Below are 232,398 nucleotides of genomic sequence, written 5' to 3' on the forward strand. Positions count from 1 at the left end.
TCGCTCCTTTTCACGGCTCAGTCGTGTTCCAGTGGGCAGAGGGCCATGCCGTGTTTGCCCATTCTTGTGTTGATGGACATTTGGGCTGTTTCAGACGTTTCTGAGTGTGTAGGGAATGCTGTTCTTGCCAACTCTTCCAGTGGCCCTGGATTTGGGCCTTTGACCCTCACAGAAGGCCAAGCAGAGGCTGGGCAGGTCCCACCAAGGCCAGAAGCAGAGGGCGTGTTCCCCAGCAGGGCCTGGTGTTTGGAGCATGACACATGGAAACAGCTTCCAGGCATGACCCTGTGTCTCCCAGCTGGCCCTGCCACTTCTGGAGGTGACCCTGCCACCCTGTGACTCTGTTTCTCCGTCGGCAAAGGCGGCGGTGATGGGGACTCTGTGGTGGCAGCTATTGTCAGGCAGCATGGCAGCTGCACACGGGGGCTCGCCCATGTGAGGGAGGCTTTCCGCAGGTGGTCCCTGTCCCTGTCCCTGTTCGCATGGTCCTGCAGACGGCCGTCTCACCCCCATACCACTGGCGTTGGAGGGCAGATTGGGCGTGAGGAGAGGGTGAATCTGTGTCCAGGGCTCCCCAGTTTTCCGTTCAGACCCGTGGGGAGGCGACTTTCCCGCTGTGGGCTCCAGCATCGGGAGGGGTGGTCTGTGTGGAGTGACGTGTGGCCCTGTCCCCGCTACGAGAAATCCCGGGGAAAGGAGGGGTGAAGGGGGCGGGAGGGGGTTCCTGGAATCTGGCTGAGCTTGGGTGGCACCCAAGGATGCCTGCAGCCCGCCCAGTGGCACGGGAAGCCCCCTCACCCGCTGGCTGGAAGGGGTGGGAGGCAAGTGGCAGGAGGCAGGTGGATGGGTTGCCTGTTCTTCCCTGGGGGCGCCAGGGGAAGACCTGTCCCTGCCAGAGCACCGCGGCTGGCAGCCCCCAGCCCTTTGGTGGCAGCTATGCCCTGGGGTGGGCAGGGTGATGCGTAGGTCATCTGCCCCTGTGGTGGGCCCAGCGCCCTCCTGTCTTCTCAGACCCTCCAGAGGAGGCAAAGGAGGTCTCTCAGGCAGAGCGAGAACATGTCATTCCTTCAGGGACAGCAGAACCACCACAGGTACTGCCCACCTGGGTCAGACATCAGAGGGACAGAGACAGAGAGACAGAGACAGTCAGAGACAGAGAGACAAAGGGAGACAGAGAGAGACAGACGCAGGCAGACAGAGTCAGAGATGGAGGGAGGAAGAGACGGAGAGACAGTGACAGAGACAGAAGGAGACAGAGACAGAGAGACAGAGACAGAGGGAGACAGAGAGACAGAGATGGGGGAGACAGACAAAAACAGAGAGACAAAGACAGAGACAGAGGGAAACAGAGAGAGGGAGAGACAGAAATAGAGATAAACAGAGACAGAGAGGGAAGGAGACAGAGAAAGAGACAGAGAGACAGAGGGAGACAGAGATAGATCGAGTCGGACAGAGACAGAGAAAGAGACACAGAGAGACAGAGGGATACAGAGATACAGCAAGTCGGAGAGAGACAGAGAGACATGGGGAGACAGAGGCAGCGCAGGGGCGGCTGTGCAGGGCGATGGGCCGAGGGCTCCATCCCGGCCTTCCTGGCCCCTGGGCCCCCCGCCTCCCAGCTGTGACTGGCCTGCTCTGGCCTTGGGCTCCGCCTGACTTTTCTGGGTTTGGGGTTGAGGGTGCAGGAGGCCCTGGCAGGGCAGGACTCTGGGTCCCCAGGGGCCGCCTCACCATCCTGCCCCCGGGGTCACAGAACTTGGGCATCTCCCCATCAGTGGGCGACACGGGCCCAGCAGGGACTCGGGAAGGGGCTGGGGCACCCTGGGCTCTGCTCAGCCCGTGTCCCAGGAGCTTGGCAAGGGGCGCACAGCCAGCCCACAGCTAACTGCTGAGGGGAACCCTCCTCTCCCAGGTGCCAGCCCAGGTGGGGGCAGGGAGCCTCAGGCCCTACCCTCGGGTGCTCACAGCGTCTCCTGGACTTAGCAGAGGTCGGTGAGGCCCGAGGAAGCTTCATGCTGGGGTCTCGGTGCAGGAGGTGGAGGGGGGATGGGAAAAGGCTTGAAGGGAGGGCCCGGATCCATCAATGGACACTGAGGCTGCTTGGTGTCTCCTGGAAGATCTGTTCACATCCTGGCCCCTGAAACTTGTGAATGGGACTTTATTTAGAAATAGGGCCTTTGCGGCCGGGCGCGGTGGCTCACGCCTGTAATCCCAGCACTTTGGGAGGCCGAGGCAGGCGGATCACAAGGTCAGAAGATCGAGACCATCCTGGCTAACACGGTGAAACCCCGTCTCTATGAAAAATACAAAAACAAAATTAGCCGGGCGTGGTGGCGGCAGGCGCCTGTAGTCCCAGCTACTCGGGAGGCTGAGGCAGGAGAATGGTGTGAACCCGGAAGGCGGCGCTTGCAGTGAGCCGAGATCGCGCCACCGCACTCCAACCTGGGCGACACAGCGACACTCCGTCTCAAAAAAAAAAAAAAAAAAATAGGGCCTTGGCAGATGTGACCGAGTTATGACGAGGTCGTTCGAGTGGGCCTGGCGCAGCGTGACTGGCATCCATATAAAATACACATGCATTGATTGGGCACTGGTGAAAGGGAACTACCTCAGTCCCCACCTCAGGATGTCGCATAACCGGTGTTTATGGCACCAAAAACTTCATCTCTGTAAACCACTTGGAGGGGTGTCTGGCACCAAGTCCATGTCCATGAGTGTCTGAAAATAGCATAAAAATAAAATAGAAAAAAAGAAAGAGCTGGTGCCTACCCTCGGGGAGCCTACAGGACGTGAGCTTGAAAGAGCTGGTTATCTCCCCGTCTCTCTGTCTCTCTCTGTCTTGGAAATGTCTAAGGGGGCAGGCAGGAGGGCTTCCTGGAGGAGGGGTCCTTTGAGCTGAGTTCAGAAGGGCGAGAAGGAGCCAGGTTTCTCATGGAGCAGCCAATGCAAAGGGCTGGGGGCCACCTGGAGCCTGGTGTGTCCTTCGGGCAGCTGGTGTGGCTGGAGCAGGGGATGCCAAGCCTGCTGAGGGCTTCATGGGCCGCAGGGAGGAGTTTGGTTTTTCTCCTGAGGGCACTGGGGAGCCACAGCAGAGTTTAGAGCAGAAGAAGGACACAATTTGTGCCCTGTGCCCGTGGTGAGCGGCGAGCAGGGAGGGCTGCCTGGAGGCGGGTAAGGACCTCAGAGCGGAATTCTGCCACAGTGAAGCTTTGGAGGAAATCTTTCTTCCTTTTCTCTTCTTTTCCCATCACGGGTTGAGAAATTGGAGGGAGGGGCATTGCTGGGGCTTCCTGTGCCCGCGTGTGCGGGGGGTTCTGGGGCCTGCTGCCTGCCTGAGCCAGCCCCTTTTCCCGCCAGAGGCCTCTCGTCAGTCCCCGGGGGGGCCCAGTGGTGACCTTGGGCCTCGGGGAACATCCAGACCTGGGTCAGTGGCCTCGGCAAGTGCCCGGGGGATCCGCCCTCCGGTCCCCGTGCCAGTTTCCACAGCGGGACAGGGGGGTCCCGGGGGCCGGGAGTCCGCAGCCCCGAAGACCTACGCTGCCGCCAGCCACACCCCTGGGGGTCCGACCCTCCTGGGTCCCACTTTACAGATGGAGGAACTGAGGCGGTGACTCTAATCTTCGCCCGGCCTGAGTCGCGGGGCTGGAACCCGCAGCGTTTGCCGATTCCCAGGGCCCGAGCGCTCCGGCGAGTGTGTGTGTAACGCCCTCTCCCTGGACGCCTCGAGTTTAGGAAACGGCGGAGCCGCCCGGATTGAAATTCTCGGCCCGTGCACGCCCGGCGGAGAAATCCATGACGCATTGTTTAGACAGACGCCTTTAAACCGCGCCGCGGCGGGGGGCGGCGGCCGGGGGCGCCTGCGCGGGGAAGGTCACCCTTTTTTTCTGCACAAAGGTCAGCCGTAGACCGTTGCCAAGACAACGGCCGGCGTAAAGATGGAGGCTTAAGGAGAACAGACAGTTCCCCTCCCGAAGATGCCCCGTGCAAAGGGCCCGGCCGTGGGCTTGGGAGGCTCAGGGGGTGTGAGGAGCTGAGCGCCGGAGCAGAGAGAGCGGAGAGTGGGGCGCTGGGATGGCTCTGGGAGGCCAGGAAGGAATGCGGGGGCCTGGGGGGCAGATCTTGGCTCAGGCCCTGCCAGGCTGTCTTCAAACCAATGAGCCTCAGGGTTCCTGGCTGTGAAATGGGAACAACGTCTGCCCTTCAGGGTAGGCATCTCCAGGCTGGTCTGGTGTGGGAACCGCTGTGTTAAACATGCAGACTCCAGCCAGGCGCCGTGGCTCACACCAACGGGGCACAGTGGCTCACACCAACAGGGCACAGTAGCTCACACCCGCCGGGCACGGTGGTTCACACCAGCCGGGCACGGTGGCTCACACCCGCCGGGCACAGTGGTTCACGCCAGCCAGGCACAGTGGCTCAAACCCGCTGGGCACAGTGGCTCACACCAACGGGGCACAGTGGCTCACACCCGCCGGGCACGGTGGTTCACACCAGCCGGGCACGGTGGCTCACACCAGCCGGGCACAGTGGCTCACACCCGCCGGGCACAGTGGTTCACACCAGCCGGGCACAGTGGCTCAAACCCGCTGGGCACAGTGGCTCACACCAACAGGGCACAGTGGCCCACGCCAGCCGGGCACGGTGGCTCACGCTAACAGGGCAGAGTGGTTCACGCTAGCCGGGCATGGTGGCAGTATGCCAGCCGGGTACAGTGGCTCACGCTTGTCATCTCAGCACTTTGGTGTTTGTTTGTTTGTTTGTTTTTGAGATAGTCTCACTCTGTCGCCCAGGCTGGACTGTAGTGACAAGATCTGGGCTCATTGCAACCTCCGCCTCCCGGGTTCAAGCGATTCTACTGCCTCAGCCTCCCAAGTAGCTGGGACTACAGGCATGTGCCATCACGCCTAGCTAATTTTTTGTACTTTTAGTAGAGACGCGGTTGCACCATTTTGGCCAGGCTGGTCTTGAACTCCTGACCTCGTTATCCACCCGCCTCGGCCTCCCGAAGTGCTGGGATTACAAGTGTGAGCCACCGCGCCCAGCCTCATCTCAGCACTTTAGGAGGCTGAGGCGGGAGGACTGCTTGAGTCCAGGAGTTTAAGACGAGCTGGGCAACATAGTGCAATCCTGTCTTTATTTTAAAAAATACAAAAAAATTAGCTGTGCATGGTGGTGTGCATGTGCAGTCCAGTCCCACGTACTCAAGAGGCTGAGGTGGGAGGATCTTGGGAGCCCAGGAGGTCACAGCTGCAGTGAGCCATGATTATGTCACTGCACTCCAGCCTGGGTGACAGAGCAAGACCCTGTCTCAAAAAGGCAGATTCGGCCGGGTGCGGTGGCTCACGCCTGGAATCCCAGCACTTCGGGAGGCCGAGGTGGGCGGATCACCAGGTCAGGAGATCGAGACCATCCTGGCTAACACGGTGAAACCCCGTCTCTACTAAAAATAAAAAAATCAGCCGGGCGTGGTGGTGGGCGCCTGTAGTCCCAGCTACTTGGGAGGCTGAGACAGGAGAATGGCGTGAACCCGGGAGGTGGAGCTTGCAGCGAGCCGAGATTCTGCCACTGCACTCCAGCCTGGGTGACAGAGCGAGACTCCGTCTCAAAAAAAAAAAAAAAAAATGCTGATTCATAGGCCCTCCAGGGGGCTCGGGCTCCAGAAAGGCTGGGGGTCTTGGTCAGCATCCTAGGTGTCCCCTGATCACCGCCAGAGGTCCCATGAGTGTGAGCTGGGACTCCGAGGAGGCTTGGTTTCTCCTACCCCCTTCCCCGAGCTGGAGCCGGAAGCCCAGTGGCCCCTCTGGGCCGGAAGCAGACTGGAGGCTCAGATTTGCAAACCTGAGAACAGAGGTCCCGGGAGCAATGAGGTGGGCCTGAGACCCTCGCTCAGAGGTGGCTGCTTCTCGATCTGCAGGATCTGAGGGCCTTGGCGGCCAGCAGGGACGTGGCCAGGAGCTGGCCTCGGCTTTGGGGACTCAAGGTCTTTGCTGTCATAGCTTTTTGGTAGCTACATAAAAATGGTGCTGTTCACACAAACCAATCTCCCTGGAGGTGCTTTTAAGGACTGATGAGAGCCACACGCCCTGATTACCATTTCATTTACCGGCGAACCTGCCTTACCTTTGCGACAGAGAGGACATCAGGAAGGTGACTTTTATTGAGGTGAAATTCACACGATGCAAAAGTAACCATTTTAAAGTAAACTTAATGACCTGCGTCAGCCTCACTCCCATTCCCTGCCCCAGCCCTGACGCTACGCAACCACTTTCTTCTTTTATTTATTTATTTATTTATTTTTTGAGACAGAGTCTTTCTCTGTAACCCAGGCTGGAGTGCAGTGGCACGATCTCAGCTCACTGCAACCTCCACCTTCCGGATTCAAGCAATTCTCCTGCCTCAGCCTCCCGAGTAGCTGGGACTACAGGTGCCCGCCACCACACCCGGCTATTTTGTATCTTTAGTAGAGACGGGGTTTCACCGTGTTGGCCAGGCTGGTCTCCAACGCCTGACCTCAAGTTATCCACCCACCTTGGCCTCCTGAAGTGTTGAGATTACAGGCGTGAGCCACCTCACCCAGCCGAGCAGTTTTTAATTTTTGGAAAATGTGTACCTCCACTGTGAGAGGCGTCTGTGTGTGCGTGTTGTGGTTTGAGTGCCCTGAATTAGTTAAAGGCACTCCTTCTTCTCTGCGGTTCCCTGCAGACCTGACCGTCTGTGATTCTGCAGATGTCAGGGCTGTACAGAAGAGGGTGGAGGCCGGGCCAGCCCCAGCTCCTGCTCACACAGGGAATTAGTGTCAGAGCTGGGCTGGGGTCGAGAGGTGGGCTGCTGGGACATCCGCCCTTTCACCCCCATGCTGACTCCAACATCAGATTGCTGTCAGCCTGGCTGTCCGAAAAAGAACGGACCTGGGGCCGGGCGCAGTGGCTCACGCCTGTAATCCCAGCTACTCAAAAGGCTGAGGCAGAAGAATCGCTTGAACCAGGGAGGCGGAGGTTGCAGTGAGCCGACATCGTGCCACTGCATTCCAGCCGGGGTGACAGAGTGAGACCCCATCTCAAAAAAGAAAAAGAAAAAAAAAAAGGGCCGGGCGCAGTGGCTCATGCCTGTAATCCCAGCACTTTGGGAGGCCAAGACCGGCTGATCACGAGGTCAGGAGATCGAGGCCATCCTGGCTAACACAGTAAAACCTCGTCCCTACTAAAAATAAAAAAAATTAGCCAGGCGTGGTCGAGGGCACCTGTAGTCCCAGCTACTCGGGAGGCTGAGGCAGAATGGTGTGAACCCAGGAGGCGGAGCTTGCAGTGAGCCGAGATCGTGCCACTGCACTCTAGCCTGGGCGACAGAGCGAGACTCCGTCTCAAAACAAACAAACAAACAAACAAAAAGACTGGGCACGGTGGCTCAGGCCTGTAATCCCAGCACTTTGGGAGGCCAAGGCTGGCAGATCACCTGAGGTCAGGAGTTTGAGACCAGCCTGGCCAACCCAATTTTTTTTCTCTACTGAAAAAAAAAAAAAAAAAAATATATATATATATATATAGGAGGCTGAGGCAGGAGAATCGCTTGAATCAGGAGGCAGAGGTTGTAGTGAGCCGAGATTGTGCCACTGCACTCCATCGTGGGCAAGAGAGGGAGACTCTGTCTCAAAAAAAACAAACCTAGAAAAATTAGCTGGGCATGGTGGTGGGCACCTGTAATCCCAGCTACTTGGGAGGCTGAGGCAGGATAATCACTTGAACCAGGGAGGCGGAGGTTGCAGTGAGCTGAGATCGCGCCACTGCACTCCAGCCTGGGCGACAGAGTGAGACTCCATCTCAAAAAAAAAAAAAAAAAAAAAAAGACGTACCTGCTCTTCTCGCCAATTAGGACAGGACATCGGGAACCTAGAAAATTTGACCAACACGGAAAAGCACCCCAAACCAAACCACACAGCAACAGCAAAACTCAGACTCTTAGCACCTCCACCCAGAACCAGTACTGTTTATACGATTCCAGTCACGACCCGGCATGTGTCGGGTGTGGACGCATACGCATGCACCTGCTTTTCTCAAAGAGTGATGTTTTAGCTGCTAATTTGTACCTATTTATCACTTAACACTGCATTAATATCACTGCTCTTTTCCCATGTAAACTAGTCTTCTGGGACAGAATTTGTTTTTATTTTTATTACAAAAATTTTTTTTGAGACAGAGGCTCTATCGTCCAGGCTGGAATGCAGTGGCATGATCGCATCTCACTGCAACCTCTGTCTCCCAGGTTCAAACGATTCTCCTACCTCAGCCTCCCGAGTAGCTGGGATTACAGGTGCATACCACCCCCCCACTAATTTTTGTACATTTACTAGAGACAAGGTTTCACCATGTTGGACAGGCTGGTCTCGAACTCCTGACCTCAGGTGATCCACGCACCTTGGCCTCCCAAAGGGCTGGGATTACAGGCATGAACTACCGTGCCCAGCCTTATTTTTACTTTCAGAGATGGGAGTCTCACTGTGTTGCCCAGGTTGGCCTCAAACTCCCGGGCTCAAGTGATCCTCCTGCCTCGGCTTCCCAAAGTGCTGGGATTACAGGCGTGAGTCACTGCGCCCGGCCCTGAAGTTTTTTTTTTTTTTTTTTTTTGAGACGGAGTCTTGCTCTTTTGCCCAGGCTGGAGTGCAGTGGTGCGATCTCGGCTCACTGCAAGCTCCACCTCCTGGGTTTACGCCATTCTCCTGCCTCAGCCTCCCGAGTAGCTGGGACTACAGGCGTCCGCCACCGTGCCCAGCTAATTTTTTGTATTTTTAGTAGAGATGGGGTTTCATCGTGTTAGCCAGGATGAGTCTCGATCTCCTGACCTCGTGATCCACCCGCCTCGGCCTCCCGAAGTGCTGGGATTACAGGCATGAGCCACCGCGCCTGGCCTGGCCCTGAGTTTTTAATCTTTGGCTTCTCGCAAGGTGCTGCTTCCTTTTACCTTCTAGAATGTTCTCCGCCACAAAAAAGATTAAAGTCTCCAACAACAAAACAAAACAAAAAACACTTCCAAACTGCAACTCATTGAGAGATGGCAGAGGCTTGTTTCAGATTCCAGTTGGGAAGGGGAGGTAGGGTGGGTGCTTCTCCGAGAAAGCCCCTGGTGTGGGGGAGGTGGGCTGAGGTTGGAGAGGGGGTACCCACAGCGGCCAGGTGGGAAGAAGCCTGCCTGGGAGCCGAGGTCTCCACGTGGCCGCCATGGACTGGGGGTCACTCTGCGCCTGAGATGTCTTCAGAGACTCCAGCTATAAAAAGCTGTGTGGGGCTGGGCGTGGTGGCTCACAGCCACCTGTAATCCTGGAACTTTGGGAGGCTGAGGTGGGCGGATCATGAGGTCAGGAGTTTGAGACCATCCTGGCCAACATGCTGAAACCCTTTCTCTACTAAAAATACAAAAAATAGCCGGGCACGGTGGCTCACGCCTGTAATCCCAGCCCTTTGGGAGGCCGAGATGGGCAGATCACCTGAGGTCAGGAGTTCGGGACCAGCCTGACCAACATGGAAAAACCCCGTCTCTACTAAAAATACAAAATTGGCCGGGTGCGGTGGCTCACACCTGTAATCCCAGCACTTTGGGAGGCTGAGGTGGGCGGATCACGAGGTCAGGAGTTCGAGACCATCCTCGCCAACATGGTGAAACCCTGTCTCTACAAAAAATACAAAAAATGGCTGGGCGCAGTGGCTCACACCTGTAACCCCAGCACTTTGGGAGGCCGAGGCAGGTGGGTCAAGAGGTCAGGAGATCGAGACCATCCTGGCTAACACGGTGAAACCCTGTCTCTACTAAAAATACAAAAAATTAGCCGGGCGTGGTGGTGGGCAGCTGTAGTCCCAGCTACTCGGGAGCCTGAGGCAGGAGAATGGCGTGAACCTGGGAGGCGGAGCTTACAGTGAGCTGAGATAGCGCCACTGCACTCCAGCCTGGGCGACAGAGCGACTCCATCTCAAAAAAACAAAAAAAAACAAAAAAAAACAGCTGTGTGGATTCCTCCGGGGCACGCTGGGCCTCCGGAGTCTGGAGTGGGGGCTAGGGGCTGCCTGGGGAGGGGCTGGAAGGGAAGCAGCAGACAATGGGCTGGGCTGCACCCCTCCCCCGGTTCCAGTTCCCCCCAAATCAGACGGACACGGCTGCAGAAAGCTGCGGCCTCTCACGCGGCCAGGCGCGGGGCGCACAATGCTTGCTGTCGTCCCGTGTTTTCTGCTGTCCCCGCCTCCGTTGTCTGGGTCCCCTGGGGCAGCTGTGGAAATTGGGGGTTGAGAGCCCTTCCAGGCAGGCTATCTTTGTGGCTGTTTCAAGCATCCTTTGGGAGACAGTAGGGGACACCTTCCCTTCCGCCCTCTGGACGAGGCAGGGGTGACAGCGTCGGTGCGTGTACTGGGCTCTCGGGAAGGAGGAGGGGGCCCGGCTCCTGGTCCCTTGTCCCTTGTCCCTGCTCAGTCCTGGTTGCAGGCATTGTGGGCACCACCCGTGCTGCCCACAGGAAGATCATTGTCCGTAGCAGCATCCTGAGCTGTGACCTGCGTTTATTTCCCCATGGGGACGTGGGGTCTCCCTGATGTCAAGAGAGGCGGTGTCACACAGGCATTTAACATGCCACTGCCATGATTGGGACTGGGATTGGGACCAGCACAGCCCCTTGGGGGATGTGGCGGTGTGGTGGGAGAGGGGCTTGGGAACCCACCAGCAGCCTAGCCCTGGAAGCTGCGTGTTGTAGATTATGGAAAATGCTGCAGCACTCAGAACGAGACATCTGAAAATGGTGTTGAAAGAAAACAAGGACCTGTCACTTCTGTGAATGTCCCCAGCAAGGACTCTCAGGCTATGATGAGTTGGTTTTTTTTTTTTTTTTTTTTTTTGAGATGGAATCTTGCTCTGTCGCCGTGGCTGGAGTGCAGTGGTGCAATCTCGGCTCATCGCAACCTCTGCCTCTCGGGTTCAAGTGATTCTCCCACCTCATCCTCCTGAGTAGCTGGAATTACAGGCACCTGCCACCACGCCCAGCTAATTTTTATATTTTTAGTAGAAACAGGGTTTCACCATCTTGGCCAGGCTGGTCTCGAACTCCTGACCTAAAGTGATCCACCGATCTCAGCCTCCCAAAGTGCTGGGATTACAGGCGTGAGCCACCATGCCTGGCCCAGCAGTGATGAGTTTTAAAGAATATACAGGTTATTTTGTTTTTATTATTTATTTATTTATTATTATTTTTTTTTTAGATGGAGTCTCACTCTGTCACCCAGGCCGGAATGCAGTGGCACGATCTTGGCTCACTGCAACCTCCAACTTCTAGGTTCAAGTGATTCTCCTGCCTCAGCCTCCCGAGTAGCTGGGATTACAGGCACCCGCCACCACACCCAGCTAATTTTTTGTATTTTTAGTAGAGACGGGGTTTCACTGTGTTAGCCAGGATGGTCTCGGTCTCCTGACCTCGTGATCTGCCTGCCTCAGCCTCCCAAAGTGCTGGGATTACAGGTGTGAGCCACCACGCCCAGCCTCAAAAAAAAATTTTTCAAATTAAATTTAAAAAAAAACAAACCCAGTCTGGGCACGGTGGCTCACACCTATAATCCTAGTAGTTTGGGAAGCTGAGGCAGGTGGATCACTTGAGGTCAGGAGTTTGAGACCAGCCTGGGCAACACAGAAAAACCCCATCTCTACAAAAAAGAAAACATGAGCTGGGTGTGATGGTCCACGCCTCTAATCCCAGCTACTTGGTAGGCTGACGTGGGAGGATCACTTGAGCCCAGGAGGTTGAGGCTGCAGTGAGCCATGATTTTGCCACTGCACTCCAGCCTAGGCAACGGAGCAAGACTCTGCCTGAAAAAAAAAAAGGATTTGTCTGTGTCTACGCGCGTGTGTGTTTTGCTCTTGTTGCCCAGGCTGGAGTGCAGTGGCGCAATCTCGGCTCACTGCAACCTCCGGCTCCCAAGTTCAAGTGATTTTCCTGCCTCAGCCTCCTGAGTAGCTGGGATTACAGACATGCGCCACCACGCCCGGTAATTTTTGTATTTTTAGTACAGACAGGGTTTCTCCATGTTGGCCAGGGTGGTCTGGAACTCCCAACCTCAGGTGATCCGCCCACCTCGGCCTCCCAAAGTGTTGGGATTACAGGGGCATGAGCCACGGTGCCCAGCCACATTTATGTATTTATTAAATAAAATAGCTGGGCACCGTGGCTCGTGCCTGTAATCCCGGCACTTTGGGAGGCCCAGATCAGCAGCGCTTTGCACGTTGTGCCTGTTGGCCTCGGTTTCCCCGGTAAAACTTGTGATGGTTGCATGAAGCCCAGATCCATGAATAAAACACGAGGTCTGGAGTTAGTGCTTCCTCTCCTACAGCGAATGCATAATCAGCCCACAACTGCGGCGACGAGGCGTCCGAGGCGGCCGCACCCCAGCAGCGATCGGTGATTCATGGCTCGATCTGCTAATTGCCTCTCGGGCCGGCTTCGGGCTGATGCGTTTGACAAGGCGAGGAGGCTGAGACGTGCATTAGGCACTCAGCCGCCCCCGCCGCCCATGGAGGGCGCGACTGCTGCTCCCTCTTGGGGGTGATCCGTCATTTCATCCACGGGGGAGTTGGGGACCTGGGGGGCAAGAGAGAGGCTGGATGCCTGGGCCCTGTTTGTAAACAGCGTTGATTTCTGAGCTGAGATGTGGCGACCAGGCCCGGAGCAGGGCTGTATTCACAGTCGTCGAGGGGTCTGCCGGCCGTGGCCCTGCTATGGAACCTTGGGTGGGGCTGGGGAACAGGACCTCCTGCCTCACCTCAGACAGCCCCTCCTGGGCCAGGCACCGTGGCTCACACCTGTAATCCCAGCACTTTGGGAGGCCGAGGTGGGTGGATCACGAGGTCAGGAGATCGAGACCATCCTGGCTAACACGGTGAAACCCCGCCTCTCCTAAAAATACAAAAAATTAGCCGGGCGTGGTGGCGGGCGCCTGTAGTCCCAGCTACTCTGGAGGCTGAGGCAGGAGAATGGCGTGAACCCGGGAGGCGGAGCTTGCAGTGAGCCGAGATCACGCCACTGCACTCCAGCCTGGGGGACAGAGCGAGACTCCGTCTCAAAAAAAAACAACAACAAAAAAAGACAGGCCCTCCTGCCAAGGAGAACGCCAGCTGCCGGCCGCAGTCATTTGTCTGTCACTTGGATGCATGCAGAGCGGGGTCTCCGGAGGGTGGCTGGTGCCGGAACCTGCTGCCACTTACAGGGCCCTGGTCCCCGTGGATGCTCCAGCTTCTCCTTAGAGCTCCCGGCTAAGATGGACCCGCAAGTGTGTTTTGTTGTTGTTGCTATTTTTGGAGACGGAGTTTCACTCTGTCGCCCAGGATGGAGTGCGGTGGCGTGATCTTGGCCCACTGCAACCTCCATCTCCCGGGTTCAAGCAATTCTCCTGCCTCAGCGACCTGAGTAGCTGGGATTACAGGCATGCGCCGCCACCGCACCCAGCTAATTTTTGTATTTTTTAATAGAGACGGGGTTTCACCTGTTGGCCAGGCTGGTCTGAAACTCCTGACCTCAGGTGATCTGCCTGCCTTGGCCTCCCAAAGTGCTGGGATTACAGGCATAATTTTTGTATTTTTTAGTAGAGATGGGGTTTCACCATGTTGGCCAGGCTGGTCTCGAACTCCTGACCTCAGGTGATCTGCCTGCCTTGGCCTCCCAAAGTGCTGAGATTACAGGCATAATTTTTGTATTTTTTAGTAGAGATGGGGTTTCACCATGTTGGCCAGGCTGGTCTCGAACTCCTGACCTCAGGTGATGTGCCAGCCTCGGCCTCCCACACTGTTAGGATCGCAGGTGGATCGCAGAGTCTTGCTCTGTTGCTCAGGCTGGAGTGCAGTGGCAAAATCATGGCTTACTGAGCCACCGCGCCCGGCTTGTCCCGTATTCTTATTGCTACGTCCGGCAGCGCTGTCTGGACAGGCCTAGGACCTGCTATCTCCTTGGGTCAGGCTCAGGCCTCTTTGTCCACTTCTGAGCTCCTCCTGGCACGTACTCTGTGGAATGAAGCCTGGAGCAGCTCTAATTTTTTTTTTTTTTTTTTTTTTTGAGACGGAGTCTTGCTCTGTCACCCAGGCTGGAGTTCAGTGGCGCAGTCTCAGCTCACTGCAAGCTCCGCCTCCCAGGTTCACGCCATTCTCCTGCCTCAGCCTCCCGAGTAGCTGGGATTACAGGCACCCGCCACCACACCTGGCTAATTTTTTGTATTTTTTTAGTAGAGACGGGGTTTCACCATGTTAGCCAGGATGGTCTCAATCTCCTGATCTCGTGATCCACCCTCCTCGGCCTCCCAAAGTGCTGGGATTATAGGCGTGTGCCACCGCACCCGGCCCTGGAGCAGCTCTTGAGGTGTGTTGGCCCCTTGGGCCCACTGGCCCTGGGTCACCTTGGGTGTCCACCCACAGTGGTGCAGCAGGAGGCCATTCTCAGCAAGACCCGCTCTCATCCCAGCGTCGCTCAACAGCTGCTGAGAACGCCCTCTGCTCCCGGTGGGAGAAGGGGCTGGTGGCACCTGAGGACCCTGGCCCGAGGGAGCCCTGGAGATGCTGTGGGTTCCCACATCTAGGGATGCTGGTAAAGCTTTGCACAGGCCTGGCAAGGAGGAAGCGGACTCCTCACCCTGCCGGGCACTAGGCAGGTCCCCAAATAGCATCAGAGAAACCTGCTTCCCCAAACGAACACTGAGTGAAGCCGTCATTTGCCCGGAGGTGAAAATGTAAATGGTTTCAAAATAGATTTGGGGCCAGCGTGGGCGACAGACACAGACAGGCACACACATGGGCTACCCGGGCTGGGGTGCGATGACGCCGTTGCCCCTGGTTACAGAAAGGCAACCCCCCAGCTCAGCACAGGCCGGGGGCCACCACCCAAACACGGTCACCAGCAGCGGCAGGAGGGAAGCAAGGAGACCACCTTTTCCCGGGGCCAGGAGACCAGGTCATGCCTCCAAAGGCTCCAGCTTGGGCTACCTGTGCCATTAGCGAGTGCCTCTCAGCTGCCCCCCGGGAGTCAGCAGGCTGACTGCCCCACGGCGGAGGAATGGCGGGGCTGTTTAAAGCACTCTGTGGAACTTTTCTTCTTCTTCCTATTATTATTTATTTATTTTATTTTTCAGATGAAGTCTCGCTCCGTCGCCCAGACCGGAGTGCAGTGGCGGGATCTTGGCTCACTGCAACCTCCACCTCCTGGGTTCGAGCAATTCTCCTGCTTCAGCCTCCCAAGTAGCTGGGATTACAGGCGCGCGCCACCACACCCATCTAATTTTTGTGTTTTTAGTAGAGACGGGTTTCACCATGTTGGCCAGGCTGGTCTCGAACTCCTGACGTCAAGTGATCCGCCCACCTCGGCCTCCCAAAGTGCTGGGAGTACAGGCGTGAGACACCGGACCTGGCCCTTCTTCTTTCTATTATTAATAGACTTTATCTTATTTTTATTATTTATTTATTATTTTCCTTTTCTTTTTGAGACAGGGTCTCACTCTGTCACCCAGGCTGGAGTACAGTAGAACAATCTTGGCTCACTGCAACCTCGACCTCCTGGGGCTCAAGTGATCCTCCAGTCTCAGCCTCCCGAGTAGCTGGGATTACAGGCGCCTGACACCACACCTGGCTAATTTTTGTGTTTTTAGTAGAGATGGGGTTTCGCCATGTTGGCCAGGCTAGTCTCGAACTCCTGAGCTCAGGCGATCCACCCACCTCGGCCTCCCAAAGTGCTGGGATTCCAGGCATGCACTATTATGACTGGTTACTTTGACTTTTTCTTAAAAATGGGGTCTCACCATATTGCCCAGGCTAGACTCAAATTCCTGGGCTTGACCGTGGTTGGTGACTTTCGCCTTTAATGTGAACACTTTGGGAGGCAGAGGTGGGAAGAGTGCTTGAGGCCAGGAGTTCAAGAACAGCCTGGGTAACATTGTGAGACCCCCCATCTCAATTTTTATTAAAAAGAAGGAAAACAAAAAAATTAAAAAACTCCTAGGCTCAAGTGATCCTCCTGCCTCGGCCTCCCTGGTAGAATAGATTTTTTAAACAATTTTTGGGCCAGGCACCGTGGCTCACGCCTGTAATCCCAACACTTTGGGAAGCTGAGGCGGGTGGATCACCTGAGGTCAGGAGCTTGAGACCAGCCTGGCCGACATGGTGAAATCCCGTCTCCACTAAAAATACAAAAATTAGCTGTGCGTGGTGGTGCATGCCTGTAGTCCCAGCTATTCAGGAGGCTGAGGCAGCAGAATCACTTGAACCCAGGAGGCGCAGATTGCAGTGAGCCGAGATCGCGCCATTGCACTCCAGCCTGGGCAACAGAGCGAGACAGGGCCTCACTCTGTCCCCCAGGCTAGAGTGCGGTGGCACGATCTCGGCTCACTACAGCCTCGACTCCGGCCTCCGTCTCCTGAGTAGCTGGGACTACAGGCGCCCACCACCATGGCCAGCTAATTTTTTCCATTTTTTAAGGAGCCAAGTCTCACTATGTTGCCTGGGCTGAGCCCGAACTCCGGGGCTCAAGCAATCCGCCCACTTCAGCCTCCCAAAGTGCTGGGATTACAGGTGTGAGCCACCACCCCAGCCGGTTTCTCCCTTTTAGAAAATTTACCACTAGGAGCCAAAATATTTTTTCCCAAGCTCGTTAGCCCTTTGACTTCTGTTACCATCCTCCTCATCTTTTCCGAACGACCACTTCTCTTGTCATGAGCTGACACAGCTCTCTGGGATGGGGTTATTAAGCCCTTTCCAGCAAAAACTGCAAGTATGTTTCCCAGCTGGGAGGGTGCTAAGGCATGTGTTACTCTGGTCCTGCTCCTGTGATACATTGTCTCCCAACTCCGGAGAAGGAGGTCAGGGTTTCAGTTCCTGGGTCTGTTTCTAGGGATGCCAGGTGGGAGTATGGTTTTAGAAAAGCAACTTGGGGCCGGGTGCGGTGGCCCACACCTGTAATCCCAGCATTTTGGGAGGCTGAGGAGGGTGGATCACCTGAGGTCAGGAGTTCAAGACCAGCCTGGCCAACATAGTAAAACCCCGTCTCTACTAAAAATACAAATATTAGCTGGGCGTGGTGGTGGGCACCTGAAGTCCCAAGTACTCGGGACGCTGAGACAGGAGAATCACTTGAACCCAGGAGGTTCATCCCAGGAGGTTACAGAGCTCAGATCGTGCCACTGCACTCCAGCCTGGGCAACAGAGCGAGACTCTGTCTCAAAAAAGCTGGGTGCGGTGGCTCACACCTGTAATCCGAGCACTTTGGCAGGCTGAGGCCGGCAGATCACGAGATCAGGAGTTCAAGACCAGCCTGGCCAACATGGTGAAACCATGTCTCTACTAAAAATGCAAAAATTAGTGGGGCGTGGTGGTGGGTGCCTGTAATCCCAACTACTCAGGAGGCTGAGGCAGGAGAATCGCTTGAACCCAGGAGGCGGAGGTTGCAGTGAGCCATGATCATGCCATTGCACTCCAGCCTGGGTGACAGAGCAAGACTCCATCTCAAAAAAAAAAAAAAAAAAGCAAAGATGGGGAAAATTGGGGACGTCGCCTATCCCGACCCCTGTGCCTGACACGCAGCCCGTCACAGGGCGTGGGAAGCACGGGGCAGTTGCGGGGACCGCCGTGTTCTCAGCCACCCACCCAGGGCCCCCAGCATCTCTCCAGCGTCTCCTCCATTTGAGTTCAAACATGGGCCCTTTCTACAATCAGCTTTGTTTGTGTGGTGTTTGGAATTGCCATCCTGGAGGCCCTGGGTACTGTTGTGATTCCTAGGCTGGTTTCCTGGGGCTCCGTGTGGTGGGGGCCTCTGGCCAAGCTGCTGTAACAAAGACCACAAACCTGGTAGCTTGCAACGGCACACAGTCACCATCTCACAGTCTGCAGGGCAAGGTCTCGCTCTGTCACCCAGACTTGGGTGCAGTGGTACAGTCGTGGCTCACTGCAGCCTCCACCCCCTGGGCTGAAGTGATCCTCCCACCTCAGCCTCCCAGAGTGCCAGGACCACAGGTGTGAGCCACCACCATGGCTGGCCCAAATCACCCCTTATTTATTTATTTATTTATTTAGGAGACGGAGTCTTGCTCTGCCACCCAAGCTAGAGTGCAGTGGTGCAATCTGGGCTCACTGCTACCTCCGCTCCCCAGGTTCAAGCAATTCTACTGCCTCAGCCTCCCGAGTAGCTGGGATTATAGGTGCCCACCACCACGCCTAACTTTAGTATTTTTAGTAGAAATGTGGTTTCACATGTTGGCCAGGCTGGTCTCAAACTCCTGACCTCAGGTGATCCGCCCACCTTGGCCTCCCAAAGTGCTGGCATTACAGGTATGAGCCACCACGCCCGGCCAAATTTCCCATCTTTATAAAGAAACCAGGCATATTGGATCAGGATCCACTGTACTCCCGAATGACCTCGTGTTAACTGATTACATCTGCAGAGACCCTATTTCCAGGTAAGGTCCTGGGGTTACAACTGCAGTCTGTGGATGATTTGTGGGGGACGTGGTTCCACCCTAGTGCCTGCCACCTGCCATCTCTCTGGGGGTTTGATGCCCTTGGGGTGCCTGGCACCTCACTCTCAGCTGCTGCCAAAGCCCTTCTTGAGCTCGTCAAGGTCACCCTGGATTCTAATCCCAACCCCCAGGCACTTCTTGGCACCAGGAACATTTTCTGCAGGTGGCCTGCGAAGGAGCTGGGAGCTGTGCTCAAATGCTTCCTCCTAACAAGCCTTCCGTCCTGGGGACTGGCACTGTGTTGAGACGGGAGAGACTCCAGGTCCGCAGAGGGCACCGTCCTGCCTGGAGGTTCAGGACTGCCACCATTCATCTCCGTGAGGAGCTGGAGCAGGCGTCCTGCCTTTCTGTGTCCTCTACCCTGGTTTTGAATAGAAGGCATCCTGGCTGGGCAGGGTTCTTCAGGGAGCAGGTGATCCGGCATTCAGCCAGATTCTTGAAAACCCCCTGGGCCGGGCACGGTGGCTCCCGCCTGTCATCCCAATACTTTGGGAGGCTGAGGCGGGGAGATCACCTGAGGTCAGGAGTTCGAGACCAGCCTGGCCACTGTGGTGAAACCCCGTCTCTGGTAAAAATACAAAAATTAGCCGGGCATGGTGGTGCGTGCCTGTAATCTAAGATACTCTGGAGGCTGAGGCAGGAGAATCGCTTGAACTGGGAGGCAGAGGTTGCAGTGAGCCAAGATCGTGCCACTACACTCCAGCCTGGGCGACAGAGCGAAACTCTGTCTCAAAAACAAAAACAAGGAAAACACTCCAGCCCCCACACCAGCACGGGGACTGCAGCGCCCGCGAGACTTGGGTCACGGTGACTCCTGGAGGCTTTGCACGTTAAGCCGCCGCCTGCCCAGGGACACTGTGGTCACCTTCCCCCGCCGGAGCCCTGCGTACCTCTCCTGTCTGTGCTTTGAGAGAGGAGTTTTTTTCCCGTTGCTTCTGGAACCCTGGGTTGTCCTGCAGAATAGGACACCCTCCTTCATTACGATAGAGGATGCAGAGCCGCTCCCTGGCAGGTGTTCCCAGTCCCAGCAGGGGTTTCCAGAGACACAGGGTGCGGAGGGATTCTCCACCAGGAGATGGTTCCAGATGCGTAAGCCCGTCCCCTCTGCAAGGCCCTGTCCCCAAAGAGCTTGGGCCTGTGGGTCCCACAGCTCCTGCGAGTGACCACCACCGTCCAGGGCCCCCCAAGCTGTTCACTCACGGGTCTGGGTGGAGGCAGACATCCTGGGAGGAACCCCAGGGGTGTGGCCGAGGCTGCACAGAGGCCTCTCCACGCCTCCTGGAGGGATGGGAGTTAGTCTCGGCTGGAGTGGAGGGTGGGGAACCCAGAGTCAGGAGCACCCAGAGTCCAGGTGGGAAACGCCTGAGGCAGGGGCCCTGCTTCCACCCCTGCTGCAGGGGACACTCAGGGTCCTCCACCTGGGAGTGGCCACGCTGGTGGCCCTTTGCGGCCCTGCACATTACAGCCCTGCCAGCTTTGGGGAGAGCTGACATCTCAAGGAAGTCCTTTTTAAAAAATTTTATTTAGCCGGGCGCGGGGGTGCACGCCTGTAATCCCGGCACTTTGGGAGGCCGAGGTGGGCGGATCACAAGGTCAGGAGTTCCAGACCATCCTGGTTAACACGGTGAAACCCCGTCTCTACTAAAAATATAAAAAATTAGCTGGGCGTGGTGGCGGGCACCTGTAGTCCCAGCTACTCAGGAGGCTGAGGCAGAATAGCATGAACCCGGAAGGTGGAGCTTGCAGTGAGCCGAGATCGTGCCACTGCACTCCAGCCTGGGCTACAGAGCAAGACTCCATCTCAAAAAAAAAAAAAAAAAAAAAAAAAAATTATTTAATGGCTCACGCCTGTAATCCCAGCTCTTTGGGAGGCTGAGGCAGGTGGATCACGTGGTCAGGAGATCAAGACCATCCTGGCCAACATGGTGAAACCCCATCTCTACTACAAATACAAAATTAGCTGGGCGCGGTGGTGTGTCCCTGTAGTCCCAGCTACTCGGGAGGCTGAGACATGAGAATCGCTTGAACTTGGGAGGCAGAGGTTGCAATGAGCCAAGATCACACCACTGCACTCCAGCCTGGGTGACAGAGCAAGACTCCAACACACACACACAAAAAATTTATTTAAAATGTTTTATTAGGCTTTCCCTATGTTGCCCCGGTTGGTCTTGAACTCCCGGGCTCAAGCAATCCTCTTGCCTCAGCCTCCCAAAGCCTTGGGATTACAGGTGTGAGTCACTATGCCTGGCTTTTGAAACATGTTTTAAGGTATTTTAAAACTTTTAATTCTGAAATAATTGTAGAATCACAGAAAGGTGTAAAGAAACATAGAGGGGCTGGGCGCGGTGGCTCACGCCTGTAATCCCAGCACTTTGGGAGGCTGAGGCGGGTGGATCACGAGGTCAGGAGTTCGAGACCATCCTGGCTAACACGGTGAAACCCCTTCTCTACTAAAAATGCAAAAATTAGCCAGGCATGGTGGTGGGAGCCAGTAATCCCCCCTACTTGGGAGGTTGAGGCAGGAGAATTGCTTCAACCCAGGAAGCAGAGGCTGCAGTGAGCCAAGATCGCGCCATTACACTCCAGCCTGTGCAACAGAGCGAGATCCTCTCTGAAAAAAATAAAATATGCCGGGCGCAGTGGCTCACGACTGTAATCCCAGCACTTTTGAGAGGCCAAGGCACGTGGATTGCCTGAGGTCAGGAGTTCAAGACCATCCCGGCCAACATGGTGAAACCCAGTCTCTACTAAAAATACAAAAAAAATTATCCTGCGTGGTGATGTGGGCACCTGTAATCCTGGCTACTCATGAGGCTGAGGCAGGAGAATCACTTGAACCCAGGAGGCGGAGGCTGCAGTGAGCCAAGATCGCACCATTGCATTCCATCCTGGGCAACAAGAGGGAAACTCCCATCTCAATAATAATAATAATAAAATAAGATAAAAATGCAAAAATCAGCCGGATGTGCTAGTGGGTGCCTGTAATCTCAGCTGCTTGGGAGGCTGAGGCGGGACAATTGCTTGAACCCAGGAGGCAGAGGTTGCAGTGAGCTGAGATTGCACCATTGCACTCCAGCCAGGGTGACAGAGCAAGACTCCATCTAAAAAAAAAAAAAAAAGGAGCTCTCAAGCCAGGAAAAGACATGGAGAAACTGTAAATGCATGTGACCACGTGAAACAAGTCCGTCTGAAAAGCCTCCGTGCTGCAGGATTCCAGCTTTAGGACGTTCTGGAAAAAGGCTAAACTACAGAAACAGTAAAAAGATCAGAGGCTGCCAGGGGCCGGCAGAGGGAGGGATGAACAGGCAGAGCACAGGATTTCTAGGGCAGTGAAGCTATTCGATCTGAGAGTGCAAGAACATGATACCTTTATCAAATCCATAGAACAAGGCCAGGCATGGTGGCTCACGCCTGTAATCCCAGCACTTTGGGAGGCCAAGGTGGGTGGATCACCTGAAGTCAGGAGTTCAAGACCAGCCTGAACAACATGGTGAAATCCCATCTCTACTGAAAATACAAAAAAAAAATTAGCCGGGTATAGTGGTGGTCACCTGTAGTCCCAGCTACCTGGGGGGCTGAGGGAGGAGAATCACTTGAACCCAAGAGGTAGAGGCTGCAGTGACCGACATCGCACCACTGCACTCCAGCCTGGCCGACAGAGCAGGACCCTGCTTCAAGAAAAAAAAAAAAAAAAAAAGCCAGGTGTCGTGGCTCACGCCTGTAATCCCAGCACTTTGGGAAGCCGAGGCGGGCAGTTCACCTGAGGTCGGGAGTTCGAGACCGGCCTGACCATCATGCTGAAACTCGTCTCTACTAAAAATACAAAATTAGCTGGAAGTGCTGTCAGGCACCTGTAATCCCAGCTACTCGGGAGGCGGAGGCAGGAGAATTGCTTGAACTCAGGAGGTGGAGGTTGCATTGAGCCAAGATTGCACCACTGCACTCCAGCCTGGGTGCCAGAGTGAGACCCCATCTCCAAAAGAAAAGAAAAAAATAATTATTTTTTTTCTGGGTGTGGAGGTGTGCACCTGTGGTCCCAGCTACTCGGGAGGCTGAGGTGGGAGGATCGCTTGAGCCCAGAAGGTCAAGGCTGCAGTGAGCTGTGATCATGCCACCACACTCCAGCCTGAGCCACAGACAGAGTGAGACCCTGTCTCAAAATAAATAAATAAAATAAAAATAAATAAAGTTCCCTCAAATCCACTTTGCAATGGACGCATTTAGAGTGTCATGTTTGCACAAATGTGGTCACCTGCCACAGTGGGCGAGATGAAGACCACAGCCAATATAATTACGGTACAGACAATTGTGAAAGCAAAAAGAGGGGGAAGGAAGCCCAGGTTTGATTTCTAGCTGGGGTCCAACCCTGAAGTGGGTGAGGTAAAGCCAGATCCTGTGCACACACTGCTATGGGCGCTGCTGGGCCTTCTTCCTGGAGTTTTTGTCGGCCTGGAGTGGGAGCCAAGGCTCTTGGGGACTTAAAAAGGCAAGATCCAGCTGGGCATGATGGCTCACGCCTATAATCCCATCACTTTGTGAAGCTGAGGCAGGGGGATCACCTGAGGTCAGGAGATCGAGACCAGCCTGGCCAACATGGTGAAATCCCATCTCTACTAAAAATATAAATGTTAGCCATGCATGGTGGCGGGTGCTGATAATCCCAGGTACTCGGGAGGCTGAGGCAGGAGAATCGCTTGAACCTGGGAGTCGGAGGTTGCGGTGAGCGGAGATCACATCACTGCACTCCAGCCTGGGCGACAGAGTGAGACTCCGTCTCAAAAAAAAAAAAAAAAAAAAAAAACCCTGCAAGATCTGCATTTGAGGTCAGAGTGTCTGGGGGTAGAAACTGAAACAGAGTTGGGGGTGACCCTGAGACAGGGTCTGGGTTCTCTGTGGCAGGTGCAGCAGTCACCCAGTCTCAGGGGGGAGATGGGAGGATGGGGAGGTTGTCTGCGAATTGCAGGCTGTGTCTGCGTGCGAGAGTTTCAGACAAAGAAGGAAGTTATTGGCTGAGAACAATGTAAGATTATATGATGTAGGACCTTGAAGAAAACAAATAAAAGACAGTTGTAGATTACCCACGTCTGGGAGAAGAACAAGGAAAGAGAAAGAAGAGAGAAAACAAATCCTCAAATGGCAGCGCTTTTTTTTTTTTTGAAATGGAGATGACACCTTACAGCCTGCCCTGAAATGCCTAACAGCTAAAATGAAAGGCTTTTTTTTTTTTTTTGAGACGGATTCTCACTCTGTTGCCCAGGCTGGAGTGCAATGGTGCGATCTCAGCTCACTGTGACCTCCGCCTCCCAGGTTCAAGCGATTCTCCTGCCTCAGCCTCCCAAGTAGCTGGGATTACAGGCATGTGCCACCATGCCTGGCTAATTTTTTGTGTTTTTAGTAGAGACGGAGTTTCTCCATGTTGGTCAGGCTGGTCTCAAACTCCCAACCTTAGGTGATTCTCCCGCCTTGGCCTCCCAAAGTGCTGGGATTACAGGCGTGAGCCAGTGTGCCCGGCCTATGACTTTGGTTTTTGTTGTTTGTTGTTTGTTTGTTTGAGACAGAGTCTCCTTCTTGTTGCCCAGGCTAGAGTGCAATGGCACCGTCTTGGCTCACTGCAACCTCCGCCTCCTGGGTTCAAACAATTCTCCTGTCTCAGCCTCCCGAGTAGCTGGGACTACAGGCACATGTCACCATGCCTGGCTAATTTTTGTATTTTTGGTAGAGACAGGGTTTCATCACGTTGGCCAGGCTGGTCTCGAATCCCTGATCTCAGGTGATCTGCCTGTCTCAGCCTCACAAAGGGCTGGGATTACAGGCATGAGCAATGATGCCTGGCCCTCACTGCTAAATTAAAAAAATTTTTTGGAGAGACAGGGCCTGGCTATGTTGCCCAGGCTGGTCTCAAACTCCTGGGCTCAAGCGATCCTCCCGCCTCAGCCTCCCAAGTAGTTTGGGATTACAGGTGTGTGCCACCATGCCCAGCTAATTTTTTTTTTTTTTTTTTTTTTGAGAGAGTCTCACGCTGTCACCCAGGTTGCAGCCCAGTATCGTGATCTCGGCTCACTGAAACCTCCACCTCCCTGGTTCAAGTGATTTTCCTGCCTCAGCCTCCCGAGTAGCTGGGACTACAGGCATGCACCACCGCACCCAGCTAATTTTTGTATTTTAGTAGAGACGGGGTTTCACCATGTTAGTCAGACGGGTCTCGAACTCCTGACCTCAGATGATCTGCCTGCCTCAGCCTCCCAAACTGCTGGGATTACAGGCGTGAGCCCCTGGGCCCAGCTGACCAGCTAATTTTTTTTTTTTGAGACAGAGTCTCGCTCTGTCGCCTAGGCTGGAGTGCAGTGGCACAATCTCGGCTCACTGCAAGCTCCGCCTCCTGGGTTCACGCTTTCTCCTTCCTCAGCCTCCCCAGTAGCTGGGACTACAGGTGCGCAGCACCACGCCCTGCTAATTCTTTGTGTTTTTAGTAGAGACGGGGTTTCACCGTGTTAGCCAGGATGGTCTGGATCTCCTGACCTTGTGATCCGCCCACCTCGGCCTCCCAAAGTGCTGAGATTACAGGCTTGAGCCACAGTGCCCGGCCTCGCTAATGTTTTAATGTTTTCTAGAGACGGGTCTCTGGTCATGTGGCCCAAGCTGGTGTCAAACTCCTGGCCTCAAAAGCTCCTCCCACCTCTGCCCCCGAGAGCACTGGGATTACAGGCATGAGCTACTGTGCACAGCTCTAATCTCTTCTTTTATAACGACACCAGTCACAATGGATTAGAGCCCAGACATATGACATTTTACCTTAATCTCCTCTTTTTTTTTTTTTTTTGTTTTTGTTTTTTGAGATGGAGTTTCGCTCTTTTTGCCCAGGCTGGAGTGCAATGGTGTGATCTCGGCTCACTGCAACCTCTGCCTCCCGGGTTCAAGCGATTCTCCTGCCTCAGCTTCCCGAGTGGTTGGGATTATAGGCATGCACCACCACGCCCAGCTAATTTTTTGTATCTTTAGTAGAGACGGGATTTCACCACGTTGGCCGGGCTGGTCTTGAACTCCTGACCTTGTGATCCACCCTCCTCGGTCTCCCAAAGTGCTGGGATTACAGGCGTGAGCCACCGAGCCTGGCCTAAAGAAAGTGGTTTAATCGACTTACAGTTCCACGTGGCTGGGGAGGCCTCACAATCATGGCAGAAGGTGAAAGACCCATCTCACATGGCAGCAGGCAAGAGAAGGGAGCTTGTGCAGGGAAACTTGGAGGCTGAGGCAGGTGGGTCACTTGAGGCCAGGAGTTTGAGACCAGCCTGTCCAACATGGTGAAACCCTGGCTGTACTAAAAATACAAAAAATTAGCCAGGTGTGGTGGCGGATGCCTGTAATCCCAGCTACTTGGGAGGCTGAGGCAGGAGAATCACTTGAACCCAGGTGGCAGAGGTTGCAGCGAGCCGAGATTGCACCACCACACTGTAGTCTGGGGGACAGAGCGAGACTCTGTCTCAAAAATAAAATATAACCATCAGCTCTTGTGAGAGTTATTCACTATCAAGAGAACAGCACGGGAAAGACCTGTTCCCATGATTCACTCGCCTCCCACAAGGTCCCTCCCACAACACGGAATCGTGGGAGCTACAAGATGAGGTTTGGGCCGGGCGCGGTGGCTCATGCCTGTAATCCCAGCACTTTGGGAGGCCAAGGCCGGCAGATCACGAGGTCAGAAGATCAAGACCATCCTGGCTAACGTGGTGAAACCCTGTCTCTACTAAACATACAAAAAAAAAAAAAAAAAATTAGCCGGGCGTGGTGGCGGGCGCCTGTAGTCCCAGCTACTCAGGAGGCTGAGGCAGGAGAATGGTGTGAACCCGGGAGGCGGAGCTTGCAGTGAGCTGAGATCCCGCCACTGCACTCCAGCCTGGGCGAAGGAGCGAGACTCGGTCTCAAAAAAAAAAAAAAAAAAAAGGTGAGGTTTGGATGGGGACACAGAGCCAGACTCTATCAAAGGTCTTAAAATTCTTTTCACTTGGGTTTGTTTGTTTCACAATAACAGAAGTAATACAAGCCCCAGGTAAGCAGTCAAACAAAGCTAAGAAACAGGATGGAAAAGACACTGATCCTGTCCTTATTCCAGGACGGCCCCAGGCTCCTCAACGCCTCCCACCCGTGTTGGTAGAGACAGGGTTTCACCATGTTGGCCAGGCTGGTCTCAAACTCCTGGCCTCAAGTGATCCACCTGCCTCAGCCTCTGAAAGTGCTGGGATTAGAGGTGTGAGCCACCATGCTTGGCCCCAAAATCGCCTTAATATTCATCCCTTATGGGGACACAGACACATACTGCACATCTGCTGGGTGCCAGCCAGGGTCCAGCAAGTCCTGCCTGTCTCTGCCTCAATTTTCTTTTTTCTTTTTTTTTTTTTTTGAGATGGAGGTTTGCTCTTGTTGCCCAGGCTGGAGTGCAATGGCATGATCTCGGCTCACTGCAACCTCCACCTCCCAAGTTCAAGCGATGATTCTCCCGCCTCAGCCTCCTGAGTAGCTGGGATTACAGGCACCCACCACCACGCCCAGCTGATTTTTGTATTTTTAGTAGAGACAGGGTTTCACCATGTTGGCCAGGCTGGTCTCGAACTCCTGACCTCAGGCGATCCACCCGCCTTGGCCTCCCAAAGTGCTGGGATTACAGGTGTGAGCCACCGCGCCCAGCCTCTGCCTCAATTTTCTTTGAGTCAGTGTCTCGCTCTGGCACCCAGGCTGGTGTGCAGTGGCGCAATCATAGCTCACTGCAGCCTCGAACTCCTGTATTCAAATGATCCTTATGCCTCAGCCTCCTGAGTAGCTGGGACCACAGGTGCGTGCACCACCACACCTGGCTAATTTTGTTATTTTTTTGTAGAGATGGGGGTCTCACTATGTTGCCCAGGCTGGTCTTGAACTCCTGAGCTCAAGGGATCTGCCTGCTTCAGCCTCATGAGTAGCTGGACATGCATTTCCATCTTGCTCTGTGTTAGCTGGGGGAGGCCAGCTCCTGAAAGCCCTTGCCCTTCCCAAAATGCTGGGGGACGTCCTGACCCCCCCATTTGTCCTTCCTGTGTCTCTCTGGCTATCTGTCTGTGTCTTCACCTCTCTGGGTCCCCACCTTCCACAGCCCCTCTCCGGTGACCCCCAAACTGCAGCTGTATTCTCCTGCAGAGGAGTTCGGCGGTCTCTTTGTGGGTCGTTTTTATCTCATGCCCTCAGGCCTCCCTCACGTGCCCCTGGCCCTAATTAAGGTATTTTCCTAAACAAGCCCAGTTGCGTCTCTTAAAATGAATTCTGGTGCCAGCTGGTAAAATTAATTTTTTTCTCATCCTCTACAATGCAAGAATGAATGACACACGGTCGCTTGTCCACAGGAGGCCGGCGTCCTGCGGAAGGACAAGCGTGTAGACCAGTAATTACGTTCCAGTGTGGAAAGTGTCCCACATGAGTGCGGCGGAGCGAGGTAGCCCTGAAATAAGGGGCATCCCCACGGTGCAGCTACTAGACATGGCTAAGGTTGATTTCACACTCACCCTCGCTGGACCGTGTTGGATAGTGTCAGCCAAAATATATGTCTCCCTAGAACCTCAGAATGTGACCTTCCTTGGAAGTAGAGTCTCCACAGACATAATTAGTTAAGATGAGATTGTGGCAGGGCTCAGTGGCTCACTTCTGTAATCCCAGCACTTTGGGAGGTTGAGGCGGGCGGATCACCTGAGGTCAGGAGTTTGAGACCAGCCTGGCCAACATGGCGAAACCTCGTCTCTACTAAAAATACAAAAAAATTAGCCGGGCGTGGTGCCGCGTGCCTGTAGTGCCAGCTACTCAGGAGGCTGAGGCAGGAGAATCTCTTGAACCTGGGAGGCGAAGGTTGCAGTGAGCCGAGATCTCACTACTTCACTCCAGCCTGGGCGAGTGAAGTAGTGAAGAGGCTGTCTCAAAAAAAAAAAAAAAAAAAAGATAAGGTTGTATTGGAGAAGGGTGTGCTCTAATCTAATGAGATGTCCTTATAAGAGGAAGAGGCATGGACCACACACTTTGGGAGGTCGAAGGTGGAGGATCGCTTGAGGTCAGAAGCTCGAGACCAGCCTGGGCAACAGAGCAAGACTGTGTCTCTACAGAAAATTTCTTTTTCTTTTCTTTTTTTTTTTTTTTGAGACAGAGTCTCAGTCTGTTGCCCAGGCTGGAGTGCAGTGGCGTGATCTTGGCTCACCGCAACCTCTGCCTCCCAGGTTCACGCCATTCTCCTGCCTCAGCCTCCCCAGTAGCTGGGACTACCAGCGCCTGCCACCATGCCTGGCTAATTTTTTTGTATTTTTAGTAGAAACGGGGGTTTCACCATGTTAGTCAGGCTGGTCTCAAACTCCTGACCTCAGGTGATCCACCGCCTCAGCCTCCCAAAGTGCTGGGATTACAGATGTGAGCCACTGTGCCCAGCCACTTTTCTTTTTTCTTTTTTTTTTTTTTGAGTTGAGGTCTCATTCTGCTGCCCAGGCTGGAGTGTAGTGGCACCATCTCGGCTCGCTGCAATCTCTGCCTCCTGGATTCAAACAATTCTCCTGCCTCAGCCTCCCAAGCAGCTAGGATTACAGGCACCTGCCACCACGCCTGGCTAATTTTTGTATTTTTAGTAGAGACGAGGTTTCACCATGTTGGCCAGGCTGGTCTTGAACTCCTGACCTCGTGATCCGCCCACCTTGGCCTCCCAAAGTGCTGGAATTACAGGCGTGAGCCACCGCACCCGGCTGGCCTTTTTTTTTTTTTTTTTTTTGTAGCAACAGGGTCTCCCTGTATAGCCCATGCCTGAGTGCAGTGGAGCGATATCGGCTCACTGCAGCCTCGACCTTCTGGGCTCAAGTCATCCTGGTCTCCCCAAGACAATCCTGACTTCCGTGGAGCCCCTGGGTCTCCAGAAACACCAGTGACAGCCCTCTCTCTTGTGTTCTGAATTTCCTATGTAAAAACCTGGCTTGTGTGAAGGGGGCTGGTAATTGGACATCTGTAAAGCTCCTTGGCAGTGGGGCCCCGTCAAAGCTGGCAGTCGTAGCTCCGTGTTAACAAGGTCAAGGTCTGGTCAAGGTTTCCAGTGTGGTCCCCTTATGGCCTAATTAGGGACTTGAATGGGTTGGAACACTGATTGAGTTTCAGTTCAGAGGCTATTTTGATGTTACAGTTCAATCACTTTAGAAAATATAGATTCAGTTCTGGTTCAGGCTGGAACACTAGGTGTGTGTCTGTGTGTTTTAATCTTTGATTTAGTTCATGGTTCAGTATCAAACTTAATACATTTTTCACCCATCATCAGATTAACAAAGATGAGAGAAATAATCACGCCCGGCCCTCGTGCAGGGTGTTAGATGGGCCGTGGTAATGCGGGGCTGCCGCCAATGTGAATTGGTACCTTTCTGAAAAGCAACTTGACGTCATCTGTCAAACGCCTTGAGGATGTCCAGACCCTCAGACCCAGCAATTTCCGCCTCCAGGGATTTATCATAAGGATATAATCAGAGGTGCACCAAGATTTACATAGGAGAGTTGCTTTCTGCGGCCTTATTTAAATCATGGAAAAATCAGGAATCGCTGAAATGTCTCACAATAGCGGTCTGGTTAATAAAAATACGATAGCGACCGTTGTCTTACAACGCCTTGAGTAGCAGAGGGAATTGTGTATGATACATTTCCCGCAGAAGGGGAAACGTTTTAATTAAAGCCATAACTGACGTGGAGCCGGAAGAAGCCTGTGAAAGGACGTTCTTGCATCGACCTGCCAGGCCTTTGTGCTGCCTTAGAAGCAGCCGCTTTATTGCAACTGTGAATCTCTATGGTTTAGGAGAGAAATTCATTCTTTAAACAAAATTTGAGTGAGCGCTCGGTGACACGGACTGGGCTTACAATGGTGAAGAAAACAGGACTCAGGGAACTCACAGACGAATGGAGAAGACATTTAATAAAATAAGACCTAACATTTCACCACTGGCACAAGTACTTTAAAAGCATTAATTTATTTAATACCAGAGCCAGAGGCCAGGCACGGTGGCTCACGCCTGTCATCCTAGCGTTTTTGGGAGGTCGAGGTGGGTGGATTATGAGGTCAGGAGTTCGAGACCAGCCTGGCCAACATGGTGAAACCGTCTCTACTAAAAATACAAAAAGTAGGCGGGTGTGGTGGCGTGTGCCTGTAATCCCAGCTACTGGGGAGGCTGAGGCAGGAGAATGGCTTGAACCTGGGAGGTATAGGTTGCAGCGAGCCGAGATTGCACCAGTGCACTCCAGCCTGGGCAACAAGAGCAAGACTCTGTCTCTAAAACAAATTAAAAAAATATACCTCATTTGAGCTCATAGGAGCTTTGAACTCCTGGGCTCAAGGAATCCTCCCATCTTGGCCTCCCAAAGTGTTGGGATTACAGGCGTGAGCTGTTGCCACGCTGTGTTTTGTTTTGTTTTGTTTTTGAGACAGGGTCTTGCTTTGTCATGTGGAGTGCAGTGGTGCAATCACGGTTCACTGCAGCCTCGACCTCCCAGACTCACGCAATCCTCCTGCCTCAGCCTCCTGGGTAGCTGGGACTACAGGTGTGCATCACCATGCCTGGCTAATTCTTTTTTGTTTTTGTACAGGCAGGGTCTCACTATGTTGCCCAGGCCTGTCTCCAACTCCTGGGCTCATGTGATCCTCCCATCTCAGCCTCCCAAAGCACCTCCCAAAGCACAGGCGGGAGCCACCGCACTGGGCCCCACTCCTCCTGAGGCAGAGGCTTGGATCTGGCACAGCACCCCTTCTGCTGTATTCCCTGGGCTGAAGCAGGTCACACGCCAGCCCAGGATTTTTTCTTTTTTCTTTTTGAGACAGAGTCAGTCTTGCTCTGTCACCCACATTGGAGTACACTGACGCGATCTCAGCTCACTGCAACCTCCGCCTCCTGGGTTCAAGAGATTTTCTTGCCTCAGCCTCCCAAATAGCTGGGATTACAGGTGCACACTACCACGCTCAGCCAATTTTTGTATTTTTAGTAGCGATGGGGGTTTCTCTATATTGGCCAGGCTGGTCTCGAACTCCTGACCTCAGGCGATATGTCTGCCTTGACCTCCCAAAGTGCTGGGATTACAGGCCTGAGCCACCGCCAGCTCAGATTTAACGTGAGAGGATATCAGAGACATAGTTCTTGCCAACCACCCACAGACCACCACCCCCATTTTATAGACAAACTGAGACGGCTGAGCAAGGTGGATCCTACCTGTGATCCCAGCACTTTGGGGAGCCGAGGTGGGAGGATCACTTGAGCCCAAAAGGTCGAAACCAGCCTGGCCAGCATAGCAAGACCCTCTCTCTACAAAAAATAAAAATCTTAGCCAGCCATGGTGGTGCGCACTGTGGTCCCAGCTACTCCGGAGGCTAAGGTGGAAGGATCATTTGAGCCTGGGAGGTTGAGGCTGCAGTGAGCTATGACTGGGCCGCTGCACTCCAGCCTGGGCCACAGAGCCAAACTTCGACTCAAAAATGTAAATAAAAATAAAAAACAAGTGAAAGGTGAACATTCTCAACTTGATAAAGGAAAAAAAATCAGTCGCTGAGGTTGCTGGGATCGACCGAAGACACAAACCTTCTATTCCCGCAAATGTGAGAAGGAAAAAGAAGTTAGAGCCGGCTTTGCTGTCGCCCCTTCCCCTTGAAGAGTCGGGGCCAGTGCGTGACGAATGCTGCTGTAAGTCTTTTAATTTTTTCCTTTTTTGAGACGAAGTCCCACTCTGTTGCCCAGGCTGGAGTGCAGTGGCGCGATCTCCCCTTACTGCAAGTTCCGCCTCCCGGGTTCAAGCGATTCTCCTGCCTCAGCCTCCTGAATAGTTGGGATTACAGGCATCGCCACCACGCCCGGCTAATTTTTCTATTTGTAGTAAAGACGGGGTTTCACCATGTTGGCAATGCTGGTCTCGATCTCCTGACCTCATGTGATCTGCCCGCCTCGGCCTCCTGCTGGGATTACAGGAGTGAGCCTGTATCTTTTTTATAGAGATGGGGTCTCGCCATGTTGCCCAGGCTGGTCTCCAATCCTTGGGCTTAAAGGATCTGCCAATTCGGCCTCCTTTGCTTTTAAAGAACTGTGGGGGCTGGCGAGGTGGCTCAGGCCTGTAATCCCAATACTTTGGGAGGCCGAGGCAGGCCGATCACCTGAGGTCAGGAGCTTGAGAGCAGCCTGATCAACATTTAGTATTCTCTACTAAAAATACAAAAATTAGCCGGGTGGGGTGGCGCGCACCTGTAATCCCAGCAGGAGGAGGCTGCAGTGAGCTGAGCTCGCGCCACTGCACTCCAGCCTGGGTGACAGAGCGAGACTCCGTCTGAAAAAAAATCAAAAACCGCTCAGGGAAAGGCCTGACACTGATGGAGCGACCGCTCCGGGGCTCCCGCCACCCGCGGCTGTTTCCGGTGCCCCCCGGGGTCTTGGGACCCTCCCAAGGTGGGTCCTGCTCTAGTTCAGAAGCTTATGACGCCTTTGCGGGGATGCCTGGCTTTGGGATCGGTTGGGATCTGCTGGAATTGGGTCCGTGGCGCGCAGCTCCCGGGCTGGGAGGTGCCGTAGGACCTGGAAGATTCTCGAAAGTTCTGGAAGGTTCTCTCAGGGATCGCCGCGGGCGGGGGAGCCTGTTTTCCCACCGAGACCCGCGAGGGCGGTGTCCGGGGTCTGACTGCAGGACAAAGGGCCGGGAGCGCGGGAGGGCGGCGCCCGGGAGCGGCCACACATGCCCCGCCAACCGGTCTCCTCAGGCAGCACTCCCGGGAAAAAGGGGTAGACGCGCGGCGGAAGGGGCGGGGCCGGCGCGCGGCCGTGGACGCCGGAGAGGGCGAGGCCGGCGCTCCTTGGGAGCGCGCGCGTCCCATTGGGCAGCGGGCGGAAGGGGGCGGAGCTTGGCGCCGCCGCGAGGCAAGCCCCGCCCCCGGCCCCGCGGGGAGCGGCGGCGGCGGCGGCGGCGGCGGTGGCGGAGGCGGTGAGCGCGGGCGGCGCGGACGGCAGCGGTTGGCGGGCGGGTCCTCCGCTGTTGCGGCCGCTGCGGCCTCCTTGCCCGGGCTTGGGGCGCCGCGCTGGGGAAAGCCGGGGGCCCGGTGAGCCCGCGGGATGCGTCCCCTCGGTTCCGCCGGGCGGGGCTGAGGCGAGGAGGCCGGGCCTGGGGGGAGGGGGGGCCCCGGCCTAGAGACTCCTCCGGGAGCGCCCGGTCCCTACCGCCGTGGGTCCCCCACTCTGCCCGGACCCCCTTTTCCGCCCCTGGCGCCGTGGGCCCCTCACTTTGCCTGGACTCCTTTTCCCGTCCCTGCCGCCCGGACCCCATCTCTTGCTTGGACCCGCTCCCCCATCCTTGCTGCCTGGACCCCTATCTCCTTCCCTGGATCCCCCTCACGTCTGCCGTGAACCCCATCTCTTGCCTGGACCCCCATCTGCTTCCCTGGATTCCCCACCCCCAACCGTGAAATCCCCCATCCCTGCCACCTGGACCCTCCGCTCCACCTCCTCCGTGAGCCCTCGTTCTTGCTCCCTGAGCCCCCCCGCTTCTGCTGTGACCCCCTTCTCTGTTGCCTGAATCCCCCGTTCCTGCAAGCCGCAACCCTTCCTCCGCCATGAAATCTTGTCCCTGCTGCCTGGACCCCTACTTCTGCTGCTGCTGTGATCCCCTCTCTTGCTGGAAACGCCACCCCTACCTCTGCTGGGAACCTCCTCTTCCCTGCTGCGGGGACGCCCCCCTCCGTTGTTGCTAAATTCCACCCCCACCCCCAAACCTCCTTTTCATTTCTGTCAACAGCCAAGCCAGTCCTTCCCATTGATGCTGTGAACGGTCTGCAGCTGTCCCCGTTCTTTCAGGGACATGGCAGCCAAAAGAGCAGTCGTTTTTCCGCTCTTATTTTTGTGTGTGTGCTGTGGTCAACTGTTAACTCCCCAAATTGGGGAGGGTTGTGAGCTTTGATTGTGTAAAATGCCTCTCCTGCCGAGGTCGGAGGCAGGTCTTCCGCACGGAGATGATTTATTCAGGAGCCTTTTAAAACTGATCTAGATAGAACCTTTGGGAGGGACTGTGCTGTATTTTATTTATGAAAAAATGCAGGCGCCTCCCTGGATACCGAGCCCCGTCGTTTCTGTTTGTCAGTCTGCTTTTTGGCATTGAGCATCTCAATGCAAGATTGTGGAATTAAACCATCTACTTGAGGCTAAGTCGAGCTAACCTTTGCCCCTGAGGGCTGTGTCTGCGTTAACATCGCCAGCAAACAGTTGTATAAACCACCGTGCAAATTTCGTTCCAGGACACATTGGCGTGAGACCTGGGAGTACGTTGTGCCAAATCATTGCCACTTGCCACATGAGTGTAAATGATGGCGGATGCCAAGTATGTCCTCTGCCGATGGGAAAAGCGATTATGGCCTGCGAAGGTGACAGCCATTATTCTGTAACTTCAGGACTTAGAAATGACTTTCGGGTGACAAGTAAAATCTTGATCAGGAGATACCTAGGATTTGCTTCAGTGAAATAATTGAGCCAGAACACGGTTGGCACTGATTCTCGTTCCCCATTTAATGGGGTTTTGGTCTAGTGCTTCCAAGGTTACACTTCCAGAAATGTCTTTTTTTTTTCACACTAAAAAAAAAAAAAGAATCAGCTGTAAAAAGGCATGTAAGGCTGTAACTCAAGGAAAGATCTGGCAAGCAGCCCTGTGATAGTAAATTATGGTCGTGTTCAGGGAATGCTTTCCAGCAATTCAGTAGACAGTGCTCAGCTGCAATGCAAAAGCCCAGGTCCTTGTCTTTGTCTGCCACTGGCCTCTCATGCCTCAGTTTCCCCATCTGTGAAACAATGGGGATTGGACCAAATATCTGAAATCCCATGGTTATAGGCCTTCAGGATTACCTGCTGCATTTGTGCTAAAGTTTGCCACTGTTTCTCACTGTCAGCTGTTGTAATAACAAGGATTTTCTTTTGTTTTAAATGTAGGTTTTGGCCCGAACCGCGACTTCAACAAAAAATAAGAGAAGAAAGGAATATTTTCTAGCTGTGCAAATCCTCTCTCTAGAGGAAAAGTTAAGTGTTGTGTTGTTTTAATACTGTTTTTTCCCGTGTAGATTTCTGATACTTCAATCCCCTACTCCCCCAAAACAGTTGAAGCCCAGCCCACTCTTAATGGGCTTATTCACCATTTGTGTAATTCATTAATGCTCATAATAACCTCATGAGAAAGCAACTAGTTTGATTTTATGTCAGTTTGGAAGCTGAAGATCCAAACGAGGCATTCTGTGAGATCTATGGAGAGATTGGTACAAACACTGAATACATGTAAATTATACTCAGGGTAGACCCTATTTGTGGTTAAAATAGGGATATTTCCTTTTTTTTTTTTTTTTTTGACTGTTTCTTAATCAGTGCCATGCCAGGAAAATAGGGATGTTTCCTTCCCAGAGATCTGTGTGTCTTTTTTCAGAAACGTCTGTGACAGGCCCATCAATTTTGAAATATTTGGTTTTTGAGCCTGTCACTCTAAACCAGCGTTTAACGTTCAAAAGGCAAATAACTGATGACCAGGCGGCACATTGTTCTGCTCCGTGAGTGTCTGGCACTGGGAAAGGTGTAGATTGTCTAGAATGACAGCAATTCCGACGCCCCAGTCAGTCCTGCGTGATTGTGGCGAGGGCGCGTCTGGCACCGGGAAGGTGTAGATCATCTAGAATGACGGCGATTCCGACGCCCCGGTCAGTCCTGCGTGATTGGCGAGGGTGCATCTGTCGTGAGAATTCCCAGTTCTGAAGAGAGCAAGGAGACTGATCCCGCGTAGTCCAAGGCATTGGCTCCCCTGTTGCTCTTCCTTGTGGAGCTCCCCCTGCCCCACTCCCTCCTGCCTGCATCTTCAGAGCTGCCTCTGAAGCTCGCTTGGTCCCTAGCTCACACTTTCCCTGCGGCTGGGAAGGTAATTGAATACTCGAGTTTAAAAGGAAAGCACATCCTTTTAAACCAAAACACACCTGCTGGGCTGTAAACAGCTTTTAGTGACATTACCATCTACTCTGAAAATCTAACAAAGGAGTGATTTGTGCAGTTGAAAGTAGGATTTGCTTCATAAAAGTCACAATTTGAATTCATTTTTGCTTTTAAATCCAGCCAACCTTTTCTGTCTTAAAAGGAAAAAAAAAAAAAAACCATTCACCAGGGTTCTTGCTGCCTGTAACCTCAGGCAGATGAATTCCTAGTTGGCTGTGACTTTTGGTTTAAGTGGAAGGTTGAGGAGGAAAATGAAAATAATTCTTTTGTTATCTAAAGGAAAACATGTTTGAAAATGTCTTGGCGGCGTTGGCTGGTGGTGTGTAACGTCGATTTTGTCTCTGCAGAATTAAGGTGAAAAGCACTGAAGTTGAGATCCTAGAGAAGTCTCAAATTGAAGCCATTGCTTCCTCGTTAGGTAAGAGCGTATTTTTAAGTGGCCACTAGGTTTTCATAAAATAAGAGGTCATTTGGGAGAATGTGAAGGCTCAGCTTTCTGGGTAAAAATTCACCCTGTTCACCATGTTTTTCTTCATACAAGGGAACGCGAATCCCCTGAGCTGAAGGAGAAGGAAAAATGGATCCGCTTTCTTAAACCTTTCCAGAATTTGCCCCTAGAACCACTCCTATTCTTGACGCCCAGAATGGTCAGTGGTGAGCATCAAGGTCATCTCGTACCCCCGTGGCCTCCAGTACACAAGACGAGGAAGGACTTTGCTGCCATAAGGGGGGAGGTCCTCCTTTTTCCTTTCCTCTTCCTATAGTAAGATTTGCTGTGGTACTGTCGCTGCCTGGCCAGTCTGGTCTCAGCCCAAGGTTTGAGAAGCAGTTGGTTGTGTGTTTAAAATTCCAGAGCAGAGCCCAAGGGAGAGAACGGGTGGCCTGGCACTGGGGTTGGTGGCACCCATTGTTTGAGGCACTGTCATGGGGGGCACGAGGCAGGTCGGAAGTGGAGCTCTCGGCTTCCCATCCATCCGGGTGCGCTTTCTCCCAGGCCTTCAGTTTAGCACCCACCTCCTTTGCACACTGTGGGTGAGAAAAGCTTTGCCTGAGTCCAGCCGGGGACTGGTCATGCACATACATGACAAGTGAGGAGCACTGGTGACTGCCTGCCCCCTAGCCACAGTTGTGCAAACCCAAACCTGCCAGCCTTCCTTCTCAAAGTGGAACTGTTTATCCCATTTGCAAATAATTGTTTCTCTTGTGAAAAGATGGACCGGAATTCCTTCCAATGATGTTTATAAAATCAGGTCTATTTTCCTGTGTCTTCCGAAAAACAGCTCTTGTTTAAAGCAGGATCCATCTCTGCATAACTTAGGCCGGGCTGACCATCATCTTGGATGGCGTCGTCCTTGTTGGCGCAGATTGTGTTGGGGGGCTGGTTGTTTGTGGGCGCCTTTAATATTCAAAGGGGAGAATACTGTTCTGATTGAGGCATTATGCCCGCTGAGTTGTGATATTACATCCATCATCTTGTTCAAATAAATAGCGCCGTATCTATATGTCGGAATGAATAAATAAAAGTGCTGCAGCAGGGAGGTTGGGCTGGAAACCAGAGGCCCACGATGCTCTTTGCTGGCTTTGAAATGCCCTTGCAAAGAAGTATTGAAAATTTACCAGCCCACAATGAGTCTTTTAAATCTCCTTTTCCTTGCTACCACCAACCCCTGCACCAACCAAGAATACGTTGCCAGCAGAGTTCTTTATTTAGTTGGCATTGGTTTTTATTGACCCTGATTGAATTTGAAATTGTAAGGCTGAGAGAGGATTTGCAAAACATTTGAATACATTTTGCTCACGGTATTGTTTTGTAACTTGGAGGAATTTATCTTTTTAGCCAATCAGGTTAAGGTCAATAAATTTGGTTTTTAAAAAAATGAAGCCTCGAATCCCGGAATGAATAGCTGTCGTTCTGTAGCCTCGTCTCCTTTTTGGGAAAATGTAGGTGAGAAATGTTAGTCCTCCCCTTCAGTGATTTAGGTATGAAACTAGCCGTCAGAATGAGACAAGCGAGCTTCTAAAGCGATGCCGTGACCGCAGTGCCTGTGCAGTGAACGTAACCGGCATTGTGTATGTTCGGTCCTTGCAGCCTCACAGAATGAGGTTCCTGCGGCACCCCTGGAAGAACTGGCCTACAGACGGTCGCTTCGCGTGGCTCTGGACGTTCTGAGCGAGGGCTCGATTTGGAGTCAAGAAAGCTCTGCAGGGACAGGTAGAGCTGACCGGTCTCTGCGAGGGAAGCCCATGGAGCATGTCTCCTCGCCCTGTGATTCGAACTCCTCATCTCTTCCCCGCGGAGACGTGTTGGGCAGTTCCAGACCTCACAGGAGGAGGCCATGTGTGCAACAAAGCCTGTCAAGTTCGTTCACTTGTGAAAAGGACCCCGAGTGCAAAGTGGACCACAAGAAGGGGCTCAGGAAAAGTGAAAACCCAAGAGGCCCGTTGGTCCTCCCAGCTGGAGGTGGTGCCCAAGATGAGAGTGGGTCCAGAATCCACCACAAAAATTGGACTCTTGCAAGTAAGAGGGGAGGAAACTCAGCGCAGAAGGCTAGCTTGTGCCTGAATGGATCTTCCCTTTCAGAGGACGACACGGAGAGAGACATGGGGAGCAAAGGAGGCAGCTGGGCAGCCCCGTCCTTGCCCTCCGGGGTCAGGGAGGACGATCCCTGTGCCAACGCTGAGGGACACGACCCCGGTCTGCCGTTGGGCAGCCTCACTGCGCCCCCAGCCCCTGAGCCCTCGGCCTGCTCAGAGCCTGGAGAATGCCCTGCGAAAAAGAGGCCGCGCCTGGATGGCAGCCAAAGGCCGCCTGCCGTGCAGCTGGAGCCCATGGCAGCAGGGGCCGCACCATCCCCCGGGCCGGGGCCAGGGCCCAGAGAGTCTGTGACCCCGCGCAGCACCGCCAGGCTGGGCCCGCCTCCCTCCCACGCCTCTGCGGATGCAACCAGATGTCTTCCTTGCCCGGATTCCCAGAAGCTGGAGAAAGGTAAAAGTTTCTCGTGGAGGAGGAGAGCGCAGAGGGTGGAGTCCTGCTCCTCCGCAGCCAGACTGGGAGCCAGGCACGTGGGTGTTTTTGACCAGATTTTAATGAGATCGTTGCCAAAATAGACTTAGAGCAGAGACTTCCTCATTCCTTTTTGTCTGTCTCCCCACTGGGCTATAATTGCTTCAACTTCTAAATATTTGTCTTCTTATTTTTGTTTAGAAGGGAAGGGAGTTGAGTGAGTGGGGAGCCCGTAGAGGGGCGGCGGGCCACGATTGTCTGCGGCGCGGCTGGGAGCATTGTGGCTGTGCTGAGGCCGCAGCTGCGGCTGCACCCCGAGGATTAACTCTTTTAACGGAAGCAGTAACGCATTCCTATTAAATTGGGCAGCAATCTCAAAAGTGATTCACTCACTCAAAAGACTGACTTTTTAAAGAATTCCTGTGCAGATATATTTTTGTGTGGTTGCAGGCAAGCACTGTGACTTTTTTCCTTTTAACACTGTAGCATCCTTTATTTTTTAAATGCTAGTTCAGAAATCTTAATTACCACATGATCAAATGTCTGGAAATCTACTTGCTACAAACTTACCGCGCAGATATTTCAGTCTGTACTCTGAACTTCTTTCCTGAGGTCATCATCTCCTTAGCACGTTGGAAGCGGCAGGGAACTGAGGTTGCCACGCTCTGAAGACAAAGTGACCGCACCCCTACCCTGTTCCATAGTCAGCTCCCGTCCCGGCCCCCTCCCTGCGTATCCGCACCTCTGTCCTGTTCCATAGTCAGCTCCCGTCCTGGCCCCCTCCCTGCGTATCCGCACCCCTACCCTGTTCTATAGTCAGCTCCTGTCCTGGCCCCCTCCCTGCATATCCACTGATTGCTTCAGATGTGAAGGGACAGCCAGGCCGGGACAAAAGGGATTCCCACCCAGGGTGCGCGCAGCTTCTGTGGCCGAGGTGGCTGCTGCTTACGGCCCGCCTTCCCTTCACCGCAGGCCTCTCTCCCTCCCTCCTTCCCTCCTTCCCTCCTTCCCTCTTGCGTTTTTCTTTAAAATGTAGTTTATTAGAAGCGCACTCTGTTTGAATTTGGCAGTGTGGAGTTGTGTATAGCATGGAACCTTTTCTTTATGCATCGATGGTCATGTGTCATGAAATGTTTTCTTGGGATGAGTCATCAAGACAATGCAATGACCATGAAAGTCTAATATCACATTATTGGCAGAGTGCCAGTCTTCCGAAGAGTCCATGGGGTCTAATTCCATGCGTTCTATCCTGGAGGAAGACGAGGAAGACGAGGAGCCACCAAGAGTCCTTTTATACCACGGTAAGAAATGATCAGGGGGCGCCGGCAGTCCTAACGGTGCGCTCAGAGGCAGCGGCGGCGGGGCTCCGAGACCGGGCCCCACATTCTCCATGAAAGGTCTCCTGCGAGTTCATTTCTCTCCCACTGAACCGAGACCTGGAAGGGACCTTCAGAAGTGTCACGTTTTCAGTCCTCTATCTTAAGAATAACCTACACAAAGGGACGAGAGACTCCTGGGAAGAGACGGCCCAGCCCTCCCTGTTAGAGCATTACTCCTGTCACTTACCTCAAGCCCTTGTCCTCCTGTCCCCTCGCGGGGAGTGAGGGATGGCCCAGTGAGCCGAGGGGCTGCGTCGCCATTGCTCGGGTGTGGCCACGTACTGTCTCGCGGCTTCCGTTGGTGATGGCGTTTGGGGGGCTGTCCAGGGAGGCAGGGCCTTCAGCCCAAGAGTGAACTGCTCCCGCGCCCCTCCTGTAAGTAGCTGCTTGCACTAGAGGAAAACCTGCCTTTAGGTGCCCCTGAGCATCTACGTGGAAGGGACTAGAAATGAGAGACCCAAAGATCTGAGCCAGCCGCGAACAGAAAGTCGGCTTCGCAAACCAAGTCACAAGAACCAGCCCCACTTGAGACTCGCCCGTGAACCATTCCTCTTAACCAAGTCTTGTTTTTCTTTTCTTTAACCTTCTAGTTTCAGAATAATTATAGATTCACAGGATGTTGCAAAAATAGTAAAGGGAGGTGAGGGGGCTTCTCACCCGGGCTTCCCCACTGGCAGCATCCGTAAGGCGCAGGATGTCCCCGGCCAGGAAGCTGGTGCGTGTGCAGCCTCGGGAGCGCCATTCCACGCACACTTGCGTGCCGGTGGCCTTGTTATGTCGTTCTTTTTTTGTCTACACTGTTTGAGTGCTTTTCCATCATTGAAAGGGCTTCATTACAGTCTCACATTTTCCCTTTTTTTTGCCTAATGCTAATGGTCAGACTTTTTAACAGTTTTCCACATGCTCTTCTGATCCTTTTCCTCTGGGGTGAGCAGTCACCACTCACCAAACCCTGCCCCACCCATTGGGCACCTGTCTGGATGGTCCCAGGACCGCAGGTGCTGTGGGGCACCCATTGGGGACTTCCAGGAAATCATTTCTGCAGGATCCGTTCGCACACACGAAGAGCACAGTGCCCTCGGGAAGGGCCCTTTCCGACCACGCTGCCCCACTGGGGTTGGGTCACCGGGACATACAGAGGCTGGTGCTGCCTGGCTTCTCCTGCCTGCGGTGGGAGCTGGGTTTTGCTCCCGTTTGGTTTTGTTTTCTACCTGTCAGGCTGGGCGTCTTTCTGAGGGTTCCCTGACCGGCCTCTGAATTGATTGTTTGTCCACGTGGGCCTGGAAGTTTCTCTTAAAGACTAAATGCCCCTCACTGGGGAAACGACGCTGTGCCATGTTCACAGCAGACACTCACCCCAGTGGGCCTCCCTTTTTCTCTGGTCACGTTGGTTACTTCATAGGCCTTTAGGTTTTGATCTGTGTTTATGGACCACGGCACTTCCTTCCTTCCACAGTGCGGTCAGACACAGGCTTTGTGTGTCTAACGACAGACTGTTTCCAGTAGTTTTTCTAATACTTTAGTTTTAAAATTTTAAATAATTCACTTGTTTTTTGGCATTGAAAATATTTCATTCATAAATAGTTTCTAGTTATGATTTAAATAATTTTCCCATTTTTGACTGTAGTTTCCCAGAATCCTCTTTAGAATCTCAGTCCTTGTGTTTGGGTCTTCTCCGCGTGCCATTACCTCACCTCTGTTTTGTGCCACACACTCTTTAAAAGTGTCTTCCCGCGGGGTTTAGAGTTAGGAAAGTCGCGCACACATAGGACAGAGCCCCAGCCGCCCCTCGTGGCACCCCTCCCATCCCAAGGGTGCGTTTGTCGCAGCTGGGAACCCAGTGCAGCACCCCACTCAGCTGCTGGTTTCACTGTCTCATCATTGGTGGTTAGACTCAAGTAGTGTGGGGTATGTGAATCTGCCTTTCAGATTCTCCTGATCTTTTAAGCGAATGACACAAAGTCAGGTTTTAACAATATCGTGCTAACTGTGTTTTCTCAGGCTGTTACACCTGGTGCTTGATATGGATTTGACTTGTCTATTCTTTTTTTTTTGTTTTTCTTTTTTCTTTAATTCTAGAACCACGTTCGTTTGAAGTAGGAATGCTAGTCTGGCATAAACATAAAAAATACCCCTTCTGGCCAGCAGTGGTAAGAACAGCTTCCTCCGTCTTCTCAGATGTAGTTACTTAAATTTCATGAATTTTTATTCCATCCATCTTTAGTTCTTGATAATTTGATCAGGATAAATGTTTTCATTGTTTTGTTTTTCCTGGGAAAAGTTGGTGGGTTTTTAGAAAAGACTTCAGGAGATGCCTGTACCTAAATTAAGGCACAATGGTGTTAAGTTGATAGGCCACATTTTCACCAAGCAGGCTTAGAAAGACCTACTCGAAAAAAATATTTGCGGCCGGGTGCAGTGGTTCATGCCTGTAATCCCAGCACTTTGGGAGGCCGAAGTGGGTGGATCACCTGAGGTCGGGAGTTCGAGACCAGCCTGGCCAACATGGTGAAACCCTGACTCTACTAAAAATACAAAAAATTAGCCGGGCGTGGTGGCGTGCGCCTGTAATCCCAGCTACTCGGGAGGCTGAGGCAGGAGAATGGCGTGAACCCGAGAGGTAGAGGTTGCAGTGAGCCAAGACTGTGCCATTGTACTCCAGCCTGGGTGACAGAGTGAGACTCCGTCTCCGGGGGAAAGAAAAAGGAAAAAAAAGAATTGTGATTTGCTCATTTTAAATATTGTGCATTTCACCCCATGAGAGCTCATTAATTTGGATTTTGTGGTGGGGTTGGTTGCATGTGTACAAACAGGAATTCGAAATCCTGTCCAAGTTCCCGGTGTGGGTGATGAGTTCAAGCCGGGGCAGATTCTCTGCTTCTGTCTCTGCAGGCCTGGAAGTTGCAGGTCATTGGTTTGGGTGCTGTCCTGGCCTTCGCCTCTCCTTCATATCTTACCCCTTTTTCCCTTTATCCTCCTAAGACACAAACGCCAAAAGGCGTTGGCCCTGCAGTAATCCAGAGACGCCTTTGTTGCTCTAATGACTGACCTCACTCGAGTCACCCAGGCTCCTTGCATGTGACTGATTGTGGTTCCGGGAAACCGGGGATTGAATCTGTGTGGTGTTCGCTGGGGAGGTTCAACACGTTTATGGCCTAGCTGGGCTCCTTGTGTCGCCTACTGGCCGGCGGAGATGGAGGCCGGGCTTCTGGACCCTCCGCCCTCCCTTGGCACTGGTTTCCTCTCCCGCACCTTGGTAGTCTTTCCCTTGTTTTCATCAGTTTCTGGGGTCCCTGCTGGGTTAACAGGTCACTGATGTGACAGGTTCCTGGGGCATAAGAGCAGGCAGCCTCCCTGAGAGCGCAGGGCGGAAGGGCCATCGGAGGCGCTGGTCGCCACTGCTCCTCACTGCCTTCTCACGGTGGCCCCGGGAGGCCAGGACTGGGGAGGCTGTGGGGAGGTGGCAGCGCCCTGTAGTCCCTGCCCCTCCCCGTGTGGCCTGGGCTTGTTCCCGAGCCTTTCTGCACTTCCTCCACTCACCCAGAGCATTAGGAGGACAAACCTGCCCTGCTGAGCCGCTGGAGAATCTCAGGACGCTTATTTAAAGAGGCAGCTGGCAGCGGTAGCTGTGGTTCTTTTTATTCAAAAACCCAAACAAAACTGGCTGATTCCGCTCAGATGGGAAAACGTTCAAGTGATGCGTGTGGCAGAGCATGGGGCCGTTTCTCAGCGCCTCCTTGCGGGAGACTTCGCTGGGGTCACCCCCAGAGCTGGGGTCAGCGCCTGTTAGATGTATCATGTGATGTCACAAAAAAATATTTAAAATCCACGATCTCTTTTGTTTTGACGTTTTATTTTCTTGGATTTGTGAACAGGTCAAAAGCGTCAGGCAGAGAGATAAGAAAGCAAGTGTGCTATACATCGAAGGACACATGAACCCGAAAATGAAAGGGTAACCCGCTGTTCTTGGTTTCTGTGAATGGGCCTGAGGGGCCAGGCCGGCCGCTCTCAGAGTCAGAGCGGGCGTGGGGATGGAGGGACAGAGGGGAGGCCCCGGCAGGAGTCCAGGCCCGGGCAGGGCTAGTGAGGTCTCACTGGAGGTGTGCCCTTCTTGTGGCCTCTCACTCCCTGGGATGGGTGAGTCAGACAGAGGCTGGGTGTGAAGGGTCTGGTCAAACACCCCAGTTTTCACAACTTGATTTGCTGGCTTTGAAAGGCAGCCCAACCAGACACTCACTGGGGCCCTGTTTCCCACAAACCAGCAAAATGTCCACGCAGGTGTGCAGACAGCATCCCTGCGTCCACCTGAGTTTGCCCCTGGGTTACCTGGTCGTTCCTTAGTCATGGGATGAAAGCACACGTGGATGGATCAGCCGGCTGAAAGCAGCCTTTAGAACCATCGCATTGCATATCCCCAAGTCGAACGCGCAGAACCGGTGTCATCTGGTACTTCTGTGCTGCCCCCGAGGGGTGGGAGGTGTGGAGTGGAGACCCAGGCCCCGAGGTCGGCCTGTCCTGGCGGGGCCCAGTCAGTGTTGCTGAAGTCACTGGACCCACCATGGTGCATTGGGAGCTTCTTGGCAGCTGGGGAAACGGTCACCTTCCATAAATAAGCTGGGGCTGGTGGGGCCTCCAGCGGCCTCCACTGATCTTAATCAGAGACAGGGAAAGGTTTTTAGCTTATTAGAGGAAGTTCATTCATGTTAACTTTTCCCTCTCTCTGCTTCAAGTTTCACAGTGTCTCTTAAAAGTTTAAAGCACTTTGATTGTAAAGAGAAACAGACGCTTCTGGTAGGTGGATGATGTTTTGTGCTTGCTTTAAATGGTTTACTTTGTGATTAGTAAATATGTCCTCTGTGTGTAGCTCTTGAAATCCATGGCTGCGGTGTACGCGTGTGAATGATTGTGGGAAGTAGCAGAGCCAGGCTGCGCTCTGGCCGTTAGAGTTAGATCGTGGGCTCAGTCACTGCGCTGAATTCTCACAACTGTCCTGGGAAGTTGCGGCCCCATTTCCCCGCTTTACGGGTAAGGAAGCTGGGGCTCCGGCGAGGACAGTTTACCCAGGGCCACCAGGCAAGGCTACAGCAGAGAGCCTCTGCGCAAGGCCACCGCCTTCCCTGGCCGACTGTCTCAGTCCACCCCATGTCACGGTGGCCTCGGTAGCCAGCCCCTTGCGGCCGGGGGCGTCCCTAGCTCAGCGTCGGGAGCCCTGTGGGCGCTCAAGTGCTGCAGTGAGCCTGGCCGATACCACGTGGCAGACGTCTTGCTGCAGAGTGGCTTCCTGCTCCCTGGATCTGCAGCCAGCTTTCATCATGTGCTGTCGATGAACTGCAAGGGATTTGTCTAACTCAGAAATGTCTATTTCCCCTCTGGAAATACTCATTTTGTTGTGGCGACTTCCAGCACCAACACGTCAACTCAGTGCAGTTATTTTTACTCCTCTGGAAAAAAAGAAAAAGTGGTTGTGTCTTTTCCACTCTCAGGGATCTGAGTTACTTTCTTTTGTTTTTTTTGAGACGGAGTCTCACTCTGTTGCCCAGGCTGGAGTGCAGCGGTGCGATCTCAGCTCACTGCAACCTCCACCTCCTGGGTTCATGCGATTCTGCTGCCTCAGCCTTCCGAGTAGCTGGGACTACAGGCAGGCACCAGCACACCCGGCTAATTTTTGTATTTTTAGTAGAGACGGGGTTTCATCATATTGGCCAGGTTGGTCTCGAACTCCTGACCTCATGATCCGCCTGCCTCAGCCTCTCAAAGTGCTGGGATTACAGGTGTGAGCCACTGCGCCCGGCTGGAACTGAGTTACTTTCTAAAAATGGATGAAGGTGTGGGGTGAGGAGAAGAGCAGGAAGTTCCGTGCCTTAAACGCAGAAGGGCTGCCGTTTATATCAAAAACCCTGGGTTCTGAGAGCACAGGGTGCCCGCTTCTTCTTCCTAAGAGTGCGCTCACATCTGCTTGTGAGTCAGGTATGTGGTGGTCCCGAAGCCCACTTGATTCAGTGGTAGTCACCGTGGCTTCTGAGGGATGATATTGGGGAAGCCGTGCTTTAGGAAAGTGCGGGGGCTGCTGGGCAGGCAGAGAGCGGCGTCCACCCGGCCCTGGGATGTGCTTATGGGGTGCCCCCGTACCCCTAGTGGCCCTCGGCTCCAGAGTCTTCCCTGGGTCATTGTGTGATGGTCGTGGCTTTATGGCATCTTTGGGACGGCTGTGTCCTTTTCTGGGGACCCACCCTGCTGCCAGCCCAGGTGCTGTTAGAGCAGCCCAGGTGCTGGCCTAGCCTGGCTGCAGACGATAGCTCCCAACAAAAACGGCTGTTAGAGCAGCTTATTTCCAGGACTTGATGTCCTGTCATGTGGCACAGTGGCCACAGGGGAGGTGTTTGCACCGTCGATGCGTTCAGACCAGCCCAAGCCTTCGGGTCCCCGGTGCCCACCTGCGTTCAGACCAGCCCAAGCCATCGGGTCCCCGGTGCCCACCTGCGTTCAGACCAGCCCAAGCCATCGGGTCCCCGGTGCCCACCTGCGTTCAGATCAGCCCAAGCCATCGGGTCCCCGGTGCCCACCTGCGTTCAGATCAGCCCAAGCCATCGGGTCCCCGGTGCCCACCATTTGAGCAGCTCAGGGCCCAGACCTGTGCCTGGTGCGTTTCCCATTTACCAGAGGGTCCCTGTGCGAGGCGTCTGCCAGAGCCCCCTTTGTCAGGGAGGGTCAGAGGTGCGGGCTGGAGCGTGAGCAGCCTGGACACCTGGCTGGTCCCTGGGCTCTGCGTGGCTTCTGAACCCAGGGTGCTTGGCACTGCCTCCCACTGACGCCTGCTGCCCGGATCTCATTGTAGAATCAAGCCAGGGAGGACTTCAACCAGGACATCGGCTGGTGTGTCTCCCTCATCACCGACTACAGGGTCCGGTTAGGTACGTGGGGTGCTGGGGAGGGGTGGAGCTGGGCAGCAGGCGTCCAGCCTCTGAAGACCCCTTGGACGGGCTGGGCCGGAGCTGCCTGGAGGCGGGGCATATTTCCGTGGGCCTGGGGCATTCCCTGTGGGTGGGCTGGGGTTCTGGCCTGGCCTGATTATTTCCTAAACAGAGACGCCGGGCCAGCCCCTGGAACACACTTCCTGGGACTCCTCTTAGGTCTACACAGTGCTCTCTCCCCTCCACCCCCTGCAGGCTGCGGGTCTTTTGCTGGCTCTTTCCTGGAATATTACGCGGCTGATATAAGTAAGTCTACAGGCACATCTTGGAAAATGTGGTTTGCCTTTTAGCCCTTTAGAAAAACAATCTTCTATGTCTGAAGCTGTGGAAGGGGACGTTGGGGTCAAGGCACTGTCCGCAGCCACACAGCATTGTTCAACCTCTATGAGGTTTTGATGTGACCCTGAGGCTCCCTGGGACCTGGGGCTGCTGGTGTCCACTGGCACAGCATCCCGAGCCTGCCCTGGGGCCCTCATCCCATGGGCCACATCCAGCGTGTCCCTGCTGTGGCTGGTGGCTGCACACATCAGATGTTGTGAAGAATGTAGGCCAGGTGCGGAGGCTCACACCTGTAATCCCAGCACTTTGGGAGGCTGAAGCAAGAGGATTGCTTGAGGCCAGGAGTTCAAGACTAGCTTGATCAACAGAGCAAGACCCCATCTCTACAGAAAAATAGAAAAAAATGAGCTGGGCGTGTGGCTTGCGTGCCTGCAGCCCCAGCTACTCGGGAGGCAGAGGTGGGAGAATGGCTTGAGCCCGAGAGTTCAAGGCTGTGGTGACCTATGTGATTGCACCGCTGCACTCCAGCCTGGGTGACAGAGCAAGACCTGGTCTCAAAAAGAGAACGTGTCACGAACACCGGGATGTTTGGCCACCACTTCACTGTCGATCCAGCATTTTCCTTTATCGACAGTAGTGGAGTTTTCCATGCCTCCTGGTTGGTGGAGGAGTGGACGTGGCTGAATTGATTCTGCTTGGGCAGTGCTGCACGGGCAGGCGCTTTTCTCTGCTATAAGGGTTAAACCTGGCTGCAGGGCCCAGTGAGGGGGGAAAGGCCGGGGGTCCCAGCAGAGGAAGTGTCTTTAGGAGCGTGAATGCTCCACTCCCGTGCTAACACGGAGCTCGATCGCTAGGGTCTGCCCCCATCCCTGCCATGTCGCAGCCTCCCATCGGCCCTGACCCACAGCCACCCGAGGAAGGCAGCCCACGCGCTGGTCCCACGACAGGTGCTTCTTTTGCAGGCTATCCTGTCCGAAAATCCATCCAGCAGGACGTCTTGGGGACCAAGCTTCCTCAACTGAGCAAGGGGAGCCCCGAGGAGCCCGTGGTGGGGTGCCCCCTGGGGCAGAGGCAGCCCTGCCGGAAAATGCTCCCCGACCGCTCGCGGGCCGCCCGGGACCGGGCCAACCAGAAGCTGGTGGAGTACATTGTGAAGGCCAAGGGCGCGGAGAGCCACCTGCGGGCCATCCTAAAGAGCAGGAAGCCATCTCGCTGGCTGCAGACCTTCCTGAGCTCCAGCCAGTACGTGACCTGTGTGGAGACCTACCTGGAGGATGAGGGGCAGCTGGACCTGGTGGTGAAGTACCTGCAGGGCGTCTACCAGGAGGTGGGGGCCAAGGTGCTCCAGCGCACCAACGGCGACCGGATCCGGTTCATTCTGGACGTGCTTCTGCCCGAGGTGAGCCGCGGACCGGCGTGTCACGTGGGCAGGGAGGGGCCTGCGCTGGGATTTTGCAACTCCGCACGAGGAGGCTGCCACGGTCCTCGCCCCTGCTCCCTGGCCGTTCGGCGGCCAACGGAGCGTGGAGGCCTCCTGTGTTTACATCCTGTCAGTGCTGGGAAATGCGAGTGCGTGCGCTTGACCCTGTGCGGAGACGGAGCCGCTTACTTGACCCCTGTGCAGAGATGGAGCTGCTTAGAAGCTGTCAGCACCAGGGGGTGCGAACTCCCTCCCTACTGCGGGCGCACAGATGCTTCCCAGCCTCGGTGGGTCAGTCCTGGGAAACCCACTGCGAGTTGGAAATTCCCAAGTCAGAATCGCATTTAGTACCCAGATAAACCCACTGTAAGTTGAAAAACTGTAAGTGGATAATGCGCCTCATACTCTGATAAACCCGTGGTAAGTTAAACACACAAATTAGACTGTCTGTGATTTCGAACTTCAGCTGCGGATTTGGGGCTTGGTGAGGAGCAAATACAGATGATTTTGAAGTTTGTATCTGAAATTTCAGAGAGGACATTGCTGGGCATATGTGTACATCTGTGGGAAAAAAACATACTCAAAACTATTTAACTTTATAACTATGGGAATTTTCAAATAGACCCAAAAAGAAAATAGCATAATGAACTCTAATGTGCCCATAACCTGCCTGGAATTATTTTTTGGAGCATAAAAACCCTCAAGCTTTTTTTTTTTTTTTTTTTTGAGTTGGAGTCTCGCTCTGTCACCCAGGTTGGAGTGCAGTGGCGCAATCTCGGCTCACTGCAAGCTCTGCCTCCCAGGTTCACGCCATTCTCTTGTAGCCTTCCAAGTAGCTGGGACTACAGGCGCCCGCCACGACGCCCGGCTAATTTTTTGTATTTTTAGTAGAGACGGGGTTTCACCATGTTGGCCAGGATGATCTTGATCTCCTGACCTCGTGATCCACCCCCCTCAGCCTCCCAAAGTGCTGGGATTACAGGCGTGAGCCACCACTCCCGGCCACAGTTTTTTTTTAAGCCCATAAATACTTCAGTGTGTGTCTCTAAAAGGAGGGTGATTCTGCCCCCTGGGGGACACTGGCAGTGTCTGGGGACATCTGTGCTTGTCACAGCTAAGGGTGCTTCTGGCATGGAGTGGGTTGGGGCAGGGACGCTGCTCAGCACCCTGCAGCGCCTAGGACAGCCCCACCTCAGAGAACAGTCTGGCCCCGACGTCCACAGGGCCGAGTGGGAGAGACTCTGCTCTGAACCGAATGGACTCTGTTAAAAATGTGTTTACCATAATCACAAAAGTAAAAAATAGGGATGATTTCTTAATGTCAGGTATGTATTGTGTATTCAGGATACTCTTTTTTTTTTATAACAATAAACTTAAGGCCGGGTGTGGTGGCTCGCATCGGTAATTCCAGCACTTTGGGAGGCCGAGGCAGGTGGATCATGAGGCCAGGAGCTTGAGACCAGCCTGGCCAACATGGTGAAACCCCGTTTCTACTAAAAATACAAAAATTAGCTGGGCGTGGTGGCGCGTACCTATAATCCCAGCTACTCGGGAGGCTGAGGCAGGAGAATCACCTGAACCCGGGAGGCAGAGGTTGCAGTGAGCTGAGATTATGCCATTGCGCTCCAGCCTGGGCGACAGGGCGAGACTCTGTACCAGAAAAAACCGCCACCAAAAAAAAAACTTAAAATTTTTGAGAAATGCTCTTGTGGGTTTGGGTCTTGCCTTTTCTTCTCTGCTTTTAGTGATCTGAGCTATTGTGTCTAGTCCGAAAGATAGTACTGATTTAATTAAGAAACATCATTACAAGCAGGGATTCATGGACTAGGTTTGCACCTTCTGAACCATGAGCTAGACCATGTCTGGAGGCTGGAACCTGGTGACCCAGGCTCCCTGCGGCCTTCTTAACCGCAGGCCACTTGGGGCCAGTTGGGCAGTGCCTGCTGCTATTGAGCCCCGTGCCCTCTCACAGGCCATCATCTGTGCGATCTCTGCGGTGGACGAGGTGGACTACAAGACGGCTGAGGAGAAGTACATCAAGGGGCCTTCGCTGAGCTACCGGTAGGCCGCTCCCGGCGCTATCTCCAGCCACTTGCGTCTCTGCCTTGCAGTTTCTATTTCCACACCCACAGGCAGTTTGACTCCAGGCTGCCGCAGCCCCTCTCCCTCATGAGGTGGCCCAGGTGCTGGGTGGTGAGCTGATCACATACGCTGAACTCACCCTGTGGGTCACTCCTGCCCCCCAGGAAGGCTGTGCCCGGGTCTCCCAGCTGGTCGCTGTGGGCAGCACGGGGCCACGGGCACGTGCCTGGGCCGTGTCTGTTCTTAATCTCTTTTTGCAGGGGCTGATGTTTGCTTTTTGCACTTTCCTCCCCTCTTTCCACAGCCCCATGGCTGTGTGAGAAATACAGCAAGATTAAGCAGCAGCACGGCCCGGTGCTTTCCAGCAGCCAGAAGAATGCTGTGATCAAGATGTTTCTCTCACATCCGTGTGCTTAGCTGCCCTTGGATGTTTGGCCCCCAGAGCGCCTAATCCTGTCTCTGGGCATGCGGCCAGGCCTTGCTGGGAGCCAGGCGGGGCCCACGGGGCAGTGACAGGCTGAAGACTCAACTAGAGTCAAGGACAGGGTCTCCGGCCAGGGTGGCTTGCGCAGCCACCGACGTCTCCCGGGCCCACAGTCACAGGAGACTCCTGGTGAAGACACTGAACTCCCTCACCAGCCCCATGTCCTCCCTGGGCAGGGCAGGAGGGGCCCCTGGAGAGGCCAGGGAGGAGGTGTGGGGCCTCGGTGGCATTGGCAGGCCACCCCCGCAGAGCTGCACAAAGGTGGAATTTGGCCTTGTTTAGGGAGTGTTGGCCCAGCTGGCTTACCAAAACAGGAAAGGCCTTTGGATACAGAAACTGGGTGTTTTCCTGCTGGATCTTCATGGTTCCCCCGTCATGCTTGCCGTAAGAATAAGTGAGGTCCGGGGAGGGGGTAAGGTCGGAGCCAGGACACCTGGACCCAGCCTGCTGGTTTGTCCTCTCCCTCCGTCTCAGAAGCCTCTTCACCGCTCCACGCCCATCTGTGGAAATCTTTCATCCTGATTTTTTTTTTTGAGTCTGGGTTGCCGACATCAAAACCCGTTAGGAGTTCATCACAGCTTCCAGTTGCCATGAAAGCCTCCCGTGACCTGTGAGAATGGTGCTGGTGCTGATGGAGAAGTTACTTGGGCTGAGCACACAGGCCGTGATTTCATCACGCCGGGGACATGCTCAAAATAACAAGCCAGTGAGCAGCATCGCACTTGATCTTTGGCCTCAGTGGAGCCTTGGGTCACACACTGGGCGTCCTGGGACCCAGTCTCCCCGCCGCACGGCGTTTCCCAGGCCCTCTTGTTCTTTTAGAGTTGCACCATGAGCCTCTCTGCACTCTTCCCAAGGCTGTCCTCCTCAGGTCTGCCTTTCTCTGGTGCTGCGGCCGGTGTGCTCTCCCCTATTTCCAGGTCTGCTGGGGCGCACATCAGAGCCAGCAGCCGTTGTTGATCTCTTTTGATCCAGGGCAGCCCTATTGCTGAGAGGGGTTGCTAGCTAAGCAATTGTTATAATTTTCCTTTACAGGGAGGTCACTTAGTAAGGACAATTTGGCATCTCATACTCTTTCGTAAAAAATTATTTTTAGTCAGTCACAGTGGCTCATGCCTGTAATCCCAGCACTTTGAGAGGCTAAGGTGGGAGGATCCTCTGAGCCCAGGAGTTTGAGGCTGTAGTGAGCCATCATTATGCCACTGCACCCTAGTCTGGGTGACAGAGCAACACCCTGTCTCTAAAAATAAATATTATTTTAAAACATTGTTAAGGCCTGGTGCGGTTGCTCACGCCCATAATCCCAGCACTTTGGGAGGCCGAGGCAGGTGGATCACGAGGTCAGGAGTTCGAGACCATCCTGGCCACCATGGTGAAACCCCATCTCTACTTTAAAAAAAAAAAAAAACCAAGCATGGTGGCACGCGCCTATAGTCAGTCCCAGCTACTCAGCAGGCTGAGGCAGGGGAATCGCTTGAACCCGGGAGGTGGAGGTTGCAGTGAGCTGAGATTGTGCTACTGCATTCCAGCCTGGTGACAGAGCGAGACTCCGTTTCAAAAAAAAAAAAAAATATTACACATCCTGTAAAAGTTACCATCCTAACCTTCTTAAGTGTATGGTTCGATGGCGGTGAGCACTTTCACAGTGCTATGCAGCCGGTACTGCTGCTCATCTCCGAACTTCATCTTTCCAAACTACAGCTCTGTCCCCATCAAACAACTGCCCTCTCATATATATATAATATATATTATATATATAAAATATATATAGCCATATATATTTATATATAATGTATATTATATAAAATTTATATATTATATAAAATATATAAATTTTATATATAATATATAAAATCATATAATTTATATATTTTATATATAAAATATATATTATATATAAAATATATTATATATAAAATGTATAATTTTATATATTATAATATATACAATTATATAACAATTTTATATATTATATAATATATAATTGTATATATTATATATAAAATGTACAATTTTATAATATATAAAACAATTTAATATATAATATATATAAAGTATGTATACTTTATATTATATATAAAATATATAATTTTATATATCATATGTATATGTAGACATACACACACACACATATGTATTTATTTATTTTTTTTTTTTTGAGACAGAGTCTTGCTCTGTCACCCAGGCTGGAGTGCAGTGGCACAGTCTCGGCCCACTGCAACCCCCCCACCGTGCCTTGGTTCAAGCGATTCTTCTGACTCAGCCTCCCGAGTGGCTAGGATTGCAGGTGCCCACTACCACGCCTGGCTAATTTTTGTTATTTTTAGTAGAGACAGCATTTCACCATCTTGGCCAGGCTGGTCTTGAACTCCTGATCTCGTGATCCACCCACCTCGGCCTCCCAAAGTGCTGGGATTACAGGCGTGAGCCAAAGTGCCTGGACTCTCTGTCATACTCTTTTTTTTTTTTTTTTTTTTAGAGACAGAATTTAGCTCTGTCGCCCAGGCTGGAGTACAATGGCATGATCTTGGCTCACTGCAAGCACCACCTCCCGGTTTCAAGCGATTCTCCTACCTCAGCCTCCTAAGTAGCTGGGATTACAGACATGCGCCACCACGCCCGGCTGTTTGTTTTTTTTTTTGTTTGTTTTTTTTTTTTTTTGGTATTTTTTGTAGAGACAGGGTTTCACCGTGTTAGCCAGGATGGTCCTGATCTCCTGACCTTGTGATCCGCCTGCCTCGGCCTCCCAAAGTGCTGGGATTACAGGCGTGAGCGACCACACCCAGTCCTCTCTCTCATATTCTTTAACACACAATGATTAATTACTAAAATGAAGACTCTTGTTTTCTGAAGGGAAAAAGAAATATTTGACAACCAGCTCCTTGAAGAGCGGAACCGGCGCCGTCGGTGAGGGAGCAGCCGGCTGTGCTGTCAGCGGGGCCTGGCGGTGGAAGCGCCTCCAGTGTGCATGAGCGTGTCTGAAGATGGGGGGCTCAGGGGGCACGTTTGCGTTTGGACCTGTCTGTGCGTTCTCCTGCGTGGCAGTCCTGATTTCCATGCTTCTGGAGAATCCATTTCGTTAACACTGAAAGCCAGTTCTCTTTTCCTGGCAGTTTTTTTCATTTTATTTTTGGCATTTTTTACAAGATACCGTTCGGGAAAGGCTTTTGAAAGGACGGAAGCGTATTCACTGTGCGCCAGTACTCCTGGCTGTGCTGTGGTTTCTCCCGACGTGCACATCGATCTCGTATGTGTGGCATCTGATATTAAACGGGAGGTTTTAAGAAGCGTCTGCCGTGATCATGGAGCTTCGGAAGCGGGAATGGTTCTTCCGGGTTTGCTGTTTTGTCTGTTTCCCCCTTGTGTGGTTTCCGCCTGCGACAGTTCCAGAATTTGCTCTCCCACTCAGTGTGCTCTGCAGCTGTGAGGAAACAGCCTTCGTTAGAGGCGGGAGCAGAGACGAGCCGCTGCTCTGTGTCGTGTTTGCTGTGGCCGCAGGGAGAGGAGCAGGACACGCACCTTTCCAGGGGCCTCTGTGTCCCGCACTGTGTGTGAGTGGACCGCAGCGCGCAGCCACATGCCCTGGCTGCCATGGGCCAGACCGCCTCCACCTCCCCCGCCCGCCTGGCCTGTCCTGAGTGCATTTCCCTGCACTGTGTCGTCACTGCACAGCCAGTCACCGCGGTCTCAGTCATCGGCGCGGATGGCTATGCTGGGGTCCCAGGGTGGCCGCAGCAGTCAGGGTCACTGTGGGAGCCCTGGGGTGGAGTGACAAACCGCATTGTCCTGTGCCCGCCATGGCAGAAGCGCAGCCTTTGTATGGAGGCCCAACCGCGCTCCCGTCTGGAGAAGCGGCTTCCGGGGTGTGGCTGCCGGGTCGGCTCTGGTCCACAGCACGGTGCCGGGGCTGCAGGTTGTTGAGGGCTGTGACTCCGTGGGGCTCAGCCAGGCTCCAGCAGGGTCAGACGTGCTGTTAAGAGCAAAGCCACAGACGATGACTTGTCCATTCTCAGTGGATGCTCCAGGCTGTGCCTACACAGCAGTGCTGGTGACATGTCCAGGGTTCCAGGGCCCGGTGGCCTGGGAGCTGCTTTCTCCCCACTGGCTGGGCTGCATCTGGCCCTGGCTGGAGGCCTTGCTTTGAGGGGCTGTGACCCTCTTCCCCCAGGCCCTCCCCAGCCGACGACAGCCACCGGAGAGGAGATCGGAACACGATTGTCTCAGATGCAGGGCGCTGTGCGGGACGAAGCCGCAAGGACTCTCGTATCGGGCCCTTGGGACTCGGGAGGTGCCAGAGGCGGCGGCTGCTCTGGACCTCGGTGTTCACTGACCTTTGTTTCACTTGCCTCTGCTCGACTCCGAGAGCAGGAAACCCGGCCGTGGCCTGGCAGCTCCGCCTCCCATGCCCGCACGCTGGGGTCTGTCTTGTCTGGAGCAGTGGGGCACACCCCGGAGGAGGCGGGGGTCAGGGCTGTCGGCCTTGGCCCCCTGCTGGTCGCTGTTTCGGGGACTCGGGGCGGCCAGTACCACCGCCTGAGGCGGGGCTCAGCAGCGTTGCATGTACGGGCCTCGTACTGCCTCATGGAAAATCCTCCGGAGCCGCCCTCCATTGTGGGTTCCTGAGAGTAGGACACATTGCCATGGTTTTGTGGGAATCACGCGCCCCTGATGGAACTTTTCTGCTGTTGTGAAGTACTTTTATCCATTTGCTTCTCTGCTGACCTTGCCAAGTTGTTCGAGGTGGAATTAAACACCTCCCAGACCTCTGGCTTGTCTTTTCTGAACCCCCAAACACATCCCACTGCATGGGTTGTCCAAGCTTGGAAATGGGAGAGTGACCCTGCCATCCCCAGGGACATGGCCTGGCCTTGGGGTGGATTCCCACCTCACTGGCGGGCCTAGGGTGCTGTTTAAACAGCAGCCAGAGGCTGGGCGCGGTGGCTCACGCCTGCAATCCCAGCACTTTGGGAGGCCAAGGCAGGTGGATAACCTGAGGTTAGAAGTTCGAGACCAGCCTGGCCAACATGGTAAAACCTCATCTCTGCTAAAAAAAATTAGCGAGCATGGTGGTGGGCGCCTGTAGTCCTAGCACCTGGGGAGGCTGAGGCAGGAGAATTGCTTGAACCCGGGAGGCAGAGGTTGCAGTGAGCCGAGATCACGCCACTGCACTCCAGCCTGGCCACACAGTGAGACTCCGTCTCAAAAAAATAAACAGCAGCCAGGGGCCTCACTGGGGTTCATGCCTGTGGCCCCAGCTACTGGGGAGGCTTAGATGGGAGGAACACTTGTTTGGAGGTCAAGGCTGCGGCTCCAGTGAGCCGAGATCACGCCACTGCACTCCAGCCGGAATGACGATGAGCACCTGTGTTGCAGCATAGCCCTGCCCAGCAGGTGGAACCAGAATGTGCCAGAGGCCCCCTTGTGCGTCCCACCCCGCCTGCACCCTCTGCCCTTACTGTCCTGTGGGCTCTGAGGGTGTCAAGGCCGCTGGGACAGGCCCTGCCTGGGTGCTTCCCTCAGTAATGGGGGGTCGTGGGTGCTCTGGGTTGTCAGCCGGGCAGTTGAGTGGGAGTCAGGGGTGCTGACCTCACAGGCACGGCCAGTGAGGAGCATTCCGGGGCCCTGAGGATGCCAGCATGGGTGGTCCTGGGCTCGCCCTCTCCACAGCATGGCTGGCGTTCCTCGACTGCCGCCGGAGCCCCGGGAAGACAGGCTTGACCCCGTGCACACACGCAGGGAGACGCCAGGAGCCCTGCCCTCAGAAGCCTGCACGCTTTGCCTCTCTTCTGGCAGCTAGCTAACCCTGCATCCCCACCTGAGCCTGTCCCTGGCACTGAGGACACTGGACCTGTGTCACTGGGGTGGGGTGTCCTGGGTCCTGCTGGGTGCTGAGTGTCTCCATGCCAGGAGCTCCCGCCTCTACCATCGAGATGACCACAGATGTCCCCAGACGTGGCCTGGTGCTCCGTGGAAAACTGCTGTCCACAAACCATGGCGTCCTTCCCCTGACCCCCGCCCCTTCCCTCTCTGGCTTGGCCCAGCGGGTGTCTCAGAACCTGGGTGCGTGCTTCTGCCAGCCCCCCAACCACCTGGCCCACACTCCCCAACCCCCTTCACTGAGCCGCAGAGACCCCCATGTCCCTGCCAATGCTTTTTCCGAAGCCGGTCTCACTTGTTCCCGCCCTGGCAGTGTGAGGGGAATTGGGGTCCCCCCTCAGTGGCACAGCTGTGCCTGTCTGATGACTTCCACCAAGCCCCCTTCACTGAGCTGCAGAGACCCCCATGTCCCTGCCAGTGCTTTTTCCGAAGCCAGTCTCACTTGTTCCCAGCAGTGTGAGGGGAATTGAGGTTCCCCCTCAGTGGCACAGCTGTGCCTGTCGGATCACTTCCAACAAGGTGGCCTTGGTGGCCGCACGGGGCACTTCGTCCATCTTAAAGGGGCAACACAGGCATGCAGCGAGAATTCCAAACCACAGAAACCTCACTCTCATGGGCCCCACTGCCTGAGGCATTTTCTGTTTTGCTTTTGTTGGTGGGTTGGTTGGTTGGTTGGTTGGTTTGAGACAGGGTCTGGCTCTGTTGCCCAGGCTGGAGTACAGTGGTGCAAACGTGGCTCACTGCAGCCTTGACCTCCCTGGCTCAAGCGATCCTCCCACTTCAGCCTCCCAAGAAGCTGGGACCACAGGTGTGCACCACCATGCCCGGCTAATTTTTGTGCTTCTTGTAGAAATGGTGCTTGCTGTGTTTCCGAGGCTAAGTGATCCTCATCGGCCTCCAAAGTGCTGAGATTATAGGCGAGAGCCACTGCAGCTGGCCTGCCTGAGTTCTTGTGCCTCTCTGCCTCCCTCCCTGTGCCAGCCTCACGCCCCCTCCTCACCTTCCCCAATTCCTACTCTCACCCCGCCCTGGGTCCTTCCCCTCTCACTGGCCTGAGCTGTTTCTGGAACTGCTGCCTGCCCTCTGCTCATGTCCTGCCTCTGCCCCGTGAAACCAGCTCCTCCATGTTCCCTGTCTCAGGGGTGTCCTCCAGGGCCCGGAGTTCCTGAACCAGATTCTTCTCCCCACCTACCTCACCTTTCTGTCCAGTCCGCCTATCAGTCAGCCCCCTTTGCAGCAGAATGCCACCCCAAAACCCAGCGCCTGGAACATTCTCCACACAGTTTCTGTGGGGCCGGGATCTAAGGGCAGCCCGGCCAGGGGCTTCTAGGGTGGCTCGTGGGGCTGCAGTCCACATGCTGGTTGGGGCCACATCATCAGAAGGCTCCAACGGGGCTGGGGGTCTGAGGAGCCTCGCTGGGGGCAGCAGCCCAGGAGCCACAGCAGCCGCCCATGAATATCACCGCCATTCTGTTGGTCACACAGAGCAGCCCCGGTTGAACGTGAAGACCCTATAGGGGCTGGGCTTGGTGGCTCACACCTGTAATCCCAGAACTCTGGGAGGCCAAGGTGGGCAGATCACCTGAGGTCAGAAGTTTGAGCCCAGCCTGGCCAACATGGTGAAACCCCATCTCTACTAAAAATACAAAAATTAGCCGGGTGTGGTGGTGGATGCGTGTAATCTCAGCTACTCAGGAGGCTGAAGCAGGACAATTGCTTAAACCCAGGAGGCAGAGGTTGCAGTGAGCTGAGATTGTGCCATTGCACTCCAGCCTGGGGGACAGAGCGAGACTCCGTCTCAAAAAAAGAAAAAAGACCCCATAGGAAGGCAAGAGCCTGAACAGCAAACGCAAGCCCAGGAGCCCTGTCATCCCAGCGGCCAGAGGACCATCCCCCTTGGCTCCCACTGAACTCAGCTGCAGTCCCCACCCCATCCCCCACCACCACTAGGGCTAAGAGCCAGCAGAAATCCTTGGGCTGGCTTCATTGTTCCTCCCGGGAAGAGTCCAGGGCAGCTGACACATGATCCCAGCATGGCACGCCGGGGACAGGGGAGGCACTCTGCTGTCCCTGACTGTATTTAAAAAAAAAAAATCCACAAGCAAAATCCCTAATGAGCAATGTTCCACAGTAAGTCCTGCCTCAGAACTGTGCAGGCATCAGAAACAGGAATGCCTGAGAAACGGCCACGGTCCCAGGAGCTGAGGAAACACCACGCCTGATGCCACGTAGGGTCCTGGATGGAGCCCTAGGCCAGGAAAGGGCATTAGAGGAAACCCAGGAAACTTGGATAGAGTGTAGATTTTGGTCAGTAATAATGTATCATGTGACAAATGTATCACACTCATGAACTGGGCATGGGGTACTCACAACTCTAAATTATTCTAAAAATATTGATATAAATTTAAGACCAAAACCATGGCCAGGCGTGGTGCCTCACTCCTGAATCCCAGCACTCTGGGAGGCCGAGGTGGGCAGATCACCTGAGGTCAGGAGTTCGAGACCAGCCTGGCCAACAAACCCTGTCTCTATTCAAAATACAAAAACTAGCCGGGCATCGTAGTGTGTGCATGTAATCCCAGCTACTCAGGAGGCTGAGGCAGGAGAATCACTTGATCCAGGGAGGTGGAGGCTGCAGTGAGCTGAGATCTTGCCACTGTACTCCAGCCTGGGTGACAGAGCAAGACTCCATCTCAAAAAATAAATAAATAAAAATAAAACCAAAACCCTACAGCACGGGCAGCTATGAGAACTAGAGAAGGAAGAGGGTTTTGTGCACCTGCCAGCCTCTTAGGTTCTTGTCAGCTTTTCCCCCAAGTCTTTATTATTATTATGTATTGTAGAGATGGGGTCTTGCTATGTTGCCCAGACTGGTCTCAAGCTCCTGGCTTCAAGTGATCCTCCTGCCTCGGCTTCCTAAAGTGCTGGGATTGCAGGTGTGAGCCACCATGCTGGGCCCCTCCAATCCTTTTGAGCTGCCCAAGAACAGAGACCAGGCCTGGCTTTGCTCAGCAGTGGGTCCCCAGCCCATGGCACGAATTCAGTAAACACTTGTTGTGGTCCTCAAGGGGCCCCCAGTCTTGCTAGTCACCTGTGTTCACCTAATTTGAGCCTCTGTTTTCTTTACTTTTTCTTTTTCTTTTTTCTTTTTTTTTTTTTTTTGAGATGGAGTCTCACTCTGTCGCCCAGGCTGGAGTGCGGTGGCACGATCTCAGCTCATTGCAACCTCCGCTTCCCGGATTCAAGTGATTCTCTTGCCTCAGCCTCCCGAGTAGCTGGGATTTAGATACAGGGTTTCACCATATTGGCCAGGTTGGTTTTGAACTCCTGACCTCAGGTGATTTGCCTGCCTCAGCCTCCCAAAGTGCTGGGATTACAGGCGTGAACCACCGCACCGGCCTTTGCCTCTGTTTTTGTAATCATAAAACAGGCAGACAAAACCTCCAGTGGAATTGTGAAAATTAAATGATATGCATGCAGAAAGCGTTCTGCAAACTCTGTTTTGCTAGTTTGGGTGTTTAGTGTTAGTTTTTATATCATTAGTACTGGTTGTAAACTTATCAATTTAAGCAAGATGGAAAATCGAGGGTGTGTCAGGGAAGGGGGAAGTTTGAGCTGAAATTATGACCTCTTAGGGGTGGGAAGAGGAGGCTTTGGGGTTGTGAGGTCTGAGCCCCCTTACTTTGGGATGAGTCCACATCGCGGCGACTCCTCTGCAGAATGCGGTGATGTTGCGGTAAGGGGTCCGGGATAGCTGCGAGGCAGCTGGACCAATCCTGAACGAAAGACATCAGTGATCGCAAGAGGCGCTAAAACTTCTGCCGAAACCCGGGATCGAACCAGGGACCTTTAGATCTTCAGTCTAACGCTCTCCCAACTGAGCTATTTCGGCTGGGCGGCAGAGTCGCTCTCGCCGGGACTCCGTCCCGCGCTGCGCCTTCCCTGCGCAGGCGCAGTCGTTTCGCGTCAGCAGGCCCCACATCCTTTGTAAGGTCTCCCAGGGCGCCGGAGCGCAGTGTCGTCTCTGTGGCGCAATCGGTTAGCGCGTTCGGCTGTTAACCGAAAGGTTGGTGGTTCGAGCCCACCCAGGGACGCGTGGTGACTTTTGCCCTCCTGGAATAACAAGAAAATGAGTGTCGCCTCTGTTTTTGTCGGTCCGCCGCAGACCCGCGGCCCCCACGTGCGCACTCCGATGACCTTTCCGCCTCGGGTGATCTGGGGGTGCACGGCGCAACACGACCACGGAGGCCGAAAGCGCAGCGGAACCTCCCGGCTCCAGGTTCCGGTTTCCGCATGCGCTCCGAGCCGCTTTGGGCGGCGGCCCCGGGAACCCGGAGCGCTAAGGAGAACGGACCTCAGAGGTTGTCTGAAGGCCGAGGCCAAGATGGCGGTGCTGTCAGGTGAGCGCGGCACCGGCGGCGGGTGTGGGGCCGCGCGGGTCTGGGGCCGTGGGAGCCTCGGGTGTCGTGGTGGCGTCGGGGGTCGGTGCCGGCGTCGTGGCCGCGGTCCTCTCCGGGCTTCTCCGAGCCGGCCGCTCCTCGGGCTCCCCGCCCGGCTTGCGATGAACGGTCGCCGTTATTGCGTCCAGAGTACAGTCGGGGAAACCGAGGCCCGGTAGGTCATGACGCAAGCCTCCAGCCTCAGGAAGGCGCTCGGGGTGGAGGCTGGAGGGGCCCCATTCACGTCCCCGAGACCAGGGCACGGCCCGCGAGGCTGCTCTTGAGATGCCCTGGAGAGAGCGGGGCCTGCCTGACAGGCTGGGAAACTGAGGCCCATTGAGGGTCTTCGAGGTCACAGGGCCGGGCCTGGGAAGGAACAGGACCCAGGACATCCACGCCACCCTGCTGGACCCTCCACCTCCCTCCCCACCCCTGGGAGGTAAGGGCCTCTCGCAGAGCCTGTCCTGCTCCAGGGACTTTTTTGGGATCAGCTGAAGCCTGCGGACCTCTGCTCAGATAAAGTTATTAAATGCATGGAATAAAATCCATAGAATTGCAAGGAAATCAGTTACACGGAGAGGCAGTTATTAAAAGATTGTCTTGAAACCTGATTGGCGACTTAGTAATCTAAGTGCTTCCCTTATGAACGCGATCTAGCGGCAGGTCTAATTGCGACTGTGATTTGGAAGGAGTGAGGAGTGGAAATGAGGCTTTGATGATACGGAAACGTCTGCAGCCCCTGCACCATAGCTAGGAAACATCTGTGATTCCGCTTGGTGAAAAGTTACAGGTCCTGCTAATACTGCCGTATTTTGTTGTCTATGCTAAGAATTTTTTATTTATTTATTAAGACAGGGTCTGCCTCTGTCGCTCAGACTGGAGTGCAGTGGTGCCATCTTGGCTCATCACTGCAACCTGTGCCTCCCAGGCTCAAGCGATTCTGGCACTTCAGTGTCCTGTGTAGCTGGGACCACAGGTGTGCGCCACCATGCCTGGCTAGTTTTTGTATTTTTAGTAGAGATGGGGGTCTTGCCCTGTTGCCCAGGCTGGTCTCGAACTTCTGAGTTCAAGCAATCCTCCCACCTGAGCCTCCCAAAGTGCTGGGAGCCACGGCACCCAGCCTACGCTAAGAATTGAATGAAGGGCTAATTTTCCATAAGATGCTGGTGACAACAAAGACATATATATTTTTTTATTCCAAGCAAATTCACAGTTCTGAATCCTCACCAGGCCCCTTGTTAAGAATGCCTGGCCCACGCGCGGTGGCTCACGCCTGTAATCCCAGCACTTTGGAAGGCCAAGGTGGGCGGATCACCTGAGGTCCGGAGTTCGAGACCAGCCTGGCCAACATGGAGAAACCCCGTCTCTACTAAAAATACAAAATCAGCTGGGTGTGGTGGCGCATGCCTGTAATCGCAGCTACTGGGGGGCTGGGGCAAGAGAATCGCTTGAACCCGGGAGGCGGAGGTTGCAGTGAGCTAAGATTGCACCATTGCACTCCATCCTGGGCAACAAGAGTGAAACTCCGTCTCAAAAACAAAAACAAAAACAAACCAGCTGGGCGTGGTGGCTCAGGCCTGTAATCCCAGCACTTTGGGAGGCCGAGGTGGGCGGATCCCCTGAGTTCGGGAGTTCAAGACCAGCCTGATCAACATGGAGAAACCCTGTCTCTACTAAAAAATGCAAAATTAGCTGAGCGTGGTAGCAGGCGCCTGTAATCCCAGCTACTCGGGAGGCTGAGGCAGGAGAATAGCTTGAACCTGGGAGGTGGAGGTTGCAGTGAGCCAAGATTGTGCCGTTGCACTCCAGCCTGGGTGACAAGAGCGAAACTCCGTCTCAAAACAACAACAACAACAACAAAAACCCTGACCCAGAGGCACAGAATCCCATCACCTCAGAGGTTCTCAGAAGAGTATCTCCTCTGCTAGGAGCTCATCCAAAGTCCTGCATTTTCAGCTTGGGAAACTGACACCTGGAGTGGGGCAGCTCCCACCAGAGCCTGGGGCTGGGCAGTTAGCCTGTCTGCTGTGCCCAGCCTCAGGCATGCCAAGAAGTAGGTCACAGGCTTGTGTCCTTCAGAGAGTTGTGGCCTGGACGGGGCCATGGGAAACAGCAACCCCGGATGAGGCTAAGGCTGGGGTGAGGGAGGGGCTCAGAGGCAGGAGAAGGCCCCATGGATCGCTGCATTCAGGGGCATCAAACCCTGGCCCTGGCCCCTGGAGGCTGCCCACAGCCTCTCCATCGGGCCTCACCTCACCCACAGCGACAAAGTACCATCACCTGGGCAGCTTCAACAGAAGCTGATTGTTCTCACAGTTCTGGGGGCTGGAAGGCCAAGATTGGGGGTCAGCAGGGTTGGTTCCTGCTGAGGCCTCTGTCCTTGGCTTGCCCGTGGCCATCTTCTCCCTGCGTCTTTCCTCTGTACATGTTTGTGTCCTGATCGCCTTTTCTTACAAGGACATAAGTCATATCGGATGAGGGCCCACCCTCGTGACCTCACTGTCCTTTATAATGACCCTTTATTTTATTTTTTGAGATGGAGTCTCCCTCTGTCACCCAAGCTGGAGTGCAGTGGCGCAGCCTCTGCTCACTGCAACCTCTACCTCCCGGGTTCAAGTGATTCTCCTGCCTCAGCCTCTCGAGTAGCTGGGATTACAGGTACCTGCTACTACACCCAGCTAATTTTTGTATTTTTAGTAGAGACGGGGTTTCACCATGTTGCCCAGGCTGGTCTCGAACTCCTGACCTCAGGTGATCCACCTGCCTCGGCCTCCTGAAGTGCTGGAATTACAGGCATGAGCCACCACGCCCAGGCATTAATGATCCCTTTAAAGACCCCATCTCCAAAAGCAGTCACATTCTGAGGTCCTGGGGTTAGGGCTTCAGATGCAGGTCGGGTGGAGGGTCACAGTTCAGCCGTCACCAGCACCAAGCCTGCCTTTCTGGATTCTTCCTTGTGAGCCAGGATTCCTGGCACCTCCAGGTTTCCTCCCGCTGAGTGCCCCGGGCGTGGCAAGGCCCTGCTCTGGCCTTAGTCTTCGCCTCGGGAAGGCTCTCCCAGGAGACTTCGTGCAGGCGCGTTCCCTCCTCTGCGCTTCCTTTGAGGCTGGCTCCTCTAGGGGTGCTTTTCTGTGTAGATTGACGTGGGCAGCGCCCTCCCCGCTTAGCGGACTGCAGATTCCTGCAGGATGGGGCCTGTGCTCAGCTGCGTGGGAAACGCCCGAGCAGCAGCCAGGGCCTGGAGCACCCAGCACACGCTTGTCAGGCACAGCTGAGGCCAGGACGAGCACTGGGTGCCCAGGGAGGCCCCAGCATTGCTGGAGTGGCAGGCACCCCACAAGCACGCATAGATGGAGATAGAACCGGGTGCCGGCAACCGGAGGACCTGGGGTCCTGGTGTAGGCGGGACGCCCCGGGTATCTGAACTGAAACCTGCCTCATGAGAAGGGGCCAGCAGTGTGCAAGTGTGAGGCGGGGTGTCCCCCGCAGGGCAGCAGCCAGTGTGCAAGTGTGAGGCGGGGTGTCCCCCACAGGGCAGCAGCCAGTGCGGGGGCCCTGGCGCAGGAAAGCGGCAGGTGCCAGTGAAGATCGCCAGGGCGGGGAGACGGGGCAGCGTTTGGGTTCCTTCCGGGGCCATGCAGTCTCAAGCAGGGGACTAAGACTCTCTCGTGTTCTGAAAACCCCCTCGTTACCTAACGTTTGTTAAGTGGCACTCGAGTTGGGATCAGAGCTAGGCTGTGCGGGCAGGAGCCTGATGGGGAAGCGCCTGGAGGCCGGCCCTGCGTGCTGCCCGCAGCTCACTGTTCCCACCCCGTGGTCCTCTCTGCAGCTCCTGGCCTGCGCGGCTTCCGGATCCTTGGTCTGCGGTGAGTGCCTGAGTCTCCAGCCCTCAGCTGGGAGGGGCCTTCAGCAGCGACAGACGAACGGGGCGGGGGGGGTGGGGGGTGGGGGGAGCGCCTTGTTGAAGGTCACGTGTCATGTTAGGGACAGGATGCAGGTGACGGTCTGCACGCTGCCCGTGATGTGCCGGGACCCTCCCTGGGACAGTCCACGCAGTGGCAAAGGCTGGACAGTCAGGAGGAAAACCCTGTGGGCCCGGCTCAGTGCCGTCAGAGCTCACCGCCACCTGGGGTGGGAAGGCATTCTCTGAGCCCTGTGCAGATGGCAGCTGGGGCAGGCCTCCTGCAGACCCAGGTGACTGACAGGGCGGTGAGGGCGCATGCCCAGGGATCTTACCTTGGTCATGTGTGGAGGGCCTGCTGCCAGTTTCCTTCTGTGGATGATCCTGGGACCGTCCTTGCTTGGACACTGTTGACCTGCTGGGTACGTCACAAAAGAAGTTCCATTCAAGTCTGGGCCATCATTGGGGGTCGGGGCGATGGCCGCATGGCTCCAGCGGCTCTGGCCAGTGGCCCAAGTGTTGACAGGCAGAGGTGAGAACAGTCTCGCAGCAGGGAGGGGAGAGGCAGGACAACAGTGAGTGCGGCTGGGGGAGCTGGAGGGGCCTGGGACAGCCACTGACCCGCGTTCCATCTCCCGGCAGCTCCAGCGTGGGCCCGGCTGTGCAGGCACGAGGTGTCCATCAGAGCGTGGCCACCGATGGCCCAAGCAGGTGAAGCTGGCCTTCTGGGGGAGGTCGTACCCCCTCGCCCCACCCCCATCCCTTCCTTATTTTCTGCATCAGTGCCGCAGCCACTGAGGTGCATGGATGGGGCAGGGAGGGGGTCACACATCCCAGTCCCTGACCTCATGTGGGTCCAGGCCTCTGGCAGCGGCCGTGGGGGCTCGCATCCGCCTCTGGGAAGCACCTGCGTGGCTGACGCCTCCTGTGCCCGTGTGTCTCTGTGCCAGCACCCAGCCTGCCCTGCCAAAGGCCAGAGCCGTGGCTCCCAAACCCAGCAGCCGGGGCGAGTATGTGGTGGCCAAGCTGGATGACCTCGTCAACTGGGCCCGCCGGGTGAGTACTATGAGCTGTAGGCCCTCCTCGAGCGCCAGGGCCTCTCTGCACACTCACAGGCACACACATACACACACCAACGTGCAGACACGTACACACACAACACATGCATGCACACTCACATGCGCACATGTGCATGCAAGCTCACATGTATGGACAGATGTGTACACGGACCACACGCACACTCACGCACACAATGCACATATGCACACTCGCACACATGCACACTTGCACACACATGCACACACAAGCACATGTGCACACACGCTTGCACACATACACACATGCACACTTGCACTCATGCACACTCATGCGCACATATACACATGCACACGCACACTCGCACACACGTGCACATATATGCACAGTCATGCACACACATGCACACTCACACACATGCACACACGTCCTTGTGTGGACACATGCATGTGTGCCTGTTGGCATGCATGCACACAGGCACACTCACTGATGCACACACACCCCTGCGGCCGTGGAGCAGGGCGGACCCTCCCGGAGGCCCCTGTGCTGGCCTGGTGGCCTGTGGTTCCATCTGAGGATTCGGACCCTGCTGGAGATGACCCCTCCGTTTCCGTCATTCTCTTTCTGGCGTCCGTGTGTTCCTCTTGTTTCTCTTTTAAGGTGAAAGCAGTGTTTTAAGTTAAAAGGAGCGCGTGTGAAGGCAGTAGATCCTTCTCGGTACCCGTTTAAAGCCTCCCCTGCCTGTGGCGCCAGCCCCCACGCAGCCCCTGCCATCCCCCTGCAGCGTGAGCACGTGCAGCTCCCTCCAGCTCCTGCGGCACTTGCTGCGACAGCCCGGGTTCAACAATCCCCCATTGATGGACGTTCACTGTTTCCTTTTGTTTTTTGTTTCCTAAACAATGCCACGGCGAACGTCCTGCCAGGGCCGCAGTGGTCGAGACAAGGATAGTTTTTAATGCAGGATAGTTCTTTTCTTTTTCTTTTCTTTTCTTTTTTTTTTTTTTGAGACGGAGGCTCGCTCTGTCGCCCAGGCTGGAGTGCAGTGGTGCGATCTCGGCTCACTGCATGCTCCGCTTGCCGGGTTCTCCTGCCTCAGCCTCCTAAGTAGCTGGGACTACAGGTGCCCGCCACCACGCCCGGCTAATTTTTTGTATTTTTATTTTTAGTAGAGATGGGGTTTCACCGTGTTGGCCAGGATGGTCTCGATCTCCTGACCTCGTGATCCGCCCACCTCGGCCTCCCAAAGTGCTGGGATTACAGGCGTGAGCCACCACGCCCGGCTAATGCAGGATAGTTTCTAATGGAGGGAACCTGAGACATGGCCAGCGGCCGTCCCAACACAGGCTTCTGGCGGGCAGGTGGACCTGGCCATTTCTGCCCGGGCAGCCCTGCCTCACTCTGTAGCCTGACCCTGTCACCCGCCAACACATGCAGCAGGGCCCCTGCCAGGTCTCAGAGCCGCGTGCAGGGAGAGCGGGAACGGTGGGGGAAATGAGAAGCCACAGGGATGGAGGAGAGGGGAGGGAGTGGCCAAGGAGATCTGAGAGGGCTTCCTGGAGGCGTCGCACTTGGTATGTGGACCCAGATCTAGTTAACGCAGAGAGTTCCCGGTTAGACCTGCGCTACTACTCGCCTGTAGCCCACGCGCTCAGAGAGTGGCTGGAGCCCCCTGTTGAAATGGTGGGACTTAGGATACACTGGGTTCGAGGAACTATGTGATGAGGACAGATCTCACCCGTTTCTCTCTATTTTATGTATTTGAATGTGGCTGGTGGGGCGCGCTTTACAACTCTTGGGGCCCGGAGGCCACCTGCAGGAGCCGCTGTGCCTCTCACCTCTGCCGGCTGCCGCCCCGGGACATGAGTCGGGGGTTCTGGGTGCTCCACGTGGAGTCTCACGCTGGGCCACGCGGGGCTCCGGGGGTGGCGTCTGACCCGAGCCCGGCCTCCGCAGAGTTCTCTGTGGCCCATGACCTTCGGCCTGGCCTGCTGCGCCGTGGAGATGATGCACATGGCAGCACCCCGCTACGACATGGACCGCTTTGGCGTGGTCTTCCGCGCCAGCCCGCGCCAGTCCGACGTCATGATCGTGGCCGGCACACTCACCAACAAGATGGCCCCAGCGCTTCGCAAGGTAGGCCTCGTCCCAGCCGCCCAGCCGCCCCCAGAGTGAGCTGCGCACGGACCCCGCCTCTCTTCCAGGTCTACGACCAGATGCCGGAGCCGCGCTACGTGGTCTCCATGGGGAGGTGAGTGCAGGGCGGGGGGTCTCCAGGGACAGACGTAGCGTGAGTGCTGGCCTGGCCGTGCCCTGATGGCGCTTATCAAAAGTGTCATCTACATTCAGTGAAATCCCACGTGGTCCCGGCGCTGCCCTTCAGCCGTCTCGGTGCCTCCACCCTAGGCAGATGCGCTGGTGGGCCTCTCCCCAGAACGATTCCTCCCATCCACCCCCACGCAGCAGACCCCACATTCCGCCCAGTTCTCTGCTTTACTCACACATAAGTGATGACAGGTGCTGTAGATAGTTTTATAATCTCAGCCTTCTCACTTGCCATTAGTTTTTTTTCTTTTTTTTTTTTTTTTTGAGACAGAGTCTTGCTCTGTCAACCCAGGCTGGAGTGCGGTGGAACCATCTCGGCTCACTGCAACCTCCGCCTCCCAGGTTCAAGCAATTTTCCTGCCTCAGCCTCCCAAGTAGCTGGGATTACAGGCATGCACCACCACACCCAGCTAATTTTTGTATTTTTAGTAGAGACGGGGTTTTACCATGTTGGCCAGGCTGGTCTTGAACTCCCTCAGGTGATCCGCCTGCCTCGGCCTCCCAAAGTGCTGGGATTATAGGCATAAGCCACCACGCCTGGCCTTGCCCTCATTTTTTAGTCATTTCCCCGTAACATTGAAAGGTATTTAGTCTCTTAACATTTTAAAATATTTATTTATTTACTTAAAGATGGAGTCTAGCTCTGTCGCCCAGGCTGGAGTGCAGTGGCACGATCTCAGCCCACTACAACCTCCGCCTCCCAGGTTCAAGCGATTCTCCTGCCTCAGCCTCCCGAGTAGCTGGGATTACAGGCACCTGCCACCACACCTGGCCAATTTTTGTATTTTTAGTAAAGAAGAGGTTTCACCATGTTGGCTAGGATGGTCTCGATCTCCTGATCTCGTGATCCACCCACCTCAGCCTCCCAAAGTTCTGGGATTACAGGCATGAGCCACCATGCCTGGCCAATATTTATTATTTTTATTTTTTAGAGACAGAGTCTCACTGAGTTGCCCAGGCTGGAGTGCAGTGGTGCAGTCATAGCTCACTGCAGCCTTGACCTCCTGGGCTCAAGCGGTCCCCCAACCTTAGCCTCTCAGAGTGCTGGGATTACAGATGTACTCCACTGTGCCTACTTTTTAAAATTTCTGTAGAGATCAGGTCTTGATAAGTTTACCCTTTTAAAGCGAGCAGTTCAGTGGTTTTTAGGCCACCACCTCTAATTCCAGAACATTCTCATCACCCCCAAATGAAATGCTGTCCCCATCAGCAGTCACTCTGCATCCCCTTCCGAGCCCCGGTGCCCACACCTCCCCTCCCTGTCTCTGTGGATGGGCCCGTCCTGGACATTTCACAGAAACAGGATCACACGCCGCATGGCCTTCTGTGTCCGGCGTCTCTCACTGAGCGCGACGTCCTCAAGGTGCATCCGTGCTGTGGCCTGTGTCCGAGCCTCGTGCCTTTTCTTGGCTGAATAATATCCCACTGTGTGGACATATTACTAATCTAATTCTAAACAGTTAATTAGAATATTCCAGAGTTTTCATAACCGTCTCCCACTGCTGGGCATTCAGGGTATGTCCATTTTTACGGCTGTGGGAAGCAGTGCTGGGAGTGGAGTCTGTGTGGTCTCCTGGGGTTTCCAGCTCCCTGCCCCGGGTGGACCCCAGCGCCTCACTGACAGAGCCGGAATCAGGCGAGGGTGAGGCTCAGCCGCCCCATAGACAGGGGCTGGGTGTTGGCACTGTGGCTGTCTGAAGTGGCTTTTTGTTGACACATGTGATCTGACACATCCCAGCCCCGGGAATCGGTGGTCAGGAGCCCCCTCGGGAGGGGAGCACTTTTCCCCGAGTTATCAGCCACGTGTGAGCTTGCGCCCCACTGGTCCCACAGAGGCTCTGGGAGCCTGTGCGTGTTTGCTCATTGCTTCTCCGTGACAAGTTCCAGCCTCGTAGGTGCCTGGCCTGCAGTTGAAGGCGGGTGGGGATGGGGCGAGGCCTCGTGGAGGGAGGGTGGGCAGGCGGGTCTTCGGCACACTCCCCTCACGGTGCCTCCCCAACAGCTGCGCCAACGGAGGAGGCTACTACCACTATTCCTACTCGGTGGTGAGGGGCTGCGACCGCATCGTGCCCGTGGACATCTACATCCCAGGTAGGGCCGGGACCGCACCGCCCACGAGGGAGCTGGAGACAGGGCCAGCGCCACACGGAGCCCGGCGGCCCCTGTGAGGGAGTCCCACACCCCCAGCAGACGGCGGGCTCCCCCATCCTATGGATGGGCCGACTCGGAGCGCTGCCTCTTAGTGGAGCCTGTCCCCTGTGAGAAGTCGGCGATGTATTCAGGCATCAGAGGGATCAGAGGGAGCAGGGGAAGCTGAGTGGAATTCCTGACACACGCCTGGTTTACAGCAGTTTCATATGGTCCTACCTGGCACAAACCAAAGACCTGCAGTTAGAAATACCAAGCGAGAAGGTTCCTGGGGGCCAAGGACACTGTCCCGCGCCCTCAGCCTTACAGAAGGGCACGCAGGACTCCCTGGGACCCGGGGTGGCCGGATTTGGCAAATGAAAACGTGGGAGGCTTAGTTTGACTGTGAGGTTAGGGTGAATTTGACCATCAGGAAAACTGTTAGTAGTAATTGTTTAGTACGAGTATATCCCAACAATATTTGGGCTATACTGACACTAAAAAGAGCATTGGCTGCATACCTGAAATTCACATCGCACCGGGAACATTCTTTATATCTGGTGATCCCGTGGGACTCTTGCACCTCACGTGGTCCCACGAGGGCCATCCCCCCGGGCGTTCACCTTGACAGTGGTCCACGGTAGGCAGGCTTGGAGGTGGCGCTCATGTGGGACAGGGGACAGAGTCCTGTTCTTGGCCACCCTGTGCTGCGTGCGGCATTAGCTCATGCGCAGAGAGCCCAGCCCTGAGTCCCGAGTCTGGGGGTTTGGGCAAGCGAGAGGCACATCCTGGTGCCTCTCAAAAGTGGAGGAACAGGCTCTGACTTTGGATTCCGCTTCCCTGGAAAGGGCGTTGATTTGTTCAGCGTTCTGCACGGTTCAGGTCACCCCGGGGGCAGTGGAGAGGGCAGCCTGGGCCTCCCTGTGACTTGACAGCACAGAGAGGTCCATCCTGGGGTCAGGAGCTCTGCCCATGCCCCTGGCGTCTTCCCCTGCAGTGCAGACCAATGGGGCAAGTTGCGAGTGTGGACTGTACTCCTCCCTCCTTGCAGACTGAGCTCCTCCCTCCCTGGGGACCGCGCTCCTCCCTCCCTGCGGACTGTGCTCCCTGTCTGGGGACTGCGCTCCTCCCTCCTTGGGGACCGTGCTCCTCCCTCCCTCCCTGCGGACCGCGCTCCTCCCTCCCTGGGGACCGCGCTCCTCCCTCCCTGCGGACCGCGCTCGGCCCTCCCTGGGGACCGCGCCCCTCCCTCCCAGCGGACCGCGCTCCTCCCTCCCTGGGGACCTCGCTCCTCCCTCCCTCCCTGCGGACTGTGCTGCTCCCTCCCTGCGGACTGTGCTTCTCCCTCCCTTGGAGCAGCCTGGACTTGCCAGAGCTCTGCCAGGTGGGGCCTGGCCGCCCTTTCCCAGGCCCTGCAGTGGCCTTGTCCTTTCTCACCTGTTTCCACTCCTGCTGTCCCCGTTGGGCCCTGGGCTTCGTCCTCTTGCTCAAGCCCTTTGTTCTGAACCTGCGTGGCAGCCGGGACTGGGGGATCCCCAGCAAAGAGCTCTGGCTTGGGGCTCAGAAAGAGGGTCATCGGGTCCTCGTGGGATGCCCGGGCTCTGGGCCACCTCCCCTCCCTCCGCCCAGCCTCCCTGCCTCCATCTCCGTCCAGGGCAGCCCCGGGCCCTGCTCCCCACTGCTAAGTGTGTCTGCTGAGCGCTGGCCCCCATTGAGTCCTGAGGGCTGGGGCCGGGGGCCGGGTTAGTGAGGTCAGCGTCTTGTCCGAGAGGTCCCTGTGACAGCCCGGGATGAGCCACGGGTGGAGGGCAGTGGGGCCTTGCCCAGGGGAGGACCCCACTCTTCCTGCAGGGACCTCCCCTGCGCCGGCTCCCAGTCCCTGGCACTGCGCCCACCCAGGGCTGTCAGCCTCCACCTTCAGAGGCCGGCCCGGGAAACCCTTCCAAAGCCGAGCCGGCTGCGCTGTGCACGCGGTCACGCGGGCTCCGGCTGCGGGAAGCGAGACTGAGGCAAGGTCCCTGCAGGCTGCCCACCTACGGCCGAGGCCCTGCTCTACGGCATCCTGCAGCTGCAGAGGAAGATCAAGCGGGAGCGGAGGCTGCAGATCTGGTACCGCAGGTAGCGCCGCCGCCGCCGCCGCCGGAGCCTGTCGCCGTCCTGTCCCCAGCCTGCTTGTGTCCCGTGAGGTTGTCAATAAACCTGCCCTCGGGCTGCCGCCTCCCAGTGTGGTGTGTGGGTGAAAGGAGCCGGGGACGTGGGGGGATCACAGACCCCCTGCGGCGTGCCGCCCTTGGGCTGGGGGCGGTTGGAGCAGAGCCGGGGGCAGAGACGGGCACTGTGCCTGCCAGCAGGGTCCTTTCCCGCTGCTCTGCGAAGACCCTGGGGTGGACATCGTGGCCCAAAGTCCCGAGCGTGGAAGGCCGCACACCCATCCTTCCTGGGAGGGCCCTGACTCAGTCTCCCTCTATGCCCTAAGGCAGGCTGAGCAAAGCCCGTCTGAGCCTGCCCCGGGGTTCAGAGTGTGGCCTGTGGCCTGCGTGTGGACTTGGGCAGGTCGCCACTGCCCTCTGGCCCATTTCCAGGCGGTGGCATGGGCTGGTTAGCTGAGGGCTGGGGCCAGGGAGATGGGGAGGTGGCACCTGGTCCAAACCAAAGGGCTGCAGGGCAGGACTGTGAGCCTCACAGGCTGTCTGACCCCACTTTGGGGACCCTCTCCACCCAGGGCTTTCGGGGAACCCTGACTCCACCCCACCAGCCCCTTCATCCGTCGAAGTCCAGGCCTCATCAGGGACGTGCATTCATTCAGCAAACGTCCCATCTTCCTGTGTTCAGCGCCAGATGCCGCCGGTGCTGGGACCTCGCTCTGCAGGCCCACCCTGCATGCCTGCTGCACACCAGGGACAGTTCTGGGGATCGGCAGTTATGACGGGCCAGGCTGGGATGGGGCCCGGGAGACTGGGGCGGGGGTGGGGAAGAGGCACCCAGCCCAGCCGGGTCAAGCAGCCTGGAAGCAGGACATGCTGGGGTGGGGACAGGGCGTCAGCCAGCGGAACAGCAGCCCTGGGCCAGAGTGCAGAGCACAGGAGCCGGCCTTCTCTCAGGGCAAGGAGGTCAGTGGAGGGGGCGAGCAGGACGGCCCCAGGAAGATGGGCGGGCTGCACACATGTGGATGCAGGGGGCAAAGTGGGAGGCATGGGGTGACCAGCTGGGCACAAGGGCACAGACAGGCAGGACCCGGGATGTTCCTGGGGCTGGGCAGGTGGGGCTGCCCCTGCAATGGGCCCAGCAGGGGCGATGCCTCCTGAGAGGAAACCACATCTGGAAATGGGAGGCTTGGGGAACGGGGCTGTCAGCAGCCACGCCCCTCCTGGGGCGGGAGGAGGGGAGCTCAGGGTGTGCTGGGGCGGGCAGAGAAGTGGGTTCCTGCCTGGGGTGGGCAAAGATCCTTGTCCCACCCACACCCCGGCCGTGGTGCTGCCACCCCCTGAGACCCTGACCTAGTTACCCCCTTCCCTGACCCCACTGCAAAGGGTCAGGTGGCTTTCATCTGAGGAAGGGACATCGGGCATCAGCTGGAGATGTCTGCTATGGGCAAGACAGTGGGGGGGGCGGGGCGGATCCTGGGGCCGCTCAGAAACCTGGAGGGGAGTCACCCACTTTTCCTGTGTCCATGGGATGGGCGGGAGGTGAGGGAGCAGCCGCTGGAAGTAACAGTCGCACGCTCACTGCCGACTGGCCAAGCCCAGCGCCGGCGTTTACTTCACCTCAGGGACCCTGCAGTGGGCAGCAGTGACCCTCACAGAGAAGCTGGGAAAGCTGCTGGTGACACACAGCTGGGATCAGCCCTGGGCTGGTGGGACCCCTCACAGAGAAGCCGGGAAAGCTTCTGGTGACACACAGCTGGGATCAGCCCAGGGCTGGTGCGACACCCTGGACTCCCGGCCAGGAAGGCACGGAGGAGGGCATGGGTGTGGCCGGGCCGGGGTGGGGGCTCAGCCTTTGGTCACCAGGGGCGTGATCATCTGTGGGAAGGCGTAGTAGCGGCAGTCGGCCGGTGGGACCAGCGCCATCACCTCCGTACGGATGTTCTCCCTCCGGAAGCCGGCCTCCAGCAGCGCGGGCACCTGCGTCTCCTGGTCGGGGATGGCACCAGGTCACCTCTGAGGGCCATGGGGGTCACGTGCACCCTGGCGCCCACCCCTCATTGAAGAGTGTTTACAGATGGCAAGGCCCGGGTGGGCGGCTGCAGCTCCCGTGGGCACGTGGCAGGGCAGCCCTGGAAGCCCAGGTGTGAACGGGAATCTCCAGCTCCCCAGTGCGGGCAGCAGCTTCCCGGCTGTCCTGGAACCCCAGCCCCACACTCGAGCCACCCCCGGGCACCTACTCCACAGTTCTCCAGACCTTGCCAGTGTGGCGGGTGGAGCCAAAGAATCACACCAGAAAAAGAACACAGGCCACTAGTTCCCATTTTGGAAGAAAAGCTGCCCCAGGGGCCACAGGCACCCAGCCGGCTCTCACAACAGCAGCCCAGGGCAACCACATAGAGCCCTTCTCAGATAGGCCGCCTCCACCAGGCAGAGGGAACAGCGAGACAAGCACTGCTGAACCAGCAAAGACAGCCAGGTGGAGGCAGCTGGAGGGAGGGGAACACGCAGGGCTTAGGCTGAACCACAGGGCACTGGGGAGCCATGGGAGGTTGTTGAGCTGGTGAGGGACTTTGATTTCCATTTTTTTTGTTTTTGTTTTGTTGAGATGGAGTCTCGGTCTGTTGCCCAGGCTGGAGTACAACGGTGCAATCTCGGCTCACAGCAACCTCCGCCTCCCATGTTCAAGTGATTCTCATGCCTCAGCCTCCCGAGTAGCTGGAATTACAGGCGCCCGCCACCACGCCTGGCTAACTTTTGTATTTTTAGTAGAGATGGGATTCTGCCATGTTGGCCAGGCTAGGCTCAAACTCCTGGGCTCAAGTGATCCACCCGCCTTGGCCTTCCGAAGTGCCGGGATCACAGGTGTGAGCCACCACGCCCAGCCTGATTTCCATTTTTTTTTTAAATTTTCTTTCTTTCTTTCTTTCTTTCTTTTTTCTTGAGACAGGGTCTGGCTCTGTTACCCAGGCTGGAGTGCAGTGGTTCGATCTGGGCTCACTGCAACCTCTGCCCCTGGGGCCCAAGCAATCCTCCTACCTCAGCCTCCCAAGTAGCTGGGAGTACAGGCACACGCCACCACGCCCAGCTAGTTTTTTGTATTTTTTTTTTTTAGGAAAGATGAGGTCTTGCTCTGTAGCCCAGGCTGGTCTTGAACTCCTAGGCTCAAGCAATCTGCCCACCTCGGCCTTCCACAGTGCTGGGATTATAGACCTGAGCCACTGCTCCTGGCAGCCACTGCGCCAGGCAAAGGACTTTGATTTCTAAATGAACCAGCACAGTCCAGCCCACCCAGGGGGTCAGGAAGGGACCCTCCCCAGGTAGCAAGGTGGCTCCAGCAGCCCCTTCCCACCCCCATCCAAGGTCACTTCCTGGAGACCCATGGGGAACTTCAGGTGGGCGCACCTCAAACATGATGGTGATGTCTGAGTACTTGGACTTCATCAGCTCCCCCCAGGAGGTGAGGTTGCAGTAGGTGAGGACGCCCCCCGGCTTCAGCAGGCGAAAGGCGTGGTTCTGTGGAAGGGGAGTGGCCAGTGGTCAGGACGGAGGTGGGGGTGTGGGCAGAGGGGCTTCCCCGAGGGCCTCCCGCATCCCAGCAAGTCAGAGAGAACCACCTTGATGAAGTTGAACTGGTGTGTGTGCCAGGTCTCCTCCGAGAGTGGGTACGTGTCGTACAGGATCCCTGCACGGAGAACAGAAGCCCACGCGGTCAGGGCCGGGCTCAGCGCCTCACCCAGCCTCACCCGGCTCATCCCCCAGCGGGTGGAGGTGCAGTGAGACGGGGCCGTGGGTAGAGGTGGGGCTCCCACACAGGCTTGAGAACCCCGAGATCGCCTCCAGGGCCCCTCCGTGAGCATGCCCATCCCCGGTGCTCCGCCATCCCACAGCCAGGCCCACACCCACTTGGGCTCTGTCCCCCCAGTGCACATCAGAGGGACCCCCACAAGCAAAGGAGGGGCTGCATTGGAGCTGGGGAGGCCCACCCTGTGATACGTCCCCTCACCCCTCACCATCAAAGTGACCGTCAGGCAGGGTGGGTGCCACATCCTCCCACAGGCCTTTCAAGGGGATGACCTTGCAGAGGGGAAAAGAAAAAGAGAGGACAGGGTAGAGAGGTCCCCAGGATCTCCCCACCTGCAGAAAGGGAGCGGCCAGGGGGACTCCCGAGAGAGAAGACCACCTCCTCCACCTCTGACAGCCCCAGGCCCCCAACCCCCAGGAAGCAGTGCCCTCACCCCAAGGAGTGGGGGTCCTGGAGGGCCTGCGGGCAGAGGGGCACCTTGTGTGTCTGCCGTGGGGCCCAGTCCCGGAGCCGCTGGAAGACGCCGTCATTGCACTCGATGATCCAATGCTCATCAATGGGCGCCTCCTGCACCTTTGACGCTGCGATGGCCATGCCAAAGCCCACCTCCAGGACCCGGCCCCCTGGGCAGACACAGGGCGCCTGGCATCACTAGGTGGGGCGGGCTTAGGAGGCTGCCTGGAGGAGGGGCACAGGGCAGGGCAGGGCTGGGGAGACTGCCTGGAGGAGGGGGCGCAGGGCTGGGCTGGGGGTCTGCCTGGAGGGGGGCGTGCAGAGCAGGGCTGGAGAGGCTGCCTGGAGGAGGGGGTGTGGGGCAATGCTGGGGAGGCTGCCTGGAGGAGGGGGTGCGGGGCAGGGCTGGAGAGGCTGCCAGGAGGAGGGGATGCAGGGCTGGGGAGGCTGTCTGGAAGAGGGGGTGCAGAGCAGGGCTGGGGAGGCTTCCTGGAGGAGGGGGCACAGGGTAGGGCAGGGCTGAGCTGGGGGTCTGCTTGGAGGAGGGGGTGCAGGGCTGAACTAGGCTATGTGAGTCACATTTGCCACAGGACGGGAGGGCACCCTGGGCCAGCATGGACAGAGGCGGGCGGAACACAGTAGTCCTGAGCGGGAACAGCGTGGGCCCTGGCCAGCGGCCAGAGAGAGGATGACCAGCCAGGGAGGCCGAAGACGGCCGCTTTTGGGGCCAGGCCTGTGGGGAGGCGAGAGCCTTGGACTTTGAGCCCAGCCCACGCTGTTTGTCCCGGGTCCCTTATCTCTCGGGTTAGTTACTTTTCTCTCCCCCTCCCTCTATCCGAAAGTTGGATTTGCAAGAGTGGCCAGGCAAGACCTGGACTTGAGACTATCTGGGAGGGGAAGGACTGGTCCCCAGTGGGCCACACATGGGCCCCCCGCTCAATCCTGATTGGCACTGGACACTGGACGTGCCCATTTTCAGGGTGGGAACACTGAGGCCCGACCCCTGGACGGGGCCTGTGTGGGGCCAGGGAGTCCTTTCTTAGCAGCCCTTAGCGTCTGACGCCAGGCAGGCCAGGGCCACCCCGGGGACAGCTGTCTCCCTGAGCTCAGCTTTCCGAGTGCTATTCTTAGCCGGGCGAGTCGGGGCTGCTCTCCCAGGCAGGCAGAAGGGCAGCCTCTCCCTGGCACGACCCCTTCCTCCCGACCTCAGACAGGGAGCTGGGGACCCGGTTCCACCCAGTTTCACCCAGGTCTCACGTTTGAGGTCCCCATCTGGAGAGCGGGGGGCCTCACTCCCCCTGGAGAGGAAGTTTCTGGTACTTAGGCGGTGCCTAACGTGTGCGGGCCCCACGCCTGCCGCACTCCCCGTGAACGCCTCCGTGTGCCCCCACCTGCAGCCCCACTTCCCAGGCGAGGAGACAGAGGCGCCCCGGCGGGAGGGTGGGCTGCAGAGTCCCCGGGTCGGGGCAGCCCCGGCCTCAGTTTCCCCTGCGCCCCCGGGGGCGGTGCAGGCCGGGCGGGGGCTACCTTTGGAGGAGGCGGCGGCGGCCAGCGCGTGCATATAGGGGGTCTCCCAGCGCTCCATCACCGGCTTGCCCAGGATGCGCAGGTGCGTGTCCGCTGCGTCGTAGGCCGCGGGCGCCGCCCCCCACGCGGGGCTGCAGTTCTCGCCGGGCGCGAAGATGGGGGTCGCGCTGGGGGCGCTCATGCTGCAGGCTGGACGGCGACCCGACCTCGATCGCGCGCCGCCCGGGCCCGCTCCCTGCAGGGGCTTGTGGGCCGGGGGCGGGTCCAACAGGCCCGGGGGGCGGACCCGCGAGAGGACGCGCGCGCGCGGCTCCGGGAGCGGCCTCTAGCGGCGGCCACGCGAGAGGTGGCGGGAGTGGGGTCGGGGCCCCGGCCGCCCCCTCCCCAAGGAGCCTCGGTGCCCCCTCTGCGGAGCGGGCACCGCAGCCCCGCGCCCGGGGACGCGAACCTGCAGGCTGGGGACTGGAATCCCCGCCTTGCCGCTTACGCGCCATAGATTCCTCATCTGTCAGCACCGCAGAAAGGCCCCCTCCTCGCTGGGGTGTGAGAATCTGAGGATCTTCCAGGCGCTGTTGGAAGTGCTTTAAGTGTTTAAAATCATTTAATCTTCAGAAGATGCTACAGTGAGTTCTGTCTTTTTTTAATAGAGACGGGGTCTTGCTATGTTGCCCAGGTTGGTCTCAAACTCCTGGGCGCAAGCGATCCTCCCGCTTCAGCCTCCCAAAGTGTTGGGATTACAGGCGTGAGCCACCGCGCCCGCCAGGTTCTATGATGACTGTCGTTTTTCCTTCCTTCCTTCCTTCCTTTCTTTTTTGAAAGCAAGTTTATTAAGGAATAAAAATGAATGGCTACTCCATAGAGCAGCCGACTGTCATTTTACAGATGTGGAAACTGAGGCTTTGAGAAGCAAAGCCGGTGGTCTGGTGGCCACGAGGGTGGGGACCCAGCATTAGAGCTCTGATGCCCCCCTTTCATGAGCCCATGTCACACCCCCATAGGCTGGGGGTCATCTGAGACCCCGGGTCCCTAATGGGGGATTCCGCCCAAAGACGCCTCCAGTTCTGGAGACCAGGACTCAATCCCAGCAGTGCCCTTTCCTCCGGCGGCCCTGCAGCTGGGGTGTGCGGGGGTGGAATTAGGCCTCCCCCAGCCCAGGGTAGCCCCTTAGGGTCAAGCACACCCCCCGCCTGTTTCCTGGGGGCCCCCAAGCCCGCTGCGGTGGCGTCCTGGCTCTGATAGCCGGTTTCCTTCCCCCTCTGAACGTGGGGCCACAGTCATGAGCCCTGAGCACTGCCTGCCTGCCTGCCTGCCTGCCTGCCGTGCGTTCTGCACGGGTTAACAGATGCAGTTATTATGCCCATTTAACACGAGGGAAACTGAGGCCCAGAGAGGTTGAGGTTCACAGGTTGCAGCAGGGCCACGGTGTGAACGCAGGCAGCCTCGGAAACAGCTCCCGCGCGCGGCCTTCCCTGCGCCACCTTGTCTGGGTAGCTGCCTGCCCCATCACTGCCTGCTCAACGCCTCCACATGCCCCTGCCACCTCTTGCACAGCTCCTTAGCCCCGGGCCTTGGCACACGCTCTTCCCCTTGCCCAGACAGCCTCTCTCCTGGTCAGGCCGCTTTCTCGTTCTGTCTCAAGCTGAGCCCACGTGTCCTCTAGGAGACACCCCCATTCTGCCCCAGGACAGGCATGTCCTGGTCAGAAGCTGTTTTGTTTGTTTTTGTTTTTCTGAGACAGAGTCTCACTCTGTTGCTCAGGTTGGAGTGCAGTGGCATGATTTTGGCTCAGTGCAACCTCTGCCTCCCGGGTTCAAGCGATTCTCCTACCTCAGCCTCCTGGGTAGCTGTGATGACAGGCGCCCGCCACCAAGCCCGGCTAATTTTTTTTTTTTTTTTTTTTTTTTGTATTTTTAGTAGAAACGGGGTTTCACCATGTTAGCCAGGATGGTCTTGATCTCCTGACCTCGTGATTCACCCGCCTCGGCCTCCTAAAGTGCTGGGATTGCAAGGTGTGAGCCACCGCACCCACCCGGCCAGAAGCTGTTTTCTCTCTCTTTGGTAGTTCACTAACGGAAGGTATTTCTTCATGGTCCTAGCGTCCCTCTCACAGGGCTGTCAGTGATCCTGGCACACAGAACATGCTTGATAGGCTGGGTGCAGCAGCTCCCACCTGTGATCCCAGTGCCTGGGGGAGGTGCAGGGGCTCAGGCCTGTGATCCCACCACTTTGGGATGCCGAGGTAGAAGGATTGCTTCAGTGCAAGAGTTAAGACCAGCTTAGACCACACACAGAGACCTTGTCTCTACAAAAAAAAAAAAGTTTTAAAAATTAGCCAGGGCCGGGCGCGGTGGCTCACGCGTGTAATCCCAGCACTTTGGGAGGCTGAGGTGGGCGGATCCCCTGAGACCAGCCTGGCAACACGGTGAAACCCCATGTCTACAAAAATACAAAAATAGCTGGGCGTGGTGGTGGGTGCCTGTAATCCCAGCTACTCAGGAGGCTGAGGCAGGAGAATCGCTTGAACCCGGGAGGCGGAGGTTGCAGAGAACATCACTCTCAGTGAAATAAGCCAGTCGCAACAGGACAAATCCTATGTGAGTCCACTCCTAGGAGGTCCCTGGAGTCCTCCGATCCACAGAGACAGAACGTAGGATGGCGGGGGGGGGGGGTGCCAGGGGCTGGGGAGGGGACAGGGAGTGAGTATTTCACGGGGCAGAGTTTCAGTTTGGGAAGATGAGAAGGTTCTGGAGAGGACGGCGGTGATGGTTGCACAACAATGGGAATGCGCTTAATGCCAATGAGCTGTGCACCTACAAATAATTAAAATGGGGCCGGGCGTGGCGGCTCACGCCTGTCATCCCAGCACTTTGGGAGGCCAAGGCGGGCAGATCACCTGAGGTCAGGAGTTCGAGACCAGCCTCAACATGGAGAAACCCCGTCTCTACTAAAAATACAAAATTAGCCGGGCGTGGTGGTGCGTGCCTGTAGTCCCGGCTATTCGGGAGGCTGAGGCAGAATTACTTGAACCTGGGAGGCGGAGGTTGTGGTGAGCCGAGATCGAGCCATTGCACTCCAGCCTGGGCAACAAGAGAGAAACTCCATCTCAAAATAAATAAATAAAATAAAAACAAAAATAATTAAAATGGAAAATTTTATGTCACATATATTTTACCACAAGAAAAAAAGGGGACCAAAACTACATACCGTGTGTTGGATCTGTTTATAGTCACACTGGGAGTAAATTCAGATCAGTATCTGCACAGCCTTTTTCTCGCTGCCTTTGCCCTGGAGTGGAAGGAAGGAAATGAATGGGGAAGAGGGAGAAGCGGAGAAGTAGCCTCTTCTAGTTCTTTCTTCCTTCCTTTTTTTTCTTTTTCTTTTCTTTTCTTTTTTTTGAGGTGGGGTCTCGCACTGTAGCCCAGGCTGGAGTGCAGTGGCGCGATCTCGGCTCACTGCAACCTGCACCTCTCATGATCAAGCGATTCTCCTGCCCCAGCCTCCTGAGTAGCTGGGATTACAGGCATCCGCCACCACACCTGGCTTTTTTTTTTTTTTTTGAGATGGAGTCTTGCACTGTCGCCCAGGCTGGAGTGCAATGGTGTGATCTCGGCTCGCTACAACCTCTGCCTCCCGGGTTCAAGCGACTCTCCTGCCTCAGCCCCCTGAGTAGCTGGGATTACAGGCACCCGCCACCACGCCTGCCTAATTTTTGTATTTTTAGTACAGACAGGGTCTCGCCATGTTGGCCAGGCTGGTCTCGAACTCCTGACCTCAGGTGACCCGCCCACCTCGGCCTCCCAAAGTGCTGGGATTACAGGCGTGAGCCACCGTGCCTGGCCTGTATTTTAAAAAATATATTATTTGTAATCAGCTTGTGCCCGACTTCCTTCTTTGGGCCACATTCTGTGCATTTCATCCACCCACTGCTTCATTGTTCATTTATCCAGTCACCAATAGATGGATGTGTGGTTATTTCAAATGTTCCAGTCTTGTTTTGTTTTGTTTTTGATAGAAACAGGGTCTTGCCATGTTGGCCAGGCTGGTCTCGAACTCCTGACCTCAGGTGACCCGCCCACCTCGGCCTCCCAAATTGCTGGGATCACATGTGTGAGCCACTGAGCCCAGATTTTTTTTTTTTTTTTGGCAGGGTTTGGCTCCGTGGCCCAGGCTGGAGTGCAGTAGTGCGATGTCGGCTCACTGAAACCTCCAACTCCTGAGCTCCAGCCATCCTCCTGCCTCAGCCTCCAAGTAGCTAGGACTGCAGGTGCGTGCCACCAAACCTGGCTGATTTTTGTATTATTATTATTATTATTATTTTTTGTAGAGATGGGGTTTTGTCATGTTGGCCAGGCTGGTCTTGAACTCCTGGGCTCAAGCGATCCTCTCATCTCAGCCTTCCAAGGTGCTGGGATTACAGGCATGAGCCACTGCATCCGGCCAGTTTTATTTTAAATGGGGTTTTAGTCCCAGCTACTTGGGAGGCTGAGGAGGGAGGATAGCTGGAGTCCAGGAGTTCAAGGCTGCAGTGAGCTATGACTGCATCATTGCACTCCAGCTTGGGCAACAGAGTGAGAGCCTGTCTCAAAATAAAAGAAAAAAAAGTGTTTTGTACTATTTGTCTGTGATCTTGTTCCTTGTATTTTTTTTTTTTGAGACAGAGTCTTGCCGTGTCGCCCAGGCTGGAGTGTAGTGGCACGATCTCGGCTCACTGCAAGCTCTGCCTCCTGGGTTCAAGCAATTCTACTGCCTCAGCCTCCTGAGTAGCTGGGACTACAGGCGCCTGCCACCATGCCGAGCTAATTTTTTGTACTTTTAGTAGAGACGGGGTTTCACCATGTTAGCCAGGATGGTCTCGATCTCCTGACCTCGTGATCCGCCCACCTTGGCCTCCCAAACTGCTGGGATTCCAGGAGTGAGCCACCATGCTCGGCCCTTTTTTTTCTAAGAGGGAGTCTTGCTCTGTTGCCCAGGTTGGTGTGCAGTGGCGCGATCTCGGCTCACTGCAACCTCTACTTCCTGCCTTCAAGCATTTCTCCGGCCTTAGCTTCCCGAGTAGCTGGGATTACAGGCGCCCACCACCACGCCCGGCTAATTTTCTTTTGTATTTTTAGTAGAGACGGGGTTTCACTATATATGTTGGCTAGGCTGGTCTCGATCTCCTGACCTAAATTGATCCTCGGCCTCCCAAAGTGTTGGGATTATAGGCGTGCGCCACCTCACCCGGCCTTGTTCCTTGTATTTATTTAATTCTGTGATGATGAATAAACCAAACGATCAGGCTGTCAATGTGCTGTGAGATTAAGGAGAAAAGCAGTAGGCAGCACGTACCCGGTTTTACAAAACCCTGCGGGTCACCTGTTTACTACCGTCAGCCTAGACCGGTTTTTCCACCTCCTTCTGCTGACATTGGAGGACGGGTATCATTCTTTTTGGGGGGTCGTCGTGTGCACTGCAGGGTGCTGAGCGGCATGTCTGGTCTGGACCCACTCGATGCCAGCAGCACCCCGCACTCAAGTTGTGACAACCAAAACCGTGTTTTCAGACATTGCCAAGTTATCCCCTAGGGGGCAAAGTCACCCAGAAGAAGAACCACTGATGTATGCAATTAACAGATGCAACTAAAACAGTATTTGGCTATTAATAGTAATAGCACTTGGGGGGGGGGTCAATAATATCTTTTCATAGTCATTGAATTTAGTTAATTGTTTTGATTTGATTCCAGTTCAGCCCCGAACTGGGTGACCTTGGCCAAGTGACTCAGCCTCTCGGACCCTCGGGATCCTCTTCTGTGAAATGCGGACAGGGGAAGGAGCCTCGCGCGGGACGCTCACGTGCCGTTCCCGCTCCGTCCGCCCGCCTGGGGTGCGGGCGGGTACACTCCCACTCCCCGCAGCGCCCCACGCGGCTCCACCGCTTCCGAGTGAAGAGTTAAAGAGGAAGCGGCAGCCGCGCCTGCGCCCACAGTGCCTAGCCCGGAGCGCCGGTCTCGCAAGCGCGCACGCGCACGCAAGCCCGCACGCGCGCGCACGCACGCACGTGGCTCGGCCCGCGCGCATCCTCCCCTTGCAGGGGCGGGGCCAGCGCAGGGACTCCATTTCCCAGCGTGCCCCGCGGCAACGCCAGGAGCCTCCGAGGAGAAAGGAAAACGCGCGACGGCCCCGACTGCGGCGGCGCGAAATCCGCCTCAGGGACGCACGCACAGACGGAGTACCCCTGGACCCGCCCCCGGAGACCCCGTGCGGGAGCGCGCCCGGGCGTGCGCAGGGGCGGCGGCGCGGCGGCGCGGGGACGCGCGGTGACCGTTGGCGCCGAGGGGAGGAGGCAGCCGCCGCCGCCGCCGCCGCCGCCGCCGCCGCCGCCGCCGCCGTTGCGCAGATCCGGGCCGCGGCTGTGGGGAGGGCGACGGAGCGGGTGACCTTCCGGAGGCGGGAGCGAGCGAGGAGGCCCGGGAGCGCCGAGCGTCGCCGCCGCCGCCGCCATGAACAACTCGGGCGCCGACGAGATCGGGTGAGGACGAGCGGCGCGGGCCTGCGTCTCCGCCCCGAGCCCGGCCCGCCGCTCCCCGCCGCCCGGCCTCAGACGCCGCCCCCCGGGGCCGCCCCGTCAAGGTCACGCCGGCCGGGGGCGGACTCGGGACCCGGACTCGCCGCGGCTTCGCGCCGGGGGCCCTGGACGGGTGCCCGGGGTCTGGGGGGGTCCTGGCGCCCCCGCCGCCGCTTCCCGGCTTCCCGTCCTGGGGGATCCTGAAGGAGAGCCTGAGGGGTCCGGGGGGCCCCGCCGCCGCCTCCAGACTTCCTGGTCGGGGGAACCCCGAACGGCAACCTGGGGGGGTGTCCTGGGGCGCCCGTGCCGCCGCTTCCCGACTGCGCGTCCTGAGGGACCCCGAATGGGAGCCAGAGGGGTTCAGGGGCCCCCGCCGCCGCTTCCTGGTTGTGGCGGCCCCGAACGGGAACTTGGGGGGGTCTGGAGCGTCCCCGTTGCCGCCTGTAGGGCTTCCTGGCCTGGGGGACCCCGAATGAGAACCTGAGGGAGTCTGCGGGGAGTCCAGGGCGCCGTCGCCGCCGCCTCCCGGCTTCCTGGCCAGGGGGACCCCAAACTGTGGCGTGGGGGGTGGTCCGGGGCGCCCCCAGCGCGCGCCCAAACTTGGCGGGCGGCGCACGTGGCGAGCCGAGGCGAGGGTTCCGGTTCTGCCACCGCCCAACCTATCCCACTCGGGGCTCCGGGCTCCCCGCTCCCATCCCACCCCCCCAAAGTGGTAAGGTCGGGAGGGGTTCGCAAACCCAGGGCCCAGGGGGCTCGGGTCAGCCGGGGCCTGCTGTGTTTACGTTGCCTCGGCGCCTCCCCGCCGGGGGTGGGCTTGAGCTGCGGAAGGGAGAGTCAGCGCTTCCGAGGCGGCGACGGGCCCGCGGATCTTTGCTGCGCCGAGGCGTCCCCTCCTATAGGAGCCTGACCTGCTCCGGACCCCGCGGGGCCGGGAAACCTCATTTCGCTGTGCCCCAGGGCTCGGCGCCATTCTTTGGTAGGAGCGGCTCCTGCCGCAGCGACGTCGTTTTAGAGTTGCATTCTTCCGGCAAAACAGTCTGGGTTGGGTTTCCTAGTGGTCTGGTGTAAATTTCTCGGTGCCCTTAGCTTTGAGCAGCGCCCTGTGTTCTCAGCGCTGGGCTTGGCTAGTGCGGGAGCGGTTGCTGCTAGAGGGTTGCCTTGGCAGGCGCCTCTCGCACCAGCTACAGGTCACACTTGTGGATGGGAAATGCCTTTTGTGGGCTCTCCCCCTCCCCAGACAAAACAAAAGAGCACCTTCCGTTGGAGAACCAGGATGAAAGCACTTAGCCCCTGCCTAGCCCGTGCTGTGAGTCCTCTCCAGGCACTTTGACTTGGCAGGGTCCGTGTGCCTGTGTGAGGGACATTGCAGGGATGGGCCTGAGCAGGGAGTCCACCGGCCATGGGGGATGGAGCCATCGACTTTGGGGTGAGGCAGGGAAAGGGCTCCCAGATGGGGTACCTGGATTAGGTCCATTCAAGCCGCGGGTGAACGTGGGCCCGCTCCACCCAAGCCGTGGCTGTGAGGAGGCTGGAGAGAGGTGAGGGCTCCTGTCCCCTCCCTGCATGGACACCCTTGGGAAGTGGGGCAGCTGGGGTCCCAGCCTGGGTCTGGAGGGGTCCCACCCACAGCACAAATAGGCTCGCAGGCCACCCGGACGCCACGGGCTGCGTGGAGGAGAACTGGAGTGCATGGACCCTGCTCTCCTCCCCGGCTGCCAGGAGTGTCCACTGCTTTCTAAGTCAGACTCCTTGGGCAAGAAGTGTTGCCACAGCCGCCCGTCGCATGGGAGACCGGCTTCCATTCTATGCGGAGTCCACGGTCTGCTCTGATCTTGCTGTGTGGAGTTGTTGTGTGCGTGAAATGCTTGTGACCCTGCGAAGCGCCCTCCTGGCAAGTCCCCTGCAGGTGCGGTGGGTGCCATGCAGGAGGGTGCTGAGCTTGGATGGAAGCAGGCCCTCTCTGCGGCAGATGGCGGCTCTCAGGACGCCATGGGTCTGCGGTGTCCCTTACCCACTGGGGGGGCTCGGCAGCCTGAGGAGCTCCCTCTTCCTGATGCAGAGCCCTCACTGCTCACTGCCATGGAGGAGGCAGGAGATCCCGCCGGACCCCGCTTGGAGGGCTGGGCCTGGAGCATGCATGGGTGCGGGGTCAACGCCTCAGGAGACTTGGAGCTTGGGAGCCCCCTGTTCTGGGACACTTGTGGCCGTCCAGCTGCTGCCCTGGGAATCCACACCTGGAAGGTGGGTTAGGGAGCCATCCTTGGGGGAAGCTCTGCTTTTGAGTCTGAGAAGTCGTCCCAAGTTTTGAGGGTCCCTGTGCTGGCTTAGAAGTCCATGTAAAGCTTGATGGGGGATGAAAGTCAGCTGAGGCCTGCCGGTGATAACGGATGCCTTACACACACCGACTTCCAGTCAGCTTGAGGGGGGCTTCATGCAGGAGGAAGCGCATACGTGTGGTGGGGTGTGGGGAGTCCCTCTCTGGATCCTGGTGGGTTTGGCACGCGGACCCTACATGGTGGATGTGATGGACAGTGTCCTCCTTTGGGAGCGGGGCCTGTCCTGGTCCTCTTGTGAAGGGTGGGGGACAGGCACTGACCTGTCAGGAGGGTTAGAGGGTTGGCACCAGCAGGTGGCCTGGAGCGCTCAGAGCACGCGCGATCAGGAAGGCCCGAGTCTCCAGTGTGCCCTCCCTGGCCTTGTGAAGTCATCTTAAAGTCTGGCTTGAGCGCCTCTGACTTGGATTCTGGGAAGCTGACACAGCGCGGCCGGGGTCGCCACATCCTGTTGAGTAGCCGCTGGGTGCTAGGCGCCTGGGTGGTAGACCAGGTGTCAGGGATAGGGCCCATGCCTGGCCTACTGGGGAGAGGACAGAGGCTCAGAGGGGTCACCTCGAGCGCCCAGGCCATTGTGTTCTGCTGGCTTCCAAGGCAGCACACGGTCATGGAACTGGAGAGAGAGGTTTATGGAAGATTTTATCTGGTACACTGGGGAATGGTAAGACAGGGACACCTGGAAATATTGTAGGAAAGTCACAGAGGGAGGAAGGACTCAGCGGAGAGAGGAGAAAGCCGCCTCTGGGCAGCTTCGAGGATACCCAGGACTGTGGCCGGGGGCCATGCAGCTCAGAGCCAGGCCCATGGCAGGTCTCTGGGTTTATTGGGTGGCTGTGGAAGGAGACATCCTGAGTGGGGCTCCTGGCTGGGCCCCTAGAGGCCGTGACTACTTGTACCTGTGCAGAGTGAGCACAAGGCACCTGGCAAGATTGTTGGTCAGGCCAGAGAGGGCCGTGATCTGGGGGAGGCTGTTGCAGTGCGGGGAGTGATAGGGAACCTCATGGGGCCGTGCCGGCCTTTCTGGGGCTCTCTTGGTGCATTTGGAGTTATTCCGAGGCAGGTCTCCTGGGCTCTGTCAGCACTCTGGCCTGGATCACTCTGGGGCACCGTGGGCACTGCAGGGTGCTGGGCAGCACCTTTGGCCTCCATTCACTCCGGGTCAGGAGTACCCCCAGTCGTGACAACCACAAATGTTCCCAGACATCACCCAGTGTCCTGCTGGGGGGAGAGCCACTGTCTGGGAGCATCTGTGCTTTTGGCCTGGTTGCCCCTGCGCTGGGGGCCGCTGCTCCTTGTGGTTTATGGCTTGTCCTGTGTCGGCTCCTTTGATTCCTGTGAATGGGCCTTGAGGGTGGATGTGCTCCTGACTGGCTCGCCTTGGCTCCAATGGTCTGGAGCAGGCCGGTGTCTAGAAAGGCAGCAGCATGGACCCTGGCGCTTGCCCTTCACACAGCAGCTCCCCAGTGGCCCAGAGCTAGCAGCAGCGCGCAGCGTGCCCAGCTGTGCTTGTAGCCTTGGCTCTAACCCTTGGCTTTGCCAGAGAGACTGAGGCACAGAGGAGTTGAGGGATGGGCCCGGGGTCACCCCAGGGGGTGGAAGATCCGGAGCTGGGAGTCCACACTCCTCCACTGCCCGCCCCGCACAGAGGGCGCTCCTGGTCAGGCGGCTATGTTCATGGTGCGACCCGTCAATCTGAGGTTGTGCTGTCTTCTGTGAACTGAGGCCTTTTCCCATCCAGGCCTGGTCCCCGTGACACCATGTCATGATGTCAGAATCCCTGAGAGCTGTGACAGGGCTTTTGGCAGAGGCCAGTCATTCGACAGATGCTTATAGGCTGAGCTTCCAGCTTGGCTCCAGGCGTTGCCAAGGAGAACACTGGTCCGCCTGGGAGGGCGGGGCTGGCAGGGAGAGGATGAGGGTGACCACAGTTAGCACCCAGGATGTGGGCATTCAGGGGCTCCTTCAGCACACAGCAGCGCGTTCCAGTTCACGGACCGCTCCTGTGTTCTGTGGACCCCACACCCTGCAGGCGTGGGCTGGAGGGGGGGCATCTGACCCTGCTGGGGAGAGGGAGTCCAGGCTATGGAGGGGCGGGCTGGGCTCACTGGCCTGAGGCAGTGGGTGAAGTGGTCCTGGTTTCCCACCTGGTCTTAGGGGCAGGAAAGTCCCTAGAGGCTCTTCCTGATGCTCTGGAAGAAGAGAAGGGTTCCCCACACATCAGCCGCCACTGGGCCTGGACTTCTGCCTCTTGAGATTGTGCACGGAGCTGAGTGTGACTGGCGGAGCCCAGAGCCAGGTGGGGTCTGTGGGGAGGCAGGCTCCTCCTGGCTTGGTCCCCCGGCCCAGCAGGAAGGGAAAGGTCGCCTGCCAACTGCCCCCATTGAGGCTGCTGGCCCCGAATGGCCGGGCTGGCCGCCGGTTTTTGAAGCCCACTCTGGTGCTGCCAGGAGGTCAGGGCTCTTTGTGGTCAGCCTAGGCCAGAGGAAGCCTCTGCAGATGGACTTTACGCATAAATACCGCACAGGCACCCGAATGGCACGCAGCAAGCGAGGTTGCCATCCAAAACGGCTTTTGCTTTAACAGGCAGAAGAGGGTGGCTGCGCCGGCCACCGTGGATTGAGCACCTGCCAGGTGTCGAGCTGCAGGCCCTGGGTGCCAGGCTTGCAGATCCTGGGAGATGTTCATCATGACCTTTGATGGGCAGACTGCACGCTGGACTCCAGGTTGCAAGGGAAGAAGTGGAGCTCGTCCCACGCCTCCCCCACTAATGAGAACACCCCTTTTGGGTTTGTGGGGTGTGAGGTCTGTAGGAGCCACGACTTCCAGTGTCGGAGATGCCGTCAGCTGGGTGATGACTCTCCCACCCAGCGGGCCCCTCAGAGGCAGGGTGCAGGAGCCACATTGCTCACCGACCCCTTCATCTGCGTAGGCCAGTGTTGCCTTGCCCCGTTAACGTCCTCAGTCCACACGCCGCCAGCCAAGGTGCAGGCTGAGCAAGCCTGGAGCTGAGGACAAGCGGACCGCCAGCCCCGTAGCAAGCCCACGAGAGCCAGCAGCTCCTCCTTTTGGCCTCTGCCCGCGCCCGGCTTCCTGGACTCCGACGTTTACTTGTGTGAGAGTTGGTTCTGCTGCCTGGGCAGTTGATGGACAGTGTCTGGGAGGTGCCTGCCCAGGGCTCCGCATGTTTCTGATGTGCCGGCTTCTCACTCACGACCTGGTGAGGTTGGCAGCCAGGAGCTTTCTTATTTTATTGATTAAAACATCCTGAGATTCAGAAGTAGGGACTTTGTGCCAGGGCCCTGGAGGCAGTCCCTGCCACTGAAGAGATGACCCTGCTTTCCGGGACTTCCCGGAGGCTTCTGTCTGTAGACCAGGGAGAAGGTGTTCGCCGGTGGCTCCTGAGTGGTAGTAAAAGACACATGGACACAGGAAGCTTTAGCGTTAGAAGCTGCTCTCAAATATCTCAACAGAAACACACAGTGTGGCCGCGCGCGGTGCCTCACGCCTGTCATCCTAGCACTTTGGGAGGCCGAGGCGGGCGGGTCACCTGCGGTGGGGAGCTCCAGACACAGCTATGTGAAACGAAAGCTATCTGTTGCTGTCTCAGATTCCATAAGGACTGAGACTTGTTTCAAAAGAAACTGAAATTCTGTCTTGTTCTCAGTAATGAAAGTCTTTTATACCATAATTGTATATATAACTTCTGACTTACAGGAAAATTACAAAAATTCCCATATCCTCTTGGCCCTGCCAGACTCACCATTGGCTGACATTTTACCCTTTGGCACGTGGTGCCTCTTGCCCCACCCCCAGTGAACTGTGTGTGTGTGTGTGTGTGTGTGTGTGTGTGTGTGTGTGTGTTTAGATGGACCCTCACTCTGTCGCCCAGGCTGGAGTGCAGTGGCTTGATCTTGGCTCAGTGCAACCTCCGCCTCCCGGGTTCAAGCAGTACACCTCGAGCTCAGCCTCCCGAGTGGCTAGGATTACAGGTGCGCACCACCGAGCCCAGCTAATTTTTGTATTTTTAGTAGAGATGGGGTTTTGCCATGTTGGCCAGGCTGGTCTCGAACTCCTGACCTCAGGTGATCCGCCCACCTCAGCCTTGCAAAGTGCTGGGATTACAGGCGTGAGCCAGTGCACCCATCCCCACTGTGTGTGTTTCTACTGAAATATTTGAGAGTAGCTGGAGACCGATGCAGTCCCCTTTATGTGTACACTGAGATATCTATTGTTTCCCAAGAACAATGACATTCTCTCACATGAACACAGCACAGTGATCAAAATTGAGAAAGTGGCCGGGCGCAGCTACTCACGCCTGTCATCCCAGCACTTTGAGAGGCCGAGGCTGGTGGATCACGAGGTCAAGAGATTGAGACCATCCTGGCCAATATGGTGAAACCCCGTCTCTACTAAAAATACAAAAATTAGCTGGCGGGCGCCTGTAGTCCCAGCTACTCGGGAGGCTGAGGCAGGAGAATCGCTTGAACCCGGGAGGCGGAGGTTGCAGTGAGCTGAGATCGCGCCACTACACTCCAGCCTGGGCAACACAGCGAGACAATTTTTCAAAAAAAAATTGAGAAAGTATTTATTATTTTTTAAAATTGTATTTGAGTATTTTTTATTTTTTTAATTTTATTTAAGAGTATTTTTTATTTTTTTTTTAATTTTATTTAAGAGATGAGATCTCTGTCACCCCTGCTGGAGTGCAGTGACACAATCACGGCTCACTGCAGCCTCGACCTTGACTCAAACGATCCTTCTGCCTCAGCCTCCCAAGTAGCTGGGACTACAGGTGCCTGCCACCACCTGGAGTCTCGTTACGTTGCCCAGGCTGGTCTTGAACTCCTGGCCTCCCGTAATGCTGTGATTATAGGCGTGATCTGCGCCCAGCTGAGAAAGACAGTACTGATACCAGGTTATCTAACCCCCCCGGCCCTGTTTCAGGTTTCTCAGCTGAGCGTTTCTAGCCCTTCCCCCTTAATACACAATTTTTGAAATTTAAATGAAGACCGAAACTGGACTGGTCTGACGAGTTCCTTCTGCCAGTGAGGTGGGGGTGGAGGGGGTACTGGGCTGCTTGGAGGACACCTGCCTGTTACCTGGCTGTTGGGTGGGTGCAGTGCTGACTACAGGCTGCTGTTTCTTCAAGTGACTTGGATTTGGTTTGGTTTTCAGGGTTTTATGTGTGTGTGTGTGTGTGTGTGTGTGTGTGTGTGTGTTTTGTTTTTTTTTTTTTTTTTGAGAACTGCTTGAACTTTAATTCCAAAGGATTGTGTAAATGAGCATTTTTCCGGTCGGTTCCAGCCAGGCTTGGGGGCCCTTCCTTCATGGGGTGGGGGCTGCTGCTGGCTCCTGCTGGGTGCCGGGCCCTGCTGGCAGGGATGTGGGCGGGGCTGGCCCTGACTCAGCGCGGGCACAGCCTATGGAGAGTGAGGCACAGCCTATGGAGAGTGAGGCACGCGGAGGCCTCGCTCCTCCCACGGTCTCTAGGCCTGACCTCAACGCTCCCTGGCCTGATTGCGAAGGGTGCGTGGGAGACGTAGGATTTTAAGTTAATGAGGCCTCAACCTAAGCCTGTTGCTGTTGCGTGATCAGCATGGTTTTCCCTGAAATTTGCCTTTTCAGATCTCGTCTCTAAGGGTCAGGAAGCACAGGGCGGCTGGCACACCCCGCCTCTAATTCTTCCCGCCTCAGCCCTCCCCACCGAAGAACGGGGCTGGGGGGTTGCTTGTTGACGTTTTGAAGACGGCAGTGGGTGCCTTTCCTGTGGTGGGAACATGCTTTGTTTTTCACACACTAAATTTAAATCAGTCGTTCTTAGGGAAAAAAGAAGGAACAGGGACAAGCTCCTGGCGGTTGGCTGTGGCAGACACTTCACCAGGGGCTGACTCGCGGGGGCTGAGTGTACAGGCCCCAGGTGGTGGTTGATGAGAGGTGATGAGTGTGCCAGCCACCTTGCAGGGGTCTTTCCTGGCGAGCTGGCAGGAGCAGGGAGGAGCACGTTGCTCCTGCTGCTGGTGGGGCAGTAACGTGTTCAACCTGACAGCGACGTTTTTGCTGAAAGCCGAAGCCAAGGGTGGTGTGGTTGGCCGTCAGGGATACAGGGCCCCGCGTGGGAATGGTGCTTTCAGTGAGGCTGGCAGGATTCTTGCGGCTCAGGTGGGAGCTTTGGCCTGCACGGTGTTTTGCTCTCTGGAGACCAAGGGTGATGATGGTGCTGGCACTGAGTCACAGCTGAGATTCAGCTCAGGGACTTCATTTCTGAATGCGTGTCCTCTTTCCCAGGGAAAGCAGGCAGGATGGGAGAGTCGCCGATAGAACCACCTCTTCCCTGCCTCCTGGGCTTGGGGGAAGCTTGAATGACATCTAAGGCCCCGTGCCTGGGTAAGCCTTGTGGTGTCTCAGACATGCCCAGTGGGTGCCATGGCTGACTCAAGGTGGCACAGTCCCCATTGGGAGTTGGCACAGTCCCCATTGGGAGTTGGCACAGCCAAGGCCCTGGGGCCACCTGGAGCGGCAGTGAGGTGGAAAGGTGAGTGGGCCCTTGGGCGTCGCTGCAGGGTCGATGGCGGACGCCTTGGGAGAGCTCCAGCTCTTCTGCCCGGAGGAGACAGCCCCAGGACGGGGGTGGCGCGGGTCTTTGGTGGGGGCAGGCAGGAAGTGCCAGTGCTGAGACTGAATTTCAGGCCCTTCTCATCTGCCAATAAGAGACAGCCCCAGAATGGGGGTGGCGCGGGTTTGTCGGGGGTAAGTAAGTGGGGCCAGTGCTGAGACTGGAGCTTCAGGGCCTTCACCTTCATCTGTGGGCCTCTCGTTAGTTCGTGAGTGCAGGCTCATTGGGAGGCTTCTGTCTGTGTCCCCCCACCCCCGCCCCAGGCTGTAATTCAGAGGCCGTGTGGCATAGGCTTCTAGTTTACTGTGCATCATTTCAGATGTAGACTTCTACATTCTTTTTCCTGATTATAAAATACTCGCAAAAGCTGTAGGAAAGCGAGCCTGTGTCCCACTTGGCAGCAGTGCAGGTGAGCGTGGTGCCGTCACCACTGGCCTGTCCCAGGAACTCATCGCCCGCCACGCATGAGGTCAGCGTGCGGCTCTGTGGCACGGTCCTCTCCCCATGGCAAGGATTGGGATCATCTTTCATGTCTGCAGACAGCATGGGCGAGGCTGACTCGCCATTGCTGTGAGCTTTGTATGCCGTCACGTGCACAAGGACGTTTGCGTCAGCTGCTTCTGTGGTTTGAATTAAGACCTCAGCTTGGCTTGGATGGGGGCATTTCTAAGGCGAGCGCTGTCTTGATCCTGAATGTTTTCTCATTGAATCGCAGGAAGCTCTTCGTGGGCGGTCTTGACTGGAGCACGACCCAAGGTAGGTGGGGAAGGGGTGTCAGGTGGGTACTGCAGATGGGCTCTAGGACCTCGGCCTTCAAGTTGTGTCTGCCCGCCTCTTGCTACTGTCTTGGATATTTTAAAGTCCTTTTGACGTTGTTCTGATTTCTGGGCAGGGGACAGAGTAAGTGTGTATTTGCTCTGAGACTGTTAATTTGGTATTTCCATCCCAAGTTACAGGGAAGACCTCAGGCTGCAGGTTCCTAGCTCCGGGCTGAGGTGGCTTGTGGAGGCAGACAGCTGTTGTCTGGAAGTGCAGAGGGCTGGGGGCTGGCCAGGCTGTTACTGAGTTCAGAATAGGAGGAAAGAGTGTGTAGCAAAGTCGGCGCTCCTTGGCCACTGCCAGCATTCAGAGTTGTCTTGTTTGCCTTGCCTTAAACGTTGCCTTCCTGGACGCCTACAAAGTCAGGTTGTAACCGCTGGCCACTGCTGTGCTCACTGGCAGCCCCTGATTTACGTGAGGACCTCAAGTGTGTGTTGGGCAGAATTCCCCAGCGCTTCCCGTACACCCCCCACCCCCAGTGCAGCATCGCTCGGTGCGTGGCTGGTGGACTGGAGGAGTGTGCGTGCCGGCAGCACTGCCAGGCACGTGCCTAATGCTCTGGCCCTGTGTGTTTGTGTTTTCTTCCCGATTTCTGAGCAGAGACTCTGCGCAGCTACTTTTCCCAATATGGAGAAGTCGTAGATTGTGTTATCATGAAAGATAAAACCACCAACCAGTCTCGAGGCTTTGGGTTTGTCAAATTTAAAGACCCAAACTGTGTGGGGACGGTGCTGGCCAGCAGACCGCACACGCTAGATGGCCGAAACGTAAGTGCCCTTCCGGGAGCTCACACCCGCTCTCTGTCTCCCCTGTCCTTCCTCTGCTTCATTTTTTCCTGGACTCTGACCGATGTTTGCGTTAGAGTATGTTTGAACGTGGGGTCGATTGGGAAGGATTAAGCCTTGGTGCTGAGGCTGGATATTGCAGGAGGATACAGGGTGAATGGAGCCGGCGGGGCGGGGCGGGCCGGGCTGCTGTGCCGTGGCTGCTGTTGTGCTGACACCCTCTTTCCTAGAGAAACAGCCTCTTATTCACAACCAGCTGATTTGAAATTTCCTGCAGATCGACCCCAAGCCATGCACACCCCGGGGGATGCAGCCGGAGAGAACACGGCCGAAGGAAGGATGGGTAAGGGGCTGGGCCGGGCGGCCTCCTTGTGTGTTCTCCACTCCACGTGGAAAGGAAATGCGTGCCTTCAATCTGCTGTTGTCGCTCGTTAAGATTGAGGGCGACGCAGGTCTTCTGGGTTGGCACTCGAGCAGCTGAGGATCACCCAGATTTATCAGTGCCGTGAGTGTTTTACAGCCAAGAAAATTCTTACTAATCTATCTTAGGGAAAAAAAAAATGACAGCTCATGCCACTGATTATCAGGAGCCAGTCAGCTTCCCTCTGTGCCCTGTGTGCCCTCTGTGCCGGGCCTGCCCCCTCCCACTGCCTGGCCCTCCTCAGAGGTGGGCCATCCTTCCACTGCCGGGGCTGGGCCGGGCTGTGTCAGCTCGTGCTGGCCACTTTACTGCTCCACTTGAGATCCCCTGACGTGGCAACTTGGGTTCTCTGACCTGCGCCCTGGTGCTTGCCTGGCCGACAGGGCACTGTCCTGGCATGGGGTCTCCTTGGCATTTGGGTCTCACCACCACCCACACCTCACCTTCCTCCAGCCCTGCAGTTCTCACACCGGCACCAGGAGCCTGGTGGGGCGGTGCAGATGGGAAAGCTCTTAGCCCCATAGAACGTGCTGGACAGTGCAGACCTGGAGGCCTGCTGAGGCACCGGGTGCCAGCCTCTCCACAGTGTGGGCAGCAGGGTGGGGTCTATATGTATTTACATCCATCTCTGTCCACATACACCATTCCTAAGGACCGGAGGGTGCGTCTCCTAAAATGACGGCCACCCCTCGCATGCACCCACCGTCAGCACGCTGGAAAGCGGCTGCAGGGAATCCCGTGTCATCTGTGTCCAGGCCGTGTTCCCAGCTCCAGAATTGTTTCACAAGTGTCTCTCATAGCTGGTTTTTTTCAGACTGGAATCCAAGGTTCATATTCCATCTGGTTATTAATGTCTCTCTAGCTTTTCTTAAGATATAATGGGCACGTAGTAAACTGCACCACTTGATGATTCTGACCCATACAAACACTCATGAAACCATCCCGACCGTCACGGCAGCGAGCACTCACCCCACGCACACACTCATGAAACCATCCCAACCGTCACGGCAGCGAGCACTCACCCCACGCACACACTCGTGAAACCATCCCGACCGTCACGGCAGCGAGCACTCACCCCACGCACACACTCATGAAACCATCCCGATCGTCAACGGCAGCGAGCACTCACCCCACGCGCACACTCATGAAACCATCCCTACAGTCACGGCGGCGAGCACTCACCCCACGCGCACACTCATGAAACCATCCCTACAGTCACGGCGGCGAGCACTCACCCCACGCGCACACTCATGAAACCATCCCTACAGTCACGGCAGCGAGCACTCACCCCACGCGCACACTCATGAAACCATCCCGAACGTCACGGCGGCGAGCACTCACCCCACGCGCACACTCATGAAACCACCCCGAACGTCACGGCGGCGAGCACTCACCCCACGCGCACACTCATGAAACCACCCCGAACGTCACGGCGGCGAGCACTCACCCCACGCGCACACTCATGAAACCACCCCGAACGTCACGGCGGCGAGCACTCACCCCACGCGCACACTCATGAAACCACCCCGAACGTCACGGCGGCGAGCACTCACCCCACGCGCACACTCATGAAACCATCCCGACCGTCACGGCGGCGAGCACTCACCCTCAAAGGTTTATAGTCTTTTATTCAAAGCAGTTGGAACAACTTAAAATGTGATAGCCTTGGATAGGGAAAAAAAAAAAAAAGGATGGTTGGTGGGTGGGGGCAGGAGGAGAGCAGCCCCAGCCCTAAGGGCAGCCCGGGAGCTGGACCAGAGACTCCTGGCTCTGGCCACCCAGTGAGCGCCGAGGCCCCGGGAAGTGGTGCCCAGGAGCAGGCGCCCTTGCCAGTGGGAGGCCGGCAGAAGGGGCTGTGTGGTTTGGGCCAGTGTTTCACACAGCTCTTGAGCTGCTGGAGGTTTCCGTAGCCATCATTGTCACCTGCTGGAGATGTACAGCCTGAAATCCAGCTTCCTCTCTGCTCATTTCGTCGTCGCTGCTGCCTTTCCCCTGCCGTCCTAAAGTCCCTGCCTTCACACTGGAGCACTTTTCCACGTGGCAGTGGTTGTAATTCGGAATAGCTGAGGCAAGGCACGCACTGTGTCGTGGGTCCGTTTAGCTGAAATGTAGCTCTGCAGAAATGCTCAATCCCTGTCTCCTTGGGTCTCTCTAGAAAAGTGAGAAAGTGTCTCAGCAGAGCCCAGTGTCTTTGGACTTAGCGGGCTTGTGGAGTGTTCTGCTCTGGCTTTCAGCTGACTCTTTAAACCAGCGCGGATTGGCCTTTATGTCCTCCGCAGCTCGCGGGAGGGTTTGGAGGGTTCCCGTGTGAACTAACTATCCTTCCCTTCTTCAACAGCAGAAAGGACCCAGGAGCGATAACAGTAAATCAAATAAGATATTTGTCGGTGGAATTCCTCACAATTGTGGTGAGACAGAGCTCAGGGAATACTTCAAGAAGTTCGGAGTGGTGAGTTTCTCCCCACCCCGGCAGCACTGTGGGGACAGAGCCGCTTCTGCTCAGGCCTGGGCCTTCTTGGGGCTGGAGTGGCCGAGCCACAGGTGCACGGGCCTTTCAGGCTGGGAGCTCGCTGTCTCGTATTTCCCCAACGCCTGCGCCCTCCGGAAAGGTGGAAAGCCCGGCCTTTGCCTTCATGGCCATTTCGTGTCCCAGTAGGGTGGTTGGGCGGTGAACCAGCCTGACAGCCTTCAGGGCGGCCGCCCGATTCCATTGTGAACACCGTGGGGTCCAGTGTCAGAGAAGGGCAGTTACACAGAAACGGGGTTCAGTGTGGCCTGGGCGAGCCAGCCCCACAGAGCTGACTTTCCACTGGGCAGGTGGGAGAATGCCCGAGCTCCGTTGAGCCCAGTGCCAGAGGGAGCTGGGACAGCCGGAGGGGGCCGGCGGGGAGCCCTCCTAGTCACCCAAGGCAGGGGCGTGTGGTCACCCCAAGGTCCTGCTGGGACTCCTGCCGTGCCCCGCAGGTCACACTCCGAGCCCCGCCAGCAGGACAGCCCTGCGTGCCTGAGTACTGCGCACGTTCATCAGGTGGTACCTGAGGGTGCCACGGGCCTGGGCCAGGAATGAGAGGCCTGAGCGGGGCCTGGAAGAGCAGGGTCTGCAGAGGAGCTGTGTGTGGCTGCCCCGCCACTTCGAGTGAGGGCCGAGCGTGCCCTTTGCTTCCCGCGTTTGGGTGGGAAGGGCTTCTGTGGGGTCTCCTGGCTCCCACGTCCCCTGCTAGGATGCGTGGTCGGCGTTGTTGGCCCTTCATGTCCGTCAGCACACACGTGAGCGGGGCCACGGGCAGCCCGGAGGCGGGTATCCAGACGCCTGCCCTGGAGCTGCTTCTCCCTGCCTGCGTCTGGCCCTGGGAGTGTTGGGGCTCCAGCCTTTCTCAGACAGCAGCCCCACGGAGCAGCTGTTGCCCGTGCACCTCCCCCGCTCAGGGAGGGCGCACCCTGTGCGAGAGTTTGGGTTCGTGGGAACAGGCTGTGCCCTCGGAAGACCACCTGTGGTGCTGGCCCTGGTGTCCGTGCTGACGCCACCCTCTCCTTCCAGGTCACGGAGGTAGTCATGATCTATGACGCCGAGAAGCAGAGGCCCCGAGGTAAGGGCAGATCTAGTTTGACCTCGGCCTTCTCCCTGCTCCTCCCTCAGATGGCAAACTATCTCACCCGCCAGGCACACACAGGTGGCGGCTGTAGCAAACAGCCTCAGGAAGGGACGATTTGGAGACAAATGACTAAAACGTGGGCTCCTCATGTGCACCCCATTCAGCCTGTCTGTGCTTCCCGAGGTCAGACGTCACACATTGTTTTTTGGCTTGTTCTTTTGAAGTTTTTACGACTTGTCATGAGTCTCGGCCTGGCTTCTGTTTTTCACTGTCCGGAAGAGTGTGGTCCTTCTGCATTTGACCTTCCTTCACCCTCATCCAGTCCTCCCAGTGTGGCCGGTCTCATTTCGTGTCGTCAGCTGGGTCAGCTGGCTCGGTGTGGAGTTTGGATTTTCCGTGATCCATCCCATGCTTTTTTTTTCTTTCTTTCTTTTTTCCTTTTCTTTTCTTTTTCTTTTTTTTCAGTTTTCTCCCCTCTCTGAAGTCAGCAGGGCAGGTGGGAGGAGGGGTGAGGAGTCACCTCAGGGCCTCCCCTCATTTTCCCTCAGCTTCTTGCACACCCATCCATGCTGGTTTGTGGAGCTGGGACGATGGGCGCCCAGTTTCTGTGCCCCTTTTCCGTGGCTGCTGCTGTCTGTCCCGCCCGCCCGCATGGTTTTGGTTCATCAGCTGCTTTTGGCCGGCCACGTGAGCAGACCTGCAGCCTGGGTCTGCCCGCCACGTCCGTGCCGCCCCCGCACCACCGGCCCAGGTCAGTCGGGGCAGCCCCGAGCGCCAGGTGGCGCCGCAGCATGCCCACCATGCTGGAGCATAGTTTGCCATTTGAACCTCCCTCCCCACGGTTAGGAGTGCTCCTCCTCCATGTCGGTTACGCTGTTAAGTCTTAGTCGTAACTTAATTTAGACATACATGCTTAGTGACGTACTTAAGTGTTTCATAGTAAAGTACAGTGATGTTAAGTAAGCTGTTTTTCCTTTTCTCTCTGTGAATTGTGTGTGATTAACGATATCTCTTTAGATTTCTCTTCTCCAGGTGCTAAATTATATCACACAGGTACAGGCCAGTCCCGCAGTCAGAGGAGGGAGCGGCTTTGCTCCAGTGGGGTGTAAACGAAGTTTCAGGTGTTTCTGTCCCGCTTCCTCAGTGGTGATGTCGCCTCTTGACAGCCGCATTCCTAGACAGCGCTCAGGGCGCCTCCCCCAGGACCCAGCGCCTCTTGCACTGTGCCCGGACCAGGCGAGCCCTGTGGTTTCAGACACTCCTGCAGTTTGCGAAAATGTCTACTTCTAAATACGTTGTTTCATCACCGATGCTGTGTTCCAATACTGCCTCTGATCTTGGGAAACTTGAGCGCGCGGGAATCTGAGGGTTGCTTCTAGATCCTCCCGGTCCCCCTCCGGCTGCCCAGAGCTGGCGCCCCTTCTCCTCGCGTCCTGTCCTGTCCCGTGTGGACGGGACGTGGCGAGTGTCGCTGAGTCCACACTGGTGTACAGAGCACTTCGGGGCCAGCACGTGGCCACATGTCCTTAGCTGTTGGGCTTTGAAAGTGTCCCTTGGGTGTCAGGCGAGTGGAGGGCCGGAGAGACGCTGCGGCGCTGCTTAGCGGGTCCTCCCAGAGAGTGTGTCCCCTTCCCTTGGCCTTTCTGCATCTTCTGAGACGGGTCTGTGTCCCCCTCCCCGCCACCTCCTCCCTCTTCCTCTCCACTGACTGAAGGTCATGGCCATGTCCCTGTCAGGGACCCCGCCTGTGTCTCGGGCACACAGTGTCTGTGCGGGTCCCTGCTTGGCCCTCCCACGTCTACCCTCGGCCCGCCCGCTCCAGCCGCTGCCTCGTTCGCCTCTCAGTCCCCTCAGGTCTTCTCCATCCTGCGCTCCTCTCGCTGTGTGCCTTGCCTTCCTGGTCCCTCCTCCTCTTCCTCCTCCTCTTCCCCCTCCCCCTCCTCCTCCCCCTCCCCCTCCCCCCTCCCCCTCCGTCTGGTTGCAGACACTGCGTGCACAGTCACGCTCAGGTGCACACGTGTGCTCAGGACGGTGGGAGGCTCCTGAACCACAGTGACCTTTGTCCCCTCACAGTCTGAGCTGCCCTTTCTGCCCCGTTTCCATCTTTCCCCGCCCCCAGTTTTGCTTGTCCTGTTTCTGCCTGGTCCCAGCTACAGCAGCCCTGGCCCCTGTCTCTTCAGCTTGAGAGGCCCCACAGTAGGCTGCTCCTTCCGGGGGCCGTTGCCTGTTCCCACCCCCCACGGCCCTTCTCTGCCGCGCTCGTTCACGCCTCACGCCCGTGCTGCGCTGTCCCCTGCTGTGTGGTGCCTTGTCACGCACCCTGTGCCTCTGGCGCGGGCAGCCCATCTTCAGCCCGGTCTCAGCTCTTCCCATGTCCATCTTTGTTCTGTGAGGTCTTGGGCAGCTGTCTGCCGGGCACTTCCATCTGGGGAGGGGCTGGTGCCGCCTGGGCCCCGCCTCGGGAGGACGGTGTGCTTTGCGGTGTCACGCTCCACCTAGCCGGGGAGGCCTGGAGAGCCCGGCGCACTCCTGCGCCTAGAGGAGGAGACCCGCCCCGTTAGCCGGGGGCCGCGCCCACCCCAGACCCACTAAACTTCGTTTATACTGCCACTCTTGTGTTTGGGAAATGCTAAATTTTTTTTGCCTTTAAAATTTTCTGTTTTGATCCCATGGTGCATCTCGCTCTTGCTGCTGGCAGCAGAGTCTGACCTGCTGGAACCCGTTGTGGCCTGTATCTTTGTGCATTGTTTCTCTACCTGTATAGAACATGCATAGATGTCTACGATATGACCTCTTCTAGGACTCCTTGGGCTTACCCAACGGTGTTGCGTAAGCCTAGCGAGGCACCAGCTATGATAGATACTGTATCTGTTAACGCTTTAGAACGATATATGGCTGCTGTCAGCACTAGCTGCAAAGCAAATTGCAAGCCAAGGGGGAGAATCCTGGGTTTCAGAGAAGCATACACACATCCACGGTGCACACCCCTGACTAAGATGGCGCATTCCACGCGGGCCCCCGGCCTGCAGGGTTCACTGGCAATCTCCCCACAGGCGAGAGCCAGAATATTCAAGCACGGGCCTCTGACCCTCCCCTGGGGGGCGCTTTGTCTGCCAGTAGCGATGGAGGCCCTCACCGTTCCCCTGTCTCCGCTGCTGTTTTATAAGATGTGCTCCTTGTTCCAAATCTTTGTGACACGGAGCCCCAGCCCGGGGTGTCTGGGGCGGAGGCTTGACTCAGGCCTCAGTCAGCAGAGCCGTCACCGGGAGTGCGGACGTCACCGTCTGTCCACTCCGTGTGCAGTCGAGTGGTGGCTCCTGGGGAGGGAGGCAGCTGCCCCAGGGGCCCGCAGCGCCCCACACACAGCTTAGCTGAAACCCAAGGTCGATCCCTCGGCCCGTCCCTAATACTGTTCATCATCCTGTTTTGTGTCACAACACCCTGCTACCTTGATTCACTCTTCGTCGTTGGCTAGGTTTTGGATTTATTACTTTCGAGGACGAACAATCAGTGGACCAGGCTGTCAACATGCATTTTCACGACATCATGGGCAAAAAAGTGTGTAGTTGTAGTTTTATTTTACCTTAAGACCAAACCAAGTCTTAGGCAACTTAGGGGTTTCACTGGAAAGGAACATTCCTTCACGGAAAGGGTCGGGCGAGTTCGTCCTGTGAACCTTTGCTGCGTGAGGTGGGCCTGGGTCTGTAGACGTGAGGAGGGTCCCATCCTTCCCCAGCACCCTTCCTGCGGGGTGGGGATCTCTCAGCTTTGCTCCTGGAGCCCCTCCCTCTGGGTGACCTGGGACTGGGCGGGTAGGGGGCTGGGGCTGGGAGGCTGTGGCGGTGTTGGGGCTGGCTCCAGTGAAACCGCAGCGTTGCCTCAGGCTTGGTTTCCACGACCACTCCTTCAGATGTCTGCAAATCCCCATTGTCTGACACTGACCTGTAATGTGATCAGCAAGGGACCTTTGAGAGCCGAGGTTCCGCTTAAAATGGAAAGCACAGTGGAAACATCATGAAGGACTGGTTGTTTGAATTGGGTCACTTACTGTGGAACTCCGGCACCAGCCACATGCTCTCGGTAGTACTCAGCCACCATGCAGTCAAGTGACCTCTGGTTGTGTCATCTTCATACTGTGTTACCCCCGGAGGTGAGAGGGACAGGAGGCCACCCCCCCAACCCCCAGGCCAGCCCTTGGAAGGCATGTGTCAGAAAGGGGTCCCTAAATCCTTGTTTTACCTGGACCCTTGGAGGTTCTTGAGAAGTGGACTCTGAAATAAATAACTGGTAGAAATTCTACAGTGTGGAATTTCTTGCAGTTAGCAAAAGCTTAGGGGTCCAGGTTTTTGCAGGATTCCTGTCTTGGTCCTTTCAAACCAAGGAGCTCTGCTGGCTCTGCCAGGCCGCCTCACATGCCCAGTGGGATTCTGACCCGGCCTCCTTGGTGCGGCAGCTTCTCCCGTTAACGGAAGAAGACGCTTAGCCCCTCTGACAGGGCCATGGTTGTTTTTTCAATTAAAATGTCCTGGAGGGAGCATCGTGCTCATTATCTCCTGCCCCTGCCCTCTACCCCAGCCAGAGGTCTTGATAGCAGAACTTTTTTAAAAACAGTAGCATGTGTAGTTATTTTTGTATACACGTGGCTTAGATTGGGTTGCAGACTTCATTAATTCCATTTGAACCCAACTAAAACAGGAGACACAATCCTTGTTCTGACATCGAGTGCAGCTTGTGGTTTAAAATGAGCCTGCCGGCTGCATGGGTGCGCGACAGTACAAGCAGGGCTTCAAGGAGTCTGCGCCCAGTGTTTTAAGGGACTACGACACTGACAATTTGGGGAAAGCGTGGTCTTGATATACGGGGCAGAAAGAGCTCTGTACAGTGCACACACCTGCTGCCGTCCCTGGGCAGCCCCTGGGTCCCCCCAGCCATGACTGTTCTGCGCGAGCTCCTGAGCTGGGCGACCTCAGTGTGGGTCTCGCCTTCCAAGCCAGACAGTCGTTGGAGTCCAGCTTGCCCGGCGCCGGCCTTCACTGGTTGGCTGGAGCGGCACTTGGCGTCGCCGCCGGCCCCTCATGGGGGTTTTCCGTTTGTGGAGTGTTTGGTACCGCGTGGTAGTTAACCCTCCATGCCAGGCGACTGCATTGCTGCATTCAGGTAGGAAAGGGTGAAAGAATTTTTTTTTGTTTTTGTTTTTTTAAAGTACAAGGACCGCTCTGCTTTGTAAGCAGGAACCGCAGTCCCCTGAGGAGGGTGTGTGAAGACTCGCTCATTTGAGTTCTTTGAAATGGGTCCCTTGGTCCTGCTGTCACATTGCCTTGAGCTAACGGATCCTGTTCCCATCATAGGCCGGTCCTTGGGGCATTGGGCAGGTGGGGGCTTTGTGCCTCTGTGGCTGCTGCTGTCTGTTCTCTAACAGGCAGAACTGAGGGATTCTGAACTCAGGATGTGCAGCTCTCCAGACTGAGACCCCAAGGCTGACTCCAGGTGGATCCATTGTCTCTTTATTCTCATTACGATTTATCAGAAAAGTGAGACAAATTCAGGATTCTCAAATGCTGAGGCAGCCCCGGAATTGGGGGGATCTTTCTGTTGTTAGTCCACCCATATTTTCAAGCAGGCATTAAAGGAAGGTCAGCCACTGCGCCTAGAATAAGTAGGTCAGGCCTGCTCCATCCATTGTCCCCGGCCCCGCACCCTCCTCCTGAGAAGACTGTGGCTCCTGACACGTCTAGAGAGGAAGGGCCCCGGGCTGCTGAGCGAACACAGTATGAAGATTGCTTACTGATCCAAATGTCCATTTTATTGCATGTTTGTTACTTTTTTTGTTAGATGTAATGTAAGATTCTCTTATCACATCCATTCCCTCTGACATTAGTTTTGAGTTAATTGAGATTCTTTAAGCGTTAGCCTGGGGAAGGTAAGTCTTTATCTTCCATTAGACATTTTAAATTTAAAAATCTAAGTAAAACACCAGCCGTGTTTCTCAGGTATGAGTTAAAAGCACAGGTGGGCGGGCTCCAAGCAGTCCAGAGGGCGATGAGGATGCCGATTGCTGGGAAGATCCTGGTCCCTTTTTGTCCCCATGTTTTCAAGAGGAAGGAGGACGCTGCCATTTTACTTGAGTGAAAGACCCTTCGTCACGCACGAAACCCCCGAGGGCTCTGGGCTCGGTCCTGCTGCCCCGCAGTGGGCGGGCTCTGTGTGTCTTACGGTTGCATCTGTTGTACCTGAGAAACATTTTTTAAACAAAAAAATTCAACACAAAAGAATTTTTTAAGAAAAAAATGCTACTGGCCTAAATAAGGTTTATAGTTAAGTATTTAGTCTTAAGTTGTAAGATGCTAAGTGTAGTCATAAGTTACCCGAGGGTGTGTCTAAAGGGAAGGGGGTGCTGGGACCCGCAGCCTCGCCCTAAACCAGAGCTCGGTTTGTTTAGGTGGAAGTTAAACGAGCTGAGCCTCGGGACAGCAAGAGCCAAGCGCCGGGACAGCCAGGTGCCAGCCAGTGGGGGAGCCGGGTTGTGCCCAACGCTGCCAATGGCTGGGCAGGCCAGCCCCCGCCCACGTGGCAGCAAGGATATGGCCCGCAAGGTAAGGCTGATGCAGAGGTGCCCACGGGAATGTCCCCCTTCTCGGACTTGGCCCGCGCGCCCTGGGCTGTGCCGTCGCTGCGGCCTCCCCACCTCTGCTGTGCATGCACAGAGCCGCGGTTCACAGTGTCCTTGAGCCCCCGCGAGGTGCCGGCTGACAGCCAGCTCCCGGGCAGCACCCGCAGCCTCCTCAGTAGCGGGGTGGCCACGGCTTAGGTGCCCGTCCGGGGCCTGGGACTCATTGTCACCGGGAAGAGCTGCAGTGAGCGTCTGCACCTCGCGACCGTGTGCCACGGCAGGTCTGAGCACGAAACCCTGAGAGGGCTGGCATTGCCAAGCTGAGCTCAGAATCGGGGTGCTGCCCCTGGGGGGCTTGAGGAGCCGGCAGGCTTTGGATCCTTGCCACCTGCCGTTCCCTCTGCAGTGCCGTGGGCCCTCTGTAGTTAGGCCCACGTTGTGGGCCGTCCTTGGAGCTTCCAGCAGCCACGGAACCCCTGGGCTTGGCTGCAGCCCGACCCGAGTTGTGGGTCAGGGTTCCAGATGTACGTCGTCCGGGTCCCGAGACTGTGGCTTCCCTGCACCTCGTCTAAAACCTTTTTCTCTGGAGCCTCCCTTGTTGGAAACTCGGAGGTGCTGTGGGGACTGTCCCTGCCCTCTCGAGGCTTAGAAGTCTCAGGTTTCTCTGGGGTCCTCAGGTGGAGCCGGGAGGTCACCCGTGCCCCAGTCAGCAGACACAGTGCCCGCCACCTGGCAGGGCACAGAGGAGAGTGGCTTTAAGGCCTGTTCTACAAGGGGTGGGGAGTGCTTCTCTGCTCAGGGTTCAGAGGGCTCTGCCCTCAGGACGAACAGGCTCTAAGCACAGGAGGCTCCGGGGTTGGTCCCAGCCCTTGACGTCCATGCTCTGCGGCTCCTTCTCTGCGTCGGACAGCTGGTGGACACGGCGCCAACCTCCTCTTCTGTTCTCTTATCTAGGAATGTGGGTGCCGGCAGGACAGGCGATTGGTAAGTCCTTGTTTATAGAGCAAAGGCGGGGACAGAAGCCACATGGCAGGCTGACTCGCCAGGTGTCCTGGGGCAGCCGGCAAAGCCTGGTTCCCGTGTCCTGAGTGCTGGAGAGGAAGAGAGGGTGAGGGGCCTGCTAGGGCCCCTGGCAGGCCTGGGTCTAACTGTGGCCAGTCTGTGTTGTCCAGCGCTCTCTGTCCATCACCCCCGTACTGTGTGTTTCAGGTGGCTATGGACCGCCCCCTGCAGGAAGAGGAGCCCCCCCGCCACCCCCACCGTTCACCTCCTACATCGTGTCCACCCCTCCTGGAGGCTTTCCCCCTCCCCAGGGCTTCCCTCAGGGCTACGGTGCCCCGCCACAGTTCAGTAAGTCTAGGGGGCCTTGTGGGAGGGCCTCCCGCCTGCTCCGGAGATGCCAGGTGGTGGGCGGGGTGATGGGGAGTCTTGTGTTACACGTCTGGCCTCAGCCACAGGTGGGGTGCCGGCTGGTCAGCAGGTCACCTGCCACCAGGCCCTTCACCTGCAGATGGGCTCCATCGCCTGTGGCCTCGCTGGTTAGGCTAAAGGGCAGCCCGGGCTCCTGCGGGTTGGAGAGCTCATAGCAGGAATGTCTGGGCCCAACCAGTTCTCACAGGCTCCTCAGGAGACAGAGCCTGGACTTCGTGTCTTAGCCTCATACTTCAGGATTAGGGGGGCATTTGTTTAAGGGTGTACAAGCTCTAATTGTTTTTTTTTTTTTTTTGAGATGGAGTTTCACTCTGTAGCCCAGGCTGGAGTGCAGTGGCGCAATCGCGGCTCACTGCAAGCTCCGCCTCCTGGGTTCACACCATTCTCCTGCCTCAGTCTCCCGAGTAGCTGGGACTACAGGCGCTCGCCACCACGCCCGGCTAATTTTTTTGTATTTTTAGTAGAGACGGGGTTTCACCATGTTAGCCAGGGTGGTCTCGATCTCCTGACCTTGTGATCCGCCTGCCTCGGCCTCCCAAAGTGCTGGGATTACAGGCGTGAGTGACTGCGCCCAGCCTCACAGGCTCTAATTCTTGACTAATTTTCCTGTACACGTCACTTGTAATTGAAAAGCTGAGTGTAAGATCAGCCGACACACCCAGAGTTTTATTTTATTTTATTTATTTATTTATGGTTTTTTTTTGAGATGGAGTCTCACTCTGTCGCCCAGGCTAGAGTGCAGTGGCGCCATCTCGGCTTACTGCAAGCTCCACCTCCTGGGTTCACGCCATTCTCCTACCTCAGTCTCCTGAGTAGCTGGGACTACAGGCGCCCACCACCACGCCTGGCTAATTTTTTTGTATTTTTAGTAGAGACAGGGTTTCACCGTGTTAGGCAGGATGGTCTCGATCTCCTGACCTCGTGATTCGCCCGCCTCGGCCTCCCAAAGCGCTGGGATTAGAAGCGTGAGCCACCGCGCCCGGACTATTTTATTTATTTTTTTGAGATGGAGTTTCACTTTTGTTGCCCAGGATTGAGTGCAGTGCCCCGATCTTGGCTCACTACAACCTCTGCCTCCTGGGTTCAAGCGACTCTCCTGCCTCAGTGTCCTGAGTAGCTGGGATTACAGGCGTCTGCCACCACGCCCGGCTAATTTTGTATTTTTAGTAGAGAACAGGTTTCACTATGTTGGTCAGGCTGGTCTTGAACTCCTGACCTCAGCGCATCCAGAATTTTAGACGGGGCCCCCAGGGTGAGGTCTTGGCACCCTCCAGTAGAGAAGAAGGGACATGGGCCATACGTGGGGTGTCCTTTCTGGGAGCCTTGCGTCCCTTACCTGCCTAGCCAGGGATTGCACCTCACAGCACGCAGCCAGCAGGAACGGCACCGTGATCTGATTTCACCTGCGGGCCCTGGGCCCTGGGGGTGTTTGACAATTGGGGCATATCACAGTGTGAGCTAGTCCCGTCTCGGGGGTTTGGAGGCTCCACGTGGCCGTGGTACAGGAGCAGGCAGTTCCATCCTCTGGCCTGGATCAGGCTCTGCACACGGAGGCCTGTGGGCCAGATGACTGACAGGAGGGGAGTTGGGTGGAACCTCGGCCTGCCTGATATCCAGCAACAGAGGGCAAGGGCGGCAGCACCTCCAGCATGACAGTCCCTTCCAAGCACGTCAGGATGCTCCCTTGCCTGTGCTGGCAGCTTCCTAAACATGGGGACTGGGCATGGTGGCAGGTTTTTGTCCTTCTGAAAGAGCAATTTTGCTGTGAGGTTACTTGCTCCTTGAGTTCTTGTCTGAGGCCCACCTGGCGGCTGCTCCGTGAGGAACGAGGTGGCCCTGCTGCAGCTCAGCATCCCGCCACGCTCCCAGGAGTGTGTGTTTCCTGGGGGGAGCGGCCCGGGACCGTGGCTCTGTGGTCCATTCTGTGGATGTCCACAAGGCCTGGGCGTTCTGTGGGTTTGGGTGGCAGTCCCGTCTGGGCAGCTCCTGCTGGGCTGGGTGTGGGTCTCCTGCTGGTCTGCCCCCAGCTGCACAACGTGTCTTGTGCCTTGCCCTCTTGTACCTCTGCAGGTTTTGGCTACGGGCCTCCACCTCCACCGCCAGATCAGTTTGCCCCTCCGGGGGTTCCTCCTCCACCAGCCACTCCCGGGGCAGCACCTCTGGCTTTCCCACCGCCTCCGTCTCAGGCTGCCCCGGACATGAGCAAGCCCCCGACAGCTCAGCCAGACTTCCCCTATGGTCAGTATGGTAAGTGGTCTCCTGCCATGCCGCGTCCCCGCTGGCCCCAGGACCCTGGGCACGGCCTGCCTTCTTCTGCTTCCTCCCCTGCTGGACGCTCCCCAGCCTTTACCTGGTGGGAAAGGGGAGAGGGAGGAGAGGGGGGTGTGGGGGTTGTTGGAGAGATCTCGTGGCAACTCGGGTCCAGCAGAAGGGAGCGTGGGAGTCTTGTCGCAGCAGAGCACTCGTCATACAGCAGGTGCTGCAGGGCCTGCATGTGTGGGAACCTGAGTGGCGACTGGGTCGAGGGAAGTGAGTCGCAGGCAGCTGTGATCACTGTCTAGAGGTTCAGGCCCTCGGTGTGGGTCCCGGGTGCACTGGCCCCTTGGTGGGTTCCAGTTTCTGGCGTCATCAGCCTCCTGCTGGGTCCAGACCCCGCTTGGGGCAGAAGCTGGGTCTGTAGTAGGCGTGGCCTGGACGTGGGCTTCACCCTGGACTGGATGGCTGTCGTGGCTTGGGTCTGCCTGGACGTGATCTGCAGGCAGCGCATGTGCTTCCGGGGCAGGAGCTTGTGGGGGGGCGGGGTCAGCATGGGTCAAGGTCTGCATGTCAGTAGTTCTCGCCCTGCACTGAGCCAGGAGTCACAGCAGCCTTGCTCAGGACCAACGCGGTGGCCTCAGTGGGCAGGGCTCCAACTACGGTCAGCTCCTCCAGCACCAGGGGTCATTCACAAGCAGGGTTTGAGAACATGGGGCACCTGTCTGCAGGTGGCCACGGGCTTCCGGGGTGCCTGTGAACACGCTTCCTCTAGGCCTGGTGGAGGCCGGGGTGTGGGAGCTGTGTTCGGCCGAGGTGCCCGCCCACCCACCTCGCATGGCTGTGGTTCCCCTGCCCCCACGCCCAGGCCTTGGGCCGAGGTTGCCGCATGTGTGGGTTCTTGACCCACTCACCACCAAACCCTGGCGTGTCTGAGACTGGCAGGGGGGTGTGAGGCGCCCGGTTGGGGCGTGGCGTGTGTCAGCCGCTGCTCTTGGTGGCGGCTGCTTGGGTTGGTCACCCTGGTCTCGTCTCTTGCCAGGCCTGGGTTCCTATTCTCCAGCCCCGCCGGGCTGCGGCCCACACTTTGTTTACAGTCTTATGGTCAGGCTGAGCAGTGATGTGGCCTAGGTAGGTGCCGCCTCCTTCTCCAGGGTCCTCCCACCCGCCTGCACCGGGAGGTGGACGTGGCTTCCTCTGCCGTCCCGGGCGGGGGTGGACGCTGGCGGTGCCCTCTGGGAAGGGGCCCTTGCCGGTGCCAAGACATTGGCCACAAGCCTTCAGCGGGCCCAGGATCCCCCAGAGAGAGCCCACGCCCACCTGTGCCCACGTGCACCCGAATGGGAACCCAGAGGTCGTGGGAGGGGCTTCCTGCAAGGTGTGCAGCGGGGTGGGGAGCGGCGTGAGCAGCTCTGTCCTTGTAAAGACACCGCTGTCCATGCTCCTGAGGTCGGCTGTGTGGGCCGGACGGGCTGCAGGGTGTGCTGGCCCCTCAGCCAGTGGTGTCACTGGGGCAGTCAGGTTGGGCCCAGAAACCCTTCCCTGACACGTGCCACCGATGGACGTGCCCTGACAGGAAGGACAACGTGGGGTCTGGTCTGCGACGGAGGGGCAGGCCCTGTATCGCTGCAAGGGCCCGTCAGGGGTTTTCTGAAACTCCGAGAGCCAGCTTTCTAGAAGCCTGGTCCACCGTGCCTTGGGCCATGTGTGTCTCCAAGCCCCGAGGCTTCTCTACCTCCCCTCACCCCCCCAACCACGTCTTCGGGATTGAACAGGGAAGCGGTGAGGTTACGTGGGCCATGGAGGGCTCTGGAAGCCGCTTTTCTCTGTGTGTGCCCCTGCTCACATGTTTTTGAGGGAGAGAACATGCCCGGGGTCCTCTCCCCGGCCCAGGTGCTGGCCTCAGAAGGGCCCCACCCGCACCCCGTGGGACCCGTGGACTCAAGGCAGGCTCGGCGGAGCTGTGTCCAGGTGGCCTCGCTCGACGGCAGTGCCAACCGCCCAGGGACCGCCCCGAGCTCACAGGACTTTCTCCCCCAGCAGGTTACGGGCAGGACTTGAGTGGCTTCGGACAGGGCTTCTCAGACCCCAGCCAGCAGCCTCCTTCCTACGGGGGTCCCTCCGTGCCAGGGTCGGGGGGCCCCCCCGCCGGCGGCAGCGGCTTTGGACGAGGGCAGAACCACAACGTGCAAGGGTTCCACCCCTACCGACGCTAGCCCGCGGCGCCGCGACGTCTGCACGGCCCAGACCCAGGATTCCAAACTTGTGAACTCGTGACAATCACAAACTTGGCGGCAAAGTGGCGACTCAACCTTGGGGGGGGGGGCGGGGGGAGGGCGCGAGGCTTTTGGAGCGGCTGTGGGTGTCGTCTGGACTGAGGTTTTTAAATATTTCTTTCTCTAACCCATCAGCACAATAAAAAAAAGTCACTGGTTCAACAACAGGGTTTAAAAAAAATGTCTTCAGCTTTAATTCAAAACTTCAGGTTTCTTTTTCTTCCTTTTTTTTGGAAATTATTTTCCTGAGCCTTTTGTTTTACGGTATATTGTAAACTTTTATGTTAAAGAAAAAATATACATTTACAAATTGTGAGATTTTTAAGAGAAATTTTCTACGATGTATACTGGCTTATTTTTTAATTTAAAACGGGGTTTCCGTCGGCACTGGTGGAGGGGGTGCGCTGTTAGTCCCCTCGCTCCTGGCTTTGGGGGTTGGGACTTGGTGGTCCAGAAACTCTGGGAGCTTCTAGAAGAAATCTACTGAGTGTATTTCTGTTTTTTGTTTAATTCCTTGCTTTTGTCGACTGACCTGCTTGGTAGTGTCTGAGGTGAACTGTGGGGGTTGCGCACAGCCAGCCGCGTGGATCCCACGCAGCGCTGAACCGAACCGAGTAGGAAGCCTTTCTCCCCAGGCACGTGGCTTCAGGGCGTTTCCCATTGACCAGTTTGACCCTGGTTTGAATAAAGAGAAGTGCGTTTGGATTAGAAACCACTTTGTGTCCGTTTTTTCCCTCCTTGGTCTTGGCCTGTGCCTACCCTTCCAGTGCCTAGGAAAGGTCTGAAACGCGACGGAGGCGCCCTCGCCCTCCCCTTGGCTCTTGGTGGTCTCAGCAACCCCGAGGGCTTCAGGGCAGAGGCTGAGTGGCGAGCTGGGCCCATCCCTCAGTGGGTCTTGGGATGCTGTGACTTTGAGGATGTGGCCACCACCAGTTTTCTCGGGGAATGTGGGCTCCAGGCTTTTCCCATCTCAAGACCTTTAATCATATCTTTTGCCATGGAAGGTGACATATCCCCAGGTTCTGGGGATTAGGACAGGGGCATCTTTGGAAAGGGATACTCTGTCACTGTGGCAGGGAAGGCGAGACTTAAAAAGGGCCGGGCGCGGTGGCTCACGACTGTAATCCCAGCACTTTGGGAGGCCGAGGCGGGCGGATCACCTGAGGTCGGGAGTTCGAGACCAGCCTGACCAACATGGAGAAACCCCGTCTCTACTAAAAATACAAAAATTAACCGGGTGTGGTGGTGCATGCCTGTAATCCCAGCTACTTGGGAGGCTGAGGCAGAAGAATCGCTTGAACCTGGGAGGCGGAGCTTGCAGTGAGCCGAGATTGCGCCATTGCACTCCAGCCTGGGCAACAAGAGCGAAACTCCGTCTCAAAAAACAAAACAAGAAAAAAAAAGGACCATGAAGTCCCAAACTGGAAGCCTACAGCGTGCCAGGCGTGAGACTGTTCAGGCGACAGCCAGAACCACCCCCCCCCGCCCCAGTTCATATTTTGGGGACAGGGAAGGTTTGACTTAGTTTGGAGAGAACCAAGAGAAGGGGTACCCCCAACATCCCTGTGCAGTGCAGTTTCCTCACTGAGACAGTACCCCTCAACGCCTCAGCCCAGGAAGCCAGCTCCATTCCCTGCCGTCAGAGCCTTCTCCCATGTCCTCAGGAGCTGCTGCCCCAGCTCCCAGGAGGGCCAGGCGGGGGCGGCTGTCTATCCACACCACAGGTCATCATGGTGTTGAGTGTCAGCCCCTCCCGTTACATTAGCTCCCCCAGCCAAAGAGCAGCACTCACAAAATCAGCTTTCCAGCCAGGACACTCTGCTGCAGGAAAATGGGTAACATGGACGGGCCCGACACATAGGTCCTGTGCTCCTCGGGACGGAGACTCAGCCCTCCCTGAGTACAGTGTAATTGGCTTCCCTTGGGACTGTGGGGACGGCTGGGGAGAGCTCAGCTCCCTGGACAGTGCCACAGCTAAGCTCGGGTTCCCAGAGGTTTTGTGCTTTTTTTTTTTCTTTTTCTTTTTTTTTTTTTTTTTTTTTTTTGAGAAGGAGTCTCTGTCGCCCAGGCTGGAGTGCAGTGGTGCGATCTCAGCTCACTGCAACCTCCGCCTCCCGGGTTCAAGCGGTTCTCCTGCCTCAGCCTCCCAAGGAGCTGGGATTACAGGCACCCACCACCACGCCTGGCTAATTTTTTGTATTTTTAGTAGAGTTAGGGTTGGTCAGCTTGGTCTTGAACTCTTGACCTCAGGTGATCCGCCCGCCTCGGCCTCCCAAAGTGCTGGAATTACAAGCATAAGCCACCACGCCCAGCCAGGTGCCACATCCATAGTTAATAGTCACCTTCAACTTTATACTTAATTCCAGTAAGATACAGAAACATCACTCCTAGGCCAGGCGCGGTGGCTCACGCCTGTAATCCCAGCACTTTGGGAGGCCAAAGCGGGTGGATCACCTGAGGTCAGGAGTTCGAGACCAACATGGCCTGGCCAACATGGAGAAACCGTGTCTTTACTAAAAATACAAAATTAGCCGGGCACGGTAACAGGTGCCTGTAATCCCAGCTACTTGGGAGGCTGAGGCAGGAGAATCGCTTGAACCCAGGAGGCAGAGGTTGCAGTGAGCCGAGATCACACCACTGCACTCCAGCCAGGGCAACAAGAGTGAAACTCTGTCTCAAAAAAAAAAAAAAGTCACTCCTACATAGTTCTAGTTACTCCTTCTCTTTGAGCTATCATTATTCACATTACATTTACATATCTTAACAAACCCAGTGATATTCCTAACTTTATTTTTGAGGCAGGGTCTTGCTCTGTCGCCCAGGCTGGAGTGCCGTTGGCGCGATCACGGCTCACTGCAGCCTTGACCTCCTGGGCTGAAGGCTCAGCCTCCCGAGTAGCTGGGAATTTTTTGTACTTTTTATTCTTTTATGTCCGTGTGTACACAAATTTTTGTATTTTTTTGTAGAGAGGCAGTCTCACTGTGTTGTCCTTACTAACTTTATATACAAAATTTTATCTGTTAAAGCCGGAATGGTTCTTTTCAGCGAGGCCCTGTCCCTGCTCCAGTATCTGTAATGAATTCTCGTGTTCCTCCCACAGTGGGACCTGAACCGCCAAACCGCACCTACGAGCAAACGGTAGGCGCTCCATAAATACTTGTTGATGTGGGTGCCATCGTGTAGATGACGGAGCACGAACCCGAGGCTCAGACAGGGGCGGCGACTTGTCCAAAGTCCCACTCCGTGGAGGAAGCGGCTCTGCAGACCTCAGGCGGCGGCTGCTCTAATCCCTGCAGCCTGTGTTTTGCCCTCCAGACGGCAGAGGGCGCGTGTTCGCCGCCGGGAAAGCGGAAGCGCGTGTGCGCGCACGGCCGAGGGGGCGGGACATGCCGGCAGTCTCGCGATAACTGCGCAGGCGCGGACCAAAGCGATCTCTTCTGAGGATCCGGCAAGATGGTGAGTGTTGCGATTTGGCGCGTCTCTGCCGGGCCTATCCGGCTCCATCCAACCTCTGACCGTCTCGCGGGGGCCGCAGTTCGTCCCCGCGGCTACGGCGGCTTGCTCCCGACCCTGCAGGCGGCTGGATGTTGGGGCGAGGGGCGGACTTGGTGGGTGTCGGGACGACGCGGGGCTGGGAAGGCCTGTCCGGGCCTTCATGTCCGGGTCCTCGTAACCCGGAGCCGCGAGTGATCCCCGGGGACGGGTCGAAGCGGTGTGTCCCTGTCGGGCTTCTGTCCCCGGCGGCGCCGCGCGTCTTCCGCGGTGTCCTCGGGCCCGGTGGCCCCGGGAGATGGGTGTCGGGATCCCGCTGACGCCCGATCCGCGCCCGCACAGGCAGAAGTAGAGCAGAAGAAGAAGCGGACCTTCCGCAAGTTCACCTACCGCGGCGTGGACCTCGACCAGCTGCTGGACATGTCCTAGTAAGGGCGGCCGCGGGGGTCGCGGGCAGGGGCTGGGCCAGCGGTGGGGCTTGTCCGGGTGAGGGCGGCGGGGCGGGGGTCCAAGCGCCTCTGCGGCGGTGGGCGGGCACGGTCTCCGCGCGGGTTTGGAACTGAGTGTGGTCTTGCGCCCAGAAAACTGTCCAGAGACGTTGAGGTTTTTGCTTATTTGCAACCTGCCCCCCGTTGTTCACTTTTCCGCGGCTTAGTTGGAAGGTGTAGCCCCTGTCTGTAGCCCACGTGACTTAGAATAAGGGGCTGCGTTAGACTCCTTAGATTTTAAGGGCGGTGGAGGTCGCTGGGTCCTTTCCAGGCAGGGTGGTGGTGGGCATCTGGCTTGCGCTTTTATTTTTTAATTTTTGATTATTTTGAGGCGGAGTCTCATCCTGTCGCCCAGGCTGGAGTGCAATGGCTCCGTCCCAGCTCACTGCAGCCTCCCACTCCCGGGTTCAAGCGATTCTCTTGCCTCAGCCTCTCGAGTAGCTGGGATTAGAGGGCCCCCCCACCACGTCCGGCTAATTTTTGTATTTTTAGTAGAGACGAGTTTCAGTGTTGCCCAGGCTGGTCTCAAACTCCTGACCTCAGGTGATCCACCTGCCTCGGCCTCCCAAAGTGCTGGGATTACAGGCGTGAACACCGCGCCCGACCTTGATTTTTGATTATTTGTGGAAACAGCGTTTCTCTGTGTCGTCCAGGTTGGTCTTGAACTCCTGGGCTCAAGCGACCCTCCCGCCTCAACCTCCCGAAGTGCTGGGATCACAGGCGGGAGCCACTGCGCCCTACCTGCCTTCCCCTGCGTTTTTAGAGGCCTTTGGCCCGAGCTGTACGCTGCAGCACCTTGTCTGAGGCTGTGGTCTCCGGGCCGCTTGTTCTCTCTGAATCTCTGCAGTCACACGGTGGCTCTTGCATGTGAGGGGTGAGTCGCGCATATCTGGCGGGGGTGCCAGAGGGACTTGGCGTGTTCATTGTAGTCACTACAATGGACAGTGACAGGTCCACTGCGGCTCTGTCCCTGGAGAGAACCAAGCCTTAGTTCTCTGTCCGCCGGAGTGCGTAGGGTCTCCCCAGGCCGGGCCGCTCACAAAACTGCCTGGTGCATCCTCCCCAGCGAGCAGCTGATGCAGCTGTACAGTGCGCGCCAGCGGCGGCGGCTGAACCGGGGCCTGCGGCGGAAGCAGCACTCCCTGCTGAAGCGCCTGCGCAAGGCCAAGAAGGAGGCGCCGCCCATGGAGAAGCCGGAAGTGGTGAAGACGCACCTGCGGGACATGATCATCCTACCCGAGATGGTGGGCAGCATGGTGGGCGTCTACAACGGCAAGACCTTCAACCAGGTGGAGATCAAGGTGTGTGCGGCCGTCCCTGCCGGCTGGGGTGGGCTGGGGTCGCCTGATGCAGGCGGGATCAGCTGACACCCAGCTTTGCTCTTGGTCTCCCGCAGCCCGAGATGATCGGCCACTACCTGGGCGAGTTCTCCATCACCTACAAGCCCGTAAAGCATGGCCGGCCCGGCATCGGGGCCACCCACTCCTCCCGCTTCATCCCTCTCAAGTAATGGCTCAGCTAATAAAGGCGCACATGACTCCAGTCCTTTGCGCAGCTTGTTCTTCCTGGCGTCCCGAGCTCTGGGAGGGGCCTGGGCCTGCTTCAGGTTCGTGGTGTGAGGAGGTTCAGGTTGGACGTTCGGGGGTGTGTGGTAGTGTTGTGTGGATGGTCTCTTGGTGTCGAAGACTGACAGCTGTGCGGGCCCTGCCCCAACTCGGCTGCCCCTGCTCCTGTCTGCAGGGACAGCTGTGGAGCTGGGTGCCCAAGCCCAGGTGTGTAGCTCCGTCCCTTTTGGCCCCCTCAGCGTTCTTGACCTCGGGGCAGCTGCCTGGCCTCACTCTGTCTTCTGGGTACCTCACGTAGAGGGGGCCACTCCTGGGCTAAGTGCAGCCCCTCAAGCCCTCACCTGGCCTGGGCTCTCCTTTCTGGCTTCCCTCATCTCCTGTGGAGGGTTCCCGCAGGAAGTGAAGCAGCAGCAGGAACCTTTGGGCCACCTGAGCCCCTCCCTTCTATCCTCACCCCTGCTTGGCTTCTTAGAAGCTCCTGACTCTCCTCCTGACACCACGCTGCTGGCATCTCCTCTCCCAGCAGGCTCCATGGCTGCAGCCAGCCCCATCCGCCCAGCCTGGGGCTTTGTGTCCGGGACAGAGCCGTGTCCCGTGGTTAGGCTGCACCATCCGTGGCCTGGCCAGCTCTGTCTCCTTTGCACAGAATGCTTGAAAGAACAGGACAAAGTGGCTGTGCCTGTGGGTGGGGGGCACCGTCCAGCCCTCCATGGGCTCTCTGATGGCCGTACGTGGGTTGGAGAACATGGTGAGAACTAACCCCGTTCAATGCTGGAGTCACCTCAGCCCAGAAGGTGGTAACTTTGCTCACTAAGCACCCAGCAGAGTGGCCCAGGGATGTGGGGTGGGCCTCCCCTTGGGCAGTGGACAGGAGGGTGAGAGCTCAGCCAGGCAGATGGGGGCAGGGGAGATGTGAGGAGCCCCACCTTCACCCTCAAATGGCCCACAACAGCCTCCTGTGGGCCCTCTTCTATAATGTTTCTCCACTTTTTTTTTTAAATTTGTTGCCCAGCCGGAGTGCAGTGGTGTGATCATGGCTCACTGCAGCCTAAATCTCATGGGCTCAGGTGATCTTCCCACTGCTTCCCAAAGTGCTGGGATCACAGGCATGAGACACTGCAGCTGGCTATATCTTCAAATTTAAACATGATTTGCAGCCAGGCGCGGTGGTTCACGTCTGTGATCCTAGCACTTTGGGAGGCCGAGATGGGTGGATCACCTGAGGTCAGGAGTTCGAGACCAGCCTGACCAACGTGGTAAAACCTTGTCTCTACTGAAAATACAAAAAAATTAGCCTAACTGGGCATGGTGGCATGCGGCTATAATCTCAGCTACTTGAGAGGCTGAAGCAGGAGAGTCACTTGAACCCAGGAGGCGGAAATCGCACTCTAGCCCGGGCAACAAGAGCTAGACTCTGCCTCAAAAAAAAAAAAAAAAAAAAACCATGATTTGCTCGTGTTCTTACCTCTCGATTTGGAATTAAGTTACATTACAGAGAAAGTGTGGGTCCGTGTTTTTCTCTCTGTTTGGGAAAAGGTGGGTTGGACAGAGGAAGGATGGCCCAGGGTTATAAGCTTGGCTCCAGTACAGCCGGGAGACCCCCAGGCAGCATGAGTCGGTGGGACTGGACCTGCCTGGCTGGTGTCCAGAGGGGCCCGTAGCCAGTGGGACGGTGCTGCACGTGGTCGTGCCTCAAGCCCTCCACTGCACCGGGCGCCCTGGCCAACCCTGCCAGGAAGTAAGGAGACCGGGGAGGCCACTGAGGGCCTGGACCTGGCTGGGTAGTCAGAAGTGGGGGCAAGTCTTGGCTGGCAGCCCCTGAGATGTGTAGAATGTTTGAAAATTCGCCTGTGGGTTGACCTGAACCCACCGGGCTTGAAACCAACGGTCCAAAGTTTGGAGTGTGGTCTTAAGGAAGGAGACCACTACTACTCCTGCTGCCTTCCTCCCACCACCTTGCCTAGTTCACAAGACAGGAGGAGAGAAAATGCAAAAAGTTGGAAAAAAAATGCAAAAGTAAGATAAACAGACAACCTTGGCACCACCACCCGGCCCTAGGAGTTAAAAAAAAAGTAATAATAACATCAACCACTGACCTAAACTACTTGTGTTATCTGTAAATTCCAGACACTACGAAAAAGCATTGTAAAACTTTCTGTTGTGTTAGCTGATGCATGCAGCCCCCACTCACGTTTTCCACACTTGCTTGATGTATCACGACCCTTTCACGTGGACCCCTTAAAGTTGTAAGCCTTTAAAAAGGCCAAGAATCTCTTTTTCGGGGAGCTTAAGACGCGAGTCTGCTGATGCTGCCGGCCGAATAAAAACCTCTTCTTTAATCCAGTGTCAGGAGTTTTGTCTGTGGCTCATCCTGCTACAGTCTGGCTGCTAGGTGGCCGCCGGAGGTCTCTGGGCAGCACTGGCCAGGTTCACTTCAGCGTGAACAGCAGAAGCTTGTACGGGACCCAGCTTCGAAGGCCCACCCCAGGTCCAGCTCAAGGAGAGGGAGGGAAGGCATGTGTAGGCAGGGTTCATTGTAGTCTCGGTTGTCAGCATTCAGAATTCTTTTTATTTTTTGAGACAGAGTCTCGCTCTGTCGCCCAGGTTGGAGTTGAGTGGCACGATCTCGGCTCACTGCAGCCTCCACCTCCCAGGTTAAAGCAATTCTCCTGCCTCAGCCTCCCGAGTAGCTGGGATTACAGAAGCACGCCACCACGCCTGGTTAATTTTTGTATTTTTAGTCGAGACAGGATTTCACCATGTTGGCCAGGCTGGTCTCCAATTCCCAACCTCAGGTGATCCGCCTTCCTCGGCCTCTGAAAGTGCTGTGCTCCAGCCTGGGCGACGGAGACTCCGCCTCAAAAAAAAAAAAAAAAAAAAAAGAAATTGCTGAGGTGTTAGGTGCTTTTCGCCTCAGATAAGCAAAGTGGGAAATTAGTGGATGTCCCACTGAAACAGCTTTATCTGCAACATGGTTTTCAACCCTGAGCCTTAGAAATCAAAAGTGCCGGAAACCATGGTGCACACTTGAAGTCTTTACCGAGGCCCCGTCTAAAAAAAACAAATGGAGCCGGGCGCGGTGGCTCACGCCTGTAATCCCAGCACTTTGGGAGGCCGAGGCGGGCGGATCACGAGGCCAGGAGATCAAGACCATCCTGGCTAACATGGTGAAACCCCATCTCTACTAAAAACACACACAAAAAATCAGCTGGGCGTGGTGGCGGGCGCCTGTAGTCCCAGCTACTGGAGAGGCTGAGGCGGGAGAATGGCGTGAACCCGGGAGGCGGAGCTTGCAGTGAGCCGAGATCGCGCCACTGCACTCCAGCCTGGGGGACAGAGCGAGACTCCGTCTCAAAAAAAGAAAAAAATAAATAAATGGAAATGACAGAGCTTTTGAGCTACCAGGTCTATCTGCAGAGCAAATGACACAGAGATGTGTGGGGCCGCGCCCATCATGAGGCAGCTAGCTGGGAACAAGCCCCAGGGGGCCCTCCCTGAGGAAAGCATAATAGGAATGGGTGCTGGGCCTCACTTCGCTTTTGCAGAGCTTTACTGGCACCCAGCTGTGCCCATTCATACCTGTATTACTTCTGCCAGGCAGACGCTGAAAATTTACTGTCTGGACCTTTACGGGAAGTTTCCTGTCCATAAAAGCCCTCCCTGCACACGCCCCTGCTGGCTAGCACGTGGCTGCTAATGGGTACTTCCCTTGGTTTTCTGCAGTTGGAATCCAGCATGTGTGATCAGGGAAAATATGTATTAGTATTTAAAGCAAAAAGATACCCCCAGTTCAGAGAGACACATGTCTTGGTGGCCAGGTGGTGCCCTAGGTCCACAAGAATTTGGGGGGTGTCCAGGAGGTGGGGTGGGAGCCTCTAACTAGCACTAGGGTGCCACTGTCGAGGGCCACTCCCAACTCAAGGCCCAGGCTCTGTCTTTAGGCCTCTCTGGCCATATCCGCACTTCTTTTTTTTTTTTTTTTTTTTTTTTCTGAGACGGAGTCTAGCTCTGCCGCCCAGGCTGGAGTGCACTGGCAGAATCTCAGCTCATTGCAACCTCCGCCTCCTGGGTTCAAGCGATTCTGCTCAGCCTCCCGACTAGCTGAGACTACAGGCATGCGCCAAGACGCCGGTTAATTTTTTGTATTTTTAGTATAGACGGGGTTTTGCCATGTTGGCCAGGCTGGTCTCGAACTCCTGACCTCAAGTGATCCACCCGCTTCGGCCTCCCAAAATGCTGGGATTACAGGCGGGAGCCACCGTGCCCGGCCCCACGCTTCTGTTTCTACCCTCTGGTCCCACACCCCGCTCCAGAATCTGCATGGACTCTCCCAGACCTGCCCGGCCCCATCTGTGCCGTCTCAGACAGACAGCTCCGTCCTCATCAGGTTCAGGTCTGGCCCCGGCGCTTGCGGGTCAGCTGCCTTCAGGCCCTGTCCTGGTTCCCGGCGCTTCTCACATCCCCGCGGCCTCCCCCCTGGACGGCAGTTTACACTGAACTCGGCGCCCTCCCCTGACTTCTGAAGGAGGAGTCCTGGGTGGCCCCGAAGCCTCCCCGGCAGCCGCACGGCTCCGTCCCCGCTCCAGGGTTCAGCTGAGGCACCTGCTGGAGGCGGCCTGTCCCCGCCGCCCTGCTAAAGCGGCGCCCCTTTCTCCGGCCGCTCGTTCTTTGGTTTCCAGGGACTTTGCACAATTCATAACACCCCTCTTAGCCCCCATCCTGCCCGGGCCGCATCTTCCGCCCGATCATCCGGCCCTCGACCCGCGCAGCCGCCTCCGCCCTCCTCTCCCGGCACCGCCCACGGCCTGTTCTCCCCGCAGCCGCCAGCGGGCGCCCGCGAGCCTGGAGCCGGGCGCGGCCCTGCTCTGTCCACAGCCCGCGGTGGCTCCCACCTCCCGCTGGGCCTGCGCGACCTGCCCCCCGGGGCCTCCCAGCCCTCACTGCCCTCGCGGGCTGCACTCTCCCCCAACACTCCCCAGGGCTGTTCGGCCTCCCCAGCAGCTCCCCATGCCCTGCCCGCCGCGCTGGCGTCTCTCCCAGCCCGCTGCAGTCCCCTCGTTCACGTCAGCTTCCCAAGGGCCTGGATTTTGTTTTGTTCAGTGCAGGGGGACCCAGCACACAGTAGGTGCTTTATAAATGCTTGTTGCATGAATGTCCGCGTTCGGTGTCGCCCCCTTACGGCGGCCCCCCGCGCGCCCAGCTCGGCGCCCAGCAAGCCTTGTGCGCGCAGGTGATGTTTGCTGAATGACTAATGAACCTCAGCGCGCCAAGCCGGGCTGATTCGGGGGTGGTTCCGAGCTTCCGCAGGGTGACCGTCCGCGGGCAGCGGACCACAGCCGCATGGCGACGCCGCCTCTGGCCCCCCGCGACCCCCATTCCCCGTGGGACCTCTCGTGCCCCCACCCCCACCCGGCCTCCTCCCCGCCGCCTCGGGCCCCCCCAGCCTCCTCCGCATTCGAACTCCCCAGCGTGGTCGGACCCGGACCCTGGCGCCGCTCGGCCCACGCGAGTCCCCTCCCCTCTCTCCCATCCTTGGATCTCCCACCGCCCCTCCGCAGCCTCGGTCCCGCGAGACTCCCCAGCCCCCGCGAGCACCCCCAGACCCCACGGTACGCCCTCGCCCCTTTCGGGAGGAGCCCCGCCCCGGGCCCGCGGACTGACCCCTCCCGCCCCTCTCCGCGCAGGCGCAGGGCGGCCCCGTTCGCGTCCCGCACCCCCACCCTGGCCGCCGAGGGGCGGGGCGCGGCGGGTCCGGGGCGGCCGCGGCTCCATGGGGCTCCTGGGGCTCCTGAGCCTGCTGCACTCGGCCTTCTTCGGGGACCAGGTAGGGCGCGTGGGTCGAGCCGTTGGGGAGGGCTCCGGGCCGCGCAGGAACGGGGCGGGGTCCACACCGCGGGAACAGCGGGCGCGGCGGCGGGGGGCGCATGGGGCGAGCGCGCGGAGGCTGCAGAGTCGGGGGTCTAGTGCCGTCGCCGTAGAGACCGTTGCCGGGAAACCGCCTCGGAAGGCTGGCGGGGATGGAAGCCCCTCTCGTGCGCCGCTGCGACCCCCAGCCCCGGGTCTGCGCAAGCGCAGGGCTCGCCCAGCCCAGCCCTCGGCCTCTGCAGGAGACCCTCGGACCCCTCCTCACTGCGCCGACGCGGAGGCTGCGCCAGCTGGGGCGGCGGGGGCGGCTGCGGGGGCATCCTGCGGAGGCTCGGCCCTGCGCAGGGTGGGGGCCTGGGCCACGCCCTGCGCTTCTTTGGGCCTCAGTTTCCCCTTCTGGGCGCGAGCGTATGGCCTGCTTTGACGTTCGCCGCCGCTGCTGTTCGTATCCGTCCGCTCCCGACCCCAGCGCTTCTCCAGCCTCCGGAATCGTCTGAATTTCGCGGCTGTGACATCCCTCATTGGAGGGGAAACTGAGGCTGGGGGGTGCAGCGGGGAGCCCAAGGTCACGCTTCGAGGCCGGAGCCTCGTTGCGGAGCTAAGGCGCCCGCAAGAGAACGCGGGGCGGGGGCCGGGGAGCTGTCCGCGGTGCTGACGGAGGCGCACGTCTGCCGACTCGCCGCCGGGGAAACTGAGGCCCATAGCGGCGGTCAGGCTTCAGGGCGCGGCCTGGACCGGCCTACCCCACCCTCCCCCACCTCCGGTGGCCTCCTCACCGGTCAGGGCTCTGCCCGGCCACCCAGCCGGCGGCGGGCCGTCTCTATCCTCCCGCGATGACCTGGTGCCTTCTCTGTCCCCACCCAGCTCCCGATGGGGGCCGCCCCTGTTTCTGCCTCTAGCCCCTGGCACAGAGGAGGCATCAAGGGGGCGGGGACAGCTCGAGGTCAGACTCAGAAGGCTCAAAGACACTCCAAGAGTGAGCCGTGTGCCAGGCTGCGGACTTGCGGGGAGGTGTCACAGGACAGGGGTGGGGGAGTGAGCATTTCATGGAACTTCCCCTTTAGCCCAGCAGCAGTAGGGGGCGTGGAGGACCCCAGGGAGGAGCCTAGGTCGGGGTCTTGGGCTAGGCCCTGCGTTCTGCAGTGGGAGAAGGGGGAGACCTCTCTCAGTCTCCTGAAGTCCTAGGGGGCTGTGGGGGGTTCTTGAGGCTCTGAAATGTCTGGTGATGTCTGAGTGTGGCTGTGGTTCAAGGATTTACAGGGTCGAGGATTTTAGTGTGTGGGGGGGGATTGTTCAGGGACATAATGTTTTGTAGATTTGGGGCCAAGGGCATCTTGTCTTGGGGTCTCAGCCCCCATGTACCCTCAGCCCTCCAGGCCCTGGCCACCCCCAGAGGGATAAGAAGGGAGGTTCAGTGTCACTCCGGAGGCCTGGCTGGCACAGGTGAACTCAGGCAACACGTTCCCTGGCCCAGGCCTCAGTTTCCCCATGTATACAAGGACAGGACTGACCTTGGATCCCCCAAACCCCTGCCTGATGGGGGCCTGGGGAGCTGAGACATCTGAAACTACACAGGGAGGTGGGACTTAGTTCCTCTTTGGGGGAGGCAGGGATCATCCAACCCACCCTTCAGTAAACAAGACTGGAAACCGAGGCCAGAGAGAGACATGCCCAGGGGGACACAGGGACAACAAGGCTGAGCTGAAGCCAGGGCCCTGGGCTCTGCATCCCCAACCCCATTTCAGCCTCGCCCAGCTCTGCCCCGGCTTGACCTGTCAAACCCCACCACGCGCCCTACCCCATGGCTCCACCAGACACCCCCTGTGTCCCAAGCATGCATTGATCTTCCCTCAGCCTGGAACGCCTCTCCTCCTGATCACTGCTGTTCACTTCTCAGGGCAGCCTTCCAGCCTCCAGAAAAAAATCCCCTTCGAGGCGGGCGGATCATGAGGTCAGGAGTTTGAGACCAGCCCGACCAACACGGTGAAACCCCCTCTCTATTAAAAATACAAAAATTAGCTGGCAAGGTGGTACATGCCTGTAATCCCAGTTACTGAGGAGTCTGAGGCAGGAGAATCACTTGAACCCAGGAGGCGGAGGTTGCGGTGAGCCGAGATGGCGCCACTGCACTGCAGCCTGGGGGACAGAGCAAGACCCCATCTAAAAAAAAAAAAAAAAAAAGGCCGGGCGTGGTGGTTCACGCCTGTAATCCCAGCACTTTGGGAGGCCGAGGCGGGTGGATCACGAGGTCAGGAGATCGAGACCATCCTGGCTAACGTGAAATCCCGTCTCTACTAAAAAATACAAAAAATTAGCCTGGGCGTGGTGGCGGGCGCCTGTAGTCCCAGCTACTCGGGAGGCTGAGGCAGGAGAATGGCGTGAACCTGGGAGGCGGAGCTTGCAGTGAGCCGAGAACGTGCCACTGCACTCCAGCCTGGGCTACAGAGCAAGACTCCGTCTCAAAAAAAAAAAAAAGAAAAAAAAGAAAAAGAAAAAAGAAAAGATCCCCTGTGTCTGCCCACTGCATTGCCTCCCCAGACCCAACCAGTGGGGACAGCTGCGTCCAGCTCTGGGGGCTCCCAGACAGCCAGGCCGAAGGGCTCTCAGCCCCTGGCAGTGCTGGCCCGGGACAAGGCCCTCGGGTCTTCAGCTCAAGGCCCAACAGGAAACAGCACGGGTCCTCCCTTGCCTTTGTCTACGGGGCCTTGAATACTCGGACCTTCCCACCCTCTCCTATCATTCCCTGCACCAGCCCTTGCAGAATCTTCCGCCTCCTCTCCATTTTACAGAGGAGGAAACCGAGGGTTGAGCGGCGAATGATTTGCCCTGCCTGCCCAGCACGGAAAAAAATCACTCTTCTGGCCCCAGTCGCCTCCCTTTCTGTGCTGTGAGTCTGTGTCCAGAGCAGGAAGGGCTGCTCCGAGCTGCAGGGACGGGCTCTGTGTGTTAAACCTTCAAATGGCTTCCAGGGACTCATGGAGCATCCAGGACACCTGGAGATGGCGACTCCTGGGACCCCTGGCCCTTCCCTCCTCTGGCCTTCGGTCCGTGAGGGTGAATTAAGTGTGCCACCCACCAGGGGCAGAGACACATGGAGACAGAGATTGAGAGACAGAGAACAGAGGGGGAGACAGAAAGAGAGAGGGACATGAAGAGCAACGGAGTTACAGGAGGATCTGACGCTCCGTTGGGGAGACAGGGAGAAATGTGGGGAGATGCAGCGTCCCAGGTGCTCCCCAGTGGCCCTGCCCCTCCTCCCCTCTCCCCTCCCCACCAGGCAGGACCCTCAGGGAGCTCCAGCCTGGACCCGAACCCTGTCCCACCCTGACGCACCTGCACCAGGCCAGGCTGGACCTGTGGGGTGGGTGCAGGCCTGGCCCCAGCCCGGCCACTGCCCTGGAAACCCCTCCCCCGCCAAGATGCTGATGTAACATCCAGGATTTGATGTTTTACTCTCCAATTCTGCAAATCCAGACGCAGGAGGTTTTAAGAGGCCGTTGCACCCTGCAATAAAGTGCGGGACACAGGAATCTTGGTCCTCGGGGCACCCCCTTCCCTCGGGGGGGTTTCGCCCCCCGCACTCACGGCCCCTGAGCCCGCGCGGAGGCCCGACGCCCCGCGGCCGACGCCGGTCCCCGCCCCGGGCCGCCATTGGCTGTTGCCATGGCACCAGCCCGTCTTCCCGCGCCCTCATTGGCTGTCTCACCCGCATCCCTCATCCCGCATCCTCCCCCGCTCGCGGTGGTCTCGCCCAGCGCTAGGAGCGGCAGCGCCGCCTGCCCAGGCCCGGACCGGGCTTTGTCCGCCCCGGAGCCCCTGCCCGCGCCGCGGAGACCCCGGAGCCCGCGCGCTCCGAGGCCACCCCGGGCCGGGATTTCCGGTGGGGCCCGCGGAGCCGCGCAGAGGGAGGAGGCCCCAGACCCAGGCGCCCCGCCAGCCCAGCTGCACGTAAGCGGGTGTGTGTCCTCGGGGAGGAGGGCAGGGGCGCGACCTCCGCCTCGCGTCGAGGTTTCCATCCCTGGCTCTCAGCATTGCCCGTCAGCACAGACTCTGGACCCTCCATTTCCCCAGAGTGGGAGCTGGAGGGGAAACTGAGTCCCGGTGAGCTGGGCGTCAGCGTTTCTGCAGCCGGTCCTGCGCACACACCCACTCACGGGCTTCACCATCCGGACCTCCCTGAGGTGATCGGAGGAAGGGATGGGCAGGCCAGTGGTGTGTCTTCGGGGGTGTTGCTGCACCTCTCTGGGTGTCAGTTTCCCTCTCTGGAAAGAGGGGGTTTGGATTAAAGGAAGGAGAAAGGCCCCTTTGGGCCTGGCTTCCCATACCTGTGCCTCCCTCCCCTGAAATGCAGCCCGCTCAATAAGACCAGCCCCCAGTCATGGTGCCTTCAGGGAGTGATCGCTCAGGAAGGCCCCCAGGAGGCTACACGATGCAACCTGGGGGTGAAAGTAGGCAGAAGAGCTTCGTGGAAGAAGCTGCACTGTGTGGGATGGCAGGACTTAGAAAAGGTGCTCTAGGCAGGGCAACTGCACGTGCAAAGGCCTGAGAGAAGAGAGCCTCCAGCCTCTAAGTGAGTCGCGGTGTACATGGAGGAGTCGGAGCGTATCCTGAGGGCACTGGGGAGCCATGGAAGGTGTTTGAGCATGGGAGAAATGGGATCTCACTTGTGACGTTTAAAGCTCCCTCTGGCTGTGCATGGGGGACTGTGGGAGGCCAGGAAGAGGCTGATCAGAATGTCCTCACAGAGGGGTGTCAGGAGCTGGGGGAGGCATGATCCCGCTGGGCAGAGCTTGGAGGGACTAGCTTAGTCTGATGAGGATGCAGAAATGACCACCGAATGTGGGGAGAGGGAAGGTGTCTGAGGCTTGGCTTCGGTCAGCTGAGAAGAACCACGTGGGGGAGGCCTGGGTTTGGGGAGCAGGAGGCAGACATGTGTTGCTTTGCACGTCATCTGGTCCTTCCACCTGGCTGGGCATGGGATGGTGACCTCAGCTGGAACATGGGGCTCGAGCCAGACCCCAGGGTCTCCCTGCGTGTAGCCCCCAACCCCAAGCCTGATCCCCACTGGAGACCTGAACAGCCTTGGACATCATCGGATCAGGGTGGGAGGTGCCAGCCTCTGCCACCTGACTTCCAGTCCCTGTGCCCCTCCCACCCTGCCCTTGGGCACTCCTGCCCTGCAGGTTCCTCAGAGGGGCAACCCAAAGCCAGAGAGGGGCGGGTCTTGTCGGGCCTCCAGCCTGGACTTCCCAGCCCCTCTGGGGCAGCATCTGGGTGCCAGACCTCGGTTCCTAGGGCCTCGTTTCTCCCTCTGGGAACAGCCAAATGGTGGTCCCTGAGACTCAGGACAGACCAAGAAGGAGCCGGATGACATGGCAAGCCACACACTGCGTCCCCTGAGCAGGACGGGACAGCCCGACTCCATCCTCCCACCTGCGACTGAGCCCCCACCCCTACTCCTGTCCCAGCCGTGCCCCTGGTGACATTTGGGTGGGAGGGGAGGGGATGAGGGGGCACCTGGGGGTCAGAGAACAAATGACGGGTGAATACATGTGTGTGGCCAGGTGGAGGAGGGAGGGGAGGAGCAGGTGGGCTGGACAGGGCCGGTGTGAGGAAGGGGCTCAGGCTGGCAGGGGGAGGTGGCAGAGGGATGGGCTGCCATTGGTGCGTCTGAGACAAAGGCGGAGGGAGGAGGCGAGCGCTGATGGGAAAGGAACAAAGAGGGAAGGGGGGCGTGAAGGGGGGCTCCGGCGGGAGGGCCGAGCCGAGGGAGGAGGCGCCGGCCAGCTGGACAGAGGGAGGAGGCCAGGCCAGAGCCAGAAGACGGCCAGAGGCACAAAGAAGCCAGCGCGCTGGCAGAGTCAAGGGATGGGGCAGGGGCTGCCGGGGCCAGCAGGGACCAGCTGAAGGCTGCGCAGGGGGTGCGGGCCACACAGGTAGCCACCCTGAGCTCAGCCACCGATGGAGGGTCGTGGGGCTGCTGCGGTGATGGCGGTGGGCTTGGGTCCATCTGTCCTGCCGTTTCTGCACAGCTTAGGTGTCACCCACTGGCCTTCGTGGTGTTTTCATTGTCCATCGGCAGGGACAGCTGGTGGTCTGTCCGCCCCGCGTGTCTGGCTGTCAGCCTCTGGGCAGGCTTGCTTTTATGGGGGAGGGTCCTGTCTGTCTGTCTGTCGCCCTCTCTGGCTGTGAGCCTGGGGGTGCTGGGCTGGCCAGTCGGCTTGCTGGGTTAGGCTGTCCCAGCTGTCTGTGTGTTTGTCCGGCTGTCAGGATGTGTCCTGGGGGCTGGGAAGGAGAGGCCGACCCATCGTCTGTCGGTCGACTGGTCAGTTGGACGTTCAGCTGTCTGTACGTCTGTCTGCTGGCCCCTCTGTCTCCCCTTGGGGCCACCTCTCACTCCACCTGCCCCTCTGCGCCCCGGATTGCCTGGCCACCACCACGTGGGCCTGTACTTGTCCACACCAGTGACTCCTGCCTGAGACCCCCCCCAACCCAGGATCAGGCAGGACGGCTGGGGCTTAGGTCAGGGGCCGTCTGTCCGGAAGGCATCACCGCGCCCTCCCCAGACCATCAGCTGAACCCTCTGACCCTGTGATCCCAGACGCTGCAGGAGCTGAAGATGGCGAGCTCCGTGGCGCCCTACGAGCAGCTGGTGAGGCAGGTGGAGGCCTTGAAGGCTGAGAACAGCCACCTGAGGCAGGAGCTAAGGGACAACTCCAGCCACCTGTCCAAGCTGGAGACAGAGACGTCGGGCATGAAGGTGGGGGCCTACATGGAGGAGGTGGGCTAGGGTCCCGGGGTGGTGCCCCCCGGCAGCCCAGTGCAGTGGCTGATGGCTTCCCGCCCTCTTTCCCGCCCCTGCAGGAGGTCCTGAAGCACCTACAGGGAAAACTGGAGCAGGAGGCCCGAGTGCTGGTGTCCTCGGGGCAGACGGAGGTGCTGGAGCAGCTGAAGGGTGAGCGGTGGGGCCACCCGCAGAGGGAGTGGGGGAGGCTGGGGGGAAAGGCAGGCAGGGCCGCTGACCTCCGCCCTGTCCCCGCCCATCCAGCCCTACAGATGGACATCACCAGCCTGTACAACCTCAAGTTCCAGCCGCCCACCCTGGGCCCGGAGCCTGCCGCCCGGACCCCCGAGGGCAGCCCAGTACACGGCTCCGGGCCCTCCAAGGACAGCTTTGGGGAGCTGAGCCGGGCCACCATCCGGCTGCTGGAGGAACTGGACCGGGAACGGTGAGTGGGCGTGGGAACCCAGCCTCGGGCAGCTGGAGCATGACTCGGTCCCCAGCGGGCTCTGCCCTCTAATTCGCCCACCCGCATATGTCTCTGCCCACACCTCACACGCCCCACCCACTTGCATATGGCACTGCCCACCGAACAACCCCGCCCACCTCGGAGCTTCGTCCCCACGTGGCCTCCCTCCCCCTCCCCAGCCCGGCTGACCTCTGCTGGAGTTCAGAGAGGATGGGGGACGTTCCTGGCTGAGGGAAAGGCTCCTTGGAGACGTCCCCAGGGGTCCGAGACACGCAGGCGTCGCCAGGGACCGGGCTGTGTCCGGTGCCAGGGCTCAGCCAGGCCTGGAGCCAGGCGGGCTCAAAGCCGTCTTTGTAGAGAGCTGTGGCCCAAGAAGCGTGGGCTCAGGGCCAGCAGAGGGAGGCAGGGTCTGGGCACCCTGTGCAGCTGGGAGGGGTCATGTGGGGTCAGATGGGGCCATTGAAGAGCAGCGTGGGGTTGTCTGTGCTCTGCTGTGGGACCTCACTCAGCTCCCCTAAACCCTCCCAGCCTAAGACTCCTGCCCTGTAAAATCGGAATGGCCGTGTCTCCCATGAGGTTAAGGGAAACCTCTGTTGCACCTGGAGCACTTTGAGCCTGAAGCTACCTTGTAAGCTGGAGGGAGGTTAGCAAGTATGGGAGAAGTGTTAGAGGCAGGACAGCCTCCCTCAGTCTTTCTTCAAGGAGGAGAATTTCCAAAGGAATTGCTTTCTCTTTTTTTTTTTTTTGTTTAGTACATATAGTTTGAAACAGGGTCTCACTCTGTCACCCAGGCTGGAGTGCAGTGGTATGATCATCGCTCACTGCAGCCTCGAACTCCTGGGTTCAGGTGATTCTCCCACCTCAGCCTCCCATGTCAGGGAGTAGCTGAGACCACAGGTGCGCACCATCATGCCTGGCTAATCTTTTGTACTTTTTTTTTTTTTTTTTTGAGACGGAGTCTCGCTCTGTCGCCCAAGCTGGAGTGCAGTGGCGCGATCTCGGCTCACTGCAAGCTCCGCCTCCCGGGTTCACACCATTCTCCCACCTCAGCCTCCCGAGTAGCTGGGACTACAGGCACCCGCCACCACGCCCGGCTAATTTTGTTTTCGTATTGTTAGCAGAGACGGGGTTTCACCGTGTTAGCCAGGATGGTCTCGATCTCCTGACCTCGTGATCCGCCTGCCTCAGCCTCTCAAAGTGCTGGGATTACAGGCGTGAGCCACCGCGCCCGGCCGGCTATTTTTATATTTTTTATTTTTATTTTTTCCTTTTTAGAGAGGGGGTCTCGCTATGTTGCCCAGACTGTTTTCTCTCCTTTAATTTTTTTGCATCCCCCAGTTAATTTCAATACCCACCCCCCCCCCCTTACCCTAGCTCGGGGAGTGCCACGGGAGAGACCTTGCCATGTTGCCTGTTAACCTTGGCATACAGTAAGCGCTAACAAGTGATTACAAATATCAAAATAAACACACACGGCGCCGCCCTCTGAGCCCGCCCCCGCTGACTTGCTCCCCAGGTGTTTCCTGCTGAATGAGATTGAGAAGGAGGAGAAGGAGAAGCTCTGGTACTACTCTCAGCTGCAGGGCCTGTCCAAGCGCCTGGACGAGCTGCCGCACGTGGAGACGGTGAGCCGGCCGGGGAGCCAGGGGGCAGCGCGCCCGCCCCACTCAGGGTGCGGGAAGCGGCGTGGGGGAGGAACGGGGCCTGGCCCGGGCGCCCCTCACCGTGGCCCGCCCGCCTGCCTTTGCCAGCAGTTCTCGATGCAGATGGACCTGATCCGGCAGCAGCTTGAGTTCGAGGCCCAGCACATCCGCTCGCTGATGGAGGAGCGCTTCGGCACCTCGGACGAGATGGTGCAGCGGGCACAGGTGCGGCGGTGGGCGGGGTGGCGCGGCGGTAGGCGGGGCCCTGCGCCAGTGGGCAAATCAGAGTGCAGATATTATGGGCGGGGTCTGGGGTAATGGGAGGAGTCTTATGCCTCCTGGGTTGGGGGGCGCGGGTTCTGGTTCAGGAGGCGGGGCCAGAAGCTGGAGGTGTTGGTGGGTGGAGTCAGGAGGCTCAGAGCCTGAGCACAAGGGCGGTGGGGTGCGACAGTGGAAGGTGGCATGGCCTGTGGGCAGGGCCAGATCAGCAGGTGGGTGGGGCCTAGAAGGACGAGGTCTAGGTTCTGGGTGGAGCCCAAATGGGAAGTGGGAGGAGTCAGAGCCTGGGATGGACTAAAGGCGGGGTTTAGACAGTGGGTGGGGTCATATCTTAGGAGGCGGGGCTTAGGGAGCTGGCAGGGCTGGATCAGGGAGAAGGCAGAGGTAGGGTCAGGGCCTGGGGCGGGGTTATCAGGAAGAGGCGGGGTCAGAGCCCAGGGTGGGGTCATCCCAGGGAGAGGCGGGGTCAGAGCCGGGGGCGGGGTCAGCTCCAGCACTTGCCCTCGTGTGGTCCTGAGCAGATCCGCGCCTCGCGCCTGGAGCAGATTGACAAGGAGCTGCTGGAGGCGCAGGACCGAGTGCAGCAGACGGAGCCCCAGGTACCGGGTGGGGCAGAGCCAGGGACCAGGGGTGGTGTCGGCCCAGGCAGAACGGGGCTCCTCGAGTTCTGCCCGCCCCCGCCCACATCATCACGGGTGAGCAGACTGGGTGCTCTGGGACTGTACCCCCGACCCTGGTGCTCTCCCTGCAGGCCTTGCTGGCGGTGAAGTCGGTGCCGGTGGACGAGGACCCCGAGACAGAGGTCCCCACACACCCTGAGGATGGCACCCCTCAGCCGGGCAACAGCAAGGTGAGGGGGAGGGTGAAACGGGGGCTGGCGCAGCTGTCTGGGCTGGAAGGGGGATCAGGTCTGCATCCTCGCCAGTGGTGGTGCCCTCCCATGCCTCCATCCAGCACCCCCTCGGGTGTAGGAAGGCCCCTCTGGCGTGCAGCTCATGCAGAAGCTGCGGGCCTGGCGAGGTGGATGGGGAAATACGTCCCGTAGCGGGGGCTAAGTGGGGCACCATAGACGTCCCCGTGGAGTCCCTTGGCTCTGCGCGGCCACCCTAGGAATGCCAGGTGAGGGGGGCCAGCCTCCCCGAAGCACGTGTGCAGCCTCCTAGCGTCCCCTCATCTGTCCCCCAGGTGGGCGTGGGGCTGCCCTTGGGGACGGGGCAGGGGTCACAGGGCTCCGACCGGGTTTCCAGGTGTGCGGGGGGCAGGTGAGGGACCCCACCCTGACCCTGCCCTCCCCCCAGGTGGAGGTGGTCTTCTGGCTGTTGTCCATGTTGGCGACGCGCGACCAGGAGGATACAGCGCGCACGCTGCTGGCCATGTCCAGCTCGCCCGAGAGCTGCGTGGCCATGCGCCGCTCGGGCTGTCTGCCTCTGCTGCTGCAAATCCTCCACGGCACCGAGGCCGCGGCCGGGGGTCGCGCCGGGGCCCCAGGGGCACCGGGCGCCAAGGACGCACGCATGCGCGCCAACGCGGCGCTGCACAACATCGTCTTCTCGCAGCCGGACCAGGGCCTGGCGCGCAAGGAGATGCGCGTCCTGCACGTGCTGGAGCAGATCCGGGCCTACTGCGAGACCTGCTGGGACTGGCTGCAGGCCCGAGACGGCGGGCCCGAGGGAGGTGGCGCCGGCAGCGGTGAGTGCCTGGCCTGGTGGGCCCCCTCCGCGCAATTAACGTGCAGCTAGGGCTTCCCGGGGGATGGGCGACTAGGACCTCCAGCCTTTGCTGCCTGCCTTCTGGCGTTGGAGGCTGCAGTACCAGGCTCCGGCCGAGGCCTGTGGGGGCATTTGACGTTGGGAAAAGACCCGCCCATGATCGTACCTGGCGCAGAGTAAACGCTCGGGAAGTCGCTGAATGCATGGATGGATCGTGGGTAACTCTGGAAAGTTGGGTGCAGACTTTGAGATTCTTTTTTTGCAGTTGATCGCAAAGTTAATATGGGGGCCGGGCGCTGTGACTCACACCTGTGATCCCAGCACTTTGGAAGGCAGAAGCAGGAGAATTGCTTGAGCCCAGGAATTTGGGGCTGCAGTGAGCTGAGATCATGCTACTGCACTCCAGTCTGGACAACAGAGCGAGACCCTGTCTCGTCAGTTTTATTTTTAAAAAGGGCAGAAGCACAGCTGAAAGGTGTGGTGCTCCAGGAACTACCTCGCCTCCCTTCCCAAGGCTGAGTGAGAGAGGCCACCCCATCATCCCATCTTAGAGAGGCTGGGAAAGGAAGTCCCAACTTTGCAGCCATTTGCAAAGCTCCCGGGATCCTTCAGGCCTGGGGCGGGCGGGTTGCGGGACCTTCGGGAGTCACCTGGGACATTTCCTGGGAATGGGGGCTCTGATCTGGTCCCTGTGCCCACAGCCCCGATCCCCATCGAGCCGCAGATCTGCCAGGCCACCTGTGCTGTTATGAAGCTGTCCTTTGATGAGGAGTACCGCCGTGCCATGAACGAGCTAGGTGAGTGTCCCAGGTCCTCTGGGAAGCCATCCTCCAGCCCCCGAACAGGTGGTGGCTCCTCGGCCGCTAAAGGGACACAGGCTGGGTCATCTGAGCTTGGGCTGGGGATTGGAGCCCGGAGAGGGACAGACTCCCTGGAGTCACATAGCACCTCTCATGAGTGGACCGTCACCCTGGGCCCTCTGTCCCCATGAGCTGCGTGTGGCCTCCCGATCTGGTCTGAGGCTTCGGGGGTGACTTTCAGCCCTAAGTTCCCTGGGGCTCAGAACAGGGAACGGACCAGAAGGGCAAAGATAGATAGAAGACAGGCCCAGAATTGGAACTGTAGGGGGTGTTTTACGTTTGAGGACATTGCAACATCTTCTCTTTGTCAATATAAAAAGTAATTGAGGCCGGGCGAGGCTGCTCATACCTGTAATCCCAGCAGTTTGGGAGGCCAAGGCAGGAGGATGACTTTAGCTCAGAAGTTCGAGACCAGGCTGGGCAAAAATAGTGAGACCCCATCACTACAAAAAAAAAATTAGTCCCAGCTACTGGGGAGGCTGAGGTGGGAGGATCTCTTGAGCCCAGGAGGTTAAAGGTGCAAGGAGCTATGATCATGCCACCACACTCCAGACTGGGCAACAGAGCCAGACCCTGTCTCAAAAAGAAAAGTCTTGCTGTAACTTTTTTTTGAGACAGAGTCTCACTCTGTTGCCCAGGCTGGAGTGCAGTGGTACAATCTCAGCTCACTGCAAACTCCACCTCCGAGTAGCTGGGATTACAGGTGCCCGCCCCCACACCTGACTAATTTTTGTATTTTTAGTAGAGACGGGGTTTCACCGTGTTGCTCAGGCTGGTCTCAAACTCCTGGCCTCGGGTGATCCGCCCACCTCGGCCTCCCAAAGTGCCGGGATTACAGGCGCGAGCCACCACGCCCGGCCACTTTACATCTTCAAACTCTGTCCCGGTGAAACATTTCCTGCTCATCCTGTCCCCAGCCCCTGGCACCCACCCCCATCCTACTTTCTGTCTCTGTGAATCTGATGGAGCTAGGGACATCCTAGGAGTGGAATCACACAGGATTTGTCATTTTATGCCTGGCGTCTCCCACTGAGCGTGACATCCTCAAGGTGCACCTACGCCATAGTCTGTTTGTTTCAGAGCCTCATTCCTTTTGAGACAGACAGGGTCTTGCTCTGTTGCCCATGCTGGAGTGCAGTGGCGCCATCTCGGCTCACTGCAACCTCTGCCTCCCGGGTTTAAGCGATTCTCCTGCCTCAGCCTCCCAAAGTGCTGGAGTTGCAGGCAGAAGGAGCCACCACACCCGGCCAAAGCCTGGCTCCCTTCTGAGGCTGCGTGACATCCCATCGTGTGCACAGGGCACGCTGGGCTGACCCACTTGTCCTCCTATGGATGCTCTAGCTGCCCCCCACTCCTGGCTCTGTGAATCGTGCTGTGGTGAACCTGGATGTACGCGTTTCAGGCTGGAAGTTTTCTGAGATATGTCCCTAACTCACTTCCCCAAAGGGTGTCTCCACTGACCCACTCCTGCTCTGAGAACAGTCACATTTGCCTCTGTTGTCTTTGAAGAGGGAGAAAAGTGTTTTGGTGACAAGTCCTCCTCTCCCTCTGACTCACAGGCGCCATCTCCCCGTTGATTTCCCCCTTTTGTAATGGGGAAGCGGGGCGAGTGAAGAGGGTGGGTGTGGCCGTCACCCATCCCTACAGCCCTGTCTGTGCTGGGGATGCTGCTCTCCATCTGATGGTCTTGGGGTGTATTATTAGAGGACTCAGGGGGCCTTCCCCGAGGCACCTATCAAACAGGGCAGGGAAGAACATTCCAGGCTGAGGGAACAACAGGTGCAGAGGCCCAGTGGCTGGAGGAAGCGTGAGCCAGGACCGAGGGCTGACAGGAGGCGGGGGTGGCAGTCACAGGGCACTGGGGGTACCCCTGTGGGTCTGGCAGCAGGGTGAGGCCATACCGGCTCCTGGAGGAGGTCTCAGACTTGGGCCTGGAAGGGGAACTTGAGGGCAGGTCTGGGGCATAGGGAGGGCCTCTGGGCAAGGGAGTGAGGTGGGGCGCTGGGCAGCAGGCAGGGTCATCCCTGCCACCCACCAACCTTGTTGGGTCCTCACAGGTGGGCTGCAGGCCGTGGCAGAGCTGCTGCAGGTTGACTATGAGATGCACAAGATGACCCGGGACCCGCTGAACCTGGCGCTGCGCCGCTACGCGGGCATGACCCTCACCAACCTCACCTTTGGGGACGTTGCCAACAAGGTGCCCGGGGGCAGTGGGTGGGCTGGCACTTTCCTCATCCAGTCTTCCAGGGACTGAGCCTCCTTCCAACTCATCCCAGCCTCGAAACAGCCCTGAGAGCTGGGGCCACTTGTCCCCAACTTACAGACGGGTAGACTGAGGCCCAGAGAGTGCGGTGTGGGGGGACGGGAGCGCGTGCTGAACCTCCCCACCTGGCGGTGTCCTCACGCCCACCCTGTTGCTGCCTCTGCAGAAAATGGCCCTCATTGTAGAGGGGGCCTCAGGGCCCCGAGGCTGGGTGTCTGCCCCTGTCTGGGCCTCAGTTTCCCGACCTGAGCATGGGGTAACCGTCCCCGGTAGTGGTCAGGATCAGCAGGGGTCTGAGTTTGCAGCTGCAGCACACAGACGGGGCTGGGAGGTGAGGGGCACAGTCTCCCTTGTGTCCCAACCCCGTGACCCCGGCTGCATAACCCCCAACAGGCCACCCTGTGTGCGCGCCGCGGCTGCATGGAGGCCATCGTGGCCCAGCTGGCCTCCGACAGTGAGGAGCTCCACCAGGTACAGGGCGGGGTGCTGGGAAAGCCTTCCAGGGTGTCCCTGATAGGCAGAGGCCCCTCCCCAGCGGTGTGGTGGGCTGGCAGGGGTGTCCCGTCCGACTCTCTGCAGACTCACATTTGCTGGGGGGTTTGGGGGGCCTGGACCCTAGTCCCACCACACTTGCCCCTCACCCCACCCAGGTGGTGTCCAGCATCCTTCGGAACTTGTCCTGGAGGGCCGACATCAACAGCAAGAAGGTGCTGAGGGAGGCGGGCAGCGTGACTGCCCTGGTGCAGTGTGTCCTGCGGGCCACCAAGGTGGGCACCCGGTGGGCGGCAGGGATGCTTCTTCAGTCACTGGAAGGAGACTGCTGGCGGCAGCGGGCGAGCTCTCCGACTTGGGAGGAAATCAAGTTGAACAGCTCACTGCTTAGCGGGTGGTCCAGCCTCAGACCGGCTGGGGCTCACTCCTCATGTCACTGCTCTTTGAAAGCAAATGTGGGCTGGGCGCCGTGGCTCACTTGAGGTCAGGAGTTCGAGACCAGCCTGGCCAACATGGTCAGACCCCATCTCTACTAAAAAAAACAGCCAGGCGTGGCAGCGGGCGCCTGTTAGTCCAGCTACTCGGGAGGCTGAGGCAGGAGAATCACTTGAACCTAGGAGGCGGAGGTTGCGCCACTGCATTCCAGCCTGGGCCACAGAGCAAGACTGCGTCTCAAAAAAACAACCTCACTGGGCCGGGCGCGGTGGCTCTTGCCTGTAATCCCAGCACTTTGGGAGGCCGAGGCGGGCGGATCACAAGGTCAGGAGATCGAGACCATCCTGGCTAACACGGTGAAACCCCGTCTCTACTAAAAATACAAAAAATTAGCCGGGCGTGGTGGCGGGTGTCTGTAGTCCCAGCTACTCCGGAGGCTGAGGCAGGAGAATCGCTTGAACTGGGGAGTCGGAGCCTGCAGTGAGTCGAGATCTCGCCACTGCACTCCAGCCTGGGGGAGAGAGTGAGATTCCGTCTCAAAAAAAAAAAACAAAAAACAAAAAAACCCAACTTCACTGAATGTGAGCGTGGGAGCCTTTCCTCCGGGCCACTCAGGCCCTGACCCGCCCCTCTCCCGCCCCTCGTCCAGGAGTCCACCCTGAAGAGCGTGCTGAGCGCCCTGTGGAATCTGTCTGCACACAGCACAGAGAACAAGGCGGCCATCTGCCAGGTGGATGGCGCCCTGGGCTTCCTGGTGAGCACCCTGACCTACAAGTGTCAGAGCAACTCGCTGGCCATCATCGAGAGCGGCGGCGGCATCCTCCGCAATGTGTCCAGCCTCGTCGCCACCCGTGAGGACTACAGGTCGGCCCCCACCCCCCCACCCGCACACAGGCAGCTGCGCTCGGGGCGGGCACAGGGCTGGGCTGGGCACTGTCCTCCCGTGAATGCATGCTCCCAAGGCTTCCCCAGGGGCTGCTGTTTGCAGCATAAATACGTCCCAAATACTGCGTGAGATATACTAAAATGCAGACCTATTTATTACATTAAAATTACTTCAGGCCAGGTGCAGTGGCTCATGCCTGTAATCCCAGCACTTTGGGAGGCCGAGGCAGGCAGATCACCTGAGGTTGGGAGTTCAAGACCAGCCTGACCAACATGGAGAAAGCCTGTCCCTACTAAAAATATAAAATTAGCCAGGTGTGGTGGCGGGCACCTGTAATCCCAGCTACTCGGGAGGCTGAGGCAGAAGAATCGTTTGAACCCAGGAGGCAGAGGTTGCGGTGAGCTGAGATTGTGCCACTGCACTCCAGTCTGGGCAACAAGAGCGAAACTTCATCTCAAAAAAAAAAAAAAAAAAAAAAAAAATTCAGGCAGCCAGGCGCAGTGGCTCACACCTGTAATCCCAGCACTTTGGGAGGCCGAGGCGGGCGGATCACGAGGTCAGGAGATCGAGACCATCCTGCCTAACACGGTGAAACCCCCATCTCTACTAAAAATACAAAAAATTAGCTGGGCATGGTGGTGGGTGCCTGTAGTCCCAGCTACTCAGGAGGCTGAGACAGGAGAATGGCATGAACCCGGGAGGCGGAGCTTGCAGTGAGCTGAGATTGTGCCACTGCACTCCAGATTGGGCGACAGAGCAAGATTCCGTCTTAAAAAAAAAAAAAAATTACTTCAGGCTGGGCTCGGTCCCTCACACCTGGAATCCCAGCACTTTGGGAGGCCGAGGTGGGCGGATCACCTGAGGTTGGGAGTTCAAGATCAGCCTGACCAACATGGAGAAACCCTGTCTCTACTAAAAAATATAAAATTAGCCAGGTGTGGGCCGGGCGTGGTGGCTCACACCTGTAATCCCACTTTGGGAGGCCGAGATGGGCAGGTCACAAAGTCAGGAGATCCAGACCATCCTGGCTAACATGGTGAACCCCGTCTCTACTGCAAATACAAAAAAAATAGCCAGGCATGGTGGCGGGCACCTGTGGTCCCAGCTACTCGGGAGACTGAAGCAGGAAAATGGCGTGAACCCGGGAGGCGGAGGCTGCAGTGAGGTGAGATCACACCACTGCATTCCAGCCTGGGCGACAGAGGGGACTCTGTCTCAAAAAAAAAAAAAAAAATTAACCAGGTGTGGTGGCTCATGCCTGTAATTCCAGCTACTCGGGAGGCTGAGGCAGGAGAATTGCTTGAGTCTGGGAGGCGGAGGTTGCAGTGTGCCAGGATAAGGCCATTGCACACCAGCCTGGGCAACAAGAGCAAAACTGTCTCAAAAAAAAAAAAAAAAGAAAAATTAGCTTGGCTTGGCGTCCACATGTAGTTCCAGCTACTTAGGAGGCTGAGGTGGAAGAATCACTTGACAATAGGAGGTTGAGGCTGCAGTGACCTGTGATCACGCTACTGCACTCCAGCCTGGGTGATGGGAGTGAGACCCTGTCTCAATTTTATTTTAAATCATATTAATATAACTGTCTTCATTAAAATATTTAAACAATAGAGAATACTTATTTATAAAAATAAATAATATTTTTAATTGAAGTACATCTCAAATACACATCGGATATACTAAAAATTAACTTATTGGCTGGGCGCGGTGGCTCACGCCTGTAATCCCAGCACTTTGGGAGGCCGAGGTGGGCGGATCACCTGAGGTCAGGAGTTTGAGACCAGCCCAGCCAACATGGTGAAACTCCGTCTCTAATAAAAATACAAAAATTAGCCAGTGGGGTGGTGGACGCCTGTAATCCCAGCACTTTGGCAGGCCGAGGTAGGTGGATCACCTGAGGTCAGGAGTTTGAGACCAGCCTAGCCAACATGGTGAAACTCCGTCTCTACTAAAAATATAAAAATTAGCCAGGCGGGGTGGTGGGTGCCTGTAATCCCACCTACTTGGGAGGCTAAGGCAGGAGACTCGCTTGAACCCAGGAGGTGGAGGTTGCAGTGAGCGGAGATCATGCCACTGCACTCCAGCCTGGGTAACAAGAGTGAAACTCCATCTCAGAAAAAAAAAAATTATTAAAATAAAAATGTTGTTAAATAAGAAATATTAAAATAAAAATATTTACATGTTATTTATGAAAACACAAAATATTATTTTTACCTGGTCATCGTGGCTCACGCCTGTAATCCCAGCCCTTTGGGAGGCTGAGGCGGTTAGATTGCTTGAGCCCAGGAGTTGGAGGCTGCAGTGAGCCATGATTGCACCACTGCACTCCAGGCTGTACGACAGAGCGAAACTTTCTCTCAGAAAAGATAGATATAGACAGAATCTATCTAAGTATACCCCAGATACCACATAGGATATGTGCATGCTGTTTTTTCCTTTTTTTTTTTTTTTTTTTGAGATGGATTCTTGGTCTCTTGCCAGGCTGGAGTGCAGTGGCGCGATCTCGGCTCACTGCAGCCTCTACCTCCCGGGTTCAAGCAGTGCTCGTGCCTCGGCCTCCCGGGTGGCTGGGATTACAGGTGCTCGCCACCACACCCAGCTAATTTTTGTATTTTTAAGAGAGAGAGGGTTTCACCATGTTGGCCAGGATGGTCTCGATCTCCTGACCTCAGGGGATCCACCCCACTTGGCCTACCAAAGTACTGGGATTACAGGTGTGATCCACTGCACCCGGCCTACCTTTTTTTTTTTTTTAACTCCATCTCAAAAAAATAAAAATAAAATAATTTAGTCTCTGTCATGCAATCTTTGGGATATACTTATACCAAAAATTAGTCTTTCCAAGATCCAAACCTAACCAGATGCGTTTACTTTTACCTGCCACATCTGGCCCCCCCATCCTTCGGTGGGCAGGGGAGGGTGGGGGGTGGCCCAGGCTAACCCGCCCTGTGCCTACAGGCAGGTGCTCCGGGATCACAACTGTCTGCAGACGCTGCTGCAGCATCTGACTTCGCACAGCCTGACCATCGTGAGCAACGCGTGCGGCACGCTCTGGAACCTGTCGGCCCGCAGCGCCCGTGACCAGGAGCTGCTGTGGGACCTGGGCGCCGTGGGCATGCTGCGTAATCTGGTGCACTCCAAGCACAAGATGATCGCCATGGGCAGCGCCGCCGCCCTGCGCAACCTGCTGGCCCATCGGCCCGCCAAGCACCAGGCGGCCGCCACCGCCGTGTCCCCAGGCAGCTGCGTGCCCAGCCTGTACGTGCGCAAGCAGCGGGCGCTGGAGGCCGAGCTGGACGCACGGCACCTCGCGCAGGCGCTGGAGCACCTGGAGAAGCAGGGCCCGCCGGCAGCCGAGGCCGCCACTAAGAAGCCGCTGCCGCCCCTGCGACACCTGGACGGCCTGGCCCAAGACTATGCTTCCGATTCGGGCTGCTTTGACGACGACGATGCACCGTCATCCCTGGCTGCGGCCGCGGCCACCGGGGAGCCAGCCAGCCCTGCCGCGCTGTCCCTCTTCCTGGGCAGCCCCTTCCTGCAGGGGCAGGCGCTGGCTCGCACCCCGCCCACCCGCCGAGGCGGCAAGGAGGCAGAGAAGGACACCAGTGGGGAGGCAGCCGTGGCGGCCAAGGCCAAGGCCAAGCTGGCGCTTGCAGTGGCGCGCATCGACCAGCTGGTGGAGGACATCTCCGCCCTGCACACCTCGTCCGACGATAGCTTCAGCCTCAGCTCTGGAGACCCGGGACAGGAGGCGCCACGGGAGGGCCGCGCCCAGTCCTGCTCGCCATGCCGCGGCCCGGAGGGCGGGCGGCGAGAGGCAGGAAGCCGGGCGCACCCGCTGCTGCGGCTCAAGGCGGCCCACGCCAGCCTCTCCAACGACAGCCTCAACAGCGGCAGTGCCAGCGACGGGTACTGCCCACGCGAACATATGCTGCCCTGCCCGCTGGCCGCACTGGCTTCGCGCCGCGAGGACCCCAGGTGTGGGCAGCCTCGGCCCAGCCGGCTTGACCTTGACCTGCCCGGCTGCCAGGCCGAGCCCCCGGCCCGCGAGGCCACCTCCGCCGACGCCCGCGTGCGCACCATCAAGCTGTCGCCTACCTATCAGCACGTGCCACTGCTTGAGGGTGCCTCAAGGGCGGGTGCAGAGCCCCTCGCGGGGCCTGGAATCTCTCCAGGGGCCCGGAAGCAGGCCTGGCTGCCGGCAGACCACCTGAGCAAGGTTCCCGAGAAGCTGGCGGCTGCCCCGCTGTCTGTGGCCAGCAAGGCACTGCAGAAACTGGCGGCGCAAGAGGGGCCACTCTCGCTGTCCCGATGCAGCTCCCTTTCCTCGCTGTCCTCGGCCGGCCGCCCAGGCCCCAGCGAGGGTGGTGACCTGGATGACAGTGACTCCTCCCTGGAGGGGCTGGAGGAGGCCGGCCCCAGCGAGGCTGAGCTGGACAGCACGTGGCGGGCGCCCGGGGCCACCTCGCTGCCCGTAGCCATTCCGGCTCCCCGGCGTAACCGAGGCCGGGGCCTGGGGGTGGAAGACGCCACGCCGTCCAGCTCGTCGGAGAACTACGTGCAGGAGACACCGCTTGTGCTGAGCCGCTGCAGCTCTGTGAGCTCGCTGGGCAGCTTCGAGAGCCCGTCCATCGCCAGCTCCATCCCCAGTGAACCTTGCAGCGGGCAGGGCAGCGGCACCATCAGCCCTAGCGAGCTGCCCGACAGCCCCGGACAGACCATGCCTCCCAGCCGGAGCAAGACGCCACCGCTGGCGCCCGCGCCACAGGGTCCCCCCGAGGCCACCCAGTTCAGCCTGCAGTGGGAGAGCTACGTGAAGCGCTTCCTGGACATCGCCGACTGCCGGGAGCGCTGCCGGCTGCCATCTGAGCTGGACGCAGGCAGCGTGCGCTTTACCGTGGAGAAGCCAGACGAGAACTTCTCGTGCGCCTCCAGCCTCAGCGCGCTGGCCTTGCACGAGCACTACGTGCAGCAGGACGTGGAGCTGCGGCTGCTGCCCTCGGCCTGCCCCGAGCGCGGCGGGGGCGCCGGGGGCGCCGGCCTCCACTTTGCAGGGCACCGGCGGCGGGAGGAGGGGCCGGCGCCCACGGGTTCTCGCCCTCGCGGCGCCGCGGACCAGGAGCTGGAACTGCTGCGGGAGTGCCTGGGAGCCGCCGTGCCTGCCCGGCTGCGCAAGGTGGCCTCCGCGCTGGTGCCAGGTCGCCGCGCACTCCCCGTGCCCGTCTACATGTTGGTGCCCGCCCCGGCCCCGGCCCAGGAGGACGACTCCTGCACTGACTCCGCGGAGGGCACGCCGGTCAACTTCTCTAGCGCCGCCTCGCTCAGCGACGAGACGCTGCAGGGACCCCCCAGGGACCAGCCCGGGGGACCAGCGGGCAGGCAAAGACCCACCGGCCGCCCCACCTCTGCCAGACAGGCCATGGGGCACCGGCACAAGGCGGGAGGCGCCGGCCGCAGCGCGGAGCAGTCTCGGGGCGCGGGCAAGAACAGAGCAGGGCTGGAGCTGCCCCTGGGCCGGCCCCCGAGCGCCCCCGCAGACAAGGACGGCTCAAAGCCCGGCCGGACCCGCGGGGACGGGGCGCTCCAGTCGCTGTGCCTCACGACGCCCACTGAGGAGGCCGTGTACTGCTTCTACGGCAACGACTCGGACGAGGAGCCCCCGGCGGCCGCGCCCACGCCAACCCACCGGCGCACATCGGCCATCCCTCGCGCTTTTACGCGGGAGCGTCCGCAGGGCCGGAAGGAGGCCCCTGCCCCGTCCAAGGCTGCACCAGCTGCCCCGCCGCCCGCCCGGACCCAGCCCAGCCTCATTGCTGACGAGACCCCGCCCTGCTACTCCCTGAGCTCCTCCGCCAGCTCCCTCAGCGAGCCCGAGCCCTCGGAGCCGCCGGCCGTCCATCCACGAGGCCGGGAGCCCGCGGTCACCAAGGACCCGGGCCCAGGAGGCGGACGCGACAGCTCGCCCAGCCCGCGGGCCGCGGAGGAGCTTCTGCAGCGGTGCATCAGCTCGGCCCTGCCCAGGCGCCGGCCCCCCGTGTCTGGCCTGCGGCGCCGCAAGCCCCGAGCCACCCGGCTGGATGAGCGGCCCGCAGAGGGGTCCCGGGAACGCGGCGAGGAGGCAGCGGGCTCGGACCGGGCCTCCGACCTGGATAGCGTGGAGTGGCGCGCCATCCAGGAGGGCGCCAATTCAATTGTCACGTGGCTGCACCAGGCAGCAGCTGCCACGCGGGAGGCCTCGTCCGAGTCCGACTCCATCCTGTCCTTCGTATCCGGGCTGTCAGTGGGATCCACCCTACAGCCCCCCAAGCACAGGAAGGGACGACAGGCGGAGGGAGAAATGGGCAGTGCCCGGCGGCCAGAGAAAAGGGGCGCAGCCTCAGTCAAGACCAGCGGGAGCCCCCGTTCCCCTGCAGGCCCCGAGAAGCCACGTGGCACACAGAAGACCACGCCCGGGGTGCCAGCTGTGCTCCGGGGACGAACAGTGATCTACGTCCCCAGCCCGGCACCCCGTGCCCAGCCCAAAGGGACCCCCGGCCCCCGCGCCACACCGCGGAAGGTGGCGCCCCCTTGCCTGGCACAGCCCGCGGCTCCAGCCAAAGTCCCGAGCCCCGGGCAGCAGCGGTCGCGGAGCCTACACCGGCCTGCCAAGACCTCGGAGCTGGCGACGCTGAGCCAGCCCCCCAGAAGCGCCACACCGCCCGCCCGCCTCGCCAAGACCCCCTCCTCCAGCTCCTCCCAGACCTCGCCCGCCTCCCAGCCCCTGCCCAGAAAGCGCCCCCCGGTCACCCAGGCTGCTGGGGCCCTGCCCGGCCCCGGAGCCTCCCCGGTGCCCAAAACGCCGGCGCGCACCCTTCTGGCGAAGCAGCACAAGACGCAGAGATCGCCCGTGCGGATCCCGTTCATGCAGAGGCCGGCCCGGCGTGGGCCGCCACCGCTGGCTCGGGCAGTCCCGGAGCCGGGCCCCAGGGGCCGGGCGGGGACCGAGGCGGGCCCGGGGGCGCGCGGGGGCCGCCTGGGCCTGGTGCGTGTGGCCTCAGCCCTCTCCAGCGGCAGCGAGTCCTCCGACCGCTCGGGCTTCCGGCGACAGCTAACCTTCATCAAGGAGTCGCCGGGCTTGCGGCGCCGCCGCTCCGAGCTGTCCTCGGCCGAGTCCGCGGCCTCTGCCCCCCAGGGCGCCTCGCCCCGCCGCGGCCGGCCCGCGCTGCCCGCCGTCTTCCTCTGCTCCTCGCGCTGCGAAGAGCTCCGAGCGGCACCCCGGCAGGGCCCGGCCCCGGCCCGGCAGCGGCCCCCCGCGGCCCGACCCAGCCCTGGCGAGCGCCCTGCCCGGCGCACCACCTCCGAGAGCCCGTCCCGCCTGCCTGTGCGCGCGCCCGCCGCCCGGCCGGAGACTGTCAAGCGCTACGCGTCGCTGCCGCACATCAGCGTGGCCCGCAGGCCCGACGGCGCCGTCCCCGCGGCCCCTGCCTCAGCCGACGCCGCGCGCCGCAGCAGCGACGGGGAGCCCCGGCCGCTCCCCAGGGTGGCCGCGCCGGGCACGACCTGGCGGCGCATCCGAGATGAGGACGTGCCCCACATCCTGCGCAGCACGCTTCCCGCCACGGCCCTGCCACTGCGGGGCTCCACGCCCGAGGACGCCCCGGCCGGGCCCCCGCCGCGCAAGACCAGCGACGCCGTGGTCCAGACCGAGGAGGTCGCCGCCCCCAAGACCAACTCCAGCACGTCCCCGAGCCTGGAGACCAGGGAGCCCCCCGGGGCCCCCGCCGGCGGCCAGCTCTCCCTCCTCGGCAGCGACGTGGACGGTCCCAGCCTCGCCAAGGCTCCCATCTCCGCACCCTTCGTGCACGAGGGCCTGGGGGTCGCCGTGGGGGGCTTCCCCGCCAGCCGGCACGGCTCCCCCAGCCGCTCGGCCCGAGTACCCCCCTTCAACTATGTGCCCAGCCCCATGGTGGTCGCAGCCACCACCGACTCGGCCGCGGAGAAAGCCCCGGCCACTGCCTCCGCCACCCTCCTGGAATAGTGGCCTAGGCCGGCCTTCTGGAACGTTCTCTCCCGGCCCTGCGGCGCGGTCTGGCTGCCCCATGGGCCTGCGCTGTAGACGTCCCCCATAGGTCGCCCCAGGGCCTCTGCCCACCCGAGCCCCACCACTCTCAGAACCCCCGCCCAGCGCACGGCGACCTCGCGCCTCACCGGAAGACCTTGCCTCTGTGCCGCGGAGGTCCAGGAGGAAACGGGGCGGCCGCTAGGCCTCAAGTCCCGACCGTGGAGCGCTGGCAAGGGCGTCCTGGCCCAGCCCTGAGCGCGCGGCCCTTCCCCTGTCGGAAGCCGTTGCTTGACCCCGGGCGAGGGAGGCGGTAGCCTCCGGGTCCGGGTCTGGGTCTGGGTCCGCTGCTTCGCAGGGACAGCGCTGGGGAGGTGACGGCGCCCGCCGCAGGTGGGGCGAGGCTGGGGGAGGGCGGCGCCGCGGCGGGCCTGCCAGCTGGGGGCCTTTGCGGCGCGCAGGGGCGAAGCCTGTAATCACTGCAGCCGCCGGTAATTCGCTAATGAGGGCTTTGCAGGGATTGTTTTCATTCTCAGCCCCAGCTGTGGGAGTGCGGGTGGGGGTGTGGCCGAGCCCCGGCAGGAAGCCCCGCCCAGACGGTGTTCAGGGAACCCGGAGCCCAAGCGCTCCGGCGGAGCCCAAAAGGGTGGGGGTGGGAGGGGCAGAGGCCAACGGATCCCCCTGCCTGTCGCACCCCTTGGCGGGAGACGGGAAGGCAGCGGGCTGCGTACGATGGGACCCTGGTGCAGACGCCGGGCCGGCTGACATTTGGACCCCATCCCAGAGGAGATGCTGGCTACCAGCTGGGGCGACCCCAAGGGTCGCTGGAGTCAGTATCGGCCCGGCGCAGCCGCGGCGGGCGAGGCCAATGGAAAGGAGACTGAGGGGAGTCCCGGCAGTGAGCCCGAGGCCCTGGGACCTGGAGCCCGCGCTGGCCTCTCCCCAGCGGAGCCTGCACGTTACGGAGACCATCACATGTGGGCGTGGTCAGTGCCCAGGACCGCACCGCTGCTCATCTTGTCCCTTTTCAATTCCCTTCTGGTTCATGATGCATAAAGCGCTAGGCCCTAGAACTCCAGAAACAGCACAGCTGGGGCGGGGACCCAGCCTTGCCCTCCACCCGAGGCTCTGGGACAAGGCGGGAGGTTCGGGGGCCTTCCGGCAGGTGAACGCAGGGCTGGAGAGTATTTGGTGCCAGATGAGGTGAAAGCTTATAGAAGGGCCTGAGGGGCTCGGCTGCCTCATCCCCTGGCGGGGGAGGCTGGGAGCTGGGCCTCCTGCGTGGGGTGGGACTCGCAGGGGCCGGGTCTCCGTGACTGGGGCAACGCCTCGTCCTGCAGAGGGAGCCGACGACCTCTTTTCTGCAGAAAAGCTCCAGCAGGCGCTGCCTTCACCCACGGATCTGCCCAGGCTGAAGGCACACGCTCAATGCCCCACGTGCCTTCTCCAGGAGGAACGAAGCAGGGTTTGAGGGTTGGGTGGATGGAGCTCAGAAGGAAACCCCAGCCCCACCACGGATGACACCATCCCTCCCGTCCCATCCCCAGCATGGGCAAGGCCAGCCTTTCTGGCAGAAGGAGCTGTCCTCAACTCAGGGCCGCTGTGAGCAAAGCTGACCCCAGCCCCCACCCCCAGTTAACACTGCTGCTTCTCTGAATGCATGTCACGCTGCACCCCATGCTCCGGGCCCACACCCTGCAGGACAAGGAGCTCCAGACAGGACGTCCATAAGTCACCGAGGTGTGCCACCCAGCAGGTGCTGGAGGTGCCCAATGCTCCCTCCTAGGACCTCGCAGCCAGGCAAGGCTGTCAGGTTGTTTTGGGGGAAGAGGGGGTCATGGATGGCTGAGCAGAGAGCGGGGAAAATGCAGGCTGAGTGGGGCGACCTCCTGCCTGCCAGGAGCCCCCTTTCAGGACACAGCGGGGGTCTCACACTTGCTGTCCCCATCCATGGCCCGAGGGGGAACCTGGTGGTCTCTTCTGAGCTTTTGGACTTGGGGATGCCAAACACGTGCTCACCCTCACACTCGCCCCGGCCCGCTGCGCCCCTAATTGCCAAAGGGTAGGGAAATGGCGAAGCCAGCCACCAGGTCGCTGGTGACAGGGCCAGGGTTATGCAGGAAGGTGGTGCGGCATTGCCTTCCACATATGTAAGTCTCTGGGCGGCGCCCTCCCAGCTCCCTGCCTCTGTTTCCCCATGTGGGCCGTGGGGAACTCCCAGAGCTACCTCTTGGGGGAGCGTGGTGGCAGCGATGATGGGGAGACGCCTGGAAGCTCACAGAACTTGGGTCTGGCTGGCTCCTGCCCGTGACGCCTTGCCCAGCAGCAAGGTGCGCAACATGGCTGCCAGCCCCGCCTCCCACCCCCACCCCGAGTCCTGAGCTCACTTTCGCCTTCTCCATCCCCTGCCGTGGGGGCCACAGCCACACCTCACCGCCCAGTCCAGCTGTCTCCAGAAGGGGACAGGCAGTCCGCGGTCTCTGGACAATCAACTCAAGGTACGCCCACTGCAAGGCCTCCCTCCCACCGCGGCCCCTGCCTGGCCACCTGGCCTCTCTGCACCAGGGTGACAAGGGGTCCTCGTCTGCCCCCCAATGCTCCAGGGCCAGTCCTAAGGAGCTGAGGGTCTGAGGACGCAGGGAGGGTGGAGGTGTCCTGAGGCTGATGGACAGTGACCGCCACTGGCCCCCAACATGACCACACGTGGGTGCTGAACTCGGGGCGCCGTGCCCACCGGCATGGTCCTCCCGAGCTCCGACAGCATTACCTCACCCGGCCCCATCTGTTGCCCCGGTCCAGCCCTGATGGCGCGCGCCTGGTCTGTCTGATTCCCCTAGCCGCCACCCCACGTTTCTGTACCGGGTCTCTGCAGTGTTAAACGGACGTGTAAATAGTGGTAAATAGTGAAAGCCTGTCCTTCCCTAAATGTAAAGCCATCTGTCCGGCGTAAGGACGACACCGTCAGCTGTCCGACTCGCACACATTTAATAAACTGAGCTCTTGCATTGCCTGCCGCCATCACCTCTTCCTCAAAATGGGCTGTGGGCGGGTAGGTTCATCGCTGTCTATGTGCTGCCACAGAATTGCTGAGACCCCCCAGGTTAGATCCCTGGAAGCAGAGCCAGAAAGCAGAAACTGGGGGCACAGGGTTTGTGGGCACCCCACCCAGATGGGCCGGGGAGGCACTGGCTGAGGCCAGGAGTCTCCCCCTGGTCCCAAGGGAGGGCAGGCTCCAGGGGGTGCACAGCACCCCAGACAGGGGGTCCAACCTGGGCATTGGTACCTGGGCCAGTTATTATGGCAGGCCCCAGTGTGGGGCAGGAGGCACCCATGAGCCACTAGGAGCTGTGGCTGGTGCAACAGCTGGGATGGGGCAGCCACAGCAGCCACTACCGGGGAGAGTCAATGGTGGACAGGGGCTGCGGGAGCTGGGACGGCCCCACGTCAAAGCCACTTCAGGGAGCACAGCCCTGGCCCAGCTGGGGGGACAAGGAAAGCTATGACTGCAAGCAGCACAGAAGTGCAGGGTGGGAAGGGATGGCAGGAGCCGGCCCCCTCCCCACCTTCCACCCTGGGACACTGCCGGGACCTCCCTCGGCCAGGTGAGCAGCTTCAGAAGCATGACCAGTGAGAAGTCCCTAGGGCCCAGGCCGGGCTAGCCAAGTCCCAGTTTCTGGATGAGGCGCCTCCCAGGCTGTGTGTGGCAGGCCCCCTTTCTTCAGGGAATAAGAAACATCTTCCACATTCAAGAAACAAAGCTGGCTGTGGGTCTGGAGAGAGGGTGAGGCAGCCCCAGGTCTCTGGGTCAGGCGGACGGTCCCTGCATGCAGTGCCCGGCAGGACTGAGCAGGGTTCCCGGGGTCGCCGGTACCCATCCCTCCCCAGCTTCCGGGGCCCCGGGACGGAGCCGCTCACAGAGGCACCATTCAGACGGCCAGACACACACGAAAGCTTTATGTGCAGGGCCCAGCCTCTGGGCCGCCTTGCCCAGGTTTCCACTCAAGTTGCTATTTAGGATGAAAAGCCTTTGGCAAGACCCTCCGCCGCACTAACGCCCCCTCCCCCAGGGCCAGAACCCGCAGGGAAGCAGGCCCAGGACCTGCTGCAGCTGGCAGGGTGGCTATGAGACTCAGGACACCCTGGGCTCCTGGCCAGTGACTCACAGCGGTCCTCCAGCAAGGGCAGTGGCTGGGAGACACCCGTGCCGTGGAGCTAGGCCCAGCCTGGCTGGGTCTCAGGGCTGCTTCTCTTGGGTGACCCCAGCGGCCCAGGGTCGTTGTGAAGATCAACGTGGCTTGTGGGAGGAGCCCGGGGCCCAGAAGGAAGTGGGGTCAGGGGCTCAGGCTGGCCCTCGGGCTGCTCTGACATTGGGTGGGCACTCGCTGGATGGAATCACAGTTAACACCTCGATCCCAACACCTGGACTCAGAAGTGGACAGGCGAGTGCCTGCCCCGGGAGAGGAAGGAGGTGGCACCTGCTCCCAGGGGCCCCACTGCAGAGCACGGCCACTGTGAGCTGACGACAGAATCACAGTACAGCAATAATGTCCCTATCCTCTTCCAGAACCCCAGTGGGGCCCTCAGGTCACGCAGGACGGAGCCAGCTGGGTGGGTCCCACCAACTCGGCATGAATGAGACGACGGATGAACCGCAGCCCCAGCATCAGGAGGGGCGCCTGTGTCAACACCCACGTGGGCTGGGACCCCGTGAATGCCAGTCTGGGGCCGACGGACCCCCAGGGAAAGCCTGGGTGCAGGCCACCTTGTGCGCTGCCCAAGCCTGCAGGCCCCGAGAGGTCAGCCTGAGGAGGCAGCCTCGGCTGCCGGTAATGCTGCCTGCTTCATCTGGGCCACCTCCCGCTCCAGGTCCTCGCCGGCTCGCTGCAGGAGCTCACACCTCTGCCTCAGCACGTTGCCCGCCTGCTGCAGCCGCTGGTTGGCAGCCACGTAGGCCCGGCTTTGCTGGTAGAGCTGCTCTCCCGGGGCCTCCGCATCCTCCATCATCCTGAAGGGAACTGGGGGGTCTGAGACAGGACACAGCAGCATCACTGCCTGCTGACCACCCCATCCTCCTGGGCACCCCTCACTACTGCCCCCAAAGGGCAGGGTTCCCTGCAGTCCCCGAGTGAGCTTGCCAGCCGGGGTCTTCTTAACATGACGGATGCAGCCAGGTGTGGTGGCTCACGCCTGTAATCCAGCACTTTGGGAGGCCGAGGCGGGAGGAACACTTGAGCCCAAGAGTTAGAGACCAGCCTGGACAACATAGTGACACCCCCATCTCTACCAAAAAATACAAATACAAAAATTAGCTGGGCGTGGTAGCACGCATCTGTGGTCCCTACTTCTCTGGAGGCAGAGGCAGGAGGATCGCTTGAGACTGGGAGGCCGAGGCTGCAATAAGCTATGATCGTGCCACGGTACTCCAGCCTGGGTGACAGAATGAGACCCTGTCTCAAAAATAAATAAAAACAAAAATCAAGTAATGGAGGCTTCCTCGTCCATCAGCTGGGAGAGGCACAGTGGCTGGGTGGCAGGAGGGGCTTCCAGCTCTAGGCTACCCGCCTTAGCAAAGCGTGTGACCAGGGGGATCGGGTCACAGAAAGAGCTCAAGCCTCGCCAGCAGTGGCCCTCCTGGGGGCGGGGCTTCCATTCCTGCAAAAGCCGTGGCACCCACCGGGATGGACTCCACTGAGCTGGCCTGGCTCTCATTCCTGCTGTCTCTGGAAGCCAGAGACGCAACAAGCCCGCCACCGAAAACCTCTCCAGGGGCCGTGCAACCTCCTGGAGCACACACTTAGGGAGGCAGGGGTGGCGAAGGTGAGAGGTGGGCATTGACGTCCTGGTGACTCCCACATTCAGCAGAAACTACGTATGGCTCCCTGCTCCCCCACGTATGCAAGCCCAGTGCAGCAGGGCTGAAGCAGCACCGACTTCAGGGTCACTCAGAGAAGCGTCAGGGGCCCCTCGGCTCTGGCCTGCCCCTCGGCAGTGTGGTCTCCCACGGACGAAGGCTCCACGTGCCGCACGGGTCTGGGCTGATCAAATCACCTCTGTCATCACCTGCTTTAGCAACAGGGTGGGAAAGGCCGGGCAGTGCCTGGATGAAGGCACAGGAGGCCCCCTACCTTCTGTGAGCGCCCCCCGTCCCCCGCACAGCGTGCCTCAGTTTCGCCACACTCAACGGCCATGGACCTGAGCCCATGAAGCTCAAACCACGGCCCCAGCACCCTCAGGTGACCGAACTGCATGCTGGGAATAAAACCAACTCATGCACCTTGACCAGTACCGGCCCACAGAACCTTCCAGATGATGCGCACACCTCCCACCGATGCTGGTCCACACCAGCCACCAGCCATGTGTGGCTCCTGGGCACTTGAAATATGTCTAAAGGGAAAACACAACTCAATTTTTCTCTTTTTTTCTTTTTCAGAGACAGGGTCTCACTCTGTCACTCAGGCTGGAGACTCCAACTCCTGGGCGCAAGCAACCCTCCTGCCTCAGCCTCCTGAGTAGCTAAGACCACAGGTGCATGCCACCACACCCAGCTAGTTTGTGTATTTTTGGTAGATATAGGTTTTGCTATGCTGCCAAGGCTGGTCTTGAACTCCTGGCCTCAAGTCATCCTCCTGCCTCAGCCTCCCAAAGTCCTGGGATTACAGGCATGAGCCACTGCACCTGGCCCCAGAATTTTCTAATATTACTTTTTAAAAATGTTCCCTTAGAAATTCACAGTTTCTATCATTCCACATGGCTCATTTTCTTTTTTCTTTTTTTTTTTTGTTTGAGATAGAGTCTTGCTCTGTCACCCAGGCTGGAGTACAGTGGCACGATCTCAGCTCACTGCAACCTCCGCCTCCTGGGTTCAAGCAATTCTCCTGCCTCAGCCTCCCAAGTAGCAGGGATTACAGGCATGCGCCACCATGCCCAGCTAATGTTTTTGTATTCTCAGTAGAGACGGGGTTTCACCATGTTGGCCAGGGTGGCCTTGAACTCCTGACCTCAAATGATCCGCCCACCTCAGCCACCCAAAGTGCTGGGATTACAGGTGTGAGCCACCGCACCTGGCCGATTCATCTTCATTTGTTTCCCGCCAGCCCCAGAACAGCCTGGGGCAGACATTCTTGTTTCTTTTGTTCACTTGTCCATTAGCAGTGCTCTAAGCGCAGAGCCCAGCACACAGGAAGTGCTCAAGAAAAGGATTGTTGAATGAATGAATGAGCCTCATCCAGAACACAAAATTCACCCAACTGCACTGCTGAATCCTTTGGTCTCTGACTAGCTTCCACCTCGTAAATCAGGAGTGGACAAGCTTTCCTGCCAAAGGCTGGAGTCTCTGCTCCCACTACTCAACTCTGCCCTTCTGGTGTGAGAGCAGCCACTAACCGTATGTGAATCATTTGGCTGTGTGCCGTAAACCTTTACTTACCAACACTGAAATCTGAATTTCATACCTCTTTCAGGTGTCAGAAATGTTCTTTTTCACCCACCCCCATTTAAAAATGTGAAGTCCATTCATAGCTCCCAGACCTTAAAAAAACAGCCAGGGGCAGGGTTTGGGGGGCCCTAGCTTACCACCTCTGTTTTACTTTATTTATTTCTATTTATTAATTATTATTATAATTATTGAAACAGAGTCTCACTGTGGTCCAGGCTGGAGTGCAGTTGCGTGATCTCAGCTCACTGCAACCTCCGACTCCCAGGTTCAAGTGATTCTCCTGCCTCAGTCTCCTGAGTGGCTGGGATTACAGGCCCATGCCACCACACCCGGCTAATTTTTGTATTTTTAGTAGAGACAAGGTTCCACCATGTTGGCCAGGCTGGTGTCCAACCTCTGACCTCAAGTGATCCACCCACCTCGGCCTCCCAAAGTGCTGGGATTATAGGCGTGAGCCACCGCACCGGCCACTTATTTATTTTTGAGACACAGTCTGGCTGTGTTGCCTAGGCTGTATCCTCCCACTTTAGCCTCCAAGAAGCTGGGGCTACAAGTGTCCACCACCACACCCAGTAATTTTTTTTTTTTTTTGAGACAGTCTCGCACTGTCACCTGGGCTGGAGTGCAGTGGTGCGATCTCGGCTCACTGCAAACTCTGCATCCCGGGTTCAAGCGATTCTCCTGCCTCAGCCTCCCGAGTAGCTGAGATTACAGGCGCCTGCCACTATGCCCAGCTAACTCTGTTTTGTTTTTGTTTTTGTTTTTGTTTTGTTTTTTCATTTTTAGCAGAGACGGGGTTTCACCATGTTGGCCAGGCTGGTCTCGAACTCCTGGGCTCAAGCGATCCTCCCGCCTCATCCTCCGAAAGTGCTGGGCTTACAGGCCTGAACCACAGCGCCCGGCCTCCACCCCTGTCAGAAGAACCCTCTGAAAATCGGTCCCACTCTACGGAGGAGTAGAGGGAGACTCGGAGAGGATACGGACCGTGCCCATGTTGCGGGGGTTCCCAGGGCGTGGGGTCAGGAGTTAGGGGTGTGCTTCTCTCCCGTCCCCTTGCTGCCGGGGTCTCAGGTCCGCTTTTCCCCGGGACCGGGCTCCCCCTACCTTCCGGGGCCAGGATGGTGAACACTGGATCCTCTGCCGGCGCACCCCGCACATCCTCCAGGATCTGCTCCACCGTGGGGGGCGCTGGGCGGGTGGGCAGCAGCACGCGCTTCTTTGCCTTGGAGCCCATCTCTGAAGGCGGGGAAGGGGGCGCTGACCGGGGCGTCCACCTCTCCGCCCTTGCCCGGGCTGCTCCTCCCGCCCAGCGAACTCGTACGCACCCGTCGCGGTCCCGCTCCCGGGGAAGCCCGCCCTGTCCCGCCCCTCTGAGCTCGCCCCAGGCCCTGACCCTCCCTCCGCCCAAAAACACGGTGGCCAAGGCTTCAGGGTCTGGCTCAACCTCTGCCTCAGTTTCCCCGCGGTCACCCCAGTCGCCGGCCTCTTCCCACCTGGGCGCGGGACCCGAAAGCCCAGCGTCGACGACGCAGCCACTTCCGATTCCGGTCGGAGCACCGCCCCGTCCCCGAACACGTGACACACACTTCCGGCCTCCTCTCCCGCCGGCCCGCCGCTCATCGCGGGGCTCCGCCCCGTCTTAAAGGGATAGTGCCCTTGAGACTCGGATCTCAGCCTCTCAGGCGAACCCGAACCTGGACGCGCTACGATGAGAGCGAGTTCGAGTCCAGGCTCCACTGGCTGGGTAGAAAAGCATCCGAGGCTCGTCTTTCTGAAAAGGGGAACACGGCACTAGGGGACACGCCACCCATGTGGCTGACGGGAGCACAAAATTGCTGTCCACCTAAGGGAGCCTGGTGGTGCATGAGCACTCGGCGGCCGGAACACAGCGGGGGCGGGGCGGTCGCGGCGCCTCCACTTCCGGCCAAGGCGGGTCCTCCCACCTCGGGGACGGTGCTGGAGGTCACCTTTTCCTCTCCGCTGATGCCTGGGAAGGCAGAAAGAGCAGAGGGCCCTTTTCCTCTCTCAGGGGCTTTATTGAGATGCAGTTTACATACCATAAAGTTCTCCTGTTTATTTCGTTTTGTTTTGTTTTTTTAGAGACAGAGTCTCACTGTGTCGCCCAGGCCGGAGTGCAGTGGCGTGATCTCAGCTCACTGCAACCTCCGCCTCCCGAGTTCAAGCAATTCTCCTGCCTCAGCCTCCCGAGTAGCTGGGACTACAGGCGCCCGCCACCACGTCCGTCAAAATTTTTTTTTGTATTTTAGTAGAGATGGGGCTTCACTGTGTTGCCCAGGCTGGTGTCAAACTCCTGAGCTCAGGCAATCCGCCCGCCTCAGCCTCCCAAAGTGCTGGGATTACGGGCGTGAGCCACCGCGCCCGGCCAAATTCGCCTGTTTAAACTGTAAATTCAGCCTGGGCGCGGTGGCTCATGCCTGTAATCCCAGCACTTTGGGAGGCCGAGGCGGGCAGATCACTTGAGGCCAGTTTGAGACCAGCCTGGCCAACATGGTGAGACCCCGTCTCTACTAAAAATACAAAAATTAGGCTGGGTGTGTTGGCTCACGCCTGTAATCCCAGCGCTTTGGGAGGCCGAGGTGGGTGGATCACGAGGTCAGGAGATCAAGACCATCCTGGCTAACATGGTGAAACCCTGTCTCTACTAAAAATACAAAAAGAAAAACAAAATTAACCAGGCATGGTGGCGGTTGCCTGTAGTCCCAGCTACTCAGGAGGCTGGGGCAGGAGAATGGCATGAACCCGAGAGGCAGAGCTTGCAGTGAGCCGAGATCGTGCCACTGCACTCCAGCCTGGGCGACAGAGCAAGACTCTGTCTCAAAAAAAAAAATATTGTTGAGAGAGAAGGAAGGAAGGAAGGGACAGAGAGAGGGAAAAGGAAAGAAAGAGAAAGAAAGGAAAGAAGGAAGGAGAAGAAAAAGGAAGGAAGGAGAGAGAGAAAGAAAAAAAAGAAAAAGGAAATAAAGAGAAGAAAGTAAAGAAGAAAAGGGAGAAAAGAAAGGAAAGGAAGGAAAGAGAAGGAAGAACGGAAGAAAGGAAGGCGAGAGAGAAAGAAAAAGAAAAGAAAGAGGAAGAAAGAAAAAGGAAAGAGAAAGAAGGAAAGAAAGAAAGAAAAGGAAAGGAAGGAAGGGGCCAGGTGCGGTGGCTCAAGCCTGTAATCCCAGCACTTTGGGAGGCCGAGGTGGGCGAATCACGAGGTCAGGAGATCGAGACCATCCTGGCCAACATGGTGAAACCCATCTCTACTAAAAAAGGAAGGAAAGAGAAGGAAGAAAGGAAGGAAAGAAGGAAGGAAGTAAAGAAAAGGAAGGAAGGGAGGGAGGGAGGAAAGGGCCAGGCACAGTGGCTCACGCCTGTAATCCCAGCACTTTGGGAGGCCAAGGAGGGAAGATTGCTTGAGGCCAGGGTTCAAGGCTGCAGTGAGCTACAATCGCACCACTGTACTCTAGCCTAGTCAACGTAGGGAGACCCTGTCTCAAAACAAACAAGAAAAAAAACAAAGGAATCACCGCAGGAGAGGATTCTGGGCCATGGTGAGCCATGTTCTGGGGCTGGACATTACTGCTGACCCCCGGCCATTCCCTGCTGTTCCCACTGCCTGGGGTCCCTGGGCCTGGGCGGACTCTTTCTCCGTGGCCGGCTGCATTCTCCATGGACTGATGTCCGGGGACCCCAAGCAGAAACCACCTGAGCCCTGGGGCCTCGGGCCCACCCTGCTCCAGAGGAGGCCACAGACTGAGCACCTTCTAAGCAACCTTTATTTGCAAACTCTGAGGTTGGACGCGGTGCCCGAGGCGGACAGTGTCACGTTTCTCTCCCTCCACTTTCCCCTGGCTTTTGGGGTGCTCCAGCCTCTCCCCCCAGCCCACTCCCGCCCAAACCCAAAATGCAGAGGAGACTTCTCTCTCTCTCTCTCCCGCCAGGCTTCGGGGTTCCACGGGGCCCATCCCTGGCAGGCCAGGCGTCGGGTGCTGGTGCTCGCTCCTCTGGGGCCAGCCTGGGGAGGCAGCATGGCAGCAGTGCCTGTCAGGGACCCAGGCGGGGGCAAGGTCGCTTTCTGAGCTGACAACTTCAGGTTCCAGCTGGCAGCCAGACCTGGGGTTTGGTGGGGGTGGCCCTGGCACGGGAGAGCCAGGCGTATAGTGGGAGGTCCATGGACATGCCGCAGAGGACGGGGCCTCCGAGGGTCACGGCCAGGAGGCTCAGCACCATGGCCGAGGCTGGGCAGCGGTGGTGGGGACAGGCGGCAGCTCTAAGCCGGGGGCGGCTGTCGGGGGTGGTGGGTCCCATGCAGGAGCCCTGCTGCTGGTCCAGCGTGGAGGATGGGGGACAGGAGGTGCAGTCCCTCGGGGAGCCGCCGCGGCAGGTGTAGCAGGAGGCATGGCAGCTGGAGCAGACCCTCAGCGCGGGCGCCGCCGTGTGCCCAGGCCCAGCGGTCACCAGCCTTGTGTGGTTGAAGAACCGCGGGGGGCAGTAGGCCAGGCAGAGCTGTCCCAGGATGTAGGCGGGGCCGTCACACGCTGCTCGGGGACACGCACGCAAAGGCCCGTCAGCTTGCCACCCGCAGCCTGTTACTCGCCACCCGCCCGCCTGGGGCCACATGCACGCTGCCCACGGTGGCCGCCACCGCCTCCCAGCAGTGGGCCCTGCCCCGCCGGCACTCACCCTGGCACAGCCCCTCTGTGTCCCGCTGCACACACGCGCTGCTGGTCACCTGGGGGCCTGTAGGCCGCGCTGTCATGTCCTCGGCCGTCCCATAGAGCAGCAGCGTGTAGCGGTACAACGTCCCTGGACAGGGGTCGCGGGTGGGCACAGGAGGAAAAGGAGGCTCTCGGCAGCCTGGTCCTGGTAGTCCCCGGGCTCCCTCCCCTTCAGCTCCCACGCGGGGCCCTGGACTGGTTCACATCTCTCAGGGAATTGCACACCTACTGTGCGCCTGTCACTGGACACCGACATCTCCCGGGTGACTGCACACCTACTGTGCGCCTGTCACTGGGCACCTACATCTCCCGTGTTACCGCACACCTACTGTGTGCCTGTCATTGCACACCATCTCCCGGGTGACTGCACGCCTACTGTGTGCATGTTCTCTTGGAGAAGGCCACTGGGAACCCCTTTTGCAGTGCGGTCACCAAGGCTAGCTCCAGAGCCCCTGGGGGGAGGTTGGAGAGCCAAGCCCCGCCCACCACAGCCCCGCCCCGCCCTCACCCGTGTTGAAATAGTAGCCCTTGTTCTCTAGGCCCAGGGTCCACACGCCCTGTGGGTTCTCATCCCAGAAGTGGGTGGACATGAAGACCCAGTTGTTGTAGCCTTCAGTGCTGACGTCCAAGGGTCTGGGACAGAAGGGTGGGTGGGGGTGGGGGTGTCAAGAGGGATGGCTTTGTGAAGCCGGCAGAGCCCCATGAAGTGTCTGACCGCACGCGCTGGTGGCCGCGTGTCCTCTGGGTGTGGGTGAGGGTGTGACTCGGGGTCCCACCAACTAGGCTGCCGTGTGACTCCTATGGGCCTGGCCCCTCCCCGTGAGGACACTCCGGGTAGATGGCAGCGTTTACCGACAGGGCATGAGGCCGCCCCCTCTCCTCTGCGGGCCGCTCACCGTATGGCCACGAGTGTGGAGCGCGTGCCCATGGGGCTGGTGAGCGAGATCTCCAGGTCTCCGCGCCGGCTGTAGGACAGCGTCAGCTGCGCCTGCACGTGCTCCAGCGAGCGGATGGAGTTGTGGAGGCCGGCGCAGGCCGATACGTTTTCCCTGATGTAGATCAGCGGCAGGATGGGGCTGAGGGGGTCGAGGGGTGAGGACCCTCCTGCGGCCTGCTGGGGGGTGGGTGGGCGGCCAGCAGGCGAGGTCGGGGCTCAGAGGTCACGGGGTCCAGCCCTCGTTTTACAGATGGGTAAACTGAGGCCTCAGGCCTGTCCCCCACACCCCCAGCGGGGATAGCGGAGGGGCGCGCAGGGGTCTCACGTGGGGCGGCTCTGGACCCGGACGGCGCACTTCCTCTGCGGCTGGGTGGGCAGCCAGGTGCGGGCGGTGTCCACCAGCAGCCCGGCGTCCAGCAGCCCGTATCCGTAGTGATGGCTCACTGCGCGGAAGGGCAGCAGTCACTCGCCCCGTGGGCCCCGGGTCCCCGCCCCCGCCCGGCCCCGCCGCACCTTGGCGCCCCACGCCGTTGGTCCTCCAGTCCTCGGCCTGCAGGTGCGCCGGCTTGGACGCGCGGACCACCAGGTGCTGCATGTCTCTCCACGTCAGGAACGGGCTGCGGGGGGCGGGGGCGGGGGCGGGTGAGCCGCCGGGCCGCGCCTGGGGGCGAGGGCGGTGGACCGGGCCCCGCAGTCACCTACTTGGCCTCCAGCGCTAGGGCGATCATGCCGGCCGCCAGTGGGGCTGAGGCCGAGGTGCCCGTGTGCTGGTCTGTGCACCCGTGATGCAGGTCCGTGGTGACCTGAGGGCAGAGGGGGGTGGGACTCGGGGGGCCGTGCACAGTGAGAATACAGCCCTTCTTCAAAAAGTACCAAGGACTGGGCGGGCGCAGTGGCTCAGGCCTGTCATCCCAGCACTTTGGGAGGCTGAGGCGGGCGTGTTGTCTGAGGTCAGGAGTTCAAGACCAGCCTGGTCAACATAGTGAAACCCCAACTCTACAAAAATACAAAAATTAGCCAGGCATGGTGGCGGGCACCTGTAGTTCCAGCTACTCGGGAGGCTGACACAGGAGAATCACTTGAACCCGACAGGCAGAGGTTGCAGTGAGCGGAGATCACACCCACGCCACTGCACTCCAGCCTGGGCAACAGAGCCAGACTCTGGATTAAAAAAAAAAAAGTACTAACGACTGAATTCAAAAAGTACCAAGGGCTGGGTGCGGTGGCTCACACCTGTAATCCCAGCACTTTGGGAGGCCGAGGTGGGTGGATCACCGGAGGTCAGGAGTTCGAGACCAGCCTGGTCAACACCTTGTCTCTACTAAAAATACAAAAAAATTACCCGGGTATGGTGGCGGGGCACCTGTAATCCCAGCTACTTGGGAGGCTGAGGCAAGACAATCACTTGAACCTAGGAGGCAGAGGTTGCAGTGAGCCAAGATCACACCGTTGCACTCCAGCCTGGGCAACATGGCAAGACTCCATCTCAAAAAAATAAAAAAATAGTACCAAGAACTGAAGTCAAAAAGTACCAAGGACTGGCCACACAGTGGCTCACGCCTGTAGTCCCAACACTTTGGGAGGCTGAGGCGGGCAGATTGTTTGAGCTCAGGAGTTTGAGACCAGCTTGTGGCAACATGGTGAAACCCCGTCTCTACAGGAAAAATACAAGAATTAGCTGGGTGTGGTAGTGTGCACCTGTAATCCCAGCTACTCAGGAGGCTGAGGCAGGAGGATCGCTTGAGCCTGGGAGGTAGAGGTTGCAGTGAGCTAAGATTGCACCACTGCACTCCAACCTGGGTGACAGAGTGAGACTCTGTCTCAAAAAAATTTAAAAAAAAAGGTACCAAGGACTCCAAGGACTGAGTTCAAGAAGTAACAAGGACTATGCTCAAAAAGAACTAAGAGCCTGGCCAACATGGTGAAACCCCGTCTCTACTGAAAATACAAAAAAATTAGCCGGGCATGGTGGCGTGGCCTGCTATTCCCGGCACTTTGGGAGGCCGAGGCTGGTGGATCGCTTGACCTGAGGAGTTGGAGACCAGCCTGGCCAACATGGTGAAATGCCATCTCTACAAAATATACAAAAGAAATTAGCAGGACATGGTGGCATGCTTGTGGTCTCAGCTGCTCAAGAGGCTGAGGCACAAGAATCGCTTGAGCCCGGCAGGCGTAGGTTGCAGTGAGCTGAGATCATGCCACTTCACTCTGTTGCACCCAGCCTGGGTGACAGAGCGAGACTCCATCTCAAAAGAAAAAAGAAAGTGCTGGGCACTGTGGCTCACACCTGTAATCCCAGCACTTTGGGAGGCCGAGGTGGGCGGATCACGAGGTCAGGAGATCGAGATCATCCTGGCTAACATGGTGAAACCCTGTCTCTACTGAAAATACAAAAAATTAGCCGGGCATGGTGGCGGGCACCTGTAGTCCCAGCTACTCAGGAGGCTGAGGAAGGAGAATGGTGTGAACCCGGGAGGCGGAGCTTGCAGTGAGCTGAGATCGCGCCACTGCACTCCAGCCTGGACGACAGAGCCAGACTCCATCTTCAAAAACAAACAAATGAAAAGAAACCCTGGGCTGAAGTGATTCTCCCACTTTGGCCTCCCAAAGTGAGCTGTTGCGCCCGGCTGGATTTGTTTTTGTTTTGTTTTGTTTTGTTTTGTTTTGAGACAGGGTCTCGCTCTGTGGCCTAAACTGGAGTGCAGTGGTGCAATCTTGGCTCACTGCAACCTCCATCTCTGGGGTTCAAGCGATTCTCCTGCCTCAGCCTCCTGAGTAGCTGGGATTACAGGCGCCCGCCACCATGCCTGGCTAATTTTTTTTTGTATTTTTAGTAGAGATGGGGTTTTGCCATGTTGGCTAGGCTGGTCCTGAACTCTTGACCTCAGGTGATCCACCCACCTTGGTCTCCCAAAGTGCTGGGATTACAGGCGCGAGCCACTGTGCTTGGCCTGGATTTGGGTTATTGATTGATTGATTGATTGATTTTTGAGACGGAGTCTCACTCTGTCGCCCAGGCTGGAGTGCAGTGGCCCGATCTCGGCTCACTGCAAACCCTGCCTCCCGGGTTCATGCCATTCTCCTGCCTCAGCCTCCCGAGTAGCTGGGACTACAGGCGCCCACCACCACGCCCGGCTAATTTTTTGTATTTTTAGTAGAGACGGGGTTTCACTCTGTTAGCCAGGATGGTCTCGATCTCCCGACCTCGTGATCCACCCGCCTCGGCCTCCCAAAGTGCTGGGATTACAGGCGTCAGCCACCGTGCCTGGCCTTTTTTTTTTGTAGTTTTAGTAGAGACAGGGTTTCACCATGTTAGCCAGGATGGTCTTGATCTCCTGACCTTGTGATCTGCCTGCCTTAGCCTCCCAAAGTGCTGGGATTACAGGTGTGAGCCACCGTGCTCGGCCTGGATTTGCATTTTCAAAGCAGCTTTGGGAGGGTGCTAAGTCACAGTGGTGGGGACAGGAGGAGGCCAGGCTGGGATGGCAGGGCCTGGGGAGGGGACCCTGTTGGGGCGGCTGCACTCACGATCTGGGGGTCGGTGGCCACGCCGCTGCTGTAGGTGGTGGTGAGGGTGGAGGCGCAGGCTTCGCTGTACCAGGGCACGCGGCCCTGCTGGGTGGTGCTGCCCACGGAAAGCGTGTGGATGCTGTTGGTGTAGCCGTCGCAGTTGCAGTTGTCGTAGTGCAGGCCGCCGTTGCCCGAGGCCCAGATGAAGAGCGTGCCCAGCCCGCCGCGGCCCTGGGAAACCAGGAGGGGCGGGGAGGGGGCGTCGGCCTGGCCTGCCACCCCTGCCCTCCTCGGGCTGCCACTCACCTTGGTCACACCACGCCGGAAGGCCTCGCGGGTGAGGATGCCGGGGCCGTCCACCGTGCGGCCGTCGTCCTCGGGACCCCAGCTGGCGCTGTAAATGTGGATGTGCTGCGGCTGCAGGCTCAGCGACTGGGCCTCGATGACATCGGTGATGGTACCGTCCAGCATCCGTACGCCTGCAGAGCCAGGGCGGGAGGGCCGCTGCCACCGGCCCTGCCCTTCCCCACACCCCAGCCCGCCCCGCGCCACTCCACACCACTCCCCAGCCCTACCTGGGCCCTCTCTCTGCTCCCTGGAGTGGGACCATTCGTATTGGCTCAGCACCCCCCAAGCCCTGGAGTCTGGGGCCCTAGCACCACCCAGCAGTGAGAGGGTGGGCTCCCGAGTCCTTGGGCCCAGCTCCCCGCCAGAGTCACCCCCTTCCCTCTCTGTCCCGGAATGGTGCCGCTGGGGGACCCCGGGTACCTCCGATTCGGGCGTTGAAAGCGACCCCCACACCACAGAAGCCATTGTTGGCCATCGCGGCCACCTCCCCAGCACAGCGGGTCCCGTGCCTGGTGCCAGGGCCAAGAGGGGCTCCTGTCACGGCCTCCATCCCCCTGCCGGGTACTGGGGCTTCCCCCGTGTGCTGTGGGAGCCCTGCTCACCGGTTCTCTTTGCTGGGGGTGTAGCGGGGCTGGGGGTCCGGGTCGTAGTCATTGAAGTCATAGCTGGCCAGGGGGTCCTGGGGGCAGGTGGGGATATGAGGGGGCCGGGAGGCGTCCCTAGGGTGGTGCCAGCCTCGGCACCTGGGGCAGCCCTCGCCCACAGCCACCCGCGGTCTCACGTAGTTGGCCCAGAGGTCCGGGTGGTCCTTCTCGATGCCATCGTCCAGCACAGAGACCACGATGCCCTGGCCTGACAGCCCCTGACTCCAGGCCTGCAGGATGCTCAGGTCTGGTTGGGCCTCGCTGTTCTGCAGGGGGAGGCGGGGTTGTGACCCTGTGAGGGCCTGGAGTTGAGGGCGCCAGCGGCCCCGTCCCCGTCTACCCACCCTGGCTGCCTGCTCACCATGTACCACTGCTTGGAGAACCAGGGGTCCGTGGGCACCACGACAGAGCGTTTCACCCGCCGCTGCAGCGTCTGCTGCTGGAACCACTGCACCTGCAGAGCAGAGGGTGCATCAGGCCTGTCCCCTGCTCGCCCCTGGGGCCCCTCGTGGTTCAGGGAGTGAGGCAGCCCCGTGCCCTGGGACCCTGTGTTTGTGGGGGTTGCTCTCCAGGGTCCCCATGTGCCTGGGGCTCTGTCTGCAGTCGGAAGGGGTCGAGGCTTTTGGACCACCTGTCCTTGGGCCCACAGACGCGTCGTTGCTGCCGCGGGTGACTGCAGGTCCCCGGGTCCCCACCCCACTCTCTCCCCCATCCCTGTTCTAGATCCTTCTATCTCTCTCCTGCATCACTTCCTTATTTTTTTTCTTTTTTTGAGACAGAGTCTTGTTCTGTCGCCCAGGCTGGGGTGCAGTGGCGCAATCTTGGCTCACTGCAACCTCTGCCTCCTGGGTTCAAGCGATTCTCCTACCTCAGCCTCCCAAGTAGCTGGGACTACAGGCGCACACCACCATGCCCGGCTAATTTTTGTACATTTAGTAGAGATGGGGTTTCGCCATGTTGATCAGGCTGGTCTCGAACTCCTGAGCTTAAGTGATCTGCCTGCCTTGGCCTCCCGAAGTGCCGGGATTACAGGCATGAACCACCACGCCAGGCCTGGCTTCTCTCTTGCAAACCACATCAGGAACTGGCCACTGCTCTCCCTCCCGGTGCTGTAAGCAGGCAGCTGTCCAGTCCTGTTCAAGGCACTTCCTGGCCTCCGAGGGCTTCCCAGGCTCCATCCCAACCCCTCAGCTTGACATCCCAGGCATTTTCTAGACAGGGCCCAGCCCGATGGGACCCAGGCCCCTTTCTGAGCGCCTGGACACTGCGTCCTGAGGGCCACTGGGTGACTGTAAGCCTCCTACTTTTTTTTTTTTTTTTTTTGAGACGGAGTCTCGCTCTGTCGCCCAGGCTGGAGTGCAATGGCGCGATCTCGGCTCACTGCAAGCTCCGCCTCCCGGGTTCACACCATTCTCCTGCCTAAGCCTCCTGAATAGCTGGGACTACAGGCGCCTGCCACCATGCCCGGCTAATTTTTTTGTATTTTCAGTAGAGACAGGGTTTCACCGTGTTCGCTAGGATCTCGTCTCGATTTCCTGACCTTGTGATCCGACCGCCTCCGCCTCCCAAAGTGCTGGGATTACAGGCGTGAGCCACCGCGCCGGGCCAAGCCTCCTACTCTTTGGAACCCATTACGGTGTCGTAAAATCCCCTTCCCTCCATCCCATGACCTAGACGGTGGGGAAGTCACGCCGTCTGTCCCTCCTTACCAGAGCCCCTGGGGCCCAGAGGAGGGAGGGGGAGGACAAGAGGTGCCCACTGTGTACCAGGCCCTGGCAGGCGCCATGATTTCCGTATCTGGGTCTTCCTGCCTCCTCTTGCTGTATAGACTTGGGGCCCGGGCGGGTCTGAGCCACAGAAAGCACACAGCTGTTCATAACAACCACGAGAACCACAGAAGATGGCTGGTGGCCCCAGGAGGCAGCTGAGACCCCGGGCAGGGGGTTGGCCTCCAGGCCAGGCTCACCTTGGGGTTTTTCTTCAGGTGCAGGCGGTGGCCCCAGTGCGGGGTCAGGGACTGCTGGACCACGCCCCGGTGCCGCAGGTGAAAGTACTGCCCGTCAGGGAAGATCTGGGGATGTGGGGAAGCGGCCGCACCGATGGGACCCGGCTCCCCTGCTGAAGCCCCCGAGGGCCGGTAACAGCCCCCTTCTTTGTCCTTCCCCAGCAGGTGCTCTCTGGGAGTCCCAGAAGCTGAGCTTGGCTGAGGCAGGGGTGGGCTGGGACTCTTGATATTTAGAAGACCTTGTGGGCTCCCTCCCCCTTGTCGGGGTCTAGGGTTGTTCAGTCCCCTCCAAGCCCCCACTTCCCGTCTATCCCGGTCCCACCCACCGGCCCCAGGTTGACGAAGCCGAATTTGCGTGCCAGGCGCTCGACCTCCCGGTTACCCTGGGACACCTGGACGGCCCAGCTGCTGACATAGATGGGGGCTCGGACCGGGGCCCACCCCACAGCCCGGGGGCGGACAAGGGCCAGGGCCAAGACCAGGCGCAGCCACAGCGCAATCGGGGCGGGCCGCATGGAGGCGGGGCGGGAGCGGGGCCTGCGCAAATCCCCTCCCTCCCGCCAAACCGCCGAGTGGGCCCAGGCGTCCGACCCGCCCCCGGCGCCATAGCAACGCAGAAGGCTTCGACTCCCAGGGGGCCTTGCGGCTACTCAGCCAGGAGGGGCGCGAAGATCTAACAGAAGCGGGAGAGGGACGCACGCCTGCCCGTCTTCCGCAGACCCACACCCTCGGGAGCCTCAGTTTTCCCATTTGTACAACGACAAGACTAACCCAGAGAAGCGGGTTCACTGTTGCGATAACGCGTCCTACCCTTTGTTTGACCTCTCCCACTTTCCAACACACCCCTCCTTCGAGAATCAGCCCGGCCTCCTGTCCGGCCTAATCAGAATCATTCTTTTGCGTAATCCCGCCTCCTCCGATAAGCCTCGCCCCGTTCCCGCCCCTACCATTCCGCCCTGCCTCCTTTGTGATCAGCCCCGCCCTCCACTGGTCTCGCCAATGAATCGCGTCCCGTTTCTCCAATCGGCTCGGATGTTTCTTTAGCCCCTCCCCCCGGTTCCGCCCCCCCACGCCTCTCCTCGCCCTGGCTCCACCCTTCAGCCAATAATCCCATCCTCTGACACCGCCCTTCCAATCAGCTACGTCTCGCTCCGGCCCGGCCAATCGGTGCCCTGGGCCGCCGCGCCCCGCCCTCTCCCGGCGGGGTCTGGGCAGCGGCGGCCGTGGCGGAGGGCTATGCGGCGGGGGAGACGGGGCAGGCCCCTCCTCCTTTGTCCGCCCTGCCCTCCCATTGGTCCTAGCGGGGGGCCGGGGGCGGACACCGGCGCGGGGCCGGAGCATCGCGGCTCAGGCTGCGGGAAAGCGGTGCGCGTGCAGCGGGGTGGGTGCCCTGGTCCGCGGGCGAGCTCGAGCAGCCAACCCCGGGCGCGTCGGGGCCATGGACGGCCTGAGGCAGCGCGTGGAGCACTTCCTGGAGCAAAGGAACCTGGTCACCGAAGTGCTGGGGGCGCTGGAGGCCAAGACCGGGGTGGAGAAGCGGTATCTGGCTGCAGGTGAGCCGTCGGCGCTAGCCCGTTTCGCCGACGGGCACACCGAGGCCATGGGCCTGGGGGTCGCAGACCGGACTCCTTCCCCGGCTACGGGGTCCGGTCCGGCCGGTGGAGCGCGCGAGGTGACTGGGACCTCGAGGTCCGCCCGCAGCCCTTCCCTTGCCCGCGCCCTGCGACCCTGCTCCCGGGCCACCCCTCTCTAGCTTCCGCCCCTGGCCGCCCCCCGACGCCTCCTTCCGGGCGCTGGGTGCCTGCCATGCCGAAGTCCGGTTCTTCCAGTTGCCCAGTGGCCCCAGAGGGGTCGGGATGCCAGTGTCCTGCGCGTTTCGCCGTCCCCCTTCCCCCGTGGACCCCGGCCTGGCTGCAACAGTAGAGATCTTCCCGTTTTTCTGAGGGGAGGCTCCTGGCGGGAAGGGGAACGGACCGTCCTGGGGGCCTGCCCAGGACCCTTCTCCTTTCCTCCTCCTCTCCTGCCCTAGCTCACCTTCCCCCAGCTCAATGGCTTAGTGCCACCGAGCGTAAATGTTTGTTAAGACGGAGTTGGGTTGTCTGACGGCTGTGATGTGGGGAGGCTGGACTGGGGCCCACAGAGCCGGAGATCCAGGCACCCCGATTGTGACTCCATTACAGTTCTTCCGTGACTTTCACCCTTGGTGACGCTGCGCGCCCCTTCCCCTTTCCAAATCTCTAGCAAGAGCATGTAGTAAACGCTCCTTAAATGCCTCCCTCCCCACCTTTAAAACTTTTTTTTGAGACCGAGTCTTGCTCTGCTGCCCAGGCTGGAGTGCAGTGGTGTGATCTTGGCTCACTGCAACCTCCACCTCCTGGGTTCAAGCGATTCTCCTGCCTCAGTCTACCAAGTAGCTGGGATTACAGGTACCCACCACCATGCCCGGCTAACTTTTGTATTTTTAGCCGTTCAACATGGTGAAACGGGGTTTCACCATGTTGGCCAGGCTGGTCTTGAACTCCTGGCCTCAGGTGATCTGCCCACCTCGGCCTCCCAAACTGCTGGGATTACAGGCATGAGCCACCTTGCCTGGCCTAAAACTTTTTAAAATTAACTTTTTTAAGAGACAGGGTCTCACTATGTTACCCAGACTAGTCTTAAACTTCTGGGCTCAAGCGATCCTCCTGCCTCAGCCTCCCAAAGCTCTGGGATTACAGGTGGAAGCCACTGCACCCAGCCTTTCTTCCGTTTGTGTGGTGCTCCCAGCCCCACTGGCTCTGCCTTCTCTTCCAGGAAGCTCCGCAGAATGACTCACAAGGACTTGCTCTGGGCCTGGGGTATTCTGGGTAGAGGACAGTGCCACTTTTTTGAGCACCTTCTGCAGGTGGATCCCAGGAGTCCAGTTCCCCCCCAATTTTCCCACCATCTGGGGGTTCCCATGCCAGGCAGCGCCAGAACAGTCTGAAGTCTGTGCCCACACCCTGGAGGTCCCCAGGTGCCTGGTCCCATGTGCAGCGCAGCAGGTGGCATGGGCATGGCCCGGCTGTGCCTGCCCCCGGGAGCAGGTCCCTGACCTCTGCCCTCCCTTTCCACATCCCTGGGGCTAGTGGGCAGGAATTTAGGTCGTAGAGCGCCCAGGAGGCAGGCAGCAGGGAGGGGCTGCCTGGGGCACCGTGTCACCAGAGACGAAACTGAGGCACAGGGAGGCAGGGGCTGCCTCTGTGCCTGTTCTGTCTGAAGCATACAGTCCTCCACCCTGCCCACCCCCAGTCCCATCTGCTGCTAATCTTGGGGGCTGGGCCTCCCTCCACAGTTCTGATGTCCAAGGTCATCCTCCCGTCGCTGAAGCTGCAGGAAAAGGGATTTAGGGGAGGGACGCCCTGGGAGAGTCATTCCTCCCCACGAGCCAGGCCCGGGGAGAGATGGCAGTCCCTCATCCCCATCTCCCACCTCCTTTAAATTGACAAATCCCACACCCCTGGGTAACATACGAAGAAACTCAGAGGGGACAGTGACTGGGAGGCCACTCCTGGGACCAGCTGGGGGACTCCTCCTACCCCTGACCTTGGGTGCTTTTGGATAAAGACTAAAGCAGGTGGGAGGGGCTGGGGGGACTTGGGCCTCTGCCCTTTGGTCCAGAAGTGGCCTCTATCTCACTCTGCAGATAGCAGCCCCAGGGGAGGAGGAAGAAGGCTGTCCAAGCTCTCTGGAGCACATAGGTTCCCTGTGTGACCTTGGGCAACACCCACCCACCCCCAGTTTTGGCTGTTGAATAATTCAGGAAAAGCACAAAACCTGGCACACAATAGGCGCTTAATAAATGCAGCTGTCGTAGTCATTCTTTTCAGAGCCAGGTTCAGGATTGGGGCTGAGCTGGACACACACACACACACACACACACGTTTTTCTCTGAACACCCTCCTTGCTGGGACTGTGTTATAGTTGCCTGAAGGCACTTAATAAATGTGCAGAAAGGCTGATGGCGGTGGCTCACGCCTGTAATCCCAGCAGTTTGGGAGGCCAAGGCGGGCGGATCACCTGAGGTCAGGAGTTTGAGACCAGCCTGGCCAACATGGTGAAACCCCGTCTCTACTAAAAATACAAAAATCAGCTGGGCATGGTGGTACGCTCAGCTACTCAGGAGGTTGAGGCAGGAGAATCACTTGAGCCTGGGAGGCGAGCTTGTAGTGACCTGAGATTGCGCCACTGCACTCCAGCCTGGGTGACAGAGCAAGACTCCATCTCGAAAATAAATAGAAATAAACGTGCAGAAAGGCGTTCTCTCTGTTAACTTGTAACCATAGGAGGCAGGGGCCATTACTACTCCCACTTACCAAGGGGGAAACTGAGGCTCCATGCAGCCACAGCCTCACTCAGTGCCGGCTGGTGAGTGCACACCCGACCAAAGGGCTCTCCTCCACCCAGGGGATCGAGATGCTGGGGTTTGCTGCCTCCAAGACAGGAGGTTCTCAAAGGGGGTAGCCCTGCCCCCCACCCCGCCCCAGGGGACACTGGGTGATGTCTGGAGATACCTGTAGTCGTCATGACTTGGGGGCTGATGGCATGGAGTGGGCAGAGGCCAGGGACACTGCTCAGCACCCTGCAGTGTCCAGGACAGCCACTTCCCCCTCTCCACCGAAAACAACCAAGAATGACCCGGCCCTGAACATCAGCAGTGCCAAGGCAGAGAAACCCTGCGCTAAGATAACAGATGAAACAGTTGCCTTTCTCAGCTCTAGAATCAAGTCTTCATGACAGCCTGGCCTCCCTTGCAGGTTTCTGCCATCCCTTATATTGAAACACTGGCCTGTTTTCCCAGTGCCTCCCAAAGGGCCTGGAATGAGATGGCTATCGTTGCAGATTACACTTTTTTTTTTTTGAGACGGAGCCTCACCCAGGCTGGAGTGCAACGGCGCGATCTTGGCTCACTGCAAGCTCCGCCTCCTGGGTTTACGCCATTCTCCTGCCTCAGCCTCCCCAGCAGCTGGGACTACAGGCACACACCGCCATGCCTGGCTAATCTTTTGTATTTTTAGTAGAGATGGGGTTTCACCGTGTTAGCCAGGATGGTCTCCATCTCCTGACCTCGTGATCCACCTGCCTCGGCCTCCCAAAGTGCTGGGGTTACAGGTGTGAGCCACCGCGCCCGGCTGCAAACACTTCACTGGGCAGCTATTCCGCACCCACCCCCACTGCCCAGCGTCGAGCTCCTGCCTGCCCTTGGGGAGCTCTCAACCCCGGTGGGGGACATGGACACGTTGACCAGTTACAGGCACAAGGCTCAGGGCCTAGAGGCACGATGGGGGATGTACAGGCACATCAGGGGCAGTGGACATATCCTGGAGGCGGCTCCTGGGAGGAGGTGACGGTTGCAGTCTTCGTCGACTGAAAGGCGGCCTGGGTACCGTCGTGGGGGCTCAGCGGGTCCCCAGCCCTGGCACACCACCGCCTCTCTCCGGCAGGAGCCGTCACTCTGCTAAGCCTGTATCTGCTGTTCGGCTACGGAGCGTCTCTGCTGTGCAATCTCATCGGATTTGTGTACCCCGCATATGCCTCGTGAGTGCACGGCTGGCTGCCCACGCGGGGGGTTCTGGGGGCTCCCTGGCAGCCCCTGACCCTGCTGCACCCTCCCTGCAGAATCAAAGCTATCGAGAGCCCAAGCAAGGACGACGACACTGTGTGGCTCACCTACTGGGTGGTGTACGCCCTGTTTGGGCTGGCCGAGTTCTTCAGCGATCTACTCCTGTCCTGGTTCCCTTTCTACTACGTGGGCAAGGTGGGCCCTGCCAGGGCGGGCACAGCCGTGGAGCGCATGGGGCTTGGGGATTCCTGGGAGGCGCTGGGGCCAGAAAGTCCGGAGGATACCAGGAGATGGGGGATGTGAGGGGAAGACTCAGTCCCTTCCCTGGGGAAACGAGCCCTGTCCGGGGGCTGATGGTGGAGGGCCCACCCTGAAGGGTGTCTGATGGTGGAGACCCAAGCCTGCTCCAATAGGATGTCCGATGGTGGAGGGCTCACCCTACAGGATGTCTGATGGTGGAGGGCCCACCCTGAAGGGTGTCTGATGGTGGAGACCCAAGCCTGCTCAAATAGGATGTCTGATGGTGGAGGGCTCACTTAAAGGGTGTCTGATGGTGGAGACCCAGGCTTATTCCAATAATATGTCTGATGGCACAGGGCCCACCCCTAAAGTGTGTCTGACGGTGGAGACCCAGGCCTGTCCCAGTAGGACGTCTGATGGTGGAGGGCTCACTCTAGAGGGTATCTGATGGCGAAAACCCAGGCCCATCCCAATAGGACGTCTGATGGTGGCGGGCCCACCCTAAAGGGTGTCTGATGGTGGAGACCCAGTGCCTGTCCAGGATGGGCATCTGGTGGAGTGGTGCAGCCCCTCTCCCCACCAGGGGCACAGAGCTGGGTGGGCCCGCGTGTAACTCCTGCCCCGCCCTGCAGTGCGCCTTCCTGTTGTTCTGCATGGCTCCCAGGCCCTGGAACGGGGCTCTCATGCTGTATCAGCGCGTCGTGCGTCCGCTGTTCCTAAGGCACCACGGGGCCGTAGACAGAATCATGAACGACCTCAGCGGGCGAGCCCTGGACGCGGCGGCCGGAATAACCAGGAACGGTGGGTGCTCGCAGGCGCCTGGCTGCCTCAGGCCATCTCCCGGGTCTGGACCTGTCTCTCTCCACCTTGCCTCCCTTTCTGACTTTGGCCGCCCCCTCTCACTGTCCGCCTCTCTCTCTCACGCTTCCGGGAACCAGTCTTGCAGGTCCTGGCCCGTAGCCGGGCAGGCATCACCCCGGTGGCTGTGGCCGGGCCCTCCACTCCCCTGGAAGCTGACCGTACGTAACCGCTGTGGGGAGATAGGAGCTGTGTGTGTGTGTGTGTGCGCGCGCGCGCGCGTGTGTTTGAGCGTATGTTTGCTGTGTGCACATGTATTATTGTGTGTGCATGTTTTGTCATGTGCAAGAGGGTGCGTGTGCATGGGCTCAAGTGTATGTTTGGTGTGTGAGTGAGCAAGGGAGTGAGCATGTTTTCTCACGTGTGCATATGTGTGTGTGTGCCCACGTGTGCATGTGAGTATATGTGTGTGCGTGTGACCATGTGTGCACGTGTGAGTGCGTGCGTGTGCATGACTGCACATGCGTGTGCTCTGTGTGCACCCATCTGTGCATGGGTGACCATGAAAGCCTCTGTGTGGTTGACACCATCTCTGCTGAGGGTGGCTGCCCGGCCCCTCGACTTGTCATGCTCATAGCCAGTAGCCTCAGTCCCGCCTGCGAGCAGCTCCGGGGAGCCCAGGCCTGCCTCACGGCCCTCCCCCACCCGCCCCTCTCTCTGCAGTCAAGCCAAGCCAGACCCCGCAGCCGAAGGACAAGTGAAGCAGCCCCCTGAGCCTCACAAGGACCTCCTGGCTGGTGAGGAGGGGGCCGCGCCAGGCTCCCAGGCCTCCACAGAGTCTTCAGCGCATCCCCCAACAGCAGCCCCTGCCAGTCCCTCGGGTCCAGGCAAGGCCCTGGGGGTCTCCTTAAATGCCACCTCGGGCAAGTCCCAGTCCCAGTCCTCGGCCACCCCCAGCTCTGGATCCCAGGGCCAGCTGCCCTCTGGCTCTGGCTGTGGCTCCCGCCTGTCCGGCAGGGCCCAGGGCCAGCGTCGGGCACAGGGCAGCTCCCACTGGTCTCGGCAACACACCCAGCCGCCTGGTACTTCCTCCAGCCCCTCCCAGTCAGCCCTCCCGTCCTCGGGGCCCCTGCAGCCACCCAACGTCACCTCCAGCCCGGTCTCACCCATGGTCCAGTCTCCCAGCAGCAGCAACATCCCCACGCAGCCCCCCAGCAAGTCCTCTGGCAAGCCGGAGGACGCAGCCCCCAAGACCAGCGGACAGCGCCAGAAGGAATCGTCGAAACAGCCTGCCAGCAGCGCCTCAGTGCCCGAGCTGGTCCCCTGCCATTCCGGGACCTCTCTGGAGTACACTTCGGAGTCCACCACCGAGATCACCTGCAGCTGGCCACACCACAGGCCCCCGTGCCTGCAGCACTACTGGTGCCTGAAACACCTGGCCTGCTAGGAGGCTCCAATAAAGCTAACCCGGACCAGACCTGTGTGCCACGTGTGCGGGGGGCCCAGGGGAGGGGCTGCGAGGGCACCGTCCCATTTCATCAGGCATGAATCCCGGCTGTGCCGACCAGCCCCATAATATAGATGAGGAGACTGAGGCCCAGAGGCTAATTCACCCACTCAAGGTCCACCCACATGGCCAGGATGGGTGCAAGCCCCGGAAAAGCTTGTCCTTAATCACAGTGCTTTCTCTCCTCCCTCCCGAACTAGTTGTCTGGCCTATTTGCATTAGCCTGCTTCTCTTAAAACTCCCCCATTTGGGTGCGGTGGCTCACACCTGTAATCCCAGCACTTTGGGAGGCTGAGGCAGGTGGATCACCTGAGGTCAGGGGTTTAAAACCAGCCTGGGCAAAATGGTGAAGCCCCATCTCTACTAAAAATACAAAAATTAGCCAGGCATGGTGGTACATGCCTGTAATCCCAGCTACCTGGGAGGATGAGGCATGAGAATTGCTTGAACCCAGGAGGCAGAAGTTGCAGTCAGCTGAGATTGCGCCACTGCACTCCAGCCTGGGCAACAAATGAAACTCCATCTCCAAAAAAAAAAAAAAAAAAAAAAGTGAGTAGGATAAACCACAAACCCTGATATATTTTCCCAAGGGGCCATAACTCAGTTATTCTCAACCCAGAACAGTTTTGTCCCCCGGCCTTTGGGTCTTGTCTGGAGACACTTTTTTTTTTTTTTATTGATCATTCTTGGGTGTTTCTCACAGAGGGGGATTTGGCAGGGTCATAGGACAATAGTGGAGGGAGGGTCAGCAGATAAACAAGTGAACAAAGGTCTCTGGCTTTCCTAGGCAGAGGACCCTGCGGCCTTCCGCAGTGTTTGTGTCCCTGGGTACTTGAGATTAGGGAGTGGTGATGACTCTTAACGAGCATGCTGCCTTCAAGCATCTGTTTAACAAAGCACATCTTGCACCACCCTTAATCCATTTAACCCTGAGTGGACACAGCACATGTTTCAGAGAGCACAGGGTTGGGGGTAGGGTCACTGATCAACAGGATCACAAGGCAGAAGAATTTTTCTTAGTACAGAACAAAATGAAAAGTCTCCCGTGTCTACCTCTTTCTACACAGACATGGCAACCATCCGATTTCTCAATCCTTTCCGCGCCTTTCCCCCCTTTCTATTCCACAAAACCGCCACTGTCATCATGGCCCGTTCTCAATGAGCTGTTGGGTACACCTCCCAGACGGGGTGGTGGCTGGGCAGAGGGGCTCCTCACTTCCCAGTAGGGGCGGCCGGGCAGAGGCGCCCCTCACCTCCCGGACGGGGCGGCTGGCCGGGCGGGGGGCTGACCCCCCCACCTCCCTCCCGGACGGGTCGACTGGCCGGGCAGAGGGGCTCCTCACTTCCCAGTAGGGGCGGCCGGGCAGAGGCGCCCCTCACCTCCCGGACGGGGCGGCTGGCCGGGCGGGGGGCTGACCCCCCAACCTCCCTCCCGGACGGGGGCGGCTGGCCGGGCGGGGGGCTGACCCCCCCACCTCCCTCCCGGACGGGGCGGCTGGCCAGGGTGGGGACTGACCCCCACCTCCCTCCCAGATGGGGTGGCTGCCGGGCAGAGACGCTCCTCACTTCCCAGACGGGGTGGCTGCCGGGCGGAGGGTCTCCTCACTTCTCAGACGGGGCGGCTGGGCAGAGACGCTCCTCACCTCCCAGACGGGGTCGCGGCCGGGCAGAGGCGCTCCTCACATCCCAGACGGGGCGGCGGGGCAGAGGCGCTCCCCACATCTTAGACGATGGGCGGCCAGGCAGAGACGCTCCTCACTTCCTAGATGGGATGGCGGCCGGGCAGAGACGCTCCTCACTTTCCAGACTGGGTAGCCAGGCAGAGGGGCTCCTCATGTCCCAGACGATGGGCGGCCAGGCAGAGATGCTCCTCACTTCCCAGACGGGGTGGCGGCCGGGCAGAGGCTGCAATCTTGGCACTTTGGGAGGCCAAGGCAGGCGGCTGGGAGGTGGAGGTTGTAGTGAGCCGAGATCACGCCACTGAACTCCAGCCTGGGCACCATTGAGCACTGAGTGAACCAGACTCCGTCTGCAATCCCGGCACCTCAGGAGGCCGAGGCTGGCAGATCACTCGCAGTTCGGAGCTGGAGGCCAGCCCAGCCAACACAGCGAAACCCCGTCTCCAAAGACCTTGTCTCCAAAAGAAAAACAGTGGTCAGTCAGGCATGGTGGCTCACACCTGTAATCCCCAGCACCTTGGGAGGCCAAAGCAGGTGAATGACCTGAGGTCAGGAGTTCGAGACCAGCCTGGCCAACATGGTGAAACACTGTCTCTACTTAAAAATACAGTAATTAGCCAGGCGTGGTGGGACATGCCTGTAGTCCCAGCTACTTGGGAGGCTGAGGCAAGAGAATCACTTGAGCCTGGGAGGCAGAGGTTGCCGTGAGTGGAGATGGTGCCATTGCACTCCAGCCTGGGCGACAGAGTGAAACTCCATCTCAAGAAAATAAAAATAAAAAGGCTGGGTGCGGTGGCTCACGCCTGTAATCCTAGCACTTTGGGAGGCCGAGGTGGGTGAATCACGAGGTCAGGAGATTGAGACCATCTCGGCCAACATGGTGAAACCCCGTCTCTACTAAAATACAAAAAATTAGCTGGGCATGGTGGCGTGTGTCTGTAATCCCAGCTACTTCGGAGGCTGATGCAGGGGAATCGCTTGAACCCGGGAGGCGGAGGTTGCAGTGAGCCAAGATAGCACCATTGTACTCCAGCCTGGCAACAGAGCAAGACTCTTTCTGAAAAAAAAAAAAAAAAAAAGAGTGTTCCAGGCAGAGGGCACAGCCTGTGCAAAGGCCTTGAGGCAGGACCACGCTGGTGAGTGGGAGGCACAGAGAGGAGGCTCCTGTGGCTGGAGCAGAGAAGGGGAGGAGGGAGGAGGGGAGGAGGGAGGAGGGAGGAGGGGAGGGGGGAGGAGGGGAGTTTTCGGGGCTGCACCACACAGGCACTGGGGGCGGGGGGTGCACTTTGTCTTTTTTTTTTGAGACAGAGTTTCACTCTTGTTGCCCAGGCTGGAGTGCAATGGTGGGATCTCAGCTCACCGCAACCTCTGCCTCCTGGGTTCAAGCAATTCTCCTGCCTCCACCTCCCGAGTAGCTAGGATTACAGGCATGCGCCACCACACCCAGCTAATTTTGTATTTTTAGTAGAGACAGGGTTTCTCCATGTCCGTCAGGCTGTTCTCAAACTCCCAAACTCAGGTGATCCACCTGCCTTGGCCTCCCAAAGTGCTGGGATGACAGGTGTGAGCCACTGTGCTCGGCCCGGGACTTTGTCTTTTACTCGGGGTGAAGGATTTATCAGAGCAAAGGGCAAGGGTAATCATTAATCACCCCCCACCCTGTGTCGGTGATCACACGGGGATGGCAGACGGGGCTCTCAGAATCTGCCGATCACTGGCCCAGCTGGTTTGAAGAATGTGGTCTGGTCATGGCCCTGAGGGAGGAGAGAGGGTGCCAGGCTCGCTCTGCACCTGGCATGGTCCCTCACTTTCACTGGCGGGGAGCAGCAAAACTGGCTCTGGCCTGCCCAGGTCAGCACACCCAGGGAGCACAGGTGGGGAGGAGGACACACTTGTCTTACCAGGTGGAAATGTGACCTTTAGCCCCTCAGGCATTTTATTTTATTTTTATTTTGTATTTTTTAAATTTTATGTTTGAGACGGAGCCTCGCTCTGTCACCCAGGCTGGAGTGCAATAGTGCAATCTTGGCTCACTGCAACCTCTGCCTCCCGGGTTCAAGTGATTCTTCCACCTCAGCCTCCCCAGTAGCTGGGATTACAGGCGCGCACCACCACGCCCAGCTAATTTTTGTATTTTTAGTAGAGACAGGGTTTTGCCATGTTGGCCAGGCTGGTCTTGAACTCCTGACCTCAGGTGATCCTCCTGCCTCGGCCTTCCGAAGTGTTAGGATTACAGGCGTGAGCCACTGTGCCCAGCTCTTTTTATTTATTTACTTTTATTTTTATTTTCTGAGATGGAGTCTCTCTCTGTCCCCCAGGCTGGAGTGCAGTGGCACGATCTCAGCTCACTGCAACCTCCGCCTCCCGGGTTCACGCCACTCTCCTGCCTCAGCCTCCCAAGTAGCAGGGATTACAGGCATGCGCCACCATGACCTGCTTTTTGTATTTTCAGTAAAGACCGGGTTTCACCATGTTGGCCAGGATGGTCTCAATCTCCTGACCTCGTGATCCACCCGCCTCGGCCTCCCAAAGTGCTGGGATTACAGGCGTGAGCCACCGCACCCGGCCTTTATTTTTTCAAATAGATAGGGGGTTTCACTCTGTTACCCAGGCTGGAGTGCAACAATGCAATCACAGTTCACTGCAGCCTCGACCTCCTGGGCTCAAGCAATTCTCCTGCCTTAGCTTTGCAAAGTGTTGGGATTATAGGCATGAGCCACCACAGCTGGCCTAAAGGGGTCTTTAAACAAATGGAGGCCGGGCTCGGTGGCTCATGCCTGTAATCCCAGCACTTTGGGAGGCCGAGGCAAGCGGATCCCCTGAGGTCAGGAGTTAGAGACCAGCCTGGCCAAATGGTGAAACCCTGTCTCTACTAAAAATATACAATTAGCCAGGCGTGGTGGCTGTTGCCTGTAATCCTGGCTATTCAGGAGGCTGAGGCAGGAGAATTGCTTGAACCCGGGAGGTGGAGGTTGCAGTGAGCTGAGATTGCGCCATTGCACTGCAGCCTGGGTGACAAGAGCAAAACTCCATCTCAAACAATAAATAAAAATAAAAATAAATAAAAGAAGGAAAGAGTGGCAGCCAGGTGCAGTGTCTGACACCTGTAATCCAGCGCTTTAGGAGGCTGAGACAGGAGATTCGCTTAAGGCCAGGTATTCAAGCCCAGCCTTGGCAACATAGAGAGACACCATCTCTACAAAAAAGAAAAGAAAAGAAAAATTAGCCACACATTGTGGTATGCACCTGTAGTCCTAGCTACACCAGAGGCTGAGGCAGGAGGATCACTGGAGCCCAGGAGGTTGAGGCTGCAGTGGGCTGTGAATGCGCCGTTGCAATCCAGCCTGGGAGACACAGTCAGACCCCGGCTCTAAAAAAATAAAAATAACAAAGATAACAAAACGTTCGCTTGTCGGCTTTAAAGCTAAAGCGCAAATCTGGAGACTGTTTATTGCCGATGGTTACGTGGTTCTCACTGGAAACAATGTTGTCATTTTCAAATCACGCTGGGGTCCTCTCGCCCACGCAGGAATGGCGTGCTCCTGGCGGTGGGGGCTGTGGGACACCTGGTGCGCGTTTCTCCCAGCGCCTCCGTGTTTCTCCCTGGCCGCAGGCACAGCCTGGGGTCCCTGTTGAGGAAACTCTCCGAGTGTCAGCTCCCCTGGCCGGTTGCGCAGCCCCTAGGGTAACTGTCTGAGATCCAGGCGCCGGGGCAGCCCAGGGGGTCCGTGGCCGGGAGAGACCTTGAAACCTCCATTCCCTGGGACACCCCAAACCACAGCCGGGGAGAAGGGACAGCCTTACAGACTGACAGGGGAGGGAGGGCAGTGGGGTGCCGGCAGGCACCGACAGTAGCCTCATGAGCCAGTGCTGTCACGAGGAGGCCTGCGAGAGGGCCCCGCGTCCAATGGGAAGCGAGTGCCCACGCGGAAGTGGGCTCAGGGCACCTGGGGCCACAAGCCACGAGGCGCGCCCGGAGTCCCTTCATGTCCCGTCCTGCCGCCAGGGGGCACTGCGGCCCCCACTCATCCCTGCAGCACCCGCGGCCCTTGGCTGGGGAGCCCCTGGGACCCCCGCCGGCAGCGCGTGCTGCAGACATCAATCACAGAAGGCACCACGTCACTGAAGCGCCAGGCCTGGGCCGTCCCAGGCTCCGCTGGGTCCCTGGTATGCCGTCGGTGCTCAATAAGCACTTGCTGCAGAAATGTGTGAAGGAAAAAGGGGGCTAGGGAAGGGCTCCAGGAAAGTGTAACTCCCATGTCAGAGCTGGGAGGGGCTTCGAGGGCATCACTCACTGAGCGGGAAACTGAGGCTGGAGAGGGGCTGCACCTGGCCTGGGGTCATCTGCAAGATCAGGGGCCGTGTCCACCAATGTCCTGCACCCCTTGCCGACTCCCTCTGCCTCGGCCGCCTCCTTGCCCTTCACCCTCTCTGGTTGCTCCCTGCCTGGTGGGGGTAGCTTGTCCGTGCCCAGTGGACAGCGGGGACCCATGGACCCCAGGCACCCCAGGCCCCAGGGAGAAATGCAACCACTGGTCCCACACAGAGTGGGTTGTCCCGGGTGGCAGCATGAGCCATGCATCAGGCGTCAGAGGCAGAGGGTTGGCACCCCACGGAGGAGGGTTTGCTGAGCGACCTCGTGACACCCCCTAGTACACACACAGCCCGTGTCGGCCCTCCTGGTTGCAGAAGAACATAGCGGGCTGGCAGCTGGCAGACAGCAGCGGCTCTCACCTGCCTCCTCACCTGGGGAGGGGTTCCCAGGGTGGGCCTGAGAAAGTATGTGGCAGTTGGGGGAGGCTCAGGACCTACCAAAGCCCCATTCATTCCCCACCTGCTCCTATCCTCCTCTATTCCCTGCCCTCACCTCACACAGTGTCAGACGTGCAGGGAGGAGGTGAGGCTGGACCAGGAGGAGGGGTGGGGTGCGTGTGAACATGCGTGCCTACCCATGAGCAAGGTCGAGACGGGGTTCTACCAGCGTGTCCCTGAGTCTCTGTGACCGAGTGCATGTGACTGGGGTGCTTAAAAAAAAAAAAAGTGCTCTGCAGCCATAAAAAAGGATGAGTTCATGTCCTTTGCAGGGACATGGATGAAGCTAGAAGCCATCATTCTCAGCAAACTCACACAGGAACAGAAAACCAAACACCACTTGTTCTCACTCACAAGTGGGAGTTGAACAATGAGAACACATGGACACAGGGAGGGGAACATCACACACCGGGTCCTTTGTGGGGTGGGGGCCGAGGGGAGGGAGAGCATTAGCACAAATACCTAATGCATGTGGGGCTTAAAACCTAGATGATGGGTTGATGGGTGCCACAAACCACCATGGCACGTGTATACTAATGTAATAAACCTGCACATTCTGTACACACCCAGAACTTAAAGTAAAATTTTTTTTTAAAAAGTGCTTGTAAAAATTAAAGAGGAATAAAAGGGGGGTGAACAGCCAGTACGATAGTGCATGCCTGAAATTCCAGTGCTTTGGGAGGCCGAGGCAGGAGGATCGTTTGAGGCCAGTAGTTGGAGAGCAGTGTGGGCAACGTAGCAAGACCCCATCTCTACAAAAAATTTAAAAGTTAGCCGGGCATGGTGATTCACACCTGGAGTTCCAGCTGCTGTGGAGGCTGAGGTGGGAGGATCGCTTGAGCCCAGGAATTTGAGGCTGCAGTGAGCCATGATTGCACCACCGCACTTCAGCCTAGGTGACAGAGCAAGGGTCTACCTCAGAAAAAAAAAAAAAGGAGGAGCAAGCACGTGTTGATGGGTGGAAATCCAGCCAGAAATGCTGAGGCTGAAAAGATTGTCTCCGAGTTTCCTGGTAGCCAGGGGAAAAGGGGAAATTGGTACGTTGGTACGTTACAGTGCCTGGTTAGGCATGTCTTCTAAGGGGCATGCCTGTTTGTGACAGTGTCTCTGCCCTTCACACATGAGGGTGTGTGTGAGTAGCAGAGAGCAGAGACAGCACAGTGTCTGGGAAGTAAACAGATGATCTTCTGGGTACCCAGGGCAGCAGGGTGTCATGCTCGTTCATGACAGTGTCTCCAAGCAAGTGTGACGCGCGCAAAGAGAAAGAAAGCAGCGTTAAACTTTCTGAGTATAAATAGCTATGAGCTTCCTGGCAGCCAAGGAGAGAGGCGAAATAAAAGTCAGAGTCTCCTTAGTGCCTCCTCACCAGTGCCTGCCGGCTTGTGACAGTGGCTTTGACTGCATGCAGAGGTGTCTTAAGCGTGTGTGGGAGGGAGTCACATAGCTGCACAGGTGGGACGTATTTCAGAGCTGCCTGGAAGCCAGGGTGAGAGGGGAAATACGTTGACGTTGAGGCTGGTCAGATGTATCTTTCTTGCTGTGTGTGGCCGGGGCTCCTGCAGGGGCTCAGCCAGGACAGCGCCGGGCAGTCAGGCGTATGCGGCTGTCCTCCGCAGGGCTCCAGGGCCGGGCGTAGCCGGCGTGGGGCAGCAGCAGCTGGTCCTGTGTGCCGTCGGGGCTGACAAGACGCTGGACAGCCATCAGGTAGTCCCGGTGGGGTGCCAGCATCGGGCAGGGGCAGTGGCCTGGCGCCCACACGTACTCGCGTGCCCGCAGTGGCGAGCGGTTCTTGTAGACGAGCTGGATGCGCACCTCATAGCGGGTCTCCTGGGCCTGGTGGTGGTGGCCCAGCACTCGGGCCTGGAACACTGTTGAGGGGACGTGCTAAGCTGGCTGGCTGCTCAACTCTGCGCAAATCTCTACGCCCCCTCCCTTGCCAGAAGAGGGACTGAGGGTCAGGTGGGACCTCGGGATCTATAGGGACTAGAGTCAGGATCACGTCAGGGATCAATGAGGGATTAGGGTCAAGAGGCAAATTAGGATCAGAAGAAGGGGTCAAGGGTAAAGTCAGATTAGGGTCAGAGGTCAGGAGGAGGCCAGGTTAGTAGGGGCTAAGTCAGGGTAGAGGTCGGGGGTCTCACCAAAGTCACTGCCGCAATAGTGGAGTAGTCGGTGGGCGCGGCCGCGGGTGTCAGGGCAGGGTGGGCAGGGGTCTGTGGGATGGGCGGTGCTGTGAGGGGCACAGGCCTCAGTCCCCACTCATCCCCCACCCTGGCTGTCCCCACCTCACCTGGGGCCAGCGTTGGGGTCTGTGCAGGGGTGACAGCAGGGGCTGCGGGGGGCTGAGGCTCCACCCCCCGGGGCTGAGGCTGCCTCAGGGGCCAGCCCAGGGCCTGCACACGAGCCTGGAAGGGGCTGTAGCGCTCCCGAGGGAGCCAGAACTCAAACTCGATGCCAGGGTTGGGCTCCTGCAGGAGGACCTGGAGCAGGGGAGGGGACACAGGGAGCTTCACAGGAGGCTGGGGTTGCCTCCTGCCTCTGACCCTACGACCCCAGCCTCCCCACTTTGATCCTGTCTGCCCCCAGCCTCCCTCCTCTGATGCTCTGTCCCTAGCTGATCCCCTCTGACCCTGTCCCCACCCTCCCCCCTCTGATGCTCTGTCCCAGCCTCTCCCCTCTGACCCCAGACTCCCCCTTCTGGCCCCAGTCACCTCCACTCCTACCCTCTGTCCCCAGCCTCTCCCCTCTGTCCCCAGCCGACCCCCTCTGACCCTGTTGGAGGCCCAGTGGCACCTGTAGGAGCAGGTCATGGGAGGTGGGCCCGGCTGCTTGCAATGTCTCCTGGGGCCCTGTGTCTCGGGTGTAGACCACATGCGTGCCGGCCGCCTCGTAGGTCCCTGGTGGGCTGACCACCCAGTGCCCATTAAGCACGTAGCGCCCATCGCCCCCCATCAGTGCTGCAAGGGAACAGTCAGCCCTCAGGAACCTGTCGTCTCGTCTCCCAGACCCTGGGGTCCCCTCCTCAGGCCTCAGTCTCCCCATCTGTAAACAGGGACAACCGCCCCCGGGTGCCCAGCCGGGTGCCTCTCGCCTCACATCCTAGGATACCCAGGTGGTTGCGGCTCCTGTGTTCCACGCGGATGTGTCTGGCGCCCTCGGGGATCAGGGTCACGTTCCAGTACCCAGCGAAGGCACCTGGGTGGGAGGGTAGGAGGGTGTTGGGGTGCCAGTGGGGGTGTATTTGAGCGATGACTTGAGGATTTAATGAGCTACTGCGGGTAAGACAGCTAGCCAGGGTCCTGGGAACCGGAAAACCCTCCGTAAACGTTTGGAGTTACAATTACTATTGCTTCAGTGTGGCAGGGAAAGGGTTAAAACCCCATCTGTCCTGGGGAAGGGCGGGACAATCTGTCAGTAGCCAATCAGGATGAGGAGAAAGGGGGGCTGGGCCGCACACTGGCCAATCAGCACGGAAATTTGCTTCCGGGCCACGGCTCGTTAAAGGGCCCACTCTGACGTGTGTGCAGGGAGGGCGGGGCAGGTAGTCACCGGCGTCACGAAACACGCGCTGCACGAAAAGGCACGAGTCGTTGGCGCCTCCGCAGCGGCCACAGCGGTCCTCGAGGGCACCCGAGCCCAACAACCCATCACAGCCGGCGCTCTAAAGGGTGAAGGACAGGCGCGGCGTCACTGACGCTGGGAGGGGCAGGACCTGGGGAAAGGGCAGTGCCTGGGAGCAAGAGGACGAGGCCTGGAGGGAAGATGGGGGTGGAGCCTAGGGAGGAGCAGGACCTGGCGGGAGGAGGATGGGCTTGGCGCCCGGGAGTGGGTGCCTAAGGGGGGCTGGGGGCAGGGCCTGGAAGGGGAGGGGGAAGGCGGTGGAGCCTAGGGAGGGGGTGGAGGCTAATGGGAGGAGGGCGGAGGTGGAGCCTAGGATGGGTGGGGCCTGAGTGGGAGGTGGGCGGGGCTCGGGCGGGGCCTGACGAGTCCTTACAAGGCAGCGGCCAGCCACGCAGACCCCCTGGGCACCCGGGCTGCAGGCGGTGCCGTCCAGGACGCGGCCGAAGCTGTGGTAGAAGGCGTGCCCCTCAGCCAGGCAGTTGAGGTCGCACTGGTTGGGCGCTGAGGGCAGGAGGAGTCGGTGGGCCGGGGACCCCTGTTCGAGCTCCAGTCCCCCTCTACCAAGCTTCATCAGGCAACCATCACTTTGGGCAGATGAAGCCCAGAGATTTGGCCAAAGCCACACATCGAGGCTGAGGCAGAGCCAGGACTGGACCGTAGGTGCTCTGCGTCCAGCAACCTGGGACTCGCAGGCAAGTATCCTGGGGCTGCATTCATTCATTCATTCATTCATTCATTGTCTTTATATTAGGAGTCCTTACATATTATTCATTTTTAACACCATTACTCATTCTTCATTCCACTGAACACCTACTGTTTTCCAGACACTGTTCCAAGCTCTAGGATACAGAAGCAAGAATTCAATCAGTGTGCAGATGGATGGCCTTAAAAAAGGCCAGGTGTGGTGTCTCATGCCTGTAATCCCAGCACATTGGGAGGCTGAGGTGGGCAGATCTCCTGAGGCCAGGAGTTCAAGACCAGCCTGGGCAACATGGCGAGACCCCCCCGTCTCTACCAAAAATACAACAATAAAAATTTAGCCAGGCTTGGTGGTGGGAGCCTGTAATCCCAGCTACTCCGGAGGCTGAGGCAGGAGAATCGCTTGAACCAGGGAGGTGGAGGCTGTAGTGAGCCAAGATCATGCCACTGCACTCCAGCCTGGGTGACAGAGCGAGACTCCATCTCAAAAAAAAAAAAAAAAAAAAAAAAAGAAGATCTGAGCATCTGGCCCAGGCACCAGCAAGTACCCAATGAAGTGTTTGTCCAGTACTGACTGGACTGAGTCCCGCACAACTGAGCTGTGTCGCTGGTCCTCCCTGGGCCTCAGTTTCCCCTTCTGCCTGGAAGTGGGGCAAAATGAGCTGTCTGATCAAACACAAAGGCCGACAGCCCTGATCTCCACTCCTCCTTCTCCAGCTCCTTCTGGCTCCCATTTCCCTGAGCCTGGCTGGTGGACCCTGCCTGGAACGGATCCTGGGCTGGCCCTAGTGGGCCTCTGCGGGGGTGGGATCACAGCAGGTTTCCTCCAATTCTCAGATTGATGGAAGGAAGGAAGGGAGGGAGGGAGGGAGGGAGGGAGGAAGGAAGGGAAGGGAGAAAGGGAAGGAAGGGAAGGAAGAAAGGGAAGGAAGGAAGGAAATGAGGTTGATGGATGGCACTTTGTCCATTCTAGGCTTTTCTTATATCTGTGTCTGCCTTCCCCATGGCGTGTGAAGCTGCCTGTCTCCCTGAAATCTGGAGGCGCACTGACCCGGGCACGTAGTTATATAACTCGCTATTTTCAGCTCAATGCAGCAACATTTCCTGCTACTGGGATAAGTTTGAGAAGTGTTGGCCTCTGGATACAGCTCTAAGTCAATCCTTAGTTGGGTGTTCAGCCCTGTGCAGAATGAACCCTGCTTCCCTCTGCCCCTGTTTCACGCCTAACATATGCTGTTTCTGTTTCACTAACTCCTACATATCCTTCAAAGCCCTAGCACTAATACCCTCTTCTCTTTGCAACCCTCCAAGACCCTCTCCCTGAGACTAATGAGTTGTTCGCTCTGGACCAATTCTGACCACAGGAGACCAGACTACTCACCCCCATGGAAGGGCACCCACTGGTAGGTCTTCTGGGTGCCCAGGACAGGGCGGCCATTGTACAGGGCACACTGTAGGTCTCGGAAGGGCACAGCCCCTGGGGGGCAGTCCTAGGGACAGAGATAGGTGAGCCAGAGGCTGGGACAACCCCAAGGGGCAGGTGGTGGGCTTCAGGCAGTCTGGGGTGGGAGAGTGGTCTGGGAGGTGGGCAGGGCTTACTGGCAACTGGCAGAGGCGGTACTCATGGGAGTCTCCCCAGCACGGTTCTTCCCCAGGAAGCCTGAAGGGAGACAGAGTGTGGCGAGAACCCCCAGGGACCCCCTCCCAGGGCTGGCCTTCCACCCTCCGCCCCCGCCAACCCCACCCGCATTCCAGCGGGATCAGGGGGATTAAAGGGCACAGCATGTGTGGGCAGGCCGAGGGTGCGGCCAGGGGCCGGGCTGGGCCGGCGGGGGAGGAGGGGCAGGGACCCCCTCCGGGCCCCGCTCACCGGAGGCAGCGCCGGCTGCGCACAGAGACGCCACGCCCGCAGGAGCTGGAGCAGCGGGTCCAGGACACCCACGGGGTCCACTCGCCCGGACCCTACTTGGGGAGACAGAGGCACGGTCAGCCTTGTAGGGGGACGCTGGTGACCCCACACTGCTGACTGGGTCCCCATTCCCACTCGCCACCCCCTGGGCTCATGCCCCCCCTTACCTGAGCACTGACCCCCAAACCACAGTTCAGCAGGGCCCACAGGAAGAGCAGGAGGTTCTGGAAGAGGTGGGGCCTGGGGAACAGAGGGGCCGAGTCCATAGAGCCACCGCCAGAGACACAGGGTTGTGTCCCGGCTCTGCCCTGACTGGCTGTGTGATCTTGGAAAGTAACTAAACCTCTCTGAGCCCTACCTCTCGTCTCTGAAAAACGGGGTAATAGAGCCTCCCTTACAGGAAAGTTGAGGGGTCCTGTGGATCAGGTAAAGAAGACAGGAGACGTGGAGCCCGGTATGGAGAGGAAGAACTCAGAATGTCATCTGCAATTATTATTGTTGTTAGTTAGTTTGTTTTTGAGACGGAGTCTCGCTCTGTCGCCCAGGCTGGAGTGCAGGGGTGCGATCTCGGCTCACTGCAACCCTCCCCGGTTCAAGTAATTCTCCTGCCTCAGCATCCCGAGAAGCTAGGATTACAGGTGCCTGCCACCACGCCGGACTAATTTTTGCCGTTTTAGTGGAGACAGGGTTTCACCATCTTGGCCAGGTTGGTCTCAACCTTCTGACCTGAAGTGATCCACCTGCTTTGGCCTCCCAAAGTGCTAGGATTATAGGCATGAGCCACTGCACCCAGCCTACAATATTATTGATATGTGTATTGTGCTATAATGCAGACAGTAGGTGCTTAATCGATGCTTGATGATTGGAGGGATCATTCAAAAATAGTACACAGGTGCCTCCTAGGGCTGGGGCCCCCTCCCCGCCCTCCCCACCATCACTGCTTCTACCTTTCCGTGTGGCCTGAGGCCAGCCACTCCACTCTCCCAGGCCTCAGTTTCCCCATCTGTGCAGTGGGGGCCAAGTGGACTCAGTCCATGATTCTGTGACACCCTGCGGAAGGTGCGGCCGGCAGGGGCTGGATCAGGAGTTGGGTCCCTAGAAGAGGCCCTCAGCTGCACCCCGGCCCCAGGGCTCCCTCAGCTCCCAGACAGCAGGGAGTCCCCCGGATTGGGGATGGGACAGGGAGGGGGTGACCTGGCCCAGGTCCGTTCGGTGCCTCATGGCCTCATCGGCGGAGGGGGTGGGACTGAGCTCCGGGGCAGCCCGTGGAGGGAAGGGGCCACTGCTGAGGCTGGAGCAGGGAAGGGGAGGAGGCTGACTGCCTCTCTGGGCCTTAGTTTCTCCATCCTGTCAGGGCAGGGATGAAGTCACTTGCCATCCACACCCTCCTCATGACCCCAGCCTGCAGGGGGAAAGAGGGGGGAAGGGAAGCAGCCGCCAAGTGAGCCAGGGCGTCCTGCTGCCAGCAGAGCCTGAAGGCAGGTGGGTGAGCCCCGGCCCGGGCACCAGCTGGGGAAGAGGCTGGGTCCCACCTGGACCCTGTTTCCCTGGCTCCAGCATTTGGACTTCTGAGGCACCAAGGGTCTAGGGTCCTGGGTATCTCTAGGTACTGAGACAGCTGTGTGGTCTGCTGCATCCGTGCCCCTCTCTGAGCCTAGAGCCTGGGCTGGCCCAGGAAGCAGGAAGAAGTCTGCACCAGAAACTTAAAACAAGGGGAGGGGGGCCAGGTGCGGTGGCTCACGCCTGTAATCCCAGCACTTTGGGAGGCCAAGACAGGCGGATCACCTGAGGTCAGAAGTTTGGGACCAGCCTGACCAACATGGTAAAACCCCATCTGTACTAAAACACAAAAATTAGCCCGGTGTGGTGGTGCACACCTGTAATCCCAGCTACTTGGGAGGCTAAGGCAGGAGAATCGCTTGAACCCAGGAGGCGGAGGTTGCAGTGAGCCGAGATGGGGCCAATGCACTCCAGCCTGGGCGACATAGTGAGACTCAGTCTCAAAAACAACCAACCAACCAAAAAAAACAGGGGGAGGGGGCTTGACCTTCTGACCACCCCCACCGGACTCTAAGCCTGGTTTGAGGAGTGGGGGTCTAGGTGGTGAAAAGTGGGGGGCTACAAGGACCACCCTACCCCCTCCTCAATGGGCCCTGCCCAGAATCAAGGCTCTCCCCTCCCCGTGTGGGCTGCAGCCCGGACTGGCGGAGGGATCTCAAGGCAAGCCGCACCTCTGGGCCTCAGTTTCCCCCGGAGAAAGTGGGAGGATAGGCAGATGGACTTACCGGCTGCGCGGAGCCCAGGCAGCGCGTCCCGGCTCCCTGAGCGGCCCCAGGGCGAGCGGAAGCGGCGGGGCCCAAGGTGCTGGGCGGGGTGGGGAGCCTGGGACGGTCCCTCCCACCGCGGCCTCCGCAGGCGCGCCCAGGCCCGGGTCAGGAGGGGCGGCGGCCCCGGGCGCCCTCGCGCGGCGGGCGCGGATCTGCGGCAGGGGACTGCCCGGCGGACGCGAGCGCAGGGGTCCCGGAGCCGCAGGCTGGTGTCGGGCGCCCGGGTCCGGGTGACCTTGGCAGGCTCGGGCGGGGGCGCGGCGCGGGGACTGACCGCCCTCCTCTGCCCCGGGGCTGCTATTCCGGGCGCCGCGCTCAGGGCCCGGGAATGTGCGCGAACCGAGGTCACCCCGCCCTGGGTCTGGGAGTCCCGGGCGCTGCCCCTACCCCGCCGACGCCCGGATTGCGTCCCACCGGCGTCCCCATCCCCGGTCACAGCCCCCTCCCCTGGTCCTGCCCCTCACCCCTCTCGCGGGGGGTCGACCTGCTCGTGGATGGGGACCCTGGCGCGCCTGGGCTCCCATCCGGGGGTTCCCCGACCCAGGTCCCGGTCACCCCCAGCGCAGGGCCCCAGCGCACTGGGGAGAGGCTCGGCCCCGTGGGCCGCGCGCGGGGGGCGGAGAGACCCTCCCAGCTGGCGCATTCCCGGGCGCTGCTGTCACCAGGGGACGCGCCCCACCCCGCCTCCCGCCCTCCCTGCCGGGCCCCGGGGCTGCCAGCGGGGCTTCAGAGCCAGACCCGGGTCCAGGCGGTCCCTCTCCCTCACAGCCGCGGCCACACCCTCTCCGGCCTCAGTTTCCCCATCCCAGCAGTGGGCCCGGCAGGGATCTCCACCGCGAACCTTCCATCTGGAATCCGGCTCTGCGCGGACCGGCAACGCGAGGGGGCACCCCGGGACTCCCCCCACCCCACCCTTTCCCGCCGGGCGTCTGTGAGCCGCCCCGTGCCCACCCACGCAGGGATGAGACCAGGCCCTGGGTTCTGGGCTCCACCAGTTTCTGGTGTCGCCCCACGGCGCCCCCTGGCGGGCGGGCTGAGGGACTGGGGCACTAAAGGAGGGGGTGGAGGGACTGTCCTGCTCCCTGGGCTCCACCCAGGCTCGGTCTGAGCACCCCCTCCTCCAGGAAGCCCACCCTGCTGTCCCACAGCGCTGACCACAGGGAGAGAGGTTTGCTGGGGACATACAGGGTGTTGCTGGTCCAACTCAGTCTGCCCTCCAGCCTGTAGCATGTCAGCAGAGCCACCCATATGCCATTTATTGAGCACCTACTGTGTGCACAGCTGTGAACAACCCAGCCAGTCCCAGGCCAGCGGGTAAGGCAGCCCCCTGGAATGTATGACCCCCCACCTTCTGACCTGGACTATTGGAGAAAATAGCCCAGGCCCACCACTGATGGCCCCAGGTTGGGGGGTGGTGGTTGCGGGGATGTCAAGAAGGCCCTCACTGAAGGGGTCAAGAGAGAAGGGCAGGCCGGGCGCGGCGCCTCATGCCTGGAATCCCAGCACTGTGGGAGGCCGAGGCAGGCGGATCACCTGAGGTCAGGAGTTTGAAGCCAGCTTGGACAACATGGTGAAACCCAGTATCTACTAAAAATATAAAACTTAGCCAGGCATGGCGGTGAGTGCCTGTAATCCCAGCTACTCGGAAGACTGAGGCACGAGAATCGCTTAAACCCGGGAGGCAGAGGTGGCAGTGAGCCGAGATCACGCCACTGCACTCCAGCCTGGGAGACAGGCGAGACTCCGTCTCAAAAAAAAAAAAAAAAAAAAAAAAGGAAAGAAAGAAAGAAAGAAGTCAGCTCAGGACATGTGTCAATGTGTCATTAGGACAATTGTATCCTCCTCAGATGTGCCCCATTCCCAGATGTCCAGTCCACAGAGCTCCACTGGGAGTGCAGACAGCAGGCCCTGTGCCCCGCAGGGAAGGTATACAGAAAGCACAGCGCCCACAGGGAGCACACACAGCAGGCATTATGCTCTGCAGGAAGGGTATACAGCAGGTGCTGCATCTTGTAGAAATGCATAGAGTAGACTCTGCCCTGCAAAGGAGTGTATACAGTAGATATGGCACCTTCAGAGGAGTGCATACAGCAGTCACTGCATCCTGTAGAGAGTATATACAGCAGGTGCTGCATCCTGCAAGGAAGGTATACAGCAGGTGCTGCATCCTGCAAGGAAGGTATACATAAGGCGCTGTCTCCTGCAGGGAGCGCATACAGTAGGCACTGAGTTCTATGGAAAGTGTACCCCGCAGCCCCTGTTCCCTCCTGGGAGTGCATACCGCAGCCACTGCACCCTGCGTGGGGGCTCTAGAGCTGGCAAGATTGGCAGAGGTGGTGGTGAAGATGTGGAGGGCTGCCCCCCACCCCCAGTTCTTGTCCCCTACCGTCTCCCACCTCTGTCCTCTGGATGTCCCTAGGAGGAGGCTGGGAGCTCAGCCTAAGACACCCGGTGTAGGTGGAGGGGGTGGCTGCTGAGGCTCAGAGGCTCCTGGGGTCCCAGTTGGGCGGGGTCCCAGCTTACTACATTCCCCTGCCCTTGCCTGGACCCTGACCCAGGAATCAGCCGAGTCCCCCTACTCTGAATTTCAGCCTGGACCCCCTCCTTGAGGCAGCGTCAGGGCTAGAGGGGAGACTGAGACGCGGGTCCCGGCGGATGTGGATCAATTAGGTTCCATTTCCTTCATGGTTGTATGGCCTTGAGGCTTAAGGAATGCCGCGATCTGCTGTGTGACTGGGCTACAGTGAACAGTATGGTACCCCACACTTCAAACTGTGTTCACAGGGTAGATTTCATGGTAAGGGTTCTTACCATAAAAGAACAAAAACAGTGGGACACAAGGGACCTCGGGAAGTGACAGGTAGGCCTGTCATCTTGAGTGTGGTGACTGCATATGTGCAAACTCATCAAATTGCAGACACTGGGCTGGGCACGGTGGCTCACGCCTGTAATCCCAGCACTTTGGGGATCCAAGGCCAGTGGATCACCTGAGGTCAGGAGTTCGAGAGCAGCCTGACCAGCAAGGTGAAACCCCGTCTCTACTAAAAATGCAAAACCTAGGACACGGTGGTCCCAGGATACCTCAACCTCCTGCGTGGACTGGGTGGGGCCTCCCCATCCCTGCCCCACAGACCCCTGGACCCCCCGGTCCCTGGGGCTGTCCGTCTGTTCCTGGGCACCAGCAGGGGCCACGCAGAGTTGGGACCCTCCCCGGCTGGAGTCACCCCATGGGACTCAGGGCCCTGGACCCTCCTTGGCCGCTGCTCGCCCGGTCCTCATTCTGTGCCGGTTTCTTGTGCACGCTCGGAATCTGTTCCCTGCAGGCACCCAGTGCCCCGGGCACCGTCCAGAATTCCTGGAAGAGACCTCTTGCTTTCTTACCCCACTGCCCAGGCTCCAGGCCTGTGACATGGCCTCCCCAGGGTGCCCCTTCCCCTCCACCTTCACGTGCTGAAAACCACCTGTTCTGTCACTTTCAGGCGACGTGGATCAGGTGGACTGGCCCACCTCCTCCATTGTGTATGACGTAACCCATGCTTGGCCAAACAGATAATTCCATCTCCTAGAGACGGGGATTGGCTGGGGGATGACCATGTGACCCAAGTGGGCCAATGAGAGCCTGCCCTGGGACTTGAACTGGGCCATTAGAGGAAAAGGTGGTTTCCCGTGGCTGGGGTGGGCTCCAGGGATGGCGTGAGTTGAGGTAGGCTGGACTTTCTTGACTGCTCGAAGAGATGCACTGTCTCAAGCAGATGCTGACAGACGGCAGCAAATGGAAGGGGCCAGATTTCTTTTTTTTCTTTTTATCTTTCTGTCCTTTTCTTTCTTTTTTTACTTTTTTTTGAGACAGGGTCTTGCTCTGTCGCTCAGGCTGGGGTGCAGTGGTGCAATCACAGCTCACTGCAGCCTTGACCTCCTGGGCTCAAGCGATCCTCCCACCTCAGCCTCCCATGTAGCTGGGACTACAGATGCATGCCATCACATCTGGCTAATTTTTTTGATCTTTAGTAGTGACAGGATCTTGCTATGTTGTCCCGACCCAGGCTGGTCTCAAACTCCTGGGCTCAAGAGATGCTCCTACCTCAGCCTTCCAAGTAGCTGGGACTACAGACATGCATCACCATGCCTGGCTAATTTTTATATTTTTTGTAGAGTTGGGGGTCTCCCCCTGTTGCCCAGGCTGGTCTCGAACTCCTGAACTCAAGTGATTCTCTTGCCTCAGCCTCCCACACTGCTGAGATTGCAGGCATGTGCCACCCACCGTGCCCAGCCCAAAAGTCTAGATTTCTGAGAAGGTTGTTTGAGTTCCTGGATTGAGCCTCATCTGAAGGCATTCATCCATTTTTTTTCACTTTAGCAATTTTTAGTTTCTTACTTTTTTTTTTTTTTTTTGCCAGGGTCTCGCTCTGTCATCCAGGCTGTACTGCAGTGGTGCGATCTTGGCTAACTGCAACCTCTGCTTCCCAGGCTCAGGCAATCCTCTGGGATCAGCCTCCCAAGTAGCTCGGACTACAGGTGAGTGCCATTATACCCAGCTAATTTTTGTATTTTTAGTAGAGGTGGAGTTTTGCCACGTTGCCCAGGCTGGTCTCAAACTCCTGAGTTCAAGTGATCCTCCCACCTTGGCCTCCCAAAATGCTGGGATTACAGGTATGAGCCACTGTTCCCAACCTTATTTTAGAATTTTTAAAAAATTTTTATTATTATAGAGACAAGGTTTCAGGAACGAAACTCCGTCTCAAAAAAAAAAAAGGTGATAACAATTACTATTTCATGATTATTGACTAAATTCCAAATGTTATTTTATTTGGATTTGGATTTCACCAGGCTTGTTTTTTTGTTTTTTTTTTTTTTTTCAGATGGAGTCTTGCTCTGTCTCCCAGGCTAGAGTGCAGTGGCGTGATCTCGGCTCACTGCAAGCTCTGCCTCCTGGGTTCACGCCATTCTCCTGACTCAGCCTCCCAAGTAGCTGGGATTACAGGTGTGTGCCACCACGCCTGGCTAAATTTTTGTATTTTCAGTAGAGACAGGGTTTCACTGTGTTAGCCAGGATGGTCTCGATCTCCTGACATCATGATCCACCCACCTCGGCCTCCCAAAGTGCTGGGATTACAGGCGCGAGCCACTGCACCCAGCCTTTTTTTTTTTTTTTTAAACAAATGTCCTTTTTCTGTTCCTGGATTCCATAAGACATTGAACTATTTGTCTCATAATTAGTAAAAAGACCCATGCAGATTAAAAATGGATTATTTCTGTGGTAATCGGGTGGGTTCTGATGCCCATGCAGCACCTTGAACACGGCTGGAGTTGATGAGTATCCCTGATGGGAAGTCGATGCTGCGTCCATGGAGAGAAGGGGCACGGGGTTGAGTGTCCACCCAGCACCTAATGGAGATACAGACCCTCTCCCTGCCACTGGCGCTCCCTGTCAGGTGGGACAGACACCAGCAAGCTAGCAAGGAAACCATCATTCTGGGTTGTGGTGGAACTGGGGAGAAGCAGGCATGGATCACGTCTAGGGCATCTTGGGGCAGGGGCGGCCTCCTGGGCACAGGTGGCCCTTTCCTGCCTGGGCCTAAAAGCTAAGAAGAGGATGCCAGGCAAAGTCTGGGAGGGTGGCAGAGGGAACAGCACATGCAAAGGCCCTGTGGCAGGGTGAGCTTGGTGTGCGTCTGAGGACAAATGGGAAGGCCAGAAGGTTGATGTCTTGGCCTTGTGTCCTCATCTTGGGTGGTCAACTCTGGGGAATGTTGTATTCAGTTCCTCAGAGGGTGCCTGATGAGTGTGGGACTCAGGGTGCCCCGGGGGTACCCAGCTCCCACCCTGCTCCCTGAACCAACTCTCTGCACTAAAGCCTTGCTTCAGGCTCTGCCTTTGGGGGAACCCACACAGATGGGCCAGGAGGGTTGAGTAACCTGCCCCAGCTGCCAGTGCTAAAGCCACCCACCTGGACAATGTCAGTGGAGGAAGTGAAGAGAGTGGGTGAGAGGCCCCAACACTGAACCCCAGGCTCCCAGGAGAAGGAGGAGGTGGCTTAAAGGAGAACTGGAAAAATGCATCCAGAAAGATGGGAAGGGGCCAGGCGCGGTGGCTCACACCTGTAATCCCAGCACTTTGGGAGGCTGAGGTGGGTGGATTACCTGAGGTTGAGAGGTCGAGACCAGCCTGACCAACATGGAGAAATCCGGTCTCTACTAAAAACACAAAATTAGCTGGATGTGGTGGTGCATGACTGTAATCCCAGCTACTCAGAAGGCTGAGGCAGGAAAATCATTTGAACCCGGGAAGCACAGGTTGTGCTGAGCCGAGATTGCGCCATTGCACTCCAGCCTGGGCAACAAGAGCAAAACTCCATCTGAAAAAAAAAAAAAAAAAAGATGGGAAAACATCAGGAGCAGGGGTGTCCCAGAGGACAAGAGAGGACGGTGCTTTTATTATTATTATTTTTTTTTTTAATTTTTTTTTTGAGAGAGAGTCTCGCTCTGTCTCCCAGGCTGGAGTGCAGTGGCACAATCTCGGCTCACTGCAAGCTCCGCCTCCCGGGTTCACGCCATTCTCCTGCCTCAGCCTCCCGAGTAGCTGGGACTACAGCCGCCCGCCACCACACCCGGCTAATTTTTTGTGTTTTTAGTAGAGACGGGGTTTCACAGTGTTAGCCAGGATGGTCTCGATCTCCTTACCTCGTGCTCCACCCGCCGTGGCCTCCCAAAGTGCTGGGATTACAAACCTGAGCCACCACGCCCGGCCACTTTTATTATTAATTATTATTATTATTGTTTTTGAGACAGGGTCCTGCTCTGTCACCCAGGCTGGAGTGCAGTGGTGCCATCACAGCTCACTGCAGCCTCAACCTCCTGGGCTCAAGCAATCCTCCCACCTCAGCCTCCCAAGTAGCTGAGACCACAGGCGTGCACCACTCCACCCGGCTAACTGTTTATTTTTTGTAGAGAAGGGGATCTCGCTGTGTTGCCCAGGCTAGTCTCAAACTCCTGGACTCAAGGGATCCTCCTGCCTCAGCCTTTCGAGTAGAGTAGCTGGGATTACAGGCATGAGCCCTGCATCTGGACAACAGTGCTTTTAGGAGGAAACAGAGTTGAGAGAGGGAAGAACAGGGCTTGGTTTCGGGGCACCAAGTCTGGACGCCCCCTCCTGCGCTCACACTGGGCCATGTCGTGCAGCATAAACCACAATCAGTGGGGGTCTCTGGAGCCCTGTGGTGGTGGTACGTCTCCTGCCTGCTCTGCTCCCAGGGCCATGGGTCCCTGGGCACCTGCGTGGTCAGGCGTCCAGGCACGTGAGACCCACGGGTGCTTGGTAAAGGCCAGGAGACCAGGCAGGGACCAGGGAGCTGGGCTGAGTCACATTGGTTGGTGGCCTCCACCCTGGCGCCTGCCGGAAGGAGGGTGCTGGGGAGGCCTGGGCCGCCGCTGACCTCGGAGGCAGCCCCATGAGCCTCCTGGGCCTCCAGGGAGTCGGGTGCCTGCTGTCTCAGCTGCCACGCCTCCACCTGCAGTAGGTATTTTGAGCAAAGCTTCCCGGCACTTCTCCGCAAAATCCGCTGAGTCTGTGGTTTTCTCAGGTCAGCAAAAGAACAGAGACTGGAGAGGAAATCGAGCCTGTGGTCTGGGATGTGAGAGGTGCTGGGGGTACAGGGGCTGCAGTGCTAGACCACCCAGGCCTCAAGAACCCAGGGCAGGGGGTAGGATGGGAGGGCCAGGTGGCCCCATTGAACCCTGCCCTGCCCCTTTGCAAAACGGCATCCTGTGCTCATCACACAAGCCGTGCCTCAGTTTCCCCATCTGTAAACTGGGGCATTAGTAGGACTATGTGTTTTAGGGGGTAGGGAATCTAATATATTTTTCCCTTTTTTTTTTTTTTGACAGAGTCTCGCTCTGTCGCCCAGGCTGGAGTGCAGTGGCGCGATCTCGGCTCACTGCAAGCTCCGCCTCCCAGGTTCACACCATTCTCCTGCCTCAGCCTCCCGAGTAGCTGGGACTACAGGCACCCGCCACCACACCCGGCTAATTTTTTGTATTTTTAGTAGAGACGGGGTTTCACCATGTTAGCCAGGATGCTCTCGATCTCTTGACCTCATGATCTGCCCGCCTCGGCCTCCCAAAGTGCTGAGATTACAGGTGTGAGCCACCACGCCCGATTAATTTTTGTATTTTTAGTAGAGACAGGGCTTCGCCATGTTGGCCAGGCTGGTCTCGAACTTCTGACCTCAAGTGATCCTCTTGCCTTGACCTCCCAAAGTGCTAGGACTACAGGTGTGAGCCACAGGGCTCGGCCAATTCTTTTTTTTTTTTTTTTTTTTTAACCTTTGAGGTGAAATTCACATAACATAAAATTTACCCTTTTTAAAATGCACAATTCAGCAGCATTTACTGCCCTCACAGTGTTGAACAAGCACCCCCTCTATCTAATTCTAAAACAGTTCATCCTCAAAAGGAGACTTGTACCCAACAGCAGTCCCTCCCCATCCCCTAATCTGTGTAAGAGGCCTTCAGGGAGAGCTGAGGGGTGTCTTTGGGGGCATTCATCCTTAGCCCCCCAAAACTCCCCTGGGGCAAGGCTGTGGTGAGCAGCCAGCCTGGGGCAGGGCGGGGGATGGGGACAGCTGGTTAGGAGGGCTCACATAGGCTGGGGGACAGAGTCCCTGCTCAGAGGGGCACAGGCTGGGACTAGGAGGCCTTTCCCAGCTCCATAGTGGAGTCTCAGCCAGGAAAAGCCGCGGGCGGCCAGGGGAGAGGGAGGGCGAGCCGGTCTCTGTGCAAGGAGCATCAGCTGACAGGCGGGCTGCGAGGCTCTGGGCCAGGAACTCTGATTTCTTTCCCCCTAGGAAGCTCAGACACCCGCCTCAGCACGAGGGCCTTGCCTGGCACTGCTCCCTGGGACTGCTGGGGCTGGCAGCCTGAAAGAGGGACAGACCTATTGTGGGGGGACCAGGAGCTCTGGATTCACTCCCACCTAGACTCCAGGCTCAGCCACATGCAGTCCGCGGTGATCCTGGGCTGGCACCGGACGTTCGGAGCCTCAGTTTCCTCATCTGTAACACAGGGCTAAGAACAGCACCTGCCTCAGGGACAAGTTACTGCCCAGAACGGGCCTGGCTCACTTCCTTCCACCTCCAAAGCTTTCCTTGACCCCTGACTTGGTGAAGTCTTGGACGTTCTTGCAGTCCGTTAAGCAGTGGTCCTTTTACGAGGACAGGGCTGGGTCTGCCTTGGGCTCGCACAGCCTGACACAGGCCCATATGCAGTAAGTGCTTAACAAATGCCTGAACTGATGCCAGGATGGACTGGTGCTATCAGGAAGGAACCGGAAGCCAGGCCTGGTGGCTCACGCCTGTCATCCCAGCATTTTGGGAGGCCGAGGCAGGCGGGTCATTTGAGGTCAGGAGTTTGAGACCAGCCTGACCAACATGGTGAAACCCGTCTCTACTAAAAATACAAATAAATAAATACATCAGCTGGGTGTGGTGGTGCATACCTGTAGTCCCAGCTACTTGGGAGGCTGAGGCAGGAGAATTGCTTGAACTCGGGAGATGGAGGTTGCAGTGAGCCAAGATCACACCACGGCACTCCAGCCCGGGTGACAGAGCAAGACTCTCTTTCAAAAAAACAAACAAACAAAAAAAAAAGCAAGGAACTGGCTTTCTGCCCCTGGAGGATTCCAGGGTGACAGTCGTGTGACAGCTCAGACACTCGGGCCCCGAGCAGCCCACCTTGCAGCCACCTCACCTGATTCTCATCAGCAGGGGACTTGGGCTCCCCAGCTGCAACCCGGTGGCCCCAGGCTGGCCAGGAATCTTCCGCCCTGGCCCTGGGACCAGAAACCCCGCAAAGGTGCCCGAGCTCAGCCCCGTCCAATGCACGGGGGCCCCATTCGTGACACCAGGTGGACACGTGACGGCTCAGAAGGTGTTTCCTGTCCCTAGTGGTGTGGCCGGGCCAGATTCCGAAATCTGGTCCCTGGAAAATTCCAGCCCCACGGAGCCTGGTAACCCCTCCCCATTCCTGGTGTTATGTAACATTTGGGGATTAATACCGCAGGCGTCCAGGGGCGGCTGCCGGGATTCAAACCCAGCGCTGCCCTTTCCTGGGCTGACTGAGCGACTTTGCGTCCCTGGGTCTCAATGTCTTGCCTGTACAATGGGGACAAGGCCCGTTTTTGTGTCCCAGGCTGGGTGGAAGGGTGAGGGAAGACCTCACCAGGAAAGGGGTGCACCTGAGTCTGGGGCAGGGCTTGGAGCAACCACCCCCACGATTCCGGGGGAGTCTCAAGCCCCCCACTGTCTTCCCACCCAGCTGTTCTCTGAGTTCTCTGAGGTTTCTGATGCTCTCTGAGGTCGCCATTTCAAGGACGTCCCCACCTGGCTGTCCGTGCAAACCCCAGCCAGGGTCCACCTGCTGCTCCACACAGCCCATCCCTTCTCCGGGCTGAAGCTCCCTCATATGGGACATCCACTACACTGTAGGACCCCAGCCCATGCGTCCCCAAGCCCCGGTCCTGCCTCCTGGGTCCCTGTCCCAGGCCTCACCGCCCTCCCCACCAGCCCCAGCATCACAAACGCTGGGCTTCTCTGCCGCTCCGAATTCTGCTGTGGCTCCCCAGTGCCCAGGGCCATCAAGCCCCAGGTTTTCATGTGGGCCCCAGGGACCCGCCAGCAGGGAGGACCCGAAATGGCACACATTCAGAACGTCGAGGCTCATACCTCAAGCGCACTGTGGGGGAGAAGCCCCCGGAAGCCCCCAACCCCCCACGCGCGAGAGAGCCTCAGTTTCCCGCTCGGTAAAGCGGGCGTATCAGCGGTTCCCAGCCAGCCCGGGTGTGCAGGGTCGGAGGAGCTCGCGGGCTGAGCGCGGCCCCTGGCGCCCGGTTGGCGTGCGGGACTCGGGCGCGCTCTGGTCCGTGGAACTTCCCCAGCCGCGGCGTCCCCGCCGCTCACGCGCCCCCCACTCCACGGCCGGGCACCTCCCGCCCCTCCCCGGGCTGGACCTGCGCCCGGGCTCCGCCCCCTCCCCGCCCCCGCGGCCAATAAAACGCTCCCCGGCGGCTCCTGCGCCCTCAGAGCGGCCCCGGAGCGGCCGCAGCGCGGTGGTCTCGGCCCGGCTGCGCCAGAGTCCGCGCGATGGAGCCCCGGCCGCGGCGGCGGCGCAGGAGTCGCCCCCTGGTCGCCGCCTTCCTGCGAGACCCGGGCTCGGGCCGCGTGTACAGGCGCGGGAAGCTGATCGGCAAGGTGGGAGGCCCGCGCCCCGAGTCCGCGACGGGGCCGGACCGGGCTGGGCTGGGGTCCCGGGGCGCGCGGGCGATCCTGCGCGGTCTACGCGGCGCGTCCCTGCGAGCGCGGGGTCTGGAGCGGGCGCGCGTCCGGAGCCGCGGGGCCTCCCGTGCGGGGTTTCGCATGGCGGGAACCGTGTTGAGCGCGCTGTGCGTCGTGTCCGTGGGTTGCGTGTCCGGGGTGTGGGCGTGCGGCTCGGCCTCGGGATGCGACGCTGTGTTGCCCCTGGGTGTGTGTGCGAGCCTGGCGAGGGTCTGAGTGTGCCGCGTCTGTGCCCGCTGCTTCCAAGTGTCTGGGTGCTGTGCGGTGTTCGTGTGTGTGTGTGTGTGTGTGTGTGTGTGTGTCTGGGTGTTGTGTTGCTTGTTCACCTGTTGTTTGTGCGTCATGCCTTTGTGTGTCCAGTCATTGTGTTGTGTGTCTGGGTGTTGTGTGTTCATGTGGTGTGCTTGTGTGTTTGTGTGTTCATATGTGGTGTGTCTAGGAGTTGTGTGTTCATGTGTTTGTATCTGTGTCTTTGTCCATGTGTTGTACTGTGTGTCCAGGTGTTGTGTGTTCATGTGTTTGTGTGTTCCTGTGCTGTGTCTGGGTATTGTGTTGTGTGTCCACACGTGGTGACTGTGTGTCCAGACATTGTATATTCATGTGTTTGTGTGTTGCTGCGTTGTGTATCTGGGTGTTGTGTTGTGTGTCCATGCATGGTGACTCTGTGTCTGGGCGTTGCGTGTTTGTGTGTCGTATTCAGGCGTGGTGTTGTGCATCCGGTGCTGTCTTCTGGTCCGTGGCCTCTATGCACCAGGCGTGGATGTGTCTGTGTCTGTGTCTCTGTGCCTTCTTGTGTGCATCATGTCTTGTGTGTCCAGGCGGGAGGGTGGGAGCTGTGTGTTGTTTTTTCCCCGGTGTGTGTGTGGAGAGACCTGGACGCGCCTGCGTCCCTGGCTGCCCTGTGCCTCTGTACGCGCTGCCAGCTTGCACACCCGTGCACACCTGCCCACTGATCTGCTGACCCCTCCCCACAGGGCGCCTTCAGCCGCTGCTACAAGCTGACAGACATGTCCACCAGCGCCGTGTTCGCCCTCAAGGTGGTGCCGTGTGGCGGGGCTGGGGCCGGGTGGCTTCGCCCGCAGGGAAAGGTGCGTGTCCCCATCGGTCCCCAGGGCCCACAGTCCGCAGCCCGCAGCGTGTCCCGAAGAAGGCCCTGCCCTTTGGTCCCAGCCCTGGGTGGCCATGAGATCGTACAGGAGGCAGGCGAGCATCCTGCAGCCTGTGCCCCGCTGCAGGCGGGTACATGTCGGGGCCGTGCCTGCAGGTGGAGCGTGAGATTGCCCTGCATAGCCGCCTGCGACCCCGCAACATCGTGGCTTTCCACGGACACTTTGCTGACCGCGACCACGTGTACATGGTGCTGGAGTACTGCAGCCGCCAGGTGCCCAGGGGCGGGGAGAGGGCAGGATTCATGTCAGCTGTGCCCGTCTCTGTCCACCCCGTGTCCATCTGCACCTCGCCGCTGCCCCCCGTACCATCCTGTGTGCCCTCTGCTGTCCATTCGCCAGCGCTTCTTACGCCTACGTAGGGCCAATTGTGTCCATCCTTTACTCACCTGGGCACACCCAGGCTCTCTTGATCCACCTGGGCCCAGCTTACGCTGTGCTCATCAGGCCCGTCTCAGACTCACCTGTGACCGCCTGGGCCCATCAGAATGTGTTTGCTTCTTCTTGGCCCCCTTGGACTCACCCATGCCCACCTGTACCCACCAGCATGCCCCTGTGCCTACCTGTGGTCACCTGCGCCCCTCCTGCACCCTGCTGTGCCCACCGTGGCCGTGAACTCACTGTGCCCATTAAGTAGACCTGAGCCCACCTGGGTCCACCTGTGCCAGAATATGCCCCCTCTGCGTTCACTCCTAATCACCTGGCCCTTCTCAAGCTGACAAGCATGTCCACCAGCGCCGTGTTCACCCTCAAGGTGGTGCCAGGTGCGGGGCCGGGGCCGGGCAGCTGTGCCCGTGGGGAAAGGTTCGTGCCCCCCCTCAGTGGCCACCTGGGCCCATCTGAACCCGCATGCTCCTATTGGGGTGGGTCATCTTTGCTCACCTGTGTGCACCTGCGCTCACCTGTGCTCATCCCATAATCAGCCATACCACCTTGGCCAGGCTGAGCTTACATTTGCCTTCTAATCCGGGGCCGCTGGTCACCCACAGTCTTTGGCCCACGTGCTGAGGGCGCGGCAGATCCTGACGGAGCCAGAAGTGCGCGACTACCTGCGGGGCCTGGTCAGCGGCCTGCGCTACCTGCACCAGCGGTGCATCCTGCACCGCGACCTGAAGCTCAGTGAGTGCCAGGAAGGGGAACTGTGGGCGGGGGCGTCGGGAGGTGGGCACGGATCCACCCCCATGCGCAATGCCCCTCCCACTGCCAGGTAACTTCTTCCTTAACAAGAACATGGAGGTGAAGATTGGAGACCTGGGACTGGCGGCCAAGGTGGGGCCAGGGGGCCGCTGCCACAGGTGAGAGCCGGGGGGAGGGCTCTGAGCAGTCCGTCCGGGTGGGCACGGCTGGCCCTGAAGTCTGGCACGGGGATCCCAGCCTTCCTGAGCCCCCCATGACGCCCTTCCTAGAGTACTCTGTGGGACCCCTAACTTCCTGGACCCTGAGGTTGTCTCCAGAAACGGTCACTCCTGCCAGTAGGACATCTGGGCTCTGGGCTGCATCATGTGAGTGGGGTCCTGGAGAAGGTGGGCAGGGCCTCCGGGGGGGGCAGGTGTGGCGGGGGGGGAGCCTGCACGGAACAGGTGGGGACCGTTGTGCAGGGTGGGGCGCGTGGAACAGGCACCTGTCGCCAAGTGTGCAGTATGAACAGGACGTGTGTGGGGAGGCGTGTGTGAGGGAGGACGGGGGAGGGTGTGCACAGAGAGGTGGACAGGTGTGGGCAGGTGGCAGTGGCACAGGCAGGTCAGGGCGTATGTGTACAGGGATACAGCGTGTGTGGGCGCAGGGCAGGTGTGAGCAGGCATGGGATAGCATTGGAAGGTGGAGGCCAGGCGCAGTGACTCACGCCTGTAATCCTAGAGCTTTGGGAGGCCGAGGCAGGAGGATCGCTTGAGCCCAGGAGTTCAAGACCAGCCTGGCCAAGTTGGTGAAACCCTGTCTCTACAAAAATTACAAAAATTAGCCAGGAGTGGTGGTGTGCACCTGTAGTCCCAGCTATTCAGGAGGCTGAGTTGGGAGGATTGCTTGAGCTCAGGAGGTGGAGACTGCAGTGAGCTGTGATTGCACAACGGCACTCCAGCCTGGGTGACAGAATGAGACCCTGTCTTTAAAAAAAAAAAATAGAAGCATTGAAAAGGTGTATGCAGGTGAGTTCAGGGTGAGCCAGGTGCAGGCAGGGGATGGACAGACGCTGGTGTCCACCAAGCAGGGTCCATGGGACTGCACAGGGTGCCAGGTGCAGGCAGGGGATGGACAGACGCTGGTGTCCACCAAGCAGCGTGCATGGGACTGCACAGGGTGCTAGGTGCAGGCGGATGTTGGGAGATGAGGAAGCCGATATGGGTTGCACAGCTAAGCTGTGTAGGCAGGTCTGGCCAAGTGTGCAGGGGTAGCTCTGAGCGATGCCTGGACACCCAGGTTCTTGCCCCCCACCTGGCCCAGGTACACGGTGCTGACTGGCACCCCACCCTTCATGGCCTCACCCCTGTCGGAGATGTACCAAAACATCCGTGAGGGCCACTACCCCGAACCCGCTCACCTGTCTGCCAATGCGCGCCGCCTCATCGTGCACCTCCTAGCACCCAACCCGGCCGAGCGGCCCAGCCTGGACCACCTGCTGCAGGACGACTTCTTCACACAGGTGGGCGGCGGTCCTCGGCGTGGGGTCCCTGGCGTGGGGTCCCTGGCAGGTGATGAGCCAGAGCCTGCCCTGCTCAGCCGAGGGAGGCCCCGCCCTGTCCCAGGTAACCCAGGTGCTCAGGGGCTGGGTGACCTAAGCCGGGGATAACCCCAAATCCCCATCCAAAGGGTTTCACTCCAGACCGGCTGCCGGCCCACTCCTGCCACAGTCCCCCCATCTTCGCCATACCCCCGCCTCTGGGCAGGATCTTCCGGAAGGTGGGCCAGCGGCTGCTCACCCAGTGCCGGCCACCCTGTAAGTACCACCCCCGCCCACACCTGCCCAACACCTGCCCACGCCTCCCACCTGCCCACACCTCCCACCTGCCCACGCCTCCCACCTGCCCACACCTCCCACCTGCCCACGCCTCCCACCTGCCCACGCCTCCCACCTGCCCACGCCTCCCACCTGCCCACGCCTCCCACCTGCCCACGCCCCCCACCTGCCCACGCCCCCCACCTGCCCACACCTCCCACCTGCCCACACCTCCCACCTGCCCACACCTCCCACCTGCTCACACCTCCCACCTGCCCACACCTGCCTACGCCTGCTACCTGCCCCCACCTGCCCACACCTCCCGCCTGCCCACACCTCCCACCTGCCCACAACTGCCACCTGCTCCGCTCTGTCTCCACATCAGGGGTGGGTGTGGGTGGCAGGTGCCCCCCTACCCCCAGCTTGGGGCCCAGGCTGTGCCCCCTCCAAGGCCTTGTGCCTCCCTCAGGCCCCTTCACGCCTAAAGAGGCCTCGGGTCCAGGAGAAGGTGGGCCAGACCCTGACTCCATGGAGTGGGACGGCGAGGTGAGACATCGGGGTGGGGGACACGGGGAGACACAGGTGGAGGGCATGCTGGCCCCTGCTAAAACCCCCTCCCCCATGCCGGCTTCTCTGAACCCCTTCTGGGGTCTCCAAGCCCGGCCCCCTCCCCCTAGTCCCGTCCTGACGCATCAGAGCTGGGATCCATTTGTGTCCAAATGTGCCCACCTGGGCTTTCCCAAGGGCCGGGCTCGAGGCCATGGGAAGGGTCCCATCCATGGCTTCAGTCCATCACATTTATTGAGCACCTACTGTATGCCTCCGAGACACTCCGAGGCTGCCTCCCAAGGGGAAAGCAGTGCCTCTGTGTGCAGAGCACGGAGGGCACAGGCAGGGGCCAGAGCCTGCCACCCACCTCACGCCTGTCCCTGGGGCTGGGGCCGGGGCCACCCCCACCCCTGCTGCTCCCACCTCAGAGCTCCCTGTCTGCGAAAGAGGTTCCCTGCCTGGAAGGCCCCATCCACCTGGTCGCACAAGGGACCCTGCAGAGTGACCTGGCCGGTGAGCAGATCCCCGTCCCAGCCCGGGGCTGCAGGTGGGGAGGGAGGAATTACAAGTGACAGGGGGACCAAGGCCGTGGCTTACCAGGGTCACAGCCGCCGTCCCGGCCTCACCTTTCCCGCCTGTCAAATGGGAATGCCGCCTCTGGGTTGAGGATGAGATGTTCCTGGATGGAGCCGTGGGGAGGGGGACTGGTTGGAAGAGCCTGGTGGTGGGAACCCAGACCTGTCTGCGGCACAAAGACCTGTCTTCCCAGGGCCCGAGGGGAGCCGGCGGCCAGAGGTGGAGGCGGCCCTCAGACACCTGCAGCTGTGCCTGGATGTAGGCCCCCCGGGTAGGAGCCGGCCCAGCCCCCAGGATCACCTTTACTCTTACTAGCCAAGTAAAATTGCCTTCATTCCCATCCTGGGCCCTCCTGGGTATTTCTGGGGGTGAGGAGTAGGGGTGAGGGAGGCCCCAGGACACGGTGACATCAGGAGAGTGGGTTAGCCCTCCTGTGTGCAGAGCCTGGCACGGAGGGCTCTGCGGCAGCCTTACGTTTCACGGTCTCTTAAATTCATGACCCGGGCTCGTTAGAGACCCAGTGAGTGAGGAAACGTGACCTGGGACGTTGGACACAGAGCCCTGTGCCCACAGGCCACACTCCAAAGGGGGACCCCTCTTATCCCCAGTGTCCCAGAACCCAAACCCTCTTCCTCTCCCCTCCTCTCCCTGAGCCTCCACTGACCCACACATACTGCCACCCTTAGAGAGGGAGCCCCAAACCCCACGCCAGGTCTCCAGCCCAGAAGCCTTTTCTTTTCCTTTTCTTTCTTTTTTTTTAAGAGACGGAATCTCACTCTGTTGCCTAGGCTGGAGTGCAATGGTGCCATCTTGGCTCATCACAACCTCCACCTCCTGGGTTCAAAGCGATTCTCCTGCCTTAGCCTCCCGAGTAGCTGAGATTACAGGCGTGTGCCACCACACCTGCTAATTTCTGTATTCTTTTAGTAGAGACAGGGTTTCACCATGTTGGCCAGGCTGGTCTCGAACTCCTGACCTCCGGTGATCTGGCCGCCTCAGCCTCCCAAAGTGCTGGGATTACAGACGTCGTCAGCCACCACGCCTGGGCGCATTTTTTTTTTTTTTTTTTTTTTTTTTTTTTTTTGAGACGGAGTCTCACTCTGTCGCCCAGGCTGGAGTGCTGTGGCGTGATCTCGGCTCACTGCAAGCTCTGCCTCCCGGGTTCACGCCATTCTCCTGCCTCAGCCTCCCCAGCAGCTGGGACTACAGGCACCCGCCACCATGCCCGGCTAATTTTTGTATTTATAGTAGAGACGGGGTTTCACTGTGTTAGCCAGGATGGTCTCGATCTCCTGACCTCGTGATCCGCCTGTCTCGGCCTCCCAAAGTGCTAGGATTACAGGTATAAGCCACCGCGCCCAGCCTCAGGACCCCATCTCTACAAAAAAATGAGCCGGGCATGGTGGTGCATGCATGTTGTCCCAGATACTCAGGAGGCTGAGGAAGGAGGATCACTTGAGCTCGGAGGTGGAGGCTGCAGTGAGCTGAGATCGTGCCACTGCACTTCAGCCTGGGCAACAGAGCGAGACCCTGTCTGAAAAGCCAACAGACAAACAAGCAAAAACCCAGAAACGGGGCAGGGCGTGGTGGCTCATGCCTGTCATCCCAGCACTTTGGGAGGCTGAAGCAGGTGGATCACAAGGTCAGGAGATCGAAACCATCCTGGCCAACATGGTGAAACCCCATCTCTACTAATAACACAAAAATTAGCTGGGTGTGGTGGCACGTGCCTGTGATCCCAGCTACTCAGGAGGCTGAGGGAGGAGAATCGCTTGAACCCAGGAGGCGGAGGTTGCAGTGAGCCGAGATTGCGCCACTGCACTCCAGCCTGGGGACAGAGCAAGACTCTGTCTCAAAAAAACAAAACAAAACAAAACAAACAAAAACACACACACCCAGAAATGTGTAGTATTTTCAGAGCATTGCAAGTATTTGAGAATTGCTCATTCCCAGGGGTGCGCCAGTATCCCACAGTCTCCCTCTGCAAGCCAGAAATTAGTTACGGTTCCGTGGCTTCTGTTGATGTCTGGTCTCCTAGAATCCACCACCGAAGCCCCCAAGCCTCTGTCCGGTCCCCGCCGTGGGAAGGGTCTCACCCATGGTTTCAGTCCATCACATTTATTGAGTGCCTACTATATGCCTGACCCCTGACCCCTGGCTCAGCATACCTTTGTTTGTGCCCAGCCACACAGGACCCCCTGGGAGAGCAGCAGCCCATCCTCTGGGCCCCCAAATGGGTGGATTATTCCAGCAAATACGGCTTTGGCTACCAGCTCTTGGACGGGGGGCGCACGGGACGGCACCCACATGGCCCTGCGACCCCCCGGAGGGTAAGTTGTGGCCTCCTGTGCCCTGGGGGACCAGGCACTCCCCCTGCCTTTTTTCATTCATCTCTCAAGTATTTATTAAGCACCTACTGTGCACACCTACAGGTGCTCCCTGCCTGGTCGGGGAGAACAACACTAAACGAATCAGCAAGTGCGTTTCTGTAGTAAATGAACCCAGTGAAGAGGCAGATTAGGAGGGGAGGTGAATCTCAGTAGTGTGGGTAGGGGGAAGGGGAAGGGGTCTCTGAGAAAGTGACGTGAATGACAAGCGGCAGCCCTGTGCTTTGGGAGGCCAAGGCAGGATTCCTTGAGCCCAGGAGATCGAGATCAGCCTGGACAACATAGCAAGACCCCATCCCTACAAAAATTTTAATAATTAGCTTGGTGTGGTGGCACACACCTATAATCCTGGCACGTTGGAGGCTGAGGTGCGGACTCGCTTGAACCCAGCAGTTTGAGATCAGCCTTGGCCTCATAGCAAGACCCCATCTCCACAAAAAAATTAAAAATTAGCTGGGCGTGGTGGTGCACACCGGTAATCCTGGCACTGTGGGAGGCTGAGGTGGGAGAATCACTTGAGCCCAGCAGTTTGAGATCAGCCTGGGCCACACAGCAAGACCTTTCTCTACAAAATTTTCTTCTTTTTTTTTTTTTTTTTTTGAGATGGAGTCTCACTCTGTCACCCAGGCTGGAGTGCAGTGGCGCAATCTCGGCTCACTGCAAGCTCCACCTCCCGGGTTCACACCATTCTCCTGCCTCAGCCTCCTAAGTAGCTGGGATTACAGGTGCCCGCCACCACTCCTGGCTAATTTTGTATTTTTATTAGAGACGGGGTTTCTCCATGTTGGCCAGGCGGGTCTCGAACTCCTGACCTCAGGTGATCCACCCGCCTCAGCCTCCCAAAGTGCTGGGATTATAGGCATGAGCCACCGCGCTCAGCCACTCCTGGCTAATTTTTTGTATTTTTAGTAGAGACGGGGTTTCACTGTGTTAGCCAGGATGGTCTCGATCTCCTGACCTCGTGATCTGCCCGCCTCGGCCTCCCAAAGTGCTGGGATTACAGGCGTGAGCCACCGCGCCTGGCCAAGTTTTTTTTTTTTTAAATTAGCCAACTGCAAGGGTATGCATCAGTAGGTCCCAGCTACTTGGATGGCTGAGGTGGGAGGATCACTTGGTCCCAGGAGGTCAAGGCTCCAGTGAGCCATGATTGCACCACTGCGCTCCAGCCTGGGTGACAGAACGAGACTCTGTCTCTTTTTTTTGAGACGGAGTTGTGCTCTTGTTGCCCAGGCTGGAGTGCAATCTCGGCTCAGCGCAACCTCCCCATCCCGGGATCGGGGTAGCTGGGATTACAGGCACCCGCCACCACGCCTGGCTAATTTTGAATTTTAGTAGAGACGGGGTTTCTCCATGTTGGCCAGGCTGGTCTCGAACTCCCGACCTCAGGTGATCCTCCCACCTGGACCTCCCAAAGTGCTGGGATTATAGGTGTGAGCCACCGCGCCCGGCCTTAACACAATCTTTCTAGCGGGAGTGACATGGGGGCCAGTGGGGAGGTGGCTGGACTCATCAGGTGGGCAGTGGCGGAGGCCTGGGCTGTGCTGGTGACCGGGGAGGGATGAGAGGGGCTGCAGTGTGGATAGAGTTGGAAGGCAGGAAGGGTGGACCAGCTGTCAGCTGAGGTGAAGAGAGGACAGAGAGCCGCACTGGGCATATGGATAAGGTGTAACTAGGGCAGAGCTGCTCTTTAAAGCCACCATTCCAGGGGGTGTAGGTCAATGGAAGGGTGTCCACTGGCCTGGGCTGTCCAGGACAGAGGCCCTGTGTCCTGGCCCCAGCCAAGTGTGCTACATGCCCAACTGCGGGAGGCTGGAAGCCTTCGCCCTGAGGGATGTGCCCGGCCTGCTGGGCGCCAAGCTGGCCGTGCTGCAGCTCTTTGCCGGCTGCCTGCGGCGGCGGCTGCGGGAGGTGAGAGCTGGGGTGCTGGGTGTGGGGGCGAGGGGTGGGGACGCCCCCTGCGTCACGTGACCTCAGCCGAGTCTGTCCACAGGAGGGGACCCTCCCCACACCTGTGCCACCTGCTGGACCCGGCCTCTGCCTCCTGCGCTTCCTGGCCTCTGAGCACGCCCTGCTGCTGCTGTTCAGCAATGGGATGGTGCAGGTGAGCCCGGGGCTCAAACTCGGGGCACTGGGGCTCGGCAGGGTGGGGTCTGGCCTGCCTGGGCTGTTACGGAGCAAGCTTTGGGGGAGCCTTAGGAAGCATTTGCCTCCCAGGAAAAAAAAAAAAAAAAAAGGTATTGGCTCCTGCGTACAAAACCACAGCATGGAAAATGCATGACGTTTTTGGGCCAGGCACTGTGGTCCACACCTCTAATCCCAGTGCTTTGGGAGGCCGAGGCGGGCAGATCGCAAGGTGAAGAGTTTGAGACCAACCTGACCAACACGGTGAAACCCCATCTCTACTAAAAATACAAAAATTAGCTGGGCGTGGTGGAGCCTTCCTGTAATCCCAGCTACTCAGGAGGCTGAGGCAGGAGAATCGCTTGAACCTGGCAGGCGGAGGTTGCAGTGAGCCGAGATCACGCCACAGCACTCCAGCCTGGGCGACAGAGCAAGACTTCGTCTCAAAAAAAAAAAAAAAAAGGCCGGGCACGGTGGCTCACGCCTGTAATCCCAGCACTTTGGGAGGCCGAGGTGGGCAGATCACGAGGTCAGGAGATAGAGACCATCCTGCCTAACACGGTGAAACCCCGTCTCTACTAAAAATACAAAAAAAAAAAAAAAAAATTAGCCGGGCGTGGTGGCGGGCGCCTGTAGTCCCAGCTACTGGGGAGGCTGAGGCAGGAGAATGGCGTGAACCCGGGAGGCGGAGCTTGCAGTGAGCCGAGATCGCGCCACTGCACTCCAGCCTGGGTGACAGAGCAGGACTCTGTTTAAAAAAAAAAAAAAGTCAGGGTCTTGCTGGAAGACTGTGGGCAGGGGAGCCCCCATCTGAGCCTCAGTTTCCCCAGGTGTACAGTGGAGCACTTGGCCTCCCGACCCCGAGTTCCTGTGGCTGGGGCAGGCACTAGGGGCCAGACTGGGGGCTCTGGGTCCAGTGTCCACTTGTCCTTCTGGAGCGCCACGGCTGGAGGCAGGTGCAGGGGTACCCGTCTCCCCTTGACTGGTATCTTACCCTTTGCAGGTGAGCTTCAGTGGAGTCCCGGCCCAACTGGTGCTGAGTGGCGAGGGTGAGGGTTTGCAGCTCACCCTCTGGGAGCAGGGGTCCCCTGGCACCTCCTACTCCCTGGACGTCCCGCGGAGCCACGGCTGCGCCCCCACCACCGGACAGCACCTTCACCACGCCCTCCGCATGCTGCAGAGTATCTAGTGCCCCTGAGGGTCAGAGTGGACCCCTGCATGGTAGTGCCAGGGACCCAGGCTCCATTTCCATTCCTGTGGCTCCCCCAGAGGGGCTGTCCTGGGGGAGGGCTGGGGGGCACACGGGAGGTGGGTTCTTGCCTTGTGGCATGACTGTTCAACCCAGACTTTGCTGGGATCTCTTCCTTTTTCATTAAAGACAATTTGAAATGCTGTAGGCCATGGTCTGCCTCTCTTTGGGGGAAAGCGTTTGAGGAGCTTTGGCAAAGAAACGTTGACCCCACGTGACGTTGCATCCTCCCTGTTTCTCTTAGTGGCAGAGGTGGGTTACATTTTCACTAATGCAGACATTAGCACCAGAGGCCAGTGTAGTGGCTCATGCCTGGAATCCCAGCACTTTGGGAGGCCAAGGCAGGAGGATCGCTTGGGCCCAGGAGTTTGAGACCAGCCTGGGCAACATGGCAAGACCCCATCTCTACAAAAAATTAGCTGGGCATGGTGGCACGTGCCTGTAGTCCCAGCTACTTGGGAGGCTGAGATGGGAGGATGGCGTGAGCATGGGAGGTTGAGGCTGCAGTGAGCTGTGATTGCACCACTGCACTCCAGCCTGGGCGACAGAACAAAGACCCTGTCTCAACAACAACAAAAGTAGTACCAGAAGTGGGGTTCTGCCATAACTCCAAATCTAAAACATGGGACAGTTGCTTAATGGGTGGACAGGAAAGAAGCCGACACTGAGGCTGGAAAGATGGCTGGCTATGCTCCGGGACACAGTTGGCACAACCGTCACCTGTGCTGCCCTGGGGTGGACGGTGCACTCATGGACCTGACCTCTCTGGGCTGATGGAGCATTGGTTGTTAGATCAAAATGTCATAAAAGGCCAGGCGTGGTGGCTCACACCTGTAATCCCAGCACTTCGGGAGGCCAAGGCAGGCAGATCACTTGAGCTCAGGAGTTCGAGACCAGCCTGGCCAATATGGTGAAACTCCGTCTCTACTAAAAATACAAAAATTAGCTGGGTGTGGTGGTAGGGGGCCTGTAGTCCCAGTTACTCAGGAGGCTGAGGCAGGAGAATCACTTGAACCCAGGAGGCAGAGGTTGCAGTGAGCCGAGATTGCACCATTGCACTCCAGCCTGGGCAACAGAGCGAAAATCCCTCTCAAAAAAAAAAAAAAAAAAAAAAACTGGACGCAACCTAAGTGTCCAGCGGTGCGAGACTCAAACATCTGGCCATCCCCTGGGATGAGTGAGGCTGGGAAAGTGGGAAGGCTCACGGGAGGCATTAAGGCAGGCCGAGGGGTGCAGAGCTGATGACGGAAAAACCCGTCAATCGCAGAAGGACTCCAGGCCCCTCAGTAGCTCTTTTGTTTTTTTTGAGACAGAGTCTTGCTCTGTCGCCCAGGCTGGAGTGCAGTGGTGCGATCTCAGCTCACTGCAACCTCCGCCTCACGGGTTCAATAGATTCCTCTGCCTCAGCCTCCTGAGTAGCTGGGATTACAGGCATGTGCCACCACGTCCGGCTAATTTTTGTATTTTTAATAGAGACAGGGTTTCATTTGTTTGTTTGTTTGAGACGGAGTCTCACTCTGTCGCCCAGGCTGGAGTGCAGTGGCACGATCTCGACTCACTGCAACCTCCGCCTCCCGGGTTCACGCCATTCTCCCGCCTCAGCCTCCCGAGTAGCTGGGACTACAGGCGCCCGCCACCAAGCCCGGCTAATTTTTTTTTTTATTTTTTAGTAGAGACGGGGTTTCACCATGTTAGCCAGGATGGTCTCGATCTCCTGACCTCGTGATCCGCCTGCCTCGGCCTCCCAAAGTGCTGGGATTACAGGCGTGAGCCACCGTGCCCAGCCTAGAGACAGGGTTTCACCATGTTGGTCAGGCTGCTCTTGAACTCCTGACCTCAGGTGATCCTCCCACCTCAGCTTCCCAAAGGGCTGGGATTACAGGCATGAGCCACTGTGCCTGGCCCCCTCATTAGCACTTGAGGCCACAATTCTCAGTGCGAGGCTCCTGGGCTGTGCTTTGGGCGTCTGCTAAGGTGCTCAGAGGTGTATCCTATGCTGGAGAAAACTCCACCTCGACCGATGCGGGATCAGGAGACCGGGGCTCCAGTCCCAGCTGGCCACTTCCAGGCACATCCAGGCCTCAGTTTCCCTGCCTGTTTAAGGGGGGCATGTATTCTCTGGAATCCCTGCCAGCAGCATGATTCTGCATGAAGTTCTACTTCCAAGTTCCGGTTATCAACCCCAGAAACTCATCATAAAAGAGGGAGAAGTGGCTCATGCCTGTAATTCCAGCAGGCTGGGAAATTGAGGCAGGCGGATCACTTGAGGACAGGAGTCTGAGACCTGCTTGGGCAACATAGGAAGACTCTGTCTCTACTAAAAATTTAAAAGCCAGGCCTGGTGGCACATGCCCGTGGTCCCAGCTACTCAGGAGGCCCAGGTGGGAGGATTGCTTGAGCCCAGGAGTTCGGAGGTACAGTGAGCTATGATTGCACCACGGTACTCCACCACTACTCTGGGTGATAGAGCAAGACCCTTTCTCAAAAAATAAAAATAAAAAATTGGCTGGGTGCCGTGGCTCACGCCTGTAATGCCACCAATAGACAGATCACCTGAGGTCAGGAGTTCGAGACCAGCCTGGCCAACATGGTGAAACCCTGTCTCTACTAAAAATACAAAAATTAGCTGGGCGTGGTGGTGAGTGGCTGTAATCCCAGCTACTTGGGAGGCTGAGGCAAGAGAATCGCTTGAACCCAGGAGAGAGAGTTTGCAGAAGGCGCCACTGCACTCCAGCCTGGGCGACAAGAGTGAGACTTCGTCTAAAAAAGAAGAAAAAAGAGAGACATTCCTGGAGGTGCGCACAAAAGGGCATCATTGACATCTGGAGTGCAGTGGCATGATCTCGGCTCACTGCAAGCTCCGCCTCCTGGGTTCACGCCATTCTTCTGCCTCAGCCTCCCGAATAGCTGGGACTACAGGCGCACGCCACCGTGCCCGGCTAATTTTTTGTATTCTTAATAGAGACGGGGTTTCACCGTGTTAGCCAGGATGGTCTGGATCTCCTGACCTGATCCGTCCGCCTTGGCCTCCCAAAGTGCTGGGATTACAGGCGTGAGCCACCACGCCTGGCCACCTTAGCCTCTAGAATAGTAGTAGTTCTCGGCCGGGCGCTGTGGCTCATGCCTGTAATGCCAGCACTTTGGGAGGCCAGCGTGGGCGGATCACGAGGTCAGGCGTTCAAGACCATCCTGGCCAACATGGTGAAACCCCGGCTCTACTAAAAATACAAAAATTAGCCAGGCGTGGTGGTGTATGCCTGTAATCCCAGCTACTCGGGAGGCTGAGGCAGGAGAATCACTTGAACCGGGGAGTCAGAGGTTGCAGTGAGCCAAGATTACACCACTGCACTCTAGCCTGGCGACAGAGAGACACTCCGTCTCAAACAAAAAAAAAAAAAAAAAGAAAGAATAGTAGTTGTTCTCAATGGTGGGGGGGGGGGTGATTCTGTCCCCAGGGGACACTGGGCTATGTCTCGGGACATCTGTGGTCATAATGACAGGGAGTGCTCCTGGCATGGAGTGGGTGAAGGGCAGGGACGCCGCTCAGCACCCTGCAATGCCCAGGACAGCCCCACCCCAGAGAATGGCTTGGCCCCAACATCCATAGTGCCCAAGAGGAGAGACCCTAGCTTGGACATAGGAACTGAAATATTTACAGGCTTAGTGTTTAATTCCTAAAGCGGATTTCCTCTGTAATCAGGGAAAAAAAAAAAAAAAAAAAAAGGAATGAAGTGGAGAAACGGCACTCCCGGGAGACGTTGCACATTCCCAAGCCCACGCTGCACCTCACACGCAGCGGGGAGCAATGTCCCCGTAGTGGCCCCTCGTCAAGGTCAGTGATGCACGGGGCGAGAGAGGGGTTGAGGTGGGGATGGCCTCCTGCCAAGCACAACGTGTCCTGGGGCCACCCATCTGCAGGCAGAGCGCTCCACCACTCAAATGGGGGCGTGATGAGTCCGAGGCCACCCAGGTCTGAAGCTTCCCAGGGGCCCTCCTCACAGCCCTTTCCCTTTGGAACCATAGTCTATCAATTCTGAAAGTAAAATGCAGACTTTTCTTTTTTTTCTTTTCTTTTTTTTTTTTTTGAGACAGGGTCTCACTCTGTAGCCCAGGCTGGAGTGCAGCGATGCCATCTTGACTCACTGCCCCCTGTGCCTCCCGGGTTCAAGCGATTCTCCTGACTCAGCCTCCCAAGTAGCTGGGATTACAGGCATGCGCCACCACACCCGGCTAACTTTTGTATTTTTAGTAGAGATGAGGTTTCACCATATTGGTCAGGCTGGTCTCGAACTCCTGACCTGTGAGCCTCCCGCCTTGGCCTCCCAAAGTGCTGGGATTACAGGCGTGAGCCACTGCACCTGGCCTCCTTTCTTTTTCTTTCTTTCTTTCTTTCTTTCTTTTTTTTTTTTTTTTTTTTTGAGACAGAGTCTCACTCTGTCGCCCAGGCTGGAGTGCAGTGGTGTGATCTCAATTCACTGAAAGCTCTGCCTCCGGGGTTCAAGCAACTCTCCTGCCTCAGCCTCCTGAATAGCTGGGACTACAGGCATGTGCCACCATGCCCAGATAATTTTTGCATTTTCAGTAGAGACGGGATTTCACCATGTTGGCCAGGCTGGCCTTGAACTCCTGACCTCGGGCAATCTGCCCACCTCAGGCTCCCAAAGTGCTGGGATAACAGGCATGAGCCACCGCGCCTGGCCCATTTCTTTTATTTTTATTTATTTATTTTTTTTTTTGAGATGGAGTCTCACTCTCTCGCCCAGGCCGGAGTGCAGTGGCCGGATCTCAGCTCACTGCAGCCTCCGCCTCCTGGGTTCAAGCAATTCTCCTGCCTCGGCCTCCTGAGTAGCTGGGACTACAGGCGTGTGCCACCACACTTGGCTAATTTTTGTATTTTTAGTAGAGACGGGGTTTTACCATGTTGCCCAGGCTGGTCTTGAACTCCTGACCTGAGGCAATCCACCCGCCTAGGCCTCCCAAAATGCTGGGATTACAGGCGGGAGCCACTGCGCTTGGTCTGGATGCCGTTTCTTTGTCACAAAATTGCAACCTTAACAAATCAAACTCAAGTCCCAGGGTCCACCACCACCTGTCCCTGGGCCCCCTCTGTTTCTGGGAAGTGACAGGGTCTCCTCTTTTTTTCCCATCTGTTTCCTATGCTTACTTTCCTGGAGAGAATAACTGACCCATGGCGGCATCCCCGCGTCGCCTCTCGGCCGTGTGCCTGTGTGTGTTGCTGCGTCTGTGGAGATAGAGCCAACTCTGTGCTTTTTATGGAACGGGGGATGAAGCAAAGCCAGCGTTTGTGGATGGGAGAGAAAATACGACCAAAACAGACACTGGGGCCCATGTTGGGAGTAGAGAGGGCTGCAGGCACGCTGGGCTGGGGTGGGGGGAGGAAGCAGGGGGACGGGTCAGGGGAGGTCGTGTGCCTTGGTGTGGCCAGACCTAGGAGGAGGGATCAGTGGGGAGAATTTGGAGATGCCCCCAGGGACCCCAAAGGAATGGAGTGTGGGTGAGAGAGGAACAAAAGCAAGCAGAGAAAACACAGAGCAAGTGCATCACTGCCTTTAAAAACAAAATGAGCCGGCCGGGCGTGGTGGCTCACGCCTGCATTCCCAGCACTTTGGGAGGCTGAAATGGGCTGCTCACCTGAAGTCAGGAGTTTGAGACCAGCCTGGCCAACATGGTGAAACCCCGTCTCTACTAAAAATACAAAAATTAGCCACCTGTGGTGATACACACATGTAGTCCCAGCTACTCGGGAGGCTGAGGCAGGAGAATGGCGTGAACCCGGGAGGTGGAGCTTGCAGTGATTGAGTGATTGGAGATCACGCCATTGCACTCCAGCCTGGGCGACAGAGCGAGTCTCCATCTCAAAAAAAAAAAAAAAAAAAGTTTGTTGTTATTGCAAGACACCAAGTTGTTGTTGTTGTTCTTCTTCTTCTTCTCCTTCTTCTCTTTCTTCTTCTTCTTTTTTTTTTTTTTGAGACAGTTTCTCTCTGTCGCCCAGGCTGGAGTACAGTGGTGCAATCTCAGCTGACTGCAACCTCTGCCTCCCGGGTGCAAGCGATTCTCCTGCCTCCCGAGTAGCTGGGATTACAGGCATGCACCACCATGCCTGGCTAATTTTTGTATTTTTAGTAGAGACGGGGTTTCACCATGTTGGCCAGGCTGGTCTCGAACTCCTCACCTCAGGTGATCTGCCCGACTCTGCCCCTCAAAGCGCTGGGATTACAGGTGTGAGCCACCGCGCTCGGCCTCTTCTCTTTTTTTATAGAGAGAAGGAGTGTCGCTCCGTCACCTAGGCTGGACTCAAACTCCTGGTCTCAAGCAACTCCCCCGTCTCAGCCTCCCAAAGCACTGGGATTACTGTGAGCCACCGTACCTGGCCCAGACACCAAATGTGAAGGTAACTTGTGACCCGGCAATAGCTAACTAATACACAACCCAAAACATGCAAGAAACAGCTTCATTTCTGCCCGGAACATTTGTTTCCAGGGAGAAAAAGACAAAACATCTTCAGAGTGTTTAACTGGGTGTCTTGCAAAATGACCTACCTAGAGTATTTATTTCCATCTGCTTGTGGGCGTCAAGAACAGCAACAATCTGTGCCGTCTCCCACGCCCCGAGCCCACAATGGTGGTTTATTAAAAATAAACCAACCACAGAATATATTAATTTTCTAACCTCCCGGGCCAATTCTTATTTCTAGGTATAAGAACTTCCAGAGATGGCAAAGCACCCACACCGCCCTCGTGCTAAAGTTTCTGGAATCTTCCTTAGACGGGTGAACTGTGTGCTGCCAGAAATAAAATTAATAGCCTCACTTTTTTGGGTGCTTACAAGGGTTGGAACTTCAAGAAATGGTCATGAATTCACTCCAGCCCTGGCTCAAAGATTTTTTTTTCTTTCTTCCCTTCTTCTTCCTTCTTCTCCCTACTCCCTTCTCTTCCTCTTTCTCCTCCTCCTTCCTTCTCCTTCTTTTTCTTTTTGGAAACCACTGATTTAACCCTGAGAGAGGGAAAACTTGTCCTGGCAAGAATTTCCAAAGCTCAGTTTTATTTTTTAAGACAAAGTCTCGCTCTTGTCACTCAGGCTGGAGTGCAGTGGCGTGCTCTCGGCTCACTGCAGCTTCCGACTCCCTGGTTCAGGAGATTTTTCTCGTGCCTCAGGATCCCAAGTAGCTGGTACTACAGGCGTCATCATGCCCGGATAAATTTTCTACTTTTAGTAGAGACGGGGTTTCACCATGTTGGCCAGGCTGGTCTCGAACTCCCGACCTCAGGGGATCCACCCGCCTCGGCCTCCCAAAGTGCTGGTATTACAGGCGTGAGCCCCAGCGCCCGGCCCCAAAGTTCCGTTTTACCCTTTTTCCCACGCTGAGGCTACAGCTGAACCCAGCCTCCAGACCACCTCCTCATTGGTCTATGGGAGCACGTGACATCATGCGTCCTCCAATCACCAGCAAGCAAGCAAGGCGTGGGCGGGACCAAGGGCGGCTACCTCTGGGGCCAGCAGGATTGGCTGTTGCCCGTGGTAACTGTGTGTGACGTCATAAAGCTTCCTTGCACCTTGGCAAGGCCCCGGGAGCAGGGACCTTTTCTCTCCCACTATACAGATGGGGACACTGAGGCGCTGGTTCTCAATCTATGAAAAAATGGGGTGCTGGTAGGTAGGTCAACCTGGGTCCCACGGGGAGTTTTCAAACTCCTGATGACTCCAGAGAATTACGCTGAGTGAAAAAAGCCTGTCCCGGCCGGGCGCGGTGGCCCACGCCTGTAATCCCCGCACTTAAGGAGGTCGAGGCAGCCGGGTCACAAGGTCAAGAGATCGAGACCAGCCTGGCCAACATGGTGAAACCCCATCTCTACTAAAAATACAAAAATTAGCCGGGCGTGGTGGCGGGCGCCTGTAGTCCCAGCTACTCGGGGAGCTGAGGGAGGAGAATCACTTTCACCACGGAGGCGGAGGTTGCAGTGAGCCTAGATCACGCCACTGCACTCCAGCCTGGGTGACAGAGTGAGACTCCGTCTCGGGAAAAAAAAAAAAAAAAAAAAATTAGCCGGGCATAGTGGGGTGTGCCTGTGGTCCCAGCTACTCAGTTGGCTGAGGTGGGAGGATCACCTGAGCCCAGGAGTTCCAGACCACCCTGGGGAACATAGTGAGACCCCATCTCTATAAAAAATTAGAAAATTAAGGCCAGGCGCGGTGGCTCACGCCTATAATCCCAGCACTTTGGGAGGCCGAGGCGGGCGGATCAGGAGGTCAGGAGATCGAGACCATCCTGGCTAACACGGTGAAACCCTGTCTCTACTAAAAATACAAAAAATTAGCCGGGCGTGGTGGCGGGTGCCTGTCGTCCCAGCTACTCGGGAGGCTGAGGCAGGAGAATGGCGTGAACCCGGGGAGACGGAGCTTGCAGTGAGCCGAGATGGCGCCACCGCACCCCAGCCTGGGCGACAGAGCAAGACTACGTCTCAAAATAAATAAATAAATAAATAAATAAATAAGCCAAGGATGATGATGCACACCTGTAGTCCTAGCTGCTTGGGCGACTGAGGCAGGAGGATGCCTTGAACCCAGGAGTTCATGTAGGTTGCAGTGAGCTGTAGTTGCACCACTGGAGTCCAGCCTGGGCAACAGAGCAAGACCCTGTGTAAAGAACAAAAAAAGTTTATGTAACATTTTAGAAATGGAATTAGGGTTAGGGATGAGGGTGCGGGGAGGGTGCACAAACAGCAAGAGATCCTGATGGTGATGGAAATGCTCCATGTCATGATGGTGGATACACGAATCTACCCAGGCCAGCAAATTATAGGAGACTAAAGACATCTCACACACTCACACACACGATCACAAGTTAAACTGAGGAATCCTGAGTAAGATTGATGGATTGTATCCATGTGAAATCTTACTTATATGTTTTTTAGAGATGGAGTGTCCTTAATGCACCCCAGGCTGGAGTGCAATTTTGTGATCTCAGCTCACTGCAGCCTCTGGGGTTCAAGCGATTCTCCTGCCTCAGCCTCCGGAGTAGCTGGGATTACAGGCGCCCACCACCACGCCCGACTAATTTTTGTATTTTTAGTAGAGATGGGGTTCCACTATGTTGGCCAGGCTGCTGTCGAACTCCTGACCTCGTGATTCACCTGCCTTGGACTCTCAAAGTGCTGTGATTACAGGCGTGAGCCACCACACCCGTTTTTGTTTTGTTTTGTTTTGTTTTGTTTTTGTTTTGAGATGGAGTCTCACTCTGTTGCCCAGGCGAGAGTGCAGTGGTGTGTTCTAGGCTCAGTGCAACCACCGCCTCCCAGGTTCAAACGAGTCTCCTGCCTCAGCCTCCCGAGTAGCTGGGACTACAGGTGCCCGCCACCACGCCCGGCTAATTTTTTGTTGTTGTTGTATTTTTGGTAAAGAGGAGGTTCCCCATGTTGGCCAGCCTGGTCTCGCACTCCTGACCTCAGGTGATCCACCTGCCTTGGCCTCCCAAAATGCTGGGATTACAGGCATGAGCCACAGCACTCGGCCCTTCCCTCCTTTCTTTCTGAGACAGGGTCTTGTTCCGTCACCCAGACTGGAGTGCAGTAGCAGGATCACAGCTCAATGCAACCTAGAAGAATTCCTGTCGTCCTGTGCTCATGAGATCCTCCCTCCTCTTGCAACTGCATATGAATTGACAATTATTTCAATAAAATTTTCAATTAAAAAATTATGAGGGCTGGGTGCGGTGGCTCACTCCTGTAACCCCAGCACTTTGGGAGGCCGAGGCGGGCGAATCACGAGGTCAGGAGTTCGAGACCATCCTGGCTAACACGGTGAAACCCTGTCTCTACTAAAAATACAAAAACTAGCCGGGCGTGGTGGCGGGCGCCTGTAGTCCCAGCTACTCGGGAGGCTGAGGCAGGAGAATGGCGTGAACCTGGGAGGCGGAGCTTGCAGTGAGCCGATATCACGCCACTGCACTCCAGCCTGGGTGACAGAGCGAGACTCCATCTCAAAAAAAAAAAAAAAAAAAAAATTATGGTCCAGGAGCGGTGGCTCACGCCTGTAATCCCAGCACTTTGGGAGGTCAAGACGGGCAGATCACCTGAGGTCAGGAGTTCGAGACCAGCCTGGCCAACATGGTGAAACCCCGTCTCTACTAAAAATACAAAAATTAGCCGGCCATGGTGGCAGGTGCCTGTAATCCCAGCTACTTTGGAGGCTGAGGCAGGAGAATCGCTTGAACCCGTGAGGCAGAGGTTGCACTGAGCTGAGATCGCACCACTGCACTCTAGCCTAGGTGACAGAGCAAGCCTCTGTCTCAAAAAATAAAAAGAGAAAAAAAGAAAAAAGCCAAGAAAGTGGAGTCTTTTCTGCCCTTGAAAGGGTAGTGGTAAAACTCTCTGGGTGGTGTGGGGTGTCCAGGTATCTCTCTGTCGCCCCTAACACTGGGCGAGACTGGATCTGTTTTGCATAAAGGAAGAACACATTTCTGTGTCCCCTGCCAGTCATCCATGCAATCATCAATTTCGTTGTTGTTGTTGTTGTTTGAGATGGACCTTCCCTCTTGTCGCCCAGGCTGGAGTGTAGTAGCATGATCTCGGCCCACTGCAACCTTCACCTCCCGGGTTCAAGCGAGTCTCCTACCTCAGCCTCCCGAATAGCTGGGATTACAGGTGTGCGCCACCACACCCGGCTAATTTTTGTATTTTTAGTAGAGACGGGGTTTCACCATGTTGGCCAGGCTGGTCTCGAACTCCCGACCTCAGGTGATCCGCCCGCCTCGGCCTCCCAAAGTGCTGGGATTACAGGTGTGAGCCACTGCGCCCGGCCAATCAGCAAATATTTAATGAGCCCCCACTGCGTACTAGCGCTGAACTACTGGGCGAGGGTCGGCCAGCGGCAGGAAAACGGGGAAACAGGTGCGCCCGTTTGTGCGCGGGGGAAGCTCGCAGCCACGAGCGAAGGGACCTGTGTCTCCACTTTGGACAAATCTCCCGGGAATTTCCCGGGGGTTCAGAGCTCCGATGTCGGGGCGGGGAGGGGCAGGGTGTCATGTGCGGCGCTGGCCACACGGTGGCGACAGAGAACGTGCCGTTCTGGTCCAGCCTGGCGGCTGTGGGGTCGAAATGGGGAAGGAGTTGGGGTCGCGATGGAGTCGGGGAGGCAGTGGGGTAGGAGCGAGGGCCCCCTTTTTTTTGGAGACAGAGTTTCTCGTTGCTCAGGCTGGAGTGCAATGGCGTGATCTCAGCTCACCTCAACCTCCTGGGTTCAAGCGACTCTCCTGCCTCAGCCTCCAGAGTAGCTAGGATTACAGACATGCACCACCACATCCGGCTAATTTTTGTATTTTTAGTAGAGACGGCTTCGCCATGTTAGGCAGGTCTCGAACTTAGGACTTCATGTGATCCATCTACCTCGGCCTCCCAAAGCGCTGGGATGACAGGCGTGAGCCACCACGCCCAGCCGAGACAGCCTACCCACTGTGGGCTTTGGCAATAAGGCGCTCAATCAATTATAATAAACACCTATGGAATTAATTCCCGTCTGTGTTCCCCAAACCGTCCTCCCCAACCCCCACCGCCGCCCAGTAATTCAGGGACCACAAGAATGGAGGTCTCTGGCTTATAACTCTCACTGAGAAGCCTGATGCAGGAGCTCACACCTGTAATCCCGGCACTTCAGTAGGCCAAGGCAGGAGGATACTACTGAGCCTCGGTAATGTATTGTTTTTTATTTTTTTTATTTTATCATATATATATTTATTATACTCTAAGTTCTAGGGTACATGTGCATTCTCAGCAAACTATTTTTTCTTTTATTTTTATTTATTTATCTTTTTATTTTTGAGACGGAGTCTCTCTCTGCCGCCCAGGCTGGAGTGCAGTGGCGCGATCTCGGCTCACTGCAAGCTCCGCCTCCCGGGTTCACGCCATTCTCCTGCCTCAGCCTCCCGAGTAGCTGGGACTACAGGCGCCCGCCACCACGCCCAGCTAATTTTTTGTTTTAGTAGAGATGGGGTTTCACCGTCTCGAACTCCTGGCCTCATTGATCCTCCCACCTCGGCCTCTGAAAGTGCTGGGATTCTAGGCGGGAGCCACCGCGCCCCGCCAAGGCTGGGTAATTTATAAACAAAGGAGGTTCCTGGACTCACAGTTCTGCATGGCTGGGGAGGCCTCAGCAAACTTACAATCACGGTGCAGGGGGAAACAAGCGTGTCTTACCTGACTCAGGCGAAAAGAGAGGAAGGAAGAGCAGGGAAAACTGCCTTATAAAACCATCAGATCTCGTGAGATCTCACTCACTATCAGAGAGCAGCACGAGGGAACCGCCCCCATGATCCAATCACCTCCCACCTGCTCCCTCTCTCCACACGTGGGGACCATGGAGATTACAACCGAGATGAGATTTGGGTGGGGACCCAGAGCCAAACCTCCTCAGGACCTCTGTCCCCCCTCCTCTCCTCCCACTGCCTCTGGGCACGCTGGCACCCCTGCCTCCTCTTCCCTGGTTGGTCTTTGGTGAGATGTGTGTCCATTGGTCCCAGAACCTGGCGTTGCCCAGGCTGGAGTGCAGTGGGGCGATCTCGGCTCACTGCAAGCTCCGCCTCCCCGGTTCATGCCAGTCTCCTGACTCAGCCTCCCGAGTAGCTGGGACTACAGGCGCCCGCCACCACGCCCGGCTAATTTTTTGAATTTTTTAGTAGAGACGGGGTTTCGCCGTGTTAGCCAGGATGGTCTCGATCGCCTGACCTCGTGATCTGCCCGCCTTGGCCTCCCAAAGTGCTGGGATTACAGGCGTGAGCCACCACACCCGGCCCAAGACCCTGACTCTTAAAAAATAAGGCCAGGCCAGGTGGCTCACACCTATAATCACAGCATTTTGGGAGGCCAAGGCAAGTGGATCGTTTGAGCTCAGGAGTTGGAGACCAGTCTGGGAAACATGGTGAGACCTCGTCTCTATTAAAAACACAAAAAATTAGCCAGGCACAGTGGCACATGCCTGTAATTCCAGCTACTCAGGAGGCTGAAGCAGGAGAATCGCTGGAACCCAAGAGGTGGAGGTTGCAGTGAGCTGAGACTGTGCCACTGCACTCCAGCCTGGGTGACAGAGCAAGACTCTGTCTCAAGAAAAAAAAAAAAAAAAAAAAAAAAAAGGCCAGTCTCAGTGGCTCACGCCTGTGATCCCAGCACTTTGGGAGGCTGAGGTGGGTGGATCACCTGAGGTCAGGAGTTCGAAACTAGCCTGGCCAACATGGTAAAACCCCGTCTCTACTAAAAATACAAAAACTAGCCGGGCGTGGTGGCAGGTGCCTGTAATCCCAGCTACTCAGGAGGCTGAGGCAGGAGAATCGCTTTAGCCCCGGGAGGTGGAGGTTGCAGTGAGCCGTGATCAAGCCAGTGCACTCCAACCTGGGTGACAGAGCAATAACCTGTCTCAAATAAATAAATAAATAAATAAATAAATAAAATTCAAGCTTAGTAGAATAAAAAATTCAGCTTCCCAGTTGTCCTCGCATTTCAGGTGACAAATCATGCACAGCTGGTGGCTTTGTATCACACAGTGCAGATTTAGACCATTCCCATAATCGTTTTCATCATTGTAGAAAGTTCTATTGAACAACGCTGGGCTAGAACATTCTAGAAGATTCTAGAAAGCTCCAACACAGGAGCCAGCAGCCACCTGAGGGTAATTACATTTAAATTTAGACTTAAATTCTGTTGGCTGGTGAAGTCCAGCACATGCTGGTTTGGTTTTTTTTTTTTTAGGGGTGAGGTAGTTAGACTGCAGCAAAAACAGGGGCTCCCATCACAGTTCTGTGCAGGGGGTGAGTGAGACTGAAGAAACCAAAGACCATATCCCAATTCACTTTCTGAAATCATCTCCCGTTATTTTCACCTGTTCTCTGATTACTCTTTGTTCCCTGCGTGTGCCCTGTCATCCCACCTCCACACCTTTGCCATACTGTCTCCCTTTGACCCCCACATCCAACCAGCCCTGTCTAGCCTTCTGCAGCATCCCCAAGCAGAATTCACTGGGCAGAATTAATCTCTCTCTCCTCTGAACTCCTGATTCACCCATCCATCCACCCATCCCCCTTCCTGTCCACCCATCCACCCATCCATCCATCCAAGCATCCACCCACCCATCCACCCATCCAACCATCCACCCACTCATCCACCCACCCACTCATCCACCTGTTCACCCATCCACCCATCCATTCATCCATCCAACGATCCACCCACCCATCCATCCACGCATCCATCCATCCGTCCATCCATCCAACCATCCAAGCATCCACCCACCCATCCATCCATCTCCAACCATGCACCCACTCATCCCTTCATCCATCCATCCATCCATCCATCCATCCATTTACCCACCCTCCCATCCATCCACTCACCCATGCACTTGTCCACCCATCCACCCATCCATCCACCCACCCATCCATTCACCTACTCACCCATGCACTTGTCCACCCATCCACCCATCCATCCACCCACCCATCCATTCACCTACCCACCCATCCATCCATCCATTCGTCCACCCACTCCCCCATCCCCCCATCCAACCACCCATTCCTCCATCCATCAATTCACCCACCCACCCACTCACCCATCCATCCATCCATCCATCCATCCATCCATCCATCCATCCATTCATCCACTCATCCACTCATCCATTTACCCACCCTCCCATCCATCTACCCCCCCATCCACCCATCCATCCATCCACCCATCCATCCATCCATCCATCCATCCATCCATCCACCCACCCTCCCATCCATCCACCCACCCATCTACTTGTCCACTCATCCACCCATCCATCCACCCACCCATCCATTCACCCACCCACCCATCCATCCATTTAACCACCCACCCACCCACCCACCCAGCAACACATCCATCCACCTACCCATCTAATCATCCATCCATCCATCCATCCACCCACCCACCCATCCATCCATCCATTCGTCTACCCACCCACACCTATCCCCCATCCAACCACCCATTCATCCATCCAATTCACCCACCCATCCACTCACCCATCCACCCACCCATCTACTCATCCATCCGTCCATCCATCCATCCATCTACTCATCCACCATCCACCACCCACCCACCCACCCACCCATTCAACATCCATCCATCCATCCATCCATTCACTCACCTGCCCATCCACCCACCCATCCATCCCCTCCAGAATGTAAGCATCTGACGTCAGTGATTGCGAGGGCGCCTATAGTGGGCCAGCTCTTACTGAGCACTTGCCCTGTACCAGGCTCTGTTGCTCACCAGCTGGTGGTTTACCCTTGGTTAAGCCCCCAATTCCCCATCCTACGGATGCAGAAACCAAGGTTGAGAAGGCGAAGTGACACGCCCAGGGACAGCCCAGGAAGGTGGCGCGGCAGACAGGGGCTCAGGCATCTGACTCTAGAGCCCACCATTTTCCTCATGCATGGTGGACATGGGGCACGGTCTCTACCCTGGGGACATCCCAAGGGACACACGGTGTGTGGATGGTGCGTTCTTCCCACCAAGGGACACAAAATGTGTGGGTGGTGTATCCTTCCCACGTGGAGCCTACAGATGGGAGAACCACAGCCCTGCCCCTCAGTGTCCCCCGTGTCTGATGAGACCTGGAACAGGGGATTTTCAGCAGACATTGGACTAGGGTCACCCCACCATGCCAAGTCCATGAGTCAAAGGAGGTGAATGACAATAGCAATGAGACTTTGTGCCCAGGACACAGGCCAGGCCTCAGCCCTTGGCTTCCCTGAGCTGTGCCGAGACATGGAGAGGCCAATGCATGGGATCCTTGCTTTGCCATTGCTGCCCAGCCCCTCTAGAAAATTCTTCCAGCTCCTTGGTCAGAAATGTGGTCCCTGTAGGTGGTTAGAGTTTCAGTTGTTCCAACTGCTATTAGCTCTGATGATGGAAAGGTTGGCATGGAAAAGTTGGCTTTCAGGCACAGCTGGATCCAGGGCCTCGTGCAGCAACTTTAAGAATCCAGACTGGACCGGATGCAGTGTCTCATGCCTGTAACCCCAGCACTGTGGGAGGCTGGGGCGGGCGGATCACTTGAGGCCAGGAATTCGAGACCTGCTTGGGCAACATGAAGAATCCCCGTCTCTACAAAATATACAAAAATTTAAAAATATACAAAAAATTAGCTAGGCATGATGGTATGTGCCTGTGGTCCCAACTACTAGGGAGGCTGAGGTGGGAAGATCGTTGCAGTCCAGGAGGTCAAGGCTGCTGTGAGTTATGATTGCACCACCACACTCCAGACAGGGCAACAGAGCAAGACCTTGTCTCTTAAAAAAACAAAAACAGAATCCATCTCTGGCCATCTCTTGTGCTGTGCCCAAAGGCCACAGACACTTCAGACTCTCATGTGCCAGCTGAGCAACCCTGCAGTGGGAGTGAGCTCATCCCTCGGATGTCTCCGGAAGTCCTGGGACCAGCATGGTGACACCCCTGGCCCCTGGCTGGGGGGCCTCAGCTCCTCTATATCACTACATCAGAAACGCCTAGAGCAGGTCCTGGCCAGTCTAGACTTGGGCCCTGCCCTGGCGGGTCACCCAGCAGCCTCCCCAAGCTTTGCCATTCCCTTCCGCCGGGCAATTCCCCACCCCACCTCCCAGGGTCTTTGCGCCTAGCTCTGTCATGTCCTCTCTTCTCCCAATTTTTTTTTTTTTTTCGTCGTTGTTGTTGACAGAGTCTTGCTCTGTCACACAGGCTGGAGTGCAGTGGTGTAATCTCGGCTCACTGCAGCCTCAACCTCACTTTGCTCAAGTGATCCTTCCACCTCAGCCTCCCGAGCAGCTGAGACTACAGGTGTGTGCCACCACGTCCAGCTTCCTCCCAGTGTGGAGGTGCCTCTCCTCTCCCCAGCCTCCCCTGCAGTTAGGTGACAAACTGACCCCACTTGGGGCTCCCCGGAAGCAGAGCTGCTCCATGACACCCCCTGAATCCTTGCAGCACCAGACAAAATCATCCCCTTCTGCCCACTCTATCGGAACCCGGGGGCTGCAGGAACCCTCATATCCTTCCAAAAGACTCTCCTCCACCCCTTTGACATTTGTCCCATCTTTGATCCCTCGACCCCTTGGGGGCTGCTCTCATTCTCTCCATGACCCAATTGCAGAGAGGGGAGGGGGGCATCCGCACACCCGCCCCTCCCTGCGGCCTTCTGCAGTCTGGCTGAGGCACGAAGTCAGCCCAGGTCACAGGGTGTGTGGCCTGCAGCCGAACCCAGCCGCTCCGCACAGCTGTGGCCAGACCCAGGTTAACAGTCCCTCCCGGCTGGGCGTGGTGGCTCACACCTGTAATCCCAGCACTTTGGGAGGCCAAGGCAGGTGGATCACGAAGCCAAGAGATTGAGATCATCCTGGACAACTTGGTGAAACCCCATCTCTACTAAAAACACAAAAATTAGCCGGGTGTGGTGGTGGGCACCTGTAATCCCAGCTACTCAGGAGGCTGAGGCAGGAGAATCTCTGGAACCTGGCAGGTGGAGGTTGCAGTGAGTCGAGATCACGCCCGGCTAATTTTTTGTATTTTTGGTAGAGACGGGGTTTCACCGTGTTAGCCACGATGGTCTATGATCTCCTGACCTCGTGATCCACCCACCTTGGCCTCCCAAAGTGCTAGGATTACAGGCGTGAACCACCGCTCCCGGCCCCTCTCCCTCTCTTATAAAAACACTCATGGCCGGGTGCAGTGGCTCACGCCTGTAATCCCAGCACTTTGGGAGGCCGAGGCGGACAGATCACGAGGTCAGGAGATCGAGACCATCCTGGCTAACACGGTGAAACACCGTCTCTACTAAAAATACAAAAAATTAGCCGGGCGTGGCGGCAGGCACCTATAGGCCCAGCTACTCGGGAGGCTGAGGCAGGAGAATGGCGTGAACCCGGGAGGCGGAGCTTGCAGTGAGCCGAGATGGCGCCACTGCACTCCAGCCTGGGCGACAGAGCAAGACTCCGCCTCAAAAACAAAACAAAACCAAACAGAAAAAAAAAAAAAAACAAAAAACACTCATTATTAGATTTAAGGCTTGCTCTAATTCAGGATGATTTCATCTTGAGATCCTTAATTATATCTGCAAAGACCTTTTCCCAAATAAAATCACATTCTCACTTTCTGGGGGACTCCTTATTTTGGTGGGGGGACTCCATTCAACCAATGACACGCCCCTCAGTCTCACCGAGAGGGAGTTTGGGCCTCGAACACCCTGCGTTTTGCGGAGGAGGGAGTTCCAGGCCAGGGGCCTGGGTAGGGCTGGGCTTGAACTCAGGTGTGCGTCTCTGGTGGTTCCTCTCTCCTCCTCGCCTCCTCCTGGAAGCTCTCCAGGCCTCTCTTCCACACGTGCTTCTCTTTCCCTGGTGGGTTCTAAGTCCCAGGCCCCTCCCCAAGGTCCACTCCCCAAGCCTGCAGCCTGTGTGCCCGGCCCCTTCCTTGTCCCCGGAGTGGCCCATCCTGACACCCAGGGGCTTCCTGGCTGTTTTGGGATGGCGCGCTGGGACAGCTCACCATGGGTCCAGCCTGTGGTCTTTTTTTTTTTTTCTTTTTTTTTTTTTTTTGAGACGGAGTCTCACTCTGTCACCCAGGCTGGAGTGCAGTGGTGCAATC

At 57.9% G+C, this 232,398-nt stretch overlaps 11 protein-coding genes, 2 long non-coding RNA genes and 2 other non-coding genes across 99 annotated transcripts, besides 61 other annotated features; 10 read left to right on the plus strand and 5 right to left on the minus strand.

Annotated features, from left to right (window-relative positions):
- Positions 2,967-3,480: an enhancer, noted in NCBI's record as "H3K27ac hESC enhancer chr19:1324501-1325014 (GRCh37/hg19 assembly coordinates)". NCBI's record gives its function as "activates a minimal SCP1, AML or CMV promoter by ChIP-STARR-seq in primed H9 embryonic stem cells {active_cell/tissue: H9 hESC(primed)}" and the evidence as "EXISTENCE:reporter gene assay evidence [ECO:0000049][PMID:30033119]".
- Positions 3,481-3,992: an enhancer, noted in NCBI's record as "H3K27ac hESC enhancer chr19:1325015-1325526 (GRCh37/hg19 assembly coordinates)". NCBI's record gives its function as "activates a minimal SCP1, AML or CMV promoter by ChIP-STARR-seq in naive H9 embryonic stem cells {active_cell/tissue: H9 hESC(naive)}" and the evidence as "EXISTENCE:reporter gene assay evidence [ECO:0000049][PMID:30033119]".
- Positions 14,579-14,628: an enhancer, noted in NCBI's record as "active region_13610". NCBI's record gives its function as "activates an Ori minimal core promoter by ATAC-STARR-seq in GM12878 lymphoblastoid cells {active_cell/tissue: GM12878}" and the evidence as "EXISTENCE:reporter gene assay evidence [ECO:0000049][PMID:35858748]".
- Positions 33,083-33,182: a silencer, noted in NCBI's record as "silent region_9701". NCBI's record gives its function as "represses an Ori minimal core promoter by ATAC-STARR-seq in GM12878 lymphoblastoid cells {active_cell/tissue: GM12878}" and the evidence as "EXISTENCE:reporter gene assay evidence [ECO:0000049][PMID:35858748]".
- Positions 33,168-33,328: a silencer, noted in NCBI's record as "fragment chr19:1354702-1354862 (GRCh37/hg19 assembly coordinates)". NCBI's record gives its function as "represses an EF-1alpha promoter that drives an FKBP-Casp9 reporter gene in an ReSE screen in K562 erythroleukemia cells {active_cell/tissue: K562}" and the evidence as "EXISTENCE:reporter gene assay evidence [ECO:0000049][PMID:32094911]".
- Positions 33,168-34,110: a biological region, named in NCBI's record as "H3K27ac-H3K4me1 hESC enhancer GRCh37_chr19:1354759-1355644".
- Positions 33,213-33,502: a silencer, noted in NCBI's record as "silent region_9702". NCBI's record gives its function as "represses an Ori minimal core promoter by ATAC-STARR-seq in GM12878 lymphoblastoid cells {active_cell/tissue: GM12878}" and the evidence as "EXISTENCE:reporter gene assay evidence [ECO:0000049][PMID:35858748]".
- Positions 33,225-34,110: an enhancer, noted in NCBI's record as "H3K27ac-H3K4me1 hESC enhancer chr19:1354759-1355644 (GRCh37/hg19 assembly coordinates)". NCBI's record gives its function as "activates a minimal SCP1, AML or CMV promoter by ChIP-STARR-seq in primed H9 embryonic stem cells {active_cell/tissue: H9 hESC(primed)}" and the evidence as "EXISTENCE:reporter gene assay evidence [ECO:0000049][PMID:30033119]".
- Positions 33,424-56,894, plus strand: PWWP3A (PWWP domain containing 3A, DNA repair factor). Of its 19 annotated transcripts, none has more exons than NR_168278.1 (15): positions 33,424-33,600; positions 34,789-34,914; positions 35,474-35,559; positions 36,859-36,929; positions 37,053-37,165; positions 38,601-39,497; positions 40,715-40,816; positions 42,974-43,044; positions 44,770-44,846; positions 45,625-45,685; positions 47,730-47,805; positions 48,061-48,111; positions 49,107-49,543; positions 51,537-51,625; positions 54,984-56,894. NR_168278.1 is itself a non-coding variant. In NM_001369790.1 (15 exons), exons 2-15 carry the CDS (start codon positions 34,858-34,860, stop codon positions 55,039-55,041), a joined length of 2,235 nt encoding a protein of 744 aa, NP_001356719.1. In that variant the 5' UTR covers positions 33,424-33,485; positions 34,789-34,857; the 3' UTR covers positions 55,042-56,894. The 19 variants fall into 19 exon arrangements, 12 of the variants coding, with proteins under 12 accessions (NP_001356719.1, NP_001356718.1, NP_001369337.1 ...); NR_168277.1 differs by lacking the exon at positions 37,053-37,165 and adding an exon at positions 35,958-36,078 and having other exon boundaries at positions 33,424-33,485; NR_024247.2 differs by having other exon boundaries at positions 33,424-33,485.
- Positions 33,563-33,632: a silencer, noted in NCBI's record as "silent region_9703". NCBI's record gives its function as "represses an Ori minimal core promoter by ATAC-STARR-seq in GM12878 lymphoblastoid cells {active_cell/tissue: GM12878}" and the evidence as "EXISTENCE:reporter gene assay evidence [ECO:0000049][PMID:35858748]".
- Positions 40,195-40,865: an enhancer, noted in NCBI's record as "H3K4me1 hESC enhancer chr19:1361729-1362399 (GRCh37/hg19 assembly coordinates)". NCBI's record gives its function as "activates a minimal SCP1, AML or CMV promoter by ChIP-STARR-seq in naive H9 embryonic stem cells {active_cell/tissue: H9 hESC(naive)}" and the evidence as "EXISTENCE:reporter gene assay evidence [ECO:0000049][PMID:30033119]".
- Positions 40,495-40,789: an enhancer, noted in NCBI's record as "tiled region #14028; K562 Activating non-DNase unmatched - State 14:Gen5'". NCBI's record gives its function as "activates a minimal TATA promoter and a strong SV40 promoter by Sharpr-MPRA in K562 cells {active_cell/tissue: K562}" and the evidence as "EXISTENCE:reporter gene assay evidence [ECO:0000049][PMID:27701403]".
- Positions 46,934-47,434: an enhancer, noted in NCBI's record as "H3K27ac-H3K4me1 hESC enhancer chr19:1368468-1368968 (GRCh37/hg19 assembly coordinates)". NCBI's record gives its function as "activates a minimal SCP1, AML or CMV promoter by ChIP-STARR-seq in primed H9 embryonic stem cells {active_cell/tissue: H9 hESC(primed)}" and the evidence as "EXISTENCE:reporter gene assay evidence [ECO:0000049][PMID:30033119]".
- Positions 47,435-47,935: an enhancer, noted in NCBI's record as "H3K27ac-H3K4me1 hESC enhancer chr19:1368969-1369469 (GRCh37/hg19 assembly coordinates)". NCBI's record gives its function as "activates a minimal SCP1, AML or CMV promoter by ChIP-STARR-seq in primed H9 embryonic stem cells {active_cell/tissue: H9 hESC(primed)}" and the evidence as "EXISTENCE:reporter gene assay evidence [ECO:0000049][PMID:30033119]".
- Positions 58,902-59,402: an enhancer, noted in NCBI's record as "H3K4me1 hESC enhancer chr19:1380436-1380936 (GRCh37/hg19 assembly coordinates)". NCBI's record gives its function as "activates a minimal SCP1, AML or CMV promoter by ChIP-STARR-seq in primed H9 embryonic stem cells {active_cell/tissue: H9 hESC(primed)}" and the evidence as "EXISTENCE:reporter gene assay evidence [ECO:0000049][PMID:30033119]".
- Positions 61,742-61,871: a silencer, noted in NCBI's record as "silent region_9704". NCBI's record gives its function as "represses an Ori minimal core promoter by ATAC-STARR-seq in GM12878 lymphoblastoid cells {active_cell/tissue: GM12878}" and the evidence as "EXISTENCE:reporter gene assay evidence [ECO:0000049][PMID:35858748]".
- TRF-GAA1-6 (tRNA-Phe (anticodon GAA) 1-6) lies at positions 61,827-61,899 on the minus strand. Its single transcript has one exon. It is a non-coding gene; the product is annotated as a tRNA-Phe (tRNA).
- Positions 62,028-62,101, plus strand: TRN-GTT2-6 (tRNA-Asn (anticodon GTT) 2-6). The gene has a single exon. It is a non-coding gene; the product is annotated as a tRNA-Asn (tRNA).
- Positions 62,052-62,191: a silencer, noted in NCBI's record as "silent region_9705". NCBI's record gives its function as "represses an Ori minimal core promoter by ATAC-STARR-seq in GM12878 lymphoblastoid cells {active_cell/tissue: GM12878}" and the evidence as "EXISTENCE:reporter gene assay evidence [ECO:0000049][PMID:35858748]".
- Positions 62,372-74,049, plus strand: NDUFS7 (NADH:ubiquinone oxidoreductase core subunit S7). 3 transcript variants are annotated; one of them, NM_001363602.2, is made up of 8 exons: positions 62,372-62,407; positions 66,276-66,312; positions 66,990-67,058; positions 67,298-67,403; positions 69,336-69,515; positions 69,584-69,630; positions 71,707-71,795; positions 72,883-74,049. In NM_001363602.2, exons 1-8 carry the CDS (start codon positions 62,392-62,394, stop codon positions 72,885-72,887), a joined length of 549 nt encoding a protein of 182 aa, NP_001350531.1. In that variant the 5' UTR covers positions 62,372-62,391; the 3' UTR covers positions 72,888-74,049. The 3 variants fall into 3 exon arrangements, with proteins under 3 accessions (NP_001350531.1, NP_077718.3, XP_016882257.2); NM_024407.5 differs by having other exon boundaries at positions 73,856-74,049; XM_017026768.3 differs by lacking the exons at positions 69,336-69,515; positions 69,584-69,630; positions 71,707-71,795; positions 72,883-74,049 and having other exon boundaries at positions 67,298-68,060.
- Positions 62,442-62,501: a silencer, noted in NCBI's record as "silent region_9706". NCBI's record gives its function as "represses an Ori minimal core promoter by ATAC-STARR-seq in GM12878 lymphoblastoid cells {active_cell/tissue: GM12878}" and the evidence as "EXISTENCE:reporter gene assay evidence [ECO:0000049][PMID:35858748]".
- Positions 74,917-74,966: an enhancer, noted in NCBI's record as "active region_13611". NCBI's record gives its function as "activates an Ori minimal core promoter by ATAC-STARR-seq in GM12878 lymphoblastoid cells {active_cell/tissue: GM12878}" and the evidence as "EXISTENCE:reporter gene assay evidence [ECO:0000049][PMID:35858748]".
- Positions 75,067-75,116: an enhancer, noted in NCBI's record as "active region_13612". NCBI's record gives its function as "activates an Ori minimal core promoter by ATAC-STARR-seq in GM12878 lymphoblastoid cells {active_cell/tissue: GM12878}" and the evidence as "EXISTENCE:reporter gene assay evidence [ECO:0000049][PMID:35858748]".
- Positions 75,491-80,007, minus strand: GAMT (guanidinoacetate N-methyltransferase). 2 transcript variants are annotated; one of them, NM_000156.6, is made up of 6 exons: positions 79,761-80,007; positions 78,258-78,403; positions 77,989-78,052; positions 77,593-77,660; positions 77,381-77,491; positions 75,491-75,964 (listed from the first exon to the last, which is right to left on the minus strand). In NM_000156.6, exons 1-6 carry the CDS (start codon positions 79,939-79,941, stop codon positions 75,824-75,826), a joined length of 711 nt encoding a protein of 236 aa, NP_000147.1. In that variant the 5' UTR covers positions 79,942-80,007; the 3' UTR covers positions 75,491-75,823. The 2 variants fall into 2 exon arrangements, with proteins under 2 accessions (NP_000147.1, NP_620279.1); NM_138924.3 differs by lacking the exon at positions 75,491-75,964 and having other exon boundaries at positions 76,280-77,491.
- Positions 79,745-80,324: a silencer, noted in NCBI's record as "silent region_9707". NCBI's record gives its function as "represses an Ori minimal core promoter by ATAC-STARR-seq in GM12878 lymphoblastoid cells {active_cell/tissue: GM12878}" and the evidence as "EXISTENCE:reporter gene assay evidence [ECO:0000049][PMID:35858748]".
- Positions 85,895-86,124: a silencer, noted in NCBI's record as "silent region_9708". NCBI's record gives its function as "represses an Ori minimal core promoter by ATAC-STARR-seq in GM12878 lymphoblastoid cells {active_cell/tissue: GM12878}" and the evidence as "EXISTENCE:reporter gene assay evidence [ECO:0000049][PMID:35858748]".
- DAZAP1 (DAZ associated protein 1) lies at positions 86,051-114,149 on the plus strand. Of its 17 annotated transcripts, none has more exons than NM_170711.3 (13): positions 86,051-86,267; positions 95,965-96,005; positions 96,669-96,835; positions 97,131-97,196; positions 99,613-99,723; positions 100,813-100,861; positions 104,343-104,425; positions 107,307-107,460; positions 108,432-108,461; positions 108,687-108,827; positions 110,979-111,155; positions 112,204-112,292; positions 113,202-114,149. In NM_170711.3, exons 1-12 carry the CDS (start codon positions 86,239-86,241, stop codon positions 112,290-112,292), a joined length of 1,137 nt encoding a protein of 378 aa, NP_733829.1. In that variant the 5' UTR covers positions 86,051-86,238; the 3' UTR covers positions 113,202-114,149. The 17 variants fall into 17 exon arrangements, with proteins under 17 accessions (NP_733829.1, XP_047294548.1, NP_061832.2 ...); XM_047438592.1 differs by having other exon boundaries at positions 113,205-114,149; XM_047438588.1 differs by lacking the exons at positions 86,051-86,267; positions 112,204-112,292 and adding exons at positions 86,371-87,841; positions 88,363-88,544.
- Positions 86,265-86,474: a silencer, noted in NCBI's record as "silent region_9709". NCBI's record gives its function as "represses an Ori minimal core promoter by ATAC-STARR-seq in GM12878 lymphoblastoid cells {active_cell/tissue: GM12878}" and the evidence as "EXISTENCE:reporter gene assay evidence [ECO:0000049][PMID:35858748]".
- Positions 86,855-86,954: a silencer, noted in NCBI's record as "silent region_9710". NCBI's record gives its function as "represses an Ori minimal core promoter by ATAC-STARR-seq in GM12878 lymphoblastoid cells {active_cell/tissue: GM12878}" and the evidence as "EXISTENCE:reporter gene assay evidence [ECO:0000049][PMID:35858748]".
- Positions 94,399-94,992: an enhancer, noted in NCBI's record as "H3K27ac-H3K4me1 hESC enhancer chr19:1415933-1416526 (GRCh37/hg19 assembly coordinates)". NCBI's record gives its function as "activates a minimal SCP1, AML or CMV promoter by ChIP-STARR-seq in naive H9 embryonic stem cells {active_cell/tissue: H9 hESC(naive)}" and the evidence as "EXISTENCE:reporter gene assay evidence [ECO:0000049][PMID:30033119]".
- Positions 94,993-95,587: an enhancer, noted in NCBI's record as "H3K4me1 hESC enhancer chr19:1416527-1417121 (GRCh37/hg19 assembly coordinates)". NCBI's record gives its function as "activates a minimal SCP1, AML or CMV promoter by ChIP-STARR-seq in naive H9 embryonic stem cells {active_cell/tissue: H9 hESC(naive)}" and the evidence as "EXISTENCE:reporter gene assay evidence [ECO:0000049][PMID:30033119]".
- Positions 101,968-102,846: an enhancer, noted in NCBI's record as "H3K27ac-H3K4me1 hESC enhancer chr19:1423502-1424380 (GRCh37/hg19 assembly coordinates)". NCBI's record gives its function as "activates a minimal SCP1, AML or CMV promoter by ChIP-STARR-seq in naive H9 embryonic stem cells {active_cell/tissue: H9 hESC(naive)}" and the evidence as "EXISTENCE:reporter gene assay evidence [ECO:0000049][PMID:30033119]".
- Positions 102,847-103,725: an enhancer, noted in NCBI's record as "H3K27ac-H3K4me1 hESC enhancer chr19:1424381-1425259 (GRCh37/hg19 assembly coordinates)". NCBI's record gives its function as "activates a minimal SCP1, AML or CMV promoter by ChIP-STARR-seq in primed H9 embryonic stem cells {active_cell/tissue: H9 hESC(primed)}" and the evidence as "EXISTENCE:reporter gene assay evidence [ECO:0000049][PMID:30033119]".
- Positions 112,726-113,229: an enhancer, noted in NCBI's record as "H3K27ac-H3K4me1 hESC enhancer chr19:1434260-1434763 (GRCh37/hg19 assembly coordinates)". NCBI's record gives its function as "activates a minimal SCP1, AML or CMV promoter by ChIP-STARR-seq in primed H9 embryonic stem cells {active_cell/tissue: H9 hESC(primed)}" and the evidence as "EXISTENCE:reporter gene assay evidence [ECO:0000049][PMID:30033119]".
- Positions 116,606-117,476: an enhancer, noted in NCBI's record as "NANOG-H3K27ac-H3K4me1 hESC enhancer chr19:1438140-1439010 (GRCh37/hg19 assembly coordinates)". NCBI's record gives its function as "activates a minimal SCP1, AML or CMV promoter by ChIP-STARR-seq in primed H9 embryonic stem cells {active_cell/tissue: H9 hESC(primed)}" and the evidence as "EXISTENCE:reporter gene assay evidence [ECO:0000049][PMID:30033119]".
- Positions 116,861-118,960, plus strand: RPS15 (ribosomal protein S15). 2 transcript variants are annotated; one of them, NM_001308226.2, is made up of 4 exons: positions 116,861-117,045; positions 117,272-117,357; positions 118,484-118,718; positions 118,814-118,960. In NM_001308226.2, exons 1-4 carry the CDS (start codon positions 117,022-117,024, stop codon positions 118,925-118,927), a joined length of 459 nt encoding a protein of 152 aa, NP_001295155.1. In that variant the 5' UTR covers positions 116,861-117,021; the 3' UTR covers positions 118,928-118,960. The 2 variants fall into 2 exon arrangements, with proteins under 2 accessions (NP_001295155.1, NP_001009.1); NM_001018.5 differs by having other exon boundaries at positions 116,861-116,893.
- Positions 116,885-117,104: an enhancer, noted in NCBI's record as "active region_13613". NCBI's record gives its function as "activates an Ori minimal core promoter by ATAC-STARR-seq in GM12878 lymphoblastoid cells {active_cell/tissue: GM12878}" and the evidence as "EXISTENCE:reporter gene assay evidence [ECO:0000049][PMID:35858748]".
- Positions 119,216-120,084: an enhancer, noted in NCBI's record as "H3K4me1 hESC enhancer chr19:1440750-1441618 (GRCh37/hg19 assembly coordinates)". NCBI's record gives its function as "activates a minimal SCP1, AML or CMV promoter by ChIP-STARR-seq in naive H9 embryonic stem cells {active_cell/tissue: H9 hESC(naive)}" and the evidence as "EXISTENCE:reporter gene assay evidence [ECO:0000049][PMID:30033119]".
- Positions 123,696-124,085: a silencer, noted in NCBI's record as "silent region_9711". NCBI's record gives its function as "represses an Ori minimal core promoter by ATAC-STARR-seq in GM12878 lymphoblastoid cells {active_cell/tissue: GM12878}" and the evidence as "EXISTENCE:reporter gene assay evidence [ECO:0000049][PMID:35858748]".
- Positions 124,136-124,235: a silencer, noted in NCBI's record as "silent region_9712". NCBI's record gives its function as "represses an Ori minimal core promoter by ATAC-STARR-seq in GM12878 lymphoblastoid cells {active_cell/tissue: GM12878}" and the evidence as "EXISTENCE:reporter gene assay evidence [ECO:0000049][PMID:35858748]".
- APC2 (APC regulator of Wnt signaling pathway 2) lies at positions 124,695-151,709 on the plus strand. Of its 9 annotated transcripts, none has more exons than XM_005259475.3 (15): positions 124,695-124,806; positions 131,449-131,607; positions 131,712-131,802; positions 131,896-132,076; positions 133,614-133,722; positions 133,849-133,965; positions 134,541-134,618; positions 134,771-134,869; positions 135,318-135,708; positions 136,430-136,525; positions 138,646-138,785; positions 139,245-139,322; positions 139,502-139,618; positions 140,428-140,642; positions 143,620-151,709. In XM_005259475.3, the coding sequence occupies exons 1-15, from the start codon at positions 124,753-124,755 to the stop codon at positions 148,676-148,678; spliced, it is 6,984 nt and encodes a 2,327-aa protein (XP_005259532.1). In that variant the 5' UTR covers positions 124,695-124,752; the 3' UTR covers positions 148,679-151,709. The 9 variants fall into 9 exon arrangements, with proteins under 9 accessions (XP_005259532.1, XP_006722670.1, NP_005874.1 ...); XM_006722607.3 differs by having other exon boundaries at positions 133,852-133,965; NM_005883.3 differs by lacking the exon at positions 124,695-124,806 and adding an exon at positions 128,586-128,803.
- Positions 124,696-124,745: a silencer, noted in NCBI's record as "silent region_9713". NCBI's record gives its function as "represses an Ori minimal core promoter by ATAC-STARR-seq in GM12878 lymphoblastoid cells {active_cell/tissue: GM12878}" and the evidence as "EXISTENCE:reporter gene assay evidence [ECO:0000049][PMID:35858748]".
- Positions 125,395-125,689: a silencer, noted in NCBI's record as "tiled region #2129; HepG2 Repressive DNase matched - State 4:PromP, and K562 Repressive non-DNase unmatched - State 8:EnhW". NCBI's record gives its function as "represses a minimal TATA promoter and a strong SV40 promoter by Sharpr-MPRA in HepG2 and K562 cells {active_cell/tissue: HepG2 | K562}" and the evidence as "EXISTENCE:reporter gene assay evidence [ECO:0000049][PMID:27701403]".
- Positions 128,433-128,632: a silencer, noted in NCBI's record as "silent region_9714". NCBI's record gives its function as "represses an Ori minimal core promoter by ATAC-STARR-seq in GM12878 lymphoblastoid cells {active_cell/tissue: GM12878}" and the evidence as "EXISTENCE:reporter gene assay evidence [ECO:0000049][PMID:35858748]".
- Positions 130,475-131,108: an enhancer, noted in NCBI's record as "H3K27ac-H3K4me1 hESC enhancer chr19:1452009-1452642 (GRCh37/hg19 assembly coordinates)". NCBI's record gives its function as "activates a minimal SCP1, AML or CMV promoter by ChIP-STARR-seq in primed H9 embryonic stem cells {active_cell/tissue: H9 hESC(primed)}" and the evidence as "EXISTENCE:reporter gene assay evidence [ECO:0000049][PMID:30033119]".
- Positions 131,109-131,740: an enhancer, noted in NCBI's record as "H3K27ac-H3K4me1 hESC enhancer chr19:1452643-1453274 (GRCh37/hg19 assembly coordinates)". NCBI's record gives its function as "activates a minimal SCP1, AML or CMV promoter by ChIP-STARR-seq in primed H9 embryonic stem cells {active_cell/tissue: H9 hESC(primed)}" and the evidence as "EXISTENCE:reporter gene assay evidence [ECO:0000049][PMID:30033119]".
- Positions 131,741-132,373: an enhancer, noted in NCBI's record as "H3K27ac-H3K4me1 hESC enhancer chr19:1453275-1453907 (GRCh37/hg19 assembly coordinates)". NCBI's record gives its function as "activates a minimal SCP1, AML or CMV promoter by ChIP-STARR-seq in primed H9 embryonic stem cells {active_cell/tissue: H9 hESC(primed)}" and the evidence as "EXISTENCE:reporter gene assay evidence [ECO:0000049][PMID:30033119]".
- Positions 132,374-133,005: an enhancer, noted in NCBI's record as "H3K27ac-H3K4me1 hESC enhancer chr19:1453908-1454539 (GRCh37/hg19 assembly coordinates)". NCBI's record gives its function as "activates a minimal SCP1, AML or CMV promoter by ChIP-STARR-seq in naive H9 embryonic stem cells {active_cell/tissue: H9 hESC(naive)}" and the evidence as "EXISTENCE:reporter gene assay evidence [ECO:0000049][PMID:30033119]".
- Positions 133,789-133,868: a silencer, noted in NCBI's record as "silent region_9715". NCBI's record gives its function as "represses an Ori minimal core promoter by ATAC-STARR-seq in GM12878 lymphoblastoid cells {active_cell/tissue: GM12878}" and the evidence as "EXISTENCE:reporter gene assay evidence [ECO:0000049][PMID:35858748]".
- Positions 133,919-134,038: a silencer, noted in NCBI's record as "silent region_9716". NCBI's record gives its function as "represses an Ori minimal core promoter by ATAC-STARR-seq in GM12878 lymphoblastoid cells {active_cell/tissue: GM12878}" and the evidence as "EXISTENCE:reporter gene assay evidence [ECO:0000049][PMID:35858748]".
- Positions 134,439-134,578: a silencer, noted in NCBI's record as "silent region_9717". NCBI's record gives its function as "represses an Ori minimal core promoter by ATAC-STARR-seq in GM12878 lymphoblastoid cells {active_cell/tissue: GM12878}" and the evidence as "EXISTENCE:reporter gene assay evidence [ECO:0000049][PMID:35858748]".
- Positions 134,835-135,351: an enhancer, noted in NCBI's record as "H3K27ac-H3K4me1 hESC enhancer chr19:1456369-1456885 (GRCh37/hg19 assembly coordinates)". NCBI's record gives its function as "activates a minimal SCP1, AML or CMV promoter by ChIP-STARR-seq in primed H9 embryonic stem cells {active_cell/tissue: H9 hESC(primed)}" and the evidence as "EXISTENCE:reporter gene assay evidence [ECO:0000049][PMID:30033119]".
- Positions 147,464-147,643: a silencer, noted in NCBI's record as "silent region_9718". NCBI's record gives its function as "represses an Ori minimal core promoter by ATAC-STARR-seq in GM12878 lymphoblastoid cells {active_cell/tissue: GM12878}" and the evidence as "EXISTENCE:reporter gene assay evidence [ECO:0000049][PMID:35858748]".
- Positions 147,954-148,003: a silencer, noted in NCBI's record as "silent region_9719". NCBI's record gives its function as "represses an Ori minimal core promoter by ATAC-STARR-seq in GM12878 lymphoblastoid cells {active_cell/tissue: GM12878}" and the evidence as "EXISTENCE:reporter gene assay evidence [ECO:0000049][PMID:35858748]".
- Positions 149,056-149,195: a silencer, noted in NCBI's record as "silent region_9720". NCBI's record gives its function as "represses an Ori minimal core promoter by ATAC-STARR-seq in GM12878 lymphoblastoid cells {active_cell/tissue: GM12878}" and the evidence as "EXISTENCE:reporter gene assay evidence [ECO:0000049][PMID:35858748]".
- Positions 151,666-157,680, minus strand: C19orf25 (chromosome 19 open reading frame 25). 2 transcript variants are annotated; one of them, NM_152482.3, is made up of 3 exons: positions 157,628-157,680; positions 157,239-157,370; positions 151,666-153,723 (listed from the first exon to the last, which is right to left on the minus strand). In NM_152482.3, exons 2-3 carry the CDS (start codon positions 157,366-157,368, stop codon positions 153,497-153,499), a joined length of 357 nt encoding a protein of 118 aa, NP_689695.2. In that variant the 5' UTR covers positions 157,369-157,370; positions 157,628-157,680; the 3' UTR covers positions 151,666-153,496. The 2 variants fall into 2 exon arrangements, with proteins under 2 accessions (NP_689695.2, XP_006722716.1); XM_006722653.4 differs by having other exon boundaries at positions 157,605-157,680.
- Positions 156,865-157,365: an enhancer, noted in NCBI's record as "H3K4me1 hESC enhancer chr19:1478399-1478899 (GRCh37/hg19 assembly coordinates)". NCBI's record gives its function as "activates a minimal SCP1, AML or CMV promoter by ChIP-STARR-seq in naive H9 embryonic stem cells {active_cell/tissue: H9 hESC(naive)}" and the evidence as "EXISTENCE:reporter gene assay evidence [ECO:0000049][PMID:30033119]".
- Positions 157,457-157,506: a silencer, noted in NCBI's record as "silent region_9721". NCBI's record gives its function as "represses an Ori minimal core promoter by ATAC-STARR-seq in GM12878 lymphoblastoid cells {active_cell/tissue: GM12878}" and the evidence as "EXISTENCE:reporter gene assay evidence [ECO:0000049][PMID:35858748]".
- Positions 157,727-157,846: an enhancer, noted in NCBI's record as "active region_13614". NCBI's record gives its function as "activates an Ori minimal core promoter by ATAC-STARR-seq in GM12878 lymphoblastoid cells {active_cell/tissue: GM12878}" and the evidence as "EXISTENCE:reporter gene assay evidence [ECO:0000049][PMID:35858748]".
- On the minus strand, positions 159,893-169,341 carry PCSK4 (proprotein convertase subtilisin/kexin type 4). Of its 26 annotated transcripts, none has more exons than XM_011528088.3 (16): positions 169,244-169,334; positions 168,258-168,362; positions 168,058-168,138; positions 166,653-166,745; positions 166,429-166,557; positions 166,250-166,326; positions 166,068-166,156; positions 165,606-165,778; positions 165,318-165,530; positions 162,492-162,592; positions 162,303-162,406; positions 162,115-162,232; positions 161,749-161,928; positions 161,361-161,485; positions 160,818-160,940; positions 159,893-160,672 (listed from the first exon to the last, which is right to left on the minus strand). In XM_011528088.3, the coding sequence occupies exons 1-16, from the start codon at positions 169,244-169,246 to the stop codon at positions 160,224-160,226; spliced, it is 2,163 nt and encodes a 720-aa protein (XP_011526390.1). In that variant the 5' UTR covers positions 169,247-169,334; the 3' UTR covers positions 159,893-160,223. The 26 variants fall into 26 exon arrangements, with proteins under 26 accessions (XP_011526390.1, XP_024307323.1, XP_011526388.1 ...); XM_024451555.2 differs by lacking the exon at positions 169,244-169,334 and adding an exon at positions 169,068-169,174; XM_011528086.3 differs by lacking the exon at positions 169,244-169,334 and adding an exon at positions 168,623-168,815 and having other exon boundaries at positions 161,749-161,901.
- Positions 160,689-161,300: an enhancer, noted in NCBI's record as "H3K27ac-H3K4me1 hESC enhancer chr19:1482223-1482834 (GRCh37/hg19 assembly coordinates)". NCBI's record gives its function as "activates a minimal SCP1, AML or CMV promoter by ChIP-STARR-seq in naive and primed H9 embryonic stem cells {active_cell/tissue: H9 hESC(naive and primed)}" and the evidence as "EXISTENCE:reporter gene assay evidence [ECO:0000049][PMID:30033119]".
- Positions 168,555-168,984: a silencer, noted in NCBI's record as "silent region_9722". NCBI's record gives its function as "represses an Ori minimal core promoter by ATAC-STARR-seq in GM12878 lymphoblastoid cells {active_cell/tissue: GM12878}" and the evidence as "EXISTENCE:reporter gene assay evidence [ECO:0000049][PMID:35858748]".
- Positions 169,205-169,744: a silencer, noted in NCBI's record as "silent region_9723". NCBI's record gives its function as "represses an Ori minimal core promoter by ATAC-STARR-seq in GM12878 lymphoblastoid cells {active_cell/tissue: GM12878}" and the evidence as "EXISTENCE:reporter gene assay evidence [ECO:0000049][PMID:35858748]".
- Positions 169,646-176,392, plus strand: REEP6 (receptor accessory protein 6). Of its 2 annotated transcripts, NM_001329556.3 has the most exons (6): positions 169,646-169,849; positions 173,759-173,852; positions 173,934-174,072; positions 174,750-174,918; positions 175,056-175,136; positions 175,639-176,392. In NM_001329556.3, the coding sequence occupies exons 1-6, from the start codon at positions 169,735-169,737 to the stop codon at positions 175,674-175,676; spliced, it is 636 nt and encodes a 211-aa protein (NP_001316485.1). In that variant the 5' UTR covers positions 169,646-169,734; the 3' UTR covers positions 175,677-176,392. The 2 variants fall into 2 exon arrangements, with proteins under 2 accessions (NP_001316485.1, NP_612402.1); NM_138393.4 differs by lacking the exon at positions 175,056-175,136.
- Positions 169,775-169,894: a silencer, noted in NCBI's record as "silent region_9724". NCBI's record gives its function as "represses an Ori minimal core promoter by ATAC-STARR-seq in GM12878 lymphoblastoid cells {active_cell/tissue: GM12878}" and the evidence as "EXISTENCE:reporter gene assay evidence [ECO:0000049][PMID:35858748]".
- Positions 175,484-176,038: an enhancer, noted in NCBI's record as "H3K27ac-H3K4me1 hESC enhancer chr19:1497018-1497572 (GRCh37/hg19 assembly coordinates)". NCBI's record gives its function as "activates a minimal SCP1, AML or CMV promoter by ChIP-STARR-seq in naive H9 embryonic stem cells {active_cell/tissue: H9 hESC(naive)}" and the evidence as "EXISTENCE:reporter gene assay evidence [ECO:0000049][PMID:30033119]".
- ADAMTSL5 (ADAMTS like 5) lies at positions 183,487-191,484 on the minus strand. 12 transcript variants are annotated; one of them, XM_047438756.1, is made up of 13 exons: positions 191,428-191,484; positions 189,541-189,625; positions 189,310-189,382; positions 189,104-189,195; positions 188,833-188,893; positions 188,615-188,723; positions 186,908-187,035; positions 186,463-186,574; positions 186,022-186,108; positions 185,707-185,870; positions 185,204-185,393; positions 185,055-185,126; positions 183,487-184,781 (listed from the first exon to the last, which is right to left on the minus strand). In XM_047438756.1, exons 10-13 carry the CDS (start codon positions 185,863-185,865, stop codon positions 184,480-184,482), a joined length of 723 nt encoding a protein of 240 aa, XP_047294712.1. In that variant the 5' UTR covers positions 185,866-185,870; positions 186,022-186,108; positions 186,463-186,574; positions 186,908-187,035; positions 188,615-188,723; positions 188,833-188,893; positions 189,104-189,195; positions 189,310-189,382; positions 189,541-189,625; positions 191,428-191,484; the 3' UTR covers positions 183,487-184,479. The 12 variants fall into 12 exon arrangements, with proteins under 12 accessions (XP_047294712.1, XP_047294711.1, NP_001354126.1 ...); XM_047438755.1 differs by having other exon boundaries at positions 186,010-186,108; NM_001367197.1 differs by lacking the exon at positions 189,541-189,625 and adding an exon at positions 190,090-190,192.
- Positions 186,209-187,058: an enhancer, noted in NCBI's record as "H3K27ac-H3K4me1 hESC enhancer chr19:1507743-1508592 (GRCh37/hg19 assembly coordinates)". NCBI's record gives its function as "activates a minimal SCP1, AML or CMV promoter by ChIP-STARR-seq in primed H9 embryonic stem cells {active_cell/tissue: H9 hESC(primed)}" and the evidence as "EXISTENCE:reporter gene assay evidence [ECO:0000049][PMID:30033119]".
- Positions 186,383-186,582: a silencer, noted in NCBI's record as "silent region_9725". NCBI's record gives its function as "represses an Ori minimal core promoter by ATAC-STARR-seq in GM12878 lymphoblastoid cells {active_cell/tissue: GM12878}" and the evidence as "EXISTENCE:reporter gene assay evidence [ECO:0000049][PMID:35858748]".
- On the plus strand, positions 186,457-187,579 carry LOC124904609 (uncharacterized). The gene is made up of 2 exons (XR_007067084.1): positions 186,457-186,581; positions 187,129-187,579. It is a non-coding gene; the product is annotated as an uncharacterized LOC124904609 (long non-coding RNA).
- Positions 191,309-191,678: a silencer, noted in NCBI's record as "silent region_9726". NCBI's record gives its function as "represses an Ori minimal core promoter by ATAC-STARR-seq in GM12878 lymphoblastoid cells {active_cell/tissue: GM12878}" and the evidence as "EXISTENCE:reporter gene assay evidence [ECO:0000049][PMID:35858748]".
- Positions 192,518-192,597: a silencer, noted in NCBI's record as "silent region_9727". NCBI's record gives its function as "represses an Ori minimal core promoter by ATAC-STARR-seq in GM12878 lymphoblastoid cells {active_cell/tissue: GM12878}" and the evidence as "EXISTENCE:reporter gene assay evidence [ECO:0000049][PMID:35858748]".
- Positions 195,867-200,942, plus strand: LOC107985337 (uncharacterized). Its single transcript, XR_001753835.2, has 3 exons — positions 195,867-195,984; positions 196,757-196,901; positions 200,312-200,942. It is a non-coding gene; the product is annotated as an uncharacterized LOC107985337 (long non-coding RNA).
- Positions 200,943-202,541: 1,599 nt separating this feature from the next.
- On the plus strand, positions 202,542-214,511 carry PLK5 (polo like kinase 5 (inactive)). The gene is made up of 14 exons (NM_001243079.2): positions 202,542-202,711; positions 203,770-203,883; positions 204,060-204,176; positions 204,951-205,080; positions 205,169-205,256; positions 205,368-205,463; positions 206,401-206,599; positions 206,767-206,893; positions 207,363-207,439; positions 207,871-207,955; positions 208,212-208,289; positions 210,203-210,348; positions 212,396-212,506; positions 213,530-214,511. Coding segments are annotated over exons 6-14 (1,011 nt in total). The 5' UTR covers positions 202,542-202,711; positions 203,770-203,883; positions 204,060-204,176; positions 204,951-205,080; positions 205,169-205,256; positions 205,368-205,461; the 3' UTR covers positions 213,716-214,511.
- Positions 224,612-225,012: a transcriptional cis regulatory region, noted in NCBI's record as "candidate enhancer chr19.367 targeted for multiplex CRISPR interference". NCBI's record gives its function as "positively regulates JSRP1 gene expression with high confidence in K562 cells {active_cell/tissue: K562}" and the evidence as "EXISTENCE:mutant phenotype evidence [ECO:0000015][PMID:30612741]".
- Positions 225,972-226,172: a silencer, noted in NCBI's record as "peak3222 fragment used in MPRA reporter construct". NCBI's record gives its function as "represses an SCP1 promoter by STARR-seq MPRAs in K562 erythroleukemia cells {active_cell/tissue: K562}" and the evidence as "EXISTENCE:reporter gene assay evidence [ECO:0000049][PMID:32103011]".

Source organism: Homo sapiens, chromosome 19 (assembly GCF_000001405.40).
Source record: "Homo sapiens chromosome 19, GRCh38.p14 Primary Assembly".
Lineage (NCBI taxonomy): Eukaryota > Metazoa > Chordata > Mammalia > Primates > Hominidae > Homo > Homo sapiens.

Bases quoted from the DNA above. Each gene is read 5' to 3' on its own strand.
- PWWP3A (NM_001369790.1), top strand. From the start codon at position 34,858: ATGGCGGATGCCAAGTATGTCCTCTGCCGATGGGAAAAGCGATTATGG. The intron at 36,930-38,600 runs GTAAGAGCGTAT...CGGTCCTTGCAG, and splicing joins AGCCATTGCTTCCTCGTTAG to CCTCACAGAATGAGGTTCCT. The intron at 49,544-51,536 runs GTGAGCCGCGGA...GCCCTCTCACAG, and splicing joins TGGACGTGCTTCTGCCCGAG to GCCATCATCTGTGCGATCTC.
- NDUFS7 (XM_017026768.3), top strand. The intron at 66,313-66,989 runs GTGAGTGCCTGA...ATCTCCCGGCAG, and splicing joins TTCCGGATCCTTGGTCTGCG to CTCCAGCGTGGGCCCGGCTG. The intron at 67,059-67,297 runs GTGAAGCTGGCC...TCTCTGTGCCAG, and splicing joins GCCACCGATGGCCCAAGCAG to CACCCAGCCTGCCCTGCCAA.
- GAMT (NM_138924.3), bottom strand. From the start codon at position 79,941: ATGAGCGCCCCCAGCGCGACCCCCATCTTCGCGCCCGGCGAGAACTGC. The intron at 78,053-78,257 runs GTGCCCCTCTGC...CCCCTCTGCAAG, and splicing joins CCCCACGGCAGACACACAAG to GTCATCCCCTTGAAAGGCCT. The intron at 77,492-77,592 runs GTGGTTCTCTCT...CCCCTTCCACAG, and splicing joins ACCAGTTCAACTTCATCAAG to AACCACGCCTTTCGCCTGCT.
- DAZAP1 (XM_011527904.3), top strand. From the start codon at position 88,087: ATGGGAGACCGGCTTCCATTCTATGCGGAGTCCACGGTCTGCTCTGAT. The intron at 108,828-110,978 runs GTAAGTCTAGGG...GTACCTCTGCAG, and splicing joins CGGTGCCCCGCCACAGTTCA to GTTTTGGCTACGGGCCTCCA. The intron at 111,156-113,201 runs GTAAGTGGTCTC...TTTCTCCCCCAG, and splicing joins CTTCCCCTATGGTCAGTATG to CAGGTTACGGGCAGGACTTG.
- RPS15 (NM_001308226.2), top strand. From the start codon at position 117,022: ATGTTGGGGCGAGGGGCGGACTTG. The intron at 117,358-118,483 runs GTAAGGGCGGCC...CATCCTCCCCAG, and splicing joins CAGCTGCTGGACATGTCCTA to CGAGCAGCTGATGCAGCTGT. The intron at 118,719-118,813 runs GTGTGTGCGGCC...GGTCTCCCGCAG, and splicing joins TCAACCAGGTGGAGATCAAG to CCCGAGATGATCGGCCACTA.
- APC2 (XM_005259475.3), top strand. From the start codon at position 124,753: ATGGGGCTCCTGGGGCTCCTGAGCCTGCTGCACTCGGCCTTCTTCGGG. The intron at 133,723-133,848 runs GTGAGCCGGCCG...TGCCTTTGCCAG, and splicing joins AGCTGCCGCACGTGGAGACG to CAGTTCTCGATGCAGATGGA. The intron at 139,619-140,427 runs GTGGGCACCCGG...CCCCTCGTCCAG, and splicing joins GTGTCCTGCGGGCCACCAAG to GAGTCCACCCTGAAGAGCGT.
- C19orf25 (NM_152482.3), bottom strand. From the start codon at position 157,368: ATGGGCTCCAAGGCAAAGAAGCGCGTGCTGCTGCCCACCCGCCCAGCG. The intron at 153,724-157,238 runs GTAGGGGGAGCC...GTCCTGTCTCAG, and splicing joins CACCATCCTGGCCCCGGAAG to ACCCCCCAGTTCCCTTCAGG.
- PCSK4 (XM_011528085.3), bottom strand. From the start codon at position 168,811: ATGCGGCCCGCCCCGATTGCGCTGTGGCTGCGCCTGGTCTTGGCCCTG. The intron at 166,746-168,057 runs GTACACAGTGGG...TCTGCTCTGCAG, and splicing joins ATGGCGCCTGCCAGGGCCTG to GTGCAGTGGTTCCAGCAGCA. The intron at 162,407-162,491 runs GTAGGTGACTGC...CGCCCCCCGCAG, and splicing joins GCCCTAGCGCTGGAGGCCAA to CCCGTTCCTGACGTGGAGAG.
- REEP6 (NM_001329556.3), top strand. From the start codon at position 169,735: ATGGACGGCCTGAGGCAGCGCGTGGAGCACTTCCTGGAGCAAAGGAAC. The intron at 169,850-173,758 runs GTGAGCCGTCGG...TCTCTCCGGCAG, and splicing joins GAAGCGGTATCTGGCTGCAG to GAGCCGTCACTCTGCTAAGC. The intron at 174,919-175,055 runs GTGGGTGCTCGC...TCCGGGAACCAG, and splicing joins GGCCGGAATAACCAGGAACG to TCTTGCAGGTCCTGGCCCGT.
- ADAMTSL5 (XM_011527961.2), bottom strand. From the start codon at position 190,145: ATGGGGAAACTGAGGCCTGGGAGAGTGGAGTGGCTGGCCTCAGGCCAC. The intron at 186,575-186,907 runs GTAAGGACTCGT...TTCACCCTTTAG, and splicing joins GCGTGGCTGGCCGCTGCCTT to AGCGCCGGCTGTGATGGGTT. The intron at 186,109-186,462 runs GTGACTACCTGC...CCTCCCACCCAG, and splicing joins GCGCGTGTTTCGTGACGCCG to GTGCCTTCGCTGGGTACTGG.
- PLK5 (NM_001243079.2), top strand. The intron at 207,440-207,870 runs GTGAGACATCGG...CTCCCACCTCAG, and splicing joins CCATGGAGTGGGACGGCGAG to AGCTCCCTGTCTGCGAAAGA. The intron at 212,507-213,529 runs GTGAGCCCGGGG...TACCCTTTGCAG, and splicing joins TCAGCAATGGGATGGTGCAG to GTGAGCTTCAGTGGAGTCCC.